We start from the raw sequence: 243,793 nt of genomic DNA on the forward strand, positions 1-243,793 counted from the left end.
TTCACAGATAATACACATAATTATACAAAGACCACAAAATACATGTAAATTGTGGAACCTGCACCCTATAGCTATTCTGTGGGAGTTAAACTAGAATCATAGAAGTGTTGTGGCGCGGAAGATTACCAATGAGCTTCACAGGTCTGTGCCAAAAGGTCATGCCATCAAAACCAGCTTCAGGTGGAGTCATACCCAGAGAGATTAGATGGTAAGCCAAGCTCCCCCTGCCCCCAGCCCACTAACACAATGTGGCTCAGCTTGAATTCTGAACACTGCCTCCCAACGTGTTCCAATACCACAATGGTCATCTCAAAGAAGTGAAAAATCAAAAAAAAAAAGCTGCAGGTGCTGGAAACAGAGATTTAGCATGTCAACAAATACACTCAAAAACTTTAATAGATGTACCGTGGAGAGCATTCTGACAGGCTGCATCACTGTCTGGTATGGAAGGCCAATGCACAGTACTGAAAGAAGCTTCAGAGGGTTGTAAATCTAGTCAGCTCCATCTTGGGTACTAGCCTACAAAGTACCCAGGACATCTTCAGGGTGCAGTGTCTCCAAAAGGCAGCATCCATTATTAAGGACTACACCCAGGGCATGCCCTTTTCTCACTGTTACTGTCAGGTAGGAGGTACAGAAGCCTGAAGGCACACACTCAGTGATTCAGGAACAGCTTCTTCCTCTCTGCCTAAATTCCTAAATTGAATCTTTGGACACTACCTCACTTTTTTTTAATATACTGTATTTCTGTTTTTACACTTTCAAAAGATCTATTCAATATACGTAATTGATTTACTTGTTTATTTATTATTTATTTTATTTTATTTATTATTATTTTTCCCCCTGCTAGATTATGTATTGCATTGAACTGCTGCTGCTCAGTAAAACAAATTTCTCGTCCCATGCCAGTGATCATAAACCTGATTCTGATTCTGATTCTGAACAGCGTTAACGATTCAGGTTGGAGGATTCGAAAAGCGAACTACGGTATGTTTCTCTTCTCCACAGATGTGGCCTGGTCCGCTGAACATATCCGGCGTTTGCTTTATTCGCTTCGGTCATCTCAGGGGTTCCCTTAATGAAATTTCCACTCCCGTTATTTCAGAGCCATCTTCGCAGCCACACAGAGAATCCAGACATGCAAAAGCTTGCTCCATGTAAACTTGTGGCCCCAAGGAGCTGGAGACCTGCATCCATCAGTCTGGTTGTGACTCTGACCAGAGGTGAAAGGTTATCTCCTAGCAATATCATATTCCAATCCAAGCTTATTTTAACCCAATAAATTGCATTGAGTACTTTAGTATTGAAAGCAGAAAATCACAGAGCGTATCAAAGGGAATAAATAACTGTGTTAAATTCCAATACAATAGGATGTTCTCCCGGGTAAGGTATAACTAAGGAACAATTTATAGAGCTGATTGTCGGATTGGAGCTACTGTTTCCTTTGAGAACTCGCTACTGGTTGCCATGGGGACCAGAGCCTGCTTGTAATTCAATATATGAAATATGATGATTATTATAAGCATTGATTAGTGGACGCTTAACTCAGTGCAATCATGATTGTCAGTGCTCTGGAACAAAAAGCAAGAGTTAGTGACAGTAACCAAGTAACTAACAGATTATTGGAAAATCAAAATAAGGAAGTCTACCATGCTTAGCCATTATGTGGCTCCAGACCCTTCCCTGCGCTGAGCTCTTAAATGCCCTCTAAATACTCTGAGCCAGCCACAGTTTAGTGGGTAATTAAGGATGGGCGCTTGATGCTGATTTTGCCGGCAACATCCACATTCTGTGACCGTGGGCTACGAATTCCAATGGGAGATGGAAAAGGCTTGTAAAAAGGGAAATATTGTGTTAGTCATAGGGGATTTCGATATGCAGGTAGACTGGGAAAACCAGCTTGGTGCTGATTCCCAAGAGAGGGAATTTGTAGAATGCCCATGAGATGTTCTTTTAGAGCAGCCTATGGCTGAGCCCACTAGGGGAACAGTAATCCTGGACTAGGTGTTAGGTAATGACCTAGATTTGATTAGGGAGCTTAAGGCAAAGGAACCCTTAGGAGGTAGTGGTCAAAAAATGATAGAACTCACCCTGCAGTTTGAGAAGGAGAAGCTAATATTGGATGTATCAGTATCACAGTGGAGTAAAGGGAACTACAGAGGCATGAGAGAGGAACTGGTCAAAGTTGATTGGAAGGGGACGCTAGCAGTGATGACGGCAGAGCAGCAAGGTCTAGAGTAACTGGGAAAAATTCAGAAGGCACAAGAAAGACACATTCCAAAGATGAAGTAGGATTCTAAATTGGGATGACGATGTAAGTCATACACAGCATAAAAGCAAAGGAGAGAGCATATAATAGAGCAAAAATTAATGGGAAGGTAGATGATTGGGAAGCTTTTAAAAACCAACTTAAAGAGGCCACCAGGAGAAAAAAAGATGAAAAATGAAGCTAAGCTAGCTAATAATATAAAAGGGGATACAAAAAGTTTTTTTTCAGATATGCAGTATAACGAATAAAAAGGGAAACGAGAGTGGATATTGGGTACTGGAAAATGACACTGGAGAGATTGTAATTGGGGACAAAGAAATGGCAGATGAACTGAATAAGTGTTTTTCATCAGTCTTTACAGTGGAAGACACCAGCACTGTGCCAGAAGTGCAAGAGTGTCAGGGGGCAGAAGTGATTGTCATTGCTATTACTAAGGAGAAGGTTCTGGGGAAGCTGAAGGTAGATAAGTCACCTGGACTTGATGGGTTTCACACCAGGGTTCTGAAAGAGGAGGCTGAAGAGATTGTGAAGGCATTAGTAATGATCTTTCAAGAATCACTAGATTTTGGAATGGTTCTAGAGGACTGGAAAATTGCAAATGTCTCTCCACTCTTCAAGAAAGGAGGGAGGCAGAAGAAAGGAAATTATACAACAGTTAGCTTGACTTCAGTGGTTAGAATGATGTTGGAGTCTGTTATTAAGGGTGAGATTTCAGACACATGATAAAATAGACCAAAGACAACATGACTTCTTTAAGGGGACATCTTGCCTGACAAATCTTTTGGAAATCTTTGAGGAAATAACAGGCAGGATAGACAAAGGAGGGTCAGTGGATGTTGTTTTTTTGGATTTTCAGAAGGACTTTGTCAAGGTGCCACACATGGGGCTGCTTAACAAGAGTCCATGGTATTACAAGAAAGATACTGGAGGGCCAGGTAGAGTTGAGGAAGCAGGGTGTCTGCAGAAGGACTCAGACAGATTAGGAAAATGGGCAATGAAGTGGCAGGTGGAATATAGTGTAGAGAAGTGCATGGTCATATAATTTGGTAGAAGGGAGAAAGGCATGGATTGTTTTCTAAATGGGGAAAAATACAAAATCAGAGGTGCAAAGGGACTTAGAAGTCATTTTGAGAGGACTAGAATATAAAAGAAAGAGTGTAATGTTGAGGCTTTACAAAGCATTGGTCAGACTCCACGTGGAATATTGTGAGCAGTTTTGGGCCTCATATCTAAGAAAAGACGTGCTAGCACTGGAGAGAGTCTAGAGGAGGTTCACGAGAATGATGCCAAGTATGAAAGGGTTAACATATGGGGAATGTTTGATGGCTCTGTGCCTGTACTCAATGGAGCTCAGAAAGATGAAGGGGGATCTAATTAAAACCTGTAGAACATTGAAAGGCCCAGATAGAGTGGATGAGGAGAGGATGTTTCCTGTAGTGGGGAAGTCTAGGACCAGATGACACAGCCTCTGAATAGAAGGTTGCTCATTTACAATAGAGATATTGAAAAATTCCTTTCACCAGTAGATGGTGAATCTGTGGAATTCATTGCCAGAAATGGTTGTGTAGGCCGAGTCTCTGGGTATATTTAAGGTGGAAGTTGAAAGGTTCTTGATTAGTAAGAGTGTCAAAGGTTACAGGGACAAGGCAAGAGAATGGGGTTGAGCGGGATAATAAATCAGCCATGATGGAATAGCAGAGCAGACTTGATGGACTGAATGGCCTAATTCTGCTCCTATGTCTTATTAAAAATGTTCTAATTGTGTCAGTGACCCCTTGCAGATAAGGAGTTACAAACAACCTAGCAACTTGCAGATTAAGCCAAAGAAAGGCTTGGGAGCAATGAAAATGGGTACAATTCACTGGATCTAGAACAGGCTATTAGTATATGCAGAGCCCTTGTGAGAGTAAGATATTTAGCTCTCTGGGGCCTGTGGTCCTTCCAAACACATCACCTTTCCATTCCTTTTCCTCTCCCTCCCCCCTGCCCTCCACCAGAATCCATCTGCTCATCATCCCCCCCCACCCCCATGTAGCTCCAGCCTCTACCCCACTTCCCTCTTCCCACTACCCTCCCTCCTCTCTCGCAGCATTGACACAGGAAATCTTCACGTGCACCTTTTACACCTTTTACTTCAAAGTTTAAAAGTTGAAAGTAGATTTATTATCGACGTACATACACGACCCTGAGATTTGTTTTCTTGTGGGCATACTCAGCAAGTACTAGAAACACAACAGAATCGCACACCACAGGATAGGCAAACAACCAATGTGCAAAAGACAACAAGCTGTGCAAATACGAATGATAAAAAAAGGAAATATTAATTGTAAATAAAGAAGCAGTAAATATTGAGAACATGAGATGAAGGGTCCTTGAGAGTAAATCCGTAGTTATGGGAATAGTTCAGAGTTGGGCGAGTGAAGTTGAGTGAAATTATCCCATTTAGTTCAAGAATCTGATGATTGAGGGGTAATAACTGTTTCTGAACCTGGTGATGTGGGTCCTGGGGCTCCGGTACCTCCTTCCTGATGGGAGCAGAGAGAAGAGAGCATGTCCTGGGTGGTGGGGGTCTCTGATGGAGAAGAGCTACTTGGTGAAGGTTCTCCTCTCACCTCCCTGTCACCTCCTGCCAGTGCCCCTCTTCCTTCCCCTTCTCCTTTCGTCCACTCTCCTCTCCCAACAGGTTCCTTCATCTCCAGATCCCGTACATTTCCACCCACCTGGCTTCACCTTCTAAGCTATGCTCCTTCCCCTCCCACCACCTTTTTATTCTGGCCTATTCCCCTTCCCTGAAGAATGGGTTTGAGAATAACAGATCAGCTATGACGGAATGGAGGAGTGGGCTAATTTTGCTTCAATACCTTATGGTCTTATGGTCTTCTTTTCCAGTCCTGAAGAAGCGTCTCAGTCCGAAACAGCAACTGTTTATCCATCTCCATAGGTGCTGAGTTCCTTTTTTCACTTAAAACTTTTTTCTCCACTGATACTGTTTGCTGATTTCTCCCAGCGGTCTGGCTTTTTGATCCTAAATGCAGCACCTCCAATGATCTGTCCTGATGAAGGGTCTTGGCCCGAAATGTCAACTGTTCACACTTTTCCGTAGAAGCCAGGCAGCTTCTATGTTCCTCAACCTTGGACCAATGGGGTATTGCCCAATACCCACAACCAATCAGCACAATGCTCTATTTGGGACCCTGCTTTATTACGGCCTGAGTCTGTAAGTAACCAACGTGAACCAATTAATGATGGAAAAGCCTAGCTCTCAGAATTAATGGATGCCTTCCTGGACAGTCACCTTTCTTCTTGTTGCTTTTTTAATGCTTTTATTTGGCGTCTGTGGTATTGATTTAATCTTCAAGACTTCTTTTCAATTGCAAAATTAGATTTGTGTTTAGGGAGTTAGTTGCCTTTCTATGTTTCAGAATGACAGTCCCTCAGCTAAAGGGGCCTACGGGCCCTACCACTATTTTTCTGATTGTTCTTTATCTCAGCCTTCCTGTCACTCACTTCACACAGGTTTCTAACTCATTAAAGTGGCAAGAGCACCCACTGAGCTTTGAACTTAGCTGCAGGACTTGTCACATCCACCTGGTTAAGTGGACTTCAGTCCCATGTGAAGCCCAGGGCATCCCTTTTTATGAGGTCACATTGAGGCTATGTTGAACTTACCTGGTAAAACAGAATCGTAATCACAAGAGATCCTGCTGGTGCTGGAAATCCAGAGCAACATACACAAAACACAGGCAGAGCTCAGCAGGTAAGGCAGCTTGAATAAAGATAAAGCTCTGGGCCGACACCTTTCATCAGGACTGGAAAGGAAGGAGGAAGGGGCCTCTTCAGCCCTTTGCCTTTTCCACTTATCATCTCCCAGCTTCTGATGTCATGCCCCTTCCCCAGCCAGCGGCTTCACCTATCACTTTCCACCTTGTTCTCCTCCTCTTCTCGTTCTGGCTTTTTATTATTTATTTACTGAGATACAGTGTGGAATAGACACCTCTCTCCCTTTCAGCCACACTCCCCAGCTATCTTCAATTTAACCCTAGCTTAATCACAGACCAATTAACGTACCAACTAATACTCCTTTGGACTGTGGGAAGAAACTGGAGCACACGGAAGAAACCTACATGGTCATAGGGAGAACATACAAACATGGCGGGAATTGAACCCAGGTTGCTGGTGCTGTAAATCGTCGTGCTACCCACTACACTACCGCAGCTGCTTCCTTTCCAGTCTTGAAGAAGGGTATTGGCCCGAAATGTCTATTCATTTCCATAGACACTCCCTGACCTACTGAGCTCCTCCGGCAATTTTTTTAGTGTGTGTCGCCTTGGTAAAACAGAGATGTTATAGGAGAGAACACCCATTTGGTGGTGGTTGTGTTACCATGTGTGCACTTAATAAAGAACTTCAGTTTCCAGCGTGCAATGCAGGTGGTTCACCAGGAGCAGGAAATGACATTAGTGAACGGGTTGTCTGTGCTCGTGTCAAGTTGGAAGCCATTAACTGTGATTAAGTACGTGTTAGATTTCCCCATGCTAAGTCTGTCTTTTATAAAGAACAAACTTATCAGTGGTGATAATGGGAACTCAAGGGTAGCCCCTGCCTCCAGTGTGTACATCTGAGAGACTAGTTAATGGATCTTATGTCGGTAACAGGCCAAGAAATACAGCAATGGTTAAATTAAAAAATGAACTGTAGAAGTAGGTGAAGAGGACTGCAAGAAAGGGAAACCTACTGATTTGTTTCTGACTGATGCCCCCTCCTGAATCACTGCAGCTAAGCAGACATCTGGGAAGGACCAGAAAGGAAAGACACTTGTTTGCAGGGTTCTTCGCTGGGCCTGGAGGTTAGGTTGCAAACATTTTGTCACCAGTCGAGGTGACGCCATCGGAACGCAATGGAGTGTCGTTTCTGCCGAGTGCTCGCGTATATTTTGGTCTGACTCGCTGTTCTGATTGGTTGGCTGTGGTGCTGGCCGCTAGTTTCCACTGGGTCCTGGCCAGCTGGATAACTGAGTGATCTCTGCTGGCCCGTTTCAAAATAATCTTTAAACTGTTACAGCACGGAAGACCATTCGATCAATTGAGTCAATTCCAGTTCTGTGCAATGACAGGCTAGTATTTACAGGAATAAAGCGACCAACAGGGCAACACTGGTGCTTGCTCTTCCCAATCCTTGTTTAACCCCATCAGTGTACATATCCTCTTCTCACCATTCCCTCCTCAGCTCCTTATCCAGCTTTATGAATCTATGCCGTTTGCTTTGAGGATGTTTCCTACGATGGAGCTGAAGGCACAGCCTCAGGATAGGGGGGCTTCCATTTAGAACGGAGATGAGGAATTTCTTTAGCCAGAGAATGGTGAATAAACATATTTCTCAAGTTACAATTTAAGTAAACTTAAATTAACAAATTGATTTTGCAGATGAGAATGTTCTCATAATGCTGTGACGTCAACAAAGTGGTGGGGCTGAGTAGGTCTCTACCAAAGGATGTATGAGGCACTCCTTCCCTCCCCTGGCCTGCAGGTCACCCTTGGGCAAGGTGTGGCACCTGCTTAGCCCCCAATCAGGGTCACGTGAAGCCATGGGAGCAGGTGGTGGATGGTCGTACGAGCAGCTGGTGCATATCACAAATCCTGGTTATGTGACCACTGACGCCAGGCAGGCAATCTCTGAAGAGTATTGATAATGGTTGGGGTCACCCGTCTTGTAAAGACACTGCCCAGAAGAAAGCAATGGCAAACTACTTCAAGTCAAGTCAAGTCACTTTTATTGTCATTTCGACCATAACAGTTACGTACAGTACATAGTAAAAATGAGACAACATTTTTCAGGACCATGGTATTACATGACACAGTACAAAAACTAGACTGAACTACGTAAAAAACAAAAAAAAACAACCACACTAGACTACAGACCTACCCAGGACTGCATAAAGTGCAGGCAATATGATAAATAATAAGCAGGACAATAGGGCAGTAAAGTGTCGGTCCAGGTTCTGGGTATTGAGGAGTCTGATAGCTTGGGGGAACAAACTGTTATATAATCTGGTCATGAGAGCCCAAATGCTTTGGTGCCTTTTCCCAGATGGCAGGAGGGAGAAGAGTTTGTATGAGGGGTGCGTGGGGTCCTTCATAATGTTGGTTGCTTTGCGGATGCAGCGTGTAGTGTAAATGTCCGTGATGGTGGGAAGAGAGACCCCGATGATCTCAGCTGACCTCACTATCCACTGCAGGGTCTTGTGATCTGAGATGGTGCAATTTCTGAACTAGGTAGCTGCTCAGGATGCTCTCAATACAACCCCTATAGAATGTAATGAGGATGGGGGGTGGGAGATGGACTTTCCTCAGCCTTCGCAGAAAGTAGAGACGCTGCTGGGCTTTCTTTGCTATGGAGCTGGTGTTGAGTGACCAGGTGAGATTCTCCGCCAGGTGAACACCAAGAAATTTGGTGCAGAAAATTTACGCAGAAAATTTTGCCAAGAACAATCACGGTCATAGAAAGAACATGATTGCCCACATCATACATCATGGCACATAATGATGATGTCACATGGCACATACGAACGAATTAATGATGTCAACTGGTCAGAGGACAGCTTGAATATATAGTGGTGGGCAATGCTTTCTCTGTCTCAGACATACCAACAAAAACTATTCAGCCATGAAAGATGTATAAAAGGTGCTTAATTAGACTATTCCTCCCATCAAACCATGCCTTCTTAAAGCAACTAATAAAATCCTGAAATCTGAATTAGTGGAGGGTCAGAGCTAACTGTCAGGAGAGATCATTAGTAAAGTTGTTTGGATTATTAATGTAGGGGCTGGACTTGCCAATGAAAGTCAGGAAGTTTAGATTTATTTAGTGATCTGGGATTTTGAAATACTGGTGTCAGGAATGATGACTGTGAACCCACTGGATTATCATAGACCTCTCTCTGGTTCACCAGGCATTGAAGGAAATCTACCACCCTCACCCTCCCTGCCTGGCCCCCGTGAGCAGCACAGCCACAGCGTTGTCAGTGAGAGGGGACACAGGAGCTTGCAGTTGCTGGGGAGCAGCTACAAATGAAACATTGGTGGAACTCGGGTTGTATCCGTGGAGGAAAATGGACATTTGATGTTTTGGGTCAGCATCCTTCATTTAGACAGACAGTCATACAGTCATAGAAAAGTACAGGCCATTTGGCCCATCTAGTTTGTGCCAAACCATTTAAACTGCCTAGGTCTATCAACCTCTAGTTGTAGTCCCACGCAACCTCAGTGGAAAAAGCCTGATTGCATTTACCCTATCTGTACCCCTCCTAATTTTGTATACCTTTATCAAATCTTTTAGTCTTCTATGTTCCAAGGATTAAAGTCCTAGCCTATTCAATCTTTGTTTGTAACTCAGGTTCTCCACTCCCAGCAACATCCTTGCAGATTTTCTCTGTACTCTTTCAACCTTATTTACATCTTTCCAGTAGGTAGGTGACCAAAACTACACACAATATTTCAAATCAGGCCTCACCAACATCTTATACAACTTCAACATAACATCTCATCTCCTGTACTCAGTACATTGATTTATGAAGACCAAAGTGCCTAAAGCTTTCTTTATGACCCTATCTACCTGAGAGGCCACAATGGACTTGTATGCCCAGATCTCTTTGTTCTACTGCACTCCTCAGTGCTTTGAAGCTGTGGCAGTCAAGATCTTGGGTGTATTTCAAGTTGAAGTTGATAGGTTCCTGACTAGTCAGAATGTCAAAGGTTACAAGGAGAAAGCAGGAGAATGGATAATAAATCTGTCACAGTCCTGACCATTAATTCCCCATTTTCTCCTAATTCCCTTTGATTGTGCCAAGATTCTGACCATTAATTCCCCATTTTCTCCTAATTCTCTTTGATGACAACATACTTGGTTTTCATCAAGACCTGCGGCATAAGAACCCTGGCTTTGCACTCACTAGTTGCCAGATCGTTGGTTTTGCCAGTGAAGTAATTAAAACTTCCTGGCTGTTTAGGATTGTATGTCCTAAGTTTTGCTTCAGTACTGAGGTTTACCTGTGAAACCCGGTCTCTCCGTGTCAAGATAAATTCTGCCAGTCTCCTGTCTTCCTGCTCTTCCTCCTGTTTGCTGTTCAACGCTCACACCCATGTCTGCATCCTAACTAAATCTCCGTAACTATGTCCTGTGCTTGGGTTCGCCTCATTCGTTGCAACAAAATCAGCCATGATGGAATTGCAGAACAGACTTGATGGGCCAAATGGCCTAATTTTGCTCCTATGTATTGAGGTCTTATGGTCAACATGGCCAAGTAAACCATCTGTAGTAAACCAGTTTACTGACATCTTCTGAAAGGAAATTAAGACTGGGCTGTAAATATTGGCTGGCTGTATGAGAGTTAGACTGAGGTGAGGGTTGGCACAGTATAGCCTGTCTTGCCTAGAAAAGGTTTTAAAGCCTAGGTTTCCCACTGACTTTTATGCCATGGACCTTTACCATTAACCGAGCGGGTTTGTGGCCCCCTGGTTTAAAGTAACAAGAATCAAAATGAAATGAAAATGGGCACCACCAGGTGTGTTGTGTTGTGGTGTCCAGTCTGGATTCAATTACCCCAGCCCACCCCCATTGTATTCGCTCAGCAGAAGACTAGCTGTATCGTGGTCAACTGCAGATTTCTGCAGCATTCATGGACTCGGTCTGAACTTTGTTTTTGTGTGGCTGCATTTTACCGCTATCTTACACATGTGTTCTATCTTGCGTACACTCTACGTGTGCTGCGTGTGACTGTTGGCACTGTGTGCTTTGCACCTTGGCCCCCGGAGGAACACTGCCTCATTTGGCTGTGTCCATAAGTATTCATGTATGGTATTTAATCTTGAGTTGAATTGAACTGAACTTTGAAATTTCTAATAAAGATCTCAGAATTATTCTGATTCAATGGTTCACTTCAGATTTGCTTCTCAGTACCCAATGATTATCCCTGAGGGATCGGAAACTTCCCAATAACAATGCAGGTTGTGCACCTTCCATTGCTAAATAGGTCAAAACCTGCAGAGGCTGCTTATCAAAGACATGTTTTATCTGCGTCTTCTAACTCTACTCTAAAAGGTTTGAAGATAAAACAAAGCTTTGATGGGTGTGAAGTACACATTGTGTCCCATTTCCCACCTTCTGCTTTTTAATTAGCTTTTGTCAGTTCCGATCAAGCCCAAGAAGTCTCTTGTTGTTTCATGCTTGACTGCAACAACTTCACAGGCAAAAGGGAAACGCTGAATAGGCATTAAAAAATGGCAGCGGGTTATTACATTCTTCTTATTCGTCAACGAGTTCTGCTGGTTCTTGCTGCAGCCGCGGTTTGTGAATAAAGAATGTGTGATGTTTCACAAGCAGAGTACTACAACAAGATGTATGCTTGTCAGGTACATCACAGTCCAGGTACTCAAGCGGGATACAGAAGCTTAGGCGCAGTGAGACAATGATATGGTTTTATACTGACACATCTTATCCCACTGGATGCATGCCAGCTCCCAGGGCTGCACTCCCATGAGGACTACTACCCCTTTCTTTCCCTTACACGTATACCCACCACGCCTGCTCTGGATTCCTTTCCTATTAACGTGAACAAGCCAATTCAAGCTTATTGTCATTTAACTGTTTCCATGCATACCGTCAAACAGGACGAGGTTTTTATTCGAACCAGGGTGTAAAGCACTGTGGTATACATAACACATAATAACTTGTGAAAGTCAGGATGCAATCTGCAGATGGATTACACATAAATAAACTGAAGTGCACAAATGAACTACTGTATGATTACTGGTGGCACTTGCAATGCGATGTGGCAGGGAGTTCAGAAGCCTAATGGCCTGACAGAAGAGACCGTTCCCCACCCTGACCATTCTTGTTTTTATGTACCCCAGTCTCCTGCCTGACAGTGGAAAGCCAAAGATGGTAATTCACTGTAGAAGGAAACAGGAGCCCCCAGAGGAATCCATGACCATAACACAGAGGAGCAGAATTAGGCCATTTACCCAATTGAGTCTGCTCTGCCATTCCATCATGGCTGATCCATTTCCCTCTCAACCCCATTCTCCTGCCTTCTCCATGTAACCTTTCACACCCTGACTAATCAAGAACCTATCAACCTCTGCTTTAAATATATCCAATGACGGCCTCCACAATCGCTTGTGGCAATGAATTCCACAGATTCACCACCCTCCGGCTAAAGAAATTCCTCCTCATCCCCATCCTAAATGGACGTCCCTCTATTCTGAGGCTGTGCCCTCTAGTCCTAGTGTCCCCCATCCATTCCACATCGGACACAGTTATGGGGAGAACACGCGAAGTCCCTGCAGAAAGCAGAGCTGAGGATCAAACAGTCACTACTTCCTGCACCACCATCCCAGTCCAGAACTTCTCACATTGCTCCTTGCTCTGTTTTCAGTGTCTGGCCTCGCGACCTTATGAAGAGTTGGTGCAACAATGGTGCTCCTAACTTCATTAACTAGCTCCTTTCGTTCCTGGACACAGAGAGACGAGTAGACCAGGTGCACGAGAAAACAGAAGCCAGACTTAGACACACATTTAAAGGTTCAACGTAGCCTCAAAGTGACCTCATAAAAAGGGATAGACAGTAGATTAGTGGTTAGTGCGATGCTGTTACAGCTCAGGGCATTGGAATTTAGATTCAATCGGGCACCGTACGTAAGGAGTTTGTATGTTCTACCCGTGATCATGTGGGTTTTCTCCAGTTCCCGCACATGATCCAAAGATGGATCAGTCAGTAGATCATTGTAAATTGTCCTGTAATCAGGTGGGTTGCTAGCTGGTCCAGCTCAGTGGGCCAGTGGTTCTGTGCTGTATCAATCAGTCAATAAATAATAACAAGCAAACGTGAACAAATGAAAGGTGGAAGAAGAGGGCCAGCTCATTTTTGGGACAGATTTAGATGGAGCGTAGAGTTTTCCTGATCCTTTTTTCTCACCTTCTTGTTAAAGGCATTATTCAGTCCCCTGAAACATGACAAGTTGACATATTGTCACCGCTGGCACAAGGCAATGCTTGCATCTAGTTCTCCTCTTGCTTAATGTAAGTTCCTCCTAAAAGGATGAGATGTATCAGGAACATGCCATGAAATATGCTGTAAAAAAACACACTGAAACAATATTTTCATTTCTTTCTCCACAGATGCTGCTGAGCTTGTGAATAGCTGTTTTCATCAAAGGCATGTTTTAAAAAAAAAGGACTCTAATCTATTAAACTTTAATCTTTGTTTCTTAAATACATCCTACAAATAACTGATATATACTGAGGGGCATCGAGGGAGCTCCGGTTATGACTGTAGTGTCATTTTATACCATTAGGAATGCAGTTCCTACAATTCGGTGTTGTGCTCCCTGGGGAGAGCACACAGATGGTGGACCGCCGACCATGAGGCAGTGGGCATGTGCTTCCAGCATTGTCACCCCACCTCAGGGAATTTCTCTCTGCATATCCTAAATGGAGACTAATCTGAAAAGCAAACCAGGGTACGAAAAATCACGTGGGAAATGAAGAATGAAATTGGTTTTAGAAATTAATTCATTTTCTGAAATTAACTGTCGTCGCTATTAATTTGAAATGAATGGGACAGAAAGCACCAGTAATGGAAGGGGAAACCAGGCTGATGGGGAGAAGGAAATTGCAAAGCAGGAATTCAAGTAGAGAATGAGAAAGAATTGCAGAAGGAATATCATTCTGGGATACAGGCTAGGGAAGCAAATGGAAATTATTATCCAGTGCACTGGGGCATTACCGATATCCTTTTCCCTGTTTCATGGGCTCCCACATTGGGATGCAGGATAGAATTAGAATGGAATTAATTATTCTTAAACATTTTGTGGTTCCTTAAGGTGATCATAGCTGGGATGGGGGTGGTGGGTATACACTCCCACTATCTATTAAATACTTCCAGTGATGTTCGTCTCAAATAGCCTCTGACAACCAAGTCCAGCTCCTGGGCTTCACCTACTGGAAGCACTGGTACAATCCCATAGATTTCCATGTAGTTTCCTTGATTATGAATACTTTGGAATTTTGTTTAATAGATATTTGTGCAGGTTATTCAGTGCATCTCCATGCTCAAATAACTGTGTTAATTCCTCCTATTTTCTGCCAGGGACACTTTGACATGAAAAAGTACCAGCTTGCTCCTGGGTAGCTGCAGAGTTGCCTGCGGCTAAGCTTCCAGATCACAGGATACCGGTAATGCCCCAGTACATTGGATAATAGCTTCCTGTGACTATTTGTATCACAGAATTTTATTCCTTCGGCAATTCTGTGCTGAATTTGGTCCTGTGAAGAAGTTAACAGATGGACAGAAAGTGCCGCAAACCCCTTTGAAAAACAAAATGCAGCAGCCCATTGCTTCCTTGGGAATCAGGTCCAACAAGAAGGAGCACTTGTGAGGTGGTCTGAAGGGCAGGGTGTGGTTGGTTGTAGGACTGCACCAGGTCACAAAACTATACACCCATTCATTCCATCAATGATTTCACATTGGCCTCTCCAGACACCTGAGAACGCACAGAACTGATGTGGAAGGAAGGCAAAGAGACTGCCTTTAAAGGTTATATAGTGGATTCTGGTTAACTGGGACACATCAGGGCCAGAACGTTCGGCTCAATTAAGTGACCACTCCAGTTAGCTGGAGCTTCATGGAGATAGTTAAAAGGGTATAAAAAAGGACAAACTATCATTTAACTGAGTAACAAATTATGTATTTAAATGAAATGCAGAACAAATAACAGCATTATCAATGCTACTACAGTATTTTAAGACTGTACTAGTTCATAATAGTTATTGACAGAAGAATTCATCCAGTGTATGCTGCCATGTTCAAATGATTGACTGTAAATGAACAAAACCAGTGTAGACACTTGGTATAGATAATGGACTGCCTTTATATAATTCTTTCGATGATTGCATCCTCCAAATCTTCATTTTCGTTGTAACATTCAAGATGATTGTCGAGACCTTCATATTCTTCCTAGTTCCTAACTTGTTGAAGTACTGAAAGGTGCTGTTTCTGGCAACTCCAAAACTGACTGCTTGAAAACGCAGTGAGCAGAGCAGTTCTGAATTGTCATGCTGCTTATTTCTCAGCAACTATCAGTGACAAAGTCACTGCTTTTTGAACTCAAACACACGCAACTGATGCTATTTTAAAACTGTTCGCTCTAGGCACAGTGCAGTGTCTGACACCCACATGTGCATGCGACTGTTGCTAGTTAGAAACTTTGGCAATAGTTTCTTGCCCCAATTAAGCTGCATAGTGTCGCCAAAGAAACAAAGGGAATCCTGGCGATTTTCTCAATTAGCTTTGCTCTTTAGGAGTTGGCCCAAATAAACTGCTGCCCCAATTAACTGATGGCCCAGTCAAACAGAATCCACTGTATAGTCTGCATGAGCTGCAGAGCAGAGTAAACATGATTATTGCTTACATTATCATACAGGAAGTTTATTATTTTAAATGAAGCTTTTAGTTTTACATCTGGGACCACATTCAAGAAGCAGCATACATTATACTTCTCAGAGATTTCTCTGCTCACAGCTGTTCCATTAATACTTGCATAAACTCTTGTATAATTCAGATTATTCCTTATTCTTCCAGTGACAGGTAAACACACTCCCACTTTCCCAGATGGATTGATCACTGCATTACAGTTGAGGCAGGACTGTAAGGCTGAGACTGGTTCCGAGTTCCCATTCTTCAGCTCAGCGTGTGTGAGGGACAATCTGGAGATCAGGATCCAGTTCTAGGTGAAGGTCTGGAGCTGAAAACACATCTGTAGGACGCAGACCAGAGACTGACAGAAATGGGTGCAGGGTCTTCGGAAATCAAAGAGCAATAGATCTGAGAATCTGTGGGGATGTACCGCGGAAGTACATGGGAAATCTGTAATTATTTTATGCCTAGTTGGTTTCAGCTAATTAGAATTATTTCTAGAGGTCTAACTACAAAGTGAAATGTTGCAGTTCCTGAAATTATGAAGTAAGACAGAAAATTTTGCAGATACTCAGCAAGTTAGGCAGAGAGCAACAGAGTTAATTGATTCAAGCCTTCACCTTGAAATAGAAGGAACTTTTGAGAATGAGATAGAGAAGGAGAAGGCCATATAATCTCAACAGGCTCTGCCACTTGAAAAGACCTTGGCAGATTTTTGTGTCCCATCTCCATAACCTGTAACTTCTCTAAAATTCAGCAATTGATCAGTTTCAGTTTTGAATACTCTTTTCTAGGGAGGAGTTGTGTTCCTAGTATTGTGACTTCCTGTAATAGAAACACCTCTTATTTTCCTTTGAAGATCATGTTATAAGTGTTGATGTTTTCCTACCGATAGGTTTTCTCTCAACAGTAATGCTTTCACAGGTGTGCTCCCCAATATTCTAGTTCTTCACTTTTTTTTGAGGCACTATATATAAGAAATAGGAGCAGGAGGAGGCCATCTGGCCCATTGAGCCTGCTCCACCATTCAATAAGATCATCAATGATCATCACCTATTTGATCACTACTATGCAAAAATCTATCCAAACTTGTCTTAAATATACTTACTGAGGTAGCCTCCACTGCTTCGTGGAGTTGTCTCCCAACACCAGAACTAAAGGAGTACATTTTGGGTAGAGACTCAAGAATTGCTTGTGTTACCATTGTAAATATGTAATTCCTTAAATTTATCTGACTGTATCCACAATGTTAAAGTAGGTCATTATTACAACTGAAACTGTAGTTAGTCATTTATTGATAGCTTTGTGCTGAAGAAGTAGAAAGGTTCACTGTGTGCATAAAGACTCCAACAACAGTGACCAATGCCTTATAAAGCCTTAATGTTACATCCCCACTTTTATGTTCTAGCCCTCTTGAAATGAATGCCAACATTGCTCGTACTTTCCTTACCATCAGCTCAAAGTGTCAGTTAACCTTTAAGGAATCTTGCAAGAAGACCCTCCCCAATACTTTTGCACCACTGATTTCTGAATTTGTGCCCCATTTAGAAAATAATCTACACCTATATAACTTCTACCAAAGTGCACAATCTTACTCTTCCCTGCACTATATTCCATCTGATGCTTCTTTGCCCATTCTCCTAATCTGTCGAAGTCCTTCTTCAGACTCCCTGCTTCCTCAAAACTCTTGCCCCTCCACCTATCTTTGTATCATCTGCAAACTTGGCCACAAAGCCATCAATCTAGTCATCCAAATTATTTACGTATAATGTATAAAGAAGTGGTCCCAAAGCAAACCCGCACAGAACACCAGCAGTCACCGGCAGCCAAACAGAAAAGGTCCCATTTATTCTGATTATTTGTCTCCTCCCAGTCAGACAATCTTCTATCCATGTTAGAATCTATCCTGCAATCTCATGGGCTATTGTCTTGTTAAGTAGCCTCATGTGTGGCACTTTGTCAAGGGCCTTCTGAAAATCCCAGTAAACAATATCCACTGACTCTCCTTTGTCTGTTCTGCTTGTTATTCCAACAGATTTGCCAGGCAACATTTCCCTTGTGCCTACAAGTACCCCGAAACCTTATCCTTAATAATGGACTCCAACATCCTACCAACCACTGAGGTCAGGCTAATTGGCCTTTAATTTCCTTTGTTTTGTCTGCCTCCTTTCTTAAAGAGTGGAGTGACATTTGCAATTTTCCTGTCCTTGAGATCATTTGAGAATCTGGTGACTATTGAAAGATCATTACTAATGTCTCCACAACTTTTTCAGCCACTTCTTTCAGAACCATGGGGTGTAGTGCATCTGGTTTAGGAGACTTATGTATCTCAGACATTTCAGCTTCCAGAGCCCTTCTCCTTAGTAATAGAAATGACACTCTCTTCTGCACCTTGACACTCTCGAATTTCTGGCATATCGATGCTGTCTTCAAGAAGAATGATGCAAAATACTTCTCCAGGGTCATTTTCCAGCAATACATCCATTCTTGTCTCTCTGTTACTCTTCATATTTCTGAAAAAAAAACTTTTGGCATCCTGCTTTATATTATGAGCTAGTCCACCTTCATATTTCATCTTTTAACTCCTTATAGCTTTTTTTGGTTGCCTTTGGATGGTTTTTTAAAGCTCCACAATACTTTAGTTCTCCCCAATTTTTTTGTGACATTATATGCCCTGTCTTTTTCTTTCTTTTTTTTTCTTTTCCAATATTTTTATTAGTTTCTACATAGAAGAATACAGATTATAAGAAAGTGTATATAAGGTCAAAAAGATTTTAAAAAACTACTAATTACATTATACCTGTTCATAATAGCAATCTCATTACACCGTATTCATGTAAGTTAATCAATAGCTATATTGAAATATACGAATCTATTACAAAAAAAAAGAATCTAACCGCTACCGAGACCAAAGCTGTTCCTTAAGGAGAAAAGAAGGTAAATACCTTCTCATATAATAAAAATTAATAATAGCCAACATCTGAGTTTAAACAATGAATTGAAGGTTTTGAAAATAATTCAGAAAAGGTCCCCACAATGTTTGAAAGTCTTGATGAGATTCAGAAATCGAACAACGAATCTTCTCTAAATCTAAACATGACATAATGTCGCATAACCACTGAGCATGAGTAGGAGGAAGAACATCTTTCCATTTAAACAAAAGCGTCCTCCTAGCTATAAGAGAGCTAAAGGCCAAAATATATAAATCAGATGCTGTCAGGTTAATATCTTGTCCTGCAACAATACCGAATAGGGCTGTTGGAGGGTTAGACTTAAAATTGACTTTAAAAAGCAAGGAAAAAGTTTGAAAAACTTCCTTCCAATATTTTTCAAGATTCGGATGTCCAAAACATATTAATTAATGAAGCTTCTCCATTATTACATTTGTCACAGAAGGGAGATACATCTAAATAAAAACCAGATAGCTTATCCTTAGTCATATGAGCTCTATGAACCACCTTAAATTATATGAGGGAATGACGAGCACATAGTGATGAAGTATTAACCAGTTTAAAAATTTCATTCCAGGTTTCCTCAGATATTGCTGTCTGTAAATCTTTTTCCCAGAGGTTCTTAATTTTGTCGAAAGGAACATTTCTTGTCTCCAGTAACATACCATAAATATTAAATATCAAACCATTATGAAAAGATGTCAAACTAAAAATTACGTCTAGTAAGTCCTTATCTGAGCTTATAGGGAATGTGCATAATTGAGAGCTTAAAAAGTCTCTGATTTGTAAATATCTAAAAAAGTGAGTTTTGGGTAAACTATATTTAGCCGACAATTGCTCAAATGAACAAAGGTTTCCTCCAACAAACAGATCTCAAAAACACTTAATACCCAACTTGTCCCATTCTTTAAAAACTAAATCAGTCATGGAGGGTGTAAAAAAATTAGAATAAATAGGACTTGAAAAGGAAAATCTCAATAAACCAAAGCATTTTCTAAATTGTATCCAGAACCTCAGAGTATGTTTAACTATTAAATTATCAGTTAGTTTACTTACAAATAAAGGAAGTGAGGATCCAAGAAGAGAAAAAATAGAAAAATTATTAACAAAGTTAAGTTTTAAAGAGACCCATACCAGACAGTCTACATGATCAATATAATATAGCCAAAACATAAGATATTGTAAATTAACTGTCCAGTAATAAAACCTAAAATTAGGTAAGGCTAAACCTCCAAAGTTTTTAAATTTTTGAAGATGAACTTTATTTAAACGAGGATGTTTATTTTTCCATATGTAAGAGGATAAAATAGAATCAAGAGTGTCAAAAAAAGGATTTAGGAATAAAAACGGGGAAAGCCTGAAAAAGATATATAAATTTAGGTAGAATATTCATTTTAATAGAATTAATTCATCCAATCAACAACATTGAAAGAGGTGACCAATTTAATGATATCCTTTTTACATGATTCAATAAAGTAAGGAAGTTTTCTTTAAACAGGTGTTTGTAATTCTTAGTGACTGTTACACCCAAATAAGTAAATTGATTCCTTACAACTTTAAAAAGGAGATTAGTATTACTTGATACCAAATTATTTATAGGAAATAATCCACTCTTATGTAGGTTCAATTTATATCCTGAAAACTGGCTAAGACAAGGAAGTACGCAAGGTAATGAGGTCTCAACATTAGCAATAAACAGCAATATATCATCAGCGTAAAGCAAAATTTTGTGAGTAATACCTCTCCTTAAAATACCACAGATATCATTAGATTCTCGAAAGGCAATGGCAAAGGGTTCTAAAGCTAGATCAAAGAGCAAAGGGCTCAACGGACAGCCTTGTCTGGTTCCGCAGTGAAGTTTAAATGGTTTGGAATTTTGAACATTTGCAGCAACCCAAGCAGAAGGAGATAGATAAAGTAATTTAATCCATTGAATAAAATCTGGTCCAAAATTAAATTCTTCTAAGGTTTTAAATAAATAATTCCATTCAACCCAATCGAAGGCCTTCTCAGCATCTAAGGATATCATACTTTCCAATATCTCCTGAGAGGGAGAGTAAATAACATTTAATACATGGCGTATATTAAAGTGGGAATGTCGGGTTTTAATAAATCCAGTCTGATCATCAGAAATAATAGAAGGTACAATATTTTCTTTTTTTATAATTTATTTTTTATTGAAGTTCATCATCAAACATTTCCATAAGATGTATTTCATACATTGTACATATATATCATATAATCATATATATCACAAATCTCCACAAAGTCTTTATCTGAGGTACAGACTTATAGAAAAGTGTGGAAAGAAAAAACAAGCAAAAGGAAAGAACTATGTACAAGTAGGGAGTGATCTTTTTTTTACAACATATTCATTGATTTGTGAGAATAAAATCAGGCCTATGAGGCATTATGTAGTTAAAACATTTTTCCCAGTATGAATCAAATTGTTCCAAATTGGATAAAATTCTCTTATGTTTGATTGGATTTAATAGCCCATTGACATTAAAAGAAATGAATTTTACCTTGTCCTTAGCCGTCTGTATTTATCTGTCAATGTATCATTGAAATTAGAATAAAACTTAATCGATCTATTCCCTGAACAAATAAGAACCAAGAAATGCAAATAATAACAAAAATGGCAATGAACGTGTGATTCCAAGGCTGAGGTCTCTAGTAGATGATCCTGTGTTGAGCTAGAGGAAATGTCTAGCTGTGAGGGATAACCCCTCCTACTTGTGAGTTGAGGGCTCCCATTGCAGTATTCATATAAGTCAGTGAACAAATCCATTACACAGAAAAGATTTCCCTGTGTACACACACACATACATTACATATACATATATATATATTCTCATTTTGGTGGGGGAAAAGGGGTAAGTGAGCGAATAAAGAATAACAACTAAGTAATATAAAATCCACATTATAATAAGTATTTCTCGAGATAGGTATATCACCGTGTACTTTTGCTTCCGTTTAGCTTTTCAACATTTTTAAAGTTAGCCAAACCTTATGGCTCTTCTGAAGGGGGTGAGGACTGTCTTTAGGAAACTCCCAGTCTCTTCCTGATATATTTCTCTCGGCCTCCTCCTGTCTCCTGCCTTCTCGATTCTTGTAGTATTTCCCAAACGGAGCAGGATAATTCCTCAGTGAGGCTTTCCCTCATTTTGGTGACACTGACGGACAACCCTCTGGCCTTCATGTCTGTAGTCGCCTCTTCCACTGTCTGGTAAAACCACGTCCCATTGTCATAAAACACTTGAAGTTTAGCAGGGTACGGAGTTTGAAATTTAATCTTTTTTTTGCTTTATTACTCGCTTTACTTCAGAGTAGTCTTTGCATTTCTGCAGGACCATGGGGGGGGGTAATCTTGGTCAAAATATATTGATTTATCGTTGAAAAACACTCTCTTCTTACCCCAGGCCCTTCGTAGAATCTCCACCTTGGTGCTGTACTGAAGGAATTTAATTATTATTGAACGTGGCTTTCTATCCTGGCTAGGTTTCGGGACTAATGCACGGTGGGCTCTTTCGACTTCCAGCTTCATAGTCGAGGGATTCTGATATTTTTCTGCCGTGATCTTCCCTCCAGGTCAAGCAGCTTACGTTCTTGGTGATATAATATTTTAATTGTCTTAATCAGTATCCATTCCACGTTTTGAATGCGATCTTCCACCTTCTCAATTCGAGTCTCTGCCACTGCTATTTTTTGATTGACGCTGGTGAGCTCTGACTTAATGTCACGGAGCTGCTGCTTTATTTCTTTCTGGACCTCCATTATTTCTTTCAGGATTTCGAAGATATTCGCCACTTCGCCTGAACGAGGCCCGACGTCTGCCTCGCTAGCACATGGTCGGGTTGGAGAGCCGCTCACTGCACTCCTCTCGGACGCAGGCTCCGCAGTGTCACTTTTTTATTTCCATTCTTTTTCCCCATTCTTGCCCCTCTTTTCAAATATTTTTCAAAAAATATTATATTTGATGGGATAACGGGGCTTAATACGTGTTTTTCCGGAGGAGCTAGTGACTTAAGCTGCCATTCTTGATGATGACAACATCGGAACCCTCAGGTAGAATATTTTCAATCCTATGAGCCAGAACTTTAGAAAGGATTTTAGTATCAACATTGAGTAATGAAATTGGCCTATATGAAGAGCATTCAGTTGGGTCCTTGTTCTTCTTTAGGATAAGCGAAATAGAGACTTCATAGAAAGATTGAGGCAAGCTAGCCAATTTGAAAGAATCCAAAAAGACCACGTGTAACTGCAGTATAATTAATGAAGAAAAAGCCTTATAAAATTCTCCAGAAAATCCAACTGGACCCGGAGCTTTCCCTGAGTGTAATGAACGTATACCTCGGCAATTTCCTCATAAGAAATGGGTTGATCCATCTGTTTACAATTTTCTGCAGAAAGTGAAGGGATATTTAATTGATCTAGAAAATAATTCATTACAGTATTATCTTTAGGGGAACCAAAACTATAAAGTTTAGAACAGAATGCTCTAAAGGTATCATTTATTTCAGAGTGGTCAGTTGTCCTATCACCATTAGTTTTGCAACTTTCTTTAATTTGTCATTTAACTGCAGAAGTTTTTAATTGGTTGGCCAATACTTTGCCTGATTTATCTCTGTGAATGTAAAATTGAGTTTTATCTTTAAAAAGTTGAGTTTCAATTGGATATGCTAACAGAAGATCATGTTTAGTTTTAACTTCAACACGTCTTTTATATAAAACAGGATCTGGAGCTATAGCATATTTTTGATCTAATAGTTTCAATTGATTGGCTAATTCAATTCTTTCTTTATTAGCTTTATTCTTAACACTCACAGTATAAGAAATAATTCGTCATCTAATATAGGCCTTGAAAGTATCCCATACAATAAGATTAGAAGTCTCTTCCCTTTTATTCTCTTCAAAAATGAAATAATATGCTTCTCTAGAAATTTTAAAAATTCCTCATCAGTTAACAAAGTTGTATTAAACACCAAAATCTGTTTGTTTGAAGAAGACCAGGAAGATTTAAAGATAGAAATACAGGCACATGATCTGAAATCTCTTTATATTCACAGGAACAAACTGATGAAATCATTTGACTATCAATAAAAAAAATCAATCCTGGAATATATATGTTGAACATGGGAAAAAAACGAGTACTCCCTATCTAAAGGATGTAAGAAATGCCAAATATCAACAATATCATATTTCAATAATAAGATTGAATAAACAAAGCTGATGTATTAAGAGACACTGGTTTAGAAGATGATCGGTCTAAAATTGGGTCTAGCCAGCAGTTAAAATTTCCTCCCATCACCAAAGAATAAAGACTCAGGTAAAAACGAGAAAAATGCTCAAAGAATCCTGGATCATCTACATTTGGGGCATACACATTGGCAAAAAACTATTAATTTATTATCTGTTTTTCCTGAAACTATAACAAAGCATCCATTAGTATCAGACACTACTTTATGTTGAACAAAGGAAAGTGTATTATCTAGAAGAATTGAAACTCCTCTAGATTTGGCCTGAAAAGACTAATGAAAGCAAAGTCTGTTCCAATGGCTAAGATATCGTAGATTATCACATTTGCATATGTGAGTTTCTTGTAAAAAAACAGGGACCTAATATAAGCAAAAACCTTATTACGTTTAACAGGGTGATTTAACCCTTTCACGTTAAAACTGAGTAAATTAATAGTTTGGTCCATTTTTAATATTATTTAAAGGAAAGGTTAAAATGTAAGTAAAACTGATCCATAAACCTTGAGAAATGGTAACTAGGCAACAAGTTAGCTAAAAAAAATTCAAAAGCAACTTCTGAGGAAAAAAACCCATACCTCTACCCACCTCCCAAAGAAAGAAGACTGACCAATAGAAAGCCGGCATCTACAACTACAGACAACACCCACCTCAAAAAAAAACCTGGTGATTGCTCCAATTAGTTTCAAGTTTATTTATATTCCAACCTAGACTAAACAATATCCAAATAAGTAATTCAATTCTTGCATATCAAAAATACAGTATTAAAAAATACAAAAGGAAATTAGTTACAAAGGTTTACCAAAAGTAAAAGACACAATGATTCATACAGAAAGACACTAAACATTTAATCTTATATCTTCATGAAAAAACAGGCTAAGCAGTTAGCTTTCAAATTTAAAAAATCTTTATGCTTCAGCATTCAAACGAAACCATTCATCTTTAATGAGATTCTCAGTCAAACTGGGTAGCCAAGGGATGGGTTAAAACTCTTGTTAAAAAAATTCCAACAAAGCCGTAATCTCAAGTGAATAGTCTTTGAGAATCTTAGTATTCTACCCTACACCGAATCATGCCCCTTCGACGGGATTTGCGAATTAAAAGTTTCTCATTTAATCTTGTGTTTTCATGTAAGGACAAACTGAACGGCTAGCCTTCGGATTTTAAAAACCTTTGTGCTTCAGCAGTCGAACAAAACCATTTGAAAAATCCATTTTTAAGTGTGATTCTGAGTCGAGCTGGGTAGTGAAGAGAAGGCTTGAAATCCTTGTTAAAAAACTCGGACATAACTTCTTTGAACTTAGCATGTTCCTGCATAACATCAGGCAAGTAATCTTCAACAATTCTAATCTTGTAACCATGATAGTCAATCATGCCTCTTCGACGATTAGCCTATTAACAGTTCCTTTGTTTTAAATTCATGAAAACAAATTATTACTGATCTGTCTATCTCTGTTAGGAGGTCTAAACATGGGAGACCTGTGAGCTCAATCCATCATAGGCAAAGACATCAAAATTTCCGGACATAATTCTTGCAGAAAGTTTGCAAAGAATTCCATAGGATGATTACCTTTGGTTAATTGAGAGCCAGAACCCGTAGGTTGTTCCTTCTACTTCTATTTTCTATGTTGATAATCTTCTGTCTTAACTTTTCGTTGGACTTCAATTGTTTTTCACAAAGCTTTTGCAATTCATCCACTTCCGTTTCCAGAGACGACAAAATTGCTTCATTATTTTTTTATACGTTTATCATGTTCATTAAGAGTTTGCTGAAAAGAGTCCAATTTACCATCTATTTGTTTAAATTCAGAGCTGAATTGTTGAAACTACTCAGAGGCTTCTCGTGTATGACTTTGCAGCAAATCCATAACAGAATCCAAAGAAGCAGGGAGATCATCCTTTTTAGTACCTCTGCCACCCCTAATGTAGCCATAATGAAAAAACATCACACTTAAAAATGAAGTTTCAAGACAGGTTGGAAATAGTAAGATAATTAGAGTTGGAGCAATGGCAGGTTGCTGTTACTCCATCAGCCACCAGCAGGAAATCTGTCATTTTCTTTTATGCTGTCCTTGACTTCCCTTGTCAGCCGCAGTTGTGTCATCCTCCCTTAGAATACAATTTCTTATTTGGGATGAATCTATACCGTACCTTCTTAATTTCTCCCAAAAGCTCCAGCCATCATCCCTGTTACAGTCTTTCTGATCTGCTTTGGCCGGCTCCTTTCCCATGCCTCTGTAGTTCCATTTACTCCACTGTAATACGGATACATCTGATTTTACCTTCTGTCTCAGACTCGGGGTGAACTCTATCATATCATGATCACTGTCTCCAAAGCGTTCCTTTACCTTAAGCTCTGGTTTGAACTGGCTGAAACTGGTTTTAATCAGTTAGAATAAACCGGTTTTCCTTACTGCACTCACACACCTGACTACTCACTCAGAGTTCCTCCTTATAACAGGTCGAATGAGACTCGGTGTGTCACTTCAGATTGACTCTCATTCTTTCTAATGTGGAACCAGGCTTTTTGTTATCGAATGCTCTTCATTCATTCTTATCTCATTGTCTTGTCTTTTCACCCTGCAGGTTCCCATTGGACCCTGAGCTTCTGCACCATGCGAACACCACCACCTATGATCATTGGGATTGTCAGTGCTCCTGTAGGGCTAGTCTTGGTGTTTGTGGCAGTTTTGACTCCACAATGGCGACAAGGACCCATTAACCTGGGGAAGAACGTAGCTGTGAAGTCCGATGGACTGTGGGAATCGTGTCTGGAACTGCAGGACACCAAGCAGTGTTGGCCAGTGACTACTGTGTACCAGAGGGATGAAGTTGTGCAGTGGTCCAGGGCTCTCATGTTGAGTTCTCTCCTGGTGTGTGGGATGGGGATCATTGTGGCCAGTGTAGGGATACGCTGCTGGATGGATTTTCCACTGCGGAATGTGGCTGGGGCCAGTGGGGTTGTCATTATCCTGGCCGGATCTCTGTGCATCACACCACTCACTCTCTATATGACCTTGATGCACAGAATCAACCCCGATACTGATACCCAGTACCAGAGTGGAAGCTCCCTGTATTTTGGCTGGGCTGGAAGCTGCTTTGAGATAGTTGGAGGATTGGCCCTTGCGCTGAGTTTCACTTGTCCAAAATGCAAGCGATGCAGAGAATCAAGACAAAATGCCAAAAGAACATATGATGTTGATTACTAGATGATTTAGCTAGGACTACCCCGTGTTAATTGGTTTCTAACAGGCTACTTCACACTAAGGAAGTGTTAAATATCAAAAGCAGTGTGACTGCGTGTGTGTGTGCGTGTATTGTCCTCATTTAGCTACTGAAGCCCAGTATTAATTCATTAATGACCAATAGGACTGTCACCCTTCCATGACTGCCCTACAATCACCATGAATTGAAGATTATACACCAGGACAATTTTCAACCAGACACTAAGAATAAAAGCTCATTGGAGCATAAAAGAAAAATATCTTTCAATCCTTTAATTAATTATAAACATCTTGGCTTAACAAAATAAAAATTAGACTGACATGCGACTGAGAGTAATCCATATGTTTAATGAGGTAGCATGTATAAACAATCATATTTTAATTTGCAGTGGGAAGATTGGAAAGAGCTGTTGATCTCTGGCCAGCAATTTAGGTGAGGCAAAGCACTACATGAATTTTAATTCATTCAAAATACTCACTTTATTATATCCATGTAAATGAATTAGATTGCTGAATGTTATCAGTATTGACCCAAAATACCAATTAAACTCACTGTATAACTCCGATAAGAGGCCCCATGTGCCACCTAGGCACTAAGGGTTCAGATGATAATACTGATAAAATGGTTCTCCCATTGGTCAAGCAGTTGATCCCTCTTCTTCTTACCCTGGGCATGGTGGTCCTCCCTGTGCTAATATGTCTCTGGACCTTTACATCCTTTATCCTTAATTTCTAATTGGCTTGGAACTGTTCAACTCCATTGGTTTTAATTTATCTGGCTCGTCTGAGCCAACCTTTCATTGGCTCCAGCCCAAGGCTATAGATAGCACTACCCCATTGCTCTTCTCCCAGATTAACACTTCTCTTTTATATCACCCCCTTGCTTCTCCCTGATTCAGTCCAATTGAAACCAATTACAGCCAATCACTGGGTTCAGGATACTTTAGTTCAGATACAAACTGCCCTCCCATGTGTCTGCAGTTGTTACTGTTGTGTTTTGTAACTTAAAGGCATTAAACTAATTCAAAGGAAAATGAGAGAGCTGAGAGATGTGAGTCTAACTTTGTGTTTTACTTTAAGTGAGGCACACACATATCATGTGGTAGTGTCATGTATACAATTAACTTAATCCTACATATAACCCATATTGAATTATTTTAATTAACAAAGAATGCTTAATTAACAACATATTTACAAATATTAAATACACACCAGTTAATAGCTGAAAGAACAGTTCAGAAGCAAATCTTTATGTGGACATGATCTTTGGATTAGCAAATAATCGATAAGGGCCTCGTAGTGTCCACTTCCAATTACCTCTGATCCAGCCAATCTCTGAGCAAGAACCAGTTCACTAAAACGTTCACAAAATGATGGCCGCAAGAACAGTCTCACAAAATGGAGGCTGTAAGAAGAGTCTCACAAAATGGTGACCTCTCTTCCTTCCACCACTCGATGACAACAACAAAGTCTTTGGGCTTGTCTATTTCCACTGTCCTTGATTCATTCCAGTTGGTTTTAATTTTTCATAGCCAACAGAGCAACAGTGTCTGATGGTTTGGAGACCAGGGTTGTTCAGGTAATGGAATTGTTTTTGTTGATCATTTCTGAGAGGAAATTAATGCTAATAAATTATACCCAGTCTGCCTGGAGAGTGGAAATAGAAAAAGGGAAACAGATCTAATCAAATTAAATTCAAGTTTAATTATAATTCAACCAAATATGAATACAGCTGAACGAAACAGCATTCCTCTGGGCCAAGTTGCAAAATATATGCAGCACATGAATCAAAATAGCAAGCAAAAAAACATAATTGGGCACAAAAAAAAATCCAAAACACTTAGCTGGTCAGGCTGTTCCAATGGAAAGGGGTCAAAATTTCAGGTCAAAGACCTTTTATCAGAATGGGGAAAAAGAGATAAGTTGCAGAGAAAATGGGGAAGGAATGGATTAAACAAATGAATTATCTCTGATAGATCACTGTTTCTCATTTTTTTAACAACCTAGTTGATAGGTTAATGTGGTTGTTACAGAAAGAGAACAAATAAATATGCAAATACTGTAAAATATTGAGGTGCAGGAAGTACACAGCAAGGCAGGTTGAAGAAAAAATTGAAAATACTCGAGTCAATATTACTGAGACAGAGGGGACAGCTAATGCAGGAATCTGAAACAACACACAAGCATTGGAGGAGCTCAATAGGTCAGGCAACATCTATGGAGGGAAATGGACAGTCACTGTTTCAAGTTGAGATGCTTCACCTGGACTCAACTTTGCTGCTTGCTCAGTCCACCAATATGCTGAGAAGACCATGATTTCCCAAGAATGCCGAATGATACTCTCCATCAGGACAACGTAGTCCAAGTACCACTACAATGCTCCAAAAAGCGTGTTACACAAGCAATGGCATCAATACATGGCTTTATGCAGAAATCTCATTTGAGGTCAGACTAGAGTTGACACCAAGTAGTATCTGTCTGAATTGCCTCAATAACACAAAGCTACCCAGAAATGGTCATTAACCAGTTTTCATTCCAGAACAAAAATGAAATTCCAAATACAATCTATTTGAATTAAAAAGAAACAAAACCTTTGCACCACACACAACATGCTGGAGGTACTCAGCAGGCCAGGCATCTTGGGAGAAGAGTACAGTTGACATTGCTGGCCAAAACCCTTTGGCAGTCCTGTCAAATTTCCAACATCTGCAGATTTTCTCTTGTTTGTGATTGAAAAACTTTGCACATAGTGTACATATGGAAAAATGTGAGTGTGAATTAAACACACAGTAACCAGCAGAAGTCCATCATGATTGAAGATAATTTCCTTTTCCACATCTGCACTTCCTGATTGGTGACTTTCCCACAGGAGAATGAGTTGTTGTTTTCCTTCCATGCTTCTGAAGAAGGCAGTGGATACCTCATCTTTCAGAAAGAGCTTTGCTTATAGGTATCTTGTCACTTATTGTCCGTTATGCCGCTGGCACTTAGGGAAATAATGAAGATCCCTCATCTCTGGTGGCCTTCTTGTCAGTGGCTTCCTCCCAGCTTTCACCACTCATGCAAGTTCCAGGTGGAGACTCAGGAATACCGTTGCACACAGATTCTTCAGGTTCTTCATTGCTGTTTCCATAACAGTTTTGTTTTACCAGTCAGGGTTGTTAGCCCTGACCTGAACTCTCAAATCTGGAGGACCAGTGGACCACTCTTATTTTGACCTCTACCCTTTGACCTGTTTGGCATGGGTGACCCGACCAAGAGCCAAAACATAAAGCCCTGACTCCAGCCAACATAGCTCTCTGGGTCATTGAGAGACACAAGCCTCCAAATCACAATAAGGTTGTGGTCCCCTTGGAAGTTAAGGGACAATTATGCAGTTCTTATCATTTCTTATCTCATCACTGTATATCAACTGATGCCCAGTTCTGCTGTTTGATGCATCATGGAATCATAAAAATTAAAGAGATTTTAAAATTGCTCTGCTGCCAATTGGTCCACGAATGTTCCAGTATTACAGATACTCTGCTCAATTTCATTTGCCCTCCAGGATATATTTCTTGAGGACATGTAGAATTTCAATCAAAGAGGTACAGTGATTATGCTTCTTGACAACAAAGACACAATTGTCTTTCTCAGTCTAATATTGAGTTTGTTGGAATGCTAGCAAAAACCCCTGGTTTCCTTGGCTGCGTAAGTCTAGGGAAGACAACTTCCGACCCCAACAAACTCGTGAGATTGAGGTGCACTCGATCCCACACCAAACACTGGTTTGTGCCAATGCTGTGTCACTACCTCCAGTGGATGTAGTGTACCTCAATTTTCAGAAGGCATTTGATAAGGTCCTACATAGAAGATTGGTGGGTAAAATCAAAGCTCAGGGCATTGGGGGGAAGACATTGACATGGATAGAAAACTGGTTGGCAGATAGAAAGCAAAGGGTAGCGGTGAATGGGTGTTTCTCGGAATGGCAGGTGGTGACTAGTGGGGTGCCACAGGGCTTGGTATTGGGACCACAGCTGTTTACCATTTACGTTAACGATTTGGATGAAGGCATAGAAAATAACATCAGCAAATCTGCTGATGATACTAAGCTGGGTGGCAGTGTGACATGTCATGAGGATGTTAGGAGAATTCAGGGTGACTTGGATAGGCTGGGTGAGTGGGCAGATACTTGGCAGATGTTGTTTAATGTGAATAAGTGTGAGGTTATCCACTTTGGGAGTAAGAACAGGAAGGCAGATTATTATCTGAACGGTGTAGAGTTGGGTAAGGGAGAAATACAAAGAGATCTCAGAGTCCTTGTTCATTAGTCACTGAAGGTGAATGAGCAAGTACAGCAGGCAGTGAAGAAGGCTAATGGAATGTTGGCCTTTATTACAAAGGGAATTGAGTACAAGAGCGAGGAAATCCTCTTGCATTTGTACTGGGCCCTGGTGAGACCACACCTGGAGTATTGTGTACAGTTTTGGTCTCCAGGGTTAAGGAAGGACATCCTGGCTGTAGAGGAAGTGCAGCGTAGATTCACGAGGTTAATTCCTGGGATGTCTGGACTGTCTTACACAGAGAGGTTAGAGGGACTGGGCTTGTACACGCTGGAATTAAGGAGATTGAGAGGGGATCTGATTGAAACATATAAAATTATTAAGGGATTGGACAAGATAGAGGCAGGAAATATGTTTCAGATGCTGGGAGAGTCCAGAACCAGAGGGCATGGTTTGAGAATAAGGGGTAGGTCATTTAGGACAGAGTTAAGGAAGAACTTCTTCTCCCAGAGAGTTGTGGGGGTCTGGAATGCACTGCCTTGGAAGGTAGTGGAGGCCAATTCTCTGGATGCTTTCAAGAAGGAGCTAGATAGGTATCTTATGAATAGGGGAATCAAGGGATACGGGGACAAGGCAGGAACCGGGTATTGATAGTAATTGATCAGCCATGATCTCAAAACGGCGATGCAGGCTCGAAGGGCCGAATGGTCTACTTCTGCATCTATTGTCTATTGTCTACCCTCTTACAGAATAATGCCAGAAAATAACAGACAGTACACTGCATAGGATTGAAAGAATTATATTAATGAATCTTAACTAAAAGGGTTAGTAAAGAATAACAACAAGGACCCATTCTAATTAAACAGTCAAATGTGCACAAGTTGGAGCTCATCTTGAACTTCTCTGTCACTCATGCACTGGGCCCTCGGTCAGCATGGAAGCACACTCCACCTTCCAAACGTCGCTCACAGTCCATCTCGAACACCAGATTGTATGCTGACTGGTTCTGCCCAGTGTCTTCTCTCTTCATCTCCTCTTGAACAAAAGCCCCCAAGCCCAACCTTTCCGGAGAAACCTCCCCTTAATCAGTCTATCCTAGCCGGATGGCAAACATTTCTCCTCAACTGCCATCTTCAACAGTAACCCAAACAAACTGAAAACAGAACAGACGGCTCTTACAGAACTGCCAAAATGAAATACACACAGCATAACAGTAAAGATATGAACCAGGGCATTACGCTAGAATAAAGGACTGTCAGGTGAAAACTTGCTGCTTGCAGAGCAATCCATTTCAACCCATTTCCACTCAGATCTTCTCCATAGCCAAGTAAATTACTGTATACCTTCAATCAATTACTTTGTACCTGAAGACATGACTGACCACTGCTTAGTGTTCAGACCACACATTTTCTTTTAATTTCAGATTTCCACCAACTGCAAATTTTTGATTTAAAAATTAACTGAAAACTAAAATTTAAAAGGGACTGGTTACTAAAAAGTTCATCAAAATAATGAACTTCAAAAGTCATAACTAGTGCCAATACCTCCCAAATTACTCAAGTGCCATACATGTACAACTAGCTTGTTAGCCTGCATTACAGAGGAAAATGTTCCAACTCTGGGTATCCTCAGACACTGAAAGTCCTGCGTTGAAACTACACATTAACAGTGAATTACAGCAAATATCCACAACTCAAGACTGGTGGTTGTCCATCATGTCCGACGATGTCTGGAAACCTGTGCGGGAGAGTTTTTAAAGTGGAAAAGCTGTTGCACTGGGGCAGTTCCACTCTCTCAATCTTGGAAACTCAGGTTCAGTGGCATGAACAAACTGGGGTCTTCCTTGGTTGCAGCGGATGCCCATGATACCTTCTAGGCCTTGTCATGCCCTGTACTTTCCATGGAGTGGTGCAGTATGGCCTTCCTAGCCGTTGGATCTCACTGTAGACCTCATCCACCCAGTCTGCCACATGCTAGGACAGGCATGTCCCTATCTCACTGCGGTATGAGGCCAGGACTCTGTGAATCAACGACAGGACAAAAGGGTGCTCAGTGATAGTTAGGAAACAGCATACACGAGTGATGGGACAGGAATCTCAATGTTGGGACTGGAGAGACAATATGTTAGAACTGATCAATGACATGACAGGAGAAACTCTGCAGATGTGAATCTCATTCCCTGGTAGAACAGGGCAGTAAGTAAAAGGGCAAAGTGCTGTGAATTCTCCACACTGCAATGGAACACATAACAGTGACAGTCCCCACAAAGCAGGCTCCTTATTTTGATCTTCCACACCAGAGGTTTCCAACCTTTTTTATGCCATGGACCAATACCATTAAGCAAGGGGTCTGTGGACCACAGGCTGGGAGTCCCTGATCTATACCAAGTAAATGGAATCCATTGTTAAACAGTTTGCTTTACAATGACCGGCAAAGCATAAACAATTGTTGCTTTCAAATATCATTGTGTCTTTTTAATGCACAAGTTAAACTGAATTTGGCAATGGGGCTATGCTAAAAACAATGCAAGTTGCAAATACTTAATAACATTTTATTCATATTAAGTATACCATCATTGTAGTAAAATGAGCATTTTATATATCCTTTAAGTGAAAATATTTATTTTCTCTAAACTCCTTTTATCTTTCATTTCTAATTGATTTACCTTGCAGTACAATTGCACAATCACATGATCAGAGCTGAAAATTGTCTTTCATCTGCCACTATATGAATAGTGTTCATTTCTTTACACGAGATTCACAGCAGTTGATAGCAGAGGCGCGAATAGCTGCTTGGTGCTATAGTGCCATAGTACAGCAATGATGGTGAAGGGTTACCAAACACACCATGGGTCAAGTCGCCTGAATGCCAGTATCAGTGGCATTTGACCTGAAAGTTCCCTTTCTACTGATTACAGTGCTTCCTGGCAAGGATCCATTTCAATCTGATGTCAGAAGCCATCATTGTGGTGAATCTGATAGAGGAGCATGGAATAACGACCAGTCAAAATCAGATGACAGAAACAAAATGGCTCCAAAACTCTTGCTGCAGCATTCTGATCCACCTCACTGTCCATGGCTACCTTCTGGTAAAGTAGGGCCCCCTTAAGTACCAGTATAATGAAGAGCTCCAATTACACTGATCACTTTCATGGCTGTCCAGGAAGCAACCACTTCAGAATGACATTGAACAGTTCCTCAGCGCTGAAGGGACAAGTCTTCCAGAGGCTGCAACGTATGCGAAGCAGATGGTGTGATGAGTCTGATCCTAAGCAACTAGTTATCAGGTACATGTTTCATCAACCTTGAGGAAGATAGCTCCTGTGTTCTTTGGTATAAATTGCTTTGAGAGGGGCTTTGGTTCTTTTTGAATGTCTGATTACAAGGAAAGAAATAACAATTACCTAAATTAGAAACACATTTACTAATGATATTATACTATTTCAATCCTGCTGTTCACACATAACTTTAGGATATCAGTCTTAGCACAATGGTAGCCTTCTGTCTGATTGGTTAGATCAAACTGGGTTCAAACTGCTGCAGAGACCAGAGCTTAAGATGGTCATACAGTAAATCTCAATTTATGTTTCATGAGGCCATGCTGTGTATGGATGGAACCACTTCCAAATATAATTAATTTTGACTGAAAACAATCAGAGAGTTTCTAGAATGGGAATGGTTCCATAGAAATACAAGTTATTCCTCTACTTCTAAATGCCTCTGAAAAATGCATAAGGATATACTTAAGAGGATGTTGCTATTGATTAGCTCCCAGGAGAACATCCAAAGGAGAGAAAACCATGAAGCCATTTAATAACATTTAGCACCAGAGGAATCTTATCCCAAACCTCATATCAAGGATTCTCCTTATTTTACATATCTAGGATAGAAGAGGCTTAATGGCTAATGAAGATTATCAGCAGAGTGGAGAATATTCATTCTGGACACCCTATGGTAATAGGTTGAAATTCACACAGTACAAACGAGAATACTCTAGGTAAGAGAAGGTCAAGTTAAGCAAGTCCTTGGATGGTAAACTCATTTTCAGTGACATCACTTACAGATCAGACAATAGCTCAGTTCATCTGTTGCTGAAAGCCTCAGACCCCTATTACTTGTAGGCTAAACTATTCTACTGCTCTTTGCCACCTTCTACAGATCTGAGCTCATCCAAAACTTCAAAGCTCATATCCCATCTCAAATCAATCACTTGAGTTCATCAATCTGCAGCATTATAGGGTGGTGATATACTACACAGTATGATCCCACAAACAAGTGAGCTAAATGGTCAGTGACGCACATTTCGCTGGGAGTGATCAGCAAAAAGATAATGGCCAGGATATTACCAAACTTGTGACACTCATAAGTAGCCTCAGGATCCTTAATAATGCCAGAACAAAATTTACTCTGTATTTCTGTCTGTGACAGAAACAATCTATTAGAGTCCTGCAATTGAATTGCTTTGTATTTAGCCATATCAAAGTCCTGTCCCAAGCCTTTAGGCTCATCAGGCCAGTGCTTATGTCGGTTTCTGTGGCATGAAGCGACTGAGAGTATGAGACTCCCCCAGGATAGGATGCCAGTCTATCGCGAGGTTGACCCACAGCATTTTTTCCGGTACCTATTTTTCAGCTGGGTAGCCTGGAGCATTGTGTGGTTAAGTGCCTTGCTCAAGGATACACACGCTGCCTCGGCTGGGCTTGAACTCACTACCTTCAGGTTGCTAGTCGAACTCCCTAACCACTTGGCCACGCACCACACATTTAGCTATATAAAGGGTTAATATTCAGCAAAAAATATCTAACGGAAGTATCTTAGAAACTTTCTTCTTGGTGTGCCTGTTAGTGTTTAATTGCACTTTTTAATTTTTTTCCACACTAGCAATATCTTATTTCCTATCCCCAGCTCCCTCAAAAGATTGTGACTTCAGAACTCAGCGAGCTGCACAGATGAGTGGGGGGAGGGGAAGAATGGAGGGCAATCAGGGTTCTGATAGGTATGGAATTTCTCATACTACAATGAAGCAATGGCAATATGAATCCAGATCAGGAGTGATAAGTCGCTTGGAAGTGAATTTGAGGGGCGGAAGGAGGTACTGCTAAAGAAGTCTTAATGAGCTGCTGCAGTGAATTGCTTAAGATCCTACACATTAGAGCTTCAGAACTCCTGTGAAGTTTAGACTAATCAAGCAGACCGCTCTGTTTTGCAAACTATTGAACTCCAGCATCCAAAGGTTCAAATGGTTAATTTATGTTCAAAGTATGTATGCAGTACACAACTCTGAGATTCATCTTCTCCAGATGGCTACGAAACAAAAAGCATGGAAGTCATTCAAAAATAAACAACCCCTTTCCAAACAAAAACAAAAGGAATTCCAAACTCCAAACCCTCCTTTGCACAAAAATCTAACAGATCGCTCCGCACAGAAATCAGCAACAAGAACATCAAACTCCAAATCCCAATCTCCCTCCCTTGCACAAAAAAACCTAACAGATTGCTCTCAAGAAAGAATGGGTGAAAACAAAACAATCCAAAAAAATCATAGACCAAAGGTGACCTGCAGTTAGTTTGAACTCTGTTCCACAGTCTAATCCTTAAATCGCAAAACTTTGACAACATCCTCTGACAGCATCCATACCCATCTTGGCAAGAGGCGGATTATTTTGTTAATTTCCTGACTAGAACTTGCAGGTGACAGCAAGGTTTGGCAGTGTTGGGTTTGGGTTATTAAACCGAGAGTTTATGGTCTACTCTAGTAACCAACTAGAGGAACATTGTTTCATTCGGCTATATTCATGCATGGTTGAATGATAATTAAAATGAACTCAAACCAACATTTAAATACCAATTCCAGCATAATGTTTCTGAGGCTCTTGGTCAACCTGGCTACCAAAAGGGGATATATAATGACTAAGATTTTCACCTTTTCCAATACTAGGATGTTGCTGAGCATTTCTTTCTTCTTTAATGTTGGGATATCACTGGTGAGCAGAGTCTGGACGAACTCCATTATCTTTTTCTCGTTATGCAGAAAATGCTTCTGTGGCTCACGATTAGAAAACATATCTCGCATCTCTTTTACAATGCTGAGTAGGCAAAGCAAAATAGCCCATTAAATACAGCGCTTGACTGGTTCAGCACGTCAATCACAATCTAGAAGGGGGAGTGACAACAATGGTAGCCCATACTATGGATGGGAGAAAGTGACATTAACTCACATGCAGGGGTAAATAATTTACACTAACATTATAAACATCAATAAACATCAATATACTATATCAAGACAATATCACCCCCCCTAATATCAAGACAACTTCACTCAAATTCACTTTCAAAGACAACTTAGAAAGGATGTGATGAAACTAGAGAGGATTCAAAGGAAATTCACGAAAATGGTTTCAGAATTGTACGGCTTGTCATATGAAGAGCATCTGATGGGTTTGGGCCTGTATTCACAAGAATTCAGAAGAATGGTGGTGAGCTCATTAAAACCTATCGAATGGTGAAAGACCTTGATAGAATGGATATGGAGAGAATATTTCCTATGGTGGGAGAGTCTAAGACAAGAAGACACAGTCTTAGAATAGAGGGGTGTCCTTTTAGAATGGAGATGAGGATGAATTCTTTAGCCAGAGAGTGGTTAATCTGTGGAATTCTTTGCCACAGGCAGCTGGGGAGGCCAGGGGTTGATAGGTTTTTGATTGGTCAGGTCTTGAAGGTAGAAGGCAGGAGACTGGGGCTGAGAACAAAATTGGATCAGCCATGATGAAATGGCAGAGCAGACTCGATGGGCTAAATGGCCTAATTCTGTTCCTATATCTTTTGGGCTTATGGACAAATTACAACCTAATTTATTCCTGGGAAAATAACTATATTTTGTTTAATAATATTAGTGTCACACATCCTCAAGGCTCACCATGCAGGACCATCATATTCCTTCTCAGAAGTGGTACCCAGAACTAAACATAGCTTCCCAAATGCGGCTTAACAAGTCTTTACATTCACATACTGAAACCCCAGATCTCTACATAAAGACACCAGCCCCTTCCCTACGAGTCTGTACCATGTTAATAGTCCCTACATGTCAGGGGTTCCCAACCTATTTTATTCCTTTGGAGCCCTACCATTAACCAAAGGGTCTGTGGACCCCAGGTTGGAAACCCCTGTTCTATGTGGACTTCCAAGTCAACATAGTTGCCTACTGCCTTTAGGCTTTTATAATTTAGAAAATACTTTTCCAAAATCAGCAACTTCAAACTTCAGGGTGGATCAGTGGCACAGTTAGTAGAGTTGAAGCCTCACTGGACTGGAGAGCTGGGTTCTACCCTGACCAAGGGTTGCTTTCAAGTGGGGAACCCCTAATCTAGGTGATCTGGTTTCCTCCTACATCCAAAGACATGCGCATTTGATGGTTTAAATGGTCATCATAAATTGTTCCTAGTGTGTGGGTGTGTGATAGAATCTGGGAGATGCTGAAGAGATTGTGGGGATAATAAGAAATGGAATGAATACAAGATTAGTGTAAAAAAAAAGTGGTTGTTGGACTTGATGGGGCAAAAGGCCCATTTCTACTCTATATATCTTGTACGAAGGGGAACCTGTTCGACCTGCTTCACCTACATTCCAGAACCAAGATCACTTTAACCTCAGTGGATAACTCATTGAAAGCAGTCAATTTTTACAAATTTTGAAATTAATTTCAAGTTACTGTAGAAACATAAGCATATGGGCCTTATATTAAACGTTCAAAAGACAAAAATCCTCCACCAATCTGTCTCCATCAAACAAAAGCAGTACCAACAATAAAGACCTATGGTTGGAACATAGAAAACGTGGATCCATAACCATATTCACAGTTGTCACCTCTCAGTAAAGGCCAGCATTACTGGTGAACTTTGCACTAACTCCAGTTTGCCAGTTAAGTGAGGAAAATAATATGGAAATATCGTCCACAAATCCACTATTCCTAGAACCTAAACAGTAGGGAAACCTGCTCTCCTTTATGCTCCTGAGATATAAAGTACTCAGCAAAATCATTCAAACCATTGGCAGGATGGCAAACTGTTACACATAAACGATCCCAATCCAGCATCTAGCTCTAATCATAATCTAACCAGCTCCAGAAGGCAAGAAGTATTACCTGAATACCTGCAACTAAGTTTCCTAAACAAGCACTCTTCTCCATGTTCCATCAACAAAGCATTTCCAGGATGACAGAAAACCAATTCCATGACTGTTTTTAAAGTCTTGTCGAAAGAGTGCAACTATTCCTGCTAACTCCTGGGAATCCCTTATCTGTGGCTACTCAAACTGGAAGTGGAACATTTGGACAGGCATGAAATATCCCAAATCGCTATGGTGTAGACATGTAGAGGCCACAGCCATTGGAACAATAACCAACAACCTGTCTCACCTGTGGCAGAGTCTGCAGATCACATCTAGGATTCTTTATCTGCATCAGAATCTTATGACTGGAGTGGATGTTAATTATTCTCAACCTTAAAGAATGTTTGAGAAGAAGGGGGAATGGTGGTGATAACTAACATTGTCTGTGAAGGGGGTGGGGCGATACTATAAATGGTTTAGAGTAACAGTAACTCATATTTGGATATGGGGAGCACTAATAGGTATAGGAATGACAAAATTCACAGTGTGGATGTGAGTAACAATATCTCCTGTTGTATATCAGGGAATATCAGCAATAACCCCCACCTATTGAGTTCCGCACGAATCTGCTTATATTCCTCAATGTTCTTTTGGATGGCTTCCAGCACCAGGCAAAACTCCTCATAAGTGGAGATGCTGAGATTCTCCAGGGAGCTGTATCTCAACGGTTGCTGTTTCTGAGCTAGGATTATTTGCTTGATACAATCTTTCATATGCACCAGGTCCATCTCTGGGCTAGTCATGGTGTCATCTTTTAACTGACAGAAAGGGATTAAGGGGATGGTTAATTAGAGGAATAGATGAAGAGACTTAAAACACTAAATTAAGAAACAAAATTTACACTAAACATTGACAACTGAACTGTTCACTGCTGCACCAGTAATAGACAATAACAACAGCCAATATTTATTTATCTGGAGGTAGTATCCCCTGATTTAACCTTAACCTAATCACTGGACATTTGACAATGACCAATTAACCTTCTAACTGATACATATTTGGACTGTGGAAGGAAACAGGAGCACCTGGGGAAAACCCACACATTCCACAGGGAGAACGTACAAACTCCATAGAATGGACGTTGGGACTGAAATCTGAACCCCGAGCTGTAATGGTGTCATGCTAACTGCTAAGCTACTGTGGCGCCCATTGCCAATATACAATTATATAATTCTACATTACCAACGTGCGGGCTGAAAGGGGCAGTTTTGGTGTGAATACAATAAGTGATAAAAAGCAGAGAGTTCTGGTGCATGGCTGTTTCCCCACAGGAAGGTATGCTGGATATTGCCAGGATAATAGTAGAAGGCAGATTAGTAACTGGAGACCACAGATTTAAGGTAATTAACATTGGGAGAACTGCAGTATAGACTTCTTCTAATGGTATGGGGCTCACCAGTATGATCAGAAAACAGGTGATCAGAAATTCTTACGGTGTAGTGGAGAGAAATAATATTTGGGTTGGGGATGGTAAAGGTGAGATCAGGGAGACATGTTCTAGGAGGGTGGTCCTGCAGAGAGCGTATGTGGTGAAGGAATGGAAGCAGCAGAACGGTGTGGAAGAGGTGGAGGTCTGCAGGGAGCACATCAGTGGTTTGGAGTGTTCTGGGGAACATATGGCTTTGGTGGGGAGCTGTTTCAACCCTGATGGTAGACTTCTTGTTGTATACATCAAATAAGTATTCCCTTTACTGACCCATTGTTCCCTGTGAACCAGAGTCGACTCTTAAAAGATCTCATAATGAAACATACTCACTGGAAATGACAGCAGTCGAGTCTTTAATTATTGGAGAATAGAGATTTCTTCATATCACATTAATATAGATAATCAATGACAAATAAAGCAGTAGAAAAAGTACTGGTTCATTAAACTCAAAAGTTCTTGCTACAAACCAATAAAAGTAATGCTTTACTGATTCTATTAACTGTATCTTGATCACTACTTCCACCACATATACTAGCAAGTTGAGATCAGCTGGGAACCTCTTTACTAAGCAACAGATGCATAGTATTTCTCCCCCAGTGTCTGTATATAATTGATAGTCACGAAAATGATACAAGCATATTTGATAGCTGAGAAATAGAAAATAGAAAACTTCAAGACCATAAGATACAGCCGAATTCTGCTCCCATTTGGTCCATCGATTCTGCTTTGCCATTCCTTCATGGCTGATTTTTTTAACCCTCTCACCCATTCCCCTGCCTTCTCCCTGAAACCTTTGACACCCTGACTAATCAAACAGCTTTATATATACACAATGACTTGGCCTCCAAAGCCATCTATGTCAATGAATTCTATAGATTTACTACCCTCTAGCCAGAGATAGTCCCCCTCATCTCTGCTCTAAATGTATGTCCCTCTATACTGAGGCGGTGCCCTCTGGACCTAGACTTACCCACTGTAGGAAACATTCTCTCCATATCCACTCTATCTAGGCCTTTCAATATTCGATAGGTTTCAGTGAGATTCCCCTTTATTCTTCTAAATTCAAGTGAATACAGGTCTAGAGACATCAAATGCTCCTTATATGTTAACCTTTTCATTCCCGGGATCCTTCCTGTAAACCTCCTCTGGACCCTGTTCAATGCCAGCACAGCATTCTTTGATAAGAAGCCTAAAACTGCTCACAATACTCCACGTGGTCTGACCAATGCCTTATAAAGCCTCAGCATCACATCCTTGCTCTTAAATTCTAGTTCTCTTGAAATGAATGTTAACATTGAATTTGCCTTCTTTACCAATGACTCAACCTACAAATTAACCTTTAGGGAATCCTGCACAAGGACCCCCAATTCCCTTGCATCTCCGATTCTGCTTCCTCAACGCTACCCGCCCTTCCAACCTGGTCACAAATCCATGAACTCCACCATCCAAATCAATGACATATAATTTGAAAAGAAACGGTCCCAATACCGACCCCTGCAGAACACGGCAGCCAGCCAGCAAAGGCCCCTTTTATTCCCACTCTTTGCCTGCTGCCAGTTGGTCAATTGTCTATCCAGGCTAGAATCTATCCTGGAATAGCAAGGGCTATTACTTTGTTAAGCAACCTCATGGGTGGCACCTTGTCAAGGTACAAAACATCTACTGATGTTCCTTCGTCTATCCAACCTGTTATTTCCTCAAAAAATTCCAATAGTTTTGTCAGGCAAGATCTCCCCTGAAGGAAACCATGTTAACTTTGGCCTAAATTATTATATGTCTCCAACATCTTCCCAACCACTGAAGTTAGGCTAACTGGTCTATAATTTCCTTTTTTCTGCCTTCCTTCCTTCTTAAAGAGTGGAGTGACATTTGCAATGTTCCAGTCCTCTGGAACCATTTTAGAATCTAGTGATTCTTGAAAGATCATTACTAACATCTCAACAATTTCTTCAGCTGCCTCTTTCAGAACCCTGGACTGTAGATCATCTGGTCCAGGTGACTTATCTCCCTTCGACCTTTCAGCTTCCCAGACCCTTCTTTTTAGTAACAGCAAATACACTCACTTCTGCCCTCTGACACTCAAATTTCTAGCATACTGCTTGTGTCTTCCACCATGAAGACTGATGCCAAATGCTTGTTATGTTAGTCTGCCATTTTCTTTGTCCTCTATTACTACCTATCCAAAGGCATTTTCCAGTGGCCAATATTTACTCTCATTTCTCATTTACTGTTTATATATCTGAAAAAGCTTTTGATATCCTTTTTGATATTATGGGCTAGCTTACCTTCATATTTAACTTTTTCCTTTCTGTTTTTTGCTCACTAATGTTTTCAGTTTCTATAACAGGTTCCCAATCAGAGGCCGCATGTTGCTGACAATGTACAGTTTCCTGTTTTGCAGTTAACACCTGATCTTTCAGAACACTTACAGTAATTAGATCATTGGAACCAGTTAATCAACTCTGAATGCAGCCAAGCTAATGATCACAGCCTCTCTTCCAACACACAAAAAACAAACCTGCTTGAGTCACATCATGGTGGTTTTAGAAAGCTGTTGCAAAAAAAAAAGACATCCGTCATTTTTATGAAGACATGCCTGAGAAGATCTCATAACTGGATGCCAGAAAGATTCAGGGGAGCATGAGTTCAGATGCATTTTACATTAATATGATAATTCTGGTCTTGTGACTGTTTATAAATTACACCTACCTCTATTCTAATTGGCACTTATTTCACCACCCCACCCCCAAAATTATTTGTTTGTGAAGTGTTCATACAGCAAGACAATGCTTGTGAAGTTTCAAACTGAAGACACAGAACTAAAATTTTAGGGTTACAGTCAATACAATCTTTTCCAGAGTAAAACACACCACACCTGCTGCTACACCCTTCCCTCACTAACATTTAGGGCCCCTTCCAGGTGAGTCAATGATTCCTGTTGGGATCATCTACTGTATCCGATGCCCCTACTGCGGCCTCCTATACGCCGGTGAGACCCAACATAGATTGGTAAGCCACTTTGTCGAGCACATACTGACACAAAAAGCAGGATCTCCTGGTGGCCACCCAATTTAATTCTACTTCCCATTTCTATATGTTAGTTCATAGACTCCTCTACTGCCAGGATGAGATAACACTCAGGTTAGAGGAGTAATGTCTTATCTTCTGTCTGGGTAGCCTCCACCCTGATGGCATGAACATCAATTTCTTGAACTTCTGATAATGCCTCCCCTTCCCTCCTTCACCATTCCCCATTCCTGTTTCCCTCTTTCACCTCATCTCCTTAGCTGCCTATCACCTCCCTCTGGTGCTCCTTCCCCTTCTCTTTGTTCCAAGGTCTTCTGTCCTCTCCTATCAGATTCCCCCTTCTCCAGCCCTTAATTCCTTTCATCAATCAACCTCCCACCTCTTTACTTCAACCCTTCCCCTCTCTCAGTTTCACCTATTACCTGCAATTCCCCCTTCTTTTCAGTCCTGAGGAAGGGTCTCGGCCTGAAATGGCAACCGTTACTCTTTTCCACAGATGCTGCCTGACCTGTGGAGTTCCTCCAGCATTTTGTGTGTATTGCCTTTGTCAAGACCATCTTCCCTTCCAGTAGGTCAGGAGAGGATTCATAAGTCATACTTCCTTATTGTTATGTGGTATAAATCTGTATCTATACAACGTATCAACAAATCAGCTTATTCCATTGGGGAATCATAATACATTTAATGTCTGCAATAAACCCTGAAGATCACCAAAGATCACTTATTGGCTCCCAATTATGTAAGAGTCTCGAAGTATCTTGTACATTGCAAATGAGGCATTTCTGCATTTCCTAAACTTGCCAACCTTTTGCTTACGTCAGCAATTTGGTCAGCCTAGTGCCAAATTAGGGAAGTATTTTTAACTCTTGTTCCTTCAAAATAGACTCATTTATCACAGAAATTTCATGGAAGAAGGTTTCTATCCTCTAAACATGGGCCAGTGATGCACTCTAAAAGGATCACAAACACGAGAAAATCTGCAGATGCTGGAATTCCAGAGCGACACACACAAAATGATGGAGGAACTCAGGAGGTCAGGCAGCGTCTGTGGAGTAGAATAACAGTTGACGTATCAAGCCCAGAACCTTCTTCAGGGCTGGAAAGGAAGCGAAGAAGCCAGAGTAAGAAGGTGAACGGAGGGGAGTAAGAAGTACAAGGTGGGAGGTGATAGATGAAATTGGGAGGGGGAGGGGTGAAGTAAAGAGCTGGGAAGTTGATCAGTGAAAGAGATAAAGGGCTGATGAAGGGGGAATCTGATAGCAGAGGACAGCAAGCCATGGAAAGGGGAGGAACACCAGAAGGAAGGGATGGACAGGTAAGGAGAGAAAGTGAGAGAGGGAAATAAGAATGGGGAATGATGAAGGAGAGGAGGAGAGAGTGGGCCATTACTGGAAGCTCAAGAAATCAATGTTCATGCCACCAGGTTGGAGGCTACTTAGACAGAATATAAGGTGTTTCTCCTCCATCCTGGGTGTGGCCAGATCCTGACAGTAGAGTAGACCATTGACTGACATGTGGGAATGGGAATAGGAAGTAGAATTAAAATAGGTGGCCATAGGAAGATCCTGCTTTTAGTGTTGGATGGAGTAAAGGTGCTCGGTGACAAGTCTTTGTCGGGTCTCAGTGATAAACAGGAGACCATAGCGGGAGCACCAGATACAACAGATGACCCCAACAGACTCACAGGTGAAGTGTCGCCTCACTTGGAAGGGCTGTTTGGGGTGCTGAATGGTACCGAGGGAGGAGGTGCAAGGATATTCTACTTCACAGTTATTTAAGTTGTTATTTTGCTCACGTCATACCTTGGTCTTCAGAGGGGACCCACCAGTCAGTGTTTGCCTCTTCTCCTCTTCCTTTGACATTGCTTGCTCCAGATTTGAAGTTACTGCAGCAACCATTATGTTTGCAAGGATAAAAGATCCTCCAATGAGGAACAGGAAGAGGTACACTCCACCCCAATACATCATCACTCCATTAGTTTCCCTGGAAGGAACAGAGTTTAGTGAATGTCTAAGGTTTGGAAAATAATGTTAAGTGAAAGGGCCAAACATATCCAGGATTTGATAATTCTTTCAGCAAATCCTATGGAAAGACCCTGCAGTGACTTCTAACAATTTTAATGCATGCTATATAATGAGAGAAGATGTACCCTATAGTATATTTATGTCCTGTTTAACACAATAAGACACAGGAGCAAATTACGCTATTTAGTCCATTGAGTTTCTTTGCCACTTAATTATGAAATCTTTATTATCCCTCTCAACCCCATTCTCCTTCTAAACACAAAGTACACTGCAGATGCTGTGGTCAAATCAACATGTACAAACACGCTGGAGGAACTTAGCATGTCAGGCAGCATCAGTGGAAACAAGCAGTCAATGTTTCGGGCCAAGACCTGATATCCTGATGAAGGGTCTCAGCCTGAAACATTGACTGCTTGTTTCCACTGATGCTGCCTGATGTGCTAAGTTCCTCCAGTGTGTTTGTACGTCCCCATTCTCCTTCTTCTCCCTGTAATCTTTGACTCCTTACCAATTAATAACCTATTAACCTCTGTTAAATATACCCAATGACTTAGCCTCCACATTTATCTGTGATAATGATTTCCAGAGATTCACCATCCTCTGGCTAAAGAAATTCCAACTCATGTCCATTCTTTAGGGACACCCTTTATTCTGAGACTGTGTCCTCTTGTCCTCTAGACTCCACCACTACTGGAAACATCCCCTCATTGTCCATACTAAAGTGTCAATGCACTTTAGTAAACTATTTAAGAACTTTTTAAAAGCTATTTATTAATGCTTTTTGGGAGGGTGATTTTAGATACATATCATATTTATACTGAGTTAAATACTGTATGTAATTAGTTTTGCTACAATAAGTGTATGGGACACTGGAAAAATGTTGAATTTCCCCTTGGGGATGAATAAAGTATCTATTTATCTATCTATCATCCTATGTAGGCCTTTCAACATTCAGTAGGTTTCAATGAGAACCCGTCCCTCCCAACCCTCTAAATTCCAGGGACTACCTGCCCAAAGCCATCAAATGCTCCTCATACCCAGGATTATTCTTGTGAACCTCTTTTGGATTTTGTCCAATGCCAGCACATCCTTCTTTGCTAAGGGGCCCAAAACTGCTCACAACACTCTAAGTGTGGCCTGACCAATGCCTTATAAATCCCCAGCATCACATCCTTGTTTTATATTCTAGCCCTCTGGAAATGAATCCTAACATTGCATTTGCCTTCTTTACTACCGACTCAGTCTGCAAGTTAACCTTTAGGGAACCTTGCAACAGGACTCTCAAGTCCTTTGCACTTTCAATTTTTGAATTTTCTCCCCCATTGAGAAAACAATCTAGACCTTTATTTCTTCTACCAAAATACATGACTATATACTTCTCAACAGTGTGTTCCATCTGCCATTTCTCTGCCCCTTCTCCCAATCTGTCAATGTCCTGCAGACTCCCTACTTCTTTACGTTCACCTGCCCCTCCACCTACATTTGTATTGTCTGCAAACTTGGCCACAAAGCCATCAATTCCATCATCCAAATCAATGACATATAATGTGAAAAGAAGTGGTCCCAACACCAAACCCTGTGGAACACCACCACTAGTCACTGGCAGCCAACCAGAAAAGACCCCCCCCCCCACCACATTCCCACTTTTTGCCTCTTGTCAGTCAGCCAATTTTCTATCAATGCTTTCCTGTAATACTATGGGCTCTTACTTGTTTAGTAGCATCAAGTGTGGCCCTTTGTCAAAGGCCTTCTAAAGACCCAAGTAAACAACATACACTGACTCTCCTTTGCCTATGCTGTTGTTTCCTCAAAGTATTCCATTTAGTTGGGACAGCTCACATTTGACAGCATCACTGATGAAAAAAACTGCCTCCCAAACTGGAAAAGACAGCTGCTTTGCCAGTCATAAAAATGCTGATGCTATCTGATTGGCATAATGCAGGTTAGAAGATACAGGGCTATAATTTCATTTGTGGTATACTGCATTGCTCATACAGTCACAAACAAGAGAAAGTCTGCAGATGCTGGTAATCCGAGCAACACACACAAAATGCTGGAGGAACTCAGTAGGCTAGACAGCATCTATGGAAAAAAGTACAGTCAAAGTTCTGGGCCGAAACCCTTCAGTAGGACTAAAGAAAAAAAGCTGAAGAATAGATTTAAAAGGTGGGGGGAGGGGAGAGAGAACTTTTTCTTTTTTCCATAGATGCTGCCTGGCCTGCTGAGTTCCTCCAGCATTTTGTGTGTGTTGTTCATATAACACATGACCGTTTGTACTCTGATATCTCAGTCACACTCTCTGCAGTAGCATGCTTATGATTTCAATATATTGTTTTTCAATGACTGCAATGTAAGCACTTATTAGTAAAACAATATTTTGTATCTATGGGACTGATCCAATATAAAACTATGCAAAAGATCAAGTTCTTAAAAGAACCATCTATAAAAACACATTATAGCTGGAAGTTCTTCGGGAGTTTTGTACCCTTGTGGCTGTTACTGATTTTCAGCTAAGTAGAGAGCAGGTCACCAAACGTTTGGGTGCTGACAACAATATCCTCATTTGATGTTGTTATTGTCAAGAATGCGAGTAAGTCACCTTGAGCAGAAAGTAAATGCCTCTTGAAGATCATATTCTTGGTATTTTCCCCTACTATGGAAGCCTAGAATTAAGGGGCAGGATCTTAGGAACAGTAATAAACAAATTAATACTGAGATTAGCAGGAATTTTAACAAATTTCCTTCTTGCTGTTTGGGCGATTTGTTTTTCTGTGTGAGTGGTTGAGGTATGTGGTTTGATGTTTTTGTTGCTATTTCCACAATTTGTTCTTTTGTGCGTGGGTGGGTGGGGCTTTGATGTTCTTGTTGCTGTTTGGATGATTTGTTTTTTTTTGTGCATGGGGGGTGTTGTATGGCTTCCATGGTTTTCTTCGTTTTATAGCTGCCTACTGCATACATACTTCAATAATAACTGTACTTTGAACCTTGAGTCTTGAAATTTCATGACATATGCTGGTAATATTAAACCTGATTCTGACTTCTTCCCAGAAAAGTCCACCTAATATGCTTAAATACATGTACAAAATATAAATGCTTGAGGGCAGGAAAGTGGAGTACAGCCAAAGACAAAGCCTAAACTTACAGCTACTTCTTATGTTCTTCAGCTCCGATGGCTACCTTCTGACAATACTTTAATATTCAGCTTTCCTTTAGTCTTGCAGGATATTCTGACAAGTGTGAGGAGGCTTAGATTAAACACTGGAGAGGGAGACAGAGAGATCAAGAAAATGGAGTGCTGTGTTGCAGATGGACCAATGAATTTGAGGGCAGGGTGAAGGTTCACGAAGTTGATAATGCTGACAAACTCTTCATCTAACATACTATTCTTTGCCATTTCTATCATCTCCATGGCATCCTAGCACCAGGCATGTCTTCCCCTCCCCTCTCTGCTTTCCTGGTGGCCAGCCATTTCAATTCCACTTTCCATTCCCACAATGACATATTTGTCAATGGCCTCCTCTACTATCAAGCTGAAGCTACACACAGATTAGGAAAACACCTCATATTCCATCCTGGTAGTTTCCAACCTGAAGACATCAACATAGATTTCTCTAACTTCTGGAAACCATTCTGCTCTGTCATACCCCCCCTTTTGTTTTCCCTTATCCCTCTGGCCCTTAACCTCATCCTTCCAACCCCCCACATGACAGGGAGATGAGGCTGAGTACAGGGCTATGGTGGGAAACATTGTCACATGGTGCGAGCAGAATCATCTGCAGCATAATGTGAAAAAGACTAAGGAGCTGGTGGTGGACCTGAGGAGGGCTAAGGCACTGGTCACCCCTGTTTCCATCCAAGGGGTCAGTGTGGACATAATGGAGGATTACAAATACCTGGGGATGTGAATGGACAATAAACTGGACTGGTCAAAGAACACTGAGGCTATCTACAAGAAGGGTCAGAGCTGTCTCTACTTCCTGAGGAGACTGAGGTCCTTTAACATCTGCCGGACGATGCTGAGGATGTTCTATGAGTCTGTGGTGGCCAGTGCTATCATGTTTGCTGTTGTGTGCTGGGGCAGCAGGCTGAGGGTAGCAGACACCAACAGAATCAACAAACTCATTCGTAAGGCCAGTGATGTTGTGGGGGTGGAAATGGACTCTCTAATGGTGGTGTCTGAAAAGAGGATGCTGTCCAAGTTGCATGCCATCTTGGACAATGACTCCCATCCACTCCATAATGTACTGGTTAGGCACAGGAGTACATTCAGCCAGAGACTCATTCCACCCAGACGTAACACTGAGCGTCATAGGAAGTCATTCCTGCCTGTGGCCATCAAACTTTACAGCTCCTCCCTCAGAGTGTCAGACACCCTGAGCCAACAGGATGGTCCTGGACATATTTCCACTTGGCATGATTAACTTATTAATATTTAATCATTTATGGTTTTATATTGCTATATTTCTTCACTATTTTTGGTTGGTGTGACTGTAACAAAACCCAATTTCCCTCGGGATCAATAAAGTATGTCTGTCTGTCTGTCTGCCCATTGCCCACACCTTCATCCCTCTGGTTCCCCATCTCTCTCTCTACTACGTAATTCATCTCCTATCATATTCCATCTTCTTCAGCCCCTTGCCTCTTCCATCTTGCACCTCTTAGCTTCTCACATCATTCTTTTCCCACAACCCCCCCAACTCTTTTCCACCTACCTACCTTCCCTCCTCTTAACTGGATTCACCTATCACACACCAGCTTACACACTTTTATACTGGCCTCAGCTCTCTTTCTTTCCTGTCCTGATGAAGATCCGAAATGTTGACTGTTCATTTCCCTCCATAGATGTTGCCTGACCAGCTGATTTCCTTCAGCACTTTGTGTGTGTTGGTCCAGAGCTCCTCCATCAGTTTGATTTTCTGACCCAAACAGCCCCAGGTAGTGCGGTGATTCACTTGGACTGCTTCAGATCTAGTGTACTGTACTCAGTGTTCACAATGTGCTTTCCTGCACTCCACAGAAACCAAAGCTTGAGTGAATAGTTACTTTCAGTGCACAGAAATGACCCGGAGCTTCCTACCTACATTTCAATTCTCTATCCTACTCCTTTGCTGTCCTGAGTGCAGCCTCCTCTACTTTTACAGAAAGGTCTCAAGCAAGCTTAAGGAATGGTACTTCATCTTTTGTCTGAGGATGTTTACAGCCTTCCAAAATCAATATTGAATTCTACAACCTCAGGTAGCTTGCCTTCTTAGTCTATGTTGGAACTGCAACAAGTCATTTACCTGTGATACTCTTTCAGTTTTGCTCTTCCCTTTAGTGCATGTCCAATAGCCCTGCATTTCCCAATACTCTCACTCCTTCGTTGATATTAACATCAACTGCTGCTATTAACCCACTCATCACCACTTGGCTGTACGCAACCACCAGCTCACAGTTATTCTCTTTGTCCTTTCTAAGCATTTTTCTAAGCCTTAACTTGTTTTTCTACCTTTCTCAATTCCTACTATGGTGTTTAACACACGATGTTCACTGTTTCTTCTCCCACAGATACCACAGACCTGCTGAATATTACCAGCATTCTGGTAATATTTCATTCCATTTCAGATTTCTAGCTTCTATAATTATTTAAAAATCCATCTATACTTTACAGCTACTGCCAAGCTGGGGGGGGGGTGGGGGGGTGGGTGCAGAAGCCTGAAGTCCCACACTACCAGGTTCAAGAATAACTATTTCCTTTCAACACTCAGTTCTTGAACCAAACGGCTAAACCTTAATCACTGTAGTTTAGCAACACTATGACCATTTGGAGAACTTGGCACTAAGACCGACTTTTTTTGCTCTAATTGTGTTTTCTTGTAAAAGTTGTCTATAATGTATATATCTTTTTCTGAATGCTGTCTATAAGTTTTGCATTGCACCTGTGTTTACAAGTACTTATGCTTATGACAATAAACTCAACTTTAGTCTTTCAATTCTTCTATTACTTTTATACTGGAATGCCAATATTTTTTTAAAGTTAGGTTATACACACAATTAAACATGTACAGAAATATGTCAGATATAACATGGGACTTACTTGAATTTTGAATAAATTTCCACCCATCCATCCAGCGTGATGCAGACAAACAATGAATACATGGCTCTTTCCAAACTTCCAAATTCATCTGGAACATAGGTACCAAAGATGATCACGCCAAACACAGCAAACACCTGCAAAAGGAAACACCATTTTCTGTAGCTTGAATGAGATAACTGAAGGATAAATGCCCATCCTTTAGATTGAGAAAGCCAAGTGAAAAGTAATAACTGCAAACTTTATACTGCAATAAAAGCACATTGAATGGGTGTGTAAAACAGCTGTGGTTGAAATAATTGTCCACTGATGCATTTCTCTTTAAATACAGAGGAGTCCAGCTAAGTGGGACACATTGGGACCAGTACATTTTGGCCCAATTAAGCGGCTTCCCCAATTTGCTGAAGTTCCATGGAAATGGTTAAAAAGGTATAAAAATACAACCAACCATTTAATTGAGTAACAAATTATGTATTTAAATGAAATACAGAACCAATACTGCTACGATACTATAAAACTGTGTATTAGTTCCTAACATCAGGTAGTAGCTGCAGAAAGCAGAAGAATGGGAATAAAGGAGACCTATTCTAGTTGGCTGCTGGTGATTAGTTGTGCTCTACAGGAGTTGGTATTTTCACATTATATGTCAGCAATTTGGATGACAGAATTGATGGCTTTGTGGCCAAGTTTGCAGATGATATGAAGACAGGTGGAGGGGCAAGTAGTGTTGAGAAAGCAGGGAGTCTGCAGAAGGAATAAGATTGGGAGAATGGGCAAAGAGGCAGCAGCTGGAATATAGTGTAGGAAAGTGTACGGTCATGCACTTTGGTAGAAGATATAAAGGTGTAGACTAAGCTTAAAACGGAGAAAGTTCAGAAATCAGAGGTACAAAGGGACTTGGGAGACCTTGTGCAAGGTTCCCAGGTGGTAAGGAAAGCAAATGCAATGTTAGCATTCGTTTTGAAGGTACTAGAATATAAAAGCAAGAACACAATGCTGAGGCTTTATAAGGCATTGGTCAGACCGCTCTCTGAATACTGTGAGCAGTTTTCGGCCTTTTTTATTTCAGAAAGGATGTTCTGGCATTGCAGCGGGCCTAGAGGAGGTTCACAAGAATGATTCCAGAAGTGAAAGAATTAACATATGAGGAGAACTTAATGGCCCTGGACACGTAGTCCCTGTAATTTAAAAGACCAAGGTGAGGTGTGGATCTCATTAAAACCTATCTAATATTGAAAGGCCTAGATAGAATGGGTGTGGAGAAGATATTTCCTGTAGTGGGCGAGTCTAGAACCCAGAGGGTGCAGCCTCAGAATTGAAGAATATCCCTTTAAAACAGATGAGGAGGAATTTCTTCTGCTAAAGGGTGGTAAATCTTTGATATTCATTGCTATCGGCAGCTGTGGAAGCCAAATCAGTGACTACATTTAAAGTGGAGGTTTCAAAAGCAAACACGAGGAAATCTGCAGAAGCTGGAAATTCAAGCAACACACACAAAATGCTGGTGGAACACAGCAGGCCAGGCAGCATCTATAAGGAGAAGCACTGTTGATGTTTCGGGCTGAGACCCTTCGTCAGAACTAACTGAAAGGAAAGATAGTAAAAGATTTGAAAGTGGGGGGGAGGGGAAAATGCAAAATGATAGGAGAAGACCAGAGAGGGTGGGGTGAAGCTGAGAGCTGGAAAGGTAATTGGCAAAATTCTGCCCATCAGTCTGCCTGTTCTCCATCTCACTCTGGTGCTCCACTCTCCCTTTCTTTCTCCCTAGGCCTCCCATCCAATGATCCTTTCCCTTCTCCAGCTCTGTATCCCTTTTGCCAATCACCTTTCTGGCTCTCTGCTTCACCCCACCCTCTCCGGTCTTCTATCATTTTGCATTTTCCTCTCCCCCTCCTATTTTCAAATCTTTTACTATCTTTCCTTTCAGTTTAGTCCTGACGAAGGGTCTCAGCCCAAAACTTCGACAGTGCTTTTCCTTATACAGGCTGCCTGGCCTGCTGTGTTCCACCAGCATTTTGTGTGAGTTGCTTAAAGTGGAGGCTGATAGGTTCTTGACTAGTCAGGGCATCAAAGTTTATGGGGAGAAGGCAGGAGAATGGGGTTGACAGGGATAATAAATCAGCCATGAGGAATGGCGGGGCAGACTCAATTGGTCGAATGGCCCATTTCTGCTCCTCCTATGTCTTATGGTCTATGGTGTTATAACCATAAATAAACAGAACAGGATTAGGCCATTCAGCCCCTTGATCTTGCTCTACCATTCAGCAGAATCAGGGCTGATCCAACGTTTTTCAGATCCTCGTTTCTGACATTTCCCCATTATCCCTGATTCTCCTACTGATCAGGCATCTATTTATCCTAGCCCTGAGTGACAGTGTCCTCACAGCTCTCTGTGGTAAGGAGTCTAAGGGGTTATGTCCTTCAGAAGAGAAATTCTTCCTCATCTCTGTCAGAGGTGTACAGGCTTGACTATGCCCTCAGTTTCTGAACACTTCCATGAGTTTCTCAGCATTTATCAATCTCCTAATAGATTTGTATTTTCAATGCTGATAGCCAGACATCAGATCTGGAATTTGTTATGAATGAAACTGCAGAAAGAACAAAAGGAAAGGGCTATGATAGAGTGCAGACCAGGAAAGATTGAATGATGCACACGAGGGTAGTAAGGCTCATCTGGAGTTGCTATAAACTGTACTGGCAAATATCACCAAGATATCAGGAGATAAAGTGAGAGAAAAAAAATACGGGAAATGTAAGATACTAATTAATTTAATTCATTCAAATTTAAGTCCTGAATGCTATAAAGATGCATTAAACTCAGATTTATATATCACATGTACATCAAAATATACAGCACCGTGTAAAAGTCTTAAGCACTCTAGCTCCATACATGTCCCTAAGACTTTTGCACATTGCTGTTCAGTGAAATGAGTCATTTGTATTAGTAATCAACATGGATATACTGGGGCAGCCTGTAGTTGTTGCACAATTCTGTTGTCAATACGGCAAGCCCACAATGTTTAACACAACACATAATACAGGACAGGACAAGCAGCAACAACAACAACACAACAAAACAAGTCCCTTTCTCACTCTCCCACTCTCTCACACATATAAGCTTCCAACCCCTGGCTTTGGCCCTGGACTCTTAAACTCACAGACATCAGATCTCCAACCTCCATTCTCTTGCGTGCACTCAGATATTGGGCCTCCAATTTCCAATACTGGTATCATTCTATGTCAACTTTGATCCTCTCTACAGCCCTCTCCAACACCAATTCTCTTTACAACTTAGTAGACACCTTAAAAATTCTTAAAATCAGTTACACTGAAGACATAGAACTTCTTAGTGTTTTTGGCTCATCTGTGATGAAAATAGCTGACGAAGAGCAGACAATGGAAAGACTCACTGTTCCCTCTAAGCTGTACTGGTGTGCAGTTGTGCACCAACTGGAATGCTCCTTTACAACATAGCCTTTGTCGCCTTGCAGCTAGAATTTTCTATTATATCTGTTTTATTAAAGTGCTGTGTAAAAACTTGATGCTCAGAGAAATGGTTGGTCTACGCAACTATATAAAACAAAGAGGGAACATTGCTGCAGATGCTGGAAATCTGAAGCAACACATACAAAATGCTGGAGGATTTGTACAGATGCTGTCTGATCTGCTGAGTTCCTCCAGCGTTGCTGACAAAAGATGATGCAATTTCAAAAATTTATCACAGAAAATAATGATAAGTATCATATATTATCTCACCACTTCTTCCCATATTGAAATGATCATTTGGTCTTTAAGCACCTGCAGTGTGTGTTGGTTATATTCCATTAAAAGGTCAATGCAAACAGTATTATCATTTGCATGCTTTTGCGTTCACTAGTTGTTGCTTAACAGGAAGACTTCAACTACTGAAAATAAAGGCAGGAGACGGCAAAGCAGACAACATGGAGAAAGATCATCCTGCACCATTATCCTGCAAACACCAGCTTTGACACTGGCACTGTGAGGGAGAACTTGGGTGGGGGGAGGGCAGGCGTTTGTTGCATGAGGAAGAATGAATACATTAGTATTTTTCTGGAGAATTCAAATAGAACCAGGACAAGGAAACTCCATACAAATTCAGAACAGAAGTCAACTGTTCATCCCCCTCAAACTGACTCCATCATTCAAAAAGATCATTACTGATCTAACTATAACCTCAACCCTCTATTCCAGTCTACTTAGGGCAAACTTTAGGGAGAATGACAGTACAGATGTGCAGTGAAATCATTGGTATTTTGTCCAGTCAGTCAGAAAGGTTACACAAAACGATTATATGCAGTGAGTTTCCAACCTTGCACAAAAGGTCAAACAGAGCTAACAGACCAATACTTCCATTTTGGAGATAACATGCACATCTGTATCAGCAACTGTTGATACTTCTACATTGCGGGGAGTATTGGATCAGGCTCCATCTTTCTCAACGGAAAGGAAAAGCTCATTCAAAATCTGACTCCCTGTGGAAACAAGCTGATTTAATCAAAGGCAACATGAGTGAATCTCCAGATGCTGGAAATAAATAAAAACACAAAATGCTGGCAGAATGCTTCACCCTCCTGATGAAGGGTTTCGGCCCGAAACGTCGTCACTACCTCCTCCCATAGATGCTGTCTGGCCTGCTGAGTTCTGCCAGCAATTTTATGTTTTTACTGATTTAATCAAACTCAGCTTAACACTGTCCAGGAATACTGCTATCAAGAGATCAGAAAGATGCTGCCCAAAGAATAGATGTCTGCCTGGTCTTGTGAGAATCCCAGTATCAATGGTGTGTGTGTGTGTGTGTGTGTGTGTGTGTGTGTGTGTGTGTGTGTGTGTGTGTGTGTGTGTGTGTGTGTGTGTGTGTGTGTGTGTGTGTGTGTGTGTGTGTGTGTGTGTGTGTGTGTGTGTGTGTGTAAATGTTTTGCCATCAGGAGATCTTTTCATCTTTATCTCTGATACACAAGCAAGATCCTCATTAGTCACCTGAACTGCATCCACATCTGACTACTTGGCATCCACTCACCAAGCAGTCAGATGTCAGTCCCTCAAAGGCAAAGGCTAATAGTGGGCGTCCGCTGTCTATACCAGGAAAAGGGAGTAGCTTTCCATTAGCTTGGCAATGGCAACATGTACGACAAAAGGGATTGGTAGAGTGGGATATATTTGGATTATTAGACAGGCAATATGCAGAAGCAATGGCGTGTACCCCAAAACAGCCATGTATTGTAATACATTTTCTTGGTTCAAAATATATGTGTGTGTGTGTGCTGAAATCTTTCTGTTTAACTACTTAAGTGATAAGAATCCAATAATACTTCCCAATGTAATAATCAAAGGTGTATTCCAGCTTTTTGAAGGGAGTAATATGCACTCTGTATATTGAGTGATCACTTGTAAAGGAATTAATATAATTCTTAGAAGCTCATGATAGGGTGGCACAACACTTTACAGTGCCAGCGACCCAGGTTCAATTCCCACCGCTGCCCGTAAGGAGTTTGCACAATCTCCCTGTGACTGCCTGGGTTCCTCCGGGTGCTCTGGTTTCCTCTCACAGTCCAAAGTTGTACCAGTGGGTAGGTTAATAGGTCATTGTAAATTGTAACATGATTAGGCTGGAGTTTAATCGATGGTTACAGGGCCGGACAGTATCTCAATAAATAAATATATAATAACCTCAACTCAGGAACTTTGATGGATATTGATAGCTAATTCAGTTGCCTTGACTGCACGTGTGTAGATTAAAGAATTTACTGAAGCTGCATCTGCCTTCTGTTTTCTTTGTGTGGCACGAGCATGATAATTAGGTGTCCATCTGCCTAAGTCACTACACAGCAAAAGACATTTAATGGACAGAGAATGGTACTAATATTGATTGGTTGGCTGATGACTCTTTCTTATATCTGCATCCAGTCTTAAAGTCCTTGGATATCTGAAATTCGCCATTTAACTCATCCATGTACTCCAGATCTGCCAGCTACTGATTCAGCGTGTATTCAATTTTGTCACTGTGAAGATAAAGTTCCGATATTCTTCCTCCCACATTATTCCACTTTGTAGCCCTGTCAGCATTCTACTTGCAGCTGTCCAAAAAACAACTTTCAGATGGAAGGAATTTTTTTTTAGAATTCTGGTGAATTAACCCACGCAGAATAAATCAATATCGATATTGTTCAATTAACAAGTCAATCATAGACCATGTGCAGTAATGGTTAGAAATGAATACCAAGTCTGATAAAGATTTCACAAATTCATGTTGCATCCTGTTTTTCATTACTTGCCTCAGGATACTAAAAGATCAAACAGATTTTTTAAGCCCTCCTGCCTTAAATGCTTTCACATTTTATTGGAATCTTCATTAACTTATAGTAAAACATCCACTGCTTGGTTGCAGGTTTCATGCATCAAGCTGACATGATTTATTGTACAATTGTAGAAGGTAGCTTTGAAAGACACTTTGAATCACTGAACAATTCTGATCTTGAAATAAAAGATCTGAGTATGCATTTATATCTTTTATGTATGTTGAACTATGGTCGAGTGCACATGAATACTTCTGCTCAAGCTTGTAAACTACTGAGGTTGTGTCCTGACGAAGGGTCTCGGCCCGAAACGTCGACAGCGCTTCTCCCTATAGATGCTGCCTGGCCTGCTGTGTTCCACCAGCATTTTGTGTGTGTTGTTGTTTGAATTTCCAGCATCTGCAGATTTCCTCGTGTTTGTGCTAATGCTGGGTTTCAGCAGCTTCTGATTGCGTGGTACTAATGAGTTAAGGAGGAACTGATCTGCCATGGTCACTTCAGAAATCAGAATGTTTAGGAGTGATTATTAATGTTATGACTTTGTCTCATACTGACAGATGCACATGAGTGCAGTGGAAACCAGGAGTGGTATAATGAAGATTTAAGGGCCATTTGATACACCGTAAAGAATAGTCAGAGGTCAGCTTCTCAACAGCACCTGACACCATCTGCTTTTGATGGTCCCTGTTATGCCTGATGTTGCTGTTCCTGCAGCTTTGTTGGTACATCAACATTCTTGTTTCTTTTCCTCCCTTGATTCTCACTGATCTCCTGAGTTCCTCGGGTATGAGTTGTGCTCTCCTGTTCCTTAAATTGTGGGAAATTGCAAAGACTTATGTGTGCATGGTTAAAAGGCACGTGAGGAGGCAAAGGTATTTATGTCCCATTATTAATCTGTTGGAGTAGTGGCATCCTGAAATGCGGCAGGCAAGCTGAACTAGAGGAGTCATGCAATTCCCAAAGTACCTGGAAAGCTTTTCCTCATAGTCAACCATGACTTGAATATTAGTCCTTTGTGATTTTCTCCTCGCCCCACCTGCCACTCATTTTCCATTCCATCTTAAAATATCCCTTATCCTTAATCTTCCGAGTTTTAAATGGAAGTTCACGGACCTGAGATGTTAACTCTATAAACGTTTCCTGCCCTGCAACATTCTCTGTTCAGTTCTTATACATCTAATGAACATCAGGAGAAATCTTGGGCCATTTGTGATTTGAGTAGCATCAGTACAGAAACAATCATTACTTACTTGTACTCACCAATATGATCAAGATGAGCAGGAACATAACGTTGGCCATGTCGGAAATTGACCGGAAAATCACCTGCAGTATAATGGCCAGGCCCTGGATAGCAGCCAAACTCCTTACGATTCTCAGTGCCCTCAGCACTCTGAAGTTCAAAGTTCAAAGTACATTTTATTATCAAAATACATATACGTCACCATGTACAACCCTGAAATTCATTTTACTCAATAAATCTAGAGAATTATAACCATAACAGAATCAATGAAAGCCCGCCCAATTATGGCATTCAACCAGAGTGCAGAAGACAACAAACTGCACAAGTACAAAAAGAAAAATAAATAAATAAAGAAACAATAAATATCAAGGACACAAGATGAAGAGCCCTTGAAAGTGAGTCCATTGGCTGTGGGAACATTTCAATGATGAAGCGAAGTTGAGTGAAGCTCTGGTTGAAGAGCCTGATGGTTGAGGGGGTAACAATTGTTCCTGAACCTGCTGTGTGAGTCCTGAGGCTCTTGTACCCTTTTCTTGATGGCAATAGCAAGAAGAGAACATGGTGGTGGGGTCCCCGATGATGGCTGCTGCTTTCCTGCAACAGCACTTCAGGTAGATGGCTGTGAGGGCTTTACCCATGATAGACTGAGCTGTATCCGCTAAGTTTTGTAGGATTTTCTATTCAAAGGCATTGGTGTTTCTATACCAGGCTGTGATGCAGCCGGTCAATATACTCTCCACTAGACATCTATAGAAGTCTGGCAAAGTTTTAGATGTCATGCCAAATCTCAAAGTACAAGTAAACATTTATTATCAGAGTACATATATGTCACCACATACAACCTGAGATACTTTTCAAACTTCTCTGTAAACTCCCAAGGAAGTAGAGGTGCTGCCGTGCTTTCTTCATAACTGCACTTACATGCTGGGCTCAGGACAGCAACTCCCACAGGAAATTAAAGCTACTAATGTCCTCTGTCTCTGATCTCCCAATAAGGACTTGCTCATGGACTCATGGTTTCCATCTCCTGAAGTCAACAATCAGCTCCTTGATCTTGCTGGCATTGAGTGAGAGGTTGTTGTTGTGGCACTATTAACCAGATTTTCAACTTCCCTCCTATGTGCTGATTCATCACCACCTTTGATTCAGCCTATGACAGTGGTGTCGTCAGCAAATTTGAGTATGGCATTGCAGCTGTTTTTAGCCAATCATAAGTCTCTATGGCAGCCAACACAAATACAAAAATAAAATAGTCTTGCTAGTGAACTACCTTCCTGACCATTTGACAACTAGGTCTTTCTAAAGCAAATAGCAATAAAGCTCCCAATGATTCATTTTTAGTTCAGCATAATATATACATATACATATATATTCTGAAAATAATTGACATCCTTCTGTTCATGTGGAGAAAATAACCAATCAAAAAGTAGCATTTTCTTCTTTAAAAAGTTGTTCAGTATTTTTTCAATACTTTATTCCCATTAAAAAATAGTAAATTAATTCTGGGTGGTGCAATTAATTTAATTAATGAATACTTTAATCAAAATAGCTGACAATGATTAATGTGTGACAATCCTGTCTTCATACAGTTTAACTAACAATTAAACTTGTGTAAGTGACAAATATTTTGTTAAGCTAAAAACAAATCACTGCAGGAACTCCAGAAAAACACACAAAGGAGGAGGAGGAACTTAGCATCTATGTAGGGACATGGACAACCAAAGTTCAAGTACATTTATTATCAAACTATATGTATACTCAAAGTTCAAAGTTATTATCAAAGTACATATAACTCACTATATACAACTCTGAGATTGGTTTTCTTGCAGGCATATTCAATAAATCCATAATAGAATAATAATCATAATAGAATCAATGAAAGACCATCCAATTAGGGTGATCAACCAGAGTGCAGAAGACAACAAACTGTGCAAATACAAAAAGAAAGAAATAATAATAATAATAAATAAATAAGTGATAAATACAGAGAACATGAGATGAAGGATCTTTAAAAGGGAGTCCATATGTCGTGGGAATAGTTCAGTGATGGGACAAGAGAAATTATCCCCTTTGGCTCAAGAGTCTAATGCTGAGGGGTAATAGCTGTTCCTGAACCTGGTGCTGTGAGTTCTCTTTCTTGCCTATCATTGCTGTGGTTCACTGGCACCATCTTAGAATAATATACAATCCTGAGATCTGTCTCCTTACAGGAAGCCACAAAACAAGGAAACCTACTGGAACCCAATAAAAATACTGCCGAACATCCAATGTGCAACAACAGAAGAACAAATCATGCAAACAGTAAAGAGTAAACAACAATAACATTCAGAACTAAGGTTCATGAAAGTGAGCTCACAGCCGCGCAGCCAATCATCACTGCAGCTGGTCCAGAAGCCTGTTAGCTGCAGGCCACACCTTCAGGTTAGTACAGAGACTAGTAAACCACGCCAAACAGTGAGATGAACACCGGCTGTGACACCCTGATCTTTTCAATTTGGCTTGGTGCTTCCATCGGCCAAACGTTGTCTTGTTCCTCAATCTCAGATCTGGGACATTTTTGATTGAGGCACTTTGTCTGTATTGGAGATAGAGAGGCAATAGCCAGTATAAAAAGATGGGTTGGGGGACGGGGTCGAGGTGCGGTGCAAGAACTAGCAGCTGCATGCTTGATCCAGATGACAGCAATGTTAGGCTGATGGAGAAGGCAAGAGAGTGGGAATGATGGAAAAAGCTGAGAGGTCATAGATGGAAGGGGCTAAAGAAGATGAAATCTGTTAGGACAGTGGAACATGGAATAAAGAGAAGGAGGGAGCAGAATCAGTGAGATGGATTTGTGGTTCATGGGCAGATGGAGAGGGTGGGAGAGGGAAAGAGGGTAATGGGGGTCAGTTTCATTAGGGGGAAGGGGGTAAAAAGGTGGAGAAGGGAGCAATTACCAAAATTTAAAGTTCATGCCGTCATGTTGAAAACATCCAAAGCAAAATATGGGGCACTACTTCTCTAATCTATGTCTAGACTCGCTCTGGCACTGGAGAAAGCTGTGGACAGATATATCAGTGTTGGAATGGGAAGTGAAGTTGCTCAACTAAGCAATCCCCTAACCTGCATTGGATCTCGTCGATGTAGAGGCCGCCACATTGGTAACACCAGAAGCAATAAGCGACAAAGATAGATTCGTATCTAAGGGACTATCTCACCAGGGTCCTGATGGTGGTGAGGGAGGTGGTGCAGGAGCAGGTGCGACACTTAAAACGACTGCAGGGATAAGTGCCTGGAACAGCAATGGTGGGGAGGAATGAGAATTTAAGGGAATTATGGAGAGAGCAATCCCTGCAGGAAGTGGAGAGGGGAAAAATGTACTTGCTAATGGGATCCTGTGGTGGGGGGGGGGGTTTGAGGAATGGAACGAGGGCTCCACTGATAGCAGTGGGGTTGGGGGCAGGAGTACAAGTGCAAGGACTCATGAGAATAGATATGGTGGAGGAACTGAGAGAAGAAAATGGCATTCTTGCAAGTGACTGCGTGGGAAGAGGTGTCGTGGAGATAACCGTGTGAATCTGGGTTTGTAGAAGATGCCATCCAGTAATCTGTCTCCTTAGATGAAGACAGAGAGATCAAGAAAGGGGAAGGAGGTATTGAAGATGAACCATCAGTTGAATTTTGGGGTGGGATGTTACTTACAGTTGGATGTTGCTCGTGAAGTTGATGAGATTGACAAGCTGCACCAATGCAATCAATCACCATTGTAGTGGGGAAAGCGTTGGGGAGTGTTGCTAATCTAGGTTTGGAACACAGACTGCTTCACAAAGCCAATGAAAATTGGAGCTTATGTGTCCATTGGTACATCTTTGGTTTGGGAGAAGCTGGCACAGGTTCTGCCAGGTGGAGAAGGGTGATGATTGAGAGGAATTAGTTGAGTCTGCTATCCAGTGCCCTGGGGCCTTCCTGATCGGGGAGCTGGAGGAATTCAGCAGGTCAAGGATCTGTACAGGTAAATGGGCAGCTGATATTGAGTAAGTCTGGCAGATAAAAGGGTTGAGACTGTTTATCTGCCTGACTCACTGAGTTTCACCAGAACCTCACTTTTTGCTTCTGATACCACTATCTGCAGTCCCTTATGTCTCCAAATATTTTTTTTTTAAAAATTAGCTAAATGGTGAACAATGGTTTTAAGCGAAATGTCCCAAATTTCACTGTGTGCATCAGACAGGTATCTGTGATTTGGGGAAAAAGAAATGAACTTGAAGCACTGTGAGATATTGTCGTATTTCTTATTGCAAACATTTTGCAGCTGCAAAATGGCAAAGTGGCAATTAGGAATCTAACAATTTCTCATAGATGAATAAACTCTTCCTGGGCTTCCAGCTGGGTACAAGTATTAATTATAACGGACGTTTCGATGACAAAATTCGCCATCTTCATGATGAAATTGGCAGAGTTGTCATCGAAACATTCGTTATAATTATTACCTGTACCTGGCTGGAAGCCTGGGTAGAGTTTACTTGTCATAGATGCTTGGAAACCACTAGATCCTTTTTCAATATCTCATAGAGCTTCAAACAACAGGTTCTGCACCGAGGGACTGAGAAGACATTGCTTTAATTTGAAACAAAAGGAAGTACAAGTTTTCTATGCTTCTACAAGTGAATGCAAGAGTGTCAGTCTGTCTTATTGTAGAGATGGAGGATGTATAATAAACAATTAAGTCGCTTGTTCAGGCCATTTTGAAACTTCACTTATTCAAAAGGAAAACTTAATTAGCAAATCAGAAGTTATGAGCAAGCTAAAGTATTCCATAGACTAAATGCTAATATTATCTTTGCACAGGAGACCCATATTAGGAAGGAGGATAATCAATGCTTTTTTAGGTTCTGAAAGGGTCAATAATTTCACTCGAATTGTACCGCCAAAATTAGGGGTGTGTCTATTTTTATAGACCCCTCAATTTCATTTACACATCATGAAATTATTTCTGACCCACAGGGCAGATTTTTGTTGATTACTGGTTCACTTTTTAATTGAAAAGTGGCTCTAGTTAATATTTATGCTCCAAACTTTGACTGCCCTGAATTTTTTAAACGTTTATTTACTTCCCTTCCTAATCTAAATGAATATATGTTGATAATGGGTGGAGATTTCAATTGTTGTTTGAATCCTTTGATAGATAGATCTAAATCTATTCGAATTCTTCCGAATAGATCAGCCTTACTTATTAATTCCTTTATGGTTGATTCGGGAATTACTGAAATATGGCGGTTTTTGAACCCTAAAGATAAAGAATTTTCATTTTTTTCACATGTATATCATAGTTATTCTAGAATTGATTATTTCCTTATTGATCATCATTTATTAACAGATGTTACTGATTGTAAATACGATTCTATTGCCATTTCGGATCATGCACCTTTGAAGTTATCTATTAAGATTTCGGACTCTTCCATTAATACTAGATCTTGGAGACTCAACACTACTTTGCTTCAAGATCCAGAATTTATCACCTTCATAAAACAGCAAATTGACTTGTTTTTTTCAACAAACTATACCAAAGAGATTGACAGAGGAATACTTTGGGACTCTTTTAAGGCTTTTATCCGTGGACAAATTATCTCATATTCCGTTGGTAAAAGAAAACAAAGATATTTAGATATAGCTTTATTGGTGGATAAAATTAAAGAAATTGATAAGATTTACTCCGTGACTCCTACCAAAGAACTTTATAAGAAGAGAGTTGAGCTTCAAATGGAACATAGCTTATTATTATCTTCTTCAATTGAGAATCAATTAATTAAGACCAGGGCTCAATTTTATATTCATAGTGATCGAACTGGTAAATTGTTAGCCAACCAATTAAAAGTTATTTCGACTAAGTGACAAATTATTAAAATTCGTAAACAAGACGGTAATTTGACTACTGATTATAAAGAAGTTATGAGCAAACTGTACCTACTATATCTCCAATGGGGCTGCATGCATCATGTTATAGTAAATATTTACCAAATATTTATGTTTCATATTTTATGCATAAATATGTCCACATTTACTAATAATGTACATCAAGTCAATGACAATGAAGATGCATACTGTCTGTCAGGATGCACCTCATTGGCTCAGAGGCCTCTGTCATTCAGGTTGACCAGGGATATTGTGTCCTAATTGTCTAGGGCAGTACAATTCGGAGAACAAGCTGTTGCCGATGCAGCAAGCTCCCCCTCTCTATGCATCTGATGAACCCAAAGGAATGGCAGAGACTGATACAGTTTGACACTGGCATCATTGCGAGAGTTGCCAGTCGGCATTGAACTCAACATTGGACTGCCTTAGGGACTCCAGCTCCAGATTTTTTCCTTGGGGTTTACTCCCAAGGCCTTCCACATGAGTGGGAATGGCTGCAAGGCAGCGGTTTGAGATTGGTTTTCCTTCTGCTAGGTGAGCTTCCTACCACAGCCGATGAGCCCCACCTACTCAAAGCGACTGGTTTTAAGGTGCCAGTATACTTGCCTTTACTGCTTCTCCAGTCAGTTCCACCAGGCTTAGTAGCCAAGCCACATGTGAAGGCCAGGAGCTGGACTTGCTTGAAAGATGCCATTTGAGGTATTTAATAGGTAGCTTACCCCATTACCACCCCACAGATATAACAACCTTAAGAAATTTCATTGACATCATTCATCACTATCATCCCCACAAAACCCCTCACTAAGCATCAAGACTTGGGCTTCGGTATCTTCCTGTGCAACTGGATCCTCCAGGCCTTCAATGGCAGACCCTAGTTGGTGTGGATTAGCCACACATCCTCCACACTCACAAGTGCACCACAAGGCTGTGTGTTTAGCTCTCTGGTCTATTCACTATATTATGGTTGTGTGGCTACGTACAGTGCCAATGCTATTATTAGCATATAGGAGGGAGAGTAAAACTTTGCTTGAGTGGTGGCACAACAACAATCTCTCACTCAACATCAGCAAAACCAAAGAGCTGACCACTAACTACAGGAGAAAGAAGCCAGAGGTTCATGAGCCAGTCACCATTAGGGGGTGGAGAAGGTCAGTCCCCACTACTGAATACATTTACATGGATCAAATACTAACACAAGCATGCAATATCCAACATCAAAGACCCCCACCATCCAGGCCATGCCTTCTTCAAGCTATTATCATCCTGCAAGAGGTACAGAAGCCTTGGGTCCTACACCAGCAGGTTCAGGAACAGATATGACTGTACAACAGGAGTTCCCAACCTGGGGTCCGTGGAACCCTTGGTTAACGGTAGGGGGTCTATGGTATAAAAAATGGTTGGGAACCCTTGCCCTACAACCAGCAGGTTCCTGAACTGGTGTGGATAACTTCAATCACCACTACTCTGAACTGATTCTATGACCTGCGGACTCACCCTCAAGGACACTTTACAACTCAAGTTCTCAATATTATTTTTTTATTTGCACCGTTTGTTGTCTTTTACACATTGGTTGCCTGTTAGTCTCTGTCTGATTAGGAATGTTTTTTTTTGTAAATTATACTGTATTTCCTTTTTTTTGCCTGTAAATGCCTCCAAGATTATGATATGGCAAGATACATACTTTGATAACAAATTTCCCTAGAACTTTGAAATAAACACGAGTAGATATATTGAAAATAGAGCAATTAGAAAGCAGAAAAAGGTGGAAAGGAAAATATACTACAAATCCTAAAAATAAAACATACTATAAAGTCACATCCAGCTAGTCATGGAATTTTAACGCCTCTTCATTCTACCTTTAAGATATTGGGAACCTGTGTACGAATCCAATAATTTAGCATTATTTACATTTTAAGTGATCTTCGACTATTCCCCTAACAGTACCATCCTACCTCAACACATAGAAAAGCTCATTGTTGTTCGACAATGTGGAGCCCACAAATAAGGTGAATGTGATGATGAAATCAGCAATATTCCAGGCATCCTAGAAGATTGATGGAATAAAACACAAAAGGTATAGCAAGCAGTTTTCACAACCTCAAAATAACCTTCATAGCCACAAATGTATTTTTAATTTACAGTGTACATTGTATAGTGGGAAATGCATTAGCCATAATTCTCAAAAACTACTGTCAGGGAGTTGCCAAGCTAATTTCAGGGTAGTAATCTCCGGATTGTTGCCACATGGTAGTGAGGGTAAGAACTGTGTAACTGAGGAACTGGTGCAGGGGGCAGGGCTTCAGACTTCTGAATTATTGAGATCTCTTCTGGGGAAATATGACCTGTACAAAAGGGATGGGTTACACCTGGAGCCTGAGGGTGGTCAATATCCTTGTGGGCAGGTTTGCTGGAACTGTTGGGGAGGATTTAAACTAATTTGGCAAGGGCATGGAAACCAGAGTGATAGGGCTGAGGATGGGGCAGCTGGTATGTAAATAGATGCTGTGTAGTGGGACCTTCAGGAAGGACAGGCAGATTATAGGGCAAAACTGCAGACAGTGGGATGAGTTGCAGTATAACATGGGGACTAATTTGTAAAGGGTGATGATATGGGACTGCACAGTGTACACGGAATAAGGTAGATGATCTTACAGTGCAGTTAAGAGATTGGCAAGTATGACATTATGGGCATCACTGAGTCATGGTTGAAAGAAGATTATAGTTGGGAGCTTAACATCCAAGGATACACATTGTATAGAAAGGACAGGCATGCACAGGGGGGTTGAGGTGGCTCTGTTGGTAGAAAATGAAATCAAACTATTAGAAAGAGGTAGCACAGGATTGGAAGATGTAGTATACTTGTGAGTAGAGTTAAGAATCTACAAGGATTAAAAGACCGATGGGAGATATGTACACAGGTCTCCAATGTGGGCTACAAATTATGATAGGTGATAGAAAAGACATGTCAAAAGGTCAATGCTACGATAGTCATGGGGGATTTCAATTCACAGGCAGATTTGGAAGATCAGGATGGTGCTGGATCCCAAGACAATTTGTAGAATGCATATGAGATGGCTTTTTAAAACAGCTTGTGGTTGAGCCCAGTAGGGGATCGGCTATTCTGGATTGGGCGTTGTGAAATGAACTGGCTTCGATTACGGATCTTAAGGTAAGGGAACCCTTAGGAGACAGTGATCATAATATGATAGACATCACCTTGCAAAGCTAAAGTCAGGAGTATCAGCATTACGGTGGGGTAAAGGGAATTACAGATGCATGAGAGAGGAGCAGGCCAAAGTTGATTCGAAGGGGACACTAGCAGGAAAGGCAGGAGAGCAGCAATGGCTAGAGTTTCTGGGAGCAATTCGAAAGGCCACAAGATAAATACAGCTCAAAGAAGAAATCCTACAAACAGGATAACACAACTTTGGCTGACAAGGGAAGTCAAAGACAACATAAATGCAAAAAAAAAGGCAAATAATAGAGCAAAAATGAGTGGGAAGTTAGAAGATTGGAAAGCTTTTAAAAACCAACAGAAGGCAAATAAGAAAGTCATTAAGAAGGTAAAGGTGGAATATATAAGTAAGCTAGCCAGTAACATTAAAGAGGATACTGAAAGTTTCTTCAGAGACATAAAGTGTAAAAGAGAGGTGAGAATGGATATCAGACTGCTGAAAAATGATGCTGGCGAGGTAGTACTTTGGGACAAGGAACTGAATAAATATTTTCCATCAGTTTTCACTATGGAAGACACTAGCAGTATGCTGTAAGTTTGAGAATATCAGGGAGTAGAAGTGAGTACAGTTGCTATTACAAGGGAGAACGTACTTGGGAAACTGAAAGATCTTAAGGTATTAAGCCACTTGGACCAGTTGGACTACAGCACAAGGTTCTGAAAGAGGTAGCTGAAGAGATTGTGGAGACTTTAGTAATAATTGTTCAAGAATCACTAGGTTCTGGCATAATTCTGGAGGACTGGAAAATTGCAAATGTCACTCCACTCTTCAAGAAGGGCAAGAGGCTGAAGAAAGGAAATTATAGGCCAGTTAGCCTGATCTCAGTGGTTGGGAAGATGTCGAAGTCCATTGTTAAGGCTGAGGTTTCGGGGTACTTGAAGGCACATGATAAAATAGGTCGTAGTCAGCATGGTTTCCTTAAGGGAAAATCTTGCCTGACAAATCCGTTGGAATTCTTTGAGGAAATAACAAGCAGAACAGACAAAGGAGAATCGGTGGATGTTGTATACTTGGATTTCAGAAAGCCTTTGACGAGGTGCTGCAAATGACGTGCTTAACAAAAGCATGATATTACAGGAAAGAAACTAACATGGATAGAGGATTGGCTGATTGGCAGGAGACAAAGAGCGGGAATAAAGTGGGTCTTTTCTGGTTGGCTGCCAGTGACAAGTGGTGTGCCGCACGGGTTGTTGTTAGGACCACTTTACCTCATGTTATGAGTCAGTGATTTCCAGATTCTACTTATTTGTTACATACTAGGAGCAGTTTACAGTGGCCAATTCATGTAAAAATCTAGGTTTTGAGAAGAGGTAGGAAAATGGAGCACCCAGAGAAAGCCCATGTGACGACAAAAATGTGCAAACTCCACACACACACACACACACACACACACACACACACACACACACACACACACACACACACACACACACACACACACACACACACACACACACACCACCACCACCACCACCACCACCACCACCACCACCACCACCACCACCAATGGTCAGCCTTGAATCCAGTTAGCTGGAGCAGTGAGGCAGCAGCTCCAGATGATAGTTTAGTGGCACTTAAACAATGTACCACTCTGCCAGTGAAAACCCTTTTCTTCCAAAGATTCATCTCCGCAAGGTAGTGTAGTGGTTTGCACAATGCTTTAAATGCTTATTCATTTCCCACCACTGCCTGTAGGGAGTCTGGACATTCTCCCTGTGACCACGTGGGCTTCCTCGGCATGTTCTGATTTCCTCACACTGTCTAAAAACGTACTGGTTGGTAAATAGTCATTGTAAAATGTCCTGTGATTAGGCTAGGATGAAATCAGGGGATTGCTGGGCAGCAGGGCTTGAAGGGCCTATTCCGTGCTATATCTCAACAAAAAGAAAAAGTTCTGAACTATCTTTGTTGAAAGATTTCTGCAAAATAGCACCTGGCAATGAAAAGGTAATTATGGGGGAGTTCTAGAATATCTATGAGACATACTCCTGTATTCTTCTATTTTGCAAAGGAATCTTCTCAGTCAAATGGAAATAAGTTCAGTTCCAAGAATCTCCTCTCTCCAAAACCTTAATTTGAATTTAGGATTATGCTTAATTTACAAGTACTGGTGCAGATAATATTTGCAACCTTGACATTTTCAGTAACCCACACAAGTAAAGAGCAATTTAACTGACACATTTTATTGAATAATTTTGATGTCATGACAGCATCATGCTAACTAACCAATGATCATATTCAGATCTAGTTTGTTTGCTGTTTTTCTAAGTACCTAACTTTACATCAGCTCAGGCAACACTTACCTTCCAGAATACCCAGAAGCCATAATACCATTTCAGCAACATCTCCCAGAGAAAAATCGTCACCAACACCTGTTCAAACGTCACAAAGATTGTGGAGTACTTCTGTGTAGGGAAAATATTAAAGGGTAATGAGCCCAAAGGAGCACCGGTGATACAAGACGAACCCATTAACAATACCCTTTGAGGCTTTATATATGCAATTCCACCTCAGGTATACATCACCTAAGACCAGCAGTAACTTAGATCATAATTAAGTCTTTAAAATATGGATTTCCTTAATTCTTTCAATGAGAAATCTATAGCAGAGTCAGAAAATCTTGCACATTTTCTCCCCAATGACATAATGCTCTTTGATACACTACATGATTCTGAAGTGTCAGCAATTACACAAACCAGAATACATAATCTATAACACAGAACAGTACTTCACAGGAATAAGGTCTTTGGCCAACAATGTCTGAGCCAACCATGATAACAAATTAACAGATGCCAGTCTCCATGCATTTTATCTACCTGTCTAAAACACTTAAACGTTGCTATTGTGTCTGGTTCTGCCACCACTTCAGATATGCCAGAAATTCAGTTGTCAGGTGGTAGAAGTCAGTGGAGCTGCTATTCCTTAGGAGGCACTTGGGAAGCTGGAAGTTTGAAGGTAAACAAGTCACCTGACAGGAAGCAAAGGGTGGGATTGAAGGGGGCCTATTCTGATTGGCTGTGGGTGACTAGAGTTCCGTAGGGGGTCGATGCTGGGAACACTTGGTTTCATGTTATATGTCAATAATTTGGATTATGGAACTGTTGGCTTTGTGACCAAGTTTGCAAATGATACAAAGATAGGTGGAGGGGCATGCTGTGTTGAAGAAACTTTGAGTCTGCAGAAGGACACAGAAGATTAGGAAAATGGGCAAAGAAGTGCACGTGTATATAATGTATGTTGGTCATGAACTTTGGTACAAAAAACAAAAGCATAGGCTATTTTTTAAATGAGAAGAAAATTCAGATAACTGAGGTGCAAAGGGGCTTGGGAGTCCTCATGCAGGATTCCCTAAAAAGTTAGCTTACAGGTTGACTTGGTGGTAAGGAAGGCATTCATTTTGAGAGCAAGGATGTAATACTAAGGCTTTATAAGGAATTGTTCAGGCCACACTTGGAGTACCGTGAGCAGTTTTGGGCCTATTATCCCAGAAAGAATGTGCTGGTATTTGAGAGGATTGACAGGTGGCTCACCAGAATGATCCCTGGAATGAAAGAGTTAATGTATGAGGAGCATTTGATGGCTCTGGGCCTGTACTTGCTGGAATTTAAAAGAATAAGGAGGGAATCTCACTGAAGCCCATTGAATATTGAAAGGTCGAGAGACAGTGTGGATGTGGAGAGGATGTTTCCTATAGGGGGTGAGCACAGGACCAGAGGGCACAGCCTCAGAATAAAAGAATTTCCCTTTAGTAAAGAGATGAGAAGGAATTTCTTTAGCCAGAGGGTGGTGAATCAGTGGAGTTCATTGCCACAGGCGGCAGTGGAGGGCAAGTCATTGGGTATATATAAAGTAGAGGTCGATAGGTTCTTGATTATTGGGTATCAAAGGTTATGGGAAGGGAGAGGGAGCAGGACAATGGGATTGAGAGGGATAATAGATCAGCCATAATGGAATGGTGGAACAGACTCAATGAGCTAAAATCATAAATCTGCTCCTATGCCTTATGGTCTTACCTAATCTATGACTGCGTTTGTTGATACAAAGGAGGCCACATTGTAAGCACTGAATGCAAAAAATAGAAGGAGTTGCACCTAAATTTCCACCCCACTAAGCAGCAACCTAAGCATTCCTGGTGAGGTGGAGAGAGGAGAGAGGTAGTATCAGGGCAGATGTTGCATTTCCTAAGGATGTAGGAGAAAATGCCGAAGAACAGGGCAATGGGAAAGGTTGAGCTAATGAAGAGATTTGTTGCTGTGGGAAACATTAAAAAATGGTTAGTGGGTGAGGGGAGGGGTTGTTGTGGTGAAAGAAGGGAAGTATGACTGGTAGAAATGGTGAAGGATGACATTTTGAATGAGAAGACAGGCGGAGGATGGGGGAAGGGGGAAGGCAAGTACCAAAGGAAACTGTATCTCTGTCCTGTTAGGGAGGAGTGAGAACAGATGTCAGGAAATAGAGGAAAACATATAAGGGCTCCATCAACTATATCAGTGGGGAAGCCATGTTTATGAAAGGATTTGCTTTATTTTCAAAACCTCTGCTGTCCCCTGTGCTTCCCCCCTGTCCACCATCCCCAGACAGAACTGAAGTCAGAGTAATCTTAGTCCTTACCTTGCATCTGACAAGCCTCTTCATCGAAAGCCATTTCCTCCAGCTTAAGCAGGATCTCTCTACCAGTGACGTTTTAGCTTTTGGATGCTTATCATTTCATTCCCTTCTCTGACTTCCCATTCCCAAACCAACCTGTATGACTTTTGCCATCTCCACCGCCACAGTGAAATCAAAAGCAAACTAGAAGAACAAAGCACCACACACAAAATGCTGCAGGAACTCAGCGTCCATGGAAATGAATAAACAGTTGGCGTTTCAGGTCAAGACCCTGCTTCAGGTCTGGAATGGAAAGGGGAAGATAGCAGAATAAGAAGATGGGGGGAGGGGAAAGAGAACTAGTTAGAAGGTGATAGGAGAAGCCATGTGGGTAGGAATGATAAAGGGCTAGAGAGAAAGGAATCTGATAGGAGAGGAGAGTGGACCACAGGAGAAAGGGAAGGAGGAGGCGACCCGGGGGGGGGGGGGGGGGTGATAGGCAGGTGAACAGAGTTAAAGGCCAGAGTGAGAAACAGAAGTGGTGGGGAGGGGGAGGGATTTTTTTTTACCGGAAGGTGAAATTGATATTCATACCGTCAGGTTGGAGGCTACGCAGAGGGAATATAAGGTGTTGCCCCTCCACCTTGAGGGTGGCCTCATCTTGGCAAAAGAGGTGACCATGGACCAACAATGTCGGAATGGGAATGGGAATACGAATTAAAATGTTTGGCTATCGGGAAGTTCAGCTTTTGGTGGATGGAGCGGAGGCGCCCTAGGAAGTGGTTTCCCAGGACTCACCATGGTAAAAAAAAACTCATAATCTGTTTGAATAGCTTACAGCCCAATAGGATAAACAATGGATTTTCCATTTTCAGGTAACCCATACCCCCGTGTCGTTTTTCCATTTTCCATCAGTCCATCCAGATTCTCCCTCACTTGGTTCACATTTTCTTTTCCACCCACCTTACCTCACCTGCCTCCATCTACCCATTATTAGCCTCCTCATCTAGTCACATCTATCACCTACCAACTCCTGTCCCACTGCTCTCCCCCACTTCCTTATCAATCTTTCACTGACTTCTCTCCCTCCCAGTCCTGATGCAGGGTCTCAACCCAAAACACCGACACATCCGTTTTGCTTCCACAGTTGATGTTGACCCAATGAGTTATTCCAGCAGTTTAATTTTTGCTCCAGGTTCCAGCATCTGCAGTTTCTTGTTGTCTCCAACAACGCTGCTATTGTTGACAGCAGTCTCCCACCCATTATGAAAGTGGATGGACAATGAAGATGGAGAGTTCCCTTGCATTATATTGAATCTTCCATTCTTGCTCATGTTCCCAAGGGCTTAACAATTTAACTGCCCATCAACATCCCTCCCATCAAGTATAATAATTTTTAAGCTCAATTTTTCTGTCTTGTGCTTATTCATGTTATATTTGCCAGACCTCACATTACAATGGCTTTGATCTACAAACTCATACTTTTCTAAATGCAATTATCATAATGGAAGGGAAGAAGAGATATTTTGACAACATTGCTATATCCTTTCATGCCCTGACCAATCAAGAATCTATCAACCTCTGCCTTAAATATACATAAATACTTAGCCTCTACAGCTGCCTGTGGCAAAGAATTTCACAGATTCATCACTCTCTGGCTAAAAAAAATTCCTCCTCATCTCTGTTCTACAAAGACACCCCTCTATTCTGAGGCTGTGTCCTCTGGTCTAAGACTCTCCCACCACTGTAAACATCCTCTCCAAGGCCTTTCACCATTCCAAAGGTTTCAATGAGGTCACCCCTCATTCTTCTGAATTCTAGTGTCATACAGACCCAGAGTCATCACTCTTCATATGACAAGCCATTTAATCCTGGAATCAGTTTTGCGAATCTGCTTTGAACCCTTTCCAGTTTCAGCACATCCTTTCTAATGTAAGGGGCCCAAACCTGCTCACAATACTCCGTGAGGCCTCACCAGTGCTTTATAAAGTCTCAATGTTACATCCTTGCATTTGAATTATTTTCCCCATAAGATTCTTTGAAGCACTTGCCCCGCAGTTCTCATTGGCCTCACTGTACAAATTAAATGTAAAGTACTAATACAATGACAATTCCTTGCCTCTAAAATGGAAGGCTCAGTCTGACAGCTGATTGAAATGAAGCTTCCAACAAGCAATGCAACAATAAAGGACCTCAGCAGGACATGGTCTAGTAAACTGCGTAAAATACGTTGAGAGATTATGTCTTCCACACTCCATTCATCCTAGAAATGAAAGAAAAGGAAATTAATTATCAGCAACTTTTACACCCTTGAGCAGGTAGGGATTACTTCAAATACCCACACCACAAGCTTTGATATATTTCATGATTCAAGCTTTGAATATCAACGGCAGATGAGCTACTAGTGAAATGCAACCAAATTGAGCAGCCCTGATGACATTTTGAAAAATGTACACTCAGTGGCCACTTCAGTAAGTACCTCCCGTACCTAATAAAGAGGGCACTGAGTGTATGCTCGTGACTTCAGGTGCTGCAGCCCAACACTTCAAGGTTCGAAGTGCTTTTAGAGATGCTCTTCTGTACACCACTGTTGTAATGCATGGCTATGAGTTACCGTCGCCTTCCTGTCAGCTTGAATCAGTCTGGCCATTCACCTCTGGTCTCCCTCATTAACATGGCATTTTTGCCCACAGAACTGCTATTCATTATATGTTTTTTTTTGTTTCTCACATCATTCTCTAACTAGAGACTATTGTGCATGAAAATCCTAGGGGATCAGCAGTTTCTGAGATACTCAAACCACCCCTCTGACACCAACAATCATTCCACAGTCAAAAATCACCTAGATCACATTGCTTCCCCGTTCTGATGTTTCATTTGAACAACAACTGAATCTCTTGACCACGTCTGCAAGCTTTAATACAATGAGTTGCTGCCACAACTGGCTGATTAGATATTTGCATTAACAAGCAGGTGTACAGGTGTACCTAATAAACAGGCCATCGATTTGGAAAATTGATTTGGATTTGTAGACTTGGAAAATATAAAATGTTATGACAGCAGTTCCTTCAATATAGCCCCTTTTATGTAACAGGACATCTCAAATACCTACGTAGGTAACAAGAGGCCAATTTAGGAACAGGAATATCCCCAAAAACCAAATGAATAAATTAAATTTAAATTGACTCAGAGAAATTAATTTAGAGGTTCAGACTCAGTAGGAAAAAATTTCACTCTTCAAATTATTGCATGCAAGCTCTCCCCTCCATCAGTACTGATTGGGTTTCAGTTTATTTGCTTATCTAGGGTGCAGTTAGAACATTTTTCATCACAACACTGGTGTAAGGATCAGGGTAGCTTTAACACATAACCAGAAATTTTTAGAAAAAGCAGCCAATGCTTGAAATTAGAAATAAAAACAGAAAATACTGGAAACATTCAGCAGGATGGGCAGTATTTGTAAAATGAGCAGCAGAACTAACACTTCAGATCAAAGACCTTTCATCAGAACTGGGATGGAGAAAAATAATTAGCTTTAAGTTGCAGAGAAGGTGAGAGATGGATAAGACGAAAGGAAGAGACAGGAGGGCTATCTAGGAAGGTAGGGTTAGAATGAGTATGTTAGAAGGTCAGCACAACATCATGGGCTGAAGGGCCTGTAGAGTTCTATATTCTTAAATCAAAATCAAATGGATCAGTCCAGCCTCAAAGAGACTGATGTATTGTGTGACCTTAAAAGTGTGATGTTCTGGGTAGCAGGACAGATTTTGTAGAGGGTTATTTTCATCCTAGGCAGGTACTTTTGCTTTGATGCCCCCAAGTAGCTCTTTGATCTGTGGCCACAACGCAAAAAGAAAATCAATGGTACAGTCACAGAATAAATGAGTCATGGGCAGTCCAGCCATTCAAACAATGTGAAATTACTTGTAAATGGCCACATCACCCTGTCATGCCTCTAGTCAATGGTTACTTTGGCCATTGGACAAGCTGAGAGTTAAGTTGGAAAGCCTTAAGAGTTGAGAGCTGTGGTTGCTCAGTTGTTACATTAAAAGGCTATAGTTTTGTGCACAAAAGGAATTAGAGGATATGAGCATTCAAGCCTGGAAGGGGGCAAGGCACAAAGTAGGCATAATCTCTTTTGTATTCATGGGGCAATACAGTAAGTGAAATCATGTTTCAATTTTACTATGAAAATCCAAGTACACGTGCTACCAACAGCTCTTTTCACAAGAAAATGATGATCAAGCTGCACTTGAATAGATAGTCTTCGTCAATTCCCTTATTTATAATGGTGTACTGCAAAGTATTAATGATGCCTTCAGCTGCAAACTGCATAAACCTACAGGTGCACTATCAAGAGGCTGTAGTTGCAGCCTTAGGCAGAATGGTGAAGTACCCATAAAGAGCTCAGGAGAACTCTTTACAGCCTGAAGCTTTTTATCACCTGTTCTGTTATTTCTTGTGATGTTGTGTCAGTTTTTGCCTGATTATGCTCTTGCAAAGGATTTTGGAGTGCTTCATAGCATATTTTACTTATAAATATAAAAATCTGAAGCTAAGGTACAGATAAATAAAGTATTGACAAGTAGCAAAAGATTTGTTCTTTTCATAAAGAAATACAGCAAAGAAAAGGAACACAAATGAATACATTCACAACACTGGCCATGGCAAGCTAAAGTTAATCAAGTCATAGAGATAATTAATGTAGCTTTACATGATCTGATCTTGAAACGGCATCAAGCCAATAGATATGTTTGAATGCAGGATAGGTTAAAAATAGGTTAAGTGATGAGGGCACTTGGGATCTCAAGACTATTTTCAACTGAAAAGACAGGCCAAGTTGAAGTTTAATAGAATTTGTTTTATAGCACAAAGTATGGAAAATTGAATATGGAATAAACATTCCTTCGCACTGAACTGTCTATGACAGTTAAAATAATCACTAATTTAATATTAATCAAGGTGAGTGCTGAGGGTATAATCCGGTTCTCTGCCTTTTGATTGCTGAGGATCACACTACTACACAACTAGAGAGTGGAGGGCCTGCCACTGTATTGTCCAGGTTTTCTGCATTGTGGATGTGGACTTGGACTATCGACCTTTCTCAGTATTTAATTTTTTATATTTTATGTTTTTCACCCGATCTTTCTAATTTTTTTGTGCGTCAACGTGCCTGTTCCGTTTTGTTCATTTTTTTATGTGGGAGGAGGGATTTGGAGGTTGACGTGCCTGTTCCATTTTTGTTTGTTTTTATTGTGTGGGGAGGCGGCATTTTGGTGGTCGATGATCACGCTGCCTTTCCTTCTGGGTTTCATGGCTACTCAAAGAAGAGTTTCAGAGTTGTATATTTTGATAATAAATAAACCTTTGAACTGAGGAAGAGACTAAGATAGATTTCTCTATGCAGACTTTTGTTAGATAAAAAGAATGTCTGAATTCTAGAGAATTGAGCTTCTAATGAAACGCTGGATAAATAACTGAAGCTCAGGGACACCCAGAGCTACAGATTTACAGCAGGAAATAAAATTATCTATAGATTGTTATTAGAAAAAGTACAACAGATCCACTTTGTGGATCTTTGTGTCCTTCTTCTGTGCCTTTAACCTTCTGAAAATAACACTTCTTGGAATTACACAGTGCAATAATCAACATACTAAATGTTAACTCTGTAAGAAACAGTTTAATGGCAAATTATATGGTTTCATGAATCTTTTATTGATCATCACAGTGCCATTTTGGAATGGAATTCATCTCTGTAGTTGGTACCATGATACAGTACATGTTAGACCGTGTGTTATTAAGTTCAGTGCACATTAAGTTGCTAACATACCTTTTCCTTAATGATTTCATTGTAGTCTAACTTCAATTCTTTGATGTCGATTTTCGATCCCTGGAACAGGAAAATAAAGGAATTTGGCTAACTATTAAAAGGCAATATATTAGAAACATTCATCCACCCCATCCCTCCCCACCGACCTCCCTCCAGGCACTCATCACTGCAAATGGAAGAAGTGCTACACCTGCCCCCACACTTCTTCCCTCACCACCATCCCAGGCCCCAGACAGTCCTTTCAGGTGAGGCACCGCTTCACCTGCGAGTCAACTGGGGTGATATACTGTATCCGGTGCTCCCGATGTGGCCATTTATACATAGGGGAGACCCGCCGCAGACTGGGAGACCATTTCGCTGAACACCTGGGATCTCCCTGTGGCCACACACTTCAATTCCACAGACCACTCTGTTACGACTGTGCCCTCACTCTGAGGGGCCGAAGGGGACAAAGTAGCCCCCTCCTTTTTGAGAATTGCAAGATCGCTATTAATTCAGGTCTGGGACCCAGGAAATGACAGAGAGACACGCAGAATCCACAAGGAGTTTGGAATGTCCTGACCCCTCAGTGATACAAAGCCACGGAAAACGGCCATTGTCTCTTGGAGACGGAACTGTGTATTGAGTACTGTACTATTTATTTGAAGCCCTCAGGGAATGACCAAAGTGGGCTGGTTGAGGGATGGCCCCATCCCAACCTGATTGACATCTGAGACCCCGTGAGTAAGGATAAAAGAAGATCTGGAGAACAACCCCTTCAGACGCACCAGGAGAAACGTAGAAATCCTGTGACAGCGTTTAATAGTGACAGCTGTTGGGGCCCGCGTGCATCCTTTCCCATTGCCTGGGATTGGCAGGTCTGACCACGGAAGAACGGCTTAGCTAAAAGGAAAAGGACACCAACGGCATTTCGAAGGATCGACATCATAAAAAAGGAAACTCTGGCAAGTTCCAAAAATCTCTCTCTCTTGACTCCAACCAAAGGCTGCAGCCTGAATGAACTTGAGTGACTTTTATATTTCCATCCGACAATACATTATCCCCTAGACAACGATAGAGCTTATTTCTTATTGATTATTATTATACCCGCACTTTTAGATTTAGTATTGACGACGTATATTATCTGTATGTTTACATTGATATTTTTATCGATAAATACTATTAAAAATAGTACCATCAGACTTCAACAGACCTCTTTATCTTTGCTGGTAAGTTACCCAGTTACGGGGTATGTAACAACTTGGGGTTCTCGTCTCGGGATTTGATACCAAATTGGGAGGCCAGTGAATCGGGCTTGTAAGTCCAAACTTGGATCTGGTACGTGGGTAGCCAGATGCAAAACCAGCAAAGATGGACGTGGGTGAATTTACAGAAAACCCAACTCTGGAGGCGCTAGAGGCGGCCACCAAATCGGACTTGATAAATATGGCGAAGGGACTAAACCTCGCAGAGCTGAGGTTGTCAATGAAAAAGCGGGAGGTGCGAAGGGCCATAACTCAGTATTATATTGGGAAGAATGTGCTTGCAGCTGAGGTATTGGAAAATATCCCTGAAAAGGTACCAGCCAGAGGGACGACTCAGTTAGAGTTGGAGAAATTAAGGTTGGAACATGCAATTAAGTTAAAGCAGCTGGAAGCAGCTGAGAAGGAGAAAGAAAGAGCTGAGAGAGAGAAAGAAAGGGCCGACAAACAAAAGGAGCATGTGCTCCAGCTAAAGGAGTTAGTGAAAAAAGAGCAGGACAGAGCTGAGAAGCAAAGAGAGCATGAAATTCAGTTAAAACAGCTGGAAGTAGCTGAGAAAGAGAGGGAGAGAGCTGAGAAAGAAAAGGAGAGAGCCAAGAAGGAGAGAGAGTATGAGGAGGCAGAGAAACAGAGGCAACATGATTTGGAGATGGAGAAGTTAAGGCAAGAGCGAAGAGCTCAAGGGTCAGACCGAGGGGAGCGGTTTAATGTTAGTCGGGAGTTGCGGTTAGTACCTCTGTTCGAGGAGACGGATGTTGATAGTTATTTCTTGCTTTTTGAAAAGGTGGCAGTGAATCAGAAGTGGCCCAAAGAGCAGTGGGTGGCGTTGTTACAAAGTGTGTTAAAAGGGAAAGCACAATGGGCATATGCGGCATTGTCCATGGAGGAGGAAGAGGCGGAGAATTATGATGTAACAACTCCCACTCTGACTTGTCTGTCCATGGCCTCCTCTACCGTCAAGATGAGGCCACACGCAGGTCGATGGAGCAATACCTTATCTCTCGCCTAGGTAGCCTCCTACCTGCCGGCATGAACATCCAACTCCCTGCCCCCCACCCTTTCCCCATCCCTATCCATTATTTTAGTCTGGTTCTCTTCCCCCCCCCCCACTATAATCTCCCCCCAGCCCTACCTTTCTTTCTCTTTTATTTCCCATAATTCTCCACCTTTCTCCAGCCCATTTCCCTCCAGCCTATCACTTCCCAGCTCTCTACCTCATCCCTCCCCCCTCTCCACCATCCCATGTTACTTCACTCCTGATGAAGGGTTTCAGCCCGAAATGTCGTCACTACCTCCTCCCATAGATGCTGTCTGGCCTGCTGAGTTCTGCCAGCATTTTGTGTTTTTATATATTAGAAACATTTATTACTTTAAAATTGGTTACATCTGCTAATCAATATAATACTAACAGTGTACTGGACCATACTGATGCAAGGCCTTGAGCCGAACTGCCAACTATCCCTTTGACTCCATGGATGCCTCTTGATCCGCTGAGTTTTTTTTTAAGCAGTTTTGGGTTTTTTTAACTGCCATTTTAATATTTTCCTCATGGCCATCTATCTACAAATTAGGTTAAACAGATGCTGCTCATGGGTTATCCAGGTGGCCTTGCCCAATCTGCGGCAGGACTTCTGGCAAGAAAACGGTGGTAGTACTGAAAGTAGCTCCAGTCATATGAGTGAACAAACTCTCAGAAAGGGGAAAAATAGTTCCGCAAGAAGAACTGAGAAAATTGGAAACAGTCCTGCCTATGCTAAATACCAAGGTCCTTCTATTTATAAGAGATCAATGCTCCCTTATGATGCAAAGCTCATGCTAGCTACTACCATACAGTGGGAAATGGCACACGCTCCAGGCATTAGATCAGGATTGTTCAAGGGACCGGCAATGCAGCACATTCCCTTGTTTTCAGCATATTTGAGTAGAGGCCCGTGTTCAGTGTCACTGGAGCAACTTAGAAATATGGAGCCATTAACTGGGAATTATGGCAATCTATCAAGTTTGGCTATACAAGACAATTCAGAGTATCACAAGTTCAGGATGATCATAATCTTTATCTCTACAACAGAGTAATCAGGCTACACAGCAGGTGTGTAGCTTAACAACACATCTTTAAGTATTAACTTAGAAAACATTAGCGTTCAGATGCAATGCTCTCTGGCCAGTTGTAGGCGAGAACATGATTCCTGGATGCATATGATTAAAAATTTCAATATGAAATGGCTATGCTAAGCCTGATCACATTTTACAAACAAGTTTATATCTCAGTTCAAGCACAGTGCACAAAAATGTGTTTCATATCATTGAACTGCACGGACCCATGATCTTGACAGGGTGTGGAAAAAGTTCAGTTGTCACCAAGTCCAAGAAAACAAAAAATTTATTGTGTAAAGTTTTGCATTCTGTAAACAATGGATGTGTTTTGGTGACCGCATGGATACAGGTTAACTCACAGAATCTCACTAAATAAACTGGAAAGACATAGTATTGACAACCTATCACACCAATCAAACAGGATTTATCCTATTGCTTAAAAATTAAAGTAAGCCTAACAAAATCCATTTATTATTTAGCAAAACTGCTCCTAGTTTACAAATGGTTTCTGCATGTTCAGTTTTCAAAAACTCGCAGCAAATGATGGGCAAGTGATGTGCTATCTTTTGTAGGATTTTCTACTCAAAGGCATTGGTGTCACCAGACCAGGCTGTAATGTAACACTTTCCATCACATATCTATAGAAACACACACAAAATGCTGGTGGAACTCAGCAGGCCAGGCAGCATCTATAGGAAGAAGTACAGTCAACATTTCGGGCTGAGACCCTTCGTCAGGACTAACTGAAAGAAGAGATAGTAAGAGATTTAAAAGTGGGAGGGGAGGGGAGGAGAGATCTGAAATGATAGGAGAAGACAGGAAGGGGAGGGATGAAACGAAGAGCTGGAAAGTTGATTGGCAAAAGGGATACAGAGCTGGAGAAGGGAAAGGATCATGGGACGGGAGGCCTAGGGAGAAAGAAAGGGGGAGGGGAGCACCAGAGGGAGCTGGAGAGCAGGCAAGGAGTGATTGTGAGAAGGACAGAGAGAGAAAAAAGAGAGAGAGAAAAGGAGAGAGAGAAAGAGAGAGAGAGAGAGAGCAAGAGAGAGAGAGAGAGAGAGAGAGAGAGAAATAAATAGGGGATGGGGCAAGAAGGGGAGGTGACATTAATGGAAGTTACATGACCTTTTAAAAAGGCTTCTTTTTAAACCGTTGATGGCTGAATGTTATGAGAAAAATCTGAAACCTGCGCTCCTGTACCCTGCGAAGCTTCGAATTTCTCCGTTGAATGCTCCACGCCAGGTTTTTCTTTCAACTTCAGAAGCGAGAAAATATCTGGAGGAGAACTTCCCCACTGCTACAGACACCGGTCTCTAATAAATGAACGATTCTGATCGTGTAAGATGGTTCTCGATCTCTTAAACCAGAATTAAAATCTGGTTATTGGTGTAGGTTCATCCTATACTTTATACTTGTTAAAGCGTGTTTTCGTCATATTAATTGTTCTGCCTTATACACTTTAACCATTATACTACATACTTGTCCATTAACTTTCTTCCTTTGAAGGTATATTTTTAATTCTTTGAAGGTGAATTTTTCTTTGATTAAGATGGTGGTTTTTTGAAAAAGATTTTTGGTTTTGCTTAAGATGGCGTTATTTTTTTTCTTTCTTTCGTCTTCTTCCTACAATGCATTGCTTATCATAGTTTAAATATTTTTTATTTTGTCTGGGCTAGAGCCCGATTTATAATTTTTTTTTAGTGACTATATTCTTATTTTTTTTACAACTAACTATACTTAGAAATATGGTTTTTATTATAGCGATTTTAATTTTTAAAGTTGGGGTGATTCTTTTATATATATCCTTTATATATGGAGTGTTCTTCAGCTGACATGGGGGTAGAATTAGTCTTACTTTTTCCTTTTTTAAGTCATATTTTGGCTTTTTCTCTTTTTCTTGGGGGGTGGGGGGGATGGTCTGTTTTCTAATTCTATTTTTTTTGCACCAGTTTGTGTTAGTTTTTTTATTTGGGCTGTTTTTGAACTTCAAATATGTCTGTGTTGTTGTCACTTCCGGGTCTTCTCTTTACTTTTGTTCTTCTTCCGGGTGCATGAGTTTATAATTTGGTTAACCCTTTCTATACCAAAGGGTTGATTTTAGAATTATGGCTCAGACCATTAATTTTGTTTCTTGGAATACTAATGGTTCAAATCATCCAATTAAACGAAAGAAGATTTTCAAAGTATTCCAAAGACTTAATGCTCATATCATTTTTGTACAAGAAACTCATGTGAGGAAGGAGGACAAATTTCATTTTTTTAGATATTGGCGGGGTCAACAGTATCACGCAAATTCGAATGCTAAAGTTAAAGGAGTTTCAATTTTTATTGACTCCTCTATTCCATTTGTTCAACATGATATTTTTTCGGATCCGAATGGTAGATTATTGTTAATTATGGGTTTACTTTGTAATAAAAAGGTTGCTTTGGTTAATGTTTATGCTCCAAATGTGGATTGTCCTGACTTTTTTAAGTCCTTATTTACCTCTTTACCCAATCTAAATGAATATAAGTTAATAATGGGTGATGACTTTAATAGTTGTTTAAATCCTCTGATGGATAAATCTTTATCTATTCAGACTTTACCTAATAAGTCGGCCACTTGTATTAACTCCTTTTTGACTGACAATGGAGTTTTTGATGTTTGGAGATTCCGGCATTCTAATGACAAAGAGTTTTCTTTTTTCTCACATGTTCATCACTCTTATTCAAGAATTGATTATTTTTTTGTAGACTCTTGTTTTATTCCATTGGTAATCGGTTGTAACTATGATATTATAGCTATCTCTGATCATGCTCCATTATTACTTTCTATGAAATTTACGGATACAGCTTCTAATGCTAGACAATGGCGATTTAACTCTACCTTATTGCAAGACTCTGACTTTATAAAATTTATGGAGGAGCAGATCGACTTCTTCTTTTCAACTAATTCTACAGATCATATCTCCTGCGGAACACTATGGGACACTTTTAAAGCATATATACGTGGACAGATTATTTCTTATTCTGTTGGTTTGAGGAAACGTACTAAGATGGAAACACTTTTATTGGTTGATAAAATTAAAGAGATTGATAAGAAATATTCGATTGCTCCTAGTAAGGAGCTTTACAAACAAATGGTTGAACTTCAAATGGAACATAGTTTATTACTTACATCCTTGATTGAAAATCAATTAATGAAAACTAGATCTGATTTTTATATACATAGTTATAAATCTGGTAAACTGTTAGCTAGTCAATTGAAGAATGCTTTGGTTAAACATCAAATCACTAAGATTTGTCAGCAGAATGGGAATCTGACAGTTAATCATGATGAGATAAATAAGGCATTTCAAGACTTCTATACCTCCCTGTATCAATCTAAATTTCCTCAAGATCATAATACCATGTCTGATTTTCTTGGGAAATTAAATTTTCCAAGATTATCATCTGATGATCTTTTAATATTGGATACTCCTATTACGGATGTAGAAATTAAAGGGGCTATTTCCTCAATGAATTCTGGGAACGCACCGGGTCCAGATGGTTATACAGTTGAATTTTTAAAATTTTTTTCCGCTACTCTTTCCCCTTGGTTAGGTAAGGTTTTTGAGGAAGCCATTAGATTGGGGAATTTGCCACAATCTTTTTATAGACCTTCCATTTCTCTAATATTGAAGAAAGATAAAGACCCTACTAACTGTGCTTCCTATAGACCTATATCTTTATTGAATGTAGACTCCAAGATTTTTTCCAAGTTACTGGCATCTAGATTGGAGAAGGTATTACCCAAAATTATTTCAGATGATCAAACCGGTTTTATTAAAAATCGCTATTCTTTTTTTAACATTAGGAGATTGTTGAATATTGTTTATACTCCCTCACATGACACTTCAGAATGCGTGATTTCATTAGATGCGGAGAAAGCATTTGATAGAGTTGAATGGCCTTACTTATTTAATGTGTTGGAGAAGTTTAATTTTAGTCTGATATTTATATCATGGATTAAATGATTTATCATACTCCAGTAGCCTCAGTGTTTACCAATAATCAAAGATCTCCCTTTTCTCACCTATTTCGGGGCACTAGACAAGGATGTCCTCTTAGTCCATTACTATTTAACATTGCCTTAGAACCTTTAGCAATTGCCATCAGACAATCACAGGATATTTTGGGTATTAATCGTGGGACAGACATTAATAAGTTATCTTTGTATGCAGATGATTTATTACTATTCATTTCTAACCCGGAGAAATCCATCCCAGCAGTTTTATCATTATTGGTTCAATTTAGTGAGTTTTCTGGGTATAAGTTAAATTTTAATAAAAGTGAATTGCTTCCTTTGAATAAACGGGTCCCAATTTACCTTTTAAATTAGTTAATGATTCTTTTACTTATTTAGGGATCAAAATCACAAAAAACCATAAAGATTTATTTAGATTTAATTTTTTACCCTTAATTGATCAGATTAAAGGTTTGTTTACTAAGTGGTCACCTTTATCTTTATCCCTAATAGATAGGATTAATGCTATTAAGATGGTTATTTTACCCAAGTTTTTATATATTTTTCAAGCGATACCAATTTTTATCCCGAAATCTTTTTTTACTAATGTTGACTCTAAAATTTCTTCATATATATATGGCAGAATAAAAATCCCAGGTTAGGTAAAACATATTTACAGAAGACAAAAAAGGAAGGCGGGTTAGCATTACCTAATTTCAGATTTTACTATTGGGCAGTTAATATTAGATACTTGTTATGTTGGTTGAAAGATGGGGGTGGATCTTTCGGCCCTCGTTGGGTGAGTTTAGAAACTAAATCTGTATCAGCTTATGCTCTGGGTTCTATTTTAGGGACTTCTCTCCCTTTTGCTCTTTCTAAATTGTTGAAATGAATTGACAACCCGATAGTTAAACATACTTTGCGTATATGATTTCAATTTCGGAGATTTTTTGGGTTGACTCAATTCGTTTTAAATATTGTATCTAATTGTTTTTTCCACCCTTCCATTATAGATCAAGCTTATTCGGCTTGGAAAACTAAGGGATTACTAAGATTTTCTGATTTATTTTTGGACAATTGTTTCATGTCTTTTGAGAAATTATCCAACAAATATAACTTGCCTAGATTTCATTTTTTTAGATATTTACAGATTAGATATTTTTTAAGTTCTGTACTCCCTACGTTTCCAAATTTTGTGCCTTCAGATATTTTGGAGAGTTTATTTGAATTAGACCCTTTTCAAAAAGGGCTTATTTCAAAACTTTACAATATAATTATGAAGATACGTTCAGAGCCTCTTTATAAGAATAAAAAGGATTGGGAAAGAGAGCTTAGTCTTCTAATTTCTAGTGAGAATTGGGATAGAATTCTTCAATTAGTTAATACATCATCGTTATGTGCCAAACATTCATTAATACAATTTAAGGTCGTAAATAGGGCCCATATGTCCAAGGATAAATTAGCTCATTTTTACTCTTATATTAGTCCTATCTGTGATAGATGTCAATCTGAAATTGTGTCTTTAACTCATATGTTTTGGTCTTGTTCATTTTTGGAGAAATATTGGAAAGATATTTTTGATATTATTTCTGCGGTTTTGAATATTGATTTACAACCTCATCCTATTACTGCAATTTTTGGTTTACCAATGTTAGATTCACTGCATTTATCTTCTTCTGCCCGTCGAATGATTGCATTTCTAACTCTGATGGCTAGAAGATCTATATTGTTGAATTGGAAGGAAATTAATCCTCCCACTGTATTTAATTGGTTCTCTCAAACTATGTTATGTTTAAATTTAGAAAAAATTAGAAGTGGTGCTTTTGAGACTTCTATTAAATTTGAAAAGTTATGGAGACCATTTATTCAACATTTTCATATGATGTAATATGACCCTGTGCCAAGTTCATTTGATTTCCCAGCTTTTAGCTTATGTATGTTGAGAGGACCGGAAGTGACGGCATTGATGAATATTTATTTTTGTGAGATATTATAAACAGCCCCCCTTTTTTTTCTCTCTCTTTTTTTCTTCTATATTAGTTATTAGATTAGCTAGTTTTGCATTATATATATATTTTTTATTTTTTTTCTTTCTTTTTTCTGTTTTTTTTATCATATATTATGAAATATTTAGACTTACCATGTTCACACATTTATTTTATGGCTTACGTCTTGATAAACTCATTTATATTGTAACTATTATGTATGTTTTTTTTCATATGTAATGGAATTTGTATGTTGGTAATTTCTTTATCAATATATCATTTGTATTCTGTCCATATTACTAATAATAATAAAAAGATTTAGAAAGAAAGAAAGAAAAGGAAGTTAGAAAAATCAGTGTTCATGCCATCAGGTTGGAGGCTACCCAGACGGAATATAAGGTGTTGTTCCTCCAGCCTGAGTGTGGTTTCATTTTGACAGTAGAGGAGGTTATGGATAGAATTGGAATGGGACATGGAATTAGAATGTGTGGCCACTGGGAAATCCAGTTTATCCATGGCTTCCTCTACTGTCAAGATGACAAGCATACTGTCAAGCATTTTGTGTGTGTTGCTTGAATTTCCAGTATCTGCAGATTTCCTTGTGTTTACAGATATATAGAAGTTTGCCAAGGATTTTGATGACATTTGAATCTCCACAGACTCCTGAGGAAGTAGAGGCACTGTCCTGCTTTCTTTACAATTATAATTATATGATGAGTCCAGGACAGGTCCTCTGAGATCATGACATCCAGGAATTTAAAGTTACTGATCCTCTCTGCCTCTGATCCTCTGCTGATTACTGGCTCATGGACCTTTGATTTCCCTCTTCTGAAGTCTACAATCAGTTCCCTGGTCTTGAGTGAGAGGTTGTTGTTATTACACCACTCAGCCAAATTTTCAATCTCCCTCCTGTATGCTGATTCATCACCATCTTTGATACAGCCCACAACAGTGGTATCATCAGCAAACTCGTATATGGTGTTGGAGCTGTACTTAGCCACACGGTTACAGGTGTCAGAATCTATGTGATTGTATATAACCTTTCGCGGTTAAATTTCATTGATAGAAACATAGAAAATCTACAGCACAATCTTCTGCCCACAAAGCTGCACCGAACATGTCCTTACCTTAGAAATTACTTAGAGTTACCCATAGCCCTCTATTTTTCTGAGCTCCATGTACTTGTCCAGGAGTCTCTTAAAAGATCCTATCGTATCCGACTCCACCACTGTTGCCGGCTGCCCATTCCATGCACTCACCACTCTCTGAGTAAAAAACTTACTCCTGACATCTCCTCTGTACCTACTCACAAACATCTTAGAACTGTGTCCTCTCGTGCTAGTCATTTCAGCCCTGGGAAAAAGCCTCTGACTATCCACATGATCAATGCCTCTCATCATCTTATACACCTCTGTCAGGTCACCTCTCATCCTCCGTCGGTCCAAGGAAAAAGGCCGCGTTCACTCAACCTATTCTCATAAGGCATGATCTTCAATCCAGGCACCATCCTTGTAAATCTCCTCTGTACCCTTTCTATGGTTTCAACATCCTTCCTGTAGTGAGGTGACCAGAACTGAGCACAATACTGAAAATGGGGTCTGACCAGGGTCCTGTATCGCTGCAACATTACCTCTCTGCTCCTAAACTCATTCCCACAATTGATGAAGGCCAATCATTGATGTCAGTGTAAATATTATCAGAATACCAAAGTCAATTCCACAATTTACTATGGGGTAAAATTAGGAATCAGAAAGTGCTCCTGTGCTGATAAGAGATTGTGGATGTGATGTTTTTTGTCCATCTGAACTGACTGGGGTCTATAAGTGAAGAGATCCAGGATCCAATTACACAAGGTGATACTGAGGCCAGGTCTTGGAGTTTACTGATTAGTGCCGACAACATCCATACACCATCAATCTATAGGATGTGAAACTCAGGACTCAGGATTTGGGCTATATATATTGTGTTTTGCACCTTGGCCCCGGAAAAAAGCTGCTTCATTTTGGCTGTATCCATGGATATTCATGTATTGTCGAATGACAATTAAATTTGAACTTGAATGGAGCACAGCAAGACAATAGAAAACCTTTCATGGTTATATTTCATTGATGTCAGTGTAAATATTATCAGGTTACTGAAGTTAATTTCACAATTTACCATGGGGTAAAATTAGGATCTAAACAGGCAGCACTCCTCTGCCCACATGCCAAGCTAATTTACAAACTGGTGATAGAAAAAAAGATATTGCTGTGAAATGGATTGGCTACTCCATTGTTTCAAAATCAGCCCATGCTGACAACCAAGTTATGTCCATATTTGCTTTTCCAAGATAAAAGATACCTGCTGCAATTCTTCTCCTGAAAAAAAAGATAGCTCTGATGACACCACTGTTGTAGGCTGTTTCAAAGGTGGTGATTCATTTCAGAGCTTAATAGCCTACATTCAAAAATATTAATGTTTGTAAAATGAAAGTTAGCTGTGATTATGTTATCTCAGTTTTCAAAGGGCAACCTTTTTAAACACACAGAGCAAGAAATCATTTTGCACAATATCCAAAACTGACACCATACAGTAAAATTCATATAAATGCAAAATTAATCAGTTTTGCGCTTGTTTCTGCGTGATTTAATACTTGTTGGTGCAGCAGTATGGATTTGCTACTAGATAAACATAACAGAGAAAAAATCAGTGTCTGTACCACCACTCTCTAAACCAGAATGAACCCCTCTTCCTCAAAAATCTTGAGTCATGGGCTGTGTCTGCTGAGAGATCTCACACCTGGCACTCGTGCTCCATGTGGTCAAAAGGAAAGCTCCATAACAAATGGGAAAACTTCCATGTTAGATAAGTGTGACTTTTTTTTTGCACAAGGTGGTTGCTTTCTATGCACATTGAAATTCTGTAAAGGCTTCTTTGATCCTTAAGAGTTCACATCTCCTCTCATCACGATACCATGGATTGATTTTTCAATATTCTTCAAATCTGAAAGAATGCTGATTGGACTGTGGCATGATCCACCAAGGGCTAATTCCTGAGCAGCTAAAAGGAAAAGGGCTACTAATGAGATTCAATTCTTGATGTGCACCATTCTCAAAACCATACTGTTACATAGGGGAGCTAATTAACAGAGCTTTAGAACGGATGCCAACAAAGTTTGTTTTTTTTTGTTTTAAAAATCTCTTTGAAACATTGTTAGATAGATTGCTAACACTTTTAATGCAGGAAAATGGTACAAACTAATTTTTTTTAACATCAGAAGGCTCCTTTTGATGTAAAGGATGTAAGACAGCAAAAGTTGGAGAGAACATTGATATTCGCTACACTGAGCAGATCAAAGGAATATCATATAACTGAAGAATACCAATATAAGCTCTGAGGCTGTAAATGGTCTTTTCATATTCTTACATCACAAAATAAAACACAGAAGCTACGGCCATAATGAATTGGGCAGCTATGTTTCATTAGGAATTTGAGGAGATTTGGTTTGTCATCCAAAATAATTGTAAACATCTACAGCTGTACTGTGGAGAGCATTCTGACTGGGGCATCACCGTCTGGTATGGGGGGGGGGGAGGAGTCAATTGCATGGGAATGAAGTAGGCTGAAGAGAATTCTAAACTTAATCAGATCCATTATGGGCGCTAGCTGCTGTATTATCCAAGACACTTTTAAGGAGCGGTGCCTCAGAAAGGCAACATCCATCATTAAGGAGCCCCATGTGGTAAACTATGTATACCTGTCTGGACACACCCCTCTGCTGACTGCTCCTATGGCTGCTCCCACAGACCCTTGTATAAAGGCAATTGGGGTACTGCTCCTCCCTCAGTCTTCGAGATGTCGTGCTCCCTTTTGCTGTTAATAAAAGCCTATTGTTCACTTCCACTCTCCGGGAGTTATTGATGGTGCATCACCCCACCACCAAGGACATGCCCTCTTCTCATTTTTACCATCAGGGAGGAAGTACAGAACCTGGAAAGCACACATTCAGTGATTCAGGAACAGCTCTGCCATCAGATTTCTGAATGGACAATGAACCCATGAATACTACCTCACAACTTTTTAAAAAATCTGTTTTGGCACTATTTATTTTAATTTAACTACTTAATAGACATATGTATTTACTGTAATTCAGTTTTTTTTGCTATATTTATCATGTATTGCATTGTACCACTGCTGTAAAATTAACAAATTTCTTGACATATGCTGCTGATATTAAACCTGATTCTGATTCTAATATATCACTGGTCCACTGACATGTCCAGCAATATTTCACCCTTTGTTTATCAAGATTCATCTTAGAAATTCAGATATTTATTCCTGTTTGAAAGCTTCACCTTAATTTTATAGACACATAAAACCAGAGGCCTAGCAGAAAACCAGGTGACTAAACAACAGATATTGAATAGAGAGTGGACTAACAGCAGTGACGTGTGGGTTTCAAAGTGCTATAAAAGTCACCTACGTCCCAATTTCCAATGTCCCACTGACTGAAAGCCATGAGAGAAGTTTCTTTCAGTAGATATTGCCAACTGACTGAACATCCGCTGACAGGTAAATTTTGGAGACTTTCTCAAGTCCGTCCTTGACAGGAACCAGCTGAATCCATCCCACAGGTGCTTTTCCATGCCACTCTTGCCACCCCCCTGACCAAAAAGTCAAGAATAGTTTGTATTAACCCAATTAAAAAAAGGAACAAGACCTCAAAGTGCTTCAGTAGCAATTCCAAGGTTTTATCACCCACATCCGGGATGAGGATGATATACCTACAATGGTAGGGTTACAATACTTAGATGAGGATTAATGAGTTGTGGACATGCTATGTTGGCACTGGAAGCATGCTGACACTTGCCGGATGCCCCGCACGACCCTTGCTGATTTGATTTGATGCAAACAACACATTTCACTGTATGTTTCGATGTATATGTGACAAATAAAGCTGATGTTTCTCTTTATAGCAGTCATGACCATACTTAAGAAAGCAGACAAGTCCAACGTTGGCAACAACAGAGGGGGCTCCCTGCTTTTCTCCATGGGGAAAGTCAGAAAACGGTCCTGTTCAACTGCCTCTTCCCAAGGCCAAATAGCTTCTGAAATCGCAGTGGATTTCTTCCAGACATAGTTTTCACTCCAGAAAACTGAGCTGCGACTCTCACTATACAAGGTCCATTTTGACCTCACCAAACCCTTCAACTTGATTAACCAGGAAGGTCTGTGTAACTCCCTTGAAAAATGAACTTGCACAGAAATTGTTCCAATTTTACCTTGGCTGCATGGCAATCTGGAAGGTGTAATATTAGCCAATCGGTCCACAAAAGCACCACTCACTGTGAAAGTTATTAGCAAACAGGGCTGATTCCTTGGCCCTGCTGCTTTTCCAAATCTCTTTTGCTACATCTCATGTTCAAACTTCCAGTGGGAGTAGAGCTAGTCTTCAGAACTAAAGGAAAGCTCTTAAACCTCTGGTGACAAGTTTCGGATTACTAAAGTTCAGCATTTCAGCTGCATTATGTCGCCAAAATACACCCACATCCAAATAGACTAAAAGCAAAATATCTGCACTGAAACATTCAGTGCACTATAACACATCCTATTTCAAAAGACAAATAGGACTGCAGGCAGACTGCAGTAGATTTTCTTTAATGTGCTTCAATCCAGCAAAGCAATTTATAATGATAAAGCAGCTTTAACCTGGTTATAGCTCTCATGGTCCTTCAGAAATCTCATCAAACAAATGACAATGAACTGACACAAATTCATAAAGATGAATTTGTGTTGGTACATCCATGTCTGTGTTAGTACATTATTACACAATTCAATAATATTTCAATCCCTGGACCTTCATTTCTGCAATTATTTTCCCTCTCAACTGTTCATTCATTGTGGTATAAATGCCTTTATTGAATCTGTTTACACTATTCTTTCAGAGTGCATTTCAGATCATTGCAACCGTGTGCAAAAATGATTCTTCATGTCAATTACTTTAAAATGTTCCTATGGCTACCAGATCTTCTGTCATTAGAAATGAATGGTTTTGAGAATCATGGGAGGAATGGGGCTTGTTTTGTTGTTGTTGCTTTGTCGCATGTGTTCTCTTTCGGTGTGTTCTGTGTTGTTCTGTCAATCATGCTATATTGGCGCTAGGATGTGTGGCAACACTTGCGGGTTGCACTCACCACATCCTTGGGTGTGTTGGATGTTAACGTAAATGGCATTTTCACTGTATGTTTTGATGCACATGTGATAAATAAATCTGAATCTAAAGCCCTTAGGGTTCTCTTTCACCCTGTCACCCAGAGCAGTTTCATGCTTTGCAAGGGAGAACACAACTACAGCTGTGAAGATCCCTGCTGCACCTGATGACCCTGTGATCTCTGTCTCAGAGGCTGATGTTAGGCCGTCTTTAAAGAGAGTGAACCCTCGCAAGGTGGAAGGTCCCGAAGGAGTACCTGGTAAGGCTCTGAAAACCTGTGCTAACCAACTAGCGGGAGTATTCAAGGACATTTTCAACCTCTCAGTGCTATGGGCAGAAGTTCCCACTTGCTTCAAAAAGGCAACAATTATACCAGCACCTAAGAAGAATAATGTGGGCTGCCTTAATGACTATCGCCTGGTAGCACTCATATCTACAGTGATGAAATGCTTTGAGAGATTGCTCATAACTAAACTAAACTCCTGCCTCAGCAAGGACCTGGACCCATTGCAATTTGCCTATCGCCACAATAGGTCAATGGCAGATGCAATCTCAATGGTTCTCCACATGGCTTTAGACCACCTGGACAACACAAACACCTACATCAGGATGCTGTTCATCGATTATAGCTCAGCATTTAATACCATCATTCCCACAATCCTGACTAAGAAGTTGCAGAACCTGGGCCTCTGTACCTCCCTCTGAAATTGGATCTTTGACTTCTTAACCAGAAGACCACAATCTGTGCGGATTGGTGATAACATATCCTCCTCGCTGACGATCAACACTGGCGCACCTCAGGGGTGTGTGCTTAGCCCACTGCTCTAATCTCTATATGCACATGACTGTGTGACTAGGCATAACTCAAATACCAACTATAAATTTGCTGATGATACAACCATTGTTGGTAGAATCTCAGATGGTGATGAGAGGATGTACAGGAGTGAGATATGCCAACTAGTGGAATGTTGCCAGAGCAACAACCTGGCACTCAACGTCAGTAAGACAAAAGAGTTGATTGTGGACTTCAGGAAGGGTAAGACAAAGGAACATGTACCAATTCTCATAGAGGGATCAGAAGTGGAGAGAGTGAGAAGTTTCAAGTTCCTGGGTGTTAAGATCCTGAGGATCTAAACTGGTCCCAATATATCGATGCAGCTATAAAGAAGGCAAGACAGCAGCTATACTTTATTAGGAGTTTGAAGAGATTTGGCATGTCAACAAATACACTCAAAAACTTCTATAGTTGTACCGTGGAGAGCATTCTGACGGGCTGCATCATTGTCTGGTATGGAGGGGCTATTGCAGAGAACTGAAAGAAGCTGCAGAAGGTTGTAAATTTAGTCAGCTCCATCTTGGGTACTAGCCTACAAAGCACCCAGGACTTCTTTAGGGAGTGATGTCTCAGAAAGGCAGGGTCCATTACTAAGGACTTCCAGCACCCAGGGCATACCCTTTTCTCACTATTACCATCAGGTAAGAGGTACAGAAGTCTAAAGGCACACACTCAGCGATTCAGGAACAGCTTCTTCCCCTTTGCCATCTGATTCCTAAATGGACATTGAATATTTGGACACTACCTCAATTTTTAAAAAAATATACAGTATTTCTGTTTTTGCATGTTTTAAAAAATCTATTCAATATACGTATACTGTAATTGATTTACTTGTTTATTTAATATTATTATTTTCTCTGCTAGATTATGTATTGCATTGAACTGCTGCTGCTAAGTAAACAATTTCATGTCCCATGCTGGTGCTAATAAACCTGATTCTGATTCATGCCTTCTTTTAGCCCTCCCGATTTCCTCCTTATGTATTGTCTTGCATTTCTTAAACTCTTCAAGCATTTCATTTGTACCTTGCTGTCTATACCTTCCATGCACTTCATTCTTCTTCTTAATAAGGGCCTCAATAATCCTTGAAAGGTGTTAGCACTGCCTTTTATTCTAACAGGAACATACCAACTGTGTACTTTCAACATTTCACTTTTGAAAACCTCCCACTTACCAAACATCCCTTTGCCAGAAACCTACTTTTCCTAATCCACACCTTTTTGATGCCATCAAAATTGCCTTCCTCCAATTAAGAATCTCAAACTAATGATCCACCCTATCATTTTTCCTACTTATCTTGAAACTAATGGAATTATGATCACCAGATCCAAAGTGTCTCCTACTCACATTTCCATCACCTGCCCGGTTTCATTCCCTAATAGGAGATCCAGTATAGTGTTCTCTCTAGATGGGACATCTAGTTATTTTTAATAAAAGATCTAATGGAATTTTCCTGAACATATTTAACAAATTCTATCCCCTCCAGTCTTTTAATGGCATGGGAATTGCATTTAATATGTAGAAAATTAAAATCACCTCCTATCATGCCCTATTTTTCTTATTTAACTATCTGCCATCTCCCTACAATTATGCCCCTCGAAATCCTGCTGACTATTGTTAAGTCTATAATATAATTGCTTAACATGGTCATCCCTTTCTTATTCCTTAATTCCACTCATATAGACCTTCAGTCTGTCCTATCTGAACACTGCCACGTCGTTAGGATGATTGATTTCACATAATCTGTCCAGAAGTACATAAGGAGTATAAATGTTGTACCAAATGAACTCCAAGTTTTGTAAACCAAATATTCTTAATAAATAGTATTTGTGTAGTTATCGATTTGCAGAGGAACTTACAAAGAATTGTGTACCAACATTCTTAAACTGCTGCTTCTGAACCCACAGTAAAACTGTAATATTTCATTATTTCCTCTCACTATGCTTCCTCCCATTATATATCTTCAGAGTTCAATTTCAGAGATTATGCTTCAGAAACAAACAATCTGCTGGAGAATCGAGCAGCATCTGTAGAGGAAAGGAAATGTTGACGTGTCATGTTCAAACCCTGCATCAGCACCTTCATGTTGCTGCCCTTTTTTTGATGGATATTCATGACTAGGACATGTGTCTATTTTGGATAATTTCAAACTCTGCGTATGACTCAAATCTCTGGAATGCATGAAAAGATTAGTAATAGATTTAATTACTGAGTAACACTGGCAGAAATTAGTGAAGTGTGCTGATGCATACTGATGAAATTGAACGCTGATCGCTTAGAAAACATTTGCAACCTTCTGAGTGAAGAAGCTTTCTCTTATCTCAGAATGGCAGATCCCCTAATCTAAACCCTAAAATTCCCAAGGTCTCTGTGTGTCAGATGCTGCAGCCAGCAGTGAGTCAGGTGCTCTTGCCATTGAGCAATGCAGTAGGTACACACTGACTGTTACTAGAACCACTGGCACTGCTCTGCTGCCTAAAGCCATACCTATTTAAAGTAATTTCAGGACATTCCTTGCATCTCGTGACCAGCTCAGAACAAACCTTGTCAGCACTCTGGCATCTAACTGCCCATACCGCAGGCATGGTATTAAATCCATTGAAGATATTAGTATTAAGTTTGTGAATGTTCCTAACATATTCAAAAAATGTAAAAATCAATGAAACAATTTAAAAGATTCTAATTTTATTTTCAAAGCCTATCAAATACTTTTATAAATTGCAATTTAATAGACTGAAGCAATTAGAGATTGGCGGAGAGGCAAGCAGTATTGTGGGAGCAGGTAGTCTGCAGATTAGAAGAAATTGGCAAAGAAGAGGCAGATGCAATGCAGTGCGGGGAAGTGTATGGTCATACAAAATGCTGGAAGAACTCAGCAGGCCAGGCAGTATCTATGGAAAAAAGTACAGTGGACATTTCGGGCCGAGGCCCTTCAGCAGGACTGTTGAGTTTCTGAACTGTTGAGTTCACACATTTAGTGGGTGTTGCCTGGATTTCCAGCATCTGCAGATTTTCTTGTGTTTCCTTCCTGAGGTACAGAGACCAGCTAGCTCCAGCTGCTTCTGCAGCGAAGTCCTGGACAATTATGGAAAGGCTTCCTTACTCTAATCTCCTGCACACCATTTGCTTCCATTTCCTAATTGCTTCCTAGTCCAGTCACTAATTTTCTAAGATTTATAGTAAAGTGTAGTACAGGGACTGGCTCACCAATCACAAACCATGAAGCCAAGTTAAACTAATTTCATTTGCCTGCAGATGGTCCATATTATTCTTGACCCTGCCTGTTTAAGTGTTTGTCTAAACCCCTGTTAAATGCTGCTATTGTATCTGATTCCACCACTCCCCTGGCAATGCATTCAAGGCAACTAATACTTTCCATATTAAAAAAAACTATACAAATCTCCTTTAAATTTACCCCCTCCCTCCTCACTTTAAACCTATGTCCTCCAAAGAGTTTGACACCAACTCTGGGAAAATAATAATCTATCCTACCTGTCTCCGATAACATTATACACTTCTATCAGTTCAGCCCCCAGTCTCCTATGTTCTAAAGAAAACAATCCAAGCTAACCCAGCCTCTCTTCACAGCTAATACACTCCAATCCAAGCAACATTCCACTGAGTCTCTTCTATACTCTCCTCGAAGTCTCCACATTCTTCTAATATTCTGGCAGCCAGAATTGCTCTATGGAGCATTCAGCAAATTCCTGCCCTTTGTCTGAATGAAATTAACTCTCCTTCACAGTTCTACAGTTTACAGGTCTCCAAAAGTGGCCAAACCAAAGTTTTATACAACTTCCCAGATGAGTGTATAACTGAGTTTTATGCTTAGAGCCTTGATAGTGAAAGCAAGCAAGATGCATTGGCACTTTCATCACCCTGATGTAGCTCTGTACATCGATATTCCTAAGAATGCTGGCATTTTCTTCACCCTTTCTTCTTGCATTTGACCTCCCAAAAAATATAACAGCTCATACAAGTGCGGATTAAACTCCACCTGCAGTTTCTCTGCCCAAATTTCCAACTGATCCAACTGATACATTCTTTGACAACTCCCTGCAATTTTCAAACACAAAAGATTTTAGCAGATGCTAAAGCTTGGACCAATAAACAAAAATGTTCTGCTGGAGGAAATCTATGTCTAGCAGCATCTGTAAGGGGGAAAGACATCGTCCATGTTTTAAGCTGAAACTCTGCAACAGGACTGACAGTGGAGAGGTGAGATGTCTAGTATATAGGGAAGAGGGGGAGTGGTGAAACAGGAGCCCTTGATGACTGAGAAGGGAGTGAGAGATGACAGGCCGGTTATGCCAAGCAGTGGAAGTGGAGTTGGAATTGGAATTGGAAAACAGTGGCAGGTGGGTGATAGAAAAAGGATTTGGTCCAGTAAATCACAGGTAAAGCCCTCCCAGCCATTGAGCACACCTACATGAAGCACTGTTGCAAGAAAACAGCATCTATCATCAAAGATCGCCACTATCCAGGTCACGCTCTCTTTTCACTGCTGCCATCAGGTAGAAGGTACAAGAGAGTTAGGATTCACACCGCCAGGTTCAAGAACAGTTATTACCCCTCAACCATTGACTCTTAAATAAAAGGAGATAACTCTCACTTGCCCCATCATTGCAATGTTCCCACAACCAAAGATCTCACCTTCAAGGCCTCTTTATGTCATGTTCTTGTTATTTATTTATATTTGTTGTCTTCTGCACTCTGGTTGATCTTCCATTGATCCTGACTACTACTCAATAGATTTACCGAGTATGCCCACAAGAAAATGAATCTCAGGGTTATATATGGTGACATATATGTATTTTGATAATAAAATTTACTTTGAACAAAGAGAGGGGAAATGAGTGTCAGGCAGAGCACAGTGGGATGAAGGTTGGAGACAGCTGCTGGAGGATGAAAGAAGGGACACTACAGGGTAGCAGCAGTGCTGTAATCTGGTAATGGATGTGATAATGGCCACCATTGATGAGAGGTGAATGGTAGAGGGAACTATGACCAGATATAAGGGGTTGGGGTACAGGAAGTCCACATGGGATCTGTGTGTGTAATTAAATAAGAAGGGGGAAGGGACTTCTAACTTCATTATTAAAAATGACTGATAGTATAGATACTATTAAAAGATGGAGTATATTATTCCTAACGTTACCTTATTTCATAGCTCCATCCATCCATTCTGATTTTACATCTTACATTTCCTAATGAAGACCTTTCCCATTCTTATGTATTATATTGTTTGGTATCAGGATATTCTTTGCCAGGTCGCATGTCACAGGTACTCAACGTATTTACTAAGTTAATGAGTTTTGATGAAGGATCTTTGACCTTAATTGTTAACCCTGTGTCTCTTTCCACAGATACTGCCTGACCTGCCCAGTAGGATTTGCGTGCTAAACCAATCAGGAATTTTTGAAACTTGTCAAAAGACACGGCAACTGTAACATTCAGCTAAGCCATGCAATTAAAAGTCACATGAACATATAGATACATTTGATTAGATTTATTTAATCTACTAGAAAATGCAATCGATCAGTTACATATATTTTAAAAGAAAACCATCTTATTGAATTTGATACTTTTACATTTCATTTGAAATAGTTGGTAAACTAATGTTGATCAATTCATTTGGAATCTGGAGAAATAGCAAGCAATTTTAGGAGCACTTTTTCAGGGAGAATCTACAAGTGTCAGCCTTTACCATGAACAAGTTCTAATGGCACTTCTGAAACAGCTACAGAAAGTGGATGACTACAACTTTGGGACATTGAATCGGGGAGGATTATAAATAGATCGCACAAAATCAAAGGCTGCCACACTCACAATAACAGAGTATTTCTTAAGGTCCTTCAGCCCGGCCAGGTTCATTGTCCCGCCGGGTGGCTATTCACCACCCCGAGCTCCGACACCCCGCGCTCACGCTGCCGGGGCCGCGCGATCGTTCCCGCTCCCTTGTGACGTCACACAGCCCGCCTGTGACGCCAGCCTCGCATGAAGGCGATCGTTCCCGCCCGCCTGTGACGCCAGCAGCCGCATAATCCTCACTCGACGTGCGCTTGCGCGACTGTTTAACCGGGGGGCTTTTTGGTGGGAAACTGGGATAAAGGGCACCATGTCCCTTGTTATTTCGTCCTTTATATGTTCTGGAGAGTGGGGTAAGTAACAGTACAGTTTTGTTGGGTACCTGCTCTTGCAGGTGTATCGGGTGGTGAAAGGGGAGACTATTATCAATATGGGAAAGTACGAAGACAGATCTTATATTAGGTTGGCTGGTATTGGAAAATGGTAGAAAGTGTGGGACAGTCAGGTGGTATTACAGTTTGTTTCCAGCAGTTCAGGAGAGGTGCCTTTTGCGAAGAATAGGAGGGAAGATGTGGTGTTGGCGAGATTGAGGTTTGGACATACCGGTTTTGCACTCCACTGTTGGTAAACTTGACAATGGGGGTGTGATTTTTGTAAGGTCCCAGAAACAGTGATTTACAACAAATGCCACAAATGTAAATGGATTAAGCTGTTTAGGCAATTATTGGGTAGACCTGGGGTACCTAGTTTGCAGGATATTCTGGCGCCTGAGGCAAGGCCAGTTAAGTCATATAGGGTCTTGGTAAACTTTTTGATTAAAACAGGTTTGGGAGGTAGTATCTGATCCCCATCTCGGCTCCTGTCATACTCCATTACAGTAATGCAACTTCCTAAAAGGTGCGAGTCACCGTCAGCACAAAAGAAGTTATTTCACCCACTTTCAAAAAGTGTTTTACTATCTCCATCAAAATTACTGCAGTCTGGCACCCAGTGATAAAGGTAGAAGCAGTCGATGAGTGGAACCAACTTGTTCTGCATCTGAAAAGGCTCATGCAGTTTCATTAGTGTATCTGTATAATACTGCACTAGATAATGGTTCTTAGGAGTAGAGGAAACAATCATTGTTTCAGTTAAAAACAGTATAATTAGAAAAAGTGGCACAAATGTATAGACAGTTAAGATTTTAAATATTGGCCAGTTGCCTGTAACTTAGAAATAAATGGTTAGCATCATATTTCATTAAGCCAACGCTGCAGTGTAAATGCTGCTAGTGTCCTCTGTCAAATATTCCTTGAGATGATGGGTAGGTTGAATTTTTGATCTATAGGTTTTTTCCCATTACAGAACTTAATGTTGTTAATTAGACATTTCCAGGAGTTTGGCCCTCTGATGATGAAGGAATAGTTAGTAGCTCAGGTAGAACCACATGTGACTTGGAGGTGATGGCTCTTTGGCAGAAGCATTTCTTACTGAGGTGCCTCCTGTAAATAATCTTTGGCCTTTCTACTTCAACTCCCTTTCTTTCTGGTCTTTAGATCTGCTGGCTTTAAAAAATAAAAGGCGGCAATTTATAGATACTTGTGCAAAACCTACCGCCCGTGTTCTGCTATCTCATTTCCTTTGGGGAAAACAGACTTAATTGACTTGAAGTACATGCATGAGCAGAATTCAATCTTAATAGAACATTTGAAGTTATTGCTTACTGCTGCGATTCTTTTCCTATTTTTGGGTTGCCTTCAAAGGTTTTCAGTTCTTCTGAAGCTATGTAAACATATTTAGATTCATAGAGTTATAGAAAACTACAGCACAGAAACAAGCCTTTCAGCCCATCCAATCTATGCCAAACCATTTAAACTGCCTCCTCCCAATGATCTGCACCGGGATCATAGCCCTCCATGCCCCTCCATATCCATTTACCTGTCTAAACATCTCTTGAATGTTGAAATCAAAATTGCATTACCATTTACACTGGTAGCTCATTCCACACTCTCACCACCCTCATGTTCCCTTAATCCATGACCTATAGTCCCACCTGACTTCTGTGGGAAAAGCCTGCTTCCATTTACCCTATCTATACTCCTCATAATTCTGTGTACATTAAATCTTCCTCAATCTTCTACATTCTAGAGAATAAATTTCTAACCAACTCTATCTTTCCTTATAACTCAGGTTTTTACTCCACTTTGGGTAGACTAGCACTTTTGCTTGCTGATATCTTTAATTTTGATTTTACATTCAACTGAGCCCTTTGGCTCATGAGTTTACTACTAGAATTGTCCTTCTTTTTGCAGTTTCTCAGCTGAGGCGATGTTTGGTTTGGAGCAGAAATTTGATTCTTTCACAGGGATAACCACCTATTCATTTTTATCTTTCTCCTTGTCCAGCTTGTCATCTTAATTGTTCTTTGCTTTACATCCTGCTCTTTTCAAAAATAGCAACACTGTTCAAAATGGGTTTCCTAACACAACATTCCTCTGACATCAGGATGCAGTTGGCGGAATTGCCTTACGGTTGATACGGTGACCTCTGATGCACGTCCTGACAACATGTAGGTTCCTCCTGTGTGCTCCAGTTTCCACCTATATCAATATCAATTACACCTATCAGAGGAGGATGGCAGGAAAATTAGTGAGGTGTTGATGGGCACATAGTTAGAAAATAAGTTGAGAAGTTACAGGGAAATAAGTGGGGGTGGGGAAAAGATGGGATTATTCTGAAAGTCAATATAGACTTGATGGACCAAATAGTCTCCTATGCCATGAGAAAATATGAAATAAATACATTTCATTCTAAAGATCTGATGCTGACATGACAATTTCTCTCCCCACAGGCATATTGGGAATTTTCTATTTTTATTTGCACTCTGCACTTCAAAACTCCTCACTGCTGAAAGTTTTAAGTGATCAGTAAGTTAGGAAGATATGCGGCAGCTTTATAAAATAGTTAGGCCACATCTGGAGTATTGCATACAATTCTGGTCACCCTATTATAAGAAGGATGTCAAGGCTTTGGAGAGGGTGCAGAAGTAGTTTATGAGGATGTTGCCTGGATACAGAGGGTATGTGCTATAACAAGAGGTGAGGCAAACTTGGGTTGTTTTCTTTGGAGTGACAGAGGCAGAAGGGAGACCTGATAGGTCTCTAAGGTTATGAGAGGCATAGATCGAGTAGACAGATAATATCTTTTTTCAAGGGTTGAAATATCTAATACCAGAGGGCATGGATTTGAGGTGAAAGAAGGTAATTTCAAAGGAAATGTGAGGGGGGGGAAAGTTTTTTTTAAAATCACACAGAGTGATAGATGCTTGGAAGGTGCTGTCTGGGGTTGTTGTAGGGCAGATACATGAGAGACTTTTCAGAGACATTTAGATAGGCACATAGATGTGAGGAAAAGATTCAAAGCACATTTATTAATAAAAAAATGTATAAATTATACACCTTGAAATTTGTCTGCTTAGGGCAACCCCAAAGCTAGAAACTCGAATAACTAAAAACCACTGAGCAGCGAAAGAGAGGAAAAGAAAATCACACAATGTGCAAACGATAGAAGCAAGGCAACAGTATCCTGAACCAGATCTGTTCCTGAAGCAGCTGGAGTAGGCCCAAGTCAAACCTCAGTCAAACAACAGCAGGGCACCAACGCACAGCAACCGATCAGTTCACAGCTCAGTGCTGCGGAGAAAGGAACAAACATTCGCGGTGGAGTGAGTGAAATCAGCTCGACCCTTGCCTCTGTACCCAGCACTTGAGGTTTCAGTCTATCTGTGCTGGTGTTTAACTTACGCCATGTTCCAAGACCCAGATCCAGGTGCCTTGATACACCTGGGCCGCCCCACCCAAAGTTATTTTCAATCTCATCAAGTCGGCTCAGTGCTTGGAGCGATCCAACCTTGCACCTGGGTTAGATGGACGGGCATCGAAACTCTTCCGCATCAACTCCTCTAATTCGCTCACTCCATCTCTGTAGCTCAAACACGTTGCGTTTCACAATGCCCCAGCACAGCTCATCGCCTGAACCAGCCTTGCCTCTGCCTGCGGCAATAGTTCACCACAATTTGCTTCATGAAAGATGCTATAACTAATGCCTTTGGTTGAATCTCTTGCCTTATGATTTACCAGTAAGCTGTCGCAAATCTTTGGCAGTGCCATCTTAAATCGGTAAGAGAAGGGTATGGACACTGTGTTGGCAGAAGAGATTAGTTAGTCATTTTGTTACCAATTTATTTGGTTCAGCAACGTTGCAGACCAAAGGGCCTGTTTCTGTTCTATGTTCCATTTGATGATCTTTTCTGAGTTTAATTCCTGGATTCCTCTGACTATCAAGTCCATGTCATTCCTTTCCTGCTTCTGCATTTTAGATCAGTTCCTTTAATAATCTTCATCGTGATCCTCAGTTGTCCCGGGGAAGATTATTTTATAACTGAACAGGTCTAAAGTGCAGAAGCAGGAAAAGAATCACATAGTCTTAATAGTCAGCTGTGGATGGAAAAAAATTATTGGTTCTTCATTTCAAGCCATAGTCTGATTCCATGGTTGAATTTTACACGTTGGGTCAAGTAACATTTTGCAGCTCCAAGATGTCAATCTGCAGGCAACACGAGTGAATCTGCAGATGCTGGAGATAAATAAAAAACACAAAATGAAGGGTTTCGGCCCAAAACGTCGTCACTACCTCTTCCCATAGATGTGGTCTGGCCTGTTGAGTTCTGCAAGCATTTTGTGTTTTTTATGTCAATCTGCAGGGTTATTTCTTTTTTAATACTCTAAAATTAAACAAGCAAAACACCTAGATCATACATACCAAAGAAAGCATTACTTTTCTCTTTTGACCAAACATATACCATAAATTGTGTTGGCGCATGGCTCAGGTGTTCATCTAGTGATCTGAAGGTTGCTAGTTCGAGCCTTGGCTGAGGCTGTGTGTGTGTCCTTGAGCAAGGCTCTTAACCACACATTGCTCTGCAACAACACCGGTGCTAAGCTGTATGGGTCCTAATGCCTTTCCCTTGGACAACATCGGTGGCGTGGAGAGAGGAGACTTGCAGCTTGGGCAGCTTCCATTAAAAGAAACCTGCCCAGGCTTGTGCCCTGGAAACTTCCCAAGGTGCAAATCCATGGTCTATCAAGACTATCAGAGGCTTAGACACACCATAAATATTTTTCCCAGCCTCTTCATTGAGCAATTTCTTTTCGTTCTTGGTATTTTAAATTATTTCAATTCAACATACTTGTTGTTGTTTTGAGTTAACTGTCCTTCTCTCTGTCCATTAGCTGCCAAGGCCAAAAAGAGAGGAGACAGTAAATTCTGTTAAATTTAACTGGAGGTTTTGACAGAGATACAGATTTCAAGAAATCTGTGAATAAATGGGCCAGTTGTTGCCAGTTCCCAACAATGGGTCATCAATAGTCGCAGCCAGAATGCAGTCCTGAACCCAACATCACAATGCCGAGTGGTCTCAGCCCTCACCCCAACACCAGTATTGCTGCAGTTCACATGGAATAATCAGGTGAAGACGTCACAGCTCCTGGCCCAGCAGCATTATATTGAATCAGCAGGGGTGTCAGTTTCTGTAAAGGATGCAATGTTTGCAAATGACAATTTTATCATTAACTAGTAGCACCATTCAAATCAAAACAATTATATTTGACATAAATAGCTGTATTAGAATCAGCTAAAAAGAAGTGCCTGCCCTGTCATTTTTATAAGCCCTGCTCTCATCTGCCCAGCAGACCGAGAGACTGAGAAACCTCGTCTTCTTTAATCCACTGCAACCTATCCTCTCCCATATACCGTTCACTCTCAGGAGCATCATGAACTCTCAAGATCCAAATCAACCAGTGGTCCCTTCCCCTTGCTTTCCTAGAGCATTTAATCAAAATTCAAAGGTTCAAACATGCCTTCCTTTAGGTTTTCTACCAACTACCTTCCTACCCTCAGAGACTCATTTCCTATTTCCTTAGCAACATTTCCACTGAAATGCTGAGGATGCAACTTCCTTTCCCATTCCTCACATTATCTGATATTTTTTGAGATTTTATCTCCTTTATTGAATTAATAAAAAATGATCTGACCTTTCTTACAAGCTATAGTCCTTTCTTGTTGAAGCAGACCCTCCAATCTTATTTCTACTGTTGGAAAGGAATCTTAGCAAACATTATTGTGTGATATTGAAAATGGTCAAATATCTCCTTACTTGTCCTTTGATTATCTAAAGCTATTGGCTGCAATGTTCTCCTCCAATGATTCTCCACCGTCTAGTTTGGTGATACTGCATTTTTGTCTATCCTGTTATAACTAGAGAGTATCCAGAAATTGCTTGTACCATTATGTCTGGTGTCCTTAGGGTTTTTATCATTGAGTTCTGGTTGTTCTTTTTTTGTTACTAGTTTTGGGCAATTTTAGAATTGGGCAGCCTGTGGATAATGAACACTGAGCTGAGCTGAATTGAACTGAAATACACTGAAGTATGCCTTTTGTGTTTTATATTCTGTTTTCAATCTTGTATTTTGTTGCCGTTTGCATGATTTTTTTGCGTGTGGGGAGTTGGGGGGGGGATTTGATAACTTTCTTTGAACGGATAGGTTGCATGGTTCTTTGTTTTATGAGTGTCTGTGGGGAAGATGGATTTCGGGGTTGTATATTGCATTCATGCTTTGATAATAAATGTACTTGGAACTTTGAATCTACCAGATGAGAAGCAAAATTGCTTAGATTCCCCCATCTCTTATGAATACGCCATTTAGGTTCACAAACCAGACTCTGGTAGTAATGAACCAGTAAAGATCCAAGTTCAAAAAAAAGTTTCCAAGGTTCATTTATTATCAAAGTATGTATGCAGTATACAACTCAGATTCGTCTTCTCCAGATAGTCACGAAACCAAGAAACACCATGGAAGTCATTCAAACCCCTCTCCCCACACAAAAAAATGTGCAAATCGCTCCAAATTTACATGCAACGAGAACAAGAGCATTGACCCTACCCCCAAACCCCGCATGCAGAAAAACAAACTGGCGAACTGCAAGAACATCAAACCCCAACCCTCCCACTTCCTGCATAAAAAAAACTTACAAATCACACAGTGGCAGCAAGAGCAAGATGTACAGGTGTATCAGCACTTCATGTTTCCTTAAGGATGGTGGATATGTTCAGTGTAAACTTCCATGAGAATATGAACACTATTAAGTGGATCCAGAATACTATAGGGTCTAATATTTACTGAGAGCTGTCTGAGTCAGAGCCAAATGAATCTCTCCATCATTTTTTTCAAACAATGCTGTGTATTTATTTCTCACAAATAAGCCTTGGGTTCATTGATAGATTCTGCATTCTTTAGCCCCATCTATTTTCCTGCCTTACTCGTGTATGACTCAGAATTTTATTGTCCTGTCTGAATCTGAGCTGAAATCTGTACTTCCAGTACATTACAAATCATTTTCTGACTCCTACACATATCTATTTAACACCATGTCACTTGAAAGTAACATTTCAACTTCAATAATTAACTTCCTGTATATACTCTCTCCACTACTTTTCACAAGTCTCAGCTAACTGCAAACTCCATGTCCCTTGCACCTTGATCCTCTGTGTGATGTACACCAGAAATCATTCTCTCCTCTTCAAATCACTATATGATAACAATTCAGCCTTTTCATATTATCATTTTCAAATACAAATTCTATGCCGTACCCTGTTCTAGAACTTCTGCTCCCAGCACACAGCTCTTTATTTCTCCATCAAAACTGTGATGGCCTTCTACTATTCAATATTTTCCTACTTGGTGCTAGTCAAGTGATCAAATTATAAACTTAACTCAGATTATTTTACTTTGCCTTCAGTTCGATTCTTTTGCAATCCTGATACCAGTTACCTGAGCAACAAATTAAGCAGACTTTTCCCTTTATGGTTGTTATAAGGATGTTATACTAAAAAAAAATTCAATTAAAAATTTATTGGGATGGAACAATCCACATTTTTAAGATCTGGAAATCAAGTGCAGCTATTACGAAGGCTAAAGAAAACAGGAGCAGCTGAGAAGTGATCTCCAAAACAGTCATGTAGATCAAAAACAATCTGGGTTTGGTCTCCAAACTGAGCTGTTGGTCAGTCTCAGATACTGTAGTATTCCAATGTTTTTGTTGGCTTTGGCAACCTTGGATTGAGGGAGGAAAACTGCAGAGTTCTGCTTTTAATTACAATTCAGATCTGTCCTAGAAGTACCAGTAAATATAGGAGCAGGTTTGGTTACAATTTTCTCTTGTCAGATAACCTGCAGATACTCAAACGACATGTGCAGACTGGTCATTGTAGTGAATATTCAAAGATAATGGTTTAGTTACATAGTCACAACCTTGCATCAAGGAGGAAACCTCAGTGTCTGAAAGCTTGACACTTAAACTCTGAGACATCCAGAGATAAAAACATCAAATACCAATTCTGAAATACAAAGTTATTTTTCCAAAACACAAATCAATTGGGGGTTTTACAGCTGATCTAATTTATCTAATAATTGCTCATGCGTGATCTGAAGCTTCAGCAGTATTAACAAAAGAGGAAAAAAAAGTTAGCAACATTTTTTCTGAGATTGGTGAACAAAATTTTTTTTTTAAAAACAGTTTTGAGCCATTGCCCATCTTAGACTCTTAAGCAGTATGTGTTAGGAAAATGGCATTTGATTATTGTAAAACCTATGAACATTTGATTTGGGTATACTACACAGGTAAGCTGCATGAGCAAATATTTATTTGTCAATAGATATTAAAGGAATGTCCCAAACTCAGTCAATATCAATCATATTGAAACGGGGATTGTGCCGGAGGATTGGCGTATTGCACATGTGGTTCCATTGTTTAAAAAGGGTTCTAGAAGTAAGCCTAGCAATTATAGACCTGTCAGTTTGACATCAGTGGTGGGTAAATTAATGGAAAGTATTCTTAGAGATAGTATTAATAATTATCTGGATAGACAGGATCTGATTAGGAGTAGCCAGCATGGATTTGTGCGTGGAAGGTCATGTTTGACAAACCTTATTGAATTTTTTTGAAGAAGTTACGAGGAATGTTGACGAGGGTAAGGCAGTGGATGTAGTCTATATGGACTTCAGCAAGGCCTTTGACAAAGTTCCACATGGAAGGTTAGTTAAGAAGGTTCAGTCGTTAGGTATTAATGCTGGAGTAATAAAATGGATTCAACAGTGGCTAGCTGGGAGATGCCAGAGAGTAGTGGTGGATAACTGTTTATTGGGATGGAGGCCGGTGACTAGCGGGGTGCCTCAGGGATCTGTTTTTGGCCCAATGTTGTTTGTAATATACATAAATGATCTGGATGATGGGGTGGTAAATTGGATTAGTAAGTATGCCAATGATACTAAGGTAGGAGGTGTTGTGGATAATGAGGTGGGTTTTCAAAGCTTGCAGGGAGATTTACGCCGGTTAGAAGAATGGGCTGAACGTTGGCAGATGGTGTTTAATGCTGAGAAGTGTGAGGTTCTACATTTTGGCAGGAATAATCCAAATAGAACATACAGGGTAAATGGTAGGGCATTGAGGAATGCAGTGGAACAGAGAGATCTAGGAATAATAGTGCATAGTTCCCTGAAGGTGGAGTCTCATGTAGATAGGGTGGTGAAGAAGGCTTTTGGAACGCTGGCCTTTATAAATCAAAGCATTGAGTACAGAAGTTGAGATGTAAAGTTAAAATTGTACAAGGCATTGGTAAGGCCAAATTTGGAATATTGTGTACAGTTCTGGTCACCGAATTATAGGAAAGATATCAATAAATTAGAGAGAGTGCAGAGATGATTTACTAGGATGTTACCTGGGTTTCAGCACTCAAGTTACAGAGAAAGGTTGAACAAGTTAGGTCTCTATTCATTGGAGCGTAGAAGGTTGAGGGGGGATTTGATCGAGGTATTTAAAATTTTGAGAGGGATAGATAGAGTTGACGTGAATAGGCTGTTTCCATTGAGAGTAGGGGAGATTCAAACGAGAGGACATGATTTGAGAGTTAGGGGGCAAAAGTTTAAGGGAAACACGAGGGGGTTTTTCTTTACTCAGAGAGTGATAGCTGTGTGGAATGAGCTTCCTGTAGAAGTAGTAGAGGCCAGTTCAGTTGTGTCATTTAAGGTAAAATTGGATAGGTATATGGACAGGAAAGGAGTGGAGGGTTATGGGCTGAGTGCGGGTAGGTAGGACTAGGTGAGATTGAGAGTTTGGCATGGACTAGGAGGGCTGAGATGGCCCGTTTCCGTGCTGTGTTTGTTATATGGTTATATATTATTTTAAAATCTAGATGAAAAATAAAGCTCAGTTAAGACAACTGCTAAGGAGATAAGGAAAATGCCAGAAGAATAATAGGAATTAAGCTATTCAGCCTATTGAGTGTGCTCCACTGTTCAAGTCTGACTGATTTTTTTTTCTGACCTTATTCTCCTGCCTTCTCCCTGTAACCTTTAATGCCCTTGCCAATCAAAAACTTATTGATCTCTGTCTTTAAATAAATCTAATGACTTGGTCTCCACAGTCCTCGATGGCAATGAATTCTACAGATTTTTCCCCTCTGGCTGAGGAAATTCCTCCTCATCTCAGTTTTAAGGGATGCCACTTTATGCCAAGGTTATACCCTCAGATGCTAGACTCTCCTACTGATGGAAATAACCCTTTCACTGTCCACTCAATCTAGCCTTTCAGTATCTGGTTGGTTTCCCCTCTCATCCTTCTGAACACTTTCAACACAAAGACAGCAAAGATTCCTCATAGGATTATTCCTGTGAAACCCTTCTGGACCCTCCCCAGGGTTTGCATATCTCCTCTCAAAATGGCAGCTCTGTTGATAACATAAATTCATAATTTTAAGGGAATGAAGCAATAAGAGCAAGATCAGGTAAGAAAATTTCCTCCCTCAGAATTTGATCATAATCTGACAATTCCATTCCATGTTGCCAAGATATTGTCTCCTCTGACATTCTGTTTAAGGGTCTAAGTAATTGCAAGGCTTAAACAATAACTTATAATGTCTTTGTTTGTCAAGCACACATTGTTGGAACAGGGATGGACAAAAGGTTGAAGTCAGGCATCAACACTGTTCCTCAGGGCAGTACCCTGGACCTACTTCATCAATGGCTTTCCTTCCACTGTAAGGTCTGAAATTGTGATGTTTATGAGTGAGGGCACAAGGTTCATTTTCCTTTACAGCTCAACCAGTGAAGCAGCCCATGCCCACAGGCAGTAAGACCTGAACAATATTCAAGCATACACGCATGCAAAAATCATGTCACAGAAGAATCAGCCAATGATCATCTCCAACAGAGAAAGATTAAACATCTAGTCTTGACATGCTGTGGCATAACCATTGCCAAGTTCTTCACCATTGATGTCCTAATTGTCATCAATGACCAGGAACTCATCTGGTCCGGCCAGTTGAATATGATGCCAAATGAGCAGGTCAGAGACTAAGCATCCTGAGGCAAGTGACTCAGTTAAGGTCTTTCCACCATCTACAAGGTGCAAGAAAGGAGTGTGTGGAATGCTGTCCATTTGCTTGAACGAATACAGCTCCAACAACTGTTTAAAAAGCCTGATTCCATCAAGGACAAAACTGCTGGCTACATTCACATCTCATGCACCACCCTGGCACTTGCTGCCCCACTACTGGCACACAGTGGCCGAACTGTTTACAATCTAAGATCATCTTATATCACCAGAGAAAGAGAATGGTGATGGGGTTGAGACATTCAAGGACTGAAGATTGAGTTTTGGTTTCTGATTCAGTGCAGAACACCTATAGAATGGGATAAAAGGCAGAGAGACTGAATGCAGGTCAATAATTACACTTGATACTCAGAAACAGCCGTGTGTACACAAGGGCAGTATTCTTCTAGTCGGTTCAGGACACAACTGTTCAGCACATATAAAATCACTAAGTAGGAAAAGATGTTTTTCAAAAAACAATGACAGAGTGATGAATCTTGGTTTATGTGGAAGGATTAAAAGAATAATTGTCCACATGTCTTTTGTCATACTATCATAAGTCCCTAAAATGTCTTCATTCTTTGCAACAATTATGTGACAGAAACACTTGGTGGTATTATTGTTTAACCAGTTTGATTAATTGTGTTGCAGGAATTATTATTAAAAACAGTTTATATTTCTGTCGATGTGCATGGGTAGAATCTTGAGTTTAACAGATTTACTATTTGGAGACAATGTCTTCTGAATAAACAGTTCCCAGCTCAAGGTGGAGATTCAATAAGTGGAATGCAGATTTTGAGGATGATTACGGGCATCTTTGGATCCTGTCAATGTCCAAGTCCTGTGGGGGATCTAATTCTTCCTCGCAGGCATCTCCAGATCCTAATTGCATAGTCCTATCTGAACAGATGTCTCTTTTGTTTTCCAGTTCTTCCTGTAAACTGGAAGCTGAAGATTCTGCTAATATCTGACCTGTATCAAGCCAAGCTAAAGGATTCTCTGTGGGGCCCGGTTGTAGGTCTGTTTCAGAAGTTGACAGATCTTCACTTTTTGCTTCTCGCCCTTTCTTGGCAAGGCGTGGAACCTTCTGGATGTCTGCAAGCAGCTCCAGGTTTTCTTCTTTCCAGTGTCGGAATTTTGCTGCTGTCAAATTAGGATCATCCAAGATCTTGTTGATAGATTGCAAATCTACAATTTTGGCCTAAAATTGTTCAGAGAATAGTTAGTAACCACCATAGCAAAACACAAACAACAAAAAACAGATGATTCATGCAACAAGATTGACTTAATTACTTGCCTTTAGTGTGCTCTTAAGTGCTCGCAAATTGTGCACTTTCTCATTGATCACTGGATTCTTATTTCGTCTGATGAATGACTGATGATAATCTTTTCGAAAAGATTGTTCTTTACCAATTATTGAGACTCCACCCTGTTCCAAGACTTTTATTAACACCTCCAGTTCATCATTAGAACTCTGAATGGGTTCTGAATAAATGGACAGAAATATAAGTGAGTTGTATATAATAAATTATTTTGAACATATCCTATCTCTCAAGAGTAGTGCACCAGGAAGGGGAGATGTTTATTTATTGGCAAATACAGCCCGATGAAGAGTTTAGCTGACGTAGTCTTATTTTTGTGCTGTCCCTTACATACCAGTAACCAGTTTATTTTACATAGTTATTTCAAACTAGTGCTTATTCAAATTAATTTTATACTGATGTTGACCAGATAATCTCAGTAAAATTAAACCTTTGTTTTATATAGGATAACTTGGATCAAAATAGCTCAGGGTAGGTATTACAAAGTGAGTGGTAGGACACTGAGGACTGCGGTAGAACCAAGGGATCTGGGAATACTGGTCCATAATTTGTTGAATGTGGTGTCACAGGTAGATAGGGTCATAAAAAAAGTTCTTGGCACTTTATAGATTAAAATACTGAGTACAGGAGTTGGGATGTTATGTTGAAGTTGTAGAAGATGCTGGCGAGGCTCATTTTGGAGTATAATGTGCAGTTTTGGTCACCAACCTACAGGAAAGATGTAAATAAGGTTGAAAGAGTAAAGAGAAAATTTACAAGGATGTTGTTGGGACTGGAGGACCTGAGTTCTAAGGAAAGATTGAATAGGCTAGCATGTTATTCTCAAAAATGTAGAAGATTGATGGGAGATTTGATAGAGGCACACAAAATTGAGTGGTTTAGATAGTGGGAAAAGCCTGCTTGCATTTACCCTGAGGTTGGGCGGGACTAAAGGTCATGGGTGAAAGGTGAAATGTTTAAGGGTAACATGAGGGGAAACTTTTTCACTCAGACGGTGTTGAGAGTGTGGAATGAACTGCCAGTGGAAGTAGTGGATGCAATTTTGATTTCAATGTTTAAGAAAGTTTGGATAGGTATGAGGATGGGAGGGTTATGGAAGGCTGTGGCCTGGGTGCAGGTCGATGGGACTAGGTAGCTTAAATGGTTCAGCATGGACTAGATGGTTTGAAGGGCCTGTGTCTGTGCTGTAGTTTTTTTATGACCCCATGTCTTTCTAAAATTATAGACTGAACAATACAAATGTGGTGGGAGACTTCTCTTTTTAATCTTGTCTAGAATTAGCTTCCATTCAAAATACAAATTATAGTTGCAATTCAACTTTGGTTTTAAGAATTGAGAACAAGTCAACAGAGTCAACAGGTGTAAAATGGGAGGCAAGAGTACTGTAGTGGAGAATGCCAGATGATGAGAACTAACATTTGGCTGTCATGAAAAAAAAGTGCTGAGAGGGAATGGAAAACAGCAAGCATTGGCCACTTTACAGATACATTATGAGAGAGTGGGAAGCCACAAAAGCTGGTATACAACAGTGAGATGGGGGGGTGGGGGCAACTGTGTGATTCTGCAGTCGCAGAGTGTGGAGTAACAGCAATTCAGAATGGAGGTAATGCAGGAGTGAGAATGTAAGGATAAACATGGAGGAGGTGTGGGAGATCACAGAGCTAGATGGTTAAAGAGATAAGGAGCGTACTGAAGTTGTAAAATTCAGCGGACAGTACTGGAGTATAAACACAAGAAACCACGACAAGAGGAGCTTCAAGGATGAAGCTATAACCTCATTTCCCAAATCTGGAAGAGCAGGACATGCCAGGAGGTTTCAGAGTTTCTGTAACTGTAATCCTCTTCTAAAGAGTATATAATTAATTAGAAGTAACTTCCTGCTGTCTGTCACGGGGAAAATCATTGCTTTCTTCCTAAGCCATAAAGGCTATTCCTTTCCACAAACACCCGATCACCATATCTCCAAGAGGTATGCAGGCAGGCATGATAGCTCAAATCCAAAGGAAGAATGAAGTATCTTTCTGAACTTTGATTGATCAGAGAAATTAGTCTCCATCTGCTATGTGATGGCATGCAAACTGCAACCATAACTGGTCCACAAAACACTGGAGGCGAGTGAACGTGAAGCTGCACATCATCTGCAACAGGCTTGAGCTGAAAACTGTTCAACCTACATTGCCTCCACTGCAGAAGCAAGATCACTTCCAGCTTTAGTTGTCAAGTTACAGAACATGGACAATGCTTGCATATACACAAAGATTGAAGCCAAGCTTATTAATCAAATCGTTCACTCAGCATACAACCCCTGGTTCTGATCACTCGCTCCAGTTTCAATTAGATCATTACTTATTCTTATCGCTAGTAAGCATAGGCCCAGCCTAATTATCTCATATGCCAAGGTCATCATTCCAGTAATAAATCTGGTGAGCCTTTGCTGCACTCCCTCTATCACAATCATATTCTTCTTTTAAGCACAGGAAATTCTGCAGATGCTGGAAATCCAAAGCAACACACACACAAAATGTTGGAGGAACTCAGCAGGTCAGGCAGCATCTATGGAAATGAATAAATGTTCAACGTTTTGGGCCAAGATCCTCCTTCAGGATGAAGGAAGGGGGAAGACGCCAGAATAAAAAGGTAAGGGGAGGGGAAGGAGGATAGCTAGAAGGTGCTAGGTGAGCCCAAGTAGGTGGGAAACAAAGGGCTCGAAAGAAAAGAATCTGATAGGAGAGAGGAGTGGACCAGAGGAGAAAGGGAAGGAGAAGGGGACCCGGGGGAAGTGATAGGCATGTGAGGAGGTAAAAGACCAGAGTGGGAAATAGAAGAGGTGGAGGGAAATCAATATTCATGCCATCAGGTTGGAGGTTACCCAAATGGAATATAAGGTGTTGCTCCTCTTCCCCAAGGGTGGCTTCATCTTGGCCCAAGTCGGAACAGGAATGGGAATTAAAATGTTTGGCACTGGGAAGTTCTGCTTTTGGCAGATGGAGCAGAGATGCTCGTCTCCCAATTCACAATGGGTCTCACCAATGTGGAGGCCGCCGCATATTTTTTTTGTTAGGATAAGATCTGAATTCAGTACTCTGGATGTAGTTTCATCAATGGCCTGTATATTAAGAGAAAGACATTTCCACTCTGATGCTTTTGGAATGAGATTTACCTCCCCACCACACTTGGATTTGAAGGCAATGATACCAGATCCCTATAAACACTAACCTCTGTCAATCTTTCACTATTACATCGGGTGGCAGAGTGGAGATACCTCTCTACCAAAGGAGGTGCAAAGCCTCCTTCCTTCTGCTAGCCTGCAGGTCATCTTTGGGAAGGTGTAGCACCTGCTTAGCCCCCCCTCCCCCCCCCCCCCCCCCCCGATCAGGGACATGCAAAGCCATGGGAGCAGGTGGTGCACATCACAAATCCTGGTGATGCAATCACTGACACCAGGCAGTCAATCTCTGAAGAGTATTGATAACGGTTGGGGTCACCCATCTTGTAAATACACTGCCCAGAAGGCGGCAATGGCAAACCACTTCTGCAGAAAAATTTGCCAAGAATAACCATGGACATGGAAAGACTATGATTGCCTACTTTATACAACATATTGAATGAACAAACAACATTATATTTCATCCACACAAATGTACCAATCCATTCGGCTTCCAAAGCTTCTCTGCGTCCTTCTCACAGCGCATACTGCCACCTAGCTTTAACTCGGTACTACTCAGAATGAAGTGCTTGGGATTTCATTGAGGGCCTGAGTCAAGTCTCTTAATTGGGAGTGTACAGAAGTCAAAGTCAAGTGTATTGTCATTCAACCATACACACGTATACTGTCAAATGAGACAATGTCCCTCTGGTCCAGGGTGTACAACACAGTACATATAACTCACAGAAATAATACAAAGTAATATCACCACTAGTAAATTAACAAATACTAAGGTACATTTGCAACACAAGTTAAAAAGTAAATAATATAACACCACTGGTGCTTCATGAGTGTAGCATAAGCAGCAGAGGGAGTACTTCACCTTTGCTTAACTCACCTAACCTGTCAAGTACCTCTTTTCCCATCTGTAATAGAATCTGGACCACAAACTGGCCTCATTTGCCGCATGAGAACCCACAGGATTAGATTACCTTTACTTAGCACATGTACATTGAAACACGTCAGACTGCATTGGCGTGAGCGACCAATACAGTCCGAGGATGTGCTGGGGCAGCCTGGGAAGTGTTGTCATGCTTCTGGCACCAACAAAGCACGCCCACTACTTCATAACCCTAGCCTGTATCTTTGGGATGTTGGAAACTAGAGAAACTGGAGACCCGGGTACAAAATTGCAGAGATTCAGCAACAGTATCATCATCATCATCCTGAGTGGTGGGGTGGAGATACCAAAGGAGGTTTAAAGAGCTCCTTTCCCTCTGCTAGCCTGCAGTTACCCATGGGCAAGATGTAGCACCTACTTCCCCCTCCCCCCACACCAATATTAGGGTCACATGAAGCAGGTGGTGGATGGTCGTATGAGCAGCTGGTGCAGATCACAAGTCCTGGTTATGTGACTACTGACACCAGGTAGACAATCTCTGAAGGGTATTGATAATGGCTGGAGTCACCCATCTTGTAAAGACACTGCCCAGAAGGCAACAGCAAACCACTTCTGCAGAAAAATTTGCCAAGAACAATCATGGACATGGAAAGACCATGATCGCCCACATCATATGACGCGGCCAATGATGATGATATGAACTTTTGTTTTGATTCAGCAAGAGTACAGAGACAAAGTTCATCTAAAAAACAAATGGAAATGCAGAGAGAAATAATAAACAGTCAATGAGAGGGGAATAGAGGGGAAAGTGTGCAGATCAGGAGAGAGTGGGGAGCAAAAGAGGAGCAGTGGCAAGGGTCCAGAAAGGGCAGATGAATACGGTGCTAGGAAAGAGACAGCGACTGTGAGTAAACTCAGCAACAATGTTGAATGAACTGCAGGTGGTTAACAGGAAACAGCAAACGCAGGAAGAACAGATGGGCGAGTGGTGGATACAGCATCACGGTAACAGTGGTTGGCACAACGTTTTACAGTACAGGCAACTCGGGTTCAATTCCTGCCACTGTCAGTGAGGAGTTTGTATGTTCTCCCTGTGACCGTATAGGTTTCTTCTGAGTACTCCCACAATCCAAAGGTGTACCAGTTGGTAGGTTAATTGGTCATTGTAAGTTGACCTGCGATTGGGCTAGGGTAAAATCGGGGGTTGCTGGGTGGCGTGGCTCGAAAGACCTACTCCACGATGAATCTCAATAATAATAGTAATAATTAGTATCAAAATACATAGTAAAAGACTAACAAATTCAAGAGATTGCATGCAGAAAATGCCAGGAGAAACCAGAATATATCCAACATATTACAGGATCCTGCAGCAGTTTAACTCAATCTGATTACTCACATTGGCACAATCAAGTGGCGAACATCATTCAGCAAAATCTTGCTTTAAAATACAAGTTCATGAAAGACTTTATACCTTACTATAAATACAGGCCTCATCTAGTTTTACAGTCATAGTCCCACAAATGGTATTATTTCTATAATAACTCCAAGAACAGACTTAATAGGTATAACCGTTTCAAACACACAGAACATACAGAGATCAATGTGAAAAACACCGGAAATATGTTGAATTAAAAGAGAAAATTGAAAGACTATGGAACATGAACCGGGTATACATTGCCCCAATTGTAATATCAACAACTAGTAACATCTCAAAGTAACTGTGCAATAGCTTTAAACAATTAGGCCAATACAGTAACATTTATGTAAATCTCCAGAAAGCCACAATACTCTAATGCCACTAGAGTAGTTTGAAAGTTCCTAGCAATTGTGAAATGAGTGTGCTTGGCTATGCCTGTTTTACCAGTTTAAGATGAGAGAGAAAAAACAAAAAAAGGTGGGAAAACAGAAGAACAAGTGTAGACACAGGGATAAAGCAGAGGCGAAAAATGCATAGTGAAGTAACAATGAAGGAGTGAGAGACAGGAAGCTGTGAGAATATTGTGGAGCTGCAGAGTTTTGCCTGTGTGAGAGCACAAACGTAGCAGCTGTGGAAGTGCAGTAATGGATTCAGCTAAAAGTAACAGTGGACTAATAGGTTAAATTGCAGTAGAACATTTAAGTGGCTTCAGAGACTGGTAGACAGCGAGAAGGGAACAGTGGGTGTCAGTTCGAGCTGACAGCAGGAGGCAGTGAGCCCTGAATGGATTGTGACAAGATGAAGTGGCATGGAGAGAACAGCAGATCTAAGTGCAGATCAAAAGCAGGAAACAGTGGCAGCCGAGAGCAATTTATGAATGAGGAATTTAATCACAAAGCATTATGAAACTTTGTTATTCTGTTCAGAGGACTCGGGAAACTCAGCTTTGAATACACAGTATCTAAGATCAAGCAGTGGATGAGGTGGAGGTTTAGTCAATGTTATTGAACAGTAAACACGGCTTGAGGAACCCAGTGGTGTGCTCATGCTTCTGCTTTAAAAGTACTAATTGTTTTCATTTTACTGATACAAATCAGGGGCTTTGCAGTGAATGGTGACCTTAATGCGTCCACTTTCCATCGGTAGAGTACATCGATGTGGTACCAGGTTAATTACCTTCACCCAAGAAGATCAGAATAAAGCCAGGAGTTAAACTAACTTCAGTGACTTCATCAATAACCTTCCACCCACCACTGAGTTCACTTAATGTGTGGATTTTTGTGTATGATTGCAGGGTCTTCCATTCGTGTCTCCTAGGATAACGTAGCCATTTATGGTTGCATAAGAGTGAGGGGAGGGAGAGCATGAGGTGGGGGAGAGAGAGCAAGGGGGCACCTACCTTTCAAATGCAATCACATTGTATTATTGAATGTCCACAACCAACATTTTAGAATCACTGCTGACCAGACACTGGAACAAGCTGTTACAAAGGGAAATTAGAGGCCAGGACTTATAGACAATAGGCAATAGGTACAGGAGTAGGCCATTCAGCCCTTCGAGCCAGCACCGCCATTCACTGTGATCATGGCTGATCATCGACAATCAGTACCCCGTTCCTGCCTTCTCCCCATATCCCTTGACCCCGCTATCTTTAAGAGCTCTATCTAACTCTTTCTTAAAAGCATCCAGAGAATTGGCCTCCACTGACTTCTGCAGTAAGCAGCTTCACAAAGGCGTGCAGGAAGGAACTGACTGATGGGAAATAGAAATAATTTGTTTCTAGCAACAGCAGTTTGGAAAGGAGAGCACGAAGATTGACCCAGGGGGTGGGGAAGTGTTAATACAACTTCACACTGATTATCTTAAGAAGACAATACTTTTCTGAAGAACCAGCATCATGTTAAGATTTTATGACCGCTCCCACCTGAAGTCTGTACTCTTTGCTTACTGGGGCTGGACGGCCCACTAGCAGGATCTCCGCCACGTCCACTTTGCCCATTGCTACCTGCTGACCGTTGCGAAGTGGGAGAGAAGTCACTAGTCCTCTGAGCCTGCTGGAAAGAAACAGGGGGCCAGGTTCACAATGGACAATCACAATCTGATTATGTACTTCTGTGGCAAAACAGTTCTGCATGGATGCTGCTGCTAGCAAGTCAAACATTTTTAACGTAATCTTTCCTTTCACCCTCCCTCTTCTCTCCCTGGATTCCCTCATCACCCTACCTTCCTTATCTCTGTCCAAAAATTATTTGCTTTACAAATGAATGGGGAAAGTGAGCAGTTCTTGCTTTGAGACTGTCCCAACACATTCAAAAGCTCCATGTTAGAATGGTGGAGCAGACACAGTGGGCCGAATAACATACGTTTGCTTCTACAGTCCTGTGCAGAAGTCTTAGGCACACACATGTAGCTAGGGTACCTAAAACATTTACACAGTACTGTAGTAGTTTTATGTATTGCACCAGAATACTGCAGCAAAACAAGTTTCATGACATACGCGAATGATGATAAACCTGATTCTGATATGGGTCTCTACTGAGAGTGAGAAGGGGGCAGGGGAGAGGGGAGCACCAGAGAGACATTCTGTAATGGTCAATAAACCAGTTGTTTGGAATCAAATGACCTTGCCTGGTGTCTCAGAGCTGGGTGTGTCTGCTCCCATGCCAACCCTCTTCCCTGCACTGGCACTCCTTCTCTGACACTTACCCCATACACTTCCTGTGGCGATCCACCCTCACCATTCCCAGCATCTTTTGGTCCTGCCAGATTTAAAAACTTGCTCTCTGCTCCATATCGACACATGTATAAAAGTGTTAGACACCCTAGCCAAGGTGAATTTTGGGCTCTCCCCTTTCCTGGCTATGAAATCCTTGCTTAAAATTGGAGCATCATTTCCACAAACCCTTGTGCAGTAAAGCTCAATTGTCATTTAGTTCTACTATTGTGAATGAGGTTAAGGAGAGGAGCAGATGACACCCAGCACTGAAGAAACTTACTACTGAATCTCTCAACAAATATCTCTGAAGCAAAGGGCGGGGGGGGGGGGGGTCGTCAGTTGATAGTGATCCTGCTCCTGGTTAGCACCCAGTGACTAAGGATGAAATTATTCCGAGGGAGAAAGTAGGCAAGGCCAGGTTGTTGAAACTGTGGCTGAGCACGTCTGGAGTCACACGGCTACATCAGTGAGCTCTTGAAGACGTGTTGGTATCCGAGAGTAGTGCAGTACCCTAAATGAATAAGCTCAATACTGGAGAGGAGGGATGAAGTTAAATGGGAAAAGGAAACTTGAGTAAACCCCGAAGTAAATTCTCTGTACTTTAGGTGATTTTGAATTGGGGCAGCCTACAGCTAACAAACTGAATACGCCTCGACTCTAGTCACAAACAAGAGAAAATCTACAGATGCTGGAAGTCCAAACAATGCACACAAAATGCTGGAGGAACTCAGCAGGTCAGGCAGCATCCATGGAAAAAAAGTCCAGTTGATGTTTCGGACTCATTTTTTTGTTGCTGTTTGTGTGATTTGTTTTTTTTGTTCATGAAGGGTGGGGTTGATGTTTCTCCTTGAACGGGCTCCATAGTTTTCATGGCTTTTAGTGGGGGAGACGAATCTCAGGATTGTAACCGCATACGTACTTTGATAATAAATGTGCCTTGAATCTTTGATATTGTCTTAAGTTAGTCGTTCTCTAGATATTCTGACCTGCAGCTCTCTGGCTCTTTTTCCAACACCTTCTACATCCTACATCAATTAAAGCTGGCTAGTGGTATCAGCACCAGACTACAAAGCAGGTGATCCCGAGTTCAAATCTGGCACGGCTTCTTGCCCATTCTCCTTCTGTGCTGGATTGAGTGTCGAGCTAGCAACTCAGCTTCGTGAAAAACAGGCAAAATGATAAAGAAACGGCAAGACTGCTGCCCGATGCGCCACAAGCCGTGAAGAGGAACAACATCCAGACCAATCACTGCCGTATTACCACGTCTACTTATCCAATCTCCTCATTTTATTGAGACCAAAATCTTATTGACATTTTCTTTGGTGCTAGCCTTTTCATTCAGCTCTGTCAATACTCACAGCGTAGGGTTTCAATCTGGAAGCAGAAGGCACTTCTGGAGAGTCATCACCCTCTTCGGTCTCTGTCTCACTCCAGCAGTCTGTCGTGGAACAGCATTTGGTTCAACAGAAGCAGACAGAAGTTAAACAGCAGCATGTCATTGTTTTAAAATTAAGATTGGGGTGCAAAGTATCAATGGTATTACATCTCTCTCCAGTGGCAGCTATATGTATAACAGCAAGCAAAGGAAAACCATTCTAATCGCAGAAAGAAGGGCTCATAATTAAATGATAATTTAATGATTTTTCACGAGGAAATAATCCATGCATCAGGATGGCATTAGATATTCCCACTGCTGCCTGTAGGGAGTTTCACCCTGACCGTATGGGATTCCTCCTAGTGTTCCGTTCCCCCCCCCCCACAGTCCAAAGATGTACCGGGAAGGATAACTGGTCATCGTAACTTGTCCTGTGATTAGGCTAAGATTAAATCAGTGTTGTCGGTGGTTGCTGGGACAGCACAGCTCAAAGGGCCAGAAGGGCCTACTCCACATTGTATCACTAAATAAACAAATAGACCATAAAAATAAAGCTAAAGGAACATCACACTGATAAAAGTATAATCTCTTAGATGATAAAATAAGTTGAGACTTTGGCTGTCCTTTGAGAAGCGCTTTAAAATATATGCCACTGTTTGAATGCTGGTTATTTTTCTACTGACCTGCTATTATCAACACAAAGCAATTACATTTTACGACTTGTTGTATTACAGGTGCTATATAAGTTTATGGGAACATAGAAAAATGATTATGCCATTCTTCATTCTTCTCATGAGAACTCCTTCATCCCATAACCTCTCATATCTTTAACCTTACTGACCTCAAATCTAAAATCAATGAATGACCTTGCATCATGCTATTTATGGTACAGAGTTCCAAATTTCTACTTGCAGAACTATTTGCTAACTTCATTCTTGAAAGGGTTGGTGCTTTTCTTTTATGTTCCCAGCCAGTTTTTGGTCAGTATACATTTCTTCCTTAATAGTCTGAAAACTTCAATCAAATCACCCAGTAAACCTGATATATTTCAGGGACTGTAACCCAAGTTTAAGAAGGCAACACACACAAAATGCTGGAGGAACCCAGCAGGCCAGGCAGCATCTATGGAAAAGAGTGAACAGTTGACGCTTCAGACTGAGATGCTTCGCCAATTTTAAGTAACCTTGGTCTTAAATTTAAGTCTTGGGAGTTCAGTTAATATATTCACATTCAGTGTGGAGGGGTGGAGATATGTTTCTAACAAAGGAGGTGTAGGGCGCTTCTTCCCTATGCTAACCCTGCAGGTCAACCTTGTAGCACCTTCTTAGCACCCCTCACCCCCAACAGATCAGGGTCAGGTGAAGCCATGGGAACAGGTGGTGGATGGTCGTATGAGCAGCTGGTGCACATCACAAGTCCTGACACCAGGCAGACAATCTCTGAAGAGTATTGATAATGGCTGGGTTCACCCATCTTGTAAAGACACTGACTAGCAGAAGGCAATAGCAAAACACTTCGGTAGAAAAATTTGAAAGAACAATTACGGTCAAGAACATGATCGCCCACATCATACGGCACAACACATAATGATATCATAGGACATGGCACATATGATTTAGACACAAACTTAATTTTGATTCAGCTAGCGTACATGAACATAAAAGTTCATACAAGAACACGGAAAGACCATGATCGCCCACACAATATGACATGGCACATAACAAACGAATGATCACTGATGACTGATACAGCCCTACTAAGGTTTGGAGGTCAAAGGTGCCCACAGTATGCAATGTCTAACCCAGTCTTCATATAGCACAGCAGTGCTTTGACCCTTTGACTATCACTAATATGTGTGGGTGAGTGGGTACCTTCAAGTGCCCACAGTATGCAATGTCTAACCCAGTCTTCATATAGCACAGCAGTGCTTTGACCCTTTGACTAACACTAATATGTGTGGGTGAGTGGGTACCTTCAAGAAAATACAGTGCCTTCCCAAAATAGAAACCCTGGATGAACTAGATTTGTTGTCTGCTGAGGGCTGGACCTGTGGCATTCACAACCAAAGATCCACAATTCTACAAGTCGTCCAGGTATAACCTACGGAAAGCCATTGTGAGAATGAAAAAAATACCTCTGAGGGAAGTTTGAGAGAGAATTGGATGCCCAACAGCTGTGGCAGGGTTTGCCTGCCATTGCTTCTGATGAGGCGAAACCCGATAGCATAAATGGCAGTGGTGCTTCACTCCCCAATGAGCTCAACACATTTTATGAATGCTTTGCAGGGAGAATAACACAATTCTTGTATGAATCCCTACAGTATCTGACAACCAGGTGAACTTTGTCTCAAGAGGCCAATGTCAGAACATCCTTTAACCTGTGCTGACCAACTGACTGAGTGTTCAAGAAAATCTCCCTTTTACGGTCTGAGGTTCCTACCTGCTTCGACAGGGTAGGAATCGTTCCGGTGCCCAACAGGAGGAGGGTGAGCTGCCTCAATGACCATTTCCCAGCAGCACTTACAAGTGCTTTGAGAGAGCAGTAATGGCTAGAATTAACTCCTGTCTGAGCAAGGACCTGAATCTGCTGCTGTAACAAGTCTACAGCAGACAAAATCTCACTGGCAACTAGACAACCGCAAGACATAGGTTGGAATACAGTTCAGCATATACAGCTTGATGTTTAACACTAGTTCTCTTAGTAGTAAAAACCAAGCTTCAGTAGTTGGGCCCTGGTACTTTCCTCTGCAACTGGGTCCTCAATTTCTTTATTGTGAGACCACAATCAGTGAGGATCAGTAATATCATCTCCTCCTCAAGGATGCATGCTAAGCCAACTGCTTTGCTCTAGCACCACTCATGACCATGTGGTTAAGCAGGGTTCAAACACCAACCAAAACTTTGCCACTGCTGTCGATAGAATCTCAGGTGGCAATGAGGAAGTTCACAGAAGCGAGAGAGATCAGCTGAGTGAGTGGTGCCACAGCAGCCAGCGAGACAAAGGAGCTGACTGTGGACTTCAGGGAAGGGAAGTCAGGGGAACACACTCCCGTCCTTGTTGAGGAGGTCAGCGCTGGAAATGGTGAGCAGCGTCAGGTTTCTGGGCAGCAACATCTCAGAGAATCAATCCTGGGCTCAACACATTCATGCAATCATGAAGAAGGTAAGCTAGTGGCTCTACTTCATTGGAAGTTTGAGGAGATTTGTTTTGTCACCAAAAACTCTTTCAAATTTCAAGATGTATAGTGCAGAGCACTCCAGTTGGTTACATTACAGCCTGGTACAGTGCCTCTAATGTACAGGACTGCAAGAGACTGTAAAGGATGAAAGACTCAGTCCAGCTGGACCCCGTCAGATCGCCGCAGGTTGTAAGAGTGGGCTCACTCATCTCCAACCCTCTCACTCTCAATACAGGAGCCCCTCAGGGCTGCGTACTGAGTCCCCTCTTTTACTCCCTGTATACCCATGACTGTGTCGCCACCCACAGCTCCAATCTGCTAATTAAATTTGCCGATGACACTACTTTGATTGGCCTTCTTTCAAACAATAACGAGGTGGCCTACAGGGAAGAAGTCATCAGCCTGACAGTGGTGTCAAGAAAACAACCTCTCCCTCAATGTCGCAAAAACAAAGGAGCTGGTTGTGGATTACAGGAGGAATGGAGATGGGTTAAGCCCTCTTGACAACAATGATCCTGGGGTTTGAGAGGGTGAACAGCTTCAAGTTCCTCAGCATCCACATCACCGAGGACCTCACGTGGCCCCACTGAACATCGACGGCTCCTCGGTAGAGATCGTAAAGAGCACCAAATTTCTTGGTGTTCACCTGACAGAGAATCTCACCTGGTCCCTCAACACCAGCTCCATAGCAAAGAAAGCCCAACAGCGTCTCTACTTTCTGCGAAGGCTGAGGAAAGTCCATCTCCCACCCCCCCCATCCTCATCACATTCTACAGGGGTTGTATTGAGAGCATCCTGAGCAGCTGCATCACTGCCTGGTTCGAAAATTGCACCATCTCGGATCGCAAGACCCTGCAGCGGATAGTGAGGTCAGCTGAGAAGATCGGGGTCTCTTCCCGCCATCACTGTCATTTACACTACACGCTGCATCTGCAAAGGAAACAGCACTATGAAGGACCCCATGCACCTCTCATACAAACTCTTCTCCCTCCTGCCGTCTGGGAAAAGGCTCCGAAGCATTCGGGCTGTCACGACCAGACTATGTAACAGTTTCTTCCCCCAAGCTATCAGACTCCTCAATACCCAGAGCCTGGACTGACACCTTACTGCCCTATTGTCTTGTTAATTATTTATTGTAATGCCTGCACTGTTTTTGTGCACTTTATGCAGTCCTGTGTAGGTCTGTAGTCTAGTATAGCTTTCTCTGTGTTGTTTTTTTTTACCTAGTTCAGTCTAGTTTTTGTACTGTGTCATGTAACACCATGGTCCTGAAACACATTGTCTCATTTTTACTATGTACTGTACCAGCAGTTATCGTCGAAATGACAATAAAAGTGACTTGACTTGACTTGGTCTGTACACACCAGTTGTGTAAAAGGCACAACAGTACCTCTTTCACCTCAGACGGTTAAGGAAGTTTGTTATGGGCCCTTAAATCCTAAGAACTTTCTACAGGGGCACAATTGAGAGCATCCTGACTGGCTGCATCACTGCCTGGTATGGGAACTGTACCTCCCTTAATCACAGGACTCTGTGAGAGTGGTGCAGACAATCCAGCGCATCTGTAGATGTGAACTTCCCATAATTCAGGACATTAAGGACAGGTGTGTAAAAAGGGCCCAAAGGATCATTGGGGACCCAAGTCACCCCAACCACAATCTATTCCAGCTGCTATCATCCGGGAAATGGTACCGCAGCTTAAAAGCCAGGACCAACAGGCTCTGGGACAGCTTCTTCCACCAGGCTATCAGACTGATGAACTCACACTGATTTGAGTGTATTCTGTATTACAGTAACTGTTCTATTTATTATAACTTATTATAAATTACTATGATTGCACATTGCACATTTAGATGGAGACGTAACGTAAAGATTTTTACTCCTCACGTATGTGAAGGATGCAAGAAATAAAGTCAATTCAATTCAACCCAATTCAATTCTATCAGAAGCACACCCTCCTCCACTGCCGAGGACATCTTCACGAGGTGGAGCCTCAAGAAGGTGACATCTGTCATTAAGGGCCTTCACCATCTGGGACATGGTCTCTTCTTGTTACATCCATCAGGGAGCCTGAAGACCCACTCAACAATTTATAAACAGCCTTTTCCACTCGGCCATCAGATTTCTGAATAGTTCATGAACCCATGAACAGTATCTCGCTATGGAACTTATATAATTTATAGATTTTTATGTCTTTGCTCTGTACTCCATCATATGTCAGTGATAATAAATCCAATTCTGATTTTAAACCTCTAAATATAAAGGACAGTAGCCTTTTAAAAATATTTTCAGTACTTGACACGTAATAATCTATCTATATGAATCCAGTGAGTTCTTTAAACAACGGCCATCATTTTTATGCATTTGTCTCCAGATGAAGGAGCATCTAATGTGTCCCTGAGGGGAGTGCAAGAAAGGCTTACTCTTGCTTCCTGTAAACTTTTGTGTTTACGTTAGAGTTAAAGCTCTCTCACCTTCCTCTTTGTTTACAAAATTCTTCTCAGTTTTGTATTTCTGTTTAGCACTGATGAGGCTGTTAATCCACCTACAGAAACAAAAACAACTTCAGAACCTGGCACACAACAACAAAGGGCAATGGTGGATGTGTCATCCACAAATTATTGCGTATTAGCACTAATAGAAGCATTAAATCCTGGAATACAGAGACTGAGAGGAGATAACTCCAGCTTCACATCATAGGACAAAAGCTCCCCCAGGCAGACTGCACACACAACAGATGTAAATAACAGCTTCAACCACTTTTTGGGACAGAACTGAAGAATGGTTATTTTTCAATGTGTGGAAATCATTTTTAAAAATCTTTCTTTGATCCTATAATAGTTACCATTCTATAGATTTGCTGAGTACGCCCACAAGAAAATGAATCTCGGGGTTATATGTGGTGACATATATGTACTTTGATAATAAAATTTACTTTGAACTTTTCATATAAGTACTTACAGCAATATCACTCTAATTGTATCAGAACCTTGGTAAAATAACCCATATACAGCCTGTAGAGAGATGTACATCCGAGCAATAACTTACTTCCTCATTTCATCTACGTTCTCCGCTGAAAACACGAAGGACTTGAACTCCCTGTGACAAAGCTGGAACACGCTAAAGAGGGTCAGGAGAATTCAGCATGGTTAGAGGGAAAAATCAGACTGTCCATTTCTTCTTTTATTATCACAGGTACCAGATAGTCCTGTGCATCTCAACAAAATGACGCAGCTTTCTGTGTTTAGTAGTCATAGAATATCTGATCATTATTAGTATGCCCTGTCCAGATATAATGGACCTTAGAGAGGCTGAGAGATTATACTATATACATTCATAAATTTAAGTTCAGAATGTTATTTGCTTACTTATATTTTTGCATGTTTTTTTTCTTTTCTGTACACAGTGTTTGACAGTCTTTTTTTAAAATGGGTTTTATTGGGTTTGATTTGTGAGTGCCTGTAAGGAGTGGAATCTCAAGGTTATATATATAGGATACATACTTTAATAATAAATGTACTTTAACACACCAAAAAAAAATCACACTATAAAAAGCTTTCCAAGATTTTGAAGAGTCTCAGCTCGAAATGTCGACTGTTTATTTTTTTTCCATAGATGCTGCCTGGTCTGCTGAGTTCCTCCAGCATTTTGTGAGAGTTGCTTTGGACTTCCAGCTTCTGCAAATTTTCTCATCTCAGATATTTCTTCTCAGAGCAGAAAAGGTTATGGAATGGGGTGGCAAATCATAAACACGAGAGATTTTGCAGATGCGGGAAATCTTGAGCAACACACAAAACGCTGGAGGAACTCAGCAAGTCAGGCAACATTTATGGAAATGAGTAAACAGTTTCAGCCGAAACATCGGCTGTTCATTCCCCTCTGTAGAGGCTGCCTGACTTGCTGAGACCCTCCAAGCAAGGAATGGGGTGGGATTGCAGGGAAGTAGGGTAGTGCATGGTAGGATTTAATAGTGGAGTTGAAATAATTAGGGTTTGCTTGAGAGAATGGGGAAAACTTCCCTGGTGATCTAATGACACATTTGATATAATTGAGAAAAATTGTAGTGGGGGTAATGAAAAATTCTTTATGTAGTGAATAGTAACATTAAAAAGGAAATTGGTTATATTTAATTTGTAGGACAGTGAAGAGGAGTAGAAGAGGGAGTAACTGGAAAACAAACAGGCACATCTGGAGACCAAGCTGCCTTGCCAGATCAGTCAAGTCAACACGGGCCAGATGTTGAGTTCTGAACCTGGCTGTGACTTACACTTAGAACTTGTTTATCAGTTTGAGAATTATTTTCTATAGTGGGCAGGGGCAAAGTATTTGACAAGTCAGACAAGAAAGGAACTCCACCTAAATTCTATAATCCATACAATTTCAGGAAAATTCAGATACTCTATATGTCTGTGCTAATGATGTTTTCCAGATTTGGTGAGTTCTTCTCTAGATTGATCCCAGGCTAACAACAAGGAAGCAAGCCCAGCACCGAAGCTGGCTGGGGCTTATCCCTCAGTGGGAATGGATTACTTCAACACAAACTATTGTGAATAATTTAATACCCAAGAAGAAGATTTTGTTTTGTTCCTTTGGTCTTTTTCAGAGGTGTTTGGTGGGGATTTTGTTGCCTTTTTCCTGTCATCTATAAGCTCTGACTGATACACACTAACAATATCCTCCCAGAGCTGATCCAAGCTCGCAACAGTTCTGGGGAAGTAGTATTCCCCCCCCAGTTGTGTAGTTTTCATCCACCGGGCATGACTTCCCATAGCTCATATTCATTAACCTACTCAGAAAGAAAAGTGGAAAAGGGGTTTGAATACACTTACAATCAATGTTGCCTGTAATTTTTTTTCTTTAAACAGCTATGCAGATCAACCATTGCTCTGAGCAGGAATCTATCTATTTATTTATTTATACATGACCTGAAAACTGCGCAGCACTTTAAATATATTTTTTATAATGTGCATATCAAACAAACCACAACTCACTGTACTTGCATATTTATATTTATTGTGTTTAATTATTATTGTGTTCTTTATCTTTGGTGTTTCGTTGTGCTGAATAGGATCTGGAGTAACAATTATTTTGTGGGAAAAGGGGTTCACAGACACTTACAATTTCCTCTTGTGTTCTCCAGCTGCCTCCACAGAGTATGACGACAATTTGATCAATCCTTCAGCTTTCTCATCCTACAAACAGTAAGTAATTCATAAAGAAATTCACTCACACAGGCACTAACTTAGGGACTTCTGTTCATCATCTTCATTTTCAGTCCCAAGGTTTAAGCACCAGCCCTCCCTTTCCCTTTTAACATCTCCTCATTTCCCATATTCCCAAAACAAAAAGCATTTCCTGATCCACATAGAATACTTCTTTAACCTTGTTGCAAGAAAGACACAGTGAGACTGATCACTTACCCCTGCCAAGCCAAATGCTTCGTGTTAATGAATAAAGGGAAAAATCTAAACAATAATATAACCTCATATGTTAATGATAAAGTCTATGGCACTACACACCAAGCCACGAGCAGCAGCAGGGTCTGTGGCCGCTCTAGCTCTAGGTGTGGCCGGTGTCTGAAGTGACCTCATTAGTCTAATGAAGTTGTGAAAAACAGAGCAGAGCTGAAAAGCAGGGAAAGGACCAGGTTCAATACAATCATCCCCTCAAAATTGATCAATAGGCCACAAGATCTTGGCTTCAATACTGCCTGGTGCAAACAGGATCCTCGATTTCCTCACTTGCTGAGCCCTGTCAGTTCAGATTGACAACATCTCCTCCACAATCACCATCAGCACAGGTGCACCAAAAGGCGGTATGCTTTGTCCTCTGCTCTAAATCACTTTATACTCGACTGGGAGGCCAACTACAGCTCCAATGTCACATTTAAATTTGCTGACACTGTCACAGGCTGAATCAAAGGTGGCCATGAATCAGCATATAGGAGGGAGATCGAAAATCTGGCTGAGTGGTGTCACAACAACCTCTCACTCAACATCAGCTAGACCAAGGAGGTGATTATTGACTTCAGGAGAAGGAAACTGGAGGTCCATTAGCCAGCTCTCATCGGGGATCAGAGGTGGAGAATGTCAGTTACTTTAAATTCCTTGGTGTTATAATTTCAGAGCACAAAAAAAACCATTACTTTCTGAGAACTTTGCAAAGATTTGGCATGTCAACTAAAACTTTGACAAACATCTATTGATGTGTGGTGGAGTACTGTCTGGTGTGAGAGTATTATGGCCTGGTATGAAAACACCAGTGTCCTTGAAAGGAAAAGTAGTGCATATAGCCCAGTCCATCACTGGTAAAGCCCTCCCCACCACTGAGCACATCTACGTGGAACGCTATCATCAAAGACCCTGACCATCCAGACCATGCTCTCTTCTCACTGCAGCCATCAGGAAAAAGGTACAGGAGCCTCAGGACCCACACCATCAGGTTCAGGAATAGTTATTAACCCTCAACCATCTGGCTCCTGAACCAGTATGGATAACTTCACTCACCACCACAGTGAAATGATTCTACACCATATGGAATCACTTTCATGGACTCTACAACTTAAGTTCTTGAAATTATTTCCTTTATTTGTTTGTTTTTTTCTTTTTGTATTTGCTCAGTTTGTTGTTTTTTGCACAATGGAAACGTTTGTCCATCTTTGCTGTGTGCAGGTTTTCATTGATATTTAGCGCGAATGCCCACAAGAAAATGAATCTCAGAGTGGTATATGGCGACACGTATTTTTTTGAACTTTGAGTTTTGGGTCATGCAAGCCCATACATTCCTACCCTTCCATTCTCCTGGCTCTAGGAATACAATGATCATTAGCAGATTTATAAGGGAGCTGTCAAGTTATTCAAAGTCCAAATGTTCAAAATAAAAAGTAAATTTATTATCAGAGTACATATATGACACCATATACAACCCTGAGATTCATTTTCTTGTGGGCAATCTCAATAAATCCATAATAGAATAATAACCATAATAGAATCAATGAAAGACTTCGCCAACTTTTGTGCAAATACAAAAAGAAAGAACTAATAATATATACGGAATAAATATCAAGAATTTGAGATGAAGGGACCATGAAAGTGAATCCATTAGTTTTGGGAACATTTCAATGATGAGGCAAGAGAAATTGAGTGAATTTATCCCCTTTGGTTGAACAGCCTGATGGTTGAGGGGTAGTAACTGTTCCTGAAACTCCTGCACCTTCTTCCTGATGGCAGCAGTGAGACGAGAGCATGTCCCAGGTGGTGGGGCATCCCTTATGGTGGATACTCCTTCCCCACAACAGTGTTTCATGTACAAACACTGTAGATGGGCACAATGGTGGGGAGGGCTTTACTTGTGATGGACTGGGCTGTATCCACTACTTTTTGTAGGATTTTCTGTTCAAGGGCATTGGTGTTTCCATACTAGACTTCGATGCAGCCAGTCAATATACTCTCCACTACACATCTATAGACGTTTGTCAGTGTTTTAGATGTCACACCAAATCTTTGCACACTTGTGAAGAAGTAGAGGCACTGCCATGCTTTCTTCATAATTGCACTTGGGTGCTGGGCCAGAACAGTTCTTCCAAAATAATAATATTGAGGAATTTAAAGTTGCTGATTCTCTTCACCTCCGATTCTCCAATTAGGACTGGCTCATGGACCTCTGGTTTCCTCTTTCTGAAGTCAATAATCAGCTCCTTGGCCTTGATGACACTGAGTGAGAGGTTGTTGCTGTGGCACTAATGCCACATTTCCAGTCTCCCTCCTATACACTGATTCATCACCACCTTTGATTCGGCCCATGAAGGTGGTATCATCAGCAAATATGGCATTGGAGCTGCGCTTAGCCGCACAGTCACAAGTGTAACGCCAGTAGAGCAGGGGGCTAAGCACACAGCCTTGTGGTGTACCTGTGCTGAAGGACGTAGTGGAGGGGATGTTGTTGCCAATCCATACTGACTGGGGTCTGTAAGTGAGGAAATTGAGGATCAACTTGCACAAGGAGGTATTCAGGCCAAGGTCTTGGAGCTTATTAATCAGTTTTAAGGAAATAATGGTCTTGAATGCTGAGTGGTAGTCAATGAAGAGCATCCTGATGTATGCATCCTTGCTGCTGAAATGTTCCAGAGTTGTATGAAGAAACAATGAAATGGCATCTGCTGTGGACCTGTTGCTCCGGTAGGGAAATTGGAGTGGATCCAAGTTGCATCTCAGGTAGAAGTTGATATGCTTTATCACCAACTTCCCAAAACAGTTCATCACTGTGGATGTAAGTGCTACTAAGGCAGGTTCCATGTTCTTCTTAGGCACCGGTATAATTGAAGCCTGCTTGAATCAGGTGGGTCCCTCAGACTGCTGAAGAGAGGGGTTAAAAATATAGGTGAACACTACAGCCAGGTGGTAAGCACAGGTTTTTAAGCCTTGTCCAGGGACCCAGACTGGGCCGAATGCTTTTCATGGGTTCACCCACCTGAAGACTGCTAGCACATTGGCTTCAGAGACTGAAATCACAGGGTCGTTGGGGGCTGTGTGATCTTGTGATGGTCAAACCAAACATAAAAGTTATTGCGCTCATCCGGAAGTGAAGCTCTGCTGTCGCCTATGTCACTTGAGTAAACTTTATAAGAGATGATAGTACTTAAGCCTTGTCACAACTGTCAAAGCATTTTTTGTTGATTCAAGTTTAGTCTAGAATCGCCACTTTGCCCAAGAAATGGCTTTCTAGAGATCGTACCTGGACCTCTTGTAACTTTCTTGGTCACCGGTCTCAAATGCCTCTGATCTTGCCCTCAGCAGTCTGCAGATCTCATGGTTCATCCAGGGCTTCTGAATGATTTTGTGGTGGACACACTCATGTACAGCTGTTTTAACAAAGTCCGTTATGGCCACGGTGTATTCATTCAGCTCTCCAGAGGAGTCCTTCAACATGGCCCAGTCCACGGACTCACAGCAATCCCCCAGCTGCTCCCCCACCTCCTGTGACCAGCTCTTTGTTGCCCTAATCTCTGAGCTTTGCTCTTTAGCCTCTGCCTGCTGCCTTTTCTCATTGGTGTTTGTTGATTCAGTTTCTTATTCATACACAAGGTTTGCTTACTTATAAAGCAGTGCTCGAGAGATAATCCTAAAGGTAATAGTCTTCCCTTTATGTAAATACAATTTCGCCCAGGGCCTTCCCTGGCTCTCAGATTCAGCTTCATTCACATCTGGCTGAGGAACTGGTGCAGGAAGCAAGGATTTACATTCTTGGATCACTGGGATCTGTTTTGGGGTAGGGATGAATTGTACAAAAGGGACGGGTTGCACCTTAATAGGCGGGGGACCAGCATTCTGGCAGACAGGTTTGCCACTGCAACACGGATGTGTTTAAACTAAGTAGTGGGGGTGGGGGGGGGGGAGGGGATGAACTGGAAATATAAGGATGGAGTTAAAGGGAAAGTGAAAATAAGTTAAAAAGGACAACAGAATCAATGGAGTAGAAAGCTCAAGAAGAGATCATACAGTATGGCCAAGTGAAATAGGAATTGATATGAAAGGAGAGGGGAGTACCGAATTAAAAGTATTATATATGAATGCACAAAGTATAAGGAATAAAGTAGATGAGCTTGAGGCTCAGTTGGAAATTGGCAAGTACGATGTTCTGGGAATAACTGAGACATGGCTTCAAGCGGACAGGGCCTGGGAAATGAATATTCAAGGATATACATCTTATCGAAAGGACAGACTGACTGGCAGAGCGGGTGGGGTGGCTCTGTTGGTGAGGAATGATATTCAGCCCCTTGCGAGGGGGGGACATAGAATCTGGGGATGTAGAGTCAGTATGGATAGAACTGAGAATTTCTAAGGATAGAAAGACCCTAATGGGAGTTATCTACAGGCCCCCAAACAGCAGTCTGGATGTAGGGTGTAAGTTGAATGAAGAGTTAAAATTGGCATGTTGCAAAGGTAATGATACAGTTGTCATGGGGGATTTCAACATGCAGGTAGACTGGGAGAATCAGAATGGTACTGGACCCCAAGAAAGGGAGTTTGTGGAGTGCCTCCGAGATGGATTCTTAGAACAGCTTGTACTGGAGCCTACCAGGGAGAAGGCAATTCTAAATCTAGAGTTGTGCAATAAACCAGATTTGATCAGGGACCTCGAGGTAAAGGAACCATTAGGAGGTAGTGACAATTTGAGAAGGAAAAGGGAAAATCGGATGTGTCAGTGTTACAGTTGAACAAAGGGAACTATGGAGCTACGAGGGAGGAGCTGGCCAAAGTTCAATGGAACAATACCCTAGCAGGGAAGACAGTGGAACAAAAATGGCAGGTATTTCTGGGAATAATGCAGAAGGTGCAGGATCGGTTCATTCCAAAGAGGAAGAAAGATCCTAAGGGGAGTAAGGGGGTGGCCATGGCTGACGAGGGAAGTAAAGGGCAGTATAAAAATAAAAGAGAAGTATAACATAGCAAAGATGAGTGGGAAACCGGAGGACTGGGAAGCTTTTAAAGAGCAACAGAAGATAACAAAAAAGGCAATACGCCAAGAAAAAAATGAGGTACGAAGGTAAATTAGCCAAGAATATAAAGGAGGTCAGTAAAAGCTTCTTTAGGTATGTGAATAGCAAAAAAATAGTTAAGACCAAAACTGGGCCACTGAAGACAGAAATAGGTGAATTTATTATGGGGAACAAGGAAATGGCAGATGAGTTGAACAGGTACTTTGGATCTGTCTTTACTAGGAAAGACACAAACAATCTCCCAGATGTAATAGTGGCCAAAGGAACTAGGATAAAGGATGAACTGAAGGAAATTTATATTAGGCAAGAAACTGTGTTGGATAGACTGTTGAGTCTGAAGGCTGATAAGTCCCCGGGACCTGATGGTTTGCATCCCAGGGTACTTAAAGAGGTGGCTCTTGAAATCGTGGACGCATTGGTAATCATTTTCCAATGTTCTATAGTTTCAGGAACGGTTCCTGCTGATTGGAGGGTAGCTAATGTTGTCCCACTTTTCAAGAAAGGAGGGAGAGAGAAAACAGGGAATTGTAAATCGGTTAGCCTGACGTCAGTGATGGGAAAGATGCTGGAGTCAATTATAAAAGAGGAAATTACGACACATTTGGATAGCAGTAGGAGGATCAGTCCGAGTCAGCATGGATTTATGAAGGGAAAATCATGCTCAACTAATCTTCTGGAGTTTTTTGAGGATGTAACTATGAAAATGGACAAGGGAGAAGGGAGCCAGTGGATGTACTGTACCTGGACTTCCAGAAAGCTTTTGATAAAGTCCCACATAGGAGATTAGTGGGCAAAATTAGGGCACATGGTATTGGGGGCAGAGTACTGACATGGATTGAAAATAGGCTGGCTGACAGGAAACAAAGAGTAGTGATTAACGGGTCACTTTTGGAATGGCAGGCTGTGACCAGTGGGGTACCGCAAGGTTCGGTGCTGGGATCGCAGCTGTTTACAATATAAATTAATGATTTAGATGAAGGGATTAAAAGTAACATTAGCAAATTTGCTGATGACACAAAGCTGGGTGGCAGTGTGAAATGTCAGGAGGATATTATGAGAATGCAGGGTGACTTGGACAGGTTGGTGAGTGGGCAAATGTATGGCAGATGCAGTTTAATGTGGATAAATGTGAGGTTATCCACTTTGGAGGCAAGAACAGGAAGGCAGATTACTATCTAAATGGAGTCAAGTTAGGAAAAGGGGAAGTACAACAAGATCTAGGTGTTCTTGTACATCAGTCAATGAAAGCAAGCATGCAGGTACAGCAGGCAGTGAAGAAAGCTAATGGCATGCTGGCTTTTATAACACGAGGAATTGAGTATAGGAGTAAAGAGGTCCTTCTGTAGCTGTACAGGGCTCTGGTGAGACCCCACCTGGAGTATTGTGTGCAGTTTTGGTCTCCAAATTTGAGGAAGGACATTCTTGCTATTGAGGGAGTGCAGCGTAGGTTCACAAGGTTAATTCCCGGAATAACGGGACTGTCATATGTTGAAAGATTAGAGTGACTGGGCTTGTATACACTGGAATTTAGAAGGATGAGAGGGGATCTGATTGAAACATATAAGATTATTAAGGGATTGGATACACAGGAAGCATGTTCCCGCTGATGGGTGAGTCCAGAACTAGCGGCCACAGTTTAAGAATAAGGGGTAGGCCATCTAGAACAGAGATGCGGAAAAACTTTTTCACCCAGAGAGTGGTGGATATGTGGAATGCTCTGCCCCAGAAGGCGGTGGAGGCCAAGTCTCTGGATGCATTCAAGAGAGAGTTAGATAGAGCTCTTATAGATAGTGGGGTCAAGGGATATGGGGAGAGGGCAGGAATGGGGTACTGATTGTGTATGATCACAGTGAATGGCGGTGCTGGCTAGAAGGGCTGAATGGCCTACTCCTGCACCTACTGTCTATTGTCTATTATCTTTAGACTTGAAAACCACAACTCAGAGAGCCTCCATGGCAATGTGGATTTAATAACGTCAAATTATATGGAAATAAATACCGAACTTAAGCAGAACAGATTCAATCTTTTTTAAAAAAAAGTAAACCACTTAAAGGTCGGCAGAAATTAATGAGCGGGAGGTTAGAAATCCAAGTTCTGGACAGATTGTAGTTCCTGAATGAGTCACATGCTACACTTGAACTGGCAGCAGGCAACTGAAAATTGATTTTAACTGTTGGCTGACTTTGAGGTTTAAACACAAATCATCTAGGCTGGGCTTTACAAAAAGGTTATTTTTTTGTTCAAAGTGATATCTTCTGGATTAAACATTAATTAGAGGGCCTTGGGTTCATGTAAAAGATTCCACTGCATTATTTCCCAAGAAGAGGAGCAAGAAAATTATACTCAGTCGCAGTAGCGGCAGTAGCATGATGTTCTCCTAAGGCAGGGGCTCCCAACCTGAGGTCCACGGACCCCTTAGTCCATGGCATAAAAATGTTGGGTAACCCTGCCCTAAGGAGTTGTCTATTGGCAGGTCCTCAGGTTCCATATACTCTGCTGCAGTGTGGGCAAGAGTGAGTGGAGACTGTGGTTGGTGGCTGGGGTTTTTGGTCCTTCAGTCTCTCCTACTTTAGGTGAAGATGATCAGTACCCTTAAATTCCTTGGTAGTTTCATTACAGAGGATCCACCCTGGGCCGAGAATGGAAGTGCAATTATGAAGAAAGCATGGCAGTGCCTCTACCTCTGTAGGAGTTTGCGAAGAATCGGCATGACATCTAGAACTTAGACAAACTTCTGTAGGTGTGTGGTGGAGAGTATACTGACTGGCTGAATCACAGCCTGGTATGTAAACACCAATGCCCTTGAATGGAAAATCCTACAAAAAGTAGTGGATACGGCCCAGTCCATCATGGATAAAGCCCTACCCACCTTCGAGCGCATCCACAAGGAGTGTTTTCGCAGGAAAGTGGCCTCAATAATCAGGGACCCCACCACGCAGGGCATGCTCTTTTCTCTCTGCTGCTATCAGGAAGAAAGTGCCGGAGCCTCAGAACTCACACCACCCGTTCAGGGACAGTTACTACCCTTCAAACATCAGGCTCTTGAACCAAACTCAACTTCACTTGCCCCATCACCGAACTGTTCCCACAACCTAGGGACTTACTTTAAAAGACTCTCCATCTTATGTTCTCGATATTTATTGCTTATTTTTTTCTTTCTTTCTTTTATACTTGCACAATCTGTTGTCTTTTACGCGCTGGTTGTCAGACTTACATTGATTTTATAATTCTATTATGAATTTATTGAGTAGACCCACAAGAAAATGAATTTCAGGTTTGTATATGGTGACATATATGTACTTTCATAATAAAGTTACTTTTGAATTTTGAACTTCTGTAGCTGTCGCTTGCTCTCTGCGGCGTGGCGAAGTTCGTTCTCAGGGAGTGGATTTCACCCAGGTGTATTTATTCAGTGCAAGGTCTCCCAGGTTTTAAGATGTACGGGCTGATTTTGACATTATCTTTGAAGCATTTTGTTTGGCAAAAGAAATGCTTTGAAGAAAAATATGGCCAGTATTTACTACTGTATGAGAATAGCTTACTGAGACATTGTTACGTTACTGTTTAAGGATATTATTTTATGCAAATTGGTTGTCTCATTGCTTACAACTGCAGCACGACAGCATAGTGATTAGCACAGCACTTTACAGTGCTAACCACCCGGATTCAATTCCTGCCGCTGTCTGTAAGGAGTTTGTATGTTCTTCTCCCGAGACCATGTGGGTTTCCTCTGGGTGCTCTGGTTTCCTCCCACAGTCCAAAGATGTAGGGGTTAGTAAGCTAATTGGTTCACATGGGTGTAATTGAGCGCCACTGGCTCATCTAGCAGAAGTTCTAAATGCCTAAATCTAAAATCTAAACTGAAAATACTTTCCAAAAGGACTCAGTTGACTGTTAAACATTCTGCAATATCCTGAGGTCCATGAAAAGTGTCTTCTCAATAAAGGGTTCTTTTCCTTTTGAGTAAAAGGCAGATGTCTGGCTGTTATAATCAGGCAGTATTTATTCTGGTTTAGAACAAAAAATTTGGCTACCCATAAATCAGCACTGGAGTCTCTTCACCCGAAGCATCTGATCTCTCAGGCATTCCCGTGCACTCACATTCTCACTGTTGTACCAGTACAGGGTGTGACCCTTCAGGATAAACCAGCAGCGCTTCCATTTCTGGGTCATGAACCTCGTGTGCTCCTTCTTTTTCCAAAGCCAGCCATAGCATTCGCCCAGACCAAGGTCCTTGCAAGAAATTCGTCTACGGCTCAGTGTAGTTGCTACCCCTGTGATTATAGAGAGAAAAAAAATTAGAGACGTTCCTGTTAGAAGATTGACACCACATACTGAATTCTGACTCTATTGATGATTATTCTCACTTCTATTGGCACTATAAAGGACAGGTGAATCTGTGAAAGATAAACTGGGGAGGCCAAGGACAGGGGTTTGTCTCTGTGTTCCTTTTCCATCCATTGCAAACCTGGTCTAGCACCAACAACACAGAATTCCACTAGTTCATTTGTAAGGATGCTTTTGAGGTACTATTCATCAATAATATTGAGGGTTCGCATCCAGAACACTATTAGAGTATTAGTGAAGTACAGCACAAAGCATCTACTCCGTGCCAAACCACTTAAACTGTCTACTCCCATCGACCTGCACCTAGACCACAGCCATCCACATCCCTACCATCCATTAACCTATCTTTGCCCTGGCAACCTTCAATGTACCTTACAACTGTATTCAGCATGGATGATAGTGATCCATCAGCTGAAAGAGATCAATCAGCAAGTAATTATCAGGAACTTTCCTTCTCACATTTCACCCGAGAGTCTGATATGCTTCTGAAGTCAGAGTCGGCCTCTCGTAAAAGCTCTGTCTCCAGAGCCTACCCCCCATGCTCTCTCTCTAATCTTCCTTCTCTCCGCATCCAAGTTCACAACGGGAAGCGTCAGTCTGCTCAATCAGTACCACGATCAGAATCAGAATGAGGTTTATTATCACCGCATGTGCAGTGAAATCCGCTAACCTAGCAGCAGCAGTTCAATGCAATACATAATATAGAACAGAAGTAAATACATCAGTTACAATACATGTATATATTGAATAGATTAAAACAGTGCAAAAACAGACCATTTTTTTATAGTATAAAGTGAGGTAGTGTTCACTGGTTCAATGTCCAGTTAGGAATCAGATTGTAGAGGGGAAGAAGCTGTTCCTGAATCACTGAGTGTGTGTCTTCAGGCTTCTGTACCTCCTACCTGATGGTAACAGTGAGAAAAGGGCATGTCCTGGGTGCTGGGGGTCCTTAATGATGAACGCTGCCTTTCTGAGACACCGCTCCCTATCGATGTCCTGGGTACTTTGTAGGCTAGTGCTCAAAATGGAGCTGACTAGATTTACAATCCTCTGCAGCTTCTTTCGGTCCTGTGCAATAGCCTCCTCATTCCAGACAGAGATGCAGCCCGTCAGAATACTCTCCACGGTATATACTAAATGAATACTAACATTGCATTTGCCTTCCTTACCACTAACTCAACCTGCACACTTTGCATCTTCTCAATGAAATGTGCGGTGCTGTACAGTCTGTTCCTGGTTAACAACATCCAACTCATGGACACCCTTAGAAATGAATCAGCTCCCATGGTATTAATAAGTCAAAAGTTCCAATTATACACTTATTCCTGAGCAACACACGTAAAATGCTGGAGGAACTCAGCAAGTCAGACAGCATCTCTGGAAAAGAGTAAACTGTCAATGGGTCGGGCCGTGACCCTTCATCAGGACTGGAAAGGCAGGGGGAAGATGCCTGAATTAGACAGTGGGGTGGGGGGGGAAGGGAGGGGAAGGAGGCTGTCTGGAAGTTGATAGGTGAGGTCAGGTGTGTGGGAAAGGTCAAGGGGTGGAGAGGAAAGAATCTTGCTCTATTCCCCACTCTGGCCTTTAGTGTCTTCTCACCTCCCCGAGTCCCCTCTTTCCTCCCTTTCTCCTCCGGTCCACTCTCCCCTCCTATCAGATTCTTTCTGCTCTAGCCCTTGACCTTTCCTACCCACCTGGCTTCATCTATCACCTTCCAGCTTGTCCTCCTTCCCTTCGCCACACCATTTAATTCAGGCATCTTCCCCCCACCCCCTTCCTCTCAGTCCTGATGAGGGGTCTCAGCCGGAAACATTGACTGTTTACTCTTTTCCCTAGATGCTGCATAACCTGCTGAGTTCCTCCAGCATTTTGTGTGTGTTGGATGATCAGCTATGATCATACTGAATGGTGGTGCAGGCTCAAAGGGCCGAATGGCCTACTCCCGCACCTATTTTCTATGTTGCTCCAGATTTCCAGCATCTGCAGATCTTCTGCACATTTGACATTTATTCCTACAATGGAGGAACTAGTTCTCTCTCCCTCTCTCTCTCTCCTTCCATCTCAGTTAATTGTTTTTTCCTATCATTTTTATGTGCTGTTGATGCCATTCGTTGCAACACTGTGTGGGTGAGGTTACCATATCAAGAGATTTTTGTGTACTTTTTGATTTATGGATGTCTGTAGAAATGGAACTAGTAGTTACCTGGAGACGGCTTGAAGCATGGTTAGGCAGTACAGCCAATACCACAAGAGGGAGTCCATCGTCCACCATTTTGGTTTTCCTTACAATTAAGTATAGTGTTGTCAACTGTAGCTCGGCTCATGGGTTCCTTTTCCTGAATTAGTGACGTGGGTTAAAGTTCTACGAGTTAAGAGCTTCAGAAGAAGAAAAAATAACTTTTACTCACCCTTTTTCTTCCTTCTGCTGCGTAATTGGATCTGAAACAAATTTAAACTTATGAAAACAGTTGCAACAGCCTTGATTGTGATATATCAGCTGGAAAGTCCTGCGCGGGTGACTAGCATTCCCAATTGTACAGCTCATGAATTTTTTTTCCCCCTGCCTCAGTTTCAGGTGTCGAATGCTGTGCAGAAGCTGCAATAGCCAGTCAATCCCAGGGAGGGCAGCACTGAGCTGATCTGCAGAGGGCTCACTCAAACAGGGCATTCACAGCATGGGATGGAGCTGAACCAATAATAAGATCACAAGACATAGGAGTAGAATTCAGTCCAACAAGTCTGCTCCGTCATTTGATGATGGCTGATATATTTTCCTTCTCAATCTCATTCTCCTGCCTTCTTCCCATAATCTTTAATACCCTTATACATTCAAGAACCTATCAACCTCTGCTTTAAATATACTCAAATATTTGGTCTCCACAGCCATCCGTGGCAATGAAATCCCCAGATTCACCACCCTCTGGCTAAAGAAATTCCACCTGATCTCCATTCTAAAGGGATGACCTTCTATTCTGAGGCTGTGTCCTCTGGTCTAGACTCAATCAACATATGAAACATCCTCTCCACATCCACTCTATCTAGGCTTTTCCATTTTCAATAGGCTCATTCTTTTAAATTCCAACGAGTACAGGCCCCCCCCCCCCCATACATTATCCCTTTAATTCCTGGAATCATTCTTGAGAACCTCCTTCAATCCTCTTCAAGGTTAGCACATCTTAGATAAATCTACTCACAATATTTCAAGAGTGCTCTGACCAATGCTTTATAATACTTCAGTTTTATTTACTTTCTTTTGTATTCTAGTCCTCTCGAAATGAATGATAACATCGCATTTGCCTTCCTTACCACTGAGTCAACCTGCAAGTTAAGCTTTAAGGAATTATCCCAAGTCCCTTTGCACCTCTGATGTTTGAATTTTCTCCCCATTTGAAAAATAGACTATGCCTTTATTCCTTCTACCAAAGTGCACGACCATGCACTTCCCTGCACAATATTCCTTCTGCCATTTCTTTGCCCATTCTCCTAATCTGTCCAAGTCCTTCTGCAGACTCTCGGCTTCCTCAGCATTACCTGCCCCTCCACCCATCTCATATTATCTGCAAACTTGGCCAGAAAGCCATTCATTCTGTCATCCAAATTACTGGCATTGTGAAAAGAAGTGATCCCAGTACCAGCCCCTGTGGCTCACTGCTAGTCACTGACAGCCAACCAGAATAGGCCCCCTTTATTCCCACTGTTTGCCTCCTACCATTCAACCAATCTTTCCTGTAATACAGTGGGCTTTTATTTTGTTAAGCAGCCTCATGTGCAGCACCTTGTCAAAGGCCTCCTGAAAATCCAGGGAAACAACATCCAACGACTCTCCTTGGTCTATTCTGCTTGTAATTTCTTTAAACGATTCCATCTTATCATGTACCTCTGAGTACCCCGAGACCTCATCCTTCATAATAGACTCTAATATCTTTCCAACCACTGAAGTCATGCTAACTGGCCTCTAATTTTCTTCCTTCTGCCTCCTTCCATTTTTAAAGAGTGTGGTGACATTTGCAATTTTCCAGTCATCTGGAGCCATTCCAGAACTAGTGATTCCTGAAAAATCATTACTAAAGCCTCCACAATCTTTTCAGCCACCTCTTTCAGAACCCAGGGTGCATTCCATCTGGCCCAGGTGACTTGTCGACTTTCAGCTTCCTAAACACCTTCTCCTTAGTAATAGCAATGATACTCAACTTCAGTCCCCTAGCACTCTTGCATTTTGAGCATACTGCTAGTGTCTTCCATAGTGAAGAATGAAGCAAAATACTTAAGTTCATCTGCCATTTCTTTGTCTCCCATTACTACCTCTCCAGTGTCATTTCCCAGCAGTTTTGTATTTATTTTCACCTCTCTTTTACTCTTTATATATCTGGAAAAAAAAACAACAACTTTTGGTACCCCCTTTGATATCATTGGCTAACTTATCTTCATATTTAATCTTCTCTCCCCTTCTGGCCTTCTTAGTTGCCATCTGTTGTTTTTTAAAAGCTTCCCAATCCACTAACTTCCCTTTATTTTTTGCTCTATTATATGCCCTCTCTTTTGCTTTTATGCTATCTTTGACTTCTCTTGTCAGCCATGGTTGTTTTATCCTTCCTTTAGATGCATCCTTCATCTTTGGGATGCATCTATCCTGCATCTTCTGAATTGCACCCAGGAACTCCAGCCATTGCTGTTCTGCCATCATCCCTACTAGGGCCCCCTTCCAATCAACTTTGGCCAGCTCCTCTCTCATGCCTCTGTAGTTCCCCTTATTCCACTGTAATATCAGATTTTAGCCTCCCCCTCTCAAACTGCAGTGTGAATTCTATTATGATTACTTGTTCTTAAGTTAAGATCACTCACCCTAAGCTGCCTAATCAAATATCGTTCATTACACATGCAGCACCTAGTCCAGAGCTGCCTTTCCCCTAGTGGGCTCATAGGAGCAGAATTTAGTTCATTCAGCCCATCAACCCTGCTCCACTATTCGATCATGACCAATTTATTTTCCCTCTCAAACTCATTCTCCTGCTGTCTCCCCGTAATTTTAACACCGACAAATCAAGAACTTACCAAGCTCTGCTTTAAATGTAAATATACCCAGCCTCCACAGCAGTCTGTGACAATCAATTCCACAGATTCATCAGCCTCATCTCTGTTCTACAGAGATGTCTTTCTGTTGTAGACCCTACCCCTGCTGGAAACATCCTCTGGACGTCCACCCTGTCCAGGCCTTTCAATATTTGAGATGCATCAATGACACGAACACACACCCCCCCCCCCCAAACTCCAGGAATACAGGCCCAGAGCCATCAAAAGCTCCTTCTGTGTTAACCCTTTCATTTATGGAATCACTCTTGTAAACCTGTGGAAGCTATTAATAGAAAGGAAGGTGAGGTAAATGGCTGGACTACCTACAAATCTGAGGAGGTTACTATATAAATCAGAAGTATTCAGGAAAGAGTGATTCGAATCTCAAACTCCATAAAGCTTTTCCCTCTAGATAAGAGTACGATGAACTGTACTTTAGAAGAGTGGCTGAGCACACCTCCATTCCCATTTGGAATGATTTGTATTATTCAAAACAAAATGGTCTATTTGTTTGACATTGCATTCAACCCCTTAAAAATTTCACTTCATCAAACAACGAGATACGGTGGCTACAATGACACCAGAATAGTTCAGCTTTTGTGTTATTGGTGCTGCACTACATTTCAGTTCAGTCCTGGATCTCTTCCAGGTCGTGCTGCATGTAGACATGAACTGCTTGCTGCACTGAACTGCAAGTGGAACAATTGACAAACATCGCCATTTCTAGGAATTATTGATGTTGGCATTGGGCAATACCCCAATGTTGAGCTTTTTCATAATTTTCCACAAATCAAGTTCTATTTTGGTTGACCTGCCCAAGTTTCTACCCAAAATCTCATGGCATTGGGAAAGTCAAACCAGAGTAGGAGTTATTCTTTGAATGGTAGGGCAATGAAGAGTACAATGGAATGGACAGACTTAGCAGTACAAGTGCAAAAATCATTGAAGATGACATCACAGGTAGACAGGGTAGTGGAAAAGGTGATTAGGAGGTTGGTCTTCATTAGGGCAGGATCGCTCTGCTGCCAGAGAGGGGAGCCTGTGTGGCCTGTGACTGTGCCCAGAGGATGATACCAAGGTTTTCTGCATTGATACATATGGATTTGGACTATGGACAATGGACTATTTTTCAGTCTTATAGTTTTAAAAAATATTCAATGTTTTCGCTCATTCTTTCACGTTTGTTTTGTGCGAGAAGGAGGAGTTAGAGGGCAATGTTCTTCTTGTGTTTCGTGCAGGGGAGGGGGGGTTTGGGCATTGATGATCATGTTACCATTCCTTTTGGTATGGGGGGGATTAGTTTGCTGTTTCTCTCTGGACTGACTTCCATGTTTTTTCTTGGTTATCTGGAGAAGAAGAATCTCAGAGTTGTATACTGCATATATATACACTTTGATAATAATTGAACCTTTGAACCAAGTATGGGAGTTGGGACATTTAAATGCTGATGTACACATTACTGTGCTAGGAGTATAGTCTTGGTCAAACTTTTGTAGGAAAGACATGGTTAGCTTGGAAAGAATGCAGAAATGATTTATCAGGATGTTACCAGAGCTAGATGACTTGAATTATAGGGAGACATTGGCCAGGGTAGATTTTTATTCCTTCAAACGTAGGAGACTGAAGGGCAACCACATAGACGTGTTTAAAATCACAAGAGGCATAGATAAGATAGACAGTCACAGTCTTTTCTCCAGGGTAGAGGACTCCAAAACTAGGGGGCATAGACTTATGGTGAGAGGAGAAAAGAGGAACTTGAGGAGGCACCTTTTTCATGCAGAGGATGGTGAGAATTTGGAATGATCTGACAAAGCAGGTATAATAGTAACATTCGAGAAACACTTGGGTAGGTACATGGAGCGGAGGGGCCTACAGGGATACAGGATAAATGTAAGAAATTGGGACTAGCTGATGGATAAGATGGTCAGCATGGTCAGCATGGGCTGAAGGGCCTGTGTCCATTCACTATGGCTCTGTAAATAATAAGACCATAAGATATAGAACCAGTTGGCCCATCGAGTCTGCTCCACCATTTCATCATAGCCGATCCATTTTCCCCCTCAGCCCCATTCTCCTGCCTTCTCCCCGTATCCCTTCATGGCCTCGATGCCTCAAAAGAACCTGATACTCACTGATCTTGTGTCATCTGCAGACGGTGATCTCGCCATTGCTTCTTGCTTGCCATCGTATTTCATTCCATCATCAACTCGATGAAGATCTGTCATTCCTGGAGACTGGGGAGCTGGTGGGTCATCAGAAACAAACTGCCCTTTTTCATCAGATATTTGACTTGCTACCTCCATGTGCTCATCTGCAAAACCAAAACACAGCATGTAAATAATAGAGAAAGCATACTTGGACCTGCTGCACTACATGATCAAATACATACTCGATTACATAAATTACTTAAGTTCTCATAGAAGAGGTTATATGGAACAGTAGAGATGTGCTCTGCAATGCCATTCTGCAATAACATCACCGTGTTGTTAAGGCCAAGACATTAAAGAGCCAAAGTTAAATTTATTATCAAATGCAAAAGTTCACGTATGGGGAGGTGCAATGAAGTACTCGCAGCAGCACCATAGACACCTCGTGTCTTATAAGCATTCACAAGAAATACAAATCATGCTAATTTTTCATGAGAAAGAACACAATTAGAACAAAATAATACATTTTAGTGCAAAGCGGTTATTGTGTTGCTGAACTTCAGATATTAGGATTGTGGCACTTGGTTCAAAAACTGAAAGGCTGAAGGAAAGTAGCAGTTATTGAACCTAGTGGTGTGGGACTTCAGGCTTCTGTACTTCCTGTCTTATGGCAGCTACCTGAATGGATGATTTTTGATGATGGGTGAGGCAGCACCTCTTGTACATACTACTGATGGCAATGACACCTGCATGATGTGTACAGCATTCCTATGTCTTTTTCTGGGAGGTGGATTGGAGATACGTCTCTACCAAAGGAGGTGTGAGGCACTCCTTCCCCCCACTAGCCTGCAGGTCACCTTTGAGCAAGATGCAGCACCTGCTTAGCCCCACCCCACCTGCCCCCACTGATTAGGGTCACGTGAAGCCATGAGAGCAGGTCGTATGAGCAGCTGGTGCACATCACAAGTCCTGGTTATGCAACCATCCATGCCAGGCAGACAATCTCTGAAGAGTTTTGAAAATGGCTGGGGTCTCCCCCCTTGGAACACTGCTCAAAAGGCAGCAATGGCAAACCGCTTCTGTAGAAAAATTTGTCAAGAACAATCATGGTCAAAGAGCATGACTGCCCACGTCATACGACACAGCAAATTATCAGCGAATGATATCCTTTTTAAAACCCGTCCAATGCTGCCATTACTGGGCAATAAGGATCCATTTGACAGTAATCATAGTTGAAGGAGTTAGTTTCAATATTTCAGGTACATAAGCAGTACAGTCTCAAGTTCAGTGAAAAAAAATAAGCTTTTCCTTTTCCAACATTGGCACATTAATATCAGAATTGTAAATATTGTGCATTAATTGAAGTATATCTGTATGGTATATTTTCACTTTTGGTAATTTGGGGAAGGTGAAAATCTACTCGCACACAGTGGTCACACAGGCAAAGTACAGAGTGGGTGGTCAGAGGACGATGATTCCTGAGTATTGATGCATTGTACGCAGAAGGGTGAATGAAGCAAACAAACAGTCAAGTAATCTTCAGGAAAAGTTAACAGGTCCATATGAAAGACCTCAACTACCAATATTTATTTACCTAACACCACATTTTAATTTCCGACATCTACAGGTCATTTTAGCGCTTATTGACGTCCGGAAAGTAGTATTCGATTTGTTCAGATGTGAACAAAGACAACTAATAGAAAGAGGAAGTTGTTTCATTGAATTATACTCATTTCCTACAGCTGTTGTCTCTTGAAAGGTAGCTTTGAAAGGATTTAATTAATCTTGTGTGACTTTGTAGGGTTTTTGTTATATATTTCTGCACTTCAGCAAATCTACAAGGTTAGCAAATAATGTGAATCAATCAAGCGTGACAAACACTTTGGAAATATGAGCAATTAAAAAAAATTGTGCATGCACATCAGATCCAAGATTGTCAATGATATGATACATCTTACAGTGCACTTTGGCATCGTGCATATAGTTAATACACTTCAAACACAGGACTTTTATATCTCAGCAAGCCACAGCATGTCAAGAGAGAAAGGATTAGAAACTGCCTTATAAGGGTGCTTTTGAAAAGTGCTATTTGGTGGACTTGCGCCAAATTTGTGAATAGTGCCCAATCATTGCCCAAAAATGCCTTTCATCTGTTAGTTCTTCCCTTCAGAGAAAGGATTGGGGAAGGGGCTTGGTGAGGTGGCTACAGACTTGGCGCAGGGAAACACAAAGACAAATACTTGATAAACAATAAGCATCTTTGATTTCCTGACAAACCAGGTGAAGTCAAGCAGCTTTAACGGGCTTCATGGTAGTGTAGTGGTTAGCATGATGCTCAGGGCGTCCCAGCGTTCATGGTTCAATTCCGCTGTCCTCTATAAGGAGTTTGTACGTGGGTTTTCTCTGAGTGCTCCAGTTTCTTCCCACAGTTCAAAGATGTACAAGTTAGTAGGTTAATTGGTCATTGTAAACTGGGCTAGGGTTAAATAGGTGGGCTGCTGGGCTTGTTGGGCTGGAAGGCTGTTATCTCTAAATAAAATGAATAAATAAATGAATAAAATGAATTAAGCAGGTCTCAGCTCCTTAGTTAAGGTTGCTTTGGCATGTGAGGCCTTTTGTAAGAGTGACATGTACGAAAGAACAGAGTGAAATAATGCTTTTAAGGAACAAATAAACAAAGGAGATAAAAAAAAGAGACTTTCATGTAAAAACACAGAGACAGGTTGTGAAACTGGCCTGCCATTCAATGTGATCATAGATGGTCTATGAACAAATTTCTCCTTGCCCTATGTTTTTTAATAATTTTGGTTAACAAAACCTAAAATAATTTTTAATTGAAAACACGAGAAATTCTACAAATGCTGGAAATCCAGAACAACACACACAAAATGCAGGAGGAACTGAGCAGATCGAGCACCATCTATGGAAATGAATAAACAGCTGATGTTTCAGGCCAAGACCTTTCCTCAGGAAGGACTGAATATTCATAACCAGCCTAGCCTCAGTTGTCTTTAGGTGAAGTCAGTTCTTAACTTCTCCCAGTGTTTATATTTGGAGGCTTTGTAATAACAGAACTCCTGAAAACATATCGCTCTAATTTTTAAGTTATAGCCACAAGTCCTTGACTCCTGGACCAAGTGGAAGTAGTTTTTTTTCTGTTTTGAGTGTATGAAGTGAGGCAGCAGGAGGGGAGGAAGAAGTACAAGATAGTGGATGATAGGTGAAATTGGGAGAACAGGAGGGGTGAAATAAAGAGCTGGCAAAGTCGATTGGTGCAAGACACTTGTCCGTGCAAAGCTTGAGTATTGCGCGGCCATATGGGATCCCCATCAAGCCAACAAAAAGAAGTCCATCGAAAAACTCCAACGCCACGCTGCTCGCTTTGTGCTAAACGATTACAGCAGGAAATCCAGTGTCACCCACATGCTCGCTAACCTTCAATGGGAACCACTTGAAAACCGACATACTAAGCCACATTTAATCTCCATTTTCAAAGAAGTTCACAACATCACTCCATCAAACATCCAAAGTCGTCACAGGGTCAGTTCAACTCGACAGCAAACTGGACCTTACATACTGGAAACCCCTTCTTTCAACAAGATTTGCTACCAGTACTCCCTCTACCCAAGATCAACAAGAGAGTGGAATCTTCTGCCGCCAGAACTGTGCAGTATTTCTGACATTAATGTTTTGAAAGATAGACTCAATCAAATCAATTTAGGGGATCTAGTAAAAAAAAACTCACTTTACAATTTAACCCTCATGCCGTTCACACCGACTGCGTGTTATAACAGCTGTCTGGCAGTGCTTGCGCAGTACCAAGCCGGAGCAGAAGAAGAGATAAAGAGCTGGAGGAGGGGGGAATCTGATAGAGAGGATAGAGGGCCATGGAAAAAGGGAAGAGGGAACAGCACCAGAAGGAGGTGATGCGCAGTTAAGGTGATAAGGAGAGGGAGAGAGAGAGAGTGAGAGAGGAATGAGGTATAGTGAAGGAGTGAGTGAAGCTCTTTACTTCATCCCTCCCCTCTTCTGGTTTCACCTACCACCTGCCACCTTGTAGTTCTTCCTCCCCTCCCCCACCTTCTTCCTCAGACTTCTCATCTCTTTTTTCCAGTCCCAATGAAGGGTCTCGGCCCGAAACGTCCACTGCTTACTCTTTTCCAAAGACGCTGCCTGGCCTGCAGAGTTCCTCCAGCATTTTGGGTGTGGTACTTTGATTTCCAGCATCTGCGGATTTTCACTTGTCAATAAAGGCAGGCTGGATTTAAGGTGATAGGTAACAGGTGAGTTGTCCTGAGTGAGTATACACACCCTGAAAGAGTAGTGGATACAGGTTTAGTACAATTCCTCAGAAAGTAATTCCATTATATGCGTGAAAAGCTGAAATGTGCAGGGCTACGAGAAAGGGCAGGGGAGTGGGAGTAATTGCAGAAAACCGTCAAAGGCATGATAAATTAAATTGCCTCCGTACAAAACCCTTTTATGAATCATTGATTGTCAGAGTTTGTGGCCCACCCAACTTCATCTGCCTTTTGATGACTTTCCCTTTGATCACAAGGTGAGGACTGATGCTACCTGCACGTGGTTCAACACTCCCCCGACAACTGGAAAGCTTGGGGCAGAAGTTAAATAATATTCCACTCAGCCTAATGAGCAACAGATACCTGTCAGAGTCCACAAGTACCATTCTCACAACCCCTTAAGTATTAAAATAGCTATGAATAAAGAACTAAAGAGCTGGTTACTGACTACAGAGGGCTGAAATCGGGAGGTCCCTGAGCTAGTCCTCATTAGTGGATTACAGCGGGAGAGGGTAATTAACTTTAAATTCCTTTGCGTTATCCTATTAGAGGACCTGTCCTGGGACTAGCACGTAAATGCCATTTCAAAGAGATCACAGCAGTGGTATGGAAATACCAACAGTGAAAATGCCTACAAAATGTGGTAGATATAGCCCAACCCATCACAGGAAAAGTCTTTCCCTCCGCTGAACACATCTACAAGGAACACTGTCACAAAGAAACAGCATTCACCATTTAGGACATGCTCCCTTCTTGCTGCTGCATCGGGAAGGAGGTACAGGAGCCTCAGCTCCCACTCTGTTTATTTGAGTTACTGTCGCCTTCCTGTCAGCTTGAACCAGTCTGGCCATTCTCCTCTGACCTCTCTCACTAGCAAGACATTTTCTCCCACTGAACTGTCACTTAATGGATGTTTTTTGTTTCTTGCACCATTCTGTGGAAACTCGAGAGATTGTTATGCATGTTCTGAGATACTCAAACCACCCCATCTGGCACCAATAATCACCCCACAGTCAAAATCACTTAGATCACATTTCTTCCCCATTCTGATGCTTGGTCTGAACAACAACTGAACCTCTTGACCATGCCTGCATGCTTTTATACATTGAATTACTGCCTGACAATTGGCTGATTAGATATTTACATTAACAGGCAGGTGTACCTAATAAAGTGGCCAATGAATATATGTTGGAACTTTATAAAAATCTGGTTTGGCTGTATCTGGAGTACTGCAATACCATGTCTATACTCTCTCCTCAATTATGTCATTTGTACCTTGAAATCTTTACTAAAATTTATTCGGTGTCTTTTGTGGCTCAGAGTTCCACAGGTTCCCAACCCTCTGAAGGAAGGAATTTTTCCTCACCCCAGTCCTTGGGGAACAAACCTTTGTTCTAGACCACATTTGATCTCTTATCTTTCAATGAACCTATTCTGTTCAAATCATCTTAAATGTGACTGTATCAAACTCCACCAGTTCCAAATAGCGATCACTGTGTTTAAAACTTTCCTCATATCTCCGTTGTTCTTAGATCTTTTAAAACTCTCTCTGATGCAGTGTAATGCCCTACAAGATATGTGGTCAAGAGCAAAATCAACACTTCACTATGAGGAAAAAGCATGATACAAGATCTGAAATTCAAGACTCCATTTATCAAAAGTGCTACCCAAATGACCACAATAATTATGATGCAGCGTTGGAAAACACTGGTTAGGCTGCATCTGGAGTATTGCATTTGATTCTGGTCATCCCATTATAGTAAAGATGTGGTCACTTTGGAGGGAATTTAATGAGATCTGATCTGTATCCTGCTATATTCCTTGGCAATTTTCTAGACCGGGGTCTAACTTGGACCCTTGGATCGATGGACCCTTCAGTTAACAGTCGGGCTCCATGGCATTACAAAGGTTGGGAACCCTGGTCTAGACTGTCAACAGCACCACCAACTCTCATACTGTCGGTGAAATTATTACCCACATTTATACCCGAGTTATTTATTTATATAGCAAGAAGGTTCAGAAAAGGTTTACCCACACGGATTAGAGTTCATGCGCCACAGTGAGAGATCGGACAGAATTTGATTGTTTCCTTTGGAGTGGAAGAGGTTGAATGGAGTCCCTATAGAAGATTATAGAGTGGACAGTTGGTGTATTTTTCCAGGGTTGAAATGCTTAGTACTAGAGAGCATGTATCAAGCCGAGAAAGGGCTAAGCTCAAAGGAGATGTCTGTGCTTTCTAACACAGAGAGGGGTGTCTGCCTTGAATGGACTGCCAAGGGTGGTAGTGGAGGTAAATACGATAGAGGTATTTAAAATTCTCTTATGTAGGCTCATGAGAGTGCACAGAATGCAGAGGTATGGATATTGAACAGGCTGAAGATGTTAGCTTAGTTAGGTCTTTAATTACTGGTGAATAAGTATGGCACAATATTGTGCGCCAAACAGCCTGTTCTTATGTTCTGTATCTCAAAAGTAACACTGAGGTCAAATGAACAGTTGTGGACACTGTGTCTAAATTCTCTGAAAAAGTCAGTGGCCAGATTATACTAGAAGTTCCCCATTAAATTAATTACCATGTGGAAACCATAATTATAAAATCTTTATAAGCAGTGTAATGAGGCAACAAAATAGAATGAAATTTCCTGGATTAATGATCCAGAGATAAATCTAGAAAAAAAATGTTTTCATTTACTACCAGGTTGTAGCAAAAAAATACTAATCTGGTTTCCCACCGCCTGCAGGGAAGTTGCTTCTCAGTAGCTTGGATCATTCAGGACTGCCACCGGAGAAGGTCAAGCAAGGCTCTCAGATATATCAATAATTTTATCAGCAACTATTTCAGTGGACGGCAATTCACCAACTTCTTAAGGGTAATTGGAGACGGATAATTAATGCTGCCCTTGCCATTGATGCCATACCTCATGAACGAACAAAAAGTAAAGTTTATTCCATTGCTTCCCATTAATTACCATAGTAACCAGAATGGTGTTTATGTATTCAAATTATGATATCGATATACAGAAGTTTCTTTTAAAGAATGCATTAACTGTATGACTCACCGTTTCTAAGCGACCCAAACCACCATCTTTTCAGCTAACAAAATTTTCAGTTGCTCAGACTGTGCAGAACTTTGTCTCTGCCACTTCTGCATTCATTGCCAGTGCAGTCAGCTGGGTGAAGGCATCGCATGCTTTGCAGTTCAGAATCTAATTTTACACCATACTGCAAACACACCAGCAGGTCCCTGTACAGGCTGGACAGAAGGCGGAGAAAGAGTGCCGGGGCGTGGGGTGACACGAGTGCCGATATACCCAGCCCTAAGATACGACGCAGGGTCACTTGATTCCAAACAACTGGTTTATTGATCATTACAGAATGTCTCCCTGGTGCTTCCTGCTCCCTTCCCCTTTTCTCAACCATGATTCCCCTCTCCCTGCTCCCTTCCCACTCTCAGTCCACAATAGGTAGAGACTCATATCAGAATCAGATTTATCATCACTCACATGTCATGAAATCTGTTCATTTTTTTGCAGCAGTACAGTGCAATACATAAAATTACTGTGCAAAAGTCTTAAGACACCAGCTATATATACTGTATGTGCCTAAGACTTCTGCCCAGTACTGTACAAGAACTCATCCTTACCTTCGTTGTGGGTCATTTCTGGCTGCAAGCAATCTCCTTCTCCAGCTTCAGTCACAGACTCGGTTTTGGGGTCAGAGTCAGTCTGCACAGACTGAAACTCATTCATGTGGAGTGTGTTGGTTTCAGAAGCACTGAAGTCATCCTGCGCAACCTGCTGGACCTCCATCTTATCATCTCTCTGAGAATAACTGAAATTTAAAAGAAAGAAAATTGTTTTTGCTACTTCTGCTGTAATTTTGGATAGCTGTCTACTGTATGGCCATGCTCTCTGCAGTTATTTTAAGGAACAAGAAGCAACTTGGGCTTTTTGATCTCATTGGAAGAAAACATTTAGTTGGAAGGCTGCCGTCACTGAACATGAGATCATGCAATCAAACAGCAAGAAAGCTCTTAGGTGCTTATTGGGCCTTTCACTGTATTTTAAAATAAACTGGAGTTGGTAATGTGCAAGTCCGGTTCACTGGCTCATTGGTGAGGCTGATGTGGGGGAGCTGCGCAGTTCGGTTATAGCGCAGACTAGGCAGCGTTGCCTGTTGCAGCTGGTTTAGAGAAGGAACGCTGGAGGCAGTGTGGTACAGCGTCCATGCTGCGTTGGAGCTGAGCTCTCCCATCAGCGCTGCTTTCCAACATCTGCTCAGTGGCAGGCAGGACGAATTGTGCTTGACTGCAGACTGCTCCAGGCCTTTCCTTGCCGACAACAGCCACAGATTCATGGACTTGGGTTATATTTTGTGTGACTGTATGTTGACTGCTGTCTTATATGCACTACATGTGCCCTTCGCTGTGTACGACTGTTGGTACTGCGTTTTGCACCTTGAACCTGGAGTAACGCCTTCTCATTTGGCTGTATTCATGGGTATTCATTAATGGTTGAAGGATAATTAAGTTTGAACTTGAGCTTGAGCTTGAATGAGAGCCTTCACTTGGGCATTAATACACCCAGGACTAGGATTGAAATGGCCAGCCAGAACGTAATAAGACCATAAGGTATAAGAGCAGGATTAGGCCGTTCGGCTGATCCATTTTCCCTCTCAGCCCCATCTCCTGTTTTCTCCCCATATCCCTTCATGCCCTGACTAATCAAGAATCAATCAACCTCTGTCTTAAATATACCCAATGATTTGGCCTCCACAGCTGCCTGTGGCAATGAATTCCACGGATTCACCACCCACTGGCGAAAGACATTCTTCCTCATCTCCATTCTGAGTCTGTGTTATTCTATTCTGAATCTGTGTCCTCTGGTTTTAGACTCTCCAGATACACTCCATCAAGGCCTTTCAACATTTGATAGGTAATGGTCAACGGCTCAGCTACATGTGGTTGAAGGACGTGAAGCAGGTTGGTGTCCTGCTTGTGGGTCAATCAAAGATGCTGCACCATAAACATGGTCTGTATCTGGTTTTGTATTTCTATATATTCATGTTGATCATTTAAAATCCTACTTCAAACAACTGTAAATGAAAGATCAACTGCGCTTGTTAAGAATGTTTTATTTTCCTATTACACTGGATGACAAAGTTTTTCAAAAGTGTTGCTTCCTCAGAATTTGTTTTGTTTCTGATCGACTGCTTGAAGCTAAACACAGATATAATTTCAGATTACTAGTATCATGTAGGAATTTGGAGAAACAAGAAATTAATATTATTGAATATGATGTGTTTAATTGCATAATGGTGTTGATGCTTTGCAATATTCAACTAAGTTAAAAATGTTTTGTTGATGATTTTCATTTGCACTCAGTGTCTGAGGCTTCTCGTTTAAGTGTCCAACAATAATCAGCCAGCATTGATGGATTCCAGTTGCCCTGATACCTTTTCTCCATGACTGCAATGTTCTGGTGATGCTCATCACTGACTGAGCCAAGACATGCAGGGACCAAGTCTAATGGGAATGAATCTTTAGTGACATGTTGCACTTCATGGTTTTGTGTGCTTGATGCACACTGTCCAACAGCTGCACATGGCTTGTGCTCTGGAGCTACCAAGAAAATTTTCAACAACGTCCTTGAATGTCTTCCATGTAATTTTCTCTGGTCCCACTAGAAGTTCTTCGAATTGCCTGTCATTGATGAACTGTTTGGTTCGTGGATGAACAAAAATGCCTTCCCTCATTTTAGCATCCATTATTCTGACTTGAATTATGAATTGAAATAACAAATATAGGCGATTTCAAACAATGGTGCATGTTAAGAGAAATTTCAAAGATTTTCATGATCAGCAGCCCAAGATCCTTAGAGTACACCCAAGAGTATTCAGGAAGCAAAATCTTTGTTGTCCAGAGTAATAGATGGCGAGCTGGTTATTCACATCAAGGTGCTTCAGAGCAGAGACAAGATCTAATGTAGCTCATTCAAAGGCAATCATAAAAGACCACAATGGCCCATCTAGTCAGCTCTAAATGTCCTTTGTATTGAATGATACTCAGTACTACTTAGATTGGCCAATTGTAAATTTGTCAGTCGCCTTAATATTGAACCCAACAACCACAGTAGGTCCTAATCAATCTTAGCAGCCTGGAATTGGAAATCTGAACAAAGTTCACTTTTGCAGTAAACCTTACCCCTCACATCTCAAGCCCAAGGAAAAATAAATGTTACTCACTGCACACATTTATCAGGGAGCACACTGGGATCTGGACTTGGTGCTTCTTCCTCTAACAGACTTTCTGGTAACTAGAAGAAAGAACAGATAAACCAGATGAATTTTACTTCGCTTCCTTCCACATCAACTCTACGTACACATATGATTTAGAAATGAAAGTTATTAAAGAAGTCAAAGGGGTAGTTCTGATGTTGACTTCAGATGCAACTCCTTTTACAATATTGACAGTGTGGTACAGTTAAGCAGACCCTTCAGCCCATCACGTCGATGATAATCCCAATTGCTGAACTTAATTTCATCTCTCTCAATGCCTTGCTCATTCAAATACTCGACCGAATGCCTCTTAAATATTATTACTGCTCCTGCCTCCACCACTACCAGCTCATTCCAGATACTATCAGATCTTTGTACAAAAAATTTACCCCTCAGATCCACTTTAAACCTCTTCCTTTTTACACTTGTCTCTACAAAGGGACATCCCTAGCATAGGAAAGAGAGTCTGGCTATTGGCCCTGCTTGTGCCTCTCATAATTCATCACGGCACCTTGGACCCACCCTTTGTACCAAGGAATACAGACCCAGCCTATCCAATCTCTCATTATTTAAAACTCAAGCCTAGGCAACATTTGATGAATCTTTTCTGTACCCCCTGCATAGCCACTTTCATGGAACAACGTACAGTGCAAAAGTCTTAGGCACATATATATAGCTAGGGTGCCCAAGGCTTTTGCACAGGACTGTATTTGTCAACGTGTAGAGCGCAGAGCAAGTTTATAAATCTGGCTGGAGCAAAGGACATTGGGAATGGTGGGGGTGGAGTGCCATGGGAGGGGTGTGGGACAGGGACCAGAGTGTGTGGCGTGGGTGCAGACACACCCTGCCCTGATTCACCAGGCAAGGTCAATTGGTCACTAACAATTGGTTTATTGATCATTACAAAATGTCCCTTTAGTGCTTCCTGCTCCCACTCCTCTCCCTTCCCCTTTTCCCAACCATGATTCCCCTCTCCCTGCCCCCTTCCCACTCTCAGTCCCCAACAGAGACCCATATCAGAATCAGGTTCATCATCATTCACACATTTCTTTGCGGCAGCAGTACAATGCCATACATAAAATTATTACAGTACTGTGCAAAAGTCTTAGGTATCCTAACTATATACCTTTGCCTAAGGCTTTTGCACAGGACTGTATATCTTTACCCCAGGATCTCTCGGTTTAAAGGTTATTAACTATGTATATCCTGCCCTGATTTAAGTTCCTAAATACTTCACTTTACACTTGTCTGAGTTAAATTCCATCTTCCATCCCATTGCTTACTTTTCAATTCATCTGGATTCTTTTGACGTCTTGGACAATCTTCTTCATGAATCATTGTGTAAGGTAATATACCAAAAAATAGTGGAAGCAAAGATCAGAGAGGTTTTTAATGGGTTTTTAAAATCGAGTTGCAGCGTGAAATAGGCCCTTCCGGCACCCCGAGCTGTGCCGCCCAGTAATCCCCCGATTTAACCCGAGCCTAATCACAGGGCAAGTTAACCTACCATAACCAACTGGAATGACAAATTAACCTACCGAATGGTACGTCTTTGGAGTGAGGGAGGAAACCGGAGCACCCGGAGAGAACATGCAAACTTAATTTTTACATAATAAATCAAAGAAACAAGAGGTGCCTGCCCCACTTTCATGTTCACACCCACCAAGGATGGTAGGAAGACATTTTTTTTAATTCATGACTCTAGTTTCCTGCTTGCTGTCTGCTGGATTAGAAAGATATCTCTCAGCCTGTATGTGAAGATGTTCCTTCAGGTGTCTGATCTAAAGTTCTTCTTTATTTACCATTTTCATTCTGGATTGCATTGATTGTTTTTTTAATAAAAGTTTTATAAATTTCAAATCTACTGTTTATCTCCTATAAACCCTTCCAATGCTGCCACATTCCTTACTGCATGATATTATAGGGGTGCGGGGAAAGCAAAGGTCATCACCAATGATATTATCCAAGTGCAAGATATAGAAGAATTTGTAGGCTCTGCTTCACGTAGGACCAATCTGTGCATTGTAAAGACCCTAGCACCAACTCAATAGAATACTATTTTAGACTACCATCAGATACTGAAATTGAAGATTCCACCCTACCTCACAGATCCGTTCCTGTGCTGACTTGCAACAGCACTTTTCCATTATGAAAGAACATCTTGAATTTATAGTTTCCTATTCCAACTCCACCTCTGGGCAACCAATAGGTGGTAAGTGAGATCCTAAGCCATGAAACACTGGCTCTGTTATTACTGTTACTCTGTTTTGTTTTGGCCGATTTAGCTGAGGAGCAAAAAGATCCTGATTTTGAAATCCAACCACCTAACATTCCTTTTACGTAATCAAAATCCATTTGTTTCTGAAGTGAAACTGGATAACAGTTTGAGATCATTTGTCATAGCTCCAAAAATAACTGGGCACTTGCTGCCATGAATCCACTTTGCACTTGTGTGGTCTGAATTATGTTAACCCCCCACTAAAGCATCTTCTGGAGAATGATCGGTGAATTTATTCTGAGCTGTTCCAGTAATGACCATCACTGGTCGTTCCCAGGTCAACCTGGTCTTCATGACACAATGCTGAACTGGAACCTGTCTAGCTTGGGTAGAGATATCTGGGTACGGCACTCCTTCCGTCTACTAGCCTGCAGGTCTCCCTTGGGCAAGGTGTAGCACCTGCTTTGCCCCCCGATCAGGGTCAGGTGACACCCTTAAGCAGGTGGTGGATGGTCGTATGAGCAGCTGGTGCAGATCACAAGTCCTGGTTATGCAACATCAGGCAGACAATCTGAAGATATTGATAATGGCTGGGGTCGCCCGTCTTGCAAACCACTGCTGTAGAAACATTTGCCAAGAACAATCATGGTCACGGAAAGACCATGATCACCCACGTCATAAGACACAGCACACAATGAACAAATGGACAAACATCTGCTAAATCCCTTATGTTCTTTTGGACCCAACCCTTAAGCAGACGACCCTGATGTCCTTGAATGTTTGTCCCTCTCCCCAGTCCAATCCTCCGCTCTGCTGCCCCCATGAGCATCCCAAACACAACAGCTTGCTCCTCATCCCACTTTGACCTGAGCACAGGCTCTGCTCATCCTGCCCAAGTATAAAAATTAAAACACATCCTGATACAGGGATAAGCCAAACCCAAGGATGTCAATTTTTTAAATCAGATCCTACTTTTGCCAACTCAGTCATTGCCAGAAATATAAACATTGCCAACATGACTAGAGGTCTGTGACTAGTTGTGTGTCACAGTGATCAGTGCTGGGTCTGTTGTTGTTTGTCTTCTATAACAATGACCTGGATGATAATGTGGCTGACTGGATCAGCAAATTTTCAGATGACGTCAAGATTGTGGGTGTAGTGAACAGCGAGGAAGGTCATCATGGTTTGCAGTGGGATCTGGACCAGCTGGAAAAATGGAATGAAAATTGGCAGATGGAATTTAATGCAGACAGGTGCGAGGAGTTGTAATTCGGTAGGTCCAATCAGGATTGGTCTCACACAGTGAACGGTAGGGCACTGAGGAGTGTGGTAGAATGAAGTGATCAGGGAATACAGGTCCATAATTCATTGAAAGTGGTGTCAGAGGTAGGTAGGGTTGTAAAGTAAGCTTTTGTCGCATTGGCCTTCATAAATCAAGGTATTGAGTACAGGAGATGTAATGTTGAAGTTGTATAAGACATTGGTGAGGTCTAATTTGGAGTATTGTGTGCAGTTTTGGTCACCTACCTACAGGGAAGATGTAAACAAGGTTGAAAGAGTACGGAGAATATTTACAAAGATGTTGCTTGATCTGGAGGACCTGAGTTGTAAGGAAAGAGTGAATAGGTTAGGACGTAGAAGATTGAGGCGAGATCTGATAGAGGTATATAAAATTATGAGGGGTAGAGAATGGGTAAATGCAAGCAGGCTTTTTCCACTGAGGTTGGGTGGGACGACAACCAGAGGTCATGGATTAAGGGTGAAAGGTGAAAAGTTTGAAGAGGAACATGAGAGGATATTTTGATTAAGTTAGGGTTAAATCGGGGTTGTTGGGCTGGAAGGGCATATTCCATGCTGTATCTCTAAATTAGTGAATATACAGCTGTTCATTTTATTGAATGTAATTGTTCTCACCTGTGATTGTTGGGGTTTGTGTGGAGGTATTATCTCTGAAGTACACACAGATGGTAAGATTTCAAGGGGCAGCTTTTTCATAACAAGAACCACTTGGCTCGGATTCTCTCGCAGCTTGGCAACCAGGTTCTTCAAAGTCCATCCAACCTAGCAGCAGAGGGAACACGATGAACAACATACAAGGCAAACTTTTCACTGTATCCTGATATCAATAAACAAATGATTTCAAAGCAAAGATGTAATGTTGAGGCTTTATGAAGCACTGGTGAGGCCCCACTTGGAGAACGGTGAGCAGTTTTGGACCCCTTATCTAAGAAAGGGCATGCTGACATTGGAGAGGATTCAAAGGAGGTTCATGAAAATGATTCCAGGATTGAACAGCTTGTCATATGAAGAGCGTTTGATGGATCTGGGCCTGTACTCACTGCAACTCAGAAAATGAGGGATGACCTCATTGAAACCTATCGAATGTTGAAAGGCCTCGATAGTGTGGGTGCAGAGAGGATGTTTCCTATGGTTGGAGAGTCTAAGACCAGAGGACACAGCCTCAGAATAGAGGGATGTCCATTTAGAAAGGAGATGAGGAGGAATTTCTTTAGCTAGAGGGTGGTGAATCAGTGGAATTCATTGCCACAAGCGATTGTGGAGGCCAAGTCATTGGGTATATTTAAGGCAGAGGTTGATAGATTCTTGATTAGTCAGGGAATGAAGGCAAGAGACTGGGGTTGAGAGGGAAATGGATCAAATCACAGAGGTACAGCTCAAAAACAGGCCCTTTGGCCCATCTAGTCCATGCCAAAACAATTTTAATTGTCTACTCCCATCGACCTGTACGGGGACCATAGCCCTTCATGGCCATGTACCTATCAAAACTTCACTTAAACGTTGGAATCAAGCTCACATGCACCGCTTGCGCTGGCAGCTCATTCCACACTCTCACAACCCTCTGAGTGTAGAAGTTTCCCCTCATGCTCCCCTTAAACTTTCCACCTTTCAGGCTCGATGGGCCAAATGGCCTAATTCTGCTCCTCAATCTGTAGAACCTACTTTCCAAGTACAAAGGTAATTGAAGGTGAACAGCATCACTTTTGGTGCCAGTGTAAGTAGTGCAAAAGGCTTTAAGGGAAGGAGTGTTTCAGCAGTTCTCTGCAGGGTCTGAGCATCAGGTTGAAAGCTCTGTGTTCAGGACTTCCCATCTCGGACAGCAGAAGGGAAAAAACACGCCCACACGATCGTTTTCCTTCCTGAGACATCTGAGGCCTTCCATTGCTTGGGGTCGACAATGGGCGCTGCACGCCAGCTGTCTACATGATATGCAAGCCAGCGAGGTACGACCTGGAGAGTAAGCTGTTGCCTATGTAGCAGGCTCTCGCCTCTCCCCACAACTGATGAATCCAAAGGAACAGCAGAGACTGATACAGTTTGGCACCAGCAGTGTTGCTGGAGTTGCCAGTCAGCATTGAACTCAATGTAGGACTGCTTTAGGGATTCCAGCTCTGGATATTTCCTTGGGGTTTACTCCCAAAGCCTTCCCCAGGAGTGGGTATAGCCGCAAAGCAGCGGAGGTTTGAGATCAGAGTTTTCCTTCTCCTAGATGAGAAGTCAACCATGGCTGACAAGCCCCTTATGCCTCGAGCAACTGGTTGCCCCTTCTCCTGGGACATCTGATAGTAGCAGAGATACACTGATTCAGAAATAGGATTAGCCAATGACTATTGCTTCCCACCCGCTACTTTGGATGAGAAATTTAGCATAGTATTTCAGGGCACGGAAAATATATCTGGACTATTATAGATAATGAAAATTCACAATTGCTGAAAAAAAATATAGAAATCCAAAACTTAAATGGAAGTATGAGAACAGCATCATTAACAGAAGAGTACAAATAAAAAATCGTTCTTAAGTGTTGGATATATATTAACATTCCATCTCTCTTCTGCTCAATACAACCATAAGTTTGCTGCCGATTCTTGACTCAGAGAAACAAAGAGACGCTGCAGACTGCAACATCGTAACTGCAAGCTGTTTGCCTCCCCTCTTGCTGTGGAAGGAGGGGTACCTCTCAGTCCCTCATTAGTGAGAGAGAGCCTCTGGCATGTCAAAATGCCGGGTTATGGACTGTACTTTCTGATGGACCTAGACCATGGGCTCTTTGGGGACTTTACTAAACACAAGTACACTGCAGATGCTGTGGTCAAATCAACACGTACAAACAAGCTGGATGAACTCAGCAGGTCGGGCTGAATCCATTGAAACGAGCAGTCAACATTTTGCTAAAAAGATGATAGTATTTTCCTTTCATCTAATAAAATTGAGTAATCAAAGAAGGGACCCAGTATCCAAAAATCAAGACTTTTCTAAGTGAAGTGCATTGCAGAAGTTATGGATATTCATTGTTGCTAGAGTGATGTTAATTTTAAATAAGATATTGGTTGTTGTTTGATGGCAGATCTGTGACCTAACTCTGTCTCCACTGTAAGTGATAATAGAGATAGGGTTCGGTCACTGATCTGGACATCTTCAAGGAGCGATGCCTCAGAAAGGCAGCATCCATTATAAAGAACCCCCACCTCCCAGGACATACCCTCTTCTCATTGTTACCAACAGGAAAGAGGTACAGAAGCCTGAGGCACACACTCAACAATGCAGGAACAGCTTCTTCCTCTCTCTCATTTGGTTTCTGAATGGACACTGAACCCATGAACACTCATTTTATTTATTTCTGTTTCTGTACCACTTATTTTAATTTAACTATTTTATTTATTTATTTATTTATTTATTTCTATATTTATCATATATTGCATTGTACTGCCGCTCCAAAGTTAAAAAATTTCACATGTGCCAGTGATATTAAACCTGATTCTGACACAACCTCATTGAACTTTAGATCAGACTTTAAGGAACCACATTTCCCTGTTCCTGAGAATTCAATAAAAAGTTTAGGATACAAGTAGAAAGTTCCTTCTGGCAGTACACCAGGAAATCAGGGCCACGGTGACGGAAGTCAGGAAATGAGGGAAAAAATGGAGCGGGATTACCCAGAAATTTTGAGGAATTCACATTGTGACAGAAGACCAGCGTGAGGAACGAGCTGCCAGCACAAGTGGTGCATGCGAACTCGATTTCAACATTTAAGAGAAGTTTGGACAGGTACGTGGATGGTAGGAGCATGGAGGGCCGTGGTCCCAGTGCAGGTCGATGGGAGTAGACCAAGTGGTTCAGCATGGACTTAATGGGCCAAAGGGCCTTTTTCTGTGCTGTACTTTTCTATGACTCTAGAAACAGCCACACAGAATCAAAAAAGGGGAAAGAACTGAGTCAGAAATCATTGGCAGGTAATCTTACCTCTGCTAAATTCAAACAGGCAAATCTATCATTTTTAAATCATCTGAGCTGGTCAGCTTGGAGCTGTACAAGGCAGTAATTGAATGTTCTGAGAAAATCCTGAGTAAGATAACAGGAATGTGTTTGGAAAGATTCCCAGTTGAATATTAAGGTACATGAAAATCAATTATTGTGAGACTCTTGGTATTGTACTTCACTAGATGTTTGCAGATCTTGAACAATAAAATGGGTGATTCTGTGACTGGGGTTCTTGTATACCTTTCAAAGCTACCAACGGTTTTAAAAGATATAGCACTGTCCAAAAGGCTTAGGCTACTGAGATATATAGATATTGTGGTGACCCATTTCCTGGCACATCCGAACCGGCTCACAATTAGACAGCCTACGGGGGTTTGCGAGCACAGAGCTTTGGAACCTCTGCGCCACGGGGGGCAGGTTGAGGGAGGCTTAAAAGTGAGGCTGAGGATTTCGAATACAGTTTTTTCCTTCTACTGCAGTTACTGACTCCGTGTCGTAATTTTAGCGCTGCATGTAGCACACCGCTACAATTGGTGACTCCGACGGTCCAAACGATTTTTGGACCAGAAATGACCGACGCCGCCTCTGTTCATGCGGTTTCGTTGAAACTGCCGGGTTTCTGGACACAGCGCCCGGACCTATGGTTCCAGCAAGCCGAAGCCCAATTCCACGTTCGCCAGATCACCTCAGAAGACACCCGCTACTACTACGTGGTGAGCTCCCTCGACCAGGACACAGCGGCCCAGGTCGCGGAGTTCGTACAGTCGCCCCCGGCGGACGGCAAGTACACGGAATTCAAAGCCCTGCTCCTCAGGACTTTCGGACTCTCACGGCGCGAGCGGGCTGCCCGTTTACTGCACCTGGATGGCTTGGGCGACAGACCTCCTTCGGCTTTAATGAATGAGATGTTGTCTCTGGCTGACGGACACACACCCTGCCTCATGTTTGAGCAGGCATTCCTGGAGCAGCTGCCCGAGGACATACGCCTGCTGCTGTCCGACGCGGATTTCAGTGACCCCCGGAAGGTGGCAGCCCGGGCGGACTTGCTGTGGAACGCCAAAAAGGTGAGCGGGGCGTCCATCGCACAGATCTCCCAGCCACGCTCCCAGCAGCAAACCAGTCCAGGCCCGGCCGCAGAGCCCGCCAACCCCCGGTCCAATGAACACTGGTGCTTCTACCACCAGCGGTGGGGCGCAGAAGCCCGCCGTTGTCACCCGCCCTGCAAGTTCTTGGGAAACGCCAGGGCCAGCCGCCACTGATGGCTACAGCGGCTGGCCATCGGGATAGCCTCCTGTACGTGTGGGACAGAAGGTCGGGACGCCGGTTTTTGGTCGACACTGGTGCCGAGATCAGCGTTTTACCTCCGACGAGTTACGACACCCGCAGCAGGGCACTGGGTCCCCCCCTGAGGGCCGTGAACGGCAGCACAGTAAGGACCTACGGCACCCGTCAGGTGCAGCTACAGTTCGGCTCCAGCCAGTTCACGTGGGACTTTACACGTGGGCCGCTGTAGCCCAACCGCTTCTGGGTGCGGATTTTTTGCGGGCTCACAGCCTACTGGTCGACCTGCCCAGGAAGAGACTGGTACACGCCGAGACCTTTCAGACGTTCTCCCTGGGTGCAGCCCAGTTGCCAGCCCCTCATCTCGGCTCCATCACGCTGTCCAACAACGACTTCACCAGGGTCCTGGCGGATTTCCCATCGGTTCTGGCACCGCAGTTCACAGCAGCCATGCCCAGGCACGGCGTACAGCACCACATCCTGACCCAGGGACCACCCCTCCACGCCCGCGCTCGGCGGCTTCCCCCGGACAAGCTCTGACTGGCGAAGGAGGAGTTCCAGAGGATGGAAAAATTGGGGATCATCCGGCGGTCCGACAGCCCATGGGCCTCCCCCCTGCACATGGTGCCCAAAGCGACAGGAGGCTGGAGACCGTGCGGCGACTACCGCAGGCTGAACGAGGCTACCACACCGGACCGCTACCCTGTGCCGCACATTCAGGACTTTGCAGCAAACCTGCACGGCGCACAGATCTTCTCCAAGGTAGACCTCGTCCAAGGGTACCATCGAATCCCGATGCATCCTGACGACGTCCCCAAAACGGCTCTCATCACCCCGTTTGGCCTTTTCGAGTTCCTCCGCATGCCGTTCGACCTGAAGAATGCTGCACAGACGTTCCAGCGGTTAATGGACGCGGTGGGACGGGACCTGGACTTCGAGTTCATCTATTTGGATGACATCCTCATAGCCAGCAGCAGTCGTCAGGAGCATCTGTCCCACCTCCGTCAACTCTGCGCCCGACTGAGTGAGTACGGTCTTACAATCAACCCCGCCAAATGCCAGTTCGGACTCGATACCATTGACTTCCTGGGCCACAGGATTACTAAAGACGGGGCAACCCCTCTGCCCGCTAAGGTAGATGCGGTCCGCCACTTCCCCCGACCCACCATGATCAAAGGCCTTCAGGAATTCGTAGGTATGGTCAATTTCTACCACCGCTTCCTCCCTTCAGCTGCCCGGATTATGTGCGCCCTGTTCGCCCTGATGTCGGGTCCGAGCAAGGACATTACCTGGGACGAGGAGTCCGTCGCCGCTTTCATTCAAATGAAGGAAGCTTTGGCGAACACCGCAATGCTAGTACATCCCAGAATGGACGCCCCTACCGCCCTCACAGTGGACGCATCTAACACGGCAGTCGGTGGGGTGCTGGAGCAACTCATCGCAGGTCGCTGGCAACCCCTGGTGTTTTTCAGCAAACACCTGCAGCCACCCGAGCTCAAGTACAGTGCTTTCGACCGGGAACTGTTGGTGCTCTACCTGGCAATACGGCATTTCAGGTACTTCCTAGAAGGTCGGCCCTTCACCGCGTTCACGGACCACAAACCGCTTAACTTTGCGTTTACGAAAGCGTCCGACCCCTGGTCGTCCCGCCAGCAACGCCACCTGTCCTACATCTCTGAATACACAACGGATGTCCGGCACGTCTCGGGTAAGGACAATGTCGTGGCGGATGCGCTCTCTCGCCCTACCGTTCATGCCCTTTCCCAGGGGTTAGACTTTGAGGCACTGGCAGAGGCACAGCAGGCAGATGAGGAGATTCCGAGTTACAGAACCGCAGTCTCCGGTTTGCAGCTCCAGGACCTCCCCGTTGGCCTGGGTGAGAGGACCCTACTCTGTGACGTTGCCACCGGCCAGCCCCGTCCCATCGTCCCGACAGCCTGGCAGCGCCGTATTTTCAACTCCATTCATAACTTGGCGCATTCCAGCAGGTTCATTTGGCACGGACTCCGCAAACAGGTCAGTGAATGGGCCAAAACGTGCATGCACTACCAGACGGCCAAGGTGCAGCGGCACACCAAAGCCCCACCGCAGCAGTTCCATCCCGCCCACCGGCGTTTCGACCACATTCATGTGGATATTGTGGGCCCCCTGCCAGTGTCGCGCGGAGCGTGGCACCTCCTGACTATCGTGGACCGGTTCACAAGATGGCCAGAGGCGGTCCCGCTCACCGACACCACCTCCGAATCTTGCACCCGAGCCCTGATCACCACCTGGATATCTCGCTTTGGTGTACTGGCCCACATGACCTCCGACAGAGGTGCCCAGTTCACCTCCAGCCTGTGGTCAGCTATGGCCAGCCTTTTGGGGACTCAGCTGCACCACACAACTGCCTACCACCCATAGTCGAACGGGCTAGTGGAGCGTTGCCACCGTCACCTGAAGTCGGCCTTCATGGCCCGCCTGCGAGGAGCCAACTGGGCGGACGAGCTTCCCTGGGTCCTACTTGGCATCCGCACAGCGCCCAAGGATGACCTGCACGCCTCGTCGGCCGAGTTGGTATACGGCGCGCCCCTGGTCGTCCCCGGGGAGTTCCTACCAGCCTCACGGGGGCAAGAGGAAGATCCCGCAGCAGTTCTGGGCAGACTACGCGAGAAGCTCGGTAACCTGGCCCCCATACCCACTTCACAGCACAGGCGGAACCCGACCTGCGTACCCAAAGACCTGCAGAACTGTAAATTTGTGTTTGTATGAAGGGGCGGGCATCGGCCACTGCTACAGCGGCCATACGAGGGGCCGTTTATGGTGCTCCGGAACAACGGGTCCACGTTCGTGCTGGACGTTGGGGGGAAAGAGGAGGTTTTCACGGTGGACCGACTCATACCGGCCCATGTGGACCTGGCGCAACCGGCCGAGTTTCCGGCACCTCTGCGCAGAGGCCGACCTCCCAAGCAGGTTCCGGCCCAGACTGTGGACATTGGGGGGTGTATCGCTGGTTCTGGGGGGGGGGGGGGGGGGTGTATCGCTGGTTCTGGGGGGGGGGTGGGGGTTATGTGGCGACCCATTTCCTGGCACATCCGAACTGGCTCACAATTAGATAGCCTACGGGGGTTTGCGAGCACAGAGCTTTGGAGCCTCTGCGCCATGGGGGGCAGGTTGAGGGAGGCTTAAAAGTGAAGCTGAGGATTTCGAATAAAGTTTTTTCCTTCGACTGCAGTTACCGACTCCGTGTCGTAATTTTAGCGCTGCATGTAGCACACCGCTACAATATGTACTTGAGACTTTTGCCAGTACTGTAGTAATTTTATGTTCACTGTACTTCTGCAAAAAAAAAATGGCCTATGTGAGTGATGATTCTGATCTGGGTCTCTATTGTGGACTGAGAGTGGGAAGGGGGCAGGGAGAGGGGAATCATGGTTGGGAAAAGGGGAAGGGAGAGGGGAGGGAGCGGGAAGCACCAGCGAGACATTCTGTAATGATCAATAAACCAAATGTTTGGAATCAAATTGAATTGCCTGGTGTCTCGGGGCTGGGTGTGTCTGTACCTGTGGCACACCCGTCACTCACATTACTCCTCTGCCACCTGTCCCATACCCCTCCTGAGGGGCTCCATCCTCGCCATTCCCAACATCCTTTGCTCTTGCCAGATTTACAAACTCACTCTTTACTCCACGTTGACAAATACAGTTCTGTGCAAAAGCCTTAGGCACCCAAGTACTGCATGTAATTAAAAGATACTATAGAAAGAGTGCAGAGGATACTGACGGACTTTTACCGCTGTACCATTGAGAGCAAACTCAACAACTGCATCTCAGTGTGGTGTGGCAATTGTCCCGTACCGGACCACAAAGCACTCCAGCGTGTGGTGAAAACTGCCCAGCGGGTTATCGGCACCCAATTGCCCTCCATTGAGAACATCTACCATAAATGCTGCCTGGGCAGGGTGAAAAGCATCATCAAGGATGCATCTCGCCCTAACCATGGACTTTTCACTCTCCTCCCATCCAGTAGGTGCTACAGGAGCCTCCACTCCCGCACCAGCGGGCACAGGAAGAGCTTCTTCCCTGAGGCTGTGACCCTGCTGACCCTCACATCACAGCGCTAAGCAGTATTGCACCCATATTGTACCGTCTCGGTACTTTTCTATTTGTGTGCTGTAGCACTTACTTTTTATTCACAGTTATTTTGTAAATAACACTCTTCTTTTGCATTTCTGGTTAGATGCTAACAGCATTTCATTGGCTTTGTATCTGTACCGGGCACAATGACAATAGAGTTGAATCTAATCTAAAGGAGATTAACAAGGATGTTGCCCGGATTGGAGAGCATGCCTTATGAGAATAGGTTGAGTGAACTTGGAACAACAGAGGATGAGAGGTGACCTGATCGGGGTGTACAAGATGATGAGAGGCATTGATCGTGTGGACAGCCAGAGGCTTTTTCCCAGGGCTGAGATGGCTAACATGAGGGGGCATAGCTTTAAGGTGCTTGGAAGTAGGTACAAGGGGGATGTCAGAAGCAAGTTTTTCCATACAGGGAGTGGTGGGTGGGTGGAATGCAGCAGATATAATAGATTCTTTTAAGAGACTCTTAGATAGGTACATGGAGGTTAGAAAAATAGAGGGCTATGAAGTAGGGAAATTCTAAGCAGTTTCTAAGCAGGTTACATGGTCGGCACAACATTGTGGGCTGAAGGGCCTGTAATGTGCTGTAGATTTCTATGTTTCTATGTAACACTTCCAGAAAAATAAGTCGACAAAGTTGCTGAAAAATCATCTAACTGCTTTTGTACTTTCCATAATTTCTCATCCGTATCTCTCACTTTGCATTATAAAACTCCCACCACAGCATTCATCTGTTCACTCACCCCGACAAATACCAACTCTTGTCATCCAACAACTGAACCATGCCTTAACGAGAGCATCTTTCAGCCTGTACTTACCACAACCATATCATTCACCTGGACCACCTCATCTCCTGGCCGAATCTTCTGCGAACGTTGAGCAGGAGACTGAAGAAGAGCAGATAACAATAAGCTCATAACATCTTCAATTAGGGATCATCCGCCCGACGAATATGCACCCATCGGCACCGAGGAAGCTGAGCAGCGATCTCAAATTATAAATTAGAACAATTGTGCAACACGAATTCTCATAAATGAGCACAAATTATAGTTTGGTCTTGAGCAGTTCTCTCTCTGATTTCTTTTACAGCAATTTCAAGTCATTAAAAGAAAATAATAAAATGTAAAAATAAATATTCTAATATAAATATTTTAAAATATAAAAATATTGAGTCCTCAGAGTGGATCATACCTTAGCTAAAAACAGAACCACATCTCCACTTACATAGAATTTAAACTTAGTAAACACTTCTCTTTTCAAAATAAGGAAGTATGTGTGCTCAACACACAACATGCTGGAGGAACTCAGCAGACCAGGCAGCACCTATAGAAAAGAGTAAACAGTTGACACTTTGGGCTGAGACTAGGGTCTTGGCCTGAAACGTTGACTGCTTATTAATTTCCACAGATGCTGCTGAGCTCCTCCCATGTTTTGTGTGAGTTGCTCTGGATTTCCGGTAACTGCAGATTACCTCGTGTTTGCAGTACATGTATTCAGTGGGTCAGCATTTCCATCTGCCACTCAGGAAGACATGACAGTGTGCAAGAACGTAAGAGAAGCTGGAGCAGACCACATGATCCCTTGCACCTGTTCTGACATTGATGGTCTACCTTAGTGATATTTTTCTGTACTTGCCTAAATATTGCTCAGTTCCCTTGATATTGATCGGTTCTTAATTACACAGATCTCCAGGAGAGAGCGAGAGAGATTCCAAAGTTTCATTATCCTTTGTATGGAAAACCCGCTCATCAGCTCAGAACTAAATAACTTATCCTTTATTTGGATACTGTGACCCTTGGTTCTCAGCTCCTCATGAGTGAAACATTCACCCTCCATCCACTTGGAATCAAAGAGCTCGACAGCTTCAACCCAAAACTGCTTATTCATTTCCATAGAAGCTGCCGTACCTACTGAGTTCTCCAATCTTTTGTGTTTCTCCAGCCCATTGAGCCCGTACCGAGCTGTCATTCTACTTGGTCCCATCGACCCACACCTGGACCATAACCCTCCATCCCCCTCCCATCCATGTACTTATCCAAAACTTCTTACAATTGAACCCGCATCCCCCACCTCCACCAGTAGTTTGTTCCACTCTGAGTGAAGAAGTTTCACCTCATGTTCTCTTAAATAGTTCAACTTTAACTTGTGATCTCTAGCTCATGTGGGCGAACTCCATAAGAATTCTGTGAATTCTCCTCACTCTTCTGAACTGGAGTGAGTACAGGGCTGATGTATTTAATCTCTCCTCATGCAGCAAACCTGCCTTCACAGGAAGCAGTCCTTTGCAGAACTCCCTCTGATATATATCTTTTATAGGGTTGTCCATTCGTTATGTGCCTTATGACATGGACAGTCATGTCCTTCCATGCTCATGACTGCTCTTGGCAAATTTTTCTACAGAAGTGGTTTGCCGTTGCCTTCTTCTGGGCTGTGACTTTACAAGATGGGTGACCCCAGTCATTATCAATACTCTTCAGAGATTGTCTGCCTGGTGTCAGTGGTCACATAACCAGGATTTGTGATCTGCACCAGCTGCTCATATGACCATCCACCACTTCCTCTCTTGGCTTCACGTTACCCTGATCAGAGAGACTAAGCAGGTGCTACACCTCGCCCAAGGGTGACCTGCAGGCCAGTGGAGGGAAGGAGTGCCTTACACCTCCTTTGCTAGTGATGAATCTCCACTCTCCCACCCTTTATAGGTAAGGAGGCTAAAGCTATCCACAAATCTTCAGCTGTAGTCATACCAAAGCCCGAGATAATTGCAATAAGACATCTTTATTCCTCAAATTAAATCTTCTTGTAATACATTTGCCAACATATTGTAGTCTTTCTAATTATGGTGCATCTACATGTTGGTTTTCATGCCATTTAGGTCCTTTTGGGCATCAACTTTACCAAATACCTCACCATTTACAAAAACATGCTACTTTTCAGTTTATTACACCTCCACATTCACTACATTCCCCTAAATCTTCTTTACATCCTCATTCCTACTCACAATCCCACTTCATTTTGGAACATCAGCAAACTTGGGAATTCGTCATTGGTCATTAGTTAAATCAATGAGATCGATTATGAAGGTCTGGAATCCAAGCACTGATCCTTGTGGCTTCCTGCTATGCACCGCCTGTCAGCCTGATAAAGATCCTTTGAGGGAGAACATATTCATAGACGGTTTCTTGAAATCTGGAACAAGCTGCTGTGGATGTAATGGAGGCAGCAGCTCCCAGAGCATCTGGACTAGCATTGTAATTGCCACAGAGAAGAGTCATAGAGAAGTCAGCCCATAAAAGGCCCTTAGCCCATCTAGTCCATGCCAAAATGATTCAAATCATCTACTCCCTTCAACCTGCACAGGGGCCATAGCCCTCCATACCCCTACCTATTCAAACTCCTCTTAAACACTGAAATCAAGTTTGCATGCACCATTTACACTGGCAGCTCATTCCACCTCTCATCACCCTCTGAGTGAAGAAGTTTCCCCTCATGTTCCCCTTAAACTTTCACCTTTCACCCTTACCCCATGACCTCTGGTTGCAGTCCCATCCAACTTCAGTGGGAAAAGCCAGCTTGCATTTACCCGATCTGTACCCCTCATGATTTTGTACACCTCTATCAAATCTCACTATGTTCTACATTCCAAGGAATGAAGTCCTAACCTATTCACACTTTCCTTATGACACAGGTCCTCCAGACCCAGCAACGTAGGCGTTAGACCAAGTGCCAGTCAATGGAATTAGTACACATAGATATTTGGTAGCTGGCATAAAAATAGGGATAAAAAAGTCAGATTCCATGCTCCCAATGACTTCCAGGTCTGATTTCCAGAACAGCAGCTACGTATGTTTCCACCAGCACAGCACTGCAAAATTATACTGTGTTGAGAGATATCGGCAAATGTGGACCCTTTTTGTTCTTTTTAGGATAACCTACACCCATGGTAAAAGTCTCTTTGAGCTGATACAATTTTTTAAATGGTAATGCTTATAGGAAAGAATGTTCAACAACTCTGACACACTCCAGCCCATGGGAAGTCAAAAGGCCATTCAGTACAGGAAGGAGCAAGACATGTAATTGCATAGAAACAGATAATACACTCATCTGCACGCACGCTCACACTCCACAAAAATATAACAATCGAGAGAAAGGTGCCCAAGGGAGAAGGCAGTTCAAGAACAACTTTTGGCATGTCACACACTAAAAGGCATAGGTTAAAGCTTTAGGGTAAGGGGTAAGAGCTTTACAAGGAATCAGAAGAGCAACTTTAAACTCAATAGATTCTGCAGGTGCTGGAAATCTTGAGCAATACATGCAAAATGCTGGAGGAACTCAGCAGGTCTGGCATCAGCTATGGAGAGGAGTACACCACAACGATTTGGACTGAAACTCTTCATCAGGAAGAAGCAATTTATCTAGAATGTTGTTGGAATCTGGAATTTAGAGAGAGAGACAGACAGAGAGAGAGAGGATAAAAAAGAAAATGGGTGAGGGGATAAAAGAAAAATAAAAACAAATCCAGCAGATTGAGTAAGACACTCAGGCGCAGAAGGGTAACCATTTGCATGCACATTCCAAGAGAAGCAGTTAGACAGAGGTGAATAAATGACACTTACATTAACTGCAGTTCCCGTGATAAAGTGCAGCCCATTATTCGACTTGATTTCAATTCCCTGAACAACATAAGGAAATAGGTTTTAATCCAAAATACAGCCATAGTAAATAAAGGTGTGACCATTTGCTTTGGGAAATGGAGTTTGTCAGCTTTGAAGTGATGACTCTGGAGCAGCTTGTGTCATTTATTAAAAATACTTCTGAGGTTTAACATCTTAGCCACCTGTAACATTATCAGTCTCGATTGCCCATTTAAGCGATAGCCACAGCTGTCAGCCAGGCTCACACTACATCACAGATCACTACTGTAAAAACAGTTTGACATGAGATTTTAGTTTAGAACCAAATTACCACTCTATACGGAGTGAATGTTCAAAAATCTGAGGTGCAGAGGGACCTGGAAGTCCTCGTGCAGGATTCCCTAAAGGTCGCTTTGCAGGTTGAGTTGGTGGTGACGAAGGCAAATACAATGTTCGCATTCGTTTCAAGAGGACTAGAATATAAGAGCAAGGATGTAATATTGAGACTCTGTGAAGCACTGGTGAGGTCTTGCTTGGAATATTGTGAGCAATTTAGGCCCCCTTAACTAAAAAAGCATGTGCTGACATTGGAGAGGGCTAAAAGGAGGTTTATGAAAATGATTATGAGATTGAAAGGCTTGTCATATGAGGAGTGTTTAATGGCTGTGGACTTCTACTCAATGGAATTCATAAGAATGAGGAGGTGTCCTTTTTGATACTGATCAAATGTGGAAAGGTCTTGACAGTGTATATAGAGAGGATGTTTCCTATGGTGGGAGAGTCTAAGATCAGAGGACACAGCTTCAGAATAGAGAGATGTCCTTTTAGAATGGAGAAGAGGAGGGATTTGATGAGATCAGCCATGATCTCAGAATGGCGGTGCAGGCTCGACGGGCCGAATGGTCTACTTCTGCACCTATTGTCTATTGAATTTCTTTAGCCAGAGAGTGGTGAACCTGTGGAATTCATTGCCACAGGTGGCTTTGGAAGCCAAGTCATTGGGTATATTTAAGGCAGGTAATCTATTACCTTAAATCTATTTAAGGTAATAGATTCTTGATTAGTCAGGGCTTGAAGGGATATGAGAAGACAGGAGATTGGGGATTGAGAAGAAAAATGGATCAGCCATGATAAAATGGCAGAGCAGACCTGATGGGCCAAATGGCCTAATTCTGCTCCTATATTTTGTAGTCTTATAGTACTTTATTTTTATTTTTTTTTATTAAAAGACTGCGCATGCTGGAACCTGAAATTAAAAAAAAAACAGGACAGAGTAGAAACTCTCAGCAGGTCAGGTCACAAAATTGGGAAGAGAAACACAGATGATGTTTCAGGTCAAAGGTGAAGGATTATTTATTTTTATTTACCTACCACTGTAGATTAATGAATCTGCTGACGTCAGGGTGAATATAGAAACAAGTCTGAAAACAATTGTTAAGTCAGCAGCCATTTCAGAACAAAGTATTGGTTAAATCAAAGTTCAAATCAAATGCGTTGTAGAGTCCTTGACAGTGAGTCCAAATGGGATCAGTTGAGTGATGAAGTGAGTGAAGTTATCCCTCTGGTTCAAGAGCATCATGGTCAAGGGGTAATAACTGTTCCTGAACTTGATGGTGTGGACTCATCACAGTGGACGAGGTTAAGGAACCTGCTTTAAATCTGCTGTATGTTTCTGCAAAGGTTTCAAGATCAGAGAGTGGCCACTTCTCAACAGGTAATGTACAAAATTGAAAAATTATCCACTCCACCTATCAAATTTGAACAACTTAAAATATTTACCTTGAAATGTACGCAGGGCCCTTAGCATTGTCCATGATCTCCCCCATTCATCCAACAATCTATTTAAACCCCTCCTCCCACCACCGATAGGCAGGAGATATGGTAGCATTAGGACAAAAAACTGTTAGGATTGGAAACAGCTTCTTCCCCCAGGCCATGAGACTACTGAACTCCCTGCCACCACCCAGGTCTCATCATGTATGAAGCGCCAGCAGTATTATACCGTGTATTTTTTAAGTTGTGTCATAACTGCACCTTGCTATTTGTGGTAATATCACTTCATGTGCTATGTGTATGAGTAACGTGCACTGGGTTGTGCATGTTTTTCATTTGCCAGTATGCATGTATAGGGCTGAATGGCAATAAACTTGAACTTGACCTTGTTGTTGGTTATTGGATATTTGAACTGCTCGGCTGCCTTTGTGCTTCCCCTAGACTACTGATATCTATCTCTCCAGCATTCCCCTGGGGTTGACACTTCTATTCCAGTTCTGAGTTGAGAAAAGAGGGGAAAATGGAAATGATGGCTGTAGCTCCAAAGGACTGTCGAGCCTCTGGAACAGTGGCAGCAAGACAGGACAGGACAGGAAATGAGCCTTTGGTGATGCCAATGACTTGAATCAGAATTCACTTCTGAAACACTTCACATAAAGGAATTATGCAGAGAGTTGTTAATCTACAACAAACCGATTTAAACACTTAGCTAAATAAAACTGGATGAGGTTCAAAAAGTCCTGAAATTAAATCACGAGTGATAATTACATTTAGAGTCTCAAACTTCTAGGAAGAAAAATGAATGCATCTCAAGTGGTTGAATAAGAGCCTTTCAAACTCTGTGCAAGAAGTATACCCACCTCTAAAAACAAAAAAAAACTGGAATGAGATTAGATTACACCAACTAAAGATGTTAATATATAATTGAGAAGTTCAACTGATAAAGTATGGCCCAAGTAGAAGCGGTGTGCCAGGGTTCAAAGGTTCAATTGTACAACTTAATGTCAGAGAAATGTATACAATATACATCCTGAAATGCTTTTTCTTCACACCATCCATGAAAATGCAGGAGTGTTTAGCATTTAGTGTCCTAAAGCGTGAACAACAGTTAAATGTTAGAACCCCAAAGTAACCCCCCCCCCACCCGCGAGTAGGCATTCTTGCTCAAATAATTCACTACAGGTTAAGTGTAAAAAATACATGAATTGCATACACCGAGACACAACCACAGGATACGTGTACGCCTCGTTTAAAGTAAAACGCGAGCCAAGACTCACATCTTCCAGCTATTTCGTTTTCCTTTGAATTAATTTCATGTTTAACACCAGCTTCATATACTATGCTCCAGCCTTTGAAAGACAAGCATGCCCACAGCCTTTTCACCATCCTATCCAGCAGCGCTGCTGCTTTCAGGAAACAATGTACTGAAGCCGAAGATCCTTCGGTTCAACTATCGTTTGCAGCTTACCATTTACTGCTTATGTCCCTGTCCCTTTTGACCTCCCAAAATACATTACCTCACTCTTGTCAGAATTAAAATTCCATCTGCCAACCCTGCATCCAACTTTCCGTGTGATCTACGCCCCAGAGCAGCCTTAGGCAACCTTCCTCACAACACCACAAATGTTATTCACAGCTCCTTAACATCCAAGTCAATAATATCCATAAAACAAACAACTGGGTCTCAGTACAAATCCTTGGCATTCACAAGTGGTCAGAGACTTCCAATCAGAAAAACATCCTTCCACAAATCTAACCTTTGCCTCTTGCCCCCTGGCCAATTTTGGTTCCAGTTGGTTAGTTTAACTTGGGTCTGATATGGTTTAACCTTCTGGGCCAGCCTACCATGCAGGATCTTGTTACATGCCTACTTAAGTCCAAATAGACAATATCTACCATCCTATCTTCACAGATAACCTCTCAACTATAAACAATCAAATTACTGAGTCCCTGCAACTGTTTCCCCTCTCCCACTCACTTTCTCCACACTTCTGCAGCTTGAGCCAACAAACTGTATACTGTATTTCCATATATAGTTACACTCCAAAAAATAATTCATTGTTTAAAAAGTACTTTGAGATCCTGAAGCCATGATAAGTCCTTTACAAGTGCAGGTCATTTCTTTCCTCAGAAGTTCAAAGTATATTTATTATCAAAGTATGTATGTGGGATACAACCATGAGATTTGTCTCCTTACAGGGAGCGACAAAACAAGAAACCCCGAAGAACTCATGAACAAAACTGACAAACACCCAATGAGCAGAGAGAGAGAAACAAATCAGCAAACGATACAGGTAAAGAGCATTTAAAACGAAAGCGAGTCCTCAGTCACGAGTCCCAGGACAGCTCCACAGCCTCAGTTCAGCGCAAAGAACATAGACCACAGAACAGTACAGCACAGGAACAGGCCATTCAGCCCACACTGTTGTGTTGCAACAGCTAAAAAGCAAATCAAAAAATTCCAAACACTAATCCCTCCTACCTATACAACATCCATATCCCTTCATCCTCCTTATAGCCATGTGCCTATCCACATGTCTCTTAAAAGCCTCTAAAGTATTTGCCTCTACCACCAAACCAGGCATCCACGACTCAGATTAAAAAACTTACCCCTCACGTTCCCCTTGAACCTAGCCCCTCTCACTTTCAATGCGTGTCCTCTGGTATTAGACATCTCTACCCTGGGAAATAGATACTCCCTGTCCACTCTATCTACGCCTCTCATAATCTTACAAACCTCAGACTCCAGCACTCCAGAGAAAACAACCCACGTTCATCCAGCCTCTCATGATAGGACACGCCCTCTAAACCAGGCAACGTCCTGGTAAACCTCTTCTGCACCCTCTCCAAAGCCTCAACATCCCTCCTATAGTGAGGTGACCAGAACTGTATGCAATACTCCAGATGTGGCCCAACCAGAGTTTCATAAAGTTGCAACTTAGCCTCCTGACTTTTGACCTCAATGCCTTGACTAATAAAAGCAAACATTCCATTAGCCTTCTGAACCACCTTATTGACCTGTGTAGCCAGTTTCTGGAATCCCAAGATCTCTCTCTGCTCAGCAACACTCTAGAGGATCTTGCCGTTAAAAGTGTACTGTCTCCGCACCTCCACTCCCCCTACCTTCTTGCTCCGACTTCACATTTTGACGAAGGCCCAAGACGTCGACTGTCTATTCTTTTCCATAGATGCTGCCTGACCTGCTGAGTTCCTCCAGCACTTGTTGTATTTTGCCTTGGATTTCCGGTATCTGCAGATTTTCTCGTGTTTGCAGTGTACGGTCTCTTTGCCATTTCCCACCAAGGTGCAACCCCTCACATTGATCTGGGCTAAATTCCATCTGCCCATATCTAGAACTGCTCTATATGGTGCTGTATTCTTTGCCAGTCCTCTACACTATCCGCAACTCCGCCAATCTTGGTATCATCGGCAAACTTACTCCCCCTCCCATCTATGTTTTCATCCAGAGGCGGAGGAAATGTCATGGAGCCCCCAGTCACAGAGCCTGGAGCAGGCCCACAGCCTTGGCCTCAGTGCAGTGAAGAGCAGATTAAACAATCTGAGGAAATTTAGAGATTATGGACTGAGGAAGGCCAGGAGGTCCTGAGTTTGAAGGTCCAAGCACAAAGCTGAAGTGTTGTTGTTCAGTCTGATTTCACAAAACTGGTGAGCTCACATGTAGACTTGTAGGTATGAAATAATGAGGTGACATGACGTATGTTTTGATGCAGGAAGTGGCTGTTGGAGAATGTATAAGAACATTATATGTAGAAATGCGTTGGTAGCAGGAGGACGTATATAGTTTGCAGAAACATAAAGTGACAGGATATGTTGGAATGCCTAACAATGGATGAGTAATTTTGAAGGCCAACTAAGGCGGCACGGTAGCGTAGTGATTAGCATAAAGCTTTACAGTACCAGCGCCCAGGGTTCAATTCCCGCCACTGCCTGAAAGGAGTTTGTATGTTTCTCCCCATGGCTGCATGTGTTTCCTCCTGGTGGCCTGGTTTCCTCCACAGACCGGTTGGTAGGTTGTCATTGTAAAGTGTCACGTGATTAGGCTAGGGTTAAATCAGGGGCTCAAAGGGCCGAAAGGGCCTATTCCACACTGTATCTCAATTTAAAACAAACTCGGCATATTGAGCCATTATGAAGTGTGGCTCAGATCAGAGAGCAATGGTCCCCCGAGACAGGATTGAGAGATAATCTCCCCCAACCATAAACACAAGAAACTCTCTTCAGAATTGAGACAAGCAATCTGCATGTTGCATTATACACAGACTCTATACGCATGAACAATAAAACTCCAGTGAAGGATGTTATAGGTGCTGTGTGCCCCGACTAGTACATAAAAACATTCACAGGCAGGCACCTTTGACTGTTGAAGCCCTGGGGACTACTGCGGAGTGGCTACAGATCATAAACAAGACAGTGGCTTGTCAGTTCGACTTGCAGAATGATAAATGAAAAGAGGGTTGATAAGACAGCATGGATAATTCATTTTACCAATTTAATGGACTTTCTAGACTGATAAAACGAAGGATGAGATGTATTTGTGGAGCAAAAAAAAGTGGCTGAATTAATAGAAGAATATAATTAAACAATTACTTGAACCAAAGCAGAAAGGCAGGTCATCAATGTAATATTTCAGTTGAAGGATGTTGCTAATAACACCCTACATTACTGTCCCATAATGTCAGCCTAAAGCACATACTTAATCCTCAGTGGAGCTGTAACCCTTTAGCACTATAAGCAAGGATGATACCTGGCCAGCACAGCCTTACTGTTAGTGTCACTGCACATTATGATATTACAGGGTGTATAAAACATACCGTCATTCAAGAGAAGTGATAAACACCCTTGGTCCACGAGATAATTACAGTACTGTGCAGAAGTACTGTAATTTTATATATAATATGTGAGCGATGATAAACTTAGTTTGGATATAGGTCTGAATTTTGGACTGAAGAGTGGGAAGGGGGCAAGGAGAGGGAAATCACGGTTGGGAAAGGGGAGGGGAGTGGGAAGCACCAGACAGACATTCTGTAATAATCAATAAACCGATTGTTTGGAATCAAATGGCCTTGCCTGGTGTCTCAGGGCTGGGTGCATCTGCACCCACGCCACACACCACCCCGGCCCTCCTTCTCTGCCCCCTGTTCCACACCCCTCCCACAGCGCTCCACTCTCACCATTCCCAACATCCTCTGCTCCCACCAGATTTACAAACTTGCTTTCCGCTCCACGTTGACAAATTTCAGTTGAAGGATGCCTCTAGTAATGGAGCTCCCCACATTACTGCCCCATAATGTCAGCCCAAAGCACGTTCTCAATCCTCAGTGGAGCTGTAACCCTTTTACCACTTCAGTACTCTGCTAAACTCTCAGGCATCCTAGCTCTATATGTGACCAAGACTTTTGCACAGCACTGTAAATGTGCCTTTAAAAAAAAAACAAAACTGACGATTTTCTAGACTCTCTGAAACCCAATTTCATCTAGAAATAGTGTCCATGATTTGGATTGCATCCTCAATCTCCGGTGTCCTCAGGAGAGCATGCAGACTTACCAGACTCTGTCCTGGCGAAGTGGTAAGCAAGTGAATAGTCTCCAAGCAGGCTCGCTGATTCACCAACTCCTCAGGACTTTCCATGACCATCCGTTCACAGAAACTAGAGAGCTCTCTGCACTAAATCAGAAAGGAATGTAGATAAGATAAGACCAAGCAGAACCAATTACACAGCAACGTTACCTTACCTGCAATGGGGGGGGGGGGGGGGGGTGGAACAGAATGCAAAGTACCACCACCTAGAAATGACCCTTAGTCAGCTACAGCAGGAAAATTATTATCAAAGTACATACGTATCACCATTTACTCCCCGAGATTCCCTTTCTTGAGAGCATTCACAGTAAATACAAAGAAACTCAATAGAATCAATGAAAAACCTCACACCACAAGATGGACAAACAATGTGCAAAAGATATCAAACCGCAAATACAAAGATTTTGCAAACCCCAGATAATAATATTAAATAAAAAGATCAATAAATATCAAGAACACGAGATGAAGAGTCCTTGCAACTGAGTCCATAGGTTATGTGAACAGTTCAGTGTTGGGATGAGTGAAGTTATCCCCTTTTGTTCAAAGGCCTGATAGTTGAGGGGTAATAATTGTTCCTGAATCTGGGGGTGTGAGTCTTGAGGCTCCTGCACCTCCCTCCTGATGGTAGCAGTGAGAAGAGAACATGGCCTAGATGGTGGGAGTCCTTGATGACGGGTGCTGCTTCTTCTAGATGTGCTCAATGGTTGGGAGGGCTTCACCCGTGATGGGCTTGGCCGTATCCACCGTTTCCTGTCCTCTACCGTTCGAGGGCATTCGTACTCTGACTCACAAAAGCAGTTCCACTGCACATCTTGCCCTGCCAACTAACGATGAGTCACTATTGCAAACAACTCCTGGAAAGGTACAATGCTGTGGTTGTGTAATTCTTGACAAACTCTACAAAACGGCAATCAGCTTGGAAGGTCAGAACATCCTCCAGCATCCTGATTTTAGTGGGGAGGGGACAAACAAAACGGAAGTGTTTTCTACAGCCGAATCTCCTCAAGGCATAGTTCAAATTATTCCCGAGTGGGACTTAATTATCAGCTCACTGCCCCCTCAGGAACACTGTAGGTTAATGTTGGTATTTAGTATTCTCAGCACAGAAACTGTTCTTGTGCTGGCCATTGGTCTGAGGCAGTTTTTAGACTGGGATCTGAACCTACAATATTAGTTTTTCAAATAATGCTCTTGTTCTTTTACCATCCCTAGACACAAATAGGACATGGGTTAGCCAACTCATCTGAAATATCAATCTAAACCTTCTCTAGCAGCACACTCATACAGACTATTGCCACTGCTGTTGTTATCCTTGTATGATGCGCCCTCTCATCCATCCAATAATGGTGTTCCACAAAAATTGAAGAACTGTACTCAATCCTTTATCAGCAACTAGCAAAACAAACAAACTTGAAGTGATGCAATTAAGCATAATTATGCAGTCAACAAAAGATATATAACGCCCGGCGGTCCCCAGAACGAAAGTGCCAGAGCAAAGCACAAATACGCAACTTATTCCCTTCACTTTTACCGTGCGCCCACCCACGTGACTAACTACCACAATAAACACACAACATAATGCAGATAGAGAAAAGATGCACGGCTCCTGCAACCTTCTGACTCAAGGGCATTCAGATGATACTCGGTTTCATGATAGCGTGGTAAGGAGGAGATAATTGGTTCGTACTTACAACGCTGAGTATCCAGTTTTCTTTCTCTGTCTGGCTGTATTCCTAAACAATAGATATCAAGTTTAAGGATTTTAATGACATTTAGATAATAATTCAGCTAATGAGGGCTCAGAAATCATGTTATAACTAAGATGTTAACTTGGCAAAGTGTCAATCTGTTAAGAGAAGCATACATCTGGGACTTTAAAATATAATAGATTCCTCAGAGGGTATTAATATGTTGCACATCAGTGTGTGATAAGGGTATGATTTAAGCTGTGGCGAGAACACAGCATTAGAAATATTGTCATTGTCTCTAGGATTAGGGAAGGGGATTGCTACTGATCCTCAGTGGATTTATAACTATTATGGAATTGTGGCTTAAAAAGGGGGCAGGAATGTCAGTTTAATGCTCCCAAGAGGTTTTTCCACATGAAATAATTACTACAGGGCCAAAAGATAACACGTTCATCAGGAATGATCATCAAATCCGCAATGCTCTCTCTGTGCCACACTGAAGACTGCACTTTCGTGCACCCATGCTGAGCTCATCAATTTCAACAACTTTCTTCCGGCTTCAACCCTGCCCTTAAATTCACTTGGTCGATTTCCGATGCCGCTCTTCCCTTTCTGGATCCCTCTGCCTCCATCTCTGGAGACAAACTGTCTACTGACATCTTTTATAAACCTACTCATTCCTACGGCTATCCTGACTATACCTGTTTCTTGTGAAAATGCACTTTTTCAGTCTCTTTGTCTCCACTGCAGCTATCCCCTAGACGAGGCTTTCCTTTCCAGGACATCAGAGATGTCCTCCTCCTTCAAGGGATAGGGTTTCCCTTCCTCCATCACTGGCACGGCCCTCACCCACATCTCCTCAATTTACCGGATATCTGACTTCACCCCATATTCCTGCTGTCTTAACAGGGATAGAGTTCTTGTCCTTACCTACCAACCCATGAGCCTCCACACCCAGCACATCATTCTCCACAACTTCTGGCATCTTCGAAGAAAATCTCAAAGATGTTTTATAAATCATAAGGAGCAGGAAGATGACTAAAGAAATTGCAAAGCCAATTGAAGATGAACTGTGCAGTGGCAGAGGATACAAATACAAATCCTATTTTAATACTTTGCAGACGAGTTCATGAAGGAAAGGATTGACACTGTTGTCGTTAAGGGGGAGGTATATGAAATGTAAGCTGGAATAACCTTATTAAATAAGGAACTATCAAGGTTTGAGAGTCTTTAAAAGCAGATGAATGAATTATCAAGGCCTGGATGTACTATAAGCAGCTTTTTAAAAGAAATAAAGGAAGAAAATCGCAATGGTTTGTCGATAATTTTGCAATCTTCCTTGACTAAAGGAGTGTACCAGAGGTTTGGAGGAATGCAAATGTAACTTTATTTTAAAAGGGAGGAAGAGATAAACCAATAATTTACAAGCCACTTGCTTTAATTTCAGTTGTATACAGGTTATTAGAGATAATTCCATCAACTAACAAAAATCGTAATTTAGAACAGGGGTTTGGAAACCCCTGCATCCACGGCCCCCTCGGTTAACAGTAAAAAAAAGTTGGGAACCCCAGATTTAGATACAATTTCGTCAGGACTGTCTGCGTCTAATTGTTAAGACACGTACACTTGTTGAGGTGATTACAAGGAGGTTTGATGAAGTCTATGTGCGTTTCAACAAGTTTTGATAGTACCACATGGAGACAACATCAAGATTTACGAGGATTTCTGTCCATATAAAATTGTGAGCCACTTCTGGATGCAAGGGAGTATAAATAAACAAAACATTAAAGTTATTGCTTGTAAACCCTGACTTGGGAATTCATCAGCTTCATAAAGCCACACTCGAGGGTGGCGTCTGATTTTCACTGAACCATATGTAAATAAATCTCACTCTGCTTACAATATCACTATGCAAGTGCTCTCCTGAAGGGCTGATGTGTTAAAATGAGAAAAGGTGAAAAATCACAAAAGTGCTAAAAAAAACCTTTCAGATTTCATAGCACTTGTTTGTCAACTTCTCGCACGGGTACGTTTAAGTGGAGGCTTGCTAAGTATATGGGTAGGAACAGAAAACCATGCGAACAGGGTGAGATGAAGCTCAAAACAGTGTATTAACACAGACCTTTTGGAAACTAAAATATACCTGTTAAGAGCTGTATGGCCATTTTCCTCGATGTAAGCTTCTCTGCGGTTCTCTGACACTCTGTAATATTTATTGAGATACGGTGCGGGAATAGGCCATTCCAGACCCGCTGCCCAGCAACCTCCCATTTAGCCCAATCAAAGGTTCAAAGGTTCATTTTATTGTCAAAGCATGCATGTACAACACAACTGTGATATTTGTCTTCACCATGAAATACAGAAAGATCATGGGAGTTGCTGAAATAGTGAGACAATTAACCTGTCAACCAGTATGTCTTTAGACTTTGGGAGGAAACCCATGCGGTCACGGGGAAAATGACAAATTGCTTACAGACGGTGGTGAGATGGACAAACCTTATGGATAGTTTTTGTCAGCTCCACACATAGCCTGATGATCTCCTTCTTCATTTCAGTGTAATTTATGATACATATAAACGGGTACCTAGTTTGGCAGAGGAGAAGTGTGGTTAGAAATTCTCCACAACTGGTGAACCACCATCACTAATCCCTTTGATTTAACTCCACACGCATCAACTTATTCAATACTTGCACCCAACCGGTTTCAAAGTGTGCGCACGCGCACACATGCACACAGTGCTGGAAGAACTCAGGAAGTTAGGCTGCACCTATGGAAATGAATAAACAGTCAATGTTTCAGGCTGAGTCCCTTTTTCAGGACTGAGAAGGAAGTGGGGGGGGGGGGAAGAATCCAGAATAAAGGTGTGAGGGGAGGGAAAGGAGGTTAGTAAGGTGATAGGTGAAGCCAGGTGGGTGGGAAAGGTAAAGGGCTGAAGAGGAAGGAATCTGATAGGAGAGGAGAGTGGACCACAGTTGAAAGGGAAGGCGGGGGAGACCCAGCCCAGTGGGAAATGATAGGCAGGCGAATAGAGGTAAAAGGTCAGAATGGGGAATAGGGGAAGAATGGAAGGGGAGAAATATTTTTACCAGAAGGAGACTTTAATATCTTCTATGTCAACCAAAACTCACACGATGGGGTTCCTCTTCCTTGCTAATGCAAATCTCTTCAGTTTCACATTTCTTTCTCTGCATGTAATCCTTCTACGCAAACTTTCTACTTCATTCTGTCACTGGCTTAGCAATTGCTTTATGCTTTCCTTCAGAGGATCTTTTCCCATTAAAACACCTGATGTAAGTGCAATTTATGTGTTGAATGTTTGTTCAGTATCCTGTTAACTACACAATAATGTGCCCGAGTGAAAAAAAACCGAACAAATCCAGAATAAAAACAATAAAAGCTGGAAAAACTCAGCTTATCATTACATAGGTTATGCAAGTTTAGCAATGCCTTGCATAGATGCCACTATCATTATATGCCGTGTCTGTGACATGGGTGATCATGGTCTTTGATCATGGAAAGTTTTTCTACAGATATGTTTTGCCATTGCCTTCTTCTAGACAGTGTCTTTAAAAAAAAAAGCATGAGCCCAGCCATTATCAATACTCTTCAGAGATTGTCTACCTTGTGTCTGTGGTCACATATCCAGGACTTGTGATATGCACCAGGTGCTCAAATGACCATCCACCACCTGTTCCCATGGTTTCATGTGACCCTGATCGGGTGACTAAGCAGGTGCCCAAGGGTGAATTTCAGGGCTAGTGGAGGGAAGGAGTGCCTTACACCTGCTGTGGTAGAAACACATGTCCACTCCGGCACCCAGTTACATAGACAAGGACATTAATCTTTCCTCAGCTGCCCATTATTTCAATAAGAGTGTATTTCAATCTGTATTGCCCACGTAATAACAAACTGCGTTTTTGCAGCCGCAATGAGAGCCCCAGCCTTCTCTGCTTCCCAGGTTCATTTACATGAAAACATAAACGGCTGGAAATAATCAGCAGGTAAGGCTACATCTATGCAAAGAGAAACAAATTGATTCTTTGTTCCAAACCACGAGATCTGTTGCTCTTCTTACAGATGTAGCCAAACCTTCTGACTGAATCAGATTGGTTATTACTGTCTTATGTGATACAATTCTTTTGTGGCAGCGGCATTTACGGTTTTTATTTTGAAAATGGGCAGAAAAATGGCGGATAGAATTTGAGCAGTTGAGTGCAATGTGTTGCGCTTCAGTCGGACCAAGCAGTGTAAGTCTTTTACTACGAATAGTAGGGCACTGTAGAGTGTGGTGGACAAGGGGATCGGGGAATACAGGTCCATAATTTCTTAAAAGTGACATCACAGGTAGGTAGGGCTATAAAGGCACATTGGCCTTCATAAACCAAAGCACTGCGTACTGGAGATGGGATGTTATATTGAAGTTGTACAAGGTGAAGACTAATTTGGAGTATAGTCACAGGAAAAATGTAAACAAGGTTGAAAGAGTACAGAGAAAATTTACAAGGATGTTGCTGGGTCTGGAGGACCCGAGTTATATGGAAAGATCGAATTCTCTAGGACATTATTCCTTGGAATGTAGAAAATTGAGGGAAGATTTGACAGAAGTTTACAAAATTACGAGGAACATAGATGAGATAAATGCAGCAGGCTTTTTCCACTGGAGTCATGGATTAAAGGTGAAAGGTGAAAAGTTTAAGTGGAAGATGGGGGTGGAAAACTTCTCCACTCAGAGAGGGTGGTGAGAGTGTGGAACAAGCTGCCAGCACAAGTGGTGCATGCGAGCTTGATTTCATCATTCAGGATAAGTTTGGATAGGTACACGGATGGTAGGGGTATGGAAGGCTATGGTCCCATTGCAGGTCCATGGGAGTAGCAGTTCAAATGGTTTGGTACTACTAGATGGGTCAAAAGACCTGCTTCTGTGCTGTACTCTTCCATGACTATTTCCAGCATCTGCAGTTGTTTTGATTTTCATTTACTGCAAGGAATCCAAACTGGTGCAAATAATTATTTCCTTCTTTATGCCAATAAAGCATTTAATGTTTGACAGTTAACACACAATAGAAGGGAAAAAATTAGATTTAAAGACAAGGGCTTCATTTTGTTGGCTAAAGAAATAATCTGAAGTATTAATTAACATGAGCAGTTTCAAGTTCCTGGGTGTCAACATGTCTGATGATCTATCCTCGGCCCAATAAATTGACGCCATTTCAAAGAAAGCAAAGCTGTGGCTATACTTCACTAGGAGCTTGAAGAGATTTGTTACATCAAAAATTTCTGCAGATGTACCACACAGAACATTCCAACTGGTTGCATCACCATCTGGTATAAAGGGGCTACTGCACACAATTGGAAAAATGCTGCAGGAAGTTGAAAACTAGTCAGCTTCATCATGGGCACTAGGCCCCCAGCACTGAGGACTTCTTGAAAAGGTGATGCCTCAAAAAGGGTTGCATCCATCATTAAGGACCCCCATCTCCCAGGACATGCCATCCTCTTATTACTACCATCAGAGAAGAGGTACAACAGCCTAAAGACACACACTCAATGTTTTAGGAATAGCTTCTTCCCATCTACCATCAGATTTCTGAGTGGACAGCACACCAGCCCATGAACACTACCTCACGAAGTTTGCTCTCTTTTGCACTAATTATTGTTTATTTTTAAACATGTTTCTTATTGTCATATTTTTGATGTATTTTACAGTAACGCTGCCTCAAAATGACAAATTTCAGAGTATATGTCACTGATATTACTTGCGATGTTGAGTACCTGTTCAGCCAGGAGAAAATAGCTTTGGTGATTTGCAGAAGGTCAATAACGGAACTGAGGAGGTCTCCAGACGCTCTCTGTGGACTGGGGGTGACTTTCCTCCGACTGATAATGAAGGATTGAAGGGTTCCAGAGACCGCCCTGAGCTTCTCCATTAGAACCTTCAGATTCTCTGTCTCAAGGTCATAGGTCTGAAAGTGAAGGCAAAATTATTCACTGGGAAGACAGCCATTTACAAACCCCGATTCACTTCAGAAACTACTAACCACACAATAACCTTGTTCCCTTACAAACTGTTGGATCATAATTAATTGAGCTGATGAACAAAAAGTCAGGATCATAGCTCCTACCCATTAATGTTGCATAAGTAGTCAGAACAAAGATGGAACATTTAATCTGGAACGTGCCAATCATTATACTTACTGAGAGAGTTCTCCACTTGACTGCAATTTACATACCACCAAAAGGTAGATATCCAACAAATACTTGGTGCATTGAGTGCGATGATTAACAAACAGTCTTTTGTTAATGTCCCTCATGTCTTTCACATCCTTGAGGACTTCATTCAGGCTAGCTTGAAGAAATCTCTGCCCAACTACAATCAGCAAATCTTTTGCAGCCCCAGAGGACCCAATACATTCACACTACCATTGAGAATGCCTGCTGCTCCTTCCCTTGTAATTACTTCTGGAAGTCTGACATCTGACTGCTCTCCTCCTACCTGCATACAGGCAGGGACTAAAGAGCAAGGCGCCAAAGGCAAGGGCAACAAAGAAGTGGGGCTCAGGAGGTAGGGGTGCAGCTACCGGACTGCTTCAGGTCAGTGGACTGGGCCATGTTGAAGAAGTTATCTGAAGACCTGAATGAATACACAATAGTTGTCAAAGACTCTATAAAGACACTTGTGTGCGAGTGTGGCCCCACCAAACCATTAGAGTCTTCCCCAACCAGAAGACCTGGATGAACCAAGAGATTCACAATTTGCCATGGGCTAGATCAGTGGCATTCAAGACTGGCAACTCTGGAAAGTACAACAGGTCCAGGTACGACCTCCAGAAAGCCATCTCACATGCAAAGTTGCAATTCTGTACTAAACTCGAAACATAGGAGGATGCTCAACAGCTGTCGAGGACAGCTTGACAGTACTGAGGACCTGAGCTAATCGACTAGTTGGATTGCTCATGGACATTTTCAACATTTCGCTTCGGCAGTCTGAGATGCCCACCTACTTTGAGAAGACTTCAATCATACCAGTGCCCAAGAAGAATGTGGTAACCTGCCTCAATGACTATCATCCAGTAGCACTTACATCCACTGTGATTAAGTGTTTTGACATATTGGTCATGAAGCATATCAACTCCTGTCTGAGATGTTACCTATTTCTGCATCAATTTGCCTACCATCACAACAACAGATGTAATTTAATTAGCCCTTCACTAGGCTCTGGCCAATGAGGATGTAAACGTCAAGATTGCATCACCTCTTCATTTACACTCAACATTCAACACCATTATCCCCTCAAATTACCAAGCCTCGATATCTGCCAGTGCAAATGGATCCTCAGTTTCCTCATTTGCAGACACCAGTCAGTTTGGATTGGCAACAACATCTCCTCCACACTCACTGCCAGGACTGTGTGCATAGCCCCCCATTCTACTTGTCTTCTACCTATGACTGTGATATTCAGTATAGCTCCAATGCCATATTTAAGTTTGTTGACAACACCACTGTTGTTGGCCAAATCAAAAGTCATGACGAATTGACATACAGAAGAAGGGAGATTGAATGGTGTCTGAACAACAGCCTCTCACTCAACATAAGCAAAACCAAAGAGCTGATTACTAACTTCAGGAAGAAGAAACAGAATGTCCATGAGCCGGTCACCTTCCAGAGATCAGAGGTGGAGAGGGTCAATGACTTTAAATTCCTTGCTATTATTATAGCAGAGGATCACTCCTGGAACTAGGGCATAAATGACATCACAAAGAAGACACAACAGCAATTCTACTTTCTTAGAGGTTTGCATAGATTTAGCATGTCACCAAAAGCTGACAAATCTTCATAGCTGTGCGGTGAAGAGTATTGTAACTGGTTGCATCATAGGCTGGTCTGGAAAATCCAATGGCCAGAACAGAAAAGGCTACAGAAAGCATTGTCCATCGTCAAGAGCACCCACCATCCAAGTGATACTCCCCTCACTGCTGCCATCAGGAAGGAGGTGCAGAAGCTTTAGATCCCACACATCCAGGGTCAGGAAGAGTTATTACCCCACAACCATCAGGTTCTTGAACTGGCTTGGATAACTTCGCTCACCACAACACCGAACTGAATCTGCACCTACAGACTCACATTCGAGGACTTTACAACTCACGTTCTCTGTACTTCCTTACTTGCACAGTTCATCATCTTTTGCACACTGGCTGTTTGCCAGACTTGGTTTATGTATAGGTTTTCATATATTTTATTGTATTTTTTTACATTTCCTGTAAATGCCTGCAAGAGAACTAATCTCAAAGTAGTATATGGTAACATATATATACTTTAACTTTAAACAGTACAGCACAGGAACTGTCCATCGGCCCCCAATACTGTGCTGAACTATTTACATTAGTTATCAAATGCCCATTGGAACCAATCCTTCCTGCCTAACTCTATGTCCACATCCATTCACTTCCTGCAAATCATTGTCTTGAATGCCTCTATCATATTTGTATCCATAGCACATTCCAGGCACCCACCACTTTCTGCTTAAAAAAACTTGCCCTACATGTGCCCCTTTGAACTTAGATGCATGTCCTTTGACATTAGATATTTCAACCTTGGGAAAAATATACAAGGCAGAATAGGCCCTTCTGGTACTTTGAGCCACTCCACCCAGCAAACCACCCATTTAACCCTAGCCTAGTCATGGGACAACTTGCAATGACCAATTAACTTACTAACCAGTTCGTCTTTGGACTGTGGGAGGAAACCGGAGGAAACTCACGCAGTCACGGGGAGGACACAGAAACTCCCTACAGACAGCAGCACTGTCCGTCTATTCTATCTATGCCTCTGATAATCTAAATCTCCCCTCATCCTCAGACACTCCAGAGAAAACAAACCAAGTTTGTCCAACCTTGACTTAAAGCACATGCCCTCTAACCCCAGCAGCGTCCCGATGAACATCTTCTGCACGTTCTCCAAGGCTGCAACATCCTTCCTATGATGGGGCAACCAGAGCTAAATGCAACCTAACCAGAGTTTTATAAACCTGCAACACAATTTTCTGACTCTTGAACTCTGTAGCTTGACTAATAAAGGCAAGCATGGCCAAATAGTTTCTTTACAATCCTAGTGACCAATGTAGTCACTTTCAGGAAACTATGGTCATGGAGCCCAAGATCTCTCTACACATCAACATTGTTAAGGGTTTGCCATTAACAATATACTGCTTCTGGACAGTTCACCTGGTTAGCATGTAAACTGGGAACATAAATTTGGATAATATACTAACTCTTCATTTCAAGTTCTTGATATTTATTGCTTATTTATTATTAGCATTTCCTGTTTTTCTACTTGCACAGTTTGTTTCCTTCTGCACTCTGGTTGATCACCCTGGATGGGTGGTCTTCCATCGATTCTGTTATGGTTACTAGTCTAGAGATTTGAGTATGCCCATAACAAAATGAATGTGGTGACATTTATATGTACTTTGATATTAAATGTCACTGGAGCTCTTGGGATGACGTAATATATATTCCCTCTGCCTCTGGTGGAGAAAAATGTCCATTCAAAAGAAATCAATAAATCTACATTCACCCCTTATTTGATAATGGTTTTCTAAACCACTGACAATGGTATCAGTGTTGGGGTTTAATTCCAATACTTTATTAATTGGTGCAGATTCAGATAATCAAGTCTAAATGGTAATGGTTTTCTTAACCTTCGGACATTAACATCTCGTTAGGATACACCCACTAATGGACACTGGAATATCAAATCAGCAAGGTAACTAATCTGATGGCAGTTTTACATATTGAAACCATAAACTCCCAAACCACTGAACTGAAGCAAACTGTCCTGCTGAAGGGTCTCGGCCCCAATCATCGATGGTACTTTTTTCCATAGATGCTGCCTGGCCTGCTGAGTTTTGTGTGTGTCGCTTTGGATTTCCGGCTGCTGCAGAGTTTCTCTTGTTATGTCTGATTTCTCCAGGTTGTCCGAGTTACTGTTTCAACCTAAAACACTAAACAGCTCTTTCAATTTTAGTGCCGTCCACGCAATTAGTTTGTGTTCTTTATGTTGGTTACAAGTTTGTGTGGGGGAGGATTCCTTTAATCTCTGGTAGAGTAAAACTCAGGGAAAATGGAATCAACATTTTAAGCACAAAGTAACTTTGGAAATATCTTGCAAGAGTGAAGTAATGGGAAAAATATAATTTAAAATCAGCAATGCAATACAATGGATTGAGTATATTATTCTGGCATCTTCCCCCTTCCTTCCAATCCTGAGGAAGGATCTCAGCCCACAACGTTGACTGTTTACTCATTTCCATAGATGCTGTCTGACTTGCTGAGTTTCTCTAGCATTTTTGTGTGTGCGCGCACATGCTCTGAATTTCCAGCAAATATAGACTTTTGCCTGTTTATGTTGTTATTTTGCAAGTTAGCTTGAACTTTGAACAGCCGTAAAGTATCATGATTTAGCCGATAAAGTAAGATTTACAAGCTGGATTGCAACAAGATCATTAATAGTTGTAGACAGAGGATTACAGTGAAACTCTTGAAACCACTTAATAGTAGGAGGGTATTTGAGGTGAACAATGGTGGCTGAGGGAACTTGTTTTGAAAACAAAATGGTGCTTGTAAGTTAACACAGCTAGGGCATGCACTTATCTAACCTCTGATGCCTGCAACACCAAGGTAAAGACAGAGTGGCAGGGATAATACTGGAGCCACAAACAATTAGGATGTGATTTTAATAAATGATTGAAGCAGTTATTATCAACAAATACAATTAGTGTTTTAAAGTGTATGTACATGTCAAGGTATTCTCAATGCAGGAGGTGGTTAGTTATGGAGATGCACCAGTGGATGCAGAATTCCTGGTAGGTACTGTTATAACTTGGGTAGCAGGTGTAGATGTGTCTCCAGCAAAGGGGGTGTAAGGTGCTCCTTTCCTCCACTAGCCTGCAGGTCACCCTTGGGCAAGGTGTAGCACCTGCTTAGCCCCTGATTAGGGTCATGAGAAGCCATGGGAACAAGTGGTGGATGGTTGTATGAGCAGCTGGTGCATGTCACAAGTCCTGACCACTGACACCAGGCAGACAATCTCTGAAGAGTATTGATAATGGCTGGGGTCACCCATCTTGTAAAGACACGGCCCAGAAGGCGGCATAGCAAACCACTTCAGTAGAAAAATCTGCCAAGAACAATCATGGTCATGGAAAGACCAATATCACCCATGCCATGTTGTATGACATATAACGAATAAATGAACTGTTATACCATGAAAGAAGTGATTAAATTGTTACTGTGAGCTATTAATTTGGGGATTGTTTGATGTATATTAATAATTAATTTAAAATGAGGGAAAACTCAGTAATAGTAATAAACATAAGAGATTCTGCAAATGCTGGAAATCTTGAGGAACACGCATAAAACGCAAGACAAACTTAGCAGGTCAGGCAGCATCTATGGAGGACTGGTCTCGCCTAAAATGGTGGCTGTTCATTTCCCTCCACAGATGCTCTCTGACATGTTGAGTTCCTCCGGGATTCTGCATGTTTTGCTCAATAATTATAAAGTTTTCCAAGTGTGCTGATGATACGAAACTAGGACAGAACATTAGCTGGGTAGGTTAGAGGAGTCAAATCATGTTTGGTGCTGTGAAATGGAGATGCAAGAACTGTCGCTACACTTCCTCCGTCACCGCCATCTCTTCTGGGTGAGGTAAAGATTCACATGCAAATTCTCCAACCTTCTCTTTTGCATTCAGTGTTCTTGATGTGACCTGCTCTGTGCCAGTGAAACAAGTTCAAAATTCAAAGAAAATTTATTCTCAGAGCATGGCTATGCCATCTTATACTTCCCTTTACTTGTGGGCATTCGAATTAGAAAAAGAAATACAATAGAATCAGTGAAGAACTACATACAAAGACAGACAATCTCACACTGACCCTCCTGCCAGGGTGAGGGCAAAAGCAAACTAGAGGAGGAGCATCTCATATTCGACCTGGGTGGACTACACCTGACAGCATGCGCATTGAGTTCTCCAGTTTCAGGCAACCTGCTCCTTCTCTGTCCTCTTTCTCTCCTCTTCTGATCTACCCAGGTGCTCCTACACACACCAGTTTTCCAACCCTCCTCCTCCTCCTCCACCCCCCCCATACACCCTCATCCCCTCTCACCATCCATCCAGGAGTTCCCATTCAAACCTGTTTCCAAATCTTCTCCTCCCATACCCCTTAGTCTCTCTCCCCCAGGTCCTCCTACACGCATACATTTTCTAATCCTCCTCCTCCTCCTCTTCCCCCCCCCATACACCCTCATCCCCTATCCTCGTTTCTATCTTGTCCCCATTTACTCCATCTGTTCATCAGCTTTATACTCCTTCCATTGGGTCCGCCTTCCTCACTGTTCCCATCTGCCCATAATAGCTCCCCTACTAAGTTCCACTCTTCAGCTTCCCATCTCATCAGATTCCATCACCTGCAGCATTTGGATGCCCCCACCCTTTGCTCTCCTACCCGAATTCATCTGCCAGTTAACCCTTTCCTTACTTGGATTACCCATTGGTGGTCCTTCCCCTTCACCCTCCTCTCTCACCTCACCTCGACCTTTTCAGACCAAAACTCCTGTCCACTCCAGATTCAGATTTACCTTCTCCAAGGACATTGTAACATACAGTGAAATGTGTCGCTTGCTTTAAAGGCTGATTTATACTTGTGCGTCACATCTACGCCATAGGTATCGCATACCCTACACCATACCTACGCTGTACCCTATGCCAAAGAGTGATGTGCACCTCTCCTGAAAAGTTATTCATGCGTCGTGGCGACGCAGACCGCAACAACTGTGATTGGTCCACTTGGTAACATATAACAATCACAGCACGGAAACAGGCCATCTCGGCCCTCCTCGTCCGTGCCGAACTCTCAATCTCACCTAGTCCCACTGGCCCGCACTCAGCCCATAACCCTCCACTCCTTTCCTGTCCATATACCTATCCAATTTTACCTCAAATGACACAACTGAACTGGCCTCTACTACTTCTACAGGAAGCTCATTCCACACAGCTATCACTCTCTGAGTAAAGAAATACCCCCTCGTGTTTCCCTCAAATTTCTGCCCCCTAACTCTCAAATCATGTCCTCTCGTTTGAATCTCCCCTACTCTCAATGGAAACAGCCTATTCACATCAACTCTATCTATCCCTCTCAAAATTTTAAATACCTCGATCAAATCCCCCCTCAACCTTCTACGCTCCAATGAACAGAGACCTAACTTGTTCAACCTTTCTCTGTAACTTAAGTGCTGAAACCCAGGTAACATCCTAGTAAATCGTCTCTGCACTCTCTCTAATTTATTGATATCTTTCCTATAATTCCGTGACCAGAACTGCACACAATATTCCAAATTTGGCCTTACCAATGCCTTGTACAATTTTAACATTACATCCCAACTTCTGTACTCAATGCTTTGATTTATAAAGACCAGCATTCCAAAAACCTTCTTCACCACCCTATCTACATGAGACTCCACCTTCAGGGAACTATGCACTGTTATTCCTAGATTTCTCTGTTCCTCTGCATTCCTCAATGCCCTACCATTTACCCTGAATGTTCTATTTGGATGATTCCTGCCAAAATGTAGAATCTCACACTTCTCAGCATTAAACTCCATCTGCCAAAGTTCAGCCCATTCTTCTAACTGGCATAAATCTCCCTGCAAGCTTTGAAAACCCACCTCATTATCCATAACACCTCCTACCTTAGTATCATCAGCATACTTACTAATCCAATTTACCACCCCATCATCCAGATCATTTATGTATATTACAAACAACATTGGGCCCAAAACAGATCCCTGAGGCACCCCGCTAGTCACCGGCCTCCATCCCAATAAACAATTATCCTCCACTACTCTCTGGCATCTCCCATCTAGCCACTGTTGAATCCATTTTATTACTCCAGCATTAATACCTAACGACTGAACCTTCTTAACTAACCTTCCATGTGGAACTTTGTCAAAGGCTTTGCTGAAGTCCATATAGACTACATCCACTGCCTTACCCTCGTCAACATTCCTCGTAACTTCTTCAAAAAATTCAATAAGGTTTGTCAAACATGACCTTTCACGCACAAATCCATGCTGGCTACTCCTAATCAGATCCTGTCTATCCAGATAATTATTAATACTATCTCTAAGAATACTTTCCATTAATTTACTCACCACTGATGTCAAACTGACAGGTCTATAATTGCTAGGCTTACTTCTAGAACCCTTTTTAAACAATGGAACCACATGAGCAATACGTCAATCCTCCAGCACAATCCCCGTTTCTAATGACATCTTAAAGATCTCCGTCAGAGCTCCTGCTATTTCTACACAAACTTCCCTCAAGGTCCTGGGGAATATCCTGTCAGGACCCGGAGATTTATCCACTTTTAAATTTCTTAAAAGCGCCAGTACTTCCACCTCTTTAATTGTCATAGGTTCCATAACTTCCTTACTTGTTTCCCACACCTTACACAATTCAATTCACAATTCCTTAGTGAATACCGAAGAGAAGAAATCGTTCAAAATCTCTCCCATCTCCCTCGGCTCCACACATAGCTGACCACTCTGATTCTCTAAGGGGCCAATTTTATCCCTCACTATCCTCTTGCTTTTAATATAACTGTAGAAACCTTTCGGATTTACTTTCACCTTATTTGCCAAACCAACCTCTTATCTTCTTTTAGCTTTTCTAATCTCTTTCTTAAGATTCCTTTTACATTCTTTATATTCCCCGAGCAATTCCTTTACTCCATGCTGCCTATATCTATTGTAGACATCCCTCTTTTTCCGAACCAAATTTCTAATATCCCTTGAAAACCATGGTGCTTTCAAACCTTTAACCTTTCCTTTCAACCTAACAGGAACGTAAAGATTCTGTACCCTCATAATTTCACCCTTAAATGACCTCCATTTCTCTATTACATCCTTCCCATAAAACAACTTGACCCAATCCACTCTCTCTAAATCCCTTCGCATCTCCTCAAAGTTAGCCTTTCTCCAATCAAAAATCTCAACTCTAGGTCCTGTCCTGTCCTTCTCTTCTCCATAATTATATTGAAGCTAATGCTATTGTGATCACTGGACCCGAAGTGCTCCCCAACACATACATCTGTCAGCTGACCTATCGCATTCCCTAACAGGAGATCCAACACTGCCCCATCTCTAGTCGGTACTTCTATGTATTGTTGCAAAAAACTATCCTGCACACATTTCACAAACTCTAAACCATCCAGCCCTTTTACAGAATGAGCTTCCCAGTCTACGTGTGGAAAATTAAAATCTCCCACAATCACCACCTTGTGTTTACTACAAATATCTGCTATCTCCTTACACATTTGCTCTTCTAACTCACACTCCCCATTAGGTGGCCTATAATACATCCTATCAGTGTTACTACACCTTTCCCATTCCTCAATTCCACCCAAATATTCTCCCTAGAGGAGCTCTCTAATCTATCCTTCCAAAGCACCGCCATAGGATTTTCTCGGACAAGCAATGCAACACCTCCTCCTCTGGCCCCTCCTACTCTATCACACCTGAAGCAACTAAATCCAGGAATATTTAGTTGCCAATCACATCCTTCCTGCAACCATGTTTCACTATTAGCTAGAACATCATAATTCCAGGTATCAATCCACACTTTAAGCTCATCCACCTTTCTTACAATGCTCCTAGCATTAAAATAGATACATTTAAGATACTCTCCACCTCCTCCTCTCTTTTCATCCCTAACAATGCATTCAAATTTATTATCCTTTTCTTTCTTCTCCCCTACATCTTCGGGCTGAGCGCATCCCTTCTCCATCACCTGCCTTTCCTCCCTCACACTCTATCTATTTACTTGCTCTACTGGTGAACTAACCTCCTCTCCCATAGTTTCCTCAAATTGATTCCCGCCCCACCATCTTACTAGTTTAAAGTCTACCCTGTAGCCCTAGCAAACCTCCCCGCTAGGATATTGGTCCCCCCAGGATTCAAATGTAACCCGTCCTTCTTGAACAGGTCACGCCTGCCCCAGAAGAGGTCCCAATGATTCAGAAACTTGAATCCCTGCCCCCTGCTCCAATCCCACAGCCACGCATTCATCCTCCACCTAATTCTATTCCTACTCTCACTGTCGCGTGGCACAGGCAGTAATCCCGAGATTACTACCTTTGCGGTCCTGCTTCTCAACTGCCTTCCTAACTCCCTATACTCTTGTTTCAGGACCTCTTCCCCTTTCCTACCTATGTCATTGGTACCTACATGTACCACGACCTCTGGCTCCTCACCCTCCCACTTCAGGGTATCTTGGTCGCGATCAGAAACGTCCCGAACCCTGGCACCAGGGAGGCAAATTACCATCCAGGACTCCCGATCACCTCCACAGAACCGCCTGTCTGAACCCCTGACTATCGAGTCCCCTATTACTATGGTCCTCTTTCTTCTATCCCTACCCTTCTGAGCTACAGGGCCATCCTCTCTGCCGGGGGCCCGGCCACTGTCACTTCCACCAGGTAGGCTGTCGCCCCCAACAGTACTCAAACATGAGTACTTATTGTCAAGGGGTACAGCCACAGGGGTACTCTCTAGTACCTGCCTCTTCCCCTTCCTGACCGTGACCCACCTATCTGCCTCCCGTGGCCCCGGAGTGACCACCTGCCTGTAACTCCTCTCTATCACCTCCTCACTCTCCCTGACCAGGCGAAGGTCATCGATCTGCAGCTCCAGTTCCCTAACTCGGTCCCTCAGGATCTGCAGTTCGGTGCACCTGGCGCAGATGTGGACGTCCGGGAGGCTCGGAGACTCCAGGACCTCCCACATCCGACACCGAGAACAACAAGCTGCCCTCACACTCATACTTCCCGAAAAACTGACAATAACAAGAACTAAAAGATAAGCCTACTGTGCCCTCTTCCGCCTAAGCCCCCTGAGCCCAAGCCCTACACTCTGCTCCTGGCTCACTCCGCTGCCCGCAAATGAAGCTGCCCGCTGCTTAAGGCTGCATTCTTTTTATATCTTCCCGCCTTCCCAGGCCTCCTTCACGCGCCTGCGCAGTCCCGCCTCTCAGAACTCCGATCTGAGAAGCAATTGGACAATTTGAAAATGGCCGCCGCCACACTTCCTCTCAAAGCCTCGCTGTCCTCTTCCAAAAGAGGTAGCATCGCATTTCCTGCTACGCATTTCCGGTTGCGTCTTCTCCGCCTTGGCTGCAGGCTGTACGTACACCGATACAAAATAGATGAACCAAATCTACCTGCCGCATGCGAAAATGTTTGAAATGCATTTCCTCGTCCATGTCTCTCACGAAGAAACTCAACACAGTGGCATAGAAACCCCACCATCAACTAGTGTTTTGGCACACACCAACCCATGCTCGCTATGGCGTAGAGCGACGCAGATGTGAAAATCAGGGTTACGGAATAGGCTGCCGCATAGCCCGTACGCACAAGTATAAATAAGGCTGTGCTGGGGCAGCCTGCAAGCACCACCACACATTCCAATGCCAACACAACGTGTGGTTCACAGAACAACGCGGGCAGCATCAACAATACTGTAACAGCAAAGCAGAACAAGGCAACAGCAGTAAAACCCTCCCAGTCACACAGGCCTCCAACCCGGGGCAGGCCACCCCCTCAGCCTCCGATCCTGGTTCCCGGTGTCTCAGACTCACGGGCAGACGCCACCAGACCCAGCAGCTTTACAGCGCTATCAACGTCAGAAAAAGTGCTGGGTGCAGACTAAATCCTACAACAAAAGAATTCTTTACACTAAATAGTTCCTCTATACAATGTGGTAAACCTTATTAAAAGATCAGCCTATTTATTGTTGGCATCATCACACCATATGCACCAGAATATTCAGGGGGATTTGTCAATCAGCCACTGGCAATTTGAATCACCGGCTGATATGAATATGTAACATTCCTAATCGAATCCCAGGCAGGAAAATTAGAGCCACACGCACACAAAATGATGCAGGAACTCAGGGTCCATCAGCGGAGGGAAGTGAAGAGTCCTGATGAAGGATCTCGGCCCAAAACGCTGACTGTTTATTTATTTGGAGATACAGCACCAAGCAGGCTGTTGCAACCCAACAAAGCGCGCCGCCGGTCGTGAGTGTGATCGATCGCCGGAGAGACACTGAAGCTGATGATGCAGAAGTCTTCATTCAGCACAAGAAGCTGGAACCATATGGGAGATGCTCTCGGTAGCGGCTCCTGATCCAACATTACATGTTTATTAAAGATAACAATAGGACAATTCTGTAGCTGCAATCCATTCATGCTGCTTCCTTTGGTTCAAACACCTAGATCTCCACACCAACACTCAAGGCACCCCAAAACGAATGCTAATCACTGTTGTCTCTCAGCTGCATTGATGAATATGCAGACACTTCAGCTCAACAGGCTGCTTCCTGCTTTGCAATCGACCCAGTCTGCAGCTCCAGGAACACCTTACATGTACCATCAGAATTTATCTACTAAGACACAGCATGGAATAAGCCCTTCCCCCCTTTGCGTTGTGCCACCCAGCAATTCCCCTGATTTAATCAGAGCCTAATCACAGAACAATTTATAGTATCCCGTCAACCTTTAAACCTTTTGGAAAAACCTTTGGTCTTTGGAATGAGCAAGAAAACTGGAGCACCCGAAGGAAGCCCACACGGTCACAGGGAGAATGTATGGACACCTTACTGAGAGCAGCGGGAACTGAACCCGGGTCGTTGGTACCGTAAAACGTTGTGTTAACCACTACACTACCGTGTGATGGGAATCGAACCCGGTCGCTGGTACCATAAAACGTTGCGTTAACCACTACACTACCGTGTGATGGGAATCGAACCCGGTCGCTGGTACCATAAAACGTTGCGTTAACCACTACACTACCGTGTGATGGGAATCGAACCCGGTCGTTGGTACCGTAAAACGTTGTGTTAACCACTACACTACCGTGTGATGGGAATCGAACCCAGGTCGCTGGTACCGTAAAGTGATGTGTTAACCACTACACTACCGTGTGATGGGAATCGAACCCGGTCGCTGGTACCATAAAACGTTGCGTTAACCACTACACTACCGTGTGATGGGAATCGAACCCAGGTCGCTGGTACCGTAAAGTGATGTGTTAACCACTACACTACCGTGTGATGGGAATCGAACCCGGTCGCTGGTACCATAAAACGTTGCGTTAACCACTACACTACCGTGTGATGGGAATCGAACCCGGGTCGCTGGTACCGTAAAACGTTGTGTTAACCACTACACTACCGTGTGATGGGAATCGAACCCGGTCGCTGGTACCGTAAAACGTTGTGTTAACCACTACACTACCGTGCGATGGGAATCGAACCCAGGTCGCTGGTACCGTAAAACGTTGTGCTAACCACTACACTACCGTGTGATGGGAATCGAACCCGGTCGCTGGTACCGTAAAACGTTGTGTTAACCACTACACTACCGTGTGATGGGAATCGAACCCGGTCGCTGGTACCGTAAAACGTTGTGTTAACCACTACACTACCGTGTGATGGGAATCGAACCCGGTCGCTGGTACCATAAAACGTTGTGTTAACCACTACACTACCGTGTGATGGGAATCGAACCCGGTCGCTGGTAGTGTAAAACGTTGTGCTAACCACTACACTACCGTGTGATGGGAACTGAACCCGGGTCACTGGTACCGTAAAACGTTGTGTTAACCACTACACTACCATGTGATGGGAACTGAACCCGGGTCACTGGTACTGTAAAACGTTGTGTTAACCACTACACTACCGTGCGACGAATTGAACCCGGGTCACTGGTAGTGTAAAACGTTGTGTTAATCACTACACTACCATGCGACGAATCGAACCCGGGTCACTGGTACTGTAAAACGTTGTGCTAACCACTACACTACCGTGTGATGGGAACTGAACCCGGGTCACTGGTACTGTAAAACGTTGTGTTAATCACTACACTACCATGCGACGAATCGAACCCGGGTCACTAGTACTGTAAAACGTTGTGCTAACCACTACACTACCGTGTGATGGGAACTGAACCCGGGTCACTGGTACTGTAAAACGTTGTGTTAACCACTACACTACCATGCGATGGGAATCGAACCTGGGATTAACCACTACACTACTGTGTGATGGGAATCGAACCCGTGTCACTGGTACTGTAAAACGTTGTGTTAACCACTACACTACCGTGCCGGTCAACAATTTACAGTAGTAGTTAGCACAAAAGTGTTGTGGTACTCTGCCACCTGGATTTGTGTGTGTACTGTGCTGCTCAAGATTTTCAGCAGAATCTCTTGCTTAGAGAAACAGTTTAGAGAGTTTCCATCCGGTGTCCACACGGCACACAGAGTAATGGGCTTTACTTACCAGTGCACAGAGCAGCTCCACTGCTTCTAGAATCAGCTCCTGGTGTCCAATTTGTTTTATGCCCAGCTCCTCCAGGCCCTGCTGTGATAATCGCAGAAGCTGCTCACCGTTCACTTGCCACTGGTCAAATGGATATTTCTGCACATTACTGTCCAGGCCTAGGGAACACAACGACAGGCAGAGTCTAAAACAGGACAGCCCTCATCTCACATACCATTAACAGGCAGTCTACTTCCCCAAAAATACGAGGGAAAGGACTGAACTTCAACATACATTCATTATCATAGGGTGACCGGGTGGAGATGCATTTCCACTAATGGAGGTGTAAGGCACTCCTTCCCTCCACTAGCCTGCAGGTCACCCTTGGGCAAGGTGTAGCACCCATTTAAACCCCCCCAAGCAGGGCCACATGAAGCCATGGGAGAAGGTGGTGGATGGTTGTATGAACAGCCGGTGCAGATCACAAGTCCTGGTTATGCGACCACTGACACCAAGCAGACAATCTCTGAAGAGTATTGATAATGGCTGGGGTCACCCATCTTGTAAAGACACTACCCAGAAGGCGGCAATGGCAAACCACTTCCGTAGAAAAATTTGCCAAGAACAATATCATTGTCAAGACTATGATCTCCCATGTCATATGATATAGCACATAATGATGATGTCATACAACACAACACAATGATAATGATGATGTATATCATATATAACTGAGATTCAGCTTGCAGGCAGCCACAAAATAAAGAAGCACAATAGAACCCATTAAAAATACCTGCACAATAAAGATCATCAAACACACAATGTACAAAAAGAAAAAGAAGAAATCGAGCAGACAATAGAAATGTAAACAAATAACAAGCAGAACGGGGACTGTAGAGTCCCTGAAAATGAGGCCACAGCCCTGGCACCAGCTCAGCATTGCAGCTGGTCCAGGAGCCCAGTGCTCCTTTAATGGCAGTCCGTGTGGTCTGATTTACCCCGTGTATCGTAAGCTGCTGATGACACAGTGTTACTACAGCAGACCAGGCATAACATCACACTGGATGCAGCCAGATAAAAGCAAGGTAATAAAATATCCAGCAGAACTTGTGAAAGAGCCTGGTTTGTCTGCACAGAATCCACCATGGGGTCATGTGGTGATACTGCACAGCAATAAGTTCCCTGGTCCACCCCGCTCATGTCAAACATCAAGTATCTATCTCTACTCATTTCATTTACCAACACTTGCTTGGTAGTGTTATGATCCCAGCCCCCTCCTTTGTGAGAATCGCAAGAGCACCCGTTTGGTGGGGGGGGGGGGGTCAGTAGACCCAGGAAATGAGAGAGAGAGAGAGAGATGTGCTGAATAGACTCAGGAAGTGGGAGAGAGAAACATGCCGAATAGCATGTTCCACCCAGGATGCAAGATAAGGCGACAGTGACTATTGTCTCATGGAGACCACGTGTAAAGCCCTCGGGCAAAGTGGGCTGGTTGAGAGAGAGAGATTGCATCATCCCAACCTGATTAACACCTGCGACCCCATGAGGAAGTATAAAGGAGAGTCTCAGGGGGACAGCCCCCTCAGACGCACCAAGAAGACACGAGAGTGATCCTGCCGTAGTGGGAAGCCATTTTGAAGGAAGCCATGTGCGTTAGATTCCGGGATTGGAATTTGTGGCTGGAATCACGGAAAACCGCTGTTAACTAACATCGGGGAGGGGGAACCAACTCTCCCCTGATTCAACGGAAGCTTCATAAAGACCCGGCAAGCTTTTCCTCTTCTCCCCAATCTCTCTCTCTCTCTCTGTCGCCCCACTTGAAACCCAGTGATTCCCAAAAGGCTGAAGCCTGCAGACTTCTGAGTGACTTTTATATTTCCAACGGACAATATATTATCCCCTAGACAACAGTAGAGCTCACTGCTTAATGATGATTATTACTATACCCGCGCTTTAGATTGAGTATTGACGACGTGCATTATCTGAATATTTGTATTAACCTTACTTTTGTGCCCCTTTATAAATAAAAACGTTTGAAAATAGTGACATCAGACTTCAACGGACCTCTCTATCTTTGCTGGTAAGTTATCCAATTACGGGATACGTAACAGTAGCCTTCTACGCCTTGGCGATTCAAGGGCTCAACTGGAGGTTCCCCAATTTTTAGGGCAGATTAAGGCTAAGGGTGAAGGACAAAGTCTCACTTTTCTGTGGCACTTCACTTAACTCAGCTCTGAACCTGGCTGAGTGGCACTGACCTGCAGGCATCGGGCTCCTGGACCGGAGTCACTCGCCTCAGCTCTGAACCTGGCTGAGTGGCACTGGCCTGCAGGCATCAGGCTCCTGGACTGGCATCACTCGCCTCAACTCTGAACCTGGCTGAGAGGCACTGGCCTGCAGGCATCGGGCTCCTGGACCGGAGTCACTCGCCTCAGCTCTGAACCTGGCTGAGTGGCACTGACCCGCAGCCATCTGACTCCTGGACTGGCATCACTCGCCTCGGCTCTGAACCTGGCTGAGTGGCACTGACCCGCAGCCATCTGACTCCTGGACCGGAGTCACTCGCCTCGGCTCTGAACCTGGCTGGGTGGCACTGGCCTGCAGGCATCGGGCTCCTGGACTGGAGTCACTCGCCTCGGCTCTGAACCTGGCTGGGTGGCACTGGCCTGCAGGCATCGGGCTCCTGGACCGGAGTCACTCGCCTCGGCTCTGAACCTGGCTGAGTGGCACTGGCCTGCAGGCATCGGGCTCCTGGACTGGAGTCACTCGCCTCGGCTCTGAGGCTGGGGAGATGTTCTCAGTGGCTCTGCAGTTCACATTCTGTGAGTATTATCGTAGTGGTTAGCGCAATTACAGTACCGGCGACCCAGGTTCCATTCCCACTGCTGCCTGCAAGGCATTCGTACGTTCTCCCCGTGACCGCGTGGGTTTCCTCCAGGTGCTCTGGTTTCCTCCCACAGTCCAAAGACATAGCACTTGGCAGGTTAACTGGTCAGTGGGACTAGGTGAGAATGAGCGTTTGGCACGGACTAGAAGGGCCGAGATGGCCTGTTTCCGTGCTGTAATTGTTATATGGTCATTGTAAAGTGTCCCATGATTTCATAGCATTGAATCAGGAGATTTCTGGGCAGTGTGGCTCAAAGGGTTGATAGGGCTAATTCCGTGTTGTATCTCAAAAATTAAAAATACAAAAACTTTCATCGTTTGTACAATTTGTTCTTTTTTCGCACAATGGATATTTGTCAATCTTTATGGTGGTGTATTTTATGGATTCTGTTGTGTTTTGTGGCTGCTTGCAAAATGAATCTCAAAGTTGCATACAAGCTTTTGATATTAACTCCATTATCAAGTTCACAGGTGACACCACGGTGGTCGGCCTGATCAGAGAGGATGTTGAGGTGGCCTACAGGGATGAGGTCCAGCACCTGGCCGCATGGTGTGCCGACAACAACCTGGCCCTTAACACCCAGAAGACCAAGGAGGTCATTGTGGACTTCAGGCATGCTAGGAGCCACACTCACATCCCCATCTACATCAATGGAGCTGTAGTGCAGCATGTACCAAACTTCAAATTCCTTGGTGTCCACATTTCTGAGGATCTCACCTGGTCCCTGAACTCCTCCATCCTGATCAAAAAGGCGCAACAGTGCCTTTATTTCCTGCGGAGCATCAAGGAAGCTCACCTTTGTCGCAGGATACTGATGGACTTTTACCGCTGTACCATTGAGAGCATACTCACCAACTGCATCTCAGTGTGGTATGGCAACTGTCCCGTATCGGACTGCAAAACACTCCAGCGTGTGGTGAAAACTGCCCGGCGGAATATCGGCAGCCAATTGCCCACCATGGAAAACATCTACCATAAACGCTGCCTGGGCAGGGTGAAAAGCATTATGAAGGATGCATCATTCATTTGGCTTTGTATCTGTACTCGGCACAATGACAATAAAGTTGAATCTAATCTAGATGTTGACTCTTTGACTTTGAGGAGGAACATCTTTGACAGGGCGAGGCCAGGATTTCACTATTTATGGAGCCTCCTGGTTAATAATTAATGAAAACAGCGACGGAGAGAAACAAAAGGGATAGGTAGAAACTGGAGAATGCAGGTCAGAGCTGTTGGAGGGACATGAAACACGGAAACAAATAGTCGACAATCCCAGCTCATCAGGGGGTGTTTGTGGAGAGAGAAATGCTGAGATAATATTGCAGGTGTATAATATTACGATGAGTGGAACTCTATCCTTGCTGTGGGTGGGGTGAAGATGTGAAAACAGATGTGCAGGATACAGATGAGATGCAGCTGAATGTTCTGTCAACTATGCTAGAGGGGAAACCATGGATAGGCCTCTCCAGATTCCCTTTCCGGTTTCGGCTAGCATAGCGGTTAACGCGACGCTATTACAGCTCGGCGTTGGAGGTTGGAGGTCAATCCCAGAGTCCTCCGTAAGGTGTCCTTGCAGTGCTCACTGTGGAATGTGAGGGTTTACTCCAGGTGCTCCGGTTTCCTCCTACTGTCCAAAGATGTACCAGTTAGGTTAATTGAACATTGGAAAATGTCCCGCGATGAGGTTACGTTTCAAACCTCCTTTGGTAGAGACGATACTGATACGCAATTCACCACTTTTACATGTTCTCAGAACTTTCACTTTTTATTTGAGGAAGCTCACTCCAGATTTAGAGTTAGAAGTATGGAATTGAATTAAAATTTAAACTATTAAGGAAGTGCCATTAACGTAATACTCAAGCCGGGAGCAGAGAGCAACATGTGGCTCGCCTGAGGCCTTGACCACATTCAGCACTGGGGAGACCTGCAGAACTCTAATCTGGGCTGTCTGATGACGAAACTTGCGTAGTGTTAGGTGAAGGAAGTACAACAGACCAGGCCACATCATCCATACGTAACAACATTCAGGCATGAACTAAGGTGCAAGTAACATTCATTTGGTTCCAGGCAAAGACCACCTCCAAAAAAAAGCAGGTCTACCCACGTGGCTTTAAATTTAATGTCCTGACCATCTACCACAGGGGTTCCCAACCTGGGATCCACAGACCCCTCTTTATGGTGAGGGGTCCATGGGATAAAAAGGTTGGGACCCCTCGATCTACAAGAACCCCACCATCAACATGCAGGATGACAGCACTGATCAGAAACTCAATTAGACCAGTTCAATGAAAACTGTGGGTATCAGAGGTCAGCTGTTAGATGCCTACAGAACAACAGGTGAATAATTTCACAACACCACAAAGACCTTGCTCCAGTTATAAAGTGTATCAGGAGAACAATATTCTCCACTAACCTGGATGAGCGCAATTACAACGACAGTGAGATATTTTATTGCCATAAGGTTTTATTGCCATAAGGTTGCCATAAGGTTGTCATAAGGTACTGACGACATAGTGACCCTCCTGATGAAGGGTTTCAGCCTGAAACATCGTCACTACCTCCTCCCATAGATGCTGTCTGGCCTGCTGAGTTCTGCCAGCATTTTGTGTTTTTATATATCTCATCCACAGTCCTTGTTCACTCATGTGAACCAGATAGCCTCAACCTGTTGCCCCTAACCTTCCGTTATCTTGTTGGGTTGTCGTGTTAAGTATCTGTTCTCTTTTGTTTTGTGGCCCCCTCGTGGCTTGGTATTTTGCAGTTTGTTATCAAAGTTTTCACTCACTGTTAAATAGTTTTCGCCACTGAGTTTAGGTCAAGCCTCCTTGACATTTCCTGACATATTCAACTAAAACAAATCAGCTTGTTTGATTGATAGTCGTTCCACGACACCAAATTGTCATTTCTTCCACACCAGCACCATGGCTCCAAGGCGTACCATTGACAAACTATATCTTGGTTATGAAACACCACTTCAACAGCACTTCCCAAATCCACAACCTTTACCACAAAAGACATTGAACACAGTAGCACCACCACTTTCACGTTCTGTTCCAAGCCCTAGGTACTTCTTAACTGCAAATAACTTGCCATTCCTTATCATCACTGATGGGTCCTTAGAAATCCCATTGCACTGGATTGTGTAAACTGTTGACTCACTGGAACTAAACCAAACATTCCTAGACAGTTTCAAGGACTATGTGGTTTGATGTTCAATATTCTGTATGTAATTCGCTCATTTTTTGCCTTCTGCATGATTTTTTTTCCATATGCGTTAGGTGTTTGATATTTTCTGTGAACAGGTTCCATGGAGTTTTTGTTTCATAGTTGCCTGCGTGAAGACAAATGGCAAGGTTGTAAACTACAGACATATTTTGATAATAGATGTACTCTGAATCTTTGAATAAATACCATCAGAGCCAAGCTGACATATAAATATTTATACACAAGACTCCGGAGCAAGCAATTTTCCTAGTCTGGCAAAATTACTCGTGGATTGAACTGATTCCCTATGTTTCTTATACCAGGAGTGAACTTAACAATTTGGTACAAAGTCAGGTGATTTACATTCTGAAAGGTTGTTGGCATAGAGAAGAAAAAAAAAGAGGTTAAAACAAAATTTGAGTTAAGCAGGGAAACTACTTTCACCAGCATGAAATCATGCAAGAAAGGAGGATTGTTTCCCAGCAATGAGTCACTACATTGGGTCAGAAAAAGTATGTGCTCTCAGCTTCGTGCAAGTTTTGTTCAGTTTTTCATTTGCTACTCTTTTGTGTTCAATGATTTATCTCTCTAGGGACCTGCATAGTGTATGGTGCTAAATTAGCTTTTGTTTCAAGTAACAATGGCTCCTGTTCTTAAATTCTGTCCAAGAGACTAAGCAATCTTTTCCCCGTTCTCTGGAGCCGGCCTTCTGTTTCAGATAAACGGCACTTGCTCATTATTTGTCTGTGTGAGCGCCTGCAGTGTTAAACAAAACTGACTAAGTGGAGCTGATTTGATTGACTGTGCAGTTAATTTTCACGTGTGCCTTTAAAAATGATGAAAACACAGCTATAAAATGCTTTCTGAATGACGTTATATGCTTCGCCGTTATCAGGTCAAGTTTCCAAAAGCTTGCAAAAGAAAACCCAATGAATATTCAGTAACGGAAAGGAACTGTGGTGCGGAGGCATGCCTTTACTTATCTGAATCACATGCCCCGTGCATGCAGAAAAGCTAAAGCATGTTGTTTAATGTCTTCTAAACTGGGAATACAAAAAGGTGGAGTTCATCTAAATGACAGCCAGCCAGCTTAGTGTTTGGGTGGTGCTGGGAGCAGATATACGTTTTGATCAGTCATGGGATGTGGCTGCCACCAGCGAGGGATGCAATAAATACGTATTCCTAACTTCAACTAATGCAACCTTCTGGAGATAATACGCTCACAATGCTGATGAGTGGTCATCATCTTTTGCAGTGTTGAGGGGATGACAAAATACAGTGGATTTGGGTTAATTGGGACACATGGGGACCAGTACATTTTAGCCCAATTAAGCTGCTGCCCCAATTAGACAAAGTTTCATGGAAATAGTTAAAAAGGCATAAAAAGACGACAAGCAAGTTATGTAAAAATACAGAACAAATTTGAACACTACCAATACCACTACAGTTCTATGAAACTTGTGTATTAGTTCCTAATATTTATCGACGGGGTTAATTTATCCAGTGTACACAATGAACAAAATCCAGCAGTGACACCTGGAGCAGATAATGTACTGCGTTTATACAATACTACTGATGATTGCATCTTCCAGAACTTCATTTTCATTGTAACATTCAAGGCGATTGTCTACATGTTTAAATTCCTCGCAGTTCCCACCTTGCTGAAGGAGTGAAATCATTTCATTTGCACTCCCTGCTGTTTCTGGCATCTCCAAGCCTGACTGCTTCAAACCCGCAGTGAGCAAATCAGTTTGAATTGTCTTACTGCTTATTCCTCACCAACTATCAGTGACAAAACAAAAAAAACCACTGTTCTTTAAAGAAAAAAAACACACAACTGACACTACTTAAAAAATGCCCAGTCTAAGCATGGTGCAGCATCTAACTGGTATGCAAGTGTGCGCGACTGATAGAGTTAGAACCATTTAACTGAGTAACAAAGCATATAACCATATAACAATTACAGCACAGAAACAGGCCATCTCGGCCCTTCTAGTCTGTGCCAAACACTTACTGTCACCTAGTCCCACCTACCTGCACTCAGCTCATAACCCTCCATTCCTTTCCTGTCCATATACCTATCCAATTTTACTTTAAATGACAATACCGAACCTGCCTCTACCACTTCTACTGGAAGCTCATTCCACACAGCTACCACTCTCTGAGTAAGGAAATATTTATACAAAATACAGAACAAATTAGAAAACTACCAATAAAATTGTGTGTTAGCTCCTCATAGTTATTGACTGAAGAGCTCATGCAGTACATGAAAGTGGATCTCAGAGTTGTATATGGTGACATACACGTACTTCAATAATAAAGTTTACTTTGAACTTCGCTGAATAGGATCAGCGCAGACACTAGAAGTTATATTATGCTTTGCAGAACACCAGCTTTTGACTTGGTCTTCCTGGCACTGCTTTAATGAGACTGATCCAGTCATATTTTTTGATCATGTGAACGATGGTATTGAATTCAGCAATGGTTCCGCCATTGGTTATATGGGCCAGTGGGACTAGGTGAGAGTCAGCGTTCGGCACGGACTAGAAGGGCCGAGATGGCCTGTTTCCGTGCTGTAACTGTGATATGGTTATATGGGCCAGTGGGACTAGGTGAGAGTCAGCGTTCGGCACGGACTAGAAGGGCCGAGTTGGCCTTGTTCCATACTGTAATTGTGATATGGTTATGTGGGCCAGTGGGACTAGGTGAGAGTCAGCATTCGGCATGGACTAGAAGGGCCGAGATGGCCTGTTTCCGTGCTGTAATTGTGATATGGTTATGGTTAAATGTTAATGAGAGCTCAGATCCTCTCTCTTACTGAAGGAGAGCACAACCTGGTGATTTATTGCTTTAACAGTGAAAACTGCCTAAAAGCCGGGGGTTTCCAACCTGAGGCCCACTGACCTCTCAGTTAATGGTCCAAGTCATAGCATAAAAATGATTGGGAGCCCCTGGAAGAGTCACTGGGAGCGTTGCAGACGAAGGGCCCGAAGCATTGTTGAGAATCCCTACCACCCATCCCACAATCCCTTTGACCCACTACCGTCAGGAGGTGGTACAGGAGCATCAGGATGAGACTGGATCTCAGCTTCTTCCCTCAGACTGCGAGACTAATAAATACCCTGCCACCACCGAGGTCTGGTCACTAGGACAGCGAGCTGTTTACCTGTGCTCTGCTTTACTACATGCATTTTAAATTATCTTTCATTAAACTTAAAGTATAATACTGTGTGATTTATGTAGTGAGGGTGCACCATGGTCCAGAGGAAGATTGTTTTGTTTGGTTGTACAGTCAGATGACAATAAATTTGAACTTGAATGTTATTTGTTACTTTCTACCCCACAGTGAATCTTGCTGGATGAAGAAGCCATGTACTATATCGTTATCCAGGAATCACAAATAGAATGTTGTACAATTACCTACAATTTACTATTTTGATCTTATTTTTGACAGGTCTTTTATAAAATGGACAAGCCCTGACAGGACAATGCTCTTTATATCTTGTTACTTAGATTATTAATGACCTTTGCCCTGCGCCAGATACAAGAGAGGTGTTGGACAATACATGGCGTTCATCAACCTGATCAAGGCCTTTGATACAGTCAGCCGCCATGGTCTCTGGAAGATTCTGTCAAAGCTCGGCTGTCCCCCGAAATTCCTCACCATCTTGCAGCAGCTCCATGAAGGCCAAAGCGGTCAGGTTAAACACAACGGTGACCTGCCTGACCCGGTCCCCATCAGTACCGGCGTGAAACAAGGCTGTGTTTTGGCACCAACGCTCTTGGCCACCTGTTTCAGCGTGATGCTAATGGAAGTGAAAGAGACCACCTCAGAGAGCATGTACATTCAGTTCCACACTGATGGGAATATCTTCAATCTCCACCGCCTTCTCACCCAAACAAAGACTGTGGCAAGAGCCCATTCTCGAGCTTCTATATACGGACAACTGTGCTCTTCTCACGCACACTGGGGATGCACCACAGGCTGCAATCACTCAGTTCACCAAGGCTGTAAGGGCTTTCGAGTTAACAGTCAGCCTGAAGAAAACAATCAGATACCCTCTCATGGGGTTTACAAGCTACCTCAGATGTATCAGTTCACCTACCTGGGCAGCGTCATCTCCAACAGTGGTAAGGGATGTTGACTATTGACTTGCCAGAGCCAGCAGAGCCTTCGGGCAGCTCCAGAAACAGGTGTAGAAGAAGCACCAGTTGCATCCGTCCACAGGCTGCCGTGGTCACAACACTGCTACGTGGCTCCAAAGCCTGGGTCTTGTACCACGAGTAAATCCGATTGCTCGGGCGCTTCCATCAGCGGTACCTCCACTCCATCATGGGTATCAGCTGGTAGGATCGTGTCTCCAACAACGAGGTCCCGGAGAAGCTCAACCTCCAAGCACTGAAGCCACTTTGCAGCTCAGGTAGCTCTGCTGGTCAGGCCACGTGTCCCGCATGGACAACTCCAGGTACAGAGACCTCTCTCCGGGCAAGAGGGATCACGGTGCCCCACACAAGAGGTACCAAGACCAGCTCTCTCAGGAAAATATTGAGATCAATGAATGGCAGCAGCCAGCTTGAGACAGAGACCGCTGGAGAACGCTGATCAATGGAGCAGCCAAGGATTTTGAGGAATCCTGAAGAGCGACTGCTGAAAGGAGGACATGCAGAAAGGATCCTCCTACCCTGATGCCCACATCCCAGCTGTTCCCGTGTCCCCTCAGCTCCAGAGTCTGCAGATCCAGAATTGGCCTCTACAGTCACCAACGATCGTGCCGTCGCTCCGAAGGAGCCTTCTTCCCTCCTGATCCTCGCAAGCGAAGATCCAGCCATCACCACTTAGATTATTAATGTTGAATAATCAACCATTTTCTTTTCCACCAAGAACCATTGAACACGTTATCACTGCTTTGTTTGAGATTTGGAATATGCTAGTGAGGCAGCGATTAGTCAGACTGTATTTGCTCTGCTCTTGTTGATAAGACACATCTGGACAATCTTCAACATAATCAAATAAAATTAAGGGTTTAGTTGTACTGGAACAGCAGCAGCTAGTTGTAGCACACATCTTCAAAGCTCTATCCAAAGGGCCCAGTTACATAATGTTATAAGCAGTACACTCAGCTGCGATTCTGGGGCAAATTATTGAATTTCAGCTTCTGGTTGAACATGCCAACCCTCAGCTTCATTCTGCATTCAGGTTGAATTCTGTGACTGTTGGGGATGTGCCATCCATAGAACATTCCTCCCTCCATTTATCTACTTAATTGTCCACTATGAATTACAGTGTCAAAAGCAAGACAACAGAGCTTCAATTCGATTATTAGTCATCAGATTGCTTTGCTCTATTTACAGTATGGTAATGCTGCTAATTAGAATTCACATATAATCAGCTCTTCGTTTAAACTGGTTCTCTAGCCTGATGGTGATGTCAAAGAGAGGGAAATGCTGGTCCACAGGGATACATAAACAAAGAGATACTGCAGATGCTGGAAATCTCGAGGAACACACAAAACACTGAAGGAACTCAGCAAATTAGGAGAGGAATAAAGAGACAACATCCTGATGCAGGGTCTGAGCCCAAAACATTGACTGTTTATTCCTCTCCATAGATGCTGCCTGACCTGCTGAGTTTCTCCAGCATCTTGTGTGTGTTCCACAGGGATACATACCTATGACTGCATACTGAATATAATTCCAATGATAGCTTCTGATGCCGGTTTAAAGCGCTAGATCTGTTTGATCCTAGGCAGTGGTGAAAGAAGATTGCCCTCAAAGAGAAGAAAGGATTTGATCTTGAGAACTATACGTCAGTCACATCTTGCAATACCGTCAGGAGCAGGTGCATCTGCAACAATCAGATTGGCGAGAAAATCTTCAACAAGTTTTCAGTCGGTCAAGCAGCATCTGTGGGGGAGGGAGGGTGATGAAGGAAGTGACAACCTTTTCCACCCACAGGCATTGTTCAACGTGCTGAGTTCTTCTAGCAGGTATTTTGTTGCTCCGGATTCCAGCATCTGCAGTCGCTCTTGGCTCCAGATCAGAGAGAATGAGGTCATGCCGAGATTCTTGTGTAGGCTCTTTCACCACACACTTCATCATTTTGGCAGCCAGCCACCGAGGAGGCACTTGGGGTTGGGCATTCAGTTTCCCCATTGTACATTAAATTCTAAAAAGTTTACATTTATATCAATAAAATGCTGTACATTTTATTTGCTATAAACTTTAGAGATTAACATTCAAACAATGCCCTGTAAGTGGCTGATGTATTACTTTTATTGTTAACCCTTCAGAGATGAGTTTGCAGATGGTATTTATTAGTCAGTCATACAGTGCAGAATAGGTCCATCTGGTCCTTTAAGCTGTGCTGCCCAGCAGCCCCTGACAGCCCTGATTTAACCCCAACCCAATCACAGGACAGTTTACGATGACCAATTACCCTACCCGGTACGTCCTTGGAGTGTGGGAGGAAACCGAAGCATCTGGAGAAAACGCATACATTCCACTGGGACTCGCTACAGAACGGCACCAGGATTCAACTCCGAATCGCCCCGAGCTGTTATAGTATCGCTAACCGCTACTCTACCGTGGCACCCTGATGGGTATTGCGGTAAGTAAGTAAATAATAGACTAACTGAAAATTAAATAATAATTTGGAAAAACATAAACACGAGAAAGATTGCAGTTGCTGGAAATCCAGAGCAAGACACAAAATGCTGGAGGAACTCAGCAGGTCAGGTAGCATCCACGGAAATGGATAAACTGTCAACGTTTTGGCCCGAGACCCTTCTTCAGGACCGGAAAGGACTGAATTGTGAGTTCTGCTGTAGAATTATCAATCTGAAGTCAATGGGAATAGAAGGCAGTTTTACTAATCTGTACTTTACTTGACATTCTGTGAAACAAGAGTTCGTGAGCTATTAATTCTGCTTCCTTCAGAATGGGGGGGGGGGGCCTAGATCTCAGTGAGAATGAATCTACAATCATGCAGAGAAAAAAGTACAGTAATAGCATAAACTCCAGTTTAGGATGACTGTATGACTTCAACAGAAAGGAAAGAATTCCAAAAAATATCTAAAGCAAGTCACTTAATGCTCAGAGATTCAACAAGTATCAAAGTAATCCCTATTGAATGCCATTTTAAAGACACACTGGGATACATTCAAACAACTGGACTCATTGAAAATTCACTTTTAAAGTATTTTGGCTTAGTGACTGCTGTTCCTGAGTCATTCCAGATGATGAGTACATTCTATAAGGTTTGTGGTCTAACTTGTACAAACCTGCCCAGCAGTGAATATTTTCCACATGCCAGCTCTCTGCACCCAAACTTTAACAACAAGATTCACTTCAGTTGCCTGTTGTAATTTATCTCATAGTTCTCAATGTCTTAGCTATGAAACCCTGTTTCAAGTTGTAGTGACAGTCTGCAAAAACCAATCACCAACATAAAGAAAAATTCCAGCTCACAACCACAAGATCATAAGATACAGGAGCAGAATTAGGCCATTTGATTCATCACATCTGCTCCACCATTTCATCATGGCTGACCCATTTCCTTCTCAGCCCCAATCTCCTGCCTTCTCCCCATATCCCTTCATACCCTGACTAAGCAAGAATCTATCAAACTCTGTCTTAATGACTTAACCTCCACAACAGCCTCTGCCAACGAATTGCACACATCCACCACTCTCTAGTTAAAGAAATTCCTCCTCATTTGCATTCCAAGTGAATGTTCCTCTATTCTGAGGCCGTGTCCCCGGTCTTAGACTCCATCACCATAGGAAACATCCTTTCCACATCCACTCTATCGAGGCCTTTCAACATTCAATAGGTTTCAACGAGGTTACCCCTCACTCTTCTGAATTCCAGGAAGTTATTATTCTGAATAACAGAAAGTTGGTTTGTATTATTTAGTAACGACATTAGGCTGTGATTGGAAGCATGTTTTGTTATTAGTAGGAGCTTTGTAATACATTTTGCTCTGCGTTGGAGCAATTAGACAACTGCAAGACATACGTCAGGCTGCTGATTATTGATTACAACTTGTGTTCAACATCATTATTTCCTCAATGTTAATCATCAAGCTGCAAACCCTAGGCCTCTGTACCCCCTCCCCCCCAAAACCGGATTCTCACTTTCCTCATCAGGAGATCACAGTCAGTGCAGACCAGTAATAATACCTCCTTCTCACTAACGTACATCTCAAGGATGTGAGTTTAGCTCTTTGCTCGACTCTCTCTATACTACTGACTGCGTGGCCAAGGACAGCATAAGCACCATCTACAAACGTTTGTATAAATCCACAGATGATAACACTGTTGCTGATAGAATCTCAGCCAACTCCATCAGTGAACAACCCTCAATATCACTGAGGACATCTTCAACAGGCAGTGCCTCAAGAAGGTCTCATCTATCAGTGAGGACCCTCAACATCCAGGACATGTCCCCTTCTCATCACAACCATCAGGGAGGAGGTACAGGAGCTTGAAGATTCACACTCAACAATTTAGGAAACGCTTTTTCCCTTCTTCCATCAGATTTACTGGTTCACAAACACCACCTCATTGCTCCTTGTGTTTGCTCAATTTATTTCTGCAATTTATAGTAATTTCATGTTTTTTTCACTATACTGATATCACAGAGCAACATATTTTGTCTCTTACCAGTCAGTGAAAATAAATCTGATTCGGATTCAGTAAATAAGCATTCCATGCCAGAATCCTCACCAATCTTTGTCTGTTTATGCAGTTGTTTTAAAAAAAATTCTATTGTATTTTTCTTTTCCTTCTAAATATGAAGAAGAGAATGAACCTCAAGCTAGCACATGCTGTTATGTTTTGTAACTTCAAAACAGTAAACTAATTCAAAGGAAGATACGGCAGTCAGAAATGCGGGTGTACTTTGAGTTTATTTCAACCGAGGCGTGCACATATCACGTGGTAGAGCGATGACATATACCCTTCTATATTTATACATATAACCTGTAGTGAACTATTTAAACAAAGAAGAATGCATAATCAAACTTACATATAGAACATAGAATAGTACAGCACATTACAGGCCCTTCAGCCCACAATGTTGTGCTGACCCTCAAACCCTGCCTCACATAACCCCCACCTTAATTTCCTCCATATACTTGTCTAGTAGTCTCTTAAACTTCACTAGTGTGTCTGCCTCCACCACTGACTCAGGCACTGCATTCCACACACCAACCACTCTGAGTGAAAAACCTTCCTCTAATATCCCCCTTGAACTTCCCTCCCCTTAACTTAAAGCCATGTCCTCTTGTACTGAGCAGTGGTGCCCTGTGGGGGGGGGGCAGGGGGGAAGAGGTGCTGGCTGTCCACTCTGTCTATTCCTCTTAATATCTTGTACACCTCTATCATGTCTCCTCTCATCCTCTTCCTCTCCAAAGAGTAAAGCCCTAGCTCCCTTATTCTCTGATCATAATCCATACTCTCTAAACCAGGCAGCATCCTGGTAAATCTCCTCTGTACCCTTTCCAATGCTTCCATATCCTTACTATAGTGAGCCGACCAGAACTGGACATAGTACTCCAAGTGTGGCCTAACTAGAGTTTTATAGAGCTGCATCATTACAATGTGTCTCTTAAACTCTGTCCCTCGACTTATGAAAGCTTTCTTAACTACCCTATCTACCTGTGGGGCTATCTACCTTTCAGGGATCCATAGACATGTACCCCCAGATCCCTCTGCTCCTCCACACTACCAAGTGTCCTGCCATTTACTTTGTACTCTGCCTTGGAGTTTGTCCTTCCAAAGTGTACCACCTCACACTTCTCCAGGTTGAACACCATCTGCCACTGCTCAGCCCACTTCTGCATCCTATCAATGTCTCTCTGCAATCTTTGACAATCCTCTACACTACCTACAACACCACCAACCTTTGTGTCGTCTGCAAACTTGCCAACGCACCCTTCTACCCCCACATCCAGGTCGTTAATAAAAATCACGAAAAGTAGAGGTCCCAGAACAGATCCTTGTGGAACACCACTAGTACACATACACACACACACACACACACACGCACGCACACTTACTCAAATAGTACTAAAATATAAAAACACAACATATAGTAACATGAACTTTGATAACAAATTGTCTTTGAACTTTGTAAAGATTTTTCCGATGAACACTTGTGTATTTAATATTTCAGTTATACTTGAGTAATCTTGACTGCATATTGATTGGTTAAGCATTCTCGTTCTTGTTGGTCAAGATTATGTCTTGACAGTATGACAAGTACAACAAATGTCCGACTTAGATTAGTACAATACAAACTTTTTCTTCTTTGCTTTCTCCTTGGTTATGTGAAATTTTTAATGATGCGTTTGCTAAGAAGAGATTACCTCAATCTTTTTATGAAGCTAATATTTCTCTAATTCTTAAAAAAGATAAAGATCCTACTTTATGTACATCTTATCGCCCTATATCATTATTAAATGTAGATTCTAAGATTCTTACAAAAATTTTAGCTATTAGATTAGAAAAAGTACTGTCTCAGATTATTTCAGAAGATCAAACTGGTTTTATGAGGAATCGGTATTCCTTTTTTAATGTTAGAAAATTGATTAATATAATTCATACTTCACCACCCACAATCCCAGAATGTGTTATTTCATTAGATGCTGAAAAAGCTTTTGATAGAGTTGAATGGATATATTTATTTAATACATTGAGAAATTTTAATTTTAGTCCTAATTTTATATCATGGATTAAATTAATATATCATAAACCTGTTGCTTCTGTTTTTACGAATAACCACAGATCCTCTTTTTTTCAATTATCTCGTGGTACGAGACAAGGTTGTCCCTTAAGTCCTTTATTATTTAATATTGCATTAGAACCTTTAGCTATTGCTATTCGTGAATCTCCTAATATTTTTGGTATTACCCGTAATGAGAAGTTATATAAATTATCTCTTTATGCTGATGATTTGCTGTTATATATTTCTGACCCTGATAGGTCTATTCCTGCTATTTTATCCTTGTTGGTTCAATTTGGTACTTTTTCTGGTTATAAACTAAATTTAGATAAGAGTGAATTATTTCCTTTAAATGCACAAAGTTTATTGACTGATAGGATACCATTTAAAGTTGTTACTGATAACTTCACTTATCTAGGTATAAAAATTACCAAGAAATATAAAGATTTATTTAGACTGAATTTTTTACCTATGCTTCATCAAATTCATCAACTTACTACAAGATGGTCTCCCTTGTTTTTATCATTAATTGGTCGGATTAATGCTGTCAAAATGATGATTTTACCGAAATTTTTATATTTATTTCAAGCCTTACCAGTTTTTATTCCTAAATCTTTTTTTGATAACATTGATTCAAAAATTTCTTCATTTGTGTGGCAAAATAAAAACCCTAGGTTAAGTAAAAAGCAATTACAAAAATCAAAAAAAGATGGTGGTTTAGCTTTACCTAATTTTAGATTTTATTATTGGGCAAATAATATTCGTAATTTATTGTATTGGAAATTAGATTTGGACTCACCACTGTGCCCACAGTGGGTAAATTTGGAATGTAATGAGGTAAAGGGATATTCTCTATTCTTGGTTCTTGTCTTCCTGCGGATTTAGTTAAATTTAATAAACAAATATTTAATCCTGTTATTAAACATACATTACGAATTTGGTTTCAATTTCGTAAGTTTTTTATTTTGAAAAACTTTGTTCTTGATAGCCCTATCTTATTTAATTTCTTTTTCAAACCCTCCTGGACAGATCAAGCTTTTAACATATGGAAAAGGAAAGGTATAAAATGTTTTCGTGATCTCTTTTTTGAAGATACTTTGATGTCATTTGATCAACTTTCTAATAAATTTGAATTACCTAAATCTAATTTTTTCAGATATTTACAAGTTAGAAATTTTTTACATAAAGTTTTACCATCTTTTCCTAATTCAACTTTGATGGACACTACAGATTTGATCTTTACCTTAAATCCTTGTCAGAAGGGATTAGTAGCTTTTATTTATAATATGATTATGAAGATACAACCAGAAATATCAGTTAGAATTAAACAAGAATGGGAAAAAGAACTTCAATACAACATATCAACAGATAAATGGGAAAAATTTTTGCAAATGGTTAATTCTTCTTCTATATGTGCTAAACATGCTTTAATACAATTTAAAATTGTACATAGAGCTCATATGTCTAAAGATAAACTTGCTCGATTCTATTCTCATATTAACCCTCTATGTGACAGATGTCATTTAGCAGTGGCCTCATTGACCCATATGTTTTGGTCATGTCCCACTTTACATAATTATTGGAAGGATATATTTACTACTATTTCCTCAATTTGGAATATAGATTTACAACCTCATTTTATTACTGCAATTTTTGGCATACCAAATGAAGATGGTAATCAGTTTTCCCCCTCAATCAGACGAATGATTGCTTTTGTAACATTAATGGCCAGAAGGTCTATACTACAAAATTGGAAAGAAGTAAATCCTCCTACTACATTTCAATGGCTTTCTCAAACTATTTCTTATCTGAGTTTGGAAAAAATTAGAAGCACTATTTTTGACTCATCAATTAAATTTGAAGAAACTTGGAGACCGTTTATTCGACATTTTCATATGAATTAATTTGGCCTTCTCCAGACCTTTCTGCTTATTCATGTTCAGGTATGGAGTTCCGGAGTTCTTTGACACTATCTTATACTTGTAAACTGTTATTATTGCCTATGTTAGTTTAGTTTAGTGTTTTATTTTTTTTAATATATATTTTTTTTTCTCACATATTTTTAATATTTTTTTTTTCTTTTTTAATGGTTATTTTTGTTTTTTTTCATATAATCATGTGGACTTGATTAAGGTATTTTCTTTTGTTGATGTTTAGTAGGATATTATTATCTTATTATCAATGTGATTTCAAGTCTATTGTATTTATAATTTACTTATTACTATGTTATTTTTTTTGTGTATATGTGAAAATCAATAAAAAGATTGGAAAAAAAAGATTAGTACAATACAATTTTTTTACATCAATTATATATTACACCACAAAAAATTAATAGATTAAACCCAAATTTATCTGATCAATGTTTTTGATGTAATCAAGAAATTGGTACTTTTTTTTACACTCTACTTGGTCTTGTTTTAAAATTTAACCTTTTTTGATAAATTTAAGAGTTTTATTGGAACAAATTATTGGAACACAACTTCCACATAACCCAATATTATTTTTACTAGGTGATATTGAAGGGATAAAACCGAAACCTAAATTGAACAAATATCAGAAAGAATTCATAAAAATTGCATTGGCAGTAGCCAAAAAGGCTATTGCAGTTACTTGGAAATTGGATTCATACTTAAGTATGGATAGTTGGAAGAACAAAATCTTTAGCTGCATTCCACTTGAAAAAATTACTTATAATTTAGGAAATAAATATGACATATTTCTGAAAATTTGGCACCCTTACTTACAAAAGATAGGATTAACTATATAGGTGCTCTGAAGATAAAGTTATTGGTCATCTGGGGAAAGAAATAAATACATATATTAAAGCTATTTTGAATTCCATGGAGCATGTGGGGATCTTCCGATATCCAAGCAGTCTTTCTTTTTTTCCTCTTTTTTTAAGATAGGGATATGTTGGGGGGGGGAGGGATTAAGGGGAGGTGGGAGGGCTGATATTATTCTATTCTACTCTATGTAACCCATGTGAAAATTTAATTAATTTTTTTTTCAAAAAGCATTCTCATTCTTTCAACAATACAAGTCATGTATTAATGCATTAACTGCATACGTCATTATGCTACCATGTGATATGTGGACACCTGGTCTAAAGAGGAGTTTACACTCACTTTTTGAACTCGCCTGTCTTTTGAATTGATTTAATGTTTTGAAAGTTGAAAACAAAACAGACAGCATGAACATTTACACCTTAATGTTTTGTTTGCATCGGCCAAGTTGATAAATCAGTGTTTTCTGAAGAAAGAGTTGGGTGCGAGTTAGGATGGGGAATGACCATGTGTGAAATCGCCTTCAATGATACATTGACTAAACTACCTAAGGGGCTACCAGAAATACCTGCACAAAAATATGTGAAAGAATCTCTCATTGCCTTCTAACAGTTTTTAAACAAACTTCCTGTTTCTCCCTAACTTGCTAATGATGCAATATATATTTTAGCAACCATCAGGAAACTTCAAGAGAAATAACATTACACTGACGTGTTGCATTCAATTATACTGTTGCTACTACAGCTATTGTATTATGCACTTAATGACATTTTATTACAGCGGATTCCAGTTAATTGGGCCATCGGTTAATTGAGACAGCCACTTAATTTGGGCCATCTCCTAAGGAACAAAACCTAATCAATGTTGTGTAAATGGTCAGTGTACCATCTGCAAAGTGCAGTAGAGCAAGGCTCTCCAAATCTGCAACCTTTGCCACACAGAAGGATAAGACTTCTAACTGCGGCCATGTGTTACTTCCAGTCCAAGTTCAGCATCATCAAGACTAGAACATACAGTGGATTCCAGTTAATTGGGGCAACTCCTAAAGAACAAAGACTAATTGAGAAAATAGCCGGGATTCCCTTTGTTTATTTGGGACAGTATGCTGCTTAACTGGGGCAGGAGACTGCTGGTGAACACTTGCTAACTAGGATCAACTCCATGCACATCGTGTGGCCTTTAGACTCTACACTGTACTCAGTGTGAACAGTTTTTAAGTAGTGCTACTTGCATGTTTGTGTTCAAAAAGCAGCACTGGTACATTTTGACCCAATTAAACAGCTGCCCCAATTAGCTGAAGTTTCATTGAAATAGTTAAAAAAGGATATTAAAAAAACTTAGTATTTAAATAAAATAAAAACAAATTAGAATGCTACAATGCTACTATAGAACTATAAAACTGTGTCTTTGTTCCTAGTAGTTATCGGCAGAGGAATTCATCCAGTGGACGCTGCCGTGTTCTTTTGATTGACTGTAAATGAACAAAAATCAGCACAGACACCTCGTGTCGATCATGGACTGCCTTCATACACTGCTATTGATGATTGCGTCCTCTAAGTCTTCACTTTCATTGTAACATTTAGGATGATTGTCAATACCTCCAAACTCTTCATAGTTCCTGACTTGCTTAAGTCATGAAATAGTTTCATTTTCGCTCCCGGCTGTTTCTGGCATCTCCAAGCCTGGATGCTTGAAACAGCACAGACGTAACACAAAAATCAACACAGACACCTAATGCAGGTAACGGCTACACAAGAAAATGTGGCTGACACTATTTAGAAATGGTTCAGCAAAAGTCCTTGCTCCAGTTAAGTGACATGGTATCCCAAATAAATGAAGGGAATGCCGACTATTTTCTCGATTAGTTTTTGTTCTTTAAGAGTTGCCCCAAATAAACGGCTGCCCCAATTAACCAGTGGCCCAATTAAGTGGAATCCACTGTATATATAAAAGTTAATTGTATAAATTGCAAAAAGACAAAAAAAAGTGAGGTGGTGTTCATGGGTTGACTTCCTTATGTTATTCTATTATCTAAAGACACACTAAGATCATAGAACACTGTTCAGTTCTTGGATGGAGCTCAGGAGATGAAGCAACCTTGCACATGACTCTTAAAGTCATCAACACTAGTAAACGGAGGAAAACCAATGAAAGTGCAAGTACTGGAACCTGAAACGAAGACAGAACTACTGGGAGAACTCAGCCAGTCAAGCATTATCTATGCAGAGATACAGCACGGTGACAGGCCCTTCTGGCCCATGAGCCCAATTAATCTACTAACCCATAGGTCTTTGGAACACGAGAGGCAGCCGGAATACCTGGAGGAATCCCACACAGGGACGGGGAGAATGTACAAACTCCTCATGGACAGCTGCAGGAACTGAACCTGGGTAGCTGGTGGTGTAATCGTGCTATACGATCAGCTATGTAACTGTGCCGCCCTCTTTCTGTAGAAAGAGATACCATCTAATGCTGCAAGTCAACGACCCTTCATAAAACTGCACTGTAGTACCAGTGGAAATCACCCACTCAACAGGTGCCTTTGAACCTTCCAAACTCAAAACTTCTGTAACCTTGAAGGACATCAAGGGATTGACTCCCTTTGCAAGTTTCATTTTACAAACCACCCTAAATGGAATCACATCATCGTAGTTGCTGGGTCTAAATACTAAAACATTCAAACCTGTGGAAGCACCAGTACCATAAAGGTACTTTGCCATCTCCAACGGGATCCCACCACCAAGCACATCCTTCCCTCCCTCCCTCCCCACACTCCACTTTCTGCAGGGATCATTCCCTACACAACTCCCTTGTCCACTCGTCCCTCCCCACTGATCTCCCCCCCCAGCAATTATCCTTGCAAGCAGAACAAGTACCACACCTGCCCCTACACCTCCTCCTTCACTACTATTCAGGGCCTCAAACAGTCCTCACAAGTGAAGCAACACTTTATCTGTGAGTCTGCTGGGGCCACCTACTGTATTTGGTGCTCCCAGTACGGCCTCCAGTACATTGGTGAGACCTGACGCAGATTGGGAGACTGCTTCCTCAAGCACTTATGTTCCACCAGCCAAAACAAAAAAGGGATATCCCAGTGGAACCCATTTCAGTTCTACTTCCCATTCCCATTCCGACATGTCGTCCATGGCCAGCATTAGGCCACACTCAGGTTGGAGTGGCGATACCTTATATTCCAACTGGGCAGCCTCCAAACTGATAACATCAACATCGATTTCTCAATCTTCCGGTAATTGTTCCCCACCTCCAGCTGCTCTTCTCCTTCACCATTCCTATTTCCCTCTCTCACCTTATCTCCTTACCTCCCTCTGGTGCTCCCCTCCTATCCTTTTCTCTCATGGCCTTCTGTCCTCTCCCATCAGATTCCCCCTTCTCCAGCCTTTAACTCTTTCACCAATTGACTTCTCAGCTCTTTACTTCAGCCCCTCCTCCTCTCGATTTGACCTATCGCCTACTACCTTGTACCTCTTTGTCTACTTCCCCCATCTTCGTAATCTGACTCCTAATCTCTTTTATCCAGTCCTGATAAAGTTCTTGGCCTGAAACATTGACTATTTACTCTGCCTGGCCTGCTGAGTTCCTCCAGGTCCCCTCCTGTGTGTTGCTTTGATTTCCAGCAATCTGCATTCTCTTGTTCTTAAAGGCTGTATTGTTGCAAGAAAGTGACTATTACCTTCTCAAAGACATTCGGGAACAGATAGTAAAACATTGCACTTGCCTGCAACAGCCATGGGCCATAATGATTATTTGGCAGAATGAGTCATTTAGTTTATAGGTGGTGTTCCTGACTGAGTAGCCATAATCTGCATTATATTGTAGGTTGACGTGTCAGTCCGTGGCCACCTCTTGTGCCACGAGGAGGCCACTCTCAGGGTGGAGGTGCAACACTTTATATTGCGTCTGGGCAGCCTTCAACCTGATGGCATGAATATCGCTTTCTCCTTCCAGTAAAAAAAATTCCCACCCCATCCTGTCTTCCTCTGTTCCCCACTCAGGCCCCTTACCTCTTCTCACCTCCCCAAGGTCCCCTCCTCCTTCCCTTTCTCCTTTGGTCCTCTCTCCTCTCCTATCAAATTCCTTCTCTTACCTTTCCCACCCACCTGGCTTCACCTATCACCTTGCAGCTAGCCTCATTTACCTGTTCCCCCCCCCCCCTTCTATTCTGTCACCTTCACCTTTCCTTTCTAGTCCCAAGGAAGAGTCGTGGCCAGAAACATTGACTGTTAGTTCATTCCCATAGCTGCTGCCTGACCTGCCGAGTTCCTCCAGCATTTTGTGTGCGTTGCTTTGGATTTCCAGCATCTGCAGAATGTCTAGTGCTCACAATAGAACGTTTTTTCTCTGAACCACATAAGAAACAGTGTTAACATGACAGATCACCTCAAGGATTTGGCTTGCGAGCTTTCATGGCGTGTAGCTCTGATAAGTTCTTCAGATCGACTCCTGCTTCGAGTTAGGCAATTCTAAGTCAGGAGGGTTTTACCATGAAGTGGCAACATCCTTCCTCAGCTAACATCTCATCTTGCAAACTACACAACTGCCGAGCTCCTCCATAATTTTGTGTGTATTTACTTTTTTCAGATACAAAGCAGAATAGGACCATCCAGCCCTTTGAGCTGTGTGCTTTGATCTGCAACCCCAATTTAATCTAAGCAATGACCAATTAACCAATGAATGAACATTACAGGCTGCGGCAGGAATTGAACCTGGGTCGCTTGTACGGTAAGGCATTGTGCTAACCACTACGCTACCATGCCAGCCATATTGCTTTAGATTTCCAGCAGCAGCAGAATTGCTGGTGTTTGTAGCTACACAACCGTTTGACAATCAAAGTGCTGTTCCAAAGAAAATCAAGCAAACATGAGACTGGAAAGAAAAGACATTTAATTATCTCAAATGATCAGAAGGTCAGCACTTAGGATTTGTGAAAGTAGAGACTTATAAAATGTTGCAATGAACTGACAAGACTTCTGACATGCATCTGATCCAAAAGATTATTCTTTTGGCTCTGACGAATAACTGCCTTGGACAATGTAATGAATTTACAAGGCCACATTTCACTCGGAGATTATGGAAAGCTTCTTGCACAGAATTGCCGACAAACCTCTTATGCACAATCAAATAAATGCTTCCCCAGTAGTTAAATTGCATTATTCTATGCCAATTCCCCTTTGAGGATCTTAAATTCCTGTGGACATACTTAGGCTTCAAAACTCTTAGATAATGAAAGCTATTCAAACCACTACATGTAAATTCTATCTTGCTTTTTTTAAACATACAAATTATATAATGCTTTCAGTCCACAAGCCCTTCTTTATTTTTTGTACATTCACATACCAAGGATAGGGCAGGCAATCTAATACTCAGAGCAGGTAATAACAAAGGAATGTTACAGCCATTGCAAAGGAGATACTCCCATGATTCTATTGGACAGACTCAAGAATTTTGACTCAAGTAATGAAAAGACAAGAACATGTCCAAATCCGGCTGGTGTGACACTTGAACACACAGGAGCAGACTGCCATTCAGATGGCAGGAGCTTTGTGAAGGACTAGAAGCAGCCTTGACTTGATGCCACAACACATTTTATAGGCATAGTTGGTGGAAAGTATGAATGCTTAGACAGATTAGACATCAAACATATGGCTGCCCTGCCCTGGAGTTCTTTCTGTGAGGTTAGATATATATTTAAAGTAGGTGGATTTGATTATTCCATGTAGTTGAGGCAATGGGTTTAGTAAACCTTGCATCAAACTAATGGTATGTGGCATTGTATACTGACATAGTACAGCACAGAAACAGGCCCTTCAGCCCATCCAACCAGTGCCAAACCAATTAAATGGCCTGCTTCCACTGGGACCATACCCTCCATACCCCTACCATACATGTACTTAACCAAACTTCTCTTAAATATTGAAATCAAGCTGGCAGCTCATTCCACACTCTCATGACCCTTTGAGTGAAGAAATTTCCCTTGTGTTTCCCTTGAACTTTTCACCTTTCACCCTTAACCCATGACCTCTAGTCATCGTCCCACCCAGATTCAGTGGGAAATGCCAGCTTGTATTTACCCTATCAATACCCCTCATAATTCTGAACAACACACACAAAATGCTGGAGAAACTTAGCAGGCCAGGCAGCATCTATGGAAAAGAGCACAGTCAACGTTTCAGGCTGAGACCCTTCCACAAGACTGGAGGTTCCCTCAGTCTTCTACATTCCAAGGAATAAAGTCCTAACCTATTCAATCTTTCCATATAACTCACATCCTCCAGACCCAACAACATCCTTGTAAGCTTTTTCTGTACAAAGTTATTTGCATCTTTCCTGTAGGTAGGTGACCAAAAATGCACATAGTACTCCAAATTAGGCCTCACCAATGTCTTATACAACTTTAACATAACATCCCATCTCCTGTACTCAGTACTCTGTTGAAGTTACCCATGTAGTGCCATCAGATAGGGAGTTAATAAATATCCACACTTTAGGTTTCTCATGATGAAGAAAAGCCTATGTTTTGAAACTGCTGGAAGTGGTCAAACCAGCAGATAAAGCGATTGGCCTTCAGCCACGTTATGTTGTCAGTGGAGTTACAATTTTATTTCCCTTGACTTAAATTCTATTAAAGCTCCTTGATATCACAAGGTCAAATTCTGACTTAACATTGCTGTCTATCAACCACTTTCCCCTCACTTTTGGAACTCAGCTCTGTTGAGAATACTTGGATGAAGCCAGTCAATAGGATCTCCAGCAAATCCAAAATGAAGAGGTTATTGCTGTATGTTGCTACAGCCTCTACGCTCATGATCAATTAGATGGTTGCGATTGGTTAAATAGGTTTCATCCTCCATTACATCATCATTTGCTGTTATACTTTCAATGCAGTTGCCCAGCTAAATCATCCTTCAAGCCTACATTACCTAGGGTCACCGACTTCAGATTCTGAGCACCAGATTGACCCAGAGTTATAGAAACACACACTACCTTAGGTTCAAAGCCATTACCACCAACACCACAGTAGCATAACCTTTAGCGCAACACTGCTACAGCTTGAGGAGTTCCAGAGTTTGGCGTTCAATTCTGGCGGCATTTTGTAAGGAGTCTCTCTATGTCTTTCCCATGGAACGTGTGGGTTTTCCCCGGGTGTTCTGGTTTCCATCCACAGTCCAAAGACATACCGGGTAGGTTAATTGGTCACAGTAAAGTGTCCCATAATTGGGTTGGGGTTAAATTGAGGTTGCCAGGGGCTGCTGGGCAGCATCACATGAGGGGCCTGCAGGGCCTATTCCACACTGTAACTCTAAATAAAATAAACACTGATATGCAATTCACAGTTTTTACATGCTTCTTTGTTGGTGCTCCCTAAAACTTTCACTTTTTTATTCAGCAAAGCTAACTCCAGATTTAGAAGTGTGGGACTAAATTTAACTGTAGGGAGAGTGCCATTAACAATACTCAAGTCAAGCCAGAATGGAGAGCAACATTTGGCTCACCTGAGGTCTTGGCTTTCTGATGATGAAGCTTGCGTAGTGTTGGGTGAAGGAAATACAATAGACCAGGGCACATCATCCATACATACAACGTTCAGCCGTGAACTAAGATTCAGTAGGTTCCAGGCAATGACCACCTCAAAAAGAGCAAGCCTGCCCATCAACTTAAAACATATATTTGTGGTTACCTGGTTACAAAGGAACCATGCCTTTTTTTTTGCCATGGACCCTTACCATTAATGACGGGTCCAAGGATTGAGACAAAGGTTTGTTAATGAGTATGGTTGGAATATTGGCATTGTAAACATTCAGCTCTTCTCCAAATTTTAATTTTTCACCCAACTCCGATGGCGAGCACAACTTTCAACATCTCATGTGGTCTAAGGCAGGGCTTCCCAACCTCATTAATGGTGAGGGTCCAAGGTCAGCATGTGCCTTGCTTTTTAACACTGGTTTGATAACACCAGTGTAACCCAAGGTGCTGGCTGAAATGTCACTAGAAGATGGAAATTTCAGTCCTGGCCAAGGTGAACAACCTATTTTTTCTGGATGGAATGATGGTCACTGTCAAATGAATGAAGTTAGAGCAAGTATCTTATCTTGGCTGTCATCCAGGCGGAACATGCCAAAGTAAAATACACCGAGGTTGTACAAGATTACCAAATACAGCACAAGGTGCTGTGGTTACAGAGAAAGAGCAGTGCAGGGGAACAAAGTGCAAGGGATCATAGGAGACCAAGAGTTCATCTTTAACTTCTGGGAGGTGCATTCAGAAACGTGAGAGAAGTGGGACAGGAACTCTCCCCGAGTCTGGTGAAAATGCGGGAGGCCAAAGACAACTTGGTGCCATACCGTACGGGCAGGAATGAGGACGCTGAACCACACCTGGGCCAAGGACAGGTGGAGATAGAGGACCTTCATTGCTGCCCTAAAAACCACCTGTGTAATGGGCAGTAAGTACGTAGGCTGAGTCGGGTGGTACATGCTTTTGAATTTTCGGACAGGATTGGATGAGATCCTTGATTAATGTTTCCAAGACAACAGGAGGTATAGCCAGAGTCAAGTAGAGATGAAATATGATGGACTGGGCCAGGTTCACAACTCTCCAGAGTTCCTTGCTGTTCTTATGCAGAGCAGTTGCAGCATTCTCTGATGCATCCAGACAGGATGCTTTCCTTTGGTGCATCCGTTAAAAATTGCAACCAATCATCAGGGCCGCGCTGAGGTCCCCCCTCAGCCTTCTGCGGAAGGTCCAATTATTAACACGAGGTTCTGCAGATGCTGGAAATCCAGAGCAACGCACACAAAATGCCGGAGGAACTCAGCAGGCCAGGCAGCGTCTGTAGAAATGAATAAACAGTCGACGTTTCAGGCTGAGACCCTTCATCAGGACTGTCAGATCAGTCTCGGGTCGTCTCTTCCTCAGGTGAAATAGTTGGTGACATTTGTATCTGGAGTCTGGAGCTCCCCACCGCCGGCATCACCGCACCGCTGATACAGACAGCGGCACGCAATCTGCCCAGGACCGGCCCCTTCGTTTTGTTGACATTCAGGCTGTTGCCCTGAATGTGCCGCGTTTCGTTCTATTATTATAAACGTGCAAATGTAGCAATTAACAACAAGACACCCTAACCTTGCAGGTTTGCAAAATAAAAAAGGCTCAGGTTACAGACCTGCGAAAGGGGGATTATATGAACTAGCCACTGTAAACCCTTTCCCGTTCTTTCTGAGGAACCGAATCGCGACGGATAAAGGAACGGCACAGGTCGGGTTCTTTTTGGTGGGGAGAACTATCAGGTGAAAGAAAACTCGCCCACTTTACCACTTGTTCCTCGCTCCCTCTCTGCAGACCCTGATCTCACCTTGTAGCCATAGCGCAACTCTGCGCGGACTCCAAGTGTTGACAGGCTCCATCTCCGGGAGCTGGTACAGCAGCAAAAACCCCGATCGTGGACAAGCTTCCGACGCGCCCGAACTCACGGCAACTTTCAACAAACTTTAGCCGTTTCCGCCTGCGTCGTCACCCACAGGTAGGCGGCAGCGCCTCTCTCATTGGCGGGTTGCACTGTCAATCGTGGAGTTAAGGTGTGCCCTCGAGATCCAGCGAGAGAGAGAATGAGGAGCAGGAGGAGGAGGAGTGTATATGACAGCCATTGGGAAAGGTGGAAGAAGGGGACATCGAGAACGGCAAGTGGAAGGAACGGTCAGAGAGGGAGGAATGGAGAAAGAGCAGAGAGTGTTGACCTTAAGTCATTAAGTGGACGGCACGTCCTTCGTCAATCCAGCGCGTAGTTCGTTCTGCTTTAATGATCAGCTGAAAGTTTATGTGGGATTCCATAGGAAGTGAGAGGAATCCATAGTTGATCCGAGGAGAAAAGCCAACATCTTAACTGAGAGACGGAGAGAGTGGAGCTGCGGACGTCATGTGCCGTGTTGTATGGTGTGGGCGATCACGGTCTTTGATCATGATTATCTTGGCAAATTTTCCTATAGAAGTGCTTTGCCATGGCTTTTTTTTTCTGGGCAGTGCCTTTACAAAACGGATTACCATAGCCATTATCTCTTCCAAAATTGTCTGTGTGGTGTCAGTGGTCGCATAACCAGGACTTGTGATGTGCACCAGCTGCTGATATGACCATCCACCACCTGCTCCCATGGTTTCACCTGACCCTGATTGGGGGTGGGGGGCTAAGCAGGTGCTACACTTTGCCCAAGGGTGACATGCAGGCTAGCGGAGGGAAGGAGCTCCTTACACTTCCTTTGGTAGAGATGTATCTCCTCCCCAGCATCCGGACCAGAGCCTGCTTTTATTCACTAGTTGGACTAGTCTCTCCACAGATGCTGCCCAATCTAATGAGTATTTCCACCAATTTCTCTTTTTACTTCAAAATTTCAGCACCCACCGTTTTATTTTAATTTGCATTTACGGGCCCTACTACCCCTGATAGTAACCATAATTTTGTTTGCCTTTACACTTATGTGTTGATGAAACATTCTTGAATTGAGACGTAGAACTATAAGGCCACTGCATGGGCTGTTACACCACTGCGCAACTCTGAATGGAAATGAGTTATATCAAGTTAATCAATGACAGGAAATGGCTGAGTAAGATTAAAATCATGATAAGATTTGACAGCAGGAAGTGACGTGTTCTAGCCTGGAATGTAGAGGAGAATAATCAAGAGATTTTAATAGATAGGTGGCCAAATCCATCAGCACAGTCATCCCAGCCTGTTGTTTCACATTATTCCCAATTTGAAGGCGGCTGCTTTGACTCACTATGGGCTGGTTCACAGAGCAATCCCAATCTCCCATTCCCCTGTAAACTATTCTGCCCACCTTCCTATCAACACCACTCAGATTCCTTTAGTCACAAGCAAGAGAAAACCTGCAGATGCTGGAAATCCAAGCCACACACTGGAGGGACTCAGCAGGCCGGGCAGCACCTATGGAAAAGAGTGAAAAGACGACGTTTCGGGCCAGCCGTGATGAAGGGTCTCATCCCAAAACGTTGACTGCAATCTTTTCCATGGACGCTGCCTGGCCTGCTGAGTCCCTCCAACTTCTTGTGTGTGTTCCTTTCAGTCATGAATGGTGTTTGTCCATCCTGTTCAACGATGACAGGAAATCTATGTAGGAGAGTTTTTAAAGTGGAAATGACGTTGCACTGGGGCAGTTCCACTTTTGGCCTCAGTTGTCTGAGTCCAGTGATACAAATAAGTGTCACAGACTGGGATTTTCCTGGGTTGTAGTGGACGACCATGCCTTGTCACACTCTTCGTTCCCTATGGAGCGCTGCAGTACCATCTTCCTGGCCATCAGATCTTACTGAGGTTCTCATCCGCCCAGTCCACTGGAGCTGACTTTGCATGTTAGGACAGGCATGTCCCTGTCTCACTGGCTGCCCTCACCCGCTTTAGCTGGCCTGTCGGGACGGTGTTATGGGGTGTGGCTGCTGACGAGTGCAAACAGCTACTTGCAGCCACCGGTGAGACCCGAGTGTCCGGCGGGGACCAAAGGTGGGTGAGCTGCCCCAGAACGGACACGACAAGCCCCTTCACCAGAGGTGCTACCCCTCCCTGGACACCCCACACACCTCATTCACGTGTAGACTGGGGGTAACTTACAGCAGCCAAAGAATCTACTCACCCGCATGTTTGGGATGCGGGAGGAATTGGAGACTGCCGGGGATAACAGTGCAGTCACAAGCAGAACGTAGAAATTTTGAATAGACAGGACAGCAGGATCAAACCAAGTTCACTGGAGCTGTCAGGCAGCAGGTTAATAAGATGCCCCTCTGTGTCACCCACGACACTGTTGTCTGTCAACAGACCATTGGGATGTATAATAATAAATACAAGGAATATCAGGAATGTCTTTTTAAAACCAACAACATTTATCAGGTGCAACCTTGCAGGAATGAATAGCTCCTGTCTTTGTTGCATAAACAGCAGTTGTGTGATCATCTTCAATCAGTTCACCAATGTGTAGACCAGGTGTTTCCAAGTACATTTATTATCAATTTTTGCATGCAGTATACAACTCTGAGATTGGTCTTCCCGCAGGCTGACAAATGAGAAGGATAGGTTCATATCCAAAACACTATGTTTCTTTTTTCTCCCAGATGCTGCCTGATATAATGTATATTATAAAAACTCATTGATTTTATTTCTGATTTCCAGTCTCTGCAGTATTTGCATTTTTAATAATGTGGAATGGACAATTATATTTATAGTTTGCTGACAATACAATGCCTGGTGGCAGTGTGGGCTTTGAGTATATAATTGCACACAGGTTCTCTTGTAATAAAGGCCAATATATTATTTGCCTTCCTAATTGCTTTCTGAACCTGCATGTTAATTTTTAGTAATTTGTGTGTGAGGACATTGAGATCCCACAGAAGAATTCTCAATCTCTCAGTGTTTAAAAATTATTACTATTGTTTTCTATAGAAGTGTATGATTTCACAATTTTCTGCATTACATTATGCGTCAATTTCTTTATGGATATATAGTTAGGCTATCTATATTTCCTTGAATTGTCTCTTTCCACAATGTAAAGGGGACAACGATCTGATGAGATATTGATGCCCTCCTCTAATTTGGTGTCAGTACACTGCTGTGATTGGATATTGCTCTATCGGCTGTGCAAATATCAATGTCTTGCTCTGTGTAGGCAACAATACCAAACTTCAGTGGAACCACCACATGAAGGTAACTCACTGATGGACCTGAATGATTGGTTGCACATAGGGATTATGCTCCTTTAGACAATTAATGTGCAGACTAAATTTTAGCTGTTAGGGGAAAGCTTAAGACCCTGCTGTTTATAACTGACTCCTGATTTCCATTCCAATTTTTTCCTTGTAGTACCTCAATGTACCAATGTGGTGAAATAATCTGTAGGGGCAGATTCAAGACTGTTTAATGTCATTTCCTGTACACAAGTGTAAAGGGGAACAAAATAATTGTTATGCCAGAACCAATGCAGCACAAAAAAACACAAAAGATAAAGAACACAATAATAAGAAGAAACACAATTAATATAAATACATAATACAACTTATATTCATAGATTAGTTGCATGTCCATAAAGTGATGCTAGGCACAGAAGTATGGAAAAATAAGTTTTTCACTCCCCCTCAGTATATTTGACAATATTTAGCCAATTACCAATTATATCCAATCAAACATGTATAGAAACAGTGGAATTCTGTACACAGATATATATGTTTAAAATTGCCTTTCTAAAAGTGATCCATTTTAAATTCCTGTCCTTGTCCTTGACAGGGACAGGTATAATAATACACCATTTTGTAGAAAATAGTGAAACATACAAATTAAATATTTTGCATCTGATGACAGGACGTATTTTCAATCACATGGATGAGCTATTAGCAGCGCTACTTGCAGATGGATTTGCTCTACTAACAATAGGATGGACTAGCTTGCATTGTCACCAGAGTGACAGTTAAATATTTTGAAGATGATTACAAAAGACAAACAATAATGAAGAGATATGAACGAATGTGTGCACGAAAAGTGGGGTGAAGATAAGAAAGGATAAGAACTGCATATTTGTCCTTAAGCCTCTGAGAGGAGCACAACCTTGTTGTGGTTTGGGGGCTCGCGGGCCTCAATGACCTGGAGAGCTACGTTGGCTGGAGTCAGGGCTTTGTGCTTTGGCTCTTGGTAGGGTCACCCACGCCAAACAGGTCAAAGGGTAGAGTCCAGGCTAAAAGTGGTTCACCAATTTTCCAGGTTCATGGGTTCTGCTCAGGACTAACAACCCTGACTGGTCAAACATAACTGCTAGGGAACAACACTGAAGAATCCTTCTACATCTGTGTGCAATGCTATTCCTGAGTCTCCACCTGGGACTTGCATGGCTGACAGTAATGAAAACCAGGAGGAAGCTACTGACATGATTAGGGAAGCTCTGAACACCACTGCTAAGGACAATAAGAGATGGAGGACTTTGACTGCTGCCTTGAACACCTGTGGTGTAACTCGCAAGAATAAGTAATTGTCTCTGAAGAACAGGATGTAGGATTAATCTGGCTGGACGTATGTGCAAAAAATAATCCCAAAACATTAATGACAGTGCTTTACTGATTCGTTAAAACCAGAAGCCCAGTTGGTCAATCAGGCAGTAAGAAGAAGCTTGTAGAAAGAGGAGATTTATTTTTCAGCCTGACTGAGGAAAACAAAAATATCTTGGTGGATGAGCTCAGGGAGAACAGTAGGAGATAATTGCTGGACCAATATTTCATGGAAGCAACTAGGAATGCTGTTCACTAAACTCACATTGGGCCTTGTTACCACAGTACGAGATGCCACAAACCAGGTTATACTGGGATTAGGTTGAATAATTAACCTGGTAAGTATTTGGAAGTTTAGGCTTGCTCTGAAATGGAATCAAACAATCTACATTTGGTTTCTCCAACATAGAACACTAAACACAATACACTGGATTAGGAAAATTGCAGATTAAGCCAGGTGAAGCAGCAACTCACCAATTTGTGTTCTTTCTTCATTAACCTATCATCATCATGATGACTTCATCATCAGCTTATCCCAATCATTAACACGAGAGATTCTGCAGATGCTGGAAAGCTTGAGCAACACACACAAAGTACTGGAGGAGCTCAGCAAATCAGGCAGCATCTGTGGCGAGGAATGAAGAGTGGACAGTTCGAGCCAGGACAGGAATGGGAGGGGAAGGAAGCTGGAATAAGGTGGGGAAGGAGTACGAGCTGGCTGGTGACCGGTGAAACTAGGTGAGGGGGAAGGTGGGTGGTGGGGGAGAGGTGATGAAGTGAGAAGCTGAATGCCACTGATTTGGCCCTAGGCAGACCAAAGATCTTGTGGTTCATCTGGAGCCAATCTAGAGCTCATCTCGTGGTTGAGGAAGACTGAATTATTTAGCGAAGCCACGCTCAACTACGACTGTTTTTATAAAATCAATGACAACTGTGGCATATTTGTTCAGATCCTCCCTCCCTCATCTTCTGTGTGCAATTCAACATCAACTTTGTTTTCTGTCTTTCCTAGTTTTGACATTAGCCCAGTTTCTCTTTCCACACATGCTGCCTGACTTTTTGAGGGTTTCCAGCATTTTCTGTTTTTACCTTAATAATCCCAGTGTATGGTTTCACTATTTGAATTAAAATTTAAAAAATACGTACATAAATAGTCGACAAAAATTATAAGTATTTAAATAATTATTTTAATATTCTCAGTGAATATATATTCTCTTGAGAAATAAAATCTCCATCAAGAAGTGGCAAACTCAGAGACTGATTAAAATTTAATTAAGTGAAGGTATTTATAATTTTTTAATAAAAAGTAATCAGTAACAAAGCATGATTAAACAAACCAGCATGATTTTATGAAGGAAAGTCAAATTGAATGACTTTAATATAGTTTTTTGAGCAAGATCGTAATAAGGCTTAACTATAATGGACCCTAACTATTAAACACACGGCTGGTGTTCATTGCTTTTGGACATTCACTAGCTGGCAATCACATACTATTGACATTTACTCAGTCACAGAATAAAGGATTAATTTACCCACACCATTAAATTAAAAGGAGCTTGCTAATATGATCCAATAACAAACCGTGACGTTAGGGACTTGATTTGAATGCAATCTGAATTGTATATTTCTTATGTGTTTTTCGACAGGTGTCTATTGTTCTTTTTAGAAAACTGTCAAGTGATGATTCTTCCCTTAGCCACAGATCTCCAGGTGTCCATTATTTCCTTTCAAACCAAATGGCAAGCTGGTAATTATAAACCATATTTATCAACAAGACCTGGTGGGTGTTCGCCACATCCGACGATGACAAGAAACCTATGGAGGAGAGTTGTTAACGTGGAAAAGCCATGGCACTGGATGCAGTTCCAATCTCTCGACCTCAGAAGTCGAGTACAGGCTGTGGACGACCACAGCTTCTGTGCCTCATCGTGCTGTTCGCTTTCCATGGAGAGTTGCAGACCCACCTTCCTGGTCGTTGGATCTCACTGTAGATCTCATCTGCCCAGTCCCCTGCAGCTGACTTTACAAGCTTGTCTCCATCTCACTGGGGCACGAGGCCACAGCTTACCCTGACCTGGTTTAGCCCACCTGTCGAAGCGGAGTACCGGGGTGCGGCCGCTGTCACATGCAAACATCTACTTGGAGCCGTAGGTGAGAGCCGGGTGTCCAGCGGGGAGCAAAGCTGAGTGAGTTACCCTAGAATGGACACGACAAGCCCCTTCACCAGAGGTGTTACCCCTCCCTGGACACCCCATTCTGCTATGAGCATGTGGGCCTGTGGACCTGTATTTGTTAATTATTGTCTTAACTTGAGTCATTAAGCCCTTTTACTTTCTGTTTAATCTTGTCAAGTTGATTGTGACTGGCACAGGTTTTCTGCATACTATGATTATTTGAAGCAGATTCCCAGTCAGCAGTTATCACATCATACTTGTGTGTTTTGAGAATGATTCGTCTTGCAGTGTCATTCAGTCAAGCCACCGATATTCTGTTGGAATTCCTATGAATAAATTCTTGTTTCTGTCTCTACATGGGAGTCAGTCATTCTTCTACACCTGGGTTCAGTTTTCTGTCAGTGCACACCATAACACCATACACCCTATCAACAATACACGTAAAAGACAAGTTAATTTCTAACTGTGTAGTGGTGAGCAATCTTGTTACAGCCATATGCATATAGTTCAAGATTAATTGTCATTCAACCATACATGAGCACAGCCAAACAAAATACTCTGGGGCCAAGGTGTACCAACAGACATACACAGCACAAGGTGCAAATGATGCATGTAAGATATCAGGAAAATGTAGTCACACAAAAAAACATAGCCCAGGCCCTGAGTCCATGAACGTTGCAGTAGTGTGTAATCGACCACAATATAGTTGTCTTCTGCCGAACAAATACTGTGTGGGCAGCACTGGCTCCAGCTGTGCCACAGTGCCTCCGGTGGAGAGCCCTGACTCCAACACCTCTCCCCTGGCGTCCGTAAGCAGGTGGCACTCAGGCTCGAGGCCTTGTTCTCACTGCAGCTGAGGCCACCTTGCTCCCCCGCCGTCCCCCAATCAGTCAGTAAATCAGGCAATAAAGGCGACTAAGAGAATCACTTGCTGTTAGACTGAACACTGCCCTGGTGCATCAACTCCTCTGACACAAGCAGCAGTATGATCTGCACCGAGTCTAGTTCCTTCTGTTTTGAGCCAACGAGCAGCTCACTGATAGAGTAGACCTGCTCGAGCTTTAAGTACTTAATGTCTAGCAGGGCCTTGTGATCATAAAATATACATTTACAAAAGACAACCTTTGGTTGGCCCTGCAGAAGCCACTGCGATTGAATTTGCTGCCATTTTACCGGAAGAAATTATTTTAGACATGGAAAGATCTGCTGCGGTCCTTCTGGTGGGGTTACTCCAACGACACCCTCTCCCCACCTGTATTCAATGCAATCTGAACACAGAATACCAGTAACCAGGTTGAAGAAAGGCAGTGTCATTTTTAGTTACATCATATCAGATAGAGTATCATTTCATTGACCAGACACACTTCCTCTGCTCTGACCAATTTCTGGATCATTTCACCATCTCCAGTGTAATTGGACAACAATTTTTTTCGTAAGTATTGCTTCATCAGAATTTCTTTTGTTTAT

At 42.1% G+C, this 243,793-nt stretch overlaps 3 protein-coding genes and 1 long non-coding RNA gene across 6 annotated transcripts; 1 reads left to right on the forward strand and 3 right to left on the reverse strand.

The window, feature by feature from the left end:
* Nucleotides 1-26,553: 26,553 nt before the first annotated feature.
* Nucleotides 26,554-27,320, forward strand: cldn23l (claudin 23-like). Its single transcript, XM_059954253.1, has one exon. It carries the CDS (start codon nt 26,562-26,564, stop codon nt 27,153-27,155), a length of 594 nt encoding a protein of 197 aa, XP_059810236.1. The 5' UTR covers nt 26,554-26,561; the 3' UTR covers nt 27,156-27,320.
* A 6,751-nt stretch (nt 27,321-34,071) lies between these two features.
* LOC132383371 (cation channel sperm-associated protein 4-like) lies at nt 34,072-73,474 on the reverse strand. The gene is made up of 10 exons (XM_059954259.1): nt 73,441-73,474; nt 72,360-72,370; nt 71,133-71,234; nt 67,546-67,637; nt 59,722-59,851; nt 52,151-52,284; nt 45,853-46,033; nt 40,144-40,355; nt 37,355-37,517; nt 34,072-34,806 (listed from the first exon to the last, which is right to left on the reverse strand). Exons 1-10 carry the CDS (start codon nt 73,472-73,474, stop codon nt 34,708-34,710), a joined length of 1,158 nt encoding a protein of 385 aa, XP_059810242.1. The 3' UTR covers nt 34,072-34,707.
* Nucleotides 73,475-75,549: 2,075 nt separating this feature from the next.
* Nucleotides 75,550-80,074, reverse strand: LOC132383375 (uncharacterized). Its single transcript, XR_009508646.1, has 3 exons — nt 80,014-80,074; nt 79,247-79,306; nt 75,550-75,679 (listed from the first exon to the last, which is right to left on the reverse strand). It is a non-coding gene; the product is annotated as an uncharacterized LOC132383375 (long non-coding RNA).
* A 24,700-nt stretch (nt 80,075-104,774) lies between these two features.
* cnksr1 (connector enhancer of kinase suppressor of Ras 1) lies at nt 104,775-235,609 on the reverse strand. 3 transcript variants are annotated; one of them, XM_059954686.1, is made up of 21 exons: nt 235,474-235,609; nt 206,526-206,683; nt 191,908-192,098; nt 188,631-188,718; nt 186,138-186,179; nt 184,414-184,533; nt 177,057-177,113; nt 173,259-173,327; nt 163,676-163,822; nt 159,511-159,581; nt 156,911-157,098; nt 148,952-149,130; nt 144,158-144,188; nt 141,504-141,676; nt 132,023-132,096; nt 129,953-130,024; nt 129,379-129,449; nt 123,710-123,789; nt 121,560-121,686; nt 114,148-114,335; nt 104,775-114,051 (listed from the first exon to the last, which is right to left on the reverse strand). In XM_059954686.1, exons 1-21 carry the CDS (start codon nt 235,523-235,525, stop codon nt 113,656-113,658), a joined length of 2,574 nt encoding a protein of 857 aa, XP_059810669.1. In that variant the 5' UTR covers nt 235,526-235,609; the 3' UTR covers nt 104,775-113,655. The 3 variants fall into 3 exon arrangements, with proteins under 3 accessions (XP_059810669.1, XP_059810668.1, XP_059810670.1); XM_059954685.1 differs by having other exon boundaries at nt 121,560-121,689; XM_059954687.1 differs by lacking the exon at nt 206,526-206,683 and having other exon boundaries at nt 121,560-121,689; nt 235,474-235,597.
* Nucleotides 235,610-243,793: the final 8,184 nt, after the last annotated feature.

Source organism: Hypanus sabinus, chromosome 30, assembly GCF_030144855.1.
Source record: "Hypanus sabinus isolate sHypSab1 chromosome 30, sHypSab1.hap1, whole genome shotgun sequence".
Lineage (NCBI taxonomy): Eukaryota > Metazoa > Chordata > Chondrichthyes > Myliobatiformes > Dasyatidae > Hypanus > Hypanus sabinus.

What these genes read in the sequence shown, in the direction of transcription:
- cldn23l (XM_059954253.1), top strand. Translation starts at nt 26,562, where the DNA reads ATGCGAACACCACCACCTATGATCATTGGGATTGTCAGTGCTCCTGTA.
- LOC132383371 (XM_059954259.1), bottom strand. Translation starts at nt 73,474, where the DNA reads ATGGCTTTCGATGAAGAGGCTTGTCAGATGCAAG. An exon ending in ATTCGTGCGGAACTCAATAG is followed by an intron (nt 37,518 to 40,143) that starts GTGGGGGTTATT and finishes TTGCCTACTCAG; the next exon opens with CATTGTAAAAGAGATGCGAG. An exon ending in ACATCCTAGTATTGGAAAAG is followed by an intron (nt 34,807 to 37,354) that starts GTGAAAATCTTA and finishes CCTTGTAATCAG; the next exon opens with ACATTCAAAAAGAACCAAAG.
- cnksr1 (XM_059954685.1), bottom strand. Translation starts at nt 235,525, where the DNA reads ATGGAGCCTGTCAACACTTGGAGTCCGCGCAGAGTTGCGCTATGGCTA. An exon ending in CAGCAGAAGGAAGAAAAAGG is followed by an intron (nt 141,677 to 144,157) that starts GTGAGTAAAAGT and finishes CTATAATCACAG; the next exon opens with GGGTAGCAACTACACTGAGC. An exon ending in GCAAAGAGTACAGACTTCAG is followed by an intron (nt 114,336 to 121,559) that starts GTGGGAGCGGTC and finishes CCATTTATTCAG; the next exon opens with AACCCATTCAGAGTTCTAAT.